Source organism: Hypanus sabinus, chromosome 5 (assembly GCF_030144855.1).
Source record: "Hypanus sabinus isolate sHypSab1 chromosome 5, sHypSab1.hap1, whole genome shotgun sequence".
In the NCBI taxonomy this organism is placed as follows: Eukaryota; Metazoa; Chordata; class Chondrichthyes; order Myliobatiformes; family Dasyatidae; genus Hypanus; species Hypanus sabinus.
Genome location: NC_082710.1, coordinates 144,127,071 through 144,415,428, shown reverse-complemented (window position 1 = coordinate 144,415,428; position 288,358 = coordinate 144,127,071). Strand labels below are relative to the sequence as shown.

The following is a 288,358-nucleotide window of genomic DNA, read 5'->3' as shown; positions in this document are numbered from 1 at the left end:
GGGAAATCTATAGGCCGGAGCATTACCCGGGCTCTTCCCTGCACAGTTATACCTCCATGAACTTAAACGTTAACCTGGCAGCGGCTCATCATGGAGCCGGGGCATTCTTCAGGTACATGAGACAGCCCATCAAGCAAGAGCTAATCTGCAAGTGGATTGACCAAGACGACACTTCAAAGAAACCTTGTTCGAAAACTTTCAGCACGATGCACGAATTGGTAAATCATGTCACGGTGGAGCACGTCGGCGGGCCCGAGCAGAACGTTCACATTTGTTACTGGGAGGAATGCCCCAGAGAAGGCAAACCGTTCAAGGCGAAATACAAATTGGTCAACCATATCCGAGTTCACACGGGAGAAAAACCTTTTCCTTGCCCGTTCCCCGGTTGCGGAAAAGTATTCGCTCGCTCGGAAAACTTGAAGATTCATAAAAGGACGCACACAGGTTGGTGTCAAACACTCTGCACTTTGTATTTAGACCCCTCAACAAGTACACTCCGTTATCTACTGCGAAGTATTTCTTTTGCGCTTACAAATCAAATGCTGTATGGTGTTTTTCTCTCTAGACTGCGAATCTAACCAGTTTCCGTTTCTATCGCGTGTGCACGCTGCTTAATTATACAAACATTTCTCAAAAGTCGAGGATGTGAAATTAAAGCGTTATCTCGGCTTCTGTGGAAAGCTTCTCCAGGGTTTGCGTGTACAAACACTTTGGAACGGGGTTACAAAGGCGGCATTCTTTACTTCATAGCCGGGAACTTGAAAGTAAACTGTCACAGATCTAAGGGGAATTTAGCGCGGTTAGTCGACTCGCTCGCGAGAATGCTCTTCGAACGCCAAATCACCAAATTAAAACCAGACGTTTCAAAACATCCTTAAACACCAAGAACGATCGGGCCGATCGGAAAGAGGGCGAATTTTAAATTAGAGTGACAAGCGTTCAGCTGAGTTTGTAAATAGTATCGGATGCGTTGTAGTTTTTGTCGCAGAAATGTTATTTAAAAGTCGTGGAAAGAAATATTATTATCATGCTCGCAGACTATGTGCCGTTATTCGGTTCATTAAGTGCCATGATGAAGCGGGTTGCGATCCATCGTCAATAAATAAGCCGCACCAATAATCTTTGCGCCCTGATCCCCGAGGGTACTCTCCACCTTAACATGAACAAAGTTTACTGGGTATCTCTAGTATAACGGTTTAGTTGCTGACGAAATAAAGCAACCTGGTCAGAATTTATTGTTGCAGACAGATATTATCCCTTGGAGAATGTTTATTGACGCATGCCTTACTTAATTATTTCCATTGATTTATAGTGTGCTGTCAGAGGGCATAAACAGATAGTGTTACACCTATCCGTTTAATGCTTTCTTAATGTTTTGTTTAAATGTTAAAGCAAATGGCCCATGACTGCTTTGATGACAGATTCTATCTAAAGAATATGTTGCACAAGTTTAAAGTAAAGCATAGTTGGGTACGGGGGCGGGGGGGGGGGTGTCGTGCAGGGTGCTCCGGACTCCCATTCCAGCCATGTTGGTCAGGAGGCAAGTGCATGAATAAATTCAAGTTGTCCCGAACCATCCATCTCCTCTCAGGAAACAAAAATCTTTTCAAGACGTCAGGTTTAGTCAAATTGATGTCTTATATTGTCTCAGCGCACCCCCCCCCCCCCACCAAAAAAAAGCAGCGTTTACAAGAGAAGGCCAAGCAAGGCAGTACAGAGGCAAATACTTCTGCTGTTGAAGGCAGTGCCCGGGGTTGTTGGCTGCAGGAAACTTTAAAACAGCCCTTTATTCGTGTTTTAAACAGAGTCGGACTGGACCTTAAAACAAAACAGAAATTCGCGACTGGAATGTTAACTGCTTCCACGAAGACCTGTGTAGGCTTGGTTACCACAGCAAACAAAAGAAGATACATAATCAGTAATTCACATCATACAGAATAGCAGAACAACTTTCTCGCTTTGGTAATGCTGGGAGATGGAGGAGCTCAACTTGCTGCTGGTCCCAGCAAAAGGAGCCCGTGCATTAAGCTTGTGATGGAAAGCAGACACACTATCAGGCTCATAAGATCCGTGTTGATTATTTTCGCCATTGCATTTTGGAACTGTTTTGGGGAGGGGTTGGGGGGTGAAATGTGCTAAAGGCACACGCCTATGTAACTCCAGACAATAATAGCGATGTAGCTTTGAAGAGTTTATAGCTGTGATGTTGCGATTTTCTAAAATGTTTCTGCTCCTCGAATGAATGTGTGCTTTCCTCCTACTGTTGCAGAAGATGAGGAGATTGGAAACGTCACCAGTTTGGGATCAGAAGTTGTGCTGTCCTAGGAAATGCTGGAAGTTTTTATCTGAGATCGGAAATTCCAGTAGAATGGGCTAGCGTGTCTGTGTTGCGCAAAGGTTATAAAAGCTGCATCCTTCCAAGAGAAAATCCTACATTGTCCCTATGTTACACTGACTCATATTTCTAAAAAAAAGGTGAACTAGTCATCTAACATTAGCTGTTGTATTACGAGAAAATACCAACAACAGACTGGACAGGTCCATACTGTCATGCATATGCTGTCAGATTCAAGACACCAATGAGGTTTATGTCTGAGGGTGAAGTCGCTTTTACCAGTCAAGTGTTTTCTGCATTCAGACTCGCTCATGGCACCCGAAGAGCATCAGTCCCTCTCGCCGAATATGCTGCTTAAGGCCAGAAATTCCAGACCAAGAGACGAGCCAATCCAAAAGGCAGGTTATGACCAACCTGTGGGGTGCAGATACTACATCGAGCTGCAGTAGTTCACAAAGCAAAATATAAATATTAATGTGTATAAATACAGCCAGATCGTCACTGGATGCCGCTGGTAATTGCCTTGTTTCAACCATATCTCATAACCCGCTTAAAATCATCAGATGCACCAAAATCAGGGACACTGAATCAAAATGATTAAGCTAGTAAGGTCATGGCAGATTCGATCATGTTATGAAGAACATCATATTTTTACTGAAGAAAACCGTGTCGTCCAGGAAAACGGTCAGCGGTTCAGTACCATTGTTATTCATCTCACTTTAGTTTGTATTGCAAAATAACTCTTAACAATAGTGAATCTTGAAATAAACGCCAAAGAATGGGACATTTGGATTTTAATTGAAGAACTCTCACTGTGTTCAAAGGAGAGAGTTCTCTCAAGGTGGAAAGGAGAGAGTTAGCTGGATGGATTTGGGAAGATGTCCCATTATTTTGCTCATGGTGTGGTGATAGGGAAATACAATTGCAATACGTATAACCATTAAATATTCTAAATCTGATTAAGTTTGCCGAATTACTGAAAGTCCAAATACAGAAGGAGAAATATACGGTGTAGGAACGGGGCCTAGGGCCGGTGCCTACGGCTTCTTAAACATGCACAAGATGCTAGGTTAACTCAGCAAGTCAGGCAGCATCTATGGAGAGGAGTCTATGGAGTCGACGTTTTGTGCCGAGACCCTTCACCGGGACTCACTTGTTTAAATTGCTGTTACAAATTGTAAACCTCTGAGCTCTGCAAAATTCTGAAGATATAACTACCATGCCGTTACTCTCCTTGCAGTCACCCGCTCGGTCGCAGACTCAAAGTATTGATAGGCGCCGTGTGTGTTGTAAAGGGTCAGAAATTGAAAATACTTGGCTTAAAACTTCTCGCAAACGTGTTTGACCACCTCACCAGCCCCTGATGGATGGAGATCGAGTCAGAAACTCCTCAATATTCCAGGGAAACGTGCAGAACCTGCAGAAATAGATTGGTGTAAAGCTATTATTTTTAATCATAATTAAGATTTTTTTGTTTTGGATAGAAAGATTTCTTGTCCTGTATCGAATCGTCACAAGTTGAGAGTACATTAAATATTTTCCTTGCAAAAGGAAATCGAGTTTTACATGTGACTGCAGGATGGAAAGATAAATTGCGTTACCAAGCACAGCCTTAAACCTGACCAGCTGCTTACTGTCATAAAATTGTAATGCTAAATGTGTATACCAGGATGTAAATATAAATGAGAAGAAACAATGGCTCCTGGAGGGGTTAGCGAAGCCAGAGAATGAAAGGACGTGAGGGGGATTTTAGGTAATGAAAAAGCCTTACATTTCTATAGCGCCTTTCGGCAAGTCTGGAATCCGAAAGCTCAACTAATAGTGAAGAGGTTTATTTGAAATGCGGTTACTGTTGTAATGCAGGAATTTGCCCCTGTAACCGAGGCTAAAGCGATGATAATAAACGCCTGCATGTTTAACAATTTTCACAAAACAATAGAAATGTGTTTGAAAAACTCTTTTTCACTCTGTACGAAACGCTCCATTCGGTTCTCTTATTGTCTTTTTTTTCCCATTCCTTATTATTTTCAGGAGAGAAGCCTTTTAAATGCGAGTTTGATGGTTGTGACCGGAAATTTGCCAACAGCAGTGACAGGAAGAAGCACTCTCACGTCCACACCAGCGATAAACCATACAACTGTAAAGTAAGAGGTTGCGACAAGTCATACACTCACCCTAGTTCTCTTCGCAAGCACATGAAAGTCCACTGCAAGTCTCCTCCCCCTCCCCCTGGCTCCGGCTACGAGCTTTCAAACACATCCCTGGGGATGGTGTCCCCAGCTTCAGAGACAGTCAGAGGCCGCACAGCCAGCGTGTCTTCGCAAGTCACTAACCTCAACGAATGGTACGTTTGCCAAGGGAGCGGGGCTACCAACAACCTGCACACACCTTCCAACAATGGCACCTCATCCGACACCGAGGATGAGGAAGTTTACACGAACTCTGATCCCAGGACTATGCTCTGACACAGATGCGAGCAAATGGGCAAAAGTCAACACAGGGTTAGTGGCAATGGAACCCCGACAACTAAAGGCAGCTAGGATGGCCAACGCCGTCTTAAAACCAGCTAGATTCAAACCTCGTAGGATATGAATTTAAGGGCTAAGGATTCGATCCTAGGCAACATTCTGGCCTCGGTGTCAGTCAGAATTATTGTGTGTACTTCGAGGTAAAAGAGAATCGCAATCTCATTTACTTTCAGACTATAGATATTGATTTTATGAAATCAGACGTGACTTAAACAGATAAAACATATCATCAGACCCATTTCGGACTGGCAATCGGATCTTCGACCCACGAGACAACATGTCGCTTCTTGGAACTGACTGATACATGCATAGCCGTTCTTTTGCTTAACGCCCAACTCACTCGATTGACAGAAAGAAGGGAAATCCTACAAATCTGCGAAGCCATCATGGACTACAATCCCCGGAGGAAAACAAAACGGCTATAGCCTTGTGCTCAGTGAAATCACCCTGTGTCAGCGGCTTCGGTGACCGAGTATAAACAGCATTCTATTTACATATCCTAACATACACAGCTGAATTAGAACTTTCCTGCTGTATGTGAAAGGATTCTTCTATCAGTGAAACTCACAAGGACTCTGTTTGACCCTGTGAAATCAGGATCATCAATATATCAACCCTTAAAACCAAGAGCCCTGGGATTCTTTTGTGTGATGTTCTATTCATCATGATGTAGTCAAAAATCTTCATATTTTACTCATAATTATTCAGGCCTTCAGACCAACAAACTAAAGAGCACTAATATGTCCTTAGAGGCCAGAAAATGCAAAAATGACAGGCCTGTCCCTGTAGGATTTGTACATAATTGTTGTGGGCTGCAAGTCGTTAATGTAATCGTTAGGTATCTTAAGAATTTTTTGTCCATAAATGCTCTTTTATTTGTAAACTATAATTTATTTGCTGATGTGTAATATCTTTCTGCGATAGTACAGATACACCAAAGAATTATGTTATTACGTTTGGTGCGGTATTGTGGTGTTTATGAATCTGTGACGTTTAATTTCTGCCTACTTGAATGAAATGTAAAATGTGAAAAGTAAAGTATGTGACTGTTTATTTTTTCCTCCATGGTGGTTAATCGTTGTACCTACAGTATTGGTTCATGTTATAATTATGATGCATGTTGCAGTCAGTTTATGTTTGCCTTGCATTGACAACGCCACCCATGACTCCTGATTGGAGAGAAAAAAAACACAACCAAGACATATCAGTTCTTTTACTACAATGAATGGTCCACGTGTAATTTGTGTTTCAGTGAAAGACGTTAAACCGTGTGACAGTGTATTTTACAATTGTGAATAAAGAAATATTGTTTTTCCCCTCCGTTTTAATATTCACATTCTGTATTAAATGTGTAAGTCCCAACAAATGTCAAAACGTGATTTTTTGGGGGTTGCAAAAAAGGGAAAAATAAAGTAATTTTAGGCAATGATGTAAAACTAAAAGATTTAAGGCCACGGGTCGGAACTTTTATGATCAGCTGTCCGCTGTTATACAAGGACCTTGGTTGGCCTCTGTGAAAGTATTTACCTGCTCAATCGCAGAATGGCACATTGAAGATGCCTCCTGGATACAATTGTCAGACGGCAAAGAAACAGTTCCCAATATTATTTGGAACTGACATCTCAAAATGACGTCAACAATGCAAGAAAGGAAGTCACGTTTGCTCTGAAAATGCTGCCAACTCCAAACGCTGCAGGTTAGGGACAAGCTGGGAGATACATCGACTGGGTTAAAACAAGATTCAACGACCATTCCTGTTTTTTTTAAACGTAGTTGCAGTACATAAATATGCTTAACAGTTTTAATATCCTGGCAGTTAATTTGTAACCCCGTCCTCCAAGTATTATTATACTTGTTGGTTACAGTTAGTTGGCTATCACGTGAAACTACCATTGAATAGATTTCCCGAAAATCAATTTCTGATTGTATGCTCCCGGAAATTCCAGGCATTATCAACTTTTCCAAAAGTCAGCATCTGCCACGGTGTGAGCAAGTATGTTTCTCGACTCATACCGGATATTTGAACTATTATCGTTGACTTTGCCTGCGTTATTGACAGCATTGAATGTCTTCTAAATATCACGCCTCCGTATCACCTTGTAAAGGTAGACACCCTGTCACTTAAAGACGAATTTAAAAGGCTGTCAGCTCTCAGGAGGGGCAGCCTGTAGCCTGGAGTGAGGGGTCCCGTTGAATGTACATTATGGTGAGATAATGGACAGAAACCGGATTCCTTTCGGTCAAAGTGTCAAAGAGCGGATGGAATCGTGGATGAAAGTGTGGACCCGGCTTTCAAGAAAACAATTCGTGGAATGAATGATATGTATCCTTGATGAAAATGGCTGCTTCTGAGATTCACAATTAAATGCCTACGAAGTAGAAGAAGACTCATGTAAATGAAGGCGCCAAATCAATGGGAAAACTTACAGGACTCTAATGAAGTTTCTTGTGAAAAGAAGGGCTGTACAAAGGCATCGGCACATGAATGATTCATGGGAAATATAAAAGATAAAAGATATCTAACAATAAGCAGATCGTTGTAAAGAATGTAAACACACACACACACACACACACACACACACACACACACACACACACACACACACACACACACACACACACACACACACACACACACACTTCCCCTGCAAACTCTCCGCATTTGAAGGCACAATCTCGTTCCCCTAGCGTTCACTATCTTCTCTCTGCGGGCAAAATGTGACAGTGTCTGTCCTGCGCCACTTCAAAGCAATTTACTCCAGAGCGGAAGACTTGGCGTTTGGACACTCTTCATGGTGTGTTACAATTTCTATGGCAATTGGCAGAGCTTCGCTTCGCATTTAAATATATTTTCAATAAAGCCACTTATTAGGGTCTAAGTGGCACATGATTTGTGTGTGTATATATAAAATAACCACTCTTCTTCACCAACATCTCGTGTAGCAGCGAGCACCTTGAAAAAAAAGTGCACAAAGTACAGGAATACTTTGTCACTGGGACATTAGTACGGAAGCCAACAGAATGTAAGAAACGCGTTCCAACTCTTGCCGCGTATTTTCAGGCAAACAGAAACACGAGTCGGAAGTCCGTCCCACACAGACATCATTCACCAGAAAGTAGGTGGATTGTTGCAAACACCCTCTTCTGTCAACGTTTTAAGGCTTTCTTAATAAAGTGTCGCCAGATAACGCAGCAAATGACTCGAACTTTCCCCAGAATGGGGGTGGGAGCAGCAGCCAGACAAGACATTTTAACGGGGTGGCGAGTAGATTGATTTGGAATTAGTTTGGGAAGCGGCATAGATGTAAACAACCTTTTCATTGGTTTGGTGAGGGCCATGTTGTCCCCTTGCAGCTTGCGCGTGGATAGAATCAAAAGCAGAGTACCTAAGTTAGATTTTAAAAAAATATATATACTTAGAACGCAAGACACGGCTCGCTGTCCCTATAACGAATAAAGGAATAACCCTTTCTGACCAGTTCAGAGAGAGAAGTCAAACACACACATACATACACACACTTTATATATCTGTGTGTGTGTGTGTATGTATTTATTTATATATACATATATGTAGTGGAGGAAGTGCAACTCAAGTCAACAGCAATAACAAAAAGGAGGAGAGAAAAAGGAAAAAGTGCAAGTGTCTAATCAGGCAGGGAGAAGTTCAAAGGCAGCGTCTTTGAAATTCAAACTACTGCTTTTACGGTACATCAACATGGCGCGTTAAGATTGCTATGGCAATGAGCGATTCGAAAGTAGGTTGCATCCAGAGCAGTCTACCTCGATTCGCGACAGTCTATTAAGATACAGTTGCATTGACCTTTAGTTTCATGCCATGTTAGTTCAGTCAATTTTCACCGCATCAGAATCTTTCATATTTTGTCCTTTCCCCTCCAGGAGACTGCCCCCTCCCCTCACTTTTCCTTTCCCTTCCCTCCGCCCACCTCCCCCTCCCAAATATCAGCGACTTTATTTTTTCCTTGGGGATGGGTCTTGAAGTGTTTACTCGGCTCTTTCTCTCCCCCCCCCTCCTTTTTTTTGCACTCACCAACTATTGTGTGCAATATGCTATCGTCCTTTGTTTATCTAATACAAGTACTCAGTGAATGGTGAAAAATAAACACGATGGAAAATAACCAAACAGATGATTCCTCCGAGTGAAAAACCCGGGGACTTAATAAAAGAGCGAAGCAGTCACCGTTGAATGAGAAACCCTTTGAAGTGGAACTTATTATCTGAGGAATACTTTGCCGTCGTCCTAACAACACAGCTGAATTGAAAAGCGCTCCCTTTTGTCAACGATTTGTTCTCCTTTACTAGAAAGCCCACTGAAATTACTTACATGAACTGCCTTAACATACAGACTGTGGAAATCAGGAACTTTGCAACTCAGACTTTCTGACGCCACACTGCTGAATTTTAGGGGAGGTGTGGAGGGGGAGAAAGTGGAGAGAGAGCGGGGGTGGATTTTGAACAGATCGCAGGGACTCTGTGTGTGTGTGTGTGTGTGTGTGTGTGTGTGTGTGTGTGTGTGTGTGTGTGTGTGTGTGTGTGTGTGTGTGTGTGTGTGTGTGTGTGTGTGTGTTGCAGAGGGTGAGTTACAATTTCGATTTCTGATGCGCTTCATGCATGTTCTTAAACCGTCACCTCATACACCATAATGTCAGATACACAGACCACAATGTTACCCCGCTCACACTCCGTCCGCCTCGCCGTAAGACTTAAAAACAAGAACACTATAGCTGACTGGCCTCTCTTTGTACAAACCACATCCTGTTTTATACAAATTTATTCATAACAGATGCATAAATACACCACCGATTTCAGAATTATACGGCAAACCAAATGTCGATCTTACGCTTGCAAAGTTGCAAACTCTGTCCATTCTCTCTTGAAAGTAATTATTTATCATGAAATTTTTGTAATTTGTCTTTGGTTCTGTCTACTGGAAAATAATTAAGCACGACAAATGTTACCAATATATAGCGATCAGCCTAACATTTCACTAAAACTTCCCCTAAATTTCTCATCTATCTCATTTATGTAAATACAATAAACCATTCCACCCATAAATGAAAGTTAGTTTTTTTAAAAAGCCTCAAATTGATACATTGGACACAGGATTTATTTTGTTCTCGGTCATTTTCAGCCAGATTGCGCTTAATGGCTACTGGACAGAGTTTGCCTGCAACTATATTATAATATTTAGCACTTCTTAAACACTCTCCCAAAAAGTGCCGGCTTTCAATCTGAATATCCTGAAAAATAATGTGCTCTCTGAGAACGGCGCACCAGTGGTAGCGTTACAAGCAGAGTGCATTAAATATTGAATGACACTAGGGGAAAAAAAGAGCTTGTCAAGGGGCACTCAGCCTGAAAGTCTTTCTTTGACTTTTTTTCTGCACTGCCCTGTCCGACTATTTAAGCTGGTGTTAATTAAGGCTGCTTACGATTCAGCTCGATTCCAGCTTTGTCTATTTACTCACCACCCTTGTCAAACGACATCGTTAGTCTAACCAGCTTTTTGCACACACATTTAGTTTAGTAAAAGTGCACTTCTTTCAGTAGACGCGATAGAAAGGCAACAGGGCTGGCCCTGCAGGTGATTCTGCAAACCCCGGAACCTCCTTTAAAATATTGATTTAACTTTACAAGATCGATAAAGCCGCATTGAAACAAACGTGTCATCGATGCATTTAAATGGAACTTCAAACCAGTCTTCATTTATTGGATGGATAATGTAGTGTGATCCTTACACAAACACACACACACACAACCCCAACACAAACACAACACGCACCCACCCGTAACACGAGCACACGCATAAACACACAAACCCCCAATATTCCAATACCCACACAAACATAGCTCTCTCCCTCTCACACACACACAAACATAAACCTATACCCCAATACCCACACAAACGCGGCTAATACACGGGTGTATACACACGTACAAAGATAAAGATATACTCATCTTCCCCTCCTCCACCGCAAACACAGATACTCCCCACAGAATCACACACACACACAAAGCATGCAGATAAGATCCTCCTCCCATCCACACATATCAACTAATAAATAATAATAACTTCAAGTTTACTCTGTTAATTTATGGGCAAGACACTACAAACTGCTTTCGAAGGATTCAACTCCGGATGTTCTTGCTTGGCAATCAACTCGCTTCAAACTCACACAATCAGTGTGGTTGATGGTTGCCCGAGGAATCAGCCCAAATTATTGCTTCGCCATATTCTTTTATTGACGCACATTGTATAATTAAGGTTACTGAAAACGATAAGCTAAGTCTAAAATTTAAATCGAAAGAAAACTACAAAAAGAAATATTCCCGGTTTTGCTCGGGAGATCTGTGGTTTTGTTAGTAAATAGAAACGCCCTGCTGATTGGCTTACACTCTAATACCAGTCTGCAAAACAATAGCAGCGACCAAAGGAAAATAAACAGGCCACTGGATAGACACCAGGTATAAAACAGTTAACAAAAATAACCTTCTTCGCTTCTGTGTTAAGAGGGAAGATTGTTTCAACCACTGAAACCAATTTGGATGATTTATAGATAAAACTTGACCCTGCCTTTAAAAATCTTGTTAAGGAAATAATTCCTCGTCAGAGAGGAAGATTGCCCTTCCGAGGCCTGTGCGAATGGAAAGTAAAAGGCACCCTTAAGTCAGGAAATGAACTCCGATATTTCACTTCAAGAGCCTGAAGTTTTCAGACTGCGCCATTTGGGCAAATTCATACACTATTTGCAAATATTTTCCACTGATTATTGAAAGGGTGGTGATCTGACTGAAATAAATATTTGCTTGCACAGTTTGGGGGGTAAAAGAGACATGCTTTGGGAAAGATTCAATAATCTTTTAGCACGTCTTTTAATTTATCACCCGTGAGTCCAGGAAAGAGAAGACACACTGGAAAATGAGCACCATTTGCCCCTGGAGTACAAAGACTGTTTATTGAAGACGGAAGATCCACGTGGTGCTCGAACTGGGCTGGGTTTAATAAGGATGTTCAATCATTCTGCATTTCTCCCCAACTAATACGGACACCAATGGTGAGCAGAGTCTCTGGCTTGCATTCAAAAGCGATGGCGATGGAACAATTATGCAATGCCTTGGAAAGATGGCGGACCAAACATGTCAACATGTAGAATGTTTTCTTCACTTCGGTCTGAACATGCAGGCAATTTGCATGGCCTTACGGAATTCTCTTCAGGTGGCCTGACAATCTTTATCATCATTCAAGGAGACCGTGCAAACGGGTCTGCGGAGGAGTGGGAGGTTGTCCCAGTCAGTGTAAAGGATGCTCGCGCTCTAAACTGCAGATTGAGTCTATTGCAGAGGATGAAATTGGGCAACGATTTGATGTACGAAAGACCATGTGACCATAAGATGTAGAAGCAGGATCAGGCCATTCGGCCCACCGAGTCTGTTCCGCAATTGCATCATGACTGATTTATTATCCATCTCAACCCCATTCTCCTTTTTTCCCCCCGTAACCTTGACGCCCTTACAAATCAAGATCCTATCAAACTCCGCTTAAAATATCTATCAAATGACTTGGCCTCCACAGTCGTCTGTGGCAATGAATTGGAGATCTAATGAATTAAAAAAAGATAAAGTTGTAAGATAACACACAGGAAGAGAGAGACACGTTGGTTTCCACTAACACTCACTGCTAGTGCAGGGCAAACGAACCAGGCAAAAGTTGGAGAAACAAGATTTCCAGCTTGCTGCCTTCACCACTCTCATTTCACAATTCCTTTCTGAAACTCTTTTCGAGAATGCAACATCATACTTAGTCGTCCTTTTGTCGCTTTAAAAATCCAGTGTACATTAATTATCGCCGACTAAGGAAACACTTGCTGAACTTCCAGTCTAGTTTGGGATTAGTGTAAACCCCAGCGTTTGTTTTACAGTGAGGTCTGGAGGGGGACTCCTGTCGATGATGATGCTGTATTCTTGGACTCTATTCTTCTTGCTGCTTCAAGTGTAGAGCTTTTCATCGAGAAACACTTTAATGGACACACATTCATAGTCTAGGCTGCGTGCCAAAAATCCTCCAAGCGCCCTACCTGGCGCACTGCTTAAAATTCTTGAATAGGTGGAGAGAGAGTAACAGAAAGTAAACCAGACATCGTGATGTTCTGGGAAACTGTTAAGTCGTTTTAGGACCCAAAAAGCCAAATTAAATGGACAAGAATTCTCCCTCAGAAGTTGCACAGTTAGAGGAGCCTGTAAGTACCCATAACTCAGGGTTTTTTTTTTGTTTGCGACCATATTCAGAGCCTGCTAATATACTCAGAGCAAGGGCTTTTGTTACAGATGGCGGAGTTGTTGAAAGTGCGGTGTCTATTGCTTTATGTGCCTTTCTTAGAGAATTCTTAACTACAAGCGAATTGAGTGCCGGTGTCCTTGTGAATTAGGGCCTGGTTGAATTGCGGTAAATTTTAGGAGCGATTCATTTTTCTTCCCAGAAGTCAGATTCGGGCAACTGTGACTTCACCTATTAGCCCCGATGTCTTTTCGAAGAGAGTTAAACATCCGACAATGTGCGCTCTGGGGCGCCACTTTCTTGACCTCTACCCGTTTTTAATAGTTTCATAGGAACTTCATTAAATCAATTACTTAGTGGGCACATCATAATTTATTTGTAATTAGCACTCGAGAGCTTGTTTTTTTGCAACAGACCTCGAAAGACTGCCCAGCGGGATGTGGTGTGTACGGCGAGGAATTTTGTTTTGTATTCACTCCTGGCATTATTCGAGAGAAACAATAAGTGTAATCTCACATCTTAATCTAGCGCCGAGTCAGGAGAAAACAAACAACCGAGTGTGACAATATTTGTCTTCATTTAGAGGTTCATTGTACAGATATCCAGTATACTGAGTTATAGGGTCTGTGTGCTCGAAACGGACAGGGGGGCTTCAAAGGGAAAGGGAGCGCGTGTCCCTGTGTGGATAAGTGCGAGTGACCCAGGCAGAGGAGGAAAGTGAGATTCTGCTAATGTAGGGGAGTGAATGTTAGAAAGGATGTGAGCAAAGATAACAGGAGAGGAAGGGGGTGGATCGCGAGGCGTAGGAGGCCCGTTGTACAGGTAAAATGGGAAGGATACGAAGGTGAGGAGGAGTGTGTGAGGCAATGTATTTAAAATTAAGCGCAAAACAAGGGCAATTTTAACCTTCCCACCCTTCTTTAAAACCGTTGGGCTCGTACCCACAGCCCGCGTGATTTCATCTGCTATCGATAAAAAGTAACGCATAAAGGAAGCAAGATCTCTGCGGCGCGGAGTCTCGCCTATCTCTTGCCCCGCGAGTTAGGTTGAAATTTCTCCCGGAGAGAAAATTAAACCAGCCATGGATTCTCTGAGATTCTGCCCGTTTGCCTTTGGTCGGCGAACTATTTAGTCCCAGAAAGGATCCAAAGACTTGTTTTCAGTAAAAGTTGGTATTTAGAATGGTACAACTGTTGCACCTTGCATTGAGAGGTTTTGTCTATGGGTAGAGGGGGACAGGCGTGGGAGTATTTTAAATATTTACTGTCAAGCGTTCATTGAGTAGCTACATCTGGACGAAGACAGGTCAGGAATATTGGGGGGGGGTGCGTAGGGGTGGGTGGTTAAGGGTTTTGGGGACAAGGCGGGGGAAAGCGGTTGAGGGAAATAAATAGCCATTATTAAATGGCGGAGAAGATTCGATGGGCCAAATTGCCTAATACAACTCCTTTACCTTATGGTTTGATGTACATTTTTGGATGTAGCACAGGGTACTGAAACGCCTACAAACTCTACCCAACAAATGACCCACGTCGGATCAAAGGCATCAGGACCCAGTCCTGATGAACGGTATCGGGGCGCAGTCCCAATGAAGAGTTTCTGCCCGAAATGTCGAGTGTGTATTCCCCTTCATAGGTGGTGCCTGACCCCCACCAGTATTTTGAGTGTGTTGCAAAAGACCTAAGCCTCTAGGACGGTTGGGGTAAATTAGTCAGGTGTGGCAAGTTGAGCAAAGCCAAATCAAGAAGTGTAAGTGAAGATGAAAAGAACTGAAGAGGGCGCAGAGAAAAGCAAATGTTCTCCAGTTGAATGAGTCGTGTAAAGTGGCACGTGGCCCATTTGGACCAGAAACAATCCAAATTCCAATGTCAGAAGTGGCAGAGAAGATTAGAATATAACTGGTCTCATTGTTCTTGGCTTGGAGAGGGAAAGGGCACTAAAATCGCAGAATCACTGAATGGTACCACACAGAATTGGACCCTTTCTGCCTACGTGATCCATGCCACTGTGATGCCTCAGTTTGCTAGTGCCCACATTCATCCCGTATCTCTCTAGGGACTACCAAAGTCCCTTTAAATGTAAAACTCCTTTTAAATGTAATTGTATCTGTCAAGACTGCATCTTCCAGCAGCTCACTGCAGATAATCATCACCCTCTCTGTGAAGAATTTGCCACTCAGATTTCCTTTAAGTTCTCCCCTCTCACTTTAAACCTGTGCCCTCTAGCTCTAGACTCCCCTGCCGCGGGAGAAAGATTCTGAATATGAATCCTATCTATGCCCTTCCTAGTTTTATAAACCTCGATAAAGTCTCTCATCAACCTTCTGTGTTCCAGAACAATGGTTATGCTCCAGTTCAGAAGCATGGGGCAAAATCCTTGGCCATGAGTTCAAAACCCACCATGGCAACAGGAAAAAATAAATTTAATTAATTAAATAGTCCAGGAAGTCTGATGACAAGAATTGTGGTTTGTTGTAAAACGCAAGTGGTACACTTCCTCTTATATCCATACCAGTCTGCGGGTTGCAAATGTGACGCTACTTATATAAACAATGGGACAGATTCTTAATGGCGCTGTGAAATGGGCCAACAAATCTCTTAGCTAAAAATGCCAAAGTGCGCATATTCCTTGAATTTGAAGAAACCTTTTGAAAAGTTCCACCATTAATATATTTTAGAAGTAGTTCTGTTTCATTACCCACTGATGGCAAATTTGGATGAGATGTAATGTTGTCCATTGACCATATAAAAAGTTGAAGCTCAGTTCTTGGCCCCTCAACCTGCGGAAAGGAGTCAAGTATTCGCTCCATAGGAGTGTACTGTAATATTTCTATCTGCCCTCCTGATCCTGAGATGATAATCAAAGGTAGGACCAGTAATTGGGTTCTTCCTAATACCAAGCACAGTCTCTACCCACTGATAAATATACTTACATGAGGTAGGCTGAACAGGAAGAGGGGATGAAGAATGATTTTCTAAATGCAACAAAATAAGGCTGCCACTTTAACAAAATCAAATCGCTCCTTCAGACAAATGGTCAATTTATAGTACTGTGCATCTCCTATTCATTTCCCACTCAGGACGTTGCAGTTTCTTGGGTGTAGCTGGTCTCCAGCCAAGGAGTTGGCTTGGGAATGTTACCAATGCTTGGCACCTTTATGCAAATATTTTCACTTCAAAGCTACTGATGGAGTCAGCTCCAGGTCAGATTGGTGGTGGGGAGTCTATGGTCATCTCACCTGTTTAACTCTGTGTACTCATTTCATGCCAGGTAGTTTTTTTTTATTGTAAGTCCGTTACGCATGATATCTATGGCTTAGTAGTTAAGGTTCTCACCTCATTCGAGCTTCTAATTTTACTTCAAGTATGTAGACAAGAAGTTCCAGTTAAAATCAGGGGGAAGGATTAGAACATTGAACAGGCCCTTCAGCCCACGATGTCTCGGACAAATATGATACCAATTTAGATCCCATCCGCCTACACGTGGTCTATTTTCCTATCTGTTCAGGATCCTGTTTAAATGCTTTTTAAATGTTGCTGAACTTCATTGTTTTTTTTTACGTGTAATGTTCAAATACGTTTCCGTCTGCTCTGAACATTACTAAACTAGATTATCAGTTGATCACCACATTTCGGCAGGTGGGGATTTAATTTATTAAAACGCATTCTAGAAGAACCATAGAGCAATACAGCACCGACACAGGCCCTTCAGCCCCAAAAGGTCTATGCTGGCCTGAGAATAGATACTATTCCCTTTCCTGTAAAATACTTTCAAGTTTTCCGACATGGTAAACAATGCTATAGAAGTGTACACTTTTCGTTAGTTTTTTACTAAAATTATATAACGTAGTGTGTGAGTATAGGTTAATATTTTTAAAAATCCTTAAAATGTAAAGCGCACATCTGTTTTTTAAAAAATAATTTTGTCAAAATTCTGAATTTTGGATATTTGAGACCCGAAACTGTTTTGGTGCTGCTGAAATTTTCACTTTCCTCAAGCCAACTCAAAATACCCATTTTCTTCAGCGACAGGTCACGGAGACAGCACGTGGCCATTCGGCCCGCTTAACGAGTTTGGCCATTCAGCTAGCTTACGCCCGATCTAGATGCGTTTCATGCTCATTCTCAGCTTCACCCACTTCTTAAAACATACTGATCACAATTTTGAAAATGTCAGTGAGCTTGCTGACTTTATGTTGAGGGTCAGGGAGGATAACAATGGAGTTTCTTTCCTTCAATGCGACATCACTTTAGCATCGCTTTAATGTGCCGAACTATCTCACAGCGTTTGTTTTTCTCACCAATCAAGTCCTTTAATCGAAACTCGGGGGATCTCACGAACATTAATGTTTGTCACAATTTATCCCTTTCCGGCTATTGCGAAAAAGGGGGAGTTTGACTTCATTTCGTCATCACTCCATTAACACCAACCGGGTTAAACCAGTTGATCTGCGAACCCAAACATATCAAAAGAATAAAGTGCTCCGGCTAACGGGCAACAATTCCCATTAAAGTGTTTTTCGTGCAGAAATATCAACATGGTGGAAATTACCATAAATCATATTGCAAAGAACTATTTTTCCCTGATTAGATGTAGGGACCCCGCCACTTAAAATAATCGCATTTGAACTGCCAGTCCGTCAAAGTATGACAACCATTATCTATTTGTATTAAAGGATTTAATATAACTGCTGCGGAAACAGCTGTGTTTACGCATTGGTTCACACCTCGTTAAGGTGCACCAAATGTAATAAAACAGCCTCACCGAGGCACATTTCTTCTCCTTTCAGGCTTTGACTTCTCTGCGATGGTCCGGACATCGGCCCACATTGTGTTGAGAAGCTCTGATAACGTGACCAAGTACCTGAATCGCCTCCCAACTGCGTGTCCCAAGAACCAGTAACGGTGCAGTACAGCGCAAGAGCAGACCCTTCGGCACACGATGTTGTGCTGAACAATGGCTAACTAATCTCTTCTGCCTACACAATGACCACATCCTTCCATTTTCCTCACATTCCCATTCCTCTCATCTCTCAAAACTCCCTAATGTGGAAGAAAGTAAACTGTTTCAATTTTCAGGCTCAGTTCAGTTCACTGGCGGTTTGGAAAGACTGCAAGAAGTATAAAGCTTGTGAATTATTTTAATCCAAATGAATTGGTTATAGGAAATCCTTTTGTTTCCCGTTCTCCTGAATTCAGCCTATCGGGTCGGACTGACATCTCACGTCCGCGATGAAACCGTGTTTGGGGTGGAGAAGGGAGAATGAGCACACAGGGCCGCGGAAATGCTTAAACCAGGAAAGTTGCACCGACCGTGCTCACTCCTCTCTGCACAGCCTCCGACCTGAAGGATCTTGTTAAAGCCGTGCTGTGGCTCCTATGGAGTAAGGTGGGAAAATCTCCCCCTGTATGAGGATCCTGTTCAAACGATTCCTCGTGTGAAGAATCGAGACACAATCAAATTACGGAGAAGGAAAGCCAATATCTATTGGCACCCCTTCTCAAGTATTTCAGAAACCGGAATCAGACTTTTTACCATTAACACATATCGTGAAAGTTGTTATTTTGCGCAGCAATGCATTGGAATACATAAACATACTAGAAATTACAATACGAAATATATGAAAAATAAATAAGTAGGTCAAAAATATAGCACAATAGTGAGGTAGTTATCGTGGGTTCATGGACCGTTCAGAAATCTGATGGCGGAGGAGAAGAAACTGCTCCTAAAATGTTGACTGTATGTCTTCCGGCTCCTCCTGTACCTCCTCCCTGGTGGCAGTAATGGGAGGAGGACATGTCCTGGATGGTGAGGGTCTTTAATGCTGCCTTCTTGAGGCCCCGCCTTTTGAAGGCGTTCTCGCCAGTGGGGAGGCTAGAGCCCATGATGGAGCTGGTTGAGTTTACAAGCTTCAGCAGCTTTTTCCAATCCTGTGCATTGTCTCCCCTCTCTACCGGATGTTGAGGCCACTTGTCAGAATGCTCTGTACGGTACATCTGTAGAAATTCGCTGGAGTTTTTGCTGACATACCAAATCTCCTCAAACTCAAAATGAAAGATAGTCACTGCCTTGCCTTCTCTATAACTGCAGCAATATGTTGGATTCATCTTTAGAGATGTTGACCCCCAGGAACGCGAAACATCTTACCCTCTCCACTGCTGATCCCTCATGCGGACTGGTGTGCGTCCTCCCGACGTCCTCTTCCTGAAGCCTACAATCATTTCCTCGGTCTTTCTGACACTGAGGGCAAGGTTATTGTTCCGACAGTCACTCCTGTGCGCCTCCTCGTCACCATCCGAGATTCTGCCATCAACAGTTGTGTCATCGGCGAACTTGTGCGTGGCCGCTGCGCTGTGCCCAGCCACACAGTATGGAGAGGCTGAGTGGAGCAGCGGGCTTGTGCCGATTGTCAACGTGGAGGACCCGCACTGATCGTGGTCTCCCGATGACGCAGTCAAATGTCCAGTTGGAGAGGAAGATACAGAGTCATCAAACTTCCAGAGTTACATAGAAATGACAGGTCGGAATTCGTCCTTCCCGTAGGACTCTCCCAAAGCGATCAGCATTTCCTCTCTTACCACGTTTGAAAAAGTGGCCCAGAAACAAAATAATCACCATTTGGGAATATCTCTGGTTTTGGATCTCCTGGATCTCCGACATCTCGGCTCTCCATAGATATGGTCTGACTTGCTGAGTTCCTCCAGCATCGTGTGTGTGTGTTATTGCGGATTTCCAGAATCTGCAGAATCTCCTGTGTTTATGATGAACCATCAACCCTGCGTCCACTCTCCATGATGGAATCGCAACCAAGGATGTAAAAAAAAAATCGACAGGGACACAAATGCCTCTCAATGTCATGTAGACCTGTTTGGAACCTCGCATTCGTACAGCTTTAGCTCCGTGGAAGTTTGGAAAGCTGAATAAGTCTCACAAAACGTCCTCAGACAAACACCTCATGGGGGAACCAATGCACAATATCTCCTGCTCTGGTCTATCATTTGCAAGTATTTGATAAACGTACTGAGAGGTCCCATTCGTATGACTCCAAACTAATCACAGAACGTAAAATAACCCAAGGTCCAAGGCACACACATGAAGGAGATATTAGAACGGCACTTTCCTCCACAGAACAAAACAATTATGGTTGCTCTGGATGTGGAATAAGGCCGTAAGACATAGGAGCAGAATTAGGCCATTCAGCGCATCAATTAAGTTCCGTTATTCCATCATGGCTGATTGATTATCCATGTCAACCTCATTCTCCTGCCCTATTCCCTGTAGCCTTTGATGCCCTTACTAATCAAGAAGTTAACAGCCCCCACTTTGAATATATCCAGTGACTTGGCCTCCACAGCCATCCGTGGCATAAAATTCCATGATCACTTTCTATGTGCAAGTTTCACACTTACACCATTCTGTGAGGGTGCAGGATTCTCTTGGATTTCTTCCTGGGTTCATAAATATCATATATTAATAGTGTCTGTTTTCACTCTTACATCTGGAAATTGCTTTTTTCTGTCTACTTGATGCAACCATTTTATCTTCTTCAAGAGCATTCTTCAAGTTTACAGTTTAGCCTTTGTTTCCATGGAGGAATTTGTTAGACTCCTGCATGAAACTGTCTTTATTGTTTACATGGGGAGGAGATATTAATGTTTTGGGATGTTTTCCTTTAAATGATCATCTCATTGTCTAAAATTGACTCTTCTGAGTTACGGTAGTTGGTAATGCTCTACTGATTTTAGACCATAAGACATTTAGCCCATCAAGTCTGCTCCGCCATTCAATCATGGCTGATCCATTTTTTTCCTCCTCCTTAACCCCAGTTCCCAGCTATCTCCCCAGGACCTTTGATACCATGTCCAATCAAGAACCTATCAATCTCTGCCTTAAATATACCCAATGACCTGGCCTCCACAGCTGCATTCGGCAACAAATTACACAAATTCACTGCCCTTTGGGTAAAGAAATTACTCCACATCCCTGTTTTGAAAGGGCGCCCCTCTATCCTGAGGCTGTGCTCTCTTGTCCAGACTCTCCCACCATGGGAAACATCCTTTCCACATCTACTCTGTCTAGGCCTTTCAACATTCAAAAGGTTTCAATGAGATCCCCCCCCCCATCCTTCTGAATGCCAGCAAGTACAGACCCAGAGCCATCAAACTTTCCTTGCATGATAACCCTTTGATTCCCAAAATCATCCTTGTGAACCTCCTTTGAACCCTCTCCACATCTTTTCTTAGCTGAGGGGCTCAAAATTGTTCACAATAGTCAAGGTGAGGCCTCACCAGTACCTTATAAAGCCTCAGCATCACATCCTTGCTCTTGTATTCTAGACCTCTTGAAATGAATGCTAACATGGCATTTGCCTTCCTCACCATCAACTCAACCTGCAAGTTAACCTTCAGTGTGTCCCTTACAAGGACTCCCAATTCCCTTTGCATCTCAGATTCCTGCAAAGAGAGTGACACAACTAAAGCAGAATGGTGTCCGTTATAACTCATACTGTCTTTACAACAATGTGACAACAAATCATCCATTTATTTAACTTCCGACCTAATTTTCTTCACCTTTGAGGCCATTCGAGATAGGGCAGAATATTCAATGTACATTCACTAGCTTCTTCCAAAAAGTTATTTAATTTTCATGTTGGTACAAACCACACACTTGCTTGCATCATACACCAGGGTGCTCTCTTCAGTTACCCAATGAGGTAACTGTAGCCTTTGGCCAGGGGCAGATGTCATCAGGTGGTGCCCAACCTTTTTAGAGTGTTTCTGCCCTTAACCACTACACTCTCCAGCTGGAGGGTCAGCAGTGGTAGCCAGTTCACTGCCCATCTGCTCCTAACTTCCAGCCCAACTCCTCTCACCCACTCCATATGCATCAAGAAGCTCTTTCTGCTTCCTTCCCCATTTTATGAGCTGCTTGGTTCTCGCTCTTTTCAGAATATGACTATACATTAAACTGTGTTGGTGTATGGCTAAGTGGTTAAGGTGTTTGTCTAGTGATCTGAAGGTCACTTGTTCGAGCCTTGGTTGAGAGTGTGTCCTTGAGCAAGGCACTTACCACACATTGCTCTGCGACGACACCGGTGCCAAGCTGTATGGGTCCTAATGGCCTTCCCCTGGACAACATTGGTGGCATGGAGAGGGGAGACTTGCAGCTTGGGCAACTGCCGGTCTTCCATAAGAAAAAAAGCCTTGCCCAGGCTTGTGGCCTGGAAACTTTCCAAGGCACTAATCCATGGTCTGTTGAGACTAACGGAGGCCTACACTCATACGCAAAACTATACCACACAGTGAAAACAATACATTAATGCACAAAAATTATGAAACCCACAATAGCAGGGGTGACTCTTTGAAGATTTAGAAGATATTTATTCTTATATGGTGTTATATGACCACAGAGAAGAAATAACACAGCATATAATAGAGCAGAGTCAATAAGCATTTTAAAATTAAAAAAACAACTTACGTTTATATAGCCTCTTTCAGTCTCACACAATTGAGGTAGATCCAATATACAGAGGTCCACCAATGAAGGTGCTGTCTGACAGCTCCAATGACACATAATCAATGCTGACCTCCGATGCTGTCTGTGAGAAGTTTGCAGGTTCTCACTGAGAGTGCACATTGGTACACAAGTGTCACTCTTGGTGCTTTGGTTTTTTCACCCCACTTCCCAAAGATGGACAGTTTGCCAGGTAATTGGCCACTGGCTATTGTCCCTTGTCTGTGTGTGAGTGGGGAATGGAAAGAGAATAGAAATTAATATTGCTGCAGATGGGTGATTGGTGGCCAGGTTGAGTTTATTGTCCAGTGCACAAGTACAATGAGGTACAGGTACAATGAAAAATGTGCTTGCAGCAGCATCACGTGTATCTACAGATCACTCCAAACGTAACTATACAGTACATAAAACTGTGCTGTGCAGGAAAAAGAAGACTATAAAAACAGGACATGAGTGCACATAAACATAGACACAATTACAGATGAGGTCCATGATGGTGCAAGAGATGATCTATTGTTCTGTTGCTGAGGTAGGGTTAGGATTTGCAGGTCAGTTCAAGAACCTGATTATTGCAGGAAAGTAGCCATTCCTGAACCTGGTGGTATCGGACTTCAGGCTTCTGTACTTTCTGTCCAATGATAGCAGTAAGAAGAGTTGTGGACCTGGATAATGGGGAGATTTGATGTTAGCTGCTGCCTTCTTGAGGAAGTGCCTAGACACTGTCCATGGCAGTGGGGGGCGGGGAGGGGTAGGAGAGGGCAGGGGGCTGTAGCTGTGATCCACCTGGCTGTGGCAACATTCTCACAGCCTGTTATGTTCCTATGTATTGGATTGCCATACCAGGCTATGATACATTCAAAAGTGCATCTGTATAAGCTATTGAGTATTCAGTGGCACGCTAAACCTCCTTAAGTTTCGCAGAGGCACTGGCACTCTTTCTAAATGTGGTGGAGCCAGGACAGGTCGTCCAAGATGTTAACACCCAGAAATTTAAAACTGCTTACCCTCTCCATTTCTGACTCAGCAATGAGAATGTGGTTTCCCAACTTGCCCTTTCTGAAGTCTACAACTAGTTCCTTGATTTTGTTTGCATTAAGCATTAGGGTGTTATTGCAGTACCACTTAACCAGTACAGGCATGGTCCACGAGGTTTGTTTCTGTACTATGAAATCATATGTTAGCAGTATGTAAATAACCAAATAATCTTTTTTGATAATGTTGGTTGAAGATTAATATTAGCAGGTTAACTAAAAAGTTCCTCCCGCTTGAAAAATACTGAGCAATCACGTTACTTTCTGCCAGAGCCTTGGCTTTTACAGTTTGTTTTTGTGCAAGTTAGCTTATAAGTTCTGGATAAAGTCAGGATTGGGGTGAAGCACAAGACATATAAGTGAGTAAGTGTCAAGAATAGAGAAGTTAAAATATGCATGAGACTATACTGTATGTATCATCAAATACTTGACTGTTCACATTAGTGTGTGTGTGTGTGTGTGTAAGTATGGAAGTCTGGCATATGCACTCCCTAACAAATGCAACTAAAATAAAATTAAGGACTTCTACATAAGTTAAGTAAAACTTTGAGAAGCTAAAGAAGGTTCATAGGTGAATTACTGAGTTCCTCATGCATTTCTTGGAGACAGTGGAAAGCGTCAAAGTGGAGTCACTAGAGAATGAGTATTGAATCTAGATCAAAAGGCATGCATGTTTAAAGAGACTAACAATGTGAATGCAACAATCTTCAATCCATTCCGTATATGGTTTTGGAAACTTGAGAAAACAAAACCTCTGCAAGGGGAGTTATGTATGTTGAACCACAATAGCCATGGAGTGAAGAGAAAGCATTTAATTAACATTGATATTGTCGTTGAGGAAGGGAAGACCCAAGTGAATTGGCATTCTTGGACTTCCAATAATTGATGGGATAGATCAGATTCAGGCTGAAAGATTAAGGCTTACTAAAAATAATTTATTTAAGACTATAAGCCTTATTTAAATCTTTATTTAAAACTATTCTCTATGTCAACAAAATAGAGAGCGTACAGAGATTTACTAGAATGTTACCTGGGTTTCAGCACCTAAGTTACAGAGAAAGGTTGAACAAGTTAGGTCTTTATTCTTTGGAGTGCAGAAGATTGAGGGGGGACTTGATAGAGGTATTTAAAATTATGGGGGGATAGATAGAGTTGATGAGGATAGGCTTTTTCCATTGAAAGTAGGGGAGATTCAAACAAGAGGACATGATTTGAGAGTTTAGCCGTAACACGAGGGGGAACTTCTTTACTCAGAGAGTGGTAGCTGCGTGGAACGAGCTTCCAGTAGAATTGGTAGAGGTAGGTTCGATATTGTCATTTAAAATAAAATTGGATAGGTATATGGACAGAAAAGGAATGGAGGGTTATGGGCTGAATGCAGGTAGGTGGGACTAGGTTAGAGTAAGCGTTCGGCACGGTCTAGAAGGGCCAAGATGTCCTGTTTCTGTGCTGTAATTGTTATATGGTTATAATGCTGTAAAAAACATACTTTTGGTTGTCTGTCCTGGTATTGCTGCAATGGTGTTTCCAGACCTTCTCTTTAATCTGCAGTCCATTGTGCATATGGTGTCCTCATTGGTGAAGTTGGATATGGAATGTAAGGACTCCATAAAGAAATCACAGTGTAATTCCATATCAGAACGTTGCATTGTCCTTCCTGTTATTGGAGTCCTACATCTGGGAGGTTTTACTTAAGTTAAATCTACTGAGTTCCCCATGTATTTCTTGGAGGTGGCATCTGGCTGGTTTGGAGCGTCATGTCAGTGTGATGTTGTGTTTTAAGACGTTCAGGGAGATATCCCTCGAATACCTTTTGGAACAGTGATTATTACTGAAATACATGCATAATAATCTACCAAACCATCTTTGCAATGTGTTCTAAGAACATAGAACATCACCTTGATGCGTCACTAGCAAACTGTTTCAGAGATCGTGTGAGTTTTGAAAGAATAAGTAGTACAGTGAATGTGAGACTGTCTATGAAAGTGTGTGAGAAAGAGTATGCGAGCCTCGGTGACAAATTAAGTGCAACTGCATACAAAAATAGGAGTGTGTATATTGACATGTGTGCGACAGGAACGGAGAACACGGTAAAGTGAATGTGAGTGTGAGTATCAGAAAGTGCAACAGAGGACGTACAATTGAAAACATGCAAGAGCAAGATCAGTGAGCATGAGAGTTGTCTGGGTTTTGTATGAGTGTTGTAGTCAAAACCAGCCTGAAGAAATTCAACATTACATCTAAACACTGGGAAGACATTGCACTCGGCAGCTACACCTGGAGGAAATCTGTTCAAGGGCAAGCTGTGCTACATGAGAACGACCTCCGCTGTGCTTCAGGGAACAAGCAGCAGCTGCGAAAGCAGAGACTGCAAAACCAGAAGATCCAATCCGCCCCTTGAGGATCCCTCAGTAGATCTCCCCATCATCGTGATCGAACTATCTACCTACGTGTTGTCTGCAAACTACGTGCCTGTGATGCTGCTGCAAACAGGTTTTTATGATTCCCGTAACTCACCTTAGTTGTTCACATGACAACACACTCAAACTTGATTTAGATATGTAAATTAATGGTGACATAGTGTGAGGATGTGTTTGCAAGGAAGTATGAGATTGAGTCAAGGCGTGCGGAGTCATGTGTAAGATGTAACAGTCTGAATTTTCACACTTCGGGTTTGCGTGCTTGGCATGATGAGTGTTCATCTCCACTGGAGAACGTGGTGCTGGGCCTTAGTGGTGATGATTGTGGCTCCCTTTAAACCTCGGTGATCCTTCTGGCGAAGGTGACCCCACACTGTGCCCTCGGGGTGGGCGTTTCAGGGTATAGATTCACTGAGGATGCAGAACCTGCGACAGGTATCCACGTCAGGGTGGTGCGTGGATTGAAGCGGCGGTCTTCCCACTGCTCCGGCTGCCCCTTCACCTTTCAGCACGGACGGGTTGTCCGATGCCTTGGCGTACTGATCTGTAGCTTCGGCACATGGCAACACGTGATGGATAGGGTGGGGAGGGGCGGTGGCTGAGAGAAGGAGAAAGTGGTAACATCGTCAGTGCGTGGGAGAAAGCAGGTGAGAGCGACCGCAGAAACCCCGTTTACCACTTGTTCGGTCTCGGGTTAAATTTGTCCCAGTTTGGCTGACATGTATAGGAGCAAGTTTGAGGTCCACTGGGGAAATAATAAACGCATACTGCACGTACAAAGGCTCTTGCAGAACACCCAACCCGTGGCACAACACCGTGGGCCGAAGGGCCTGTACTGTTCCATGTTCTATGTGCAGGATATTTCGGCAAGCCCCTTGCATACCACTTCCAGAGCTACTCGAGATAAACCTGCGGCGGATTTATCTATTAGTACGCTTGAATCTGTTGCAATGCTTTTTCACGAGTGATGTGTGAGCAGCCCGGCGGCAGAAGCTCCAGGCGCCGATTCAGAAGTTAAAACAATCTGAATAGTGGCAAATGCACAGGGCAGAGTTGTTGTTGCGATTCTGTAGTTGCCCCGGGTATTAGAGTAATTGAACATGGTCTTATTGCCAGGGAGAAAAAGTTCCGACTAAGAGCCAATGCAGATCCACTGTTTGGAAGCCGAGCTAGTCTGTGCGTGATACAGGAGCTATCAGCAATCCCCGTCCATCCGTGTATATGTGCGTAAAAGCGAGAGAGAGAGAAAAAAAACCGAGTATGTGAGCGTGTCTTCATGTGGTTACGTTTTTGTAAGATAGTGTGTGTTTCTGAAGATCACTCTGTGTGTGTGTGTGTGTGTGTGTGTGTGTGTGTGTGTGTGTGTGTCTAATGTCAGACTGCTCATCAAAATTTGTTGGTCTATAAGAATGAGGGTGTATCGTTGGCTAGCATTATTTATGTGCGTTATCAGTGAGTGAGTGAGCTTTCGTGGGAGCGGTTACAACAGTTTCATAGCTCGTTAATGGAACATTTAAAATGTAATCGCTGAATGAAGAGATGAACAAGCCCTGTGCAGAGGCAGGTTCTGAAAACGTGACCACTCGACAGCTTCTGACTCGTGTTAACCGTTTGGTCTCTGGTGGATATTTGGGATCTGGTCGTTCCTTTATGGTACAGCGAAGGTTGCGGGTCTTTGTGCTCTCGGGGCACCTGAAACCTGGGCACCACACACTGCCTCTTGTGACTCCATTCGCTGCAGACTGCACCTTCAGAATCAGAATCAGAATCAGATTTAATATCACTGCCATACCACGTGAAATTTATTGCATTGCGGCCGGGGTACAGTGCAAAGTTGTACTATTACCACAAATTAAACAAAACAGTAAATAATGCTCAAGGGTTCAAGCAATCGGACAACGAAGGGGTGTCTTCAGGCTCCTGCACCACCTCCTGATTTTGGAGGAAAGTCGTCATGGGAGCGAACAGAACTCCCTTTTAGTTGTTTTATCCCTTTCACTGCTATTAGAGAAAAAAGGCCTTTAAATTACAGAGGCTTAACAAACATTCAGGAATAAATATCTAAAACGGTATGTTATCTCCAAATTCTCGGGATACGGCTTTACAAGTATCGGAAAGTGGGGAAAGTTCCTCGCCCTTCGACTTGACACCCAGCAGCACCGTAGCCAAGACGACAACTAACTGCTTCCGGGATTCCACTGATTTATGGCGACCTACCAGGCGACGAGTGTGGAAGCTCAGTAGTGACGGGGTGGATTCTCATTAAATATTACAGTACCTGTAAAATTCCCTCGGAAAGTGGGATTTTGTTTTCAAAGTTGTTTTCACTGGAGAGGAGACCTGATAAAAGTTTAAAATATTATGAGAAGGCAAGGTGAGACTAGGCAGCCGGTATCTTTCCCCCCAGGAGTCGAAGTATCTCATACTAGGGGCACGCATTTAAGATGAAAGGGGGTAAATTCAAGGCAGAAGTGCGGGGCATGTCTTTATTTTACATAGAGTGGCGGGTGCCTAGAATTTGCTGACGTGTGGTGGAGAAGGCAAGTATGACAGAGGCATTTAAAAGGCTCTTAGATAGGCATGTAAATGCGCAGAAATGTGAGGGTTTTGGACAAGCAGAGGGATTAATTTAGTTGGGCTTTTAATTACGAATTTAATTTGTTCGGCGCAACACGATGGACCGAAAGGCCGGTCCTATCCTGTACTGTTTTGCGTTCTTAATAATCCGCAAAATTTTAAATTTGAATAAAGGGCTGTAAGAATAAAAACAGTAATTCAATTAGATGGGATTGGGAGTGGAGGCGTGGGTGGGATCACCATGGTGATTACAGGTAGCAAACTGTCACCCCTTTGAATGGATTTAACGATTGCACCGTCAGTCATCAGTGCAATGCCGCCTCCCTCTGCCACCAACTCTTGCACTTTGCCCGTCAAGAGCTCATTATTAATTTTGAAGCTTACAATTACAGGATTATACTGATGGAAAATTTTTAAAAAGTGGAATTCAAATCCGAAATCAAACGTTCCAGTTCAATATTAAATGTTCCTTTTGACACGAGAGATAAGTCTTCTGTATATAACTGTGTCGAATTATCAGTTAAATTCGACACAGGATTTTAACTGTTTATAGTGTCTAAAAATCGCACAGACATAATCAGGCGAGATAAATCCGTTACGCAAATAAAAATGCGCTCAGAAAATCCTAAAATTTGAAACGATAGCAAAAGCGTCGAATAGACAATGAGAACAAAGCTTGCCCGGATGTGAGTTACTATTGTTTGGAATGAAAGATGAAACATGCTCTAATGTCAACTTACGCCGTTTAATTTAAATAAAGGACAACTTTAGCCCAAATTTCATAGCTGAATCATATTTGCACCGAACCCCGATCCAAAATAACTGGCACCTGGTTTGCTGGGCGCCCATTATTATGACTCATTTCGTTTTTGCCTGCGCTTCAGCATAGGGAATCCAATATCAGCTGACCGTCCGGTATTCAATGACAAGTTACTAACACCGCAGAACAACCGGTGGAATCCCTAAATTACAGGTAAACCGATCAAGACAAAGTTTGGAAAGAAATTGCCAAATAGTGATTTCAGGATCTGTCACACTTCGGAAATTGTTGGTTTTGGGTAACTCGCTCAATAGAATAACAACTGGTCTTGTTGCTTTGATTAAGGAGTCCCGAGCACTGGATAACTTACATGTATTTACATGCCATATATGGTTATGATTAACATACCGGTAACTACCAGCAGCGAAACTAAATGTATTTTATAAACACTGGTACGAATGGATATGCCAATCCTAAAATGTTGACCACTCTGTACAAATTAAATTCGTTGCATCCCCTTTGGTTTAAAATCTCCACAAAATAATTAAAAGCTAAGACATCAGTCCTCTCTGTACATTCCTAGTGTTAAGGTTCCACTTATTTCCCGCTGCCTCCTTTGGACTAACCCCTGGAAGGTGGATCCGTATTAGTGTCTGCATGTGACTGATCAGCTCAGATTTAATCAACAGTGGACATAGAAAACGACCCGAATTGGTGAGCTGGGAAACAAGTAACGGGGCAAGCTTTGGACACACGATAGATCGCATCCGCTTCTCATCACTGGTGTGTCTTGTGCAGAATATATGATCTTGCTGTTTCAGTCCATGGTTTTGTTAAAGATGACACGAAGAAAATGCACCCCAATTAATACACTTAGGGGCGGTAATTACCTTTTTTGCACGATACATATTGCTGTTTTGTTAGAGCACACGGTAATATCCCTATTATGGAATGTTTGTTCCCTTCCATTCCTCCTGACTCTCCCGCCTTTTCATTTTTCGCACACCTTCCCCGACCTTGCTCTCATCACCTCCGCGTCTAAATGCCATTCGGAAGCCTGGATCTTTAACCATCTCACATCCAGGAAGAGATAGAGAAAAGACAATCAGAGTGCAAAGCAATTCCTCCCAAATTCTCCTGTGAGTTACCGTGTGTGATTAGTCCAGGATCCCTGTCGCTCCTTTCAAATTACTCACTGTACCCGCTTTAAATAAAGTCCAACTTTACACCAAGTCTCACAGCAGGGTCGCAGCTGTTCGATTCCCACCCCTAATTCTTTTCTTCACATTTTCAAGCGTTTACAGTGTAATTCTGGTGGATGCGGGGTTTTTGTATCCTTAATCGTTGCAGTTTGGCCTCACCTATCACCTTCTAGCTTTCCTTTTTCTCCCTCCCCTGGTGTCTTCCCTCTTCCTTTCCAGTCCAGAAGAAAGGTGTGGGCCCGAAACGTCCACTGTTCCTCCAGCATTTTGCGTGGTTTGCTTTGGATTTCCAGCATCTGCAGAATTTCTTTTTTTATTTATTATTATGACGGCTTTGATTACTTTGCACTGAAACAGATTTTTCTTTTGTTATAATTGTGTTCTTTCCTGTAAAAAACGCGTGCGTGATTTATGCTGAATTTATGTTACATTTGTCAATGTTGCGCCCCGGTGATGCCGCAAGTTTTGCACAGCACCTGTGCATGCACGGATTGTGTCAATAACAATCAACTCGACTTTGCCTTAAAGATAAAGAGCTTCAAACATGGCCAGAACGCAGGAAAATTAAAGTGCTTACTGATATTGCAAGCGGGTGAAAATTAACATAATGGGTGCTGAATATCGGTTTTCAACTAAACAGGAGATTGCTGCAGAAAGAGGGGAGCCTTTCACTGGAATATAAGGCGCGGTCACTGAAAAGTGCCCACTTAATGTGCACAGTGCACTGAGGTCATCCGAATTCTCTGCGATCTAAACTCACAACTCCTCGTTTTTACCGATTCCTCGCGTCTACTTTTCCTTTCTTCTCCAAATGTAAACGCTTTCAATTACGCTTCGCGTTAAGGCGGGCAGGTGCTGGGATGAAATGATAGAGCACCTTGAACGACATCCCATGGCACCACAATCACATAGATTGTTGATTGCCCATCACGTATTCCCTTGTGAAAGATTCCTTCCGTGTTTAAATAAAGTGACAAATTAAAGGCCGTTTAACTTGATTAAAACATACAATTTGAATAGAGTGTATTCTCAATTTCTATTTTCCAGTTCCAGTCTTTTAACTGACACGATTAATGGCGCTGACTCTTATATTGCCCTCAAAATTTCTCTTAAAAAAAGCACTCTGCAAACACAGATCGTTATCATACAGTCCACGACAAGGGAATTCTAAGTCCATGCAGGAAAGTGTTGCCTTGTGGAGTATTATGCAATCCAATTTGATACAGTACTAAGGGAAGGTTAGGTCAGCAGAGTATGGAAGGTCCCTCCCTGGCCATTCTCTCTTCTTCCCACTCCCATCAGGCAAGAGATACAAAAGCTTGAAAGCACATATACCCAAGGTCAAGGACAGCTCCTATCCCATTGTTATAAGATTATTGAAGAGTCCCTCAGTATGGTAAGAATGGATTTTTGACCCCACAATCTATCTCGTTATGGCCTTGCACCTTATTGTCTACCTGCACTGCACTTCCTCTATAAGTGTAACACTTTATTCTGCACTGAGTAATTGTTTTACTTTATGCTACCTCAACACATTACTGTAATGAAAGGACCTGTATGAATGGTAGGCATGACAATTTTTTCACTATGCAGTGTCGGTAATAATTTGCCAACTTTGCAAATGATAGAATCAGGGAAAGAATTGTGTAGCTTAAGGTTTTCACAAATGACGTGATGGTACAATCCCACTGCTTCCAAGTCAGCTATATCTTTTAATTACGCAAGATGTGAACTCACTGATTATTGCAAATCGTTGGAATGAAGTTCCATCATTAAGAACTGCTGTTTCTGTGTTGGTGCTACTTTGATTAAAAATAACATGTTTATTTTTGGTTTCAATAGCTGAAACAATGGGAATATTTTTATGATATTTCTACAGACAGAAAGGTACAGCAGATTTGGGGCAACATTGTACCTAGCAAACTTCAGTACAATGATAGATATGGTACATGTCTATATACAAGCCTGTACCTGTATTCCTAAATCATGGTGAGGAGATTACATAATTCCAAGACAGTGAATATACTGACAATTCTCATTTTCTTTATGAACATGCAAAGATACAAATGAAGAGCAGGGTTAGTCATCTGATCTCTGAAACCTTCTGTTATTTATTAATCTTGCAATCCTTAACCTTTTGCTACCTTGCTTATCCTGAATCTATTGAGTTTGTCTTGAAAAATATTTCAAGACTTTATTTCCATTCCCCTAAAAGAATCAGAGTTCCAAAGTTCACAACTTTCTCTTTCACTCCTCTCTTTCTTAATGGATCAGCCCTTTATTTTAATATGGTGGTCTCTTGGTGTGTTTCACCCACAAGAAGAAACATCCTCTCCATGTAGAGAACGTTAAAATCCCTCAGGATCTTATATGCTTCAATCAAGTCCTCTCTCACTCTTCTACTCTCCAAATCAGAATCAGATTTATTAACACTGACATCTTAGAATAATAGCACTGTTTGTTTTGTTTTTGCAGCAGTACAGTACAAGGACATAGAATTACTATAAGTTACAGTATTAATAAATAGCACAAAAAGTATAACCAGGTACTGTTCATGGATGCCTGAGAAATCTGATGGTAGATAAGAGGAAGCTATTCCCGAACCATTGAGTGTGGGTCGTTAGACTCCAGTACTTCCTCTGTGATGATAGTAATGACAAGAGGGCATGTCTTGGATGGTGAGGATGCTGTGTTCCAGAGGGACTGTCCTCCATGGCAGGGAGGGTTGTGCCTGTGTTGGAGATGGCTGAGTCTCTCTAGCCTCCTGCCATCCCATCCATTGAAGGCTCCATGCCAGGCTGTCGTGTAACCAGTCAGAATGTGCTCCACTCTTATTCTGTAGAAATAGATACAAATTCTCTCTGAACTGCTTCCAATACACAACTATCTTTTAAAAATAAGGAAACCAATATTGTACAACTGGTCTCACCATTAGGCACCACGTTAAAGGTAAGAAGGGAAAGATAGAAAAAGGACCTGAGGGGTAATTTTTTTCACTCAGAGGTTGGTGGGGATGTGGAATGATCTGTGGTAGAGCCAGGTACAATTACAACACTGAAAAGACGTTTAGATAGGTGCAGGATTTGGAAAGGTTTAAGACCATAAGACATGGGAGCAGAATTAGGCCATTTGGCGCATTGAGTCTGCTCTGCCATTCAATCATCACTCATCCTATATTCCCCTCCTCAACCCCATTCTCTGGCCTTCTCCCCGTAACTAAAAGACCATAAGAGATAGGAGCAGAGTTAGGTCATTCAGCCTTTTTGCCATATTCTTTGATTTCCTGACCAATCCGGAAATGATCATCTTCCACCTTAAATATACGCATGATTTGTCCTCCACCGCAGTCTGTGGCAGAGCCTTCCACAGATTCACTACTCTCTGGCTAGAAGAACTACCTCGGTTCTACAGGTTTGCCCCTCAATTCTGAGGCTGTGCCCTCTAGATCTGGATATTCCACCATAGGAAACATCTACTCTACATCCACCCTAACTAGTCCTTTCAACATTTGGAGGATTTCAGTGACATTCTTCCAAATTCCAGTGAGTACAGGCCCAAAACTGTGAAATATTCCTCATATGTTAACTCCTTCATTCTTGGAATCATCCTAGTGAGGACATGGACCCAACACAGGCAAATGGGACTAGCTCATGGAGGCAATTTGGTTAACAAGGAGTGGATGGGCCAAAGGGATTGTTTCCATGCAGTATAGCCTTATGACTTTATGACTCTATGTAGCTGAAGCATACATTCCTACTTTTGTGTTCAATTCCTCTCGGTAATTGAATGCAATAAATATGGCATAAATGTGTTTTGTTAGGAGTCAATAAGATGCAGCAAGTGGTCTGCAACAAGGGCTGCTACTGGGCCTTCAGCTTTTTATAATTCACATGTTATTTGAATGAAGACAATGAACAAAAATATCCTTACAGCTCCCTGATTATTGGTATCTGTGAACAAGCCTTTTGCAAATCATGCACATGGATATCCTGGACTATCTACACCTCAAAGCTTTGCAACCTCTCATCATTTACATTCCATTTCTAATTTTTTTGGCATCATAGACAATTACACTTTTGTGCAAAAGGCTCGCATTCAGATACAGCAATTGGAAAAGTTAGGGAAAGTAAAAAGAATATTTTTACTTATTGCCTTCATCCAAATAATATAAATCAATTAGAGTTCGTAGAGTCATAGTCAAAAGGATCTGGTGTAGAGGGTTTAATGTTCTTTATGCACTAAGGAAACAGGCCCTTTGGTCATTTAGTCCATGCCAAACTATTAATATGCCTAATCCCATCAATCTGCACCTGGACCATATACTCTCCCATCCACGTACTATCCAAATTTCTCTTAAATGTTGAAATCAAATCCAGATCCATCACTTCTGCTGGCAGCTCGTTCCACGTTCTCACCACCCTCATGTTCTTTAAATATTTTACCTAGCACACTTTCCCATATCCTCCAGTTTTAGTCTCACCCAATCTCAGTGGAAAAAGCCCACTTGCATTTACCCTATCTATACTCCTCAAAGTTTTGTATGCCCTTATCAACTCCCCTGATAATCCTTTTACTTTCAATAAAATTTGTCAGAATTTTCTTGACAAAATAGAGAATTGCACATTATCCCAACTTAAGTCTCCTCTGTTAATCCTCTGCAGCATCCATATGTCAGCTTTACAACTAACTTTCTTACTTTATGTCAACAGCAAAGTTAATAATCAACTTTCAAAGCCTTCATCCAATAAACGAAAGAAGATAAATAAACTGCATGTATCACTGTAGCACTCCATGAAGCCAACAACAAAATACCTAGTTAGGCCTTCTGCCTTTATCCTCTTAAAAGCCAATCTTCCAATATTGTGACATTATAGTGCAATAGACTAGAATTTAAAAAAGACATTACTGTAATGTAGAAAAGCAAAATCTGGCAAGTGTTGGAAATCTCAAAAGGTTCATTTATTATCAAAGTATGTATGCAGTATATGAATCTGAGATTCCTTTTTTCCAGATAGCCATGAAATAAATAAAAACAATGGAAGCCAATCCGGAGAGAAACAGCAAACCCACCCTCCAACCTCTCTCCCCACCACACAAAATGCAACAAGAACATCAGCCTCCAAATCCCCCTCTTCCAGCACAAAAAAATAACAAAAAAGACAAAAAAAGTCGACCCTCAGATCCCCCTCCCCCACACAAAATAGCACAAGAACATTGAATCCCAAATCCCCCTCCCCTGCACAAAGAAAACAAGAAAGAATGGGTGAAAACACAGAATATAAAAACTATAAGACTGAAAAAAATCCCATAGACCATAGTCCAAATCCATAAACACAGAAAAACCTCATCTAAAGCAAGGGCAGAGAAAGCTATAGATACCCTGCAGGTCTGACAGCATCTGTGATGAGCTAAACAAAATTAATATTTCAGGTTTCTGACCTTTCACTACCTTTGTTTCTCTCTCTACAGATGCTGTCTGATCTGTTGAGTTTTTGCAGTATTCTCTGTTTGGTTCCAGTTCACTTCAGCCTTTCACACACTCAGGTCAACCCCAAAGGTCTTCACATATAATTACTCTGAAGTTTATTCCTTGTTGTAATGTAGGGAAATGTGCACAGCAAGTCTCCATAACATTCAGTCAATATTTTAGAATTATCACAAAGGAGGCAAAGGAACAGAGAGCTGTGCATTTCTTTGGAGCTTTCGAGATCCCAAAGCAACTCGCAGTCAAGAAGTATTTTTAAAAGCACAGTCGTTTATGTAATGTAGCAATGTGATTGCCAATTTGTGCACAGCAAGTTTCTGTAGTGATGATGACCTAATCATCTGTTTTAGTGATGCTGATAGAACAAATATTCACTAGGGACAGGCAGATCTTCCATGCTTCTTTCAGACTCCTTCATGTAACCTGAGAGGTTAGATAAGATTTCAGTTCAGTTTTGTAAACACTTCCACAGCTTAACCCTTCCTAATCAGTGGACCTCCTCCCACCCTACAGCCAGTAAGATCACTGGCATGTCCAACCTGCCCACGCCAGGTGCTTGGTTGTTCTAGTGCAGCTGTATTTGCCTTGCAAGACCACAACTCTTAAATCTAGCTTTCTTTGTCATGTTTCTGCCTTCGGATGAGACATTGATTCTGATCTTCTGTCAGAGCTCTCATGGCATTCTGAGAAAGAGCAACAGCAAGCATAATGCCTTACGTCATCAGCGATTGGGGTTCAATTCCCGCCACTGTCTGCCAGGAGTTTGTACGTTCAACCCATGACCATGTGGGTCTCCTTCAGGTGCTCTGGTTTCCTCCCACAGTCCTTCATGGAGGAGTGTATCTACTGTATCCGGTGTTCCTGGTGTGGCCTCCTGCATATCAGTGAGACCCAGCGTAGTCTGGGGGACCGCTTCAGCCAGCAACAGTGCTCCGTCCACAAGAAAAGCTGGGATCACCCAGCGGCCGCCCATTTTAATTCCACTCCCCATTCCCACATATCAGTCCATGGCCTCCTCTACTGTTGCGATGAGGCCACACTCAGGTTGGAGGAGCAACACCTTATATTCCGTCTGGATGGCCTCCAATCTGATGGCATGAACACCGATTTCTTGAACTTCTGATAATGGCCCCTCTCCCCCTCACCATTCTCCATTCCCATTTCCCTCTCTCACCCTATCTACTTACCTGCCCATCAATTCCCTCAGGTGCTCCTCCCCCTTCTCTTTTTCCCATGGCCTCTGTCCTCTCCTGTCAGATTGCCCCTTTTGCCCCTTCTTCAGCCCTTTATCTGTTTCACCAATTAACCCTCCATCTCTTTACTTCTCTTCCCCCCCCCACTTCCACCTATCACCTACTACCTTCTGTTTCTTCCTCTCCTCCCCCACCTTCTTACTCCAACTTCCCAACTTTTTTCTCCAGTCCTTATGAAGGGTATCAGTCCAAAACTTCAACTGTTTACTCTTTTCCATAAATGCTGCCCGGCCTGCTGAGTTCTTCCAGCATTTTGTCTGTGTTGCCATTTTATTCTACACGCTGTTTACATTTAACCTTGTGCACTCCCATAGAACAGTATACAAGGCAAACTTTTTACTTCATCTCAGTATGTGGCAATAATTGGTTTGTTATTATTTCATTGACAATAATAAACCAATTCCATTTCCAACCAACTTGCCTACTTAAGCCAGTCCTATTTTCCCATGATTGTCCTATATTCTCCTAAATCCTTCTTAGCTAGTTATCTTTTAAATGTTATAATTGTACAATTTTGACCAAAGAGCCTGTGTCCATGCATTGTAACTCTGAATCCCTCAGATATATTGAAAGATCCCCAAACTTGGAAATGTCAATTCTGCTTTTCTCCCCACATAGTACTAAGTTGATAGAGCCCACCCCAGCCCCCTCTCGGGACTGGAGGAGTTGAGTTATGCGGATAGGCTGGGATTGTTTACCCTGGATTATTGAAGGTCGAGAGATGACCTTATAGAGGCTGATAAAATCATGGATGACTTTAATAGGGTGAATGGTCACTGTCCTGTTCCAGGGTAAAGGACTCTAAATGTAAAGATTATAGGTTTAAGGTGAGAGGAGAGACATTTAAAGTAGACCTGAAGGGGCAAATTTCTCATGTAGAGGGTGTGGAGGATGTGGAACAAACTGCCTTGTTTTGTTCAAATGTGTTCTCTGTTTAGGTTTGTTTGTTCAACTGTGTACTCTGTAACTTTGTGACACTACATTTCACCTTAGTTACAATTAAAATAAAGAGGCACAAGTTTTAATATTGCTTAAAAAATACCAATTAGACATAACTTACAGAGTTGGAAAACGGAAATTGTTGAAAACTCTATGCAGGTTAGGAAGTATCTGTGGAGAGGGAGATAGGGGCAGTGATTTAGGCTGAAGACAGTACATGCTGCCAGACCTGCTGAGTGTTTCCAGCACTTTCATTTCAGTCTTCCAGCATCCACAGTGTTCTTTGATTTTCATTTACTTCTTAAACCTGTCTCGTGGTGAGCATGGTTATTTGTGAAACCGTAAATCAGCAGTGGGCAATATGGTCATTAATGAGGATAAAATGCTACATGAATATGGTTGGCAGAAATTACACCCAGTGAGTTGTATTTCAGCTGTGACAGCAATACCGGTGCGGTTTGGCTTAGAGCCGTGCACTGTGCAACTGAAGATTTGGGGAGAAATTAGAAATTGACATTAAACATGCAGCCGAAGTTCTATTGTCAAGCATCCTGTTTCTGCTGAAGTCAATGCATGGAGAAAAATATCAGGATCAGGTTTATTGTCCCTTATATGAATGGAAATTTAGGTCCACTGAGCGTATGTTCATGGTCTTCTGCTGCTGTAGCTCATCCACTTCAAGCATCAATGTGTTGTGTGTTCAGAGATGCGCTTCTGCACACCACTGTTGCAACACGTGGTTACTTGAGTTATTGTCGCCTTCCTGTCAGCTTGAATCAGTCTGGCCATTCTCCTCTGATCTCCCTCATTAATAAGACATTTTCGCCCGCAGAACTGCCGCTCACTGGATGTTTTCTTGCTTTTTGCACTGTTCTCCATGAACTCTAGAGAATGTTGTGGGTGAAAATCCCAGGAGATCAGCAGTTTCTGAGATACTCAAACCACCCTGTCTGGCACCAACAATCATTCCACGGTCAAAGTCAATTGGATCACATTTCTTCCGCATTCTGATGTTTAGTCTGAGCAACAACTGAACCTCTTGACCATGTCTGCATGCTTTTATCATTGAATTGCTGCCACATGATTGGCTGATTAGATATTTGCACTAACGAGCAGGTGTACAGGTGCACCTAAAAAAGTGGCTACTGTGTGTATTACTTGCAGTAGTAGTAGTATAGTACAAAGACATAAAACTACAAAATAAAAAGACAGGTCAAAAAAGGGGAATGATGAGGTAGTGTTCACGAGTTCATAAACGGTTCAGAAATCTGGTAATGAACAGGAAGAAGCTGCTTCTGAATTGTTGAGTGTTTGTCTTCAGGCTCCTGTTTCTCCTCCCTGAGGGGTATGTCAGGGATGGTGGTGGTCCTAAGTGAAGAATGCACCACCTCCCAAAGATGCCCTCAATGGTGGGGAGGGTTGTGCTTGTGAGGAAACCGGCAGAGTTTACAACCCTCTGCAGCCTTTTGCCACCCTATTGCGATCTCCATACCAGGCTGCAGTGCAGAGTTCCCCAATTAGTTTTCCGCAAGGGCCAAATTATGTCAAGCATGCCAAGCCAAGGGCCAAAACATTCAGAGTGTTTTTCATTGTGCCAGTAAGTTGTTTATGGGCAGATGTTCAGATTCGGATTCAGTTTATTGTCATTTAGAAACCACAAATGCAATGCAGTTAAAAAATGAGACAACGTTCCTCCAGAATGATATCACAAAAGCACATGACAAAACAGACTACACCAGAAAATCCACGTAACGTTTGGCAATCCCCAATCCAGAGTCCGGAGAGGCCACTGCGTATTAATATCGCGCTCCCGTCTAGTGCGTTCCCTGGAAAGGAGCTCCAAAACCACCAGAAAAAAACAAGAGCAAAAACGAAAGCTACAAGACCTGCACAAAACCACATAGTTACAACATATAGCTACAACAGTGCAAACAATAGCACAATTGATAAAAAATACTATGGGCACAGTAAAAATAGTCCAAGATGTTAAAGGACTGTAAGTTCAAAAGAAATCACCACAGTTTCCACAAGTCCCCAGGGTCCCGACAGACTCGTCATCCCATGCCGGAGGCAGAAGGGAATACCCCCGCTATGGACTTCCACGGCGCCACCCGACTCAGCCTCGCAGTCGCAGGACACAATGGAAGCTCCGTCGAAACCAGCCTCGCAGACACAGCACACACCGAAAGCGACCTGAGTCCGTTAAATCTCCGTGCCGACGACCATCCCCTCCGGCACAGCTGCTCCGAACACCATCCTCTGCCGAGCGTATGTCTTCCCAGCAGAGTCCTGGACCTCACAGCAGCAACGAAAAAGGTCTTCATGGAGATTTCCCGATGTTCCTCTGTGCTCCACATCCATTTTCAATCGATTATGATTGCGCATGGCACCCCACTTCATAAAGAACAGATAATCAGCTCCGGAGTGGCCACTGCAAGCTGCGTCATGCCGCCATCTTGGATGTTGTTGCTGCTATTACTGTTATTATCATTATTATTATTAGTAGTAGTAGTAGTAATTTAGGCCTGGGATTCTCAAAGCCTGTGCTGTGGGTCACACAAGAAAAAAAAATACACTCTTGAAACAAAATAAGTCCAAAACCAACCATTTAATTATGACTCTAGCTATCACAACTGTCAGCTGTCACATTGAGAACTCATCTGGGACCACACACACACACACACACACACAAACACACACAAACACACACACACACACACAAACACACACAAACACACACACACACACACACACACACACACACACACACACACACACACACACACCTTCTCTTCCACACAAAGAGTTTTAGTAGTACTGCCTTTTCCACCGTTTGTTCTCTCATTTAATCTTTGTTTTTAATTAAGCTATGTAGCATTTGAAGTATGAAGTGTAGCCATAAATGAAATTTTAAGTATTATTGTTGTAATATTGTAATATTATTATACCACAATAAGATTGACAAATAGACAAAAATAAATTGATTCACTCACCAGTCAGTGAGAGAAGTGACAGCGATGGGATGAGGCCATCCTTCTGATGTCGGGCCTGTATTCTGTGGTGGTGATCCTGAGGTACTGGCCAAGATGTGCATTGGAGAGTCTGTTTCTGTCCTGGTTCTTGATAGAGTTCATTGAAGAAAACGATGTCTCACATATGTACGTGGAGGGAAACAGTGTGAGTAGGAGCATTGCAATAGCTCTCGTGTTTTTGAATTGGGCTTGGGGAACCACGTTGGTCCAAAAGTCACTCACCCCAACGTCCTTGTGCTGTGCTTTGAGCAAATCAGATGTTCCCATTTCCAAGACCTCCATCTGAAGAGTTCCCTCATCTATGGAAGGCACCAGCCTTTTGGCCTCTGCAGTCCACTGGCCGTCAGCCGAAATGGAGAACGGCTGTCTCAGAAAGAGGAGGATGACAGCCGAGAGTTTAGGGGAGCTTTCAAATCGTTCCCTGAAGTTTTCTGCCAGGCTCGTCACAAAATCCTTCATCACTGGATCCTCCCGCAGACATGGAAAGTGCAACTTTCTCCCGTGAATGTCTCTGGTTCAGCTTTGACCGGAAAGCAGCAGGTCGCGCGTTCTGCGGGGGCGTAGGTCAAGTGTACGGTGTGGGATGAGGTGGAAATAAATTAGAGCAGTGAGCACTTTATTTACACGTTATGGCAGGTGCGTTCACGCAAGTGCCAATGGGTCGGCGCGATCCGGGCCTGGCCTGCTGTCCACCTGTTGGGGTTGTATGCTGTAGTGCAATCGGTTAGAACGCTCTCCACCTCCATTTAAGGCTATTGAATATGATCACGGCTAATCTCCATTGGCCTCAGTTCCATGACTATTTGGGAATGTTTCTGCTTCCTCTTTCATTATTTATTATTTTATTTAGTTACTGAGATATAGCACCACCAACCAGCAAACAGCAACCCCCCCCCTCCCCAATTTTACTCTAGCCCAATCATGGGATAATTTATAATGACCAATTAACCTACTAACCGGTACTTCTTTGGACACTGGGAGGAAAACGAAGCACATGGAGGAAGACCACATAGTCACGGGAGGAATGTACAAACTCCTTACAGACAGCGGCAGGAATCACCGAAGATCCAGCTTAGAGAATTCAGAGATTCACCACCCTCTACCAGAAGTAGTTCCCGCACAACTCCGTTTCAAATGACCACCAAATGATTTGTAACTAAATCGTCCCTGTTTAGGGTAGTGGAAACTTCTCACCATCTCAACATCTACCCATTCACGTCTTCTGAAGATCTCATGTTCACATCCTATTCCTCTAAACTCCTAAGAATATCCAATGTACCAGTGGCTGAAAATATTGTATACAATCAACACGATTGGCTAGGTAGGAAATCTTGCAGTATGGCAGGACAGTTTTCAGCCCATCATATCTCTGGTGTCTCTTTCAACGATCCTTCCAATTCGTAATTTAACTCTCCTCATTCACTTTTGCCTTTATCCAATTCCCTTTGAGAATCTCATGCATATGCAGATCTTTCAGTCAATGCATTCCACATCCCAACGACTTGCTGTGTATAAATAATTCTCATCACTGACTCAAAACTTTCTGAAGCAAATGACTCCATGCTAAGGTTATAATAAGTTATTAAATGAACTACTTTATTTTTAATTTCATTTTCCCAGGCTCAATCCAACCTTTTGATCGTACCTTGTTAAGACAAAAGCTTTGTGGTATTACGTATCTCCCCTCCACAACTGGGCAGAAGTACATTTGAACATTTGAGTAATTCAGCACAATTTAACAACAAATTCAAAAGAAATGGAAAATGGCACAGATGCTTGAATTGAAAGATTTGTGTAGTGTGTCAGTGAACCCTTGCCACAGCTGATCAGAACTCTCCACTCATATTTACTCAAAAAAAATTGGACCGTCAGGAATGTGTTTTGCTAATAGCTCCCAGCTGTGCTGTATAGATTAATACAACATGGTCGCAGCCCCTTTGGCCCATCTAGTCTATGCCAAATAGAGCATCTTCCTGCTAGACCCAGCTACCCATGTTATTCCACAGCCCTCCACGCCCTTCCTCACCATGTTCCTATTTATTTATCGAGATGCATATGCACTCCAGCTGCACTGCCCAGCACAGGACAATTTATAATAACCAATTAACTGATACATCTTTGGATTGTGGGTGGAAGCCAGAACACCACATGGTTGTGGGGAGCGCGTTTAAATGCCTTACAGATAGTGGTGGGTCACTGGTACTATAGAACGCTGTGCTACTGTACCCATCCAAATGCCTCTTAACTGTTACTCAGTTGTACTCACCTTGACCACTTCCTCTGGTACTGCAACCCTCCCTCAACTAAATGTAGAATAGTGGACCATTAATCCTATGCTAATTCCCAGCAGAGCAAGCGTTCTCCTGTGGTTTTCCACATGTCATTCTTTGGCATTTATCCAATTTCTGTCTGATATCGTTTCAGAAGACAGTGAATTCCAAGACAGAACAGAATCAGAGTCAAGCACCAAAATTGGAATCAGACCAGGCTCTATTATCAATGATGTTGTGAAATACGTTGCTTTGTGTCAGCACAGTGCCACACAGAAACAATTACTATAAGTTACAGTAAGAAATACGTTAAAAATAAACTGTGCAAAACAAGTGCAAAAGGGACTTGGGAGTCCGTGTGCAGAACAACTTAAAGGTTAACTTGCAGGTTGAGTCGGTGGTGAGGAAGGAAATGCCATGTTAAGAATACAAGAGCAAGGATGTGATGCTGAGGCTTTATAAGACACTGGGTGGCCTCACCTTGAGTACTGTGTACAGCTTTAGGCTCGCCATCTTAGAAGAGAGGCATTGGAGAGGGTCCAGAGGAGGTTCACAAGGATGATCCAGGAATGAAAGGTTTATCATACGAGGAACATTTGATGGCTCTGGGTCTGCACTCACTGGAATTTAGAAGAATGAGAGGGGATCTCATTGAAACCTTTCAAATGTTGAAAGGCCTAGACAGAGTAGATGCGGAAAGGATGTTTCCCATGGTGGGAGACTCTAGAACAAGAGGGCACAGCCTCAGGATTGAGGGGCACCCTTTCCAAACAGAGATGCAAAGAAATTTCTTTAGCCAGAAGGTGGTGAATTTGTGGAATTTGTTGCCACGTGCAGCTGTGGAGACCAGGTCGTTGTGGTGTGTTTCAGGCAGAGGTTGATGGGTTCTAGATTGGACATGGCATCGAAAGTTCCGGGGAGAAGGCCGGGAAATGGGGTTGAGGAGGGAAAAAAAAAGGATCAGCCATGATTGAATGGCGGAGCAGACTCGATGGGCCAGATGGCTTAATTCTGTTCCTATGTCTTATGGCCTAAAATAGTGAGGTTCACGGGTTCAGGGGCCATTCAGAAATCCGACAGTGAAGGCAAAGAAGCATTGAGTGTGTGTCTTCAGGCTCCATGCTGATGGTAGTAATGAGATGAGGGCATGTCCTGGATGGTGAGGATCCTTCATTATGCATGCTACCTTCTTCAAGCACCACCTTTTAAAGATATTCTCAGTGGTGAGGAGGGTTGTGTCCACAATGGAACTGGCAGAGTCTGCAACCCTCAAACTTTTTTTCAATCCTGTGCAGTGGACCTTCCAAACCAGATGGTGATGCAACCAGTCAGAACACTCTCCATGGTACATCTGTAAAAATTTGCTGAAGTCTTTGGTGACATAGCAAATCTCCTTCAAATCCGACAGTAAAAATTGACAATTCCTCTCTGCTATCTATTTCCATGTTTTGTGTTTAAATTTGTGTCTCCTGGCTGTTGAACCACCCAGAAATAGGAGTAGCTTCTCTCTCGATCTTTTACAGCTCTATTTAAACTCGTCCAAGAAGAGTTCTCCAATCCAGTAAAGCAGATGAAATCCAACATCACTGAAACCTTCTCTTCACCTGTCCAAGGTGCAGGAGGGGTCTCCAAAGGTCCGGAGCCATCCGGGATGAGCTTGAATGGCAGTCAGTATTATAGAGGCTCATAACAAGACTTCCGTCATGGTAGTGGGATTCAAATTCAAGCAGTGGGTGAGCAGTGTTTATCTCAATCCAAAAAACTGGGAAGGTCAAAGGCAGTCGGAGAAATTTTGCTGATGGTTCGCCAATGGCATTGGAGAGGGCTTCGAGGAGGACATTCACAATAATAACCCTGGGAATGAAAGGGTTAATGTGCAAGGAACATTTGATGGCTCTGAGCCTGTACTTGCTGTGCTTTAGAAGAATGAGGGGGGGATCTCTCTAAAATTTATAAATATTGAAAGGCCTAGATTGAGTGGACGTAGAGAGGATGTTTCCTACAGCATGAAAGTGTAGGACAAAAGGGCATAACCTCAGAATATGATGACAGCCCTTTAGAACAGAGATGAGGAGGAATTTCTTTTACTAGAGGGTGGTGAATCTGTGGAATTCATTGCCACAGAATGCTGTGGAGGCCAGGTCATTGAGTGTACTTAAAGCTGGAATTGATTGGTTCTTAATTGGAAAGGATGCCAAAGGTTATGAGGAGAAGACAGGAGAATGGGGTTGAATGGGTTAATATATCAGCCACAATCAAATAGTAGAGCAGCATTGATGGGCCAAATGGCCTAATTCTGCTCCTATGTCTTATTGTTTCAGAAAGACCTTCAGATTGGCTACAATGTGGTATCAGGTTGGAAGTATGAAGGATTTTGGAGATCAGATACCTGCCTCTGATCTCCCACTCTGCCTTTGGATTCATTATTGATCCCAGGATTATCCTGTAACTTAATGCACCAAGCACTTGATGCACTTCCAATCTGGTCCCTCAGCTTGCTCCAGCCCTTGTCCTTTGAATAGAATTACCAGTCTTAAATTGAAATTAAGATTAAATTAAATTAGATTAAATTTCTATTAAATTAAGATTAAGATTAAATTAAGATTGCATTGAGTATAGGAGTTGGGATGTAATGTTAAAATTGTACAAGGCATTGGTAAAGGCCGAATTTGAAGTATTGTGTACAGTTCTGGTCACCAAATTATAGGAAAGATGTCAACAAAATAGAGAGAGTACAGAGAAGATTTACCAGAATGTTACCTGGGTTTCAGCACCGAAGTTACAGGGAAAGGTTGAACAAGTTAGGTCTTTATTCTTTGGAGCGTAGAAAGTTGAGGGGGGACTTGATAGGGGTATTTAAAATTATGAGGAGGATAGACAGAGTTGACATGGATAGGCCTTTTCCATTGAGAGTAGGGGAGACTCAAACAAGAGGACATGAGTTGAGAGTTAGGGGGCAAAAGTTTAAGGGTAACATGAGGGGGAATTTCTTTACTCAGAGAGTGGTAACTGTGTGGAATGAGCTTCCAGTAGAAGTGGTAGAGGCAGGTTCGGTATTGTCATTTAAAGTAAAATTGGATAGGTATATGGACAGGAAAGGAATGGGGGGTTATGGGCTGAGTGTGGGCCAGTGGGACTAGGTTAGAGTAAACATTCGGCACGGATTAGAAGGGCCGAGACGGCCCGTTTCCATGCTGTAATTGTTATATTAGCTCAATTTTTGTTGTGTTTCTTTTTCTGCATTTCTCTGTATATTTTTTTTACATAGAATCTGAATCAGGTTTAATATCACTATATTATACGACATAACATTTGTTGTTCTATGGCAGCAGAAAATTACAAAATAGGAAAGTAGTTTAAAAAAAGAACAGGGAGGCAGTGTCCATGGGTTCCTGTATTGTACAGAAATCTGATTGCAGAGGGGAAAAAGCTGTTCTTAAAATATTGAGTGTGGGTCTCCAGACTCCTGTACTTCCTCTCTGATGGCGATAACAAAAATAGGGAATGTCCTCAGTGATGGATGCAACCCTCTTGAGAAGCCTTCTATTGAGAATGTTGTTAAAGGAGGAGATGATTGTGCTTGTGTTGAAGCTGGCCAAACCTACACTTGCAATCGTGTACCAGGGTCTTATGTAACCCTGTCAGAATGCTCTCCACTGTGTATCTGTAGAAGTTTTAAGGGGTTTTGGTGACATACCGAATGTCCTCAAGCATCTAACAAAGTAGTGCTGTTGACAAGCCTTTCTCATGATTGCATCGATGTGTTGGGCCCAGGATCCAGGCAGGTCCTGGATGTTGACAATCAATCAACTTGAAGCTGCTCACCCTTTCCACCAATAAATCTTCAATCAGTCCTGTCAAGTCTTCTCCTGACTTCCCCTTGCTGAAGTCCACAATCAGTCCCTTAGTCTTACAGACATTTATTAGCAAGTGCAATGTGTTTTCAAATACATTTATTACTTTTAAAACTTGAAAATATTGCACTAAACCAAATTCAATAGCTTTTAAGTGATATCAGAGATTTTTCAGACATGTGAGTTAGGTTCTGGGGGTACAACAGGAGCCGTCTTTACAACTCCTCCCTCGGAGTGTCAGACACCCTGAGTCAATAGGCTGGTCCTGGACCTATTTCCACTTGGCATGATTAACTTATTATTATTTAATTATTTATGGTTTTATATTGCTATATTTCTTCACTATTCTTGGTTGGTGCAGCTGTAACAAAACCCAATTTCCCTCGGGATCAATAAAGTATGACTGTCCGTCTGTCTGTCTGTCAAGGCTTCACGGGAGAGGAGCAAATATACTTGCAGGATGGTTGCAGAAGGGTTGAGGTCATTGGCTGCTATGCAGTCCCAAATGTTTATTGTGTCTGTGGCGCTGGTGTGGGTGGTGAGACTGGGTGGCAGGTGAGAGAAGACCTCAGCACAGCCCGTTAGCTCTGACCCCCATCACAAACTTTAGGCCATTCATCTGCTCACTTCTCAGTCCCAGTTAGAACATGAACTCTAGTGACTGGCTGTTGAATCAGATGCTGGCTGAGTTTAGGGTTGTTGCCGATTCCAGACAGAAGCATCATTGCTAATTTCACATCCATTTCTTTTCCCTGCCTTAATTCATCTGCCATTGAAACCAGCAGCAATGCCTTTGTTATTTTGCAGACTTGACAACGCCAGTGGATACCTGAAAAGCGTAATTGAAAAGCCTCTGTAGCCAACATCTACGCCATGGTAGCGTAGGAGTTAATGCGGCACTTTTGAGGCTCAGGGTATCCCAGAGTTCAGTTTGATTCTGGTGCTGTCTGTAAGGAATTTGTACCTTTTCCCAGTGAACAGCATGGGTTTTCTCCAGGTGCTCGAATTTCCTCCCAAAATCCAAAGTCGTACCTGTAAGTAGGCTAATTGGCCCTGTGATTAGGGAGGTGTGACTCTTTGGGCCACAAGGGCAGATTCCACACTGTATGACTAAACAAACAAACATACATACATAATAAGTAAGCAAATAAATAAATAAATGCCTGTGGCCTTTTCTACTGCCAGAATGAGGCTAAACTCAGACCGGAGGAACAACACTTCGTATTCTGTCTGGGTAGCCTCCAACCTGATGGGATGGGATAAGTGGAACCTTGGCTGTTTGGATAAAATATTGGCTTAAAGGAAGAAAGCAGAGGGTAGTTGTGGAAGGAACATATTCTTCCTGGAGGTCGGTGACTAGTGAAGTGCTGCAGGAATCTGTCCTGGGACCCCTGCTATTTGTGATTTTTATAAGTGACCTGGATGTAGAGGGGAAGGATGGGTGAGCAAGTTTGCGGATGACATGAAGATTGGAGGAGTTGTGGATGGAGCTGTAGGTTGTCGAAGGTTACAAGAGGATATAGACAGGCTGCAGAGATGGGCAGAAAAATGGCAGATGGAGTTCAATCTGGACAAGTGTGAGGTGATGCATTTTGGAAGGACAAACCAGAAGACTGAATACAGGATTAATGGTCAATTACTTAAGAGTGTGGATGAACAAAGGGACCTTGGGGTTCAAATCCATACATCCCTCAAGGTCGCTGCACAGATTGATAGGGTAGTTAAGAAGGCGTATGGGATGCTAGGCTTCATTAAAAGGCGGACTGAGTTCAAGAGTAGAGAGGTCATGTTGCAACTCCATAAATCTCTGGTGAGACCACACTTAGAGTATTGTGTTCAATTCTGGTCACCTCATTATAGGAAGGATGTGGAAGCTATAGAGAGAGTGCAGAGGAGATTTACCAGGATGTTTCCTGGTTTGGAGAACAAGTCTTATGAAGTAAGGTTAGCAGAGCTGGGATTTTTCTCTTTGGAGTGAAGAAGAAAGAAAGGGGACTTGATAGAGGTCTACAAGATTATGAGAGGCATAGATAGGGTGGATAGTCAGTACCTGTTTCCCAGGGCACCAATAGCAAACACCAGAGGGCATATATAGAAAATTAAGGGAGGAAAGTTTATGGGAGACATCAGGATTAAGTTTTTTTTAAAAAAAGGAGGGTTGTTAGTGCCTGGAATGACTTGCCAGGGATGGTGGTGGAGACTAAAACATTAGGGGTACTTAAGAGCCTCTTGGACAGGCACATGGATGGAACAAAAATGGAGGGTTATGGGGTAGTGTGGGCTTAGTACTTTTTTTTAAAAAAATGGATTATATGGGTCCGCACAACATGGAGGGCTGAAGGGCCTGTACTGTGCTGTAGTGTTCTATGTTTCTATGGGATGAACATCGATTTCTCAAACTTCTGGTAATTACTCCCTTCTCTCACTTTCCTTTCCCCTTTCTGGTTTCCCTCTCATTCCTTCTCTTCTCCTCACCTACCCATCTCATTCCTCTGCTTCCTTGCCTCCTTCCCCGTATTCCATGGCCCACTGTCTTCTGTCAGAATCTTTCATCCTCAGTCCTTTACCCTTTCCACCTCTCACTTCCCAGCTTCTCAATTCATCAGCCACCTACCTTCCCCCTCACCTGGCTCACCTTTCACCTGCCAGCTTGTACTCCTTCCCCTCCTATCACCTTTTTTCTTGGCTTCTGCCCCTTTCCTTTCCATCCTGATGAAAGGATGGCCAGAAATGTTGACTGTTGATTCCTCTCCTCAGGTGTTGCCTGACTTGCTGATTTCCTCTAGTAGTTTGTGTGTTGCTATAGTCTCTGCTAATCAGACCTCTGCCTTTCCCACCCTAACTCTCACCAATGTCATGTAAGGAAACACAGACTTTTAATGCAGTGTTCATATCCTCCCACCTTTTTATCCCTCCCAGAGTATATTCAAGGATGAAGTGGCCAACTCTTGCTCTAATTGTCCCCCAAAACCCTTTTCTCTATTGTCTTCTTCAATACGATCAGCCAAGACTTCTCCAGCTCCTCAGCTTTTGCCATTTCATACCAGCATACCTGCAAGACCACCAGGCTCATCACAGCATAATCCAAGATCATGCCCTCCCTGGACATCTTCTCTTCTCCCCTCTTCCTTTGGGCAGAAGATACAAAATCCTGAAATCACGTACCACCAGGCTCAAGGACAGTTTCTACTCCTCTACTACAAGATGTACAATAAGTTAGACCATTCACCTCTCAGTTTACATCGATATGATCTTGCACCTTAGTCTATTTGCACTGCACTTTCTCTGTAACTGTTAAATTTTATCCTGTATTCTGCTATTGCTTTCTCTTGCACTCTGAATGAACAATTTGCAAGACAAGCTTTTCCCTGTTTCTTGGTATCTGTAACAATAATAAGTCAATTCCATTCATCAGTTCACTATTGATAGCTGTGACTTGGGCTGCTGGAACTCCCTCCCTAAACCCTCATTCTTTCTCTCCCAATAAGACGCTCCTTAAAACCTACCACTTTGTTTAAAGCTGAGACCTGTCCTTCCTCCGCTTATGTATCACAGCTTGATATTGTGCCGATTCAAAGAACTTTGTGAAGTTGTTCACATTAAGCTGCCAGATACAGGAAAGCTGATGTAAAAATTCTTATGAGATGAACCGCAGGGTAAAACGACTGTCTTTCTCTCAAGGTCATTTTAAAAAACAGAACAAATTTGCTACTTCAACATAGAATACAAAACCTACTATACAGGACAAGAAGGCAAATGCAATGTTGGCATTTATTTCAAGGCGAATCAAATATAAAAACAAGGACATAATGCTAAAGCTTTATAAGACACTAGACAGGCCGCACTTGGAGTATTGTCAGCAGTTTTGGGTCCCATATCTCAGAAAGGACATGTTGTGATTGGGGAGAGTCCAGGAGGTTCACGAGGATGATTCCAGGAATGAAGGAGTTAACATACGAGGAGCATCTGGCAGCTTTGGGCCTGTGCTCACTGGAATTTAGGAGAATGCGAGGGGAACTCATTGAAACCTACCAAATGTTGAAAGACTAGATAAGGTGGATGTGGAAGTGATGTTTCCTCTGATGGAAGTATCCAGAACCTGAGGGCACACCCTCAAAATTAAGGGGCAGCCTTTTGGAACAGAAGTAAGGAGGATTTTTTTAAGACAAGGAGTGTTGAATCTGTGGAATGCTCTGCCACAAACTGCGGTGGAGGCCAAGCCCATGGGTATATCTAAAGTGGAAGTCGATACATTCCTAATCAGTCATGGCATCAAGGGATATGGTGAGAAGGCAGGTGTATGGGGTTGAGTGGGATCTGGGATCGGCCACGATGAAATGGCAGAGCGGACTCGATGGGATGAACGGCCTAATTCTCCTCCCATGTCCTATGATCTTATGGACGTTGCAGGCCCTTTGGCCCACTATGCTGTTCTGTTCAATGTAAACCTTGTCTGTGACCAATCTAATGCTTCACGCCTGCACACCCCTTAACCCTCCATTTTCTTACATCCATGTGTCTATCAAAGTGTCTTTTAAATGTTCCTATTGTATCAGCCAGTGCCTTCCAAGCACCCACCACTCTCTGTGTAAAAAACTCTGCCTCCGACATCTCCCCTAAACTTTCCTTCACTCATATTAATGGGTCCTCTTTGGTGCTGGGCATTACTACCCTGGAAAAAAGTGCCAGCTGACCATTCTTTGTATATTTCTCACAATCTTGTATATCTCTATCAAGACTCCTCTAATCCTCCTTTGCTCCAAAGTGAAATGTCCTGGCTTGCTCAAATTGTTTTATTTTATTGTTTACCCTTGTGGTGAACTACATATACCTGTCTGGACACGTCCCCCCCACCCCACTGACTGCTCCTGTGGCTCCTCCCACAGACCCCGGTATAAAGGCGATTGGAGCCCGAGCCCTGCCCTCAGTCTCCAGGATGTAGCATGGTGGTCAATTGCTGCTTGTTCTTTCTTCCAGTCAATGAAAGCCGATATCTCGCCTCACGTCTCAGAGAGTTATTGATGGTGCATCAACCCTCAAAGCAATTAACTTTAAGTCTGAGATTGAGAGATTCTGCATTCATGGATATAGGGAAACAGCTTCAGAGTCTGAAAGGTCCACTTTAGCTAAAACCAGTTAAGCAAAACCCATTTGAAAGCTCAATTTTATCAACAGTCACTCTGTCCAATACATAACTCTACTTATTTGGGGGCTGTGGGTGTGACCATTGTCCATCCCTCACTGACCTTGAGGAGGTGGTGTTGAGCTTCCACCCGAACCACTGCAGCTCTGCTGATGAAGATGCTGCCACCCAGCCGATGGGGTGTCATGATGTGTGTTGCCTTGCAGCAACAACACACAAAAAGTTACAATAGATTACAGAAAGAAATACAAATAGAAATATAAAAAATACAAATAAAGTATACAAATAGTGCAGAAAGGGAACAAAATAGTGAGGCAGTGTTCATGGACCGTTCAGAAATCCGATGGCGGAGGGGAAGAAGCTTCTCCTGAAACATTTGCGTGTGCTTCCCTGGGCTCCTGTAGTTCCTCCACGAAAGTGGAAGGTGCACACTGCAGCCACTGTGCAGTTGGAAGATGGGATGGTGTGGATTGAGATCTCCTGATGCGTTCCCCCCGGTGCCCAGGCGCCATGATAGGGAGCTTGCGACGTCAGCCTTGCCCAAGATCTCCTCCCCCTCCCCTTCAGATGTGAGTGACGTGTCTCGGGGGACCGTTAGCTGCACTGGTACATAAACAGATCGCTGACATTTAACCCGGCGATTTAACCAAAATAATGGGACTTATCAATCATAGACTCACAATTTCACAGCACCACACACAAACACAAACCCATAGCATAGGACAACAAAAGGAGAAAAGACAATTGTTAGCATTTTATTTCACTAACAGTGACTTTAAAGAGTCTACCTTCAGTGACACAGCTATTTATTCCTTAATGAAAATATCTCTTTAAACATTTTCAAATAGATTTCCAGATCCATGCAAAATCCTCTATAGGTTTCACTGTGCACAGGATTAGAAGTTTAATTAATAGTGGGATGATAACAGTCAGTATAAAATTAAATTTGTTCTAATCATACTCAGAAATTTCCTGTTAAAATGTTGACTCCAATTATCAACCAATCAGAATTCAATTCAAAGGCCAATGTATTATACAAGAGTAACACACACAAAATGCTGGAGGAACTCAGCAGGTCAAGCAATATCTATGGAAAGGAATAAACATTCAATGTTTTGGGTCAGGACCCTTCATCAGGGCGATATATAAGAATTACATTGCATTATACAAGAAACAGGGTGGAAGGTAATTTAATTTGATATAAATATTTAAGCAGGTAAATATCCAGCAGTTAATATAATCTTTTTTGATCAATATTCAACTCAGTTACTGTACATCCAGAGTTTATTTAGTTTCAAATTTGTTTGCATTGAAGTCAGATTAAGTGGTTCTCGTCTTAATTTTAATTCTCTTATATTAAAGGAGTCTGTACCTAATGTAGAATAATGGTTGTCCATGTTTTCATGGAAGTGCTCCTCCCTACAATTCTGTCCAAAATAATATAACATGCCCCATTTGTCTTGGTTGCAAAAATTTATAATTAATGTAACAACAATGAGTTTGTAAACTTTGCAGAGGCATCAACCCATAGATGCCAGCATCAACACATGGTCAGCTTCCTTTCCCTAACGTATCGAGCATTGACTGTGTTCCTTGTGTTCAGAATTTGTCAGGTGTGAAGGATAAAATGTTTTGTTAATACAAGTGACAACATCATTCCTGCATGGTAGCAATTTCAGAATCGACTGGGTTGTCTCTCTTTAATAATAAAATGATTTGTAGTCCAGATTTACTGTGTTTCTCAGGTCAGATTGTGTAAATCCTAATCACAGACTGCCCACACTGGACTGTATTCATGGCTCAGGCCTGAGTACTTTTGACATAGAAGAAAAGTAGCAATAAATACATGTTGCTAAGGCTTCTCCAATCTAGATGTGAGTTATAAGACAGACAACAGGCCAATTCTGAGATGCCACACGTAGGTCCGGAACACCATTTTACATAGCGAATGGAACCACACAAGGAATTTATAATTCTAACTGAATTATGACATCCTGACACCACATTGTTTATTGATTGTTGTTCTAAGTCAGGGGTTCCCAACCTTTCTTATGCCATTAACTCCTACCATTAACCAAGGGGTCTGTGGAACCCAAGTTAGGAACCTTTGGTCTAAGTGTTTTTTTTTGTTCAAATTGTGTTCCTTTTTGTTAAAAAAAAATGTACAAGTTATATTTTTACTGCGAATGTTGCTTTATGATGCTATGTTTCTCTGATGCTGCTGCAAGGAAGATTTTTTTAGCACACCTATGCATACATGTACTGGCGCGCACGAGAGTGAATTCAGGTTTCTATTGCAGATCTCCTACTCATTAACCCAACAAGATTTCTCCAACCCCAACACAGACACAGTCAACTCTTCAGAAACCCATCTAACCCATATAAATCCAAATCCCAGCACTGATCTGACCAATGACAAGAAACACAAGGGTCTCCCAACAGATCTCACGCTACACTGGGTTCCACGCACATCCCGGTTTACTTACTAGATGACAACTGACCCCACACAACTAGAGTCACTCTCCCAAGCAAGGACATGCAACAGAAAGACCACAATTTAAGCAAAGCAGTGTGGACATAAAATGTTCACAAAAAGCAAGTGACCAAAGAATAACTAGATGCAGAATCCTCTACACAGAAACACATTAGACACAAATCTGCTTGCCCAGACATGCAGTAAGTACAGGGACTTTTCAACAGTTGTACAAAACCAGGCACAGAACTATATCGGCGGAATGCCCCATATGCTATGTTTTCCATTAGGATATGGTAAACAAAGATAAAAAAAAACACACAGGAAACTTGCAGATGTTGATAATCTGAAATAAAAACAGAAGATGCTGGAGATACTCAATAGGTCAAGCAGCATCCGTGGAGAGGGAAGCCGTGATGCTTCAGATAAATTTGATTAAAGGTCAACTATCTGAAATGATTGCCCTTGTTTCTCTCCCTCTCTCTGAGTTAATGACTGTTTACAACATATTTTGTGTGGATTACACCAAACAAAGTTTCATTTTCACATGCAAACAAACTCATAACCAACTCCACAGGAAACACAGAACTATCCTCAGAAGAACACATAAAACACAGAGTTGCAGCAGATGCAGTCTCACTGTCTCTCTACTTGACTTGGGATCACCTGGACAACAACAGTGTCTGTCTATGTCAAGCTGTTTGTTGATTACATCTCAGTATTCAACACCATCATTCCCTCAATTCTAGCCAATAAGCATGAAAACATGGGCCTCTGTACCTCCCTCTGCAACTGGATCCTTAATTTCCTCATTGGGAGACCACGGTCACTGCAGCTTGGAAATAACATCTCCTCCTCATAACAACAGTGCACCTCAAGAATGTGTGCTTGCCTACTGCTCAACACCCACAACTGTTATGGTGAGGCACAGCTCAAATCTACGAATGCCACAGCTGTTGTCAGCAGAACCTCAGATAGCGACGAGAAGCTGTACAGGAGTGAGATAGGTCGGCTGGTTGAGTGGTGTCGCAACAGTAACCTTGCGCTCAATGTCGGTAAGATTGAGGAAAAGATTGTGGACTTCAGGAAGAGGAAGTCAAGGGAACACACACCATTTCTCATTGAGCAGTCAGCAGTAGAAAGGGTAGGCAGTTTCAGGTTCCTGAGTGCCAACATCTCTGAAGATCTATCCTGGATATTGACGCAATTATGGAGAATGCACTCAATCATCTATAATTCATTATGAATTTGAGGAGATTTGTTATGTCACCAAAGACTAGCAAATTTCTACAGACTTACTGTGGAGAGCATCCTAACTAGTTAGATCACCACCTGGCAAGCAGGGATCACTGCAAAGGATCAGAAAAAAGTTGCAGAGCAATGTAAACTCAGTCATCTCCATCATGGACATTGGCCTCCCCACCATCGAGGACATCTTCAAAAGGCAGCATCCATCATTAAGGACCCTCACCAACCAGGACATGTCCTCCTTTCATTGATACCATTGGTGAAGAGGTACAGGAGCACACTCTCAATATTTTAGAAACAGATTCTTCCCCACCAGCAAAAGATTTCTTAATTGACAATGAACCCATGAACACTACCTCACTTTTTTTGCTTTCTTTTTGCATTACATTGAATTTTTAAATATATTTATTATAATTTATAGTATATTTCATGCATTCCACTCTTTATGTATTACTGCTGCCACAAAACAACAATTTCCACTATGTATGTCACTGGTATTAAACCTGATTCTGAATCTGGAATTGGTTGATTATTGCCACATGTATTGAGACACAGTGTCTCACAAACTGCTTGTCTTGCATACTGCACACAGATCAAATCATTGCACAGTGCATGGAGATCGTACAAGAATAAAACAACAACAGAATGCAGAATAGTGTAAGAGACACAGAAAAAGTGCAGTGCTGGTAAACAATAAGAAGCAAGATCATATGGAGGTAAATTATGAGGCCAAGGGTCCCTCTTATCCCACCAGAGAATCTTTTACCTGTGGTATATGCTTTCGGGCTTTAATATCTTCTGCAAAATGGAAGAGGGGAGAAGAAAGCTGCCTGGAATGGTTAGGGTCTTTGATTATGCTTGCAGCTTTCCTGAGGCAGTGTATCCTGGGAGGTGTATACAACATCCTGGGACGGGAGACTGGTTTCCATGATGTCCACAACCCCCTGCAGTTTGTTGCAGTTGTGGGCAGACCAGTTGCGGTACCAAGTCCTGGAGCATCCAGATAGCATCCTATCTGGATACTTTGTGTGGACCATCTCCAGGGGAACACACTAAACACAGAATCATCTCCACAGGACCACGTGAAACACAGGACCACACTAAACACAGAATCGTCTCCACAGGACCACGTGAAACACAGGACCATCTCCACAGGACCACACTAAACACAGAATCATCTCCACAGGACCACGTGAAACACAGGACCATCTCCACAGGACCACACTAAACACAGAATCATCTCCACAGGACCACGTGAAACACAGGACCACACTAAACACAGAATCGTCTCCACAGGACCACGTGAAACACAGGACCACACTAAACACAGAATCGTCTCCACAGGACCACGTGAAACACAGGACCATCTCCACAGGATCACGTGAAACACAGGACCATCTCCACAGGACCACACTAAACACAGAATCGTCTCCACAGGACCACACTAAACACAGAATCATCTCCACAGGACCACGTGAAACACAGGACCATCTCCACAGGATCACGTGAAACACAGGACCATCTCCACAGGACCACACTAAACACAGAATCGTCTCCACAGGACCACGTGAAACACAGGACCACACTAAACACAGAATCGTCTCCACAGGATCACGTGAAACACAGGACCATCTCCACAGGACCACACTAAACACAGAATCATCTCCACAGGACCACGTGAAACACAGGACCATCTCCACAGGACCACACTAAACACAGAATCATCTCCATAGGATCACACTAAACATTCGACCATCTCCGAAGGAAACCTAGAATTTGTTCAATCAAAAGTTCTTTTAAATTGACATTCCGTCCCATTTTGTTCCAAATTGTGCTTTGAATTAATATCCTGCGCAATAATAATTGTGGAAGATCATTAATACGAAGTTTTTAGATTACAACACGTGCATAAAGCTCAGAGCGTACATCGGAAATCCTGTACGAATGTATTGTTTCGTTTTCCGTGTGTCTAATATAGAGACCAGTGACAAACAGAACTCTATCTACAGATTTATATAATTGCACACGCATGCACGTCCAGTCTGAGAAACCTTGGCCAGAACATCTCAAGCTAAACCGACCTGCACTGAATGAAGAGTTTCTTAGTAAGTCAGCAGCAGATATAATGTAAGAGTTGTGTAAGAAATTAACCCTGGTTCCAACGTCCAAAAATTTAATAGCTTTTTTTTGGGTCAATTATTATTCTAGTTACTTTAAATGAGGTAATCTAGCAGGAAATAAATTTAATGCAGCTTGAAACCGCAGATTAACTTTTGTCCATTCAGTCTGAATTTACAGAGATTATAATAGTTTTGTTTAAAAAAACAGCGTAGTATGTGCTTTGGAAACCGAAGATGAACAGAAAGGGTACAATGTAATGTGGACTCTAGTTAGGGACTTAAAAGATAATTATACTAATAAATAAAGATGACGATCACGGTAATTTAAAGTATCAATCTCATCTTTAATTCAATTTACTGCAGTTATCCGGAACGCAATTAGAAGACAGCGATTAGCAAAAGTGAACATAAGACGGTTGTGATTTCACTAATTTAAAGATACGAGATAAACAAGACTGATACTTGCTTTAATCTATTAAAATTAGTTGCTTCACTTAAAGCTAAATTAAATCCATTTTGCGAAGTTCACATCTAGCAAAACATTGCGAGGGTCCACGCAGAAAGCAGATCATAATTAAAACTATCCAATTAAATGCCGAGGTTGTGAAGTGTGCTTCAGGGCACATGACACCAAACTAGTTTCTTTCCAATCATCAAAAAGAGTAAAAATTCATTGTCCAGCTCGAAGAAGTGCTCATCTGATATCAACGAAATATTTTTATGACAATCCCTTCCTATAGTGGTGATCGGATTCTTAAAAATAGGTGGCATTATAATTGTTTTAGTATCGGACAGTTTACTTAAAAGTGCATCGTATCCGTGATTTTCACAGTGCAAAATTGTGTGTCGACGGACACGGGTCTCCGCTTTAGGTTTGATTATCACTTTTACTTGATTACATGATAAGCACTGTTTTATCATACTCCCCGCCCAAAAAACAGTGGTAACCTGAATCGACGAATCTCCAATTATTTTAATACAATTCCAGGTGGGATAGAATTCTTCGTTGAGATGATTTTTGATCTGGTTTTAATATTCGCTCTCCAGCAACTTTTTTTAAAAAAGAAATGTAATGACTTTCTATTAAACAGTACGCAATTCAATCTTTATACGACCTTTTCCCAAGTCTATTTATAGCGGGCACAGAGGAAGAGTTCGATTACTTCGCATACATTAGTCATACTAAATTTATAACAATGTTATTTAAAATATAAAAATAACATAAGGAAGTCGTTGAAGAGTGGCAGGTTGTCTCAAAGTGCTTTCCTGTGGATTGATTTAATTTGTGTTTCGATCGTTTAGCAGACGAGATAAATCTGGGCAACGTTGCTTTAAAAGTTCCTTGATTCCCGAGGCCGCCGCAAGTCGCAGGTGCAGCGGGGTTTGGAAATATAAGTTTAAAAAAAAGTTGGAGAGACAATTATCACACTGTAACGCGTCTGATTAACATGCCTGGCACTCTCTTTCCTTGTCGATCCGACTCCTAGCAACAACAGACAAAGGGGAGAGCGGCTTTAGCCGGGTCCACTGGGAAATATCGATGCCTTTGATCTATCACTATTAAACACAGAAAGAGAAAAAGGAGTCAGAACTATTAACCCAGGGCAGAACAGAGCGGGCCACGGTACTCCTAACCACACACTTCAAACTTAATAACCTGCTTCCAATGCAAGAGGATTACCTTTCACTAAAATAGACAACGACATCTTCCTTTAGCCAGACTGGAAATGACATTGAATTGAGAAACTTACATTAGTTTCTGGCCTAAAAGTTAAAAGGCGATGTCACATTTATTTGGGAGGGATCCGCTCTTAATATTTTGTCTGTTTTGATGGCACCGTTGTTGTTTTTTCTTTGGTTCACAGTTATGGATTCAAATTCGTGTTGGGAAAATAAGCCAAATGTCAAAATTATTGATCACACAAACAGGGTTTATAATATTAAATGGACTACAGGTATGAAATGTTCAACCGATGAAAATAATAATCAACTTCGAATTTTATAGAACTAAATTATTAACAACTTAGACTTGCGGGAAAGTCACAAACTATATAGAAATCTTTCGTTTGACTGATGTTGCTCTGTAGATTATGGTGATTTTAGGCTAAGTCTTTGAAGCCCTGTCGCTTTCATTTATTTTGACTGCAGCACAATACATTCATGTTTGAGCTGTTATTTGTGCTCGTTACAGCGGAAAGTACACGGCTACCCGAACAAAAAACGAGAGGCTGGAATACCTCTGCCACATCAGCTTTATCCTTCCTGTTTTTTAAAGATCCCTGAACGGTTCTGGTTTTCAACACATTTTACACCAGTCAAGTCTATCTACCTTCCAGCCTCCGCCACCCTCTCCCCAAACCCCAGCGCCAAAAGGCGGGCGATCGACAGGCAAGGATGAACACAAACTCACCCCTCTCTGCAAAAGCATTGACACAAAGTCACCCAAAGCCAGCTGGAGAGGCCGAGTAGTCTGCACAGCTCAGAATGCTGCCCGGGACTGAAATTAAAGAAGGTGGCCTGCAATTTTTTCCACGATTTAGATCTTTTAAAAATGCTAATCAATTAGATGACCGATTCTAAAATCGAAAACACCCACGAATAATTGAACGCAAAACTTTTATAATTCGTCTGCTTCGTCTTTTGAAACGTTTAATTTGTCTGGTCACCTTGCGGCTGAAAAATCTCCCCCCCCCCCACCAATTTCAGGAATTCAAACGATTTGATAAAACTTTTCAGTAACATTAATTATTTTAATATTTATTTTGCATTAAAAATAGCCTCTTATTGTTAGTGGTAACATGCGAACGGGAGAGGGGATGAAGAAAGCACTCGGTCCACTCGTCTCGGAAGCTTTCTACTTGCCGGAGTTCACTGCACTTAGAAACTGAAGTTTAAAAATAAAACATTTCATTTTGCATAATTTGGGGGATCGTTCGATGATGACAGTATAGATAACAATAGCAATAACAATGTCTCTTCAGAAAAGACACTGCATCGATTTTAACTCCTGTAATTTTGGCGGCGGTGATATTTTCAAATGTGCTTTCAAATAATTTCAGAAGATCGAAATGTCAGTGAAGCGGTGAATATTTTGAACCCTTTGGTGCCACGATTATATATATTTTTTGCATTGTACAAACTTCAGAATCAATGAAGACAATATTAATATGAAAACACAATCAGGAATAGACTGCGTTAGAACAAGGTAAACTCTTCAGAAACAAAAAGAGGTGGAACAATTATAAAAGAACACTCTCAACTCCGATATTACCTGTAAAACATTGTTTTGTTTTTGGTGCTAATAGACAACATAACCCCATTAAATATACTTAGCTCGTTTTGAACAACGTTTGAAAGGGTTATAATATACCAGATTAATCCTACACACCTGTCTTGCAATACAATGAAGAGGGGCCGGATGAAAAGAACCTGTATATATATACCTGTAGATATCTATATCAGACATCTAAAAAAATTATATGACATTTTAAAAAATAAACGTGTGTTTTAAGATTTAGAATGGTTGAGATGGTGTGACGTGGAATTAGTATGTCAGAAAGACGGTATTCTTCTGAGGACTAATAAAATCAGGGTAAAATAAAACAGTTCGTGTCAAACTTATTTGCCATGAATTCTATCGCATTCTTGTTTTACGAGAAACCAATCTGACACAAACGGGACATTTTATTCTAACAAATTGCTTTGCAGAAAATGTTGTATAACAGTTCCCCACCGAATTCCGAAGCGGCCGTTTCAATGTTATTTACAGACCTTCTCTAGCGCAGTCTGAAACACTAAGACAGTTACAAAGCAGAGCGTATAAACTCCCGACGCACGCACTACTTCAATGTGGAAAGGAATATTTCTTCTCCTTACTCGGGATTTAACGCTGAAGATTACGAGTTGCATTTTGTGTCCGTTACAAAAATGCCCTTGAACAAACATCTGAGTCACCGCGTAGATTATTTATAAAAAGACAAAGTAAAATATTTTGTAATCGGTCTGTCTATAAAAAGTGGGACTGAAACGAGTGACATTCGTTCAATTTTGATACCTGCACTGACATAATTACTAAAAAAGAGACGTCTGATAAATAATTACATTTAATCCTCATTAAAAAGTCGTTCGGAGATCAAATTATTAAAAAGACTCATATCTGTGTGAAAGAGAAACTTTTTTCAAAAGGGGTAATTATAATTTATTTTCCCTTTGTCATTTGGCAAGCGAAGGAACAAAGCTTTAAGTCTTTAAATCAGCAGAACTGGTAATTGCTAGATGCCCCAACTTTTTTTCTCTCTCTCTTGAGTTTCGCTGTAAAATATCGACAGGAGGTCCCTATCGCACAAAGCAACTTGCCCCAGTCGGGTAGACAAGATCTACAATTACCAATGCATTATTTGGATTTCTGAGTCATTAATATGCACAAAATGCCACGGCTAATCCTATAATCCGTTTTGTTTCATTAATTGCATTCTAACACAAGCAGAAAGGGGAAAAAACAGCAGAAGTTAAAACACTTTTTTTTCTCTGCCGTGGAACTCAGCTCTTCTTTATTTTTGAAGGGCGTGAGAGTAAAGTTTAGCCAGATTTACATTACTCTAGAGGAATACGATCATTTGTCAGCACGGTCCCCATCCCAGAACAGGACAAGTGAACGAAGAGTAAACGAGATTACATCCGTTTCATTGTCGAGCATACAACATATTGGCGATTTCTTTCGCGTGATCTCAAAAGGAAAATTCTAACTTTCCCGTTTTAACCAGACGGAATACGATCTTCTTTGCTCCCTGTTAGTTGTTAGAGACACAACGGACCAGAGCTGACAACCCGCCGGCATTTTCCCCTCCTTTGCCACATCCCACAACACTCCCGTGAACTCTACACTCTCCGCACTTCTGAACTGCTTTCGCCGCTGACCGTGTCTTCGGCTGCTCTGGAATTCGCTCCCCAAATCTCCACCGCCCGCCTTCTTTAAGGTGTTCGTTAAATCAAACATTTCTGGGTCTCTTTCCCTAATCTTCCTCGACCACTCACATTTTTGCACAGTAATTGCTTTCGTGAAGCACCTTGGAACTGCTCTGTGTGTTAGCTAAACAGAGTTGACTTGTACAGTATATCTTGCAATAAATTAATGATTAATTAATTGAGATCGAATTTTTTTTTTGGATGCTGGTGTTCCTAATAAGGTTAGCATTTACCCCTCTTCACTAACTGTCCTTGAGAAGGTGATGGTGAACTGACTTCCAGAAGATTTTCGGTCCTTCTGACGAAGGTGCTCCTAGAACCTGCAGGGGAGGGAATTCTAGGAAGTGGACCCAGTGACAACGGTGATATATTTCCGGATTGTGCGTGACTTGTAGGACAATCTCTAGGTGGTTCAATGTAAATTTATCATCGAAGTATGTACTGTATATGTTACCAGATACTACATTAAAATTAATATTCTTGCAGGCATGTACAGGGAAAATAGAAATACAGTAGAATGTTATGAAAAAAAACAAAGACCGACTAACACCAAAGACAAAGTGTGCAAGTACAAAGAATGTGAATTGTGAAGAGTCTTCGAAAGTGAGACTGTAGAATCAGTTCAGGAAAGTGGCAGATTAAGTTATCCCTATCAGTTCAGGAGCCTGAGGCTGTAGGGTAATGACTGTTCCTGAACCTGATGGTATGGGACCTAAGGCTTCCATGCCTCCTTTGCATAAGTAGCAGTGAGAAGAGAGCATGGCCTGGGCGGTGGGGTCACTGATGATGCGTCCTGCTTTCTAGTGGCAGGGCTCTGTGTAAATGTGCTCAGTGGTGGGGAGAGCTTTGCCTGTGATGGACTGGGTTTCATCTACCACTTTCTGTAGCTATTTTTGTTCCTAGGCGGTGATGCTTCCATCCTAGGCTGTGAGGCAACCAGTTAGGACACTCTCCACCATCTATGGATGCAGCTGAAGGCAGTCTGCAGCCCTTCTTCTTGGTGGTAGATGCCTTAGGTTTCGGTTGGAGGAGTCCAGGTATCTAGGACTTTAACAGTAACAGACTGCAGCCACTCTGATATAAGGACTTTGAGAGTGGTAAATAGATTGCCTTCAAGCCGTTTTCTTCTGGATTGTCCTGAGCCTCTTGAGTTTAAGCTGCCCTTATTTAGACAAGCAATCCATCACACTCCCTCTTGAAGATGATACTTAATTATAGCATCATTCCATACTCCATGACTTTTGTCACTGAGTTCTTTCATTTGCTGGGGTAAAATTCTAGTCACTGTTACTTCAACAATATTTTCCAAACGTTCTTCTTTAATTATTAATGTATTGAACGTAGACCTGGCAGGAAAATACAACATCCATTACCCATTCCTCTGATTAAGGTAGTTAGGATATGAGAAAATAAGAGATTGTAATGTCTCCAGCCTGCTCCACCTCTTAATATAATTACACCTGATCTGCCCAGGACTGAATCTTCTTTGTGTAAGTTACCCTCGATTCCCCATTCTTTCAAAAATCAATCACTCAATAATCTAACACTAATCTAACCACAAAAAATCTATAAATACCCTCAGTAATCTGACTCCCCAGAGTAGAGAATTCACTGCATTTTTATTTCTATTTTATGCACAACTTATCAATTTTAAATTTAGAGAGAGAGTGAGAGAGAGAGAGAGAGAGAGAGAGAGAGAGAGAGAGAGAGAAACTGAATTACTGTACAATATTTACTATGATTATGTATCGCATTTTACTACTGCTGCAAAGTTAACAAATTTCACAACATATGCTGGTGATATTACACCTGATTCTGGTTCACTGCACTCTGAATAAAGGATTTCCTATTCACCCTAGTTTCAAATAACCACTCTCTTTAATCTTGTATCTTTGGAAACACTTAGAAGACAAATTGGTTGATTTGCTCCCTTGGTAGAGGAGAAAAGGGTTTTTACAATAATCTTTTAGTTTCATTGTTACGGGTATTTAAAAAAACAGGTTTTTCTCAATTGCTTGAAGATGTTTTCTCTAGCTCATGGAGCATTGAAGATGTAGATCTATTGTTATCTCATAGAAATGGGCTTAAATGGCTTCCTATTCCTACATCTTCAAGCTGGTACACTTCAGCTCAGTGAATTGTACACTTCTCGGTTGAGCAAGAGGAGAGGATGTCCATCATTGACAGTTCTGAACGGTAGAGGTAGTTTTACCTGTTTATGAAGCTTCCTTCCAATACTTCAGTTCTGTTGCCTTCACTAGAACCAGATTTCAGATGTAGAATAGAACTACAGCCAGTTGCCTGTACATCTGCTCGTTAATGCAAAAATCTAATTAGCCAATCATGTGGCAGCAACTCAATGCCTAAAAGCATACTGACTTGGTCAAGAGGTTCAGTTGTTTTTTGAAGCAAACCTCAGAATGGGAAAGAAGTGTGATCTTTGACTGTGAAACAATTGTTGGTGCCAGGCAGGGTGGTTTGAGTATCTCAGAAACTGCTGCTCTTAATTTTCACATACAACAGTCTTGAGTTTATAGAGAGTGCTGTGAAAACAAACAAACAAAAAAGCTCCCAGTAAGTGGCAGCTCTAGTGTAAATGCCTTGTTAATGAGAGAGGTTGGAGGAGAATGACCAGACTGGTTGGCGACAGTAACTCACATAACTACATGTTACAACAGTGGTGTGCAGTAGAGCATCTCTGAATGCACAACACGTGGAACCTTGAAGCGGATGGGCTACAGCAGCAGAAGATCACGAATATTAGGTACCTCCAGCACCTAACAAAGTAGTCACTGAGCGTATATTGCACTTTTATTGCGGAAAAAAACCAGAAGACAAACTTGTACTCCATCAACATTTAGCAATTTTCCACCTTCATTGATGTGGAATGATGAACTTCTACAGCATACTTCACAACCCCAGGGGATGTTTTACCTTGTGAACTGCATTTGTGGTCACTCGCTTTGCTCAAACTTGTGTCACATTGTTGTCAGAGCTTAATCCCCACCAGTAGAAAAGCAAATGGATGGTCCAAAGAAACACCTGGAACAACATTTTAGCTTGTGGGGAGTAAGCAATCGCTTGGGCTAATTGGCAAGACCTGTTAAATAATTATACAAAAGAACAGAAAATGTCGGATTTGCTCAGCAGCTCAGGGAAGACCCATGGAGAAAGAAATAGTGTTTACGCTTGAGGTTGATCACCTTTTGCTTTTTGAACTCTTGTTGGACTGATTGGTCTCCTGCACTTTATGTTTCTGTGGCAAATAAGTGTATAGGCTGCAAATGCAAATAAGGATCTAGCAGCAAATACTAAACTGTTCTGGTTGTTACATAATATCAAAATAAGATGGGATCACCTCACCCAACAATCTACCCCATGGTTTCATTACTCATCTGTTTGATGTCAAATCACCATAGGTAACGTGGTATCCTTTACTTGTTTTATTACTGTGGTCATTAGAAATAAGTGGGTTGGGTTTATATTAATTTTGTTTTGTTCTGCAGGCATAGATTCCATGTGAAGCTGCTGTTTCACAATGTTGATTACCTTTCCACGGTGGTTATTGTTCATACATGATTGCACAGTGAGTGTGTGTAAGATTGATGGGGGATGGTGGTGAGTAAGACTGGAAGGATTGACCACATCACCAGAATGGGCTCTTTCTGTGAATGACAAGAGGCTTAAAGCCAGATGTTTCGTTTCAAATCCAAAGGAGGTGATGCCAGCCACCCATAGTGGTTATATGAGTATTGTCCAGTATGATGTAGCCTTTGATCAAAAAGGAGCTTCCTGGACTGGCATTTTATGTAGGTCAGTGAGAACAGTGCTAAAGCATCAGTTGAAATTTGAATGAAGACACTGATCAGCAGATAGCTCAAATAGGACAAAACATTTACTATTAGACTACAAAAGGGGTCACCTGGTTGGCTCTGCCATTCCACCTTGACTGATATATTATCCCTCCCAATCCCATTCTCTTGCCTTCTTCCCATAGCTTTCGATGCCCTTACTAATCAAGAATTTATCAATCGCTGCTTTAAATATACCTGATGACTTGGCCTCAACAGCTGTCTGTGGCGATGAATTCAACTGATTCACCATCTTCTCGCTAAAGAAATTCCTCCTTATCTCTGTTCTTCAGGGACTTCCTTCTATTCTGAAGCTGTGCCCTCTAGTCTTAGACTCCCCCACTATAGGAATATCTTCTCCACATCCTCTCTCTATAGGCCTTTCTTTATTAAAGAGTATTTCTTATAAAGATTGACTTCAATATTGTCCACAACGTTTTGAAATTCTTCCCCTCATCCTCCACTGCTAATATCTCCAATCAGGCAAACAACGAGATGACTGGTCAACTCACTAAGAAGAACAGATGGGAGGGTCAATTAAATGACTGGAAGTAGAATAATGGTATTCTAGACATGAGTTATAGACAGGGTAGTCTCAGCTCCTCTGTTGATGCACCTTGAAATCATCTTGCTTTAGGAATGAGTGCGTAGTGCACAAAATCCACGTCTTTCTGTTTTCTTTACACTTTTCCTGAACAATTCTCTGTGGCTCAGCCCCTTGATGCTGTGTCTGGTTTGGTCTCAGACTCCCAGTACCTCACTCACCTTTCTGTTGTTCACAGGCGAGAAGATAATGTTGCTCAGCTGGATCTGTTGATATACAGCAGAACATGACCACATCCAGTAGAAATCCCCTGGAAACAATCTAGAGCAGTAAGCATGATATTTCTGTTCCTTATTGCCGAGGTCCTGAGATCAATTATATCATTGACCGGGATCAAGTAGATCAACAAAGGAGGTGAACCACTCTGTGACTCTCACTGGATCAACTAACTAAGCCATTGAGAAAGATACATTTACTGCAGAGGGAAATGGGCTATCAGTGTTTTGTGTTAAGACTTTCATCTGGGCTGAAGCCCATCAGAATGTATATTATAGGTTTTCATCAGGATAAATTTGGCAAAAAGGACAATGGAACACACACAACATGCTGGAGGATCTCAGCAGGCCAAGCAGCATCTATGGAAAAGAATAAACAGTAAATGTTGCAAGCAAAGACCCTTCTCCAGGACATCCATTTCCAGAGATGCTGTCTGACCGGCTGAGTTTCTCCACAGTTTTGTGTGTGTTGCTTTGGATTTCCAGCATCTGCAGACTTTCTTGTGTTTGTGAAAAATACAATGAGTTTTCAGAAGCCACTGAGCATTCCCTTCGCCACTCCCCCTGCGTGTTTTATTAAGATAATGACAGCCAGCATTTGATGCATTCCTTTGTTGTCCCCAAAGATCAATAAATTATTCTAGTCAGCTTTAATTTAAATTAAACGATTTATTTAATTGGGAAAATTCTCTCTGTTGTGAAAATAATGTTGTCAAAGATTGTAATAAAAGACTCTAAAACAATGAAGATATTGGCAAGGGAAGCCCTAGGCAGGAATTAACAGAATAAAACAAATGTTGCCCAAGTGCCCTGTTGTGATGAATGAAAATATTATGCAAAAACATACAATGTAGATTTTATTAGGTCCATGGGGTTATTTTGATTTCATCTTACTTTTAGAGATTTAGAGCAGGCACATTTAATATTAATAAATTCATGCTCTGTGTTCAATCTAGCTACAACTGAATAAAAGGTTACAAGCTCTTTAAATCAAAGCGTCATAAACTGCCAAGTGCAGATCTGATTTCAGCATTGAATAAAGATACTGATTCACTCATTAAATCATCATACATTTATTAATTCATGATCCCCATTAAGGCATTTGACAAGTGAATACTTATTAGGGTAAAGTACAAGAGTCCTGTAAAACAATTATATGTAACACTAAGTCAATAGGTTAGTAGAATGCAATAAATAACACGGCTACAGTTGGGGTCAGGCAGAGTTATTATGGTAGGCTTGTGTATATGTTGTATGTGACAGTGAGAGATGAAGTTCATTTATTGTGCCTTTGGAAGCATGCACTTTAATTTCATATAACGAGTCTCTTTTGTCACAATCGCAATTTTACCCAAGTTATGGGTTGCTATTTGAATACATCACATGCTATGAACTGGGTTGAGGGTGCATTATGTTGCTACAGAGTGAAGGCAACAGCAGTGAATCAGAATTCCTCGGGATTTTGAAAACGATCCAGCTTTCCTTGAGTGAATGCCCGCTATTGTCCCACTGAACTGGAGTAAGACCATTCAGCCCCTTGAGCCTGCTTGTGGCTGATATGAATCATAACTCCTTCTTGCCGCCTAGGATCGGTAATCCGTGTAGTCAACATAAGCTCAGAAATCTCAGTTATGAAACTTGCAGCTCAGCCACTGGCTTCAAGAGCCTTAAGTGGGAGAGCGGTTCACACTGGCATCACTGTTACCCGACAACGCTCTGGAGCAGCATGGCTTCTTGACATAAGTTCGGCCACTTCCTTTTTTCTGGACATCCCTGCCAGGGTGAAATAAAGTCTCCCCATCAATCTTATCCAATCCATCAAGCCACCTTCAGCACCTTGGTGAGATCAGCCCTTTGTCTTCTGTACTCAAGGAGACATTAACCTAATCTTTGCATTCAACCACTTTTCTGCCCTGGAATTGTTGCATCCAGTAACAATTGAGATTCCTTTATGCCTGACAAACTACTTCACCTGAGTCACTGAATCATATTTTCAAAGGGAACAATATTCATGTATTCACACACTATAAAACTGAGCCACTTTAAAAAAGATTAGGGAGTTTTAAATAAATGCAACACCAGAAGAGTGAATGCAGTACGTTTAATGATTTATAAAAATAGCATAACTGTGAAACTACATGAAGAAAATTCATATATTTAAATAACATGTAATTAATACTGAATGTCACTGATAATAAAATGAACCAAAACAGTTCCTTAAATGACCTAAATGCAAACTTTCTATGGACTTACATTATCAGCTCCAAAACAAAATGCTTTCACACTGCTGTGAAAATAGCAATCAATTTTGGGCCATTTGCTATTCACAGACATTCACTTCTACATTACCTTTCATGACTGCAAAACCTTCCAAGGCAATTTACAGCCAAATATAGTCACTGTTGCACTGTTAGAAGTTTGGCAGTCAATTTCCACACAGCAAGATCCCACACATGCAATGAGAATATCTAGATCTTCTACTGCTTGAGAGTGGCCTAGAACATCTGGCGAGAATACCTTGCCCACTTTCATAACAGTGCCCAGAATCTTGAATGTCCACCTGAGAAATTTCAGTTTGACTTCTTTTGTCTGAATGGAAGCATGCATTCAATGCAAAGCAAATGACTCATCTACTCTGGCAAAGCTAGATAAGCTGGCTGTATTGATCAATTAGTTATTAGCAAGGCAGTAGTAATATCTAATACTTTTACTTTTGCTCAGCACTATCAAGAGCCATTCTCCAACATTTACAGTGGCAAATGACAAATAATTTTTGATAGTACTATTTCCCCTTTCAGTGCTACATGACCTACGTGCCCACTGGAGTCAAGAGTAAATATAGATCCATATTATGCTTCTGATACAGGTCTTCACCCAACATATCAACCATCCCTTTGCTTCCAGGGATTCTGTTGGACATGCTGAGTTCCTCCAATAGTTTGTTCCTTGCTCTGCATTAGAAGCTTCATTTGCAGAAAATAGATATTTGGACTGTCCTTAAATTTGATTTTACTGTAACGCTAGTAAGTAAACTACAACAAAACAGTCTGCATTGTCTAACAGCCATAGGACCTTATGATAGTCTTAGGTCAGCGTGTGGCTAAATAGCATTCCCACTTGGTTTGTGTGAAAACAATGCTATTGATACTGTGAAGTATTCATACTTTAGAAGACTAGCACTTGCATAGAGCTTTTTGCACCCCTTTCCCAACGTGCTTTGCAGCAACAAAGTACTCTTGAAATGTCGGAAATGTGGCAGTCAGCAACCGTGAATTTCAATGTGACAATGGCTGCTTTTTGTTGATGTTGTTCGAGGGATAAAAATTGACCCCAGGACACCAAATAGCACACCCCTGCTCTTGTTTAAATTAGCACCTTAGAATCTTTTACATCTACCTGAGCTGCCCAATGACCTAACGTCTCATCTGAGCCTCTGATAGTCTGTACCTTGGTAACAGTAGATTTTTTTGTGCTGGAGACCCCTGAGTGGGTCTTGAACCCGCAGCCTTGCAACTCAGTTCAGCCCCGAAACGCACTGAGCCACAGGTTCAGGCTATACCTCTTCAACAGAGCTACTTGAAAGCAAAATAGGTCCAAAGAAGCAGGCACAAAATGAAATGATCAGCAGCATTGTCATTCCTTAATTAAATGTTTAAACATATACTTCAGCTACTGCCTTTTTAAAATGTCCAAATGCAATTAAACATAGACGACAAAGCGAAGACAAACAATTGCATGAATGCTCCTTGTTCCCTGATCCACTATTCAATAAGATTGCGGCTGACTGTGTACTTCAAGTCTATTTGCACACTCGATCCCCACATCCTCTCTGTGCCTGAGATGAACAATTTTTGTCGGAAATATACTCAACAACTGAACAACCACAATCTTTTATGACTCTACATTATTATAGAAGGATAAACCTTTGCTCAGTCCCAAATGGAAAACTCTTTCTTTTGCATCATGCTGCCTAGTTCTATGCCCTCAGCTAATCAAAAATAAGCTCTCAGTAGCTATCCTGTCGGTAATTTACGAGCACGCCATTTTTAAATTTAACACACAGAAGTGTTACAATTAAAAATAAATCCCCACTAATACTTCAAAACAAACAGAACTCTCTTGTTTAGGGAATATTAAAAATAAACTATATTGCACAATTTCTGTGTACAGAGGAAGCAATGGCTGATGTGTTGAGGTAGAGTCAAAAATATATTTTTAAAATTTATTCTTTAAGTCCTTGTCATAGAAAATAAATGTAAGTTGTGGAGTTCTTAAGTTCTTGCTCTTTGTAACAATGTACGCTGTAGGATGGATCTGTCCTGTACAGGGTGACAATGGGTGATTGTTATGTTTAACTACCCACCAGAAGCTAGGCAAACCTGCAGTTAAACAGCCGTGCAGCCCAGCCTGTTAACCAGCCGACACATCTGATCAGAAGCAGTGATTTTAATGTGATGCAGAAACTACAGATGTCCACAGAAATTCCAGTACATTCCGCCTCCGATTGCTGCATCTGAAAAAATGACCAAGGCTTTTCCTATCTCACGGACCCGAACTATACACTGTGAAGTTACTGGCTTCAGTTACGTGCTCAGTAGGAATGCTAGGTTGAGACAATCACATATGATGATAGTATTTGAGAGATTAAACAATATGCTTATTTTTAAATTACAATAGTGTGAGTTTTAAGATGTCATATAATTAAAATATAATCAGTGTTGCAGTGACCTCTTCAACATTTCACACAAGAAATCGGTTTCTGTCTGTCTGTCTGTCTCTCTCTCTCTCAGTCTTTCTCCTTCTGTTTATTTTTTTTCCACTGCATCTGCCAGTGATATATTGTACAAAACCAATTCTTTCAGCTTTCACATTTCCTTGATGGCCCTGGCCAGCGTGACAACGTTTTGGGCTTGTTTCAGAGATGGCATGTCGATCATACTTCCATGAAAGGTGAAGGCTCCCTAGAACAGAATAGGGTCACGTTACACTTCTTACTTAGTGAGAATCCTCTTCTCAATGGACTAATGCAACCTTAATTACCTGAAGACTGAAAATGGTAACACTAAAATGGCATCATCTCCATTCAGAGAATAAAGTTAAATGCTTCCAAAACAATGCAGGTTTCATTACAGAATCTCACATTTAAGATTAACTTTACATAATGTTCTTTTGTTCCTGAAGCTAGGAAACAATTTGGGCATAACAGTTTTCTTCAAATATTTTACAATTACAGATGGTTGGAACAGAATCGATGGGCTGAAGGGCACATTTCCTTCCCTCATTTGTCATATATTTCCCAATATGCATAAAATAACACATAATAACACTTTTATTTTGTAGCGATTTAATCTTTCAGAACCCTATTTAGCAGCAATGACTTGTAACTTTTCTTCATTCCTGATTAACTACCTTGCAACTTAATTATGACACTGTTTTCATGACAAAAATTAGATTTAAAAAAAATATCCTGTTGGGATGGATGGTGTAGATTATAGGATATTAAATAATTCCTTTGCAATTGTTCATAGGAATCGAACATAAGGATTGTTGAAGATAATTAACTGACAACAATATGATTACCCCAATTCTTCCTCCAGGCTATGTTTAATCTGAGCGTCACTGGGCCAGAGCCACCAGCAGTCTGTGGATCACCAATGAAACATATATACAATAACACACAGTGCTAGAAGCACAATGTGATTCAATGATGCAACAAATTGGCAAAACAATTCAACGTCACTAATTTACTTTCATTTGCCATACTAATGTGTTTCAAAACGTTTTAATCCTATTTGATGAATTTTGCTCTCATACAGTGACTCAATAACTCCACCTTTGGTTGCAACAACGACGAATGTTCGATTTGGCCATGACTTTAAAACTGTCTGAAGAACTACAATGTGCAAACACACACATAAAAACATCACCTTTCCCAGTTTTTGATGTTCTTCAAAAGCCTCAATCAATTCCAAGGCCCATTTTATCCTCTCGGCACTTGGAGAAAAGGCTTCTTGCACGATTGGAATTTGTTCGGGGTGGATCACTTGTTTACCTGGATACAGATATGACACATCAGCATGCAAAACTCTGTTCAGGACACACATAGATAAGCTTCTGAAAATAATCAGCAATTTTATGAACTGTGCAGCGTAGGCCAACTTTCTGCATAGAGCATTGTCTAAACTAGCTGTGACATTTATGAAATCAATCAGCCTCTGTGAGAGTAAATGTTTACAATAGATAGATATCTCCACAGGTTAGTCTTCCTTCAACAGCCTGCCTTGCTAATAATAGAGTTACCAAATAAAATATTAACAGAAAGCTGTCAGTTAAATCTCAACTAAGGCTTTAATTAATATTCAGAATTTTTAACATTATAGTTATCCATTTGAATATTAGTTTTTGCTCAGAAAGTATGTAAAATGGTTTGCATCAATTGCTTCATGTCCTATCCATTTCACAGAAGGTTTTACCCTTCCACAGAGCAATGGTCAATGGGAAAGTTTTTAAATAATTAATAATTTACAATTAGATTTATTTTTTAATTGCAAGAACAATATCAATATTTCTTGTATTGAGCTCAAAGCAGCATAGGGAATTTATTGAGTTTCATAATCAATTCAAATATATTGAATGTATTTGGTGTAACACATTGACCGGTTCACTGATATGACCTTTATGCCTATAAGATACAACATGACACTGTGTACAGTTAGGAGGCATCTTCAGACAAGAAATGGATTATACAATGGTAACAATGGATTATACAATGGATAATTATGGTTTCAAAATACAGGCCACTGCCATAATGTATTCATATTTTTCCTTATTGTTGAAAATTGCAAGCACATAAGAAAGCTAAGCCTGCACTGCTCTCTGTTACTATTGATGGTGAGGTTGTGGTTGTGGTGAGGACCTACAAGTACCTGGGGGTGCACCTGGATGATGGATTTGAGTGGAGCACCAACACAGAGGCTGTGTACAGGAAGGGCCAGAGTCGCCTCTATTTCCTGAGGAGACTGAGGTCCTTTGAAGTACGCAGGCCTCTCCTTCGCATGTTCTACCAGTCTGTTATCGCCAGTACAATCTTCTATGCAGTCAGTGTGCTGGGGCAATGGCATCAACATGGGCGATGCCAACAGGCTCAATAAACTGATTAGAAAGTCTGGTTCTGTTATAGGAGTCAAACTGGACACACTGGAGGCTGGTAGAACAAAGGACCCTACGAAACATCCTGGCAGTTTTGGAGAATGTTTCCCACCCTCTGCATGCCACCATGGCTGAACAGAGGAGCACTTTTAGTAATAGACTAAAGCAACTGCACTGCTTCAAAGAGCGCTATATGAGGTCATTCTTACCCTCAGCCATTAGGCTCTATAATGTCAACCTATAGCCGGGGAAGTGATGACCCCCTCCTGTTAAGACTGCTTGCGGTAACTAATTTTTAAATTTTTTCTTATTTGTCCTCAAATATTTGTATATCTGTGCACTTATAATGCTACTGTGACACTGTAATTTCCTTTGGGATTAATAAAGTATCTATCTAGCTATAATGCTCTAAATTATATCTCAAAGCTATTATCCATAAGAATATGAAAGATAAATCTGCTTGATTAGTAGTGAGATATTTACACTATAACATTTGGTTATATTTCAGGATTATGCAAATAACGATTAGAATTTCAGTGCATGTAAAATCAATTTGTATTATTTTATATAAGTCTTCACAAATAATATTCATTTTATAAATTTTAATGCATGATATATAATTATTTTACTTCTATCATGTATTACACATATCTATTTTATATGCATAATTGCATAATATGATCAGTGTGCAGTGTTTTACACCTAACACACATTGTATAATTATTGATATTAAAGCACAGATATTAACTTGGGTTATTGAATATAATTGCTCGAGTTTAATAAGATAGAATTTGTGAAGCTTTATGTACTGTATAATTCATGGACCCTGTCCAGTTAGCTTGCAGATTGGAGTCAAAAGCTTCAGTGCCAATTATTAATAGACACTGAAATTTGCCTGACTTCCCCAGCCAAGCTTCTTTCAGTAAGGAGGCTCCAGACACCGTAAGGGAAAGCAAATCAAAAATAGCTGGCCGGATAGATTGTGCCCAGGACCAGTGAGTACTTCCGATCTGCTGACTGGCGATGTCACTGGAAGTCCAGGAACCCTGTTATTTTGGATAATGTTATTTCCCCAGCCAGAGAAGGAAACTGTTGCTGGGAGTCAAAATTGGGAACATGGTGAAGTGATCATTATGTGTGCAATAATGTTCATAGAACATGATTTTGACACATAGTCAAAATACATACAAATACAGGTGGAAGTCTTTAATGTCTGTCTACTGCGGCTGCTGATAATCATCCCTTACTATTATTGTCATCTCCTGAAGTCAATTTCTATGAAATAAACTATGCTCATGGATCAAATTCCCCATTGAAAGTTTTCTTAATTAGTTAACCTCAAATCAACAGTCGCACAAGTGTACTATTTTACTGGAGTACCACTTATCTTTTTGTTATTAACTCATTGTTTGTGGACTGATGCAGTTTTATTTTAAATTTATGTAGAAGCACAGATAAAATGTTTGTAATATTTTGCAATGGAGTCAATGACTGAAGTATTCTCAAGTATTTATTTACATATCATTCTCATCTGAACGTAAAAGTAAAATAATACTTAATTATTATATCTGTTGCTTTAAAGTCTCAAAAATTATACAAAATAATGAATATAATATCTACAAGCTTCTGTATAAAAAATAGAAGCCAATGTAAGAAAATAAACTCTGCAATTATGGTATTCAAAAATGAATTGCTGAATAATATCTCTGGCTAAAATTCTGAGATTTAAGTTGATCTGTTAATTGTTTTCCTGAGAAAACATCTAATGAATAGATCTAATATCACTGAATTAGAAACATATCATTTATTTATCATAAAATTATTGATACAGACAGGCAACACTTTGGCACATTACAACATTCTGAAGAGCCAAAAAACTACCCAAGTCACAAATTGATAACAAAATATTAAATAAAGTTCTTCTCTACAAAGAAAATAATTTTAATTTTTTGAGCATGTTCTAAGCTGAGCATAAATCTGAAAAGATTGCCCCCAAATGATTATCTATAGCTTTGAAAATTTGTTACTTACAAAACCATTTGAGATGTCCCATTATAGAACAATGTCAAACAATACTAGGAGGTCAACAGTAACATGCTGAATATATATATATATATATATATATATATTTAGACCATATTTGTGGCAGTTTGCTCTTTGTGAGAATGCTTTTGTAATTCCACATCATATTTTCCAAACTAAGATACATTCTTTACAAATCAGAAGCAATATTAATTTTAAAACTTACAGTATTGGTATCAGAACATTGTTTTTATTATTATAATAGTGAGTGATATTGCATGTGTTTTAAAGAGAGAATTTAATATGCTCAACAAAAATGTTTACATTTTTTCTTTGTAAACTTATTCTTCAGCAAATAATTTGGTTTATGTAAAAAAATTAATTTAGCTGTGGTAAACTAAACTTGCAAATTTGCCAAAGTGTGTAATTTAAGTAGGAAGCATCTTTGCTTTGCACAATATTTCATAAAGGAGGTTATAAGTATTGGGAATCTGAAATATTTTGGGAGTAAAATGCTATTAGGATGCAGCATCTTTCACTGAGAAGGCATCAGGTCAAATCAGCTAACACCTCTGCTCAGACACTGAAATAAAAATAACTGATAGTTTAGGTTCAATAAAAAGGAGTTACAGCTGTCTTCCAATTCGGATGTCATCAGATCAACTGTGGACATCGTCAAAAGATTTCTTGTATAGAGTATGCTTTAAATTAATGGTTGACATTTATATTAGTTATGAATCTGAATTTATCTAATTTATGTGTTAATTTCTCTCCTGGAGGCTACTTTCCATTGCTTTAAGAAATACAGCTTTATTAATAATATTTGCTGGACCATATCACAAAGGATAGTTACCACGGCAAGTATCATTAGGGAAATTGTACTCTTGTAAACACCATGTGATTAAATCTGTGAAATTATGTTGGAGGCTGAAATTATTAAACAAAATAATTTATTTTGCATAACGTTCAATAGATTTCTAACTGAATTATTTGATACTATTTGTAATAATTTAAGAACATAATCAAAGTTTATTCTTTAGTCATGAACAACTTACTTTAAATAATCAAGCTGTAAATTTTAAAAAATTATATTCACTTCACACTCCTTATCATAAATTGGCCATAAACCCCAAAACATATCAAAAGCTTATCAAATCGTCTGGTGTCATATTAGGAACAACACAAAATAAGTTACCACTTTATGCACTCCTGCTGAAAATTTAAGTTAATGAAGGTGGGGAGAGAGTCAATGGATCACTTAGGAAACATACCAGTGAACCCCATCAGGGCACCCTCTCTTGACTGCTTGCTTAGGCCCTTCTCATTCTTGTAGTCAATATAAACCAGATCTATGGCTTGCAGACCGAAAGCCTTTGCTGTTGCAACGACCTTTTGCCTTGCATATAGAAGTTCCCAAGCATCTTCAGTCCTTGTAGCACCTGATAGGTTAAGAAAAGTAATCAAAGCACAAGCTCACCATTCCTGCAGGGAAGTTACATTCCAAAATAATGTTCCAGGTAAAACTATTTTAAAATAGCTTAAGATAAACCACCATGGTGAAAGATGCAAAATTCCTTGGCTAAAGGCTTGTGAGAATATTTTTCATGAGTGAAAATTAATCCCATACTTTTACTTTCAGCTCTTGATGGCAATATTCAACTATTTGTCATTTGAACAACTCAAATGAATTCAAATGTAATTAAAATCTGCACTGGAATTTCTATGCTCCTGAAATGAAACACAAGGAATGTGCAATTATTTCATGAATATATTTTTAATGCTTGCAACGAAATTCATTCATTAAAAACAAAATTAGAAAACCGAAATATATATTTAGTGTGAAATGAAGCTTGCTTACTTGATTCAAAATAAGGCTACAAACTTCATTGTTTTGCTAAAAGCAGGAAACTTCCAAACATTTTCTTACATTTAATAAAAATAAAAACAGATGTGATATTAATAATACAGGAGTCACCATGGAAAGGATGGGACTAAAGAAAAGGCTTTTTCCTCACCTATACTGGCACAGAAGTCATCTGATCCAAATACCACTCCATCAAGTAGGAAACCAGCAGAGGCTCCAAGACGTTGTGCTTCTTGACATACATCCTACAAGAAAATAACAATACCAATGCGATATTCTTTTCATCATGTAACTTGCTAACTGGGTTTTAACCATGTAACTCTATCAATGGTATAACAAATGTACAGATCATTCTGCTGAGGTGTAGTCAGAATGACTTATAGGCATTATGGTAACATGCTTCAGTTGCTGGGAAAGAAAAATAAATAATATCAAAAGAATGAAAGGCAGCTGCTATTTTGAGAGCAAAAAAAACCCCAGAGAAAGATACATCTCAATTACTGTGTCCATATCCACTTATTTTTCTTGTGGTTTTGTTTTTCGCTGGAGAACTTCAAAAAGTGTTTCATTACATGACTTTTGAAAATCACATATTTCTCCTGGAACAATAGAATCATTTCGCTGCGACCTTAAAAAATTTTGGATGAGAATAAAGAAATTTAAACACACTCATGCATATTTTTGGATGGGTAGCCAGGACCAATTTTCTTTTCAACACTCCTATTAAGTGTCAGAAGCTTATACACAAAATTAGGCATTACAGTTCTTTATGGGATATCAGATTAATTTCATACATTTTATTTTTAATACTTTCAAAATTAAGCATGTACTTTGGTCAGTTAATGCTAAAATAATCTTTATTAGTAAATACAATTTTCACTGAAACTGCAATGTCTGTGGTCAATTAAGTTAAATATTTGTTTGAATTTTTGTTGCTTTGATTTATTTTTCAAAAGGGATTCACTACTTTTAAGTACCGTAATACCTTGGTGTTTATAAACTGAAATAACAGTAGTACCAACAATTCATATTCAGAAATATGGACTTTATTGTTCACATCAACTTGATTTTGTTTGAGTACATTGTTTTTGTACCTTGAAATTCAGCAAACCAACTGCGGTCTCCACAAAAGTGATTAAATTCATTGGCTCCTTTACAGGCTGACCCTTGGAGTATTTTGCAAATGTGTCTGCAAACTAGAGAGAGAGAGATAAAAAATCATGTTATTCTTTTCCCCTTTTGTAAGATATATAGAACTTAAGTACTTGACTTGTTCGCAGTGCCTTTGATTTCTACAAGGATGCCAAGACATCTTGTGTTGTATTTTACTTACAATTACATTAGCACAGCCTCTGGAAAGATGTTTGAAAATAGTGAATTTTTTTCAAATGTGTCTCTTTCAGACTGTAAAAGCTTGGAAGCTTTTTTATGTAAAATTTCATGTGGAAAATTGATAAATCTTACTCATAACGTTCGTATGCATCAATTTTGATCCAAAACTTAAATATGTAGGCAATGATTTTAATTTCTTTAATCAAAGGGTTTGTTAATATTAAATAGAAAGTCTACTTAAATGGACAAAATTGCATAATTCTTCTCAATATTAACAGGCTTACTTGTATTTTCATTTTACAGGGGCTGTATTAGGCCATTCCATTCCTTAAGCAGTTTTGAGGTAAACTATAAGTTAATGTGCATATTATGACACAAACTAATAATTTAGAATTCTGAGAGACAGTGATCGTAAAATGAGGATATCCGTTTACTATTTTATTCTGTCAGGGTACGATTTCTAAATGAAGACTTGGCCTGTTCAGACCAGCTGGTCTTACTTTCTGCCTTCACACAATATGATTCACCTAATACTTTTGAGTTCTACTGGGGGTGTCATAAAGAAAGCAACTTTCTTTCTTTGAACACCAAAGACTTGGAAAAATTGTCTCCAATTCACTGGATTGTCAGTGGGGTAGCCGAAATTCCAAAATCTGTCATCTGGAAACATACAAAAGCTCTTGCAACCCACTTTTTTTTCCCCTTTCAGAGGCAGGATTAGAGTATAAAAGGTACTATGTTTAAGCTGTAATCATTGCAGTTCCGCAACTGATGAAAGTATCCCAGGTAAAGCAAGCCTATGTCAATGAAGACAAAAAGCAGACATCGTAAATTTAAAGAATATTCATTTGTTGATGGATTTCAATGAAAAAGGGGCATTTTAATCATCTCCCCATTCAATCTCAGTTGGGTAAATCATATCTAAGAGATTTGCATAAATATAAACCATCAAAGCCTTTTCATCTTCAAAGGGGGGGTTTGGGACCATATAAGCTTTGTACTGTAATCATCACAGGTCACAACCCTGCAGGAGTAGGCTGCCATGGCAACATAAAAACTAATGCCACCGGCTTAACATAATATTCTGCTTCATAGAAAAGTGCAGTGGCAGAAATGCCTTTTAGGGACGGCCAATTTATATTAAAACACCTGAATTCCTCTCTTAGCTGTGTGAAGACATAATTCTCCCATTAATTACACATTATGGATTTAACTAACTTGGGATTTACAATTACTTTTAATAAAAACAGACTACTACTTCAGTTTATGTTACACAATTTCTTAACTCCTCACTCTCTACTTACCTCTCCCCCACCATACAAATAATTCCCCCCCACCGATCCCCAATTGGCTATTAGCTAGCATAAACTGCTTAGCCAAACTATAAATTAAATATGATGCATTTTAACGTAAAAAAATGTCGGATAAACAGGTTTCAATCAATTTTTTTCTCTCTCTCTTTCTCAAAGAGACGATTAAAAGTTTCCGGCCTAGCTCGGTGTTCACTGCACTAATGTAATAGAACAAGAAATCGGGGAGGAGCTGCAGTAAAGCTCAGTCAATTCCAAAGCACACCCAATACTATGTTGGCAAGAATGCACACTGTTCAGGATTTGCAGAGGAATTGTTTTCCAACAAAAGAGGCAGCGTTACGCTTGTTATAGTCCAATAAGCCATGCCAGTCAAACAAGTACCCATAGCCAGGACAAAGCAAAGCAAGAGATTCCCGCACAATAGACAACAAGTAACTCCATCTTTTAGTTACAAATCGGCCTCCAGGTTTATTCTTAATATATATATTTTTTTTTAATGGGAAAATTAAACACCAAAGGGAATTTGGTTATGTCTACAGTTGGCGAGAATGAAAATGGGTGTGCACAAACAAGAAATCCCAGTTAAGACTTCGGAAGTTAGGCTGAAGTCAGTCAAACAGTTATCTACCAGCTCGTTATGTTGTGACCTCAACAGCAGAGGGGAGTGGGGTGGAGGGGGTGGTGTGTTGGTGACGGAGAAAGAGGGTAGGGGGAAGGGACTTATTTAATTACTGTCACTGTCCTTCTTGGCAACCAAACTCCCTTTTTTTTTCAGCTGCCGAACATTTGGATCTTCAAGCTCTGCGGCCTTTGAGAAATTTAAACAGAGACAAAAAAAAACATTTCTCTTTTGGGGGGGGGGGGGTTTAGTGGGTGAATTTTTTTACATTTTCACTGTGAAAGTAGCTGCAGTAAACACTTCAAAATGAAATACTTACTCGCTGGCTATAAAAATCATAGTTAAAGATGCTTCTTAAAGTTTTATAAATAGGTCTGCTTCAATCCTACTTAAGATTAACTGTTTCTATATTTTATAATCACCCCCTTTATTGAAAGCATGTTAAAGTAATGGGGGCTATTTCAAAGTTGACTTAAGTAATTTGATGTGTCTCCTGTTTTTATTTCAAGACTTTATAGGCTTAAAAAAACAGCCATGAAACAAAAACACACCTGGCAGCAATTAAAAAGGAAGAAACACAGAACGATTCAGGAAATAATATCTGTAGTAATTAAAAACAGTGGTTAAAAGCTTCCTGTTCATTTTGCTGGTTTGCCCAAAGCACACCCCCCTCATATTTCTTTTCCACTTTTTATTTAACCCCTCTCTCTCTCTCTCACTTCCTCTGGTGGTATTAACCTGAATGTGTACTTCAGTTGCACTACCATTCTCTGTTACAGCTGGAACTGTCAGGAGGTGTGGGAGGGTCGTACCTTCTTGACCTGACACCAACCCCCACTCCTCCCCCCATTTCAGTCTGAATGAGCTGGTACGTGATCAAAGTACAAGGATTTGCCAAATCTAGGCCAACTCACCCATTTTATTTCTTCGGTGTTTTCAACTTTGGGGAGCATCAAGGTTGGAGGGCGGTCTTTAGAGGGTAAAATAGCTTCCATATCGAGCTCAGCGAGGCCACTTGAGACAGAGTTGATCCGGATGCACAGGTCTGTGTGCCCCACCTGAGGTTGACTGAGCATCTTCGCGATTGTCTGCCTTGCATCTTCCTTTAACAGAAAGAAAAATACTTGGAAACCAATGTAATGCATGGTCGAATAAGAAAGAATTCAACAATATGCGTCACCAATACTTCAACATAATCGGCGATGCTTTTATTATAACCTGAACATATATAAATGATAATAATGTCCATTAAAATGAATCACAACACGTGGAAGGCTGCATGTAATAATCCACAGTTTCGGGCCTAACATTTTAAATTTAACGGTATCTCGTCCAAAGATTCAAAGATATTTACTAACAGATGAGAGATTGATGACTATTCTGTTTAAGTTACGTCAAACGGGATCAGTGATATTATTTTTGTTAAATGCCGATTTGTAGCAAAAAAATTGATTGCCCCTGATTAGAAAGAAAGGAGTCTAGCATTCCGTCAGGGGAGGGAGGGTATGATCGCGGATTTAAAACAGACGGATGCAAAAAAACTACGCCAAGGGGGGAGAAATGGCAATAAGATTTGGAAATGTGGTCTGAGTTAAATAGCGCGAGGAAACAGTAGCTTACAGTTGTCAGATTAGATCAGAAATGGCCACATAAAGCGGCTTAGGACAGCTCTGCAGAGCCACTGATTTATGGGGGTCTAGTCTGGCGATAATTAGGGTAAGCTCAGACATGGAATGATGTGATGGCTCTCTGCAGTTCAAGTGAAAGGAATAATGAACCCCAAGGTTAATGAAACCTGATTCAAATAGCCTTGAGCCTGGTATCATCACACGTTCATGAAGGGCTAACACATGCCAGTCAGTGGGAGGGTGAAGCTGCGACCGTCTGCTGATCATTACTACGATGTATAGAACGCTGTGAACAAAAAAAAATTAAATAAATAAAGGTGTGCATGTACCCGCAGAAAGACCCAGAAGCCACTTTACAATAGAAAGGGAGGAAAAGAACAGAGCAGCCAAATAGACAGCTGTGCTTTGCTGTCATCTGTGTGGCAGATGAAATAGAGTGGTGCTGTCTACTCACCCAACCAATCAAAAAACACATCCAGATGCAATGTAAATCATGCTGAGGTTGAAGTTACAATGGGTACAGTTACATCCCGTCTTCTTTAGGATCTCCAGGTTGTTACTATTTAACTGCTTACTTTCAACCCTCTTTACTGGCCAGGATGGTATGCCAACCTCAGTATCGATTGGATTGGGTGTCCTTCAAATCAAGTTAGCACAGCACAAGAGGAGGCCATTTGGCCCACTGTGCCTGTGCTGGGTATTTAAATAGTTTTCCAATCAGTCCCACTCCCCGGTGCTTTCCTTATTGGCTTGTTCCTTATTGCCTTTCCCAGTATTGGTCTACTTCTCCTTTGAACGCTGACACCGATACTCCCTCCTCTCAGCTTGCAGCCAGTGTACCTTGCATCATATCTAGTAGTTATGCAAAGAATGGTCTTCTCCTCCTGCTCCTGATTGTTGCAATGTTTCATACATAGTGAGAGGAGAAAACCTCACGTGGGCTTCCCTGAAAGTTCTGTTGAAGTACTTACACTGATTAGGATCCTGAATTGCAAACTATCAGGTGGACATCAGAAGGTGGACTTTCAGCCCATTGTGCTCAAACCAGCTGGGAAAAAGAGTGATCCCATTACTTTCGGAAATGCAAAGACTCACCTAGTTTGTTTTGGAAGATTCTCTCCCACCATCTTTTCAATCCATGAGCTCACTCCTCTTTATCTCCAGAGTTAAAAAAAAATAATTTCTCTTCAACTCTCCAAACTTTCTTCTAATTCAGTGTCCAGCTCTGCTCAGGGAAACAGACCCTATTCAGCCTCCTCATCAATTAACAGAGTATTCTTTCAAGCTTCCCTAGTAGCTCTTCAACTTTCAAATCAATGGTCAGCAAACTAGTTCCAAAGCACCTTCATAACCTCTTGCAAATGCACAGCCCTAGTACTTACTCTCTGAGAGTCAACACTCTTCATAACACAGTCCCATTAGTACTTCACCATTAAATAGGCTTCCTTGAAAAGTGATCTTGTGGAAACATAAGAACATAAAAAATAGGAGGAGGAATAGGTCATCTGGCCCATTGAGCCTGCTCCGCCATTCAATAAGATCATGGCTGATCTGGCCATTGTCTTATCTCCAACTACCTGCCTTTTCCCCATAGCCCTTAATTACCCTACCATGCAAAAATCTCTCCAACCTTGTCTTAAATATATTTACTGAGGTAGCCTCTACTGCTTCATTGGGCAGAGAATTCCAGATTCACCACTCTCTGGGAAAAGCAGTTCCTCCTCATCTCCATCCTAAATTTACTACCCTGAATCTTGAGGCCATGTTCCCTAGTTCTAGTCTCCCCTACCAGTGGAAACAACTTTCCTGCCTCAAGAAAAGAAAGTTAAAAGGAAGATATCTTATCCATCCCCTTCATGATTTTTATTTGTGTTCCTATTAGATCTCCTCTCATTCTTCTGAATTCCAATGAATATAGTCCCAGATGACTCAATCTTTCCTCATAGTCTAACCCAGGCATGGGCAAACCACTGCCCGGGGGCCATATGCAGCCCATTAAGCTTTTTAATCCGGCCCGCAGAACTTGATGAAATTATATTAATAAACCTTGTTAACGTTTTTTCCCCGCAATTCTGGCATTTTCCCAATAGATGATGCACTCTATATACATTGACCTTTGTTGAGGTGCAGCGTATTACTCCACATTTGCGCTTTACTCTTTGTTCGGCTCGACCTATTTGTGTGAACAGGCGTTCAGCGTCATGAACATCAACAAAGCCAGCCACAGATCCAAGTTAACTGACCAACACCTCAGATCCATCCTGAGAATCGCCACAACAAAAGTAAATCCAGACTTTGATGCGCTGGCTAAAAAGGGAGACCAACAACACTGTTCCCACTGAAATTAAAAATAAGTTTCTTCGTTGTGTTATGTAAAAAACGCATTTCAAAATATTTTTTTCAATAAGCCTTACATGTTACATGTCATTTCTGTTAAGTGATGGACATGAGTAGTGCGCAGGTGCACGTACATTCTCAAAATAAAAAATGCGCTCCAGATCAAATAACGCGCTCCGCATACTGGCGTGCTGTCACTGTTCTGTCCTTGTGCTGGTCGTTGTTGAGTTTTGGCACAGGGTACAATTGAATAAGAAGGAGCAGGACAAGTAGACCTGCATCTCCTACCGTTTTTGAAATAAAGACAGTCAGGAGGAGAGTGATGATGATAATATCTTGAAGGATAACAGAATTTTCAGTGCTTTAAAATAATACCTGTTACTATTAAAAAAAGCTGTATTTTATTCATTTAATTTTCAGTGTTTTAAAAGTCATTTCAATAAATAGCTAAATACCATGGGACTTCAAAGACAGATATTTTGTTGTAATGCATTTGTTCATTTTCAATTGAAATTAAAGCACATGTTTTCTACATATCCCATGATATTTTATTTTCTCTTATGAGGTGTATTACCAAAACACTCCGTCCATCTGCTCCTGGTCCGGCCCCCCTGTCAAATTTTAGAACCCTTTGTGGCCCTCAAGTCAAAAAGTTTGCCCACCCCTGATCTAACCCCCTCATCCCTGGAATCAACCTGGTGAAGCTCCTCTGCACTGCCTCCAAAGCCAGTGTATCCTTCCTCAAGTACGGAAACCAGAACTGCACACAGTACTCCAGGTGTGGCCTCACCACTACCCTATACATATGCTGCATAACCTCTCTACTCTTAAATTCAATCCCTCTAGCAATGAAGGCCAACATTCTGTTTGCCTTCTTGATAGCCTGCTACACCTGCAAACCAACGTTCTGAACATTGAAAGTAGTGGATTTGAAGATTACAAAGGCACAGCCAGCCTCCTCAATTCTGCAAACCTCGCAGGAATATCTGGAGTGTGTACCTAACTGAGAACAACCACAGTTCCTAATTAGGTACACTTGCACTAATTGAATAGAGAAATAACCAGAGAGATTTACCTTTCAGCCAAACTTCTAGACAAATGCTTCTTCTTCCTTGTTACATCCTGTCCTATTAGTTGAACAGAATCACTAAAGCTGGGGGAACAGGAATATACCGCCTGTACCTAATAAAGTGGCCACTGAGTGCATGTTCATTGTCTACTGCTGCTGTAGCCCATCCACGTCAAGGTCTGACATGCTGTGTGTTCAGAGGTACTCTTCTGCACACCTCTGTTGCAACGCGTGGTTATTTGAGTTCAACCAGTCTGTCTATTCTCCTCTGACCTCTCTCGTTAACAAGGTGCTTTCGTACACAGAACTGCTGCTCACTGGATTTTGCTTTTGGGGTTTTTTTTTGCACCATTCTATGTAAACTCTAAAGACTGTTGTGTGTCAAAATCCCAGGAGATCAGCTGTTTCCAAGATACTCAAACCACCCCATCTGGCACCAACAGTCATTCCACAGTCAAAGGCCACATTTCTTCCCCATTCCACTGTTTGGTCTGAACAACAACCGAGCCTCTTGATAATGTCTGCATGCTTTTAGGCACTACACAATTGGCTGATTAAATATTTGCATTAACAAGGTGTACAGATGTACCTGATAACGTGGCCACTGAGTGTATAGTCAGAGCAAGCTGCCTTGACATTGACATTGGATAGCATGAAGTCTCATACACCAGGTGAAACATGGGCAAGGAAGCCCCTTGCTGCTACCATTGACACTCTTTCTGGAGCTGAGAAACAGTACACGCTGAGTGCCGCTTGTGAAGAATCACTGAAGGAGTCAAAGGTGCTGAACATCAAAGAGTGGCTGTGTAAAACTAACATTGACTGAGCTGGAAGACACAACTGCCGAGCTGCGGTACAAAGGGATCTGAACATTAACATGAGGGGACATTCTAGATGACTTTGTAATAAATCTCTCCTTTTTTCCAAGCCGAGCAAAGCACCAACTCTTTAATTTTATACTCCTGAAAGTAGATGACCACGGACCTTGGGTTGGAACCTTGTGGTGGTTTGGATCCAAGAGATCGATGGCAGTGTTGTATGCTGAGGGCAACGTTGGGAAGGGACAACTCTGTTTTAATAAATTTTTCCAGAAATTCCTGTATATGGTCTCATTCCACCCCCTCGGAAATTCCATGGATACGTGTGTTATTCCTGCGTGAACTCGCTTCCAGATTCGTTAGTTGAGCTTGAATAATCTCCTGAAGTTATAGTGCATGGGAAAGAACCTCCCTGGACTCGGCCTTCCATTCCTCCACTTCTGTCACCCTTTGCTCCATCTCTTCAACTCTGCCTGTTATTTCTTTTAAATCGCAACAATAGCATTTAACTTCTGGTTAATTTCTTTTCCGAAATCCACCAGTTCTTTCTTTAGAGAACCCACGGAATCACTCAGTTCTTTTTTCATGTCTGAACAAAGTGCCTGTACTTCAGCCACGATGTTCGCATGAAGCCTCCATATCCTTGTGTTCAGCTTGGTTGCTAGCGCCGACGTTAGTGTCCTCACCGTCAGTCGGTATTTTATCGCTTGTCTTCGGGTTTTGTTGTGGTTTTCCTCTTGACTTTCTTTTGTTTCCCCCTTTCATGCTATGAGACCCACTTTTCTATTCAAATAGCTGTTTCTTATTTAGGGGGAAATAAGACCATCTTACTGATTATGCTGCTGGCTGTATCTGCGCCATACTGGAAGTCCTATTCTAGTTGACTTCATCTTCCCCAGCCAACCAGCTGCAGATGCAAATGATAAGGACAGGACTGGTAGGGAGTGACTAAAACACAGTCCTTATGTTCTCCCTTAACAATCAGTGCACTCGGCACCACTCTAAAGAAAACACAATCAAAACAGGAAAAGCTACCCATGCCTGTGGCACAAGAGGTCATCATCATTACCAGCAGCATGCCTCCAAGCTCGTTTTACATCATGGTCCAGCATACTTGCTAGTCCACCATTATCATCAAGCCAGTGGGGGTAACCATAGTTTATTGAATAGTGTGGAAGAGCATGTCATTCATAGCAATGGTTTACATACAGTGAGGCTATGAATAGCGAAGGTTTATATGCAATGAGGCCACAAGTAGTGATGGTGTTTGCAAACTGATAAAGTTGCGCCATGAGGCTATGCACTAGAAAAGTTCAGTGGGAATTGCATACACTAGAATGACCTCACAACTAACACTCCCAATCCGACTCGGCAGCTCTGCCATTTTCAGGACTGAACAGTGGTGGTTAATTAACTGAGAGGATGAGATTCCGTGACATACCCATCCTCAATGATGGTAGACTCTAGTTAGATAGAGGTTTTGGGTGGATGATCCATCTTGGTCCCTTCCGAAGACCCCACCATCACAGAAACCAGGCTTCAGCTAATTTATTTCACCCCTCATGCTATTATGAAACTCTGGAGCCAGAGAATATTTTAACTGTTGGATTGAAGACCAGGTGTGACTCAGTACCATCTGGTATTTATCCAAACGAAAAGGAAAAATTGAATTGCTACCCCATGAACCTACTCTGATGATCCATTTCAGAGGCATCATCACCTCATTGCAGGCTTGGTCCAAACGTAGACAAAAATGCTCAATAACGAAAATGAGGTGACTGCCTTGACAACAAGTCGCAATTGACCGAGTAAGGCCAGGTAGTGATCCAGCCACTGGGGATAAAGGAAGTCTCCACTGGCTGGAATCAAACTAAGCTCAAAAAAAGATGAGCAGTCATTGTTTCAAGCCCTCATCAGGACCTGATGGAGTGTGTCGACTTGAAACATCAGCTGTTTATTCCTCTCTGTAGATGCTGCCTAACCTGCTGAGTTCCTCCAGCATTATGTGTGTGCTACTCCGATTTTCCAGATCTACAGAACATCTTCTTCATAAAATGAAGCTGACTGTGGTTTGTGTCCATGGTTCAGGTACAAGTCCTCAGTGAAGTATATAATCTATATCTGCATGCAACAAGGATGGGCTGATGAGTGGAACATTATTCACATGACCCAAAAAAAAATCCAAGAATCAGCCATTTCTAATGGGGAAAAATCTAACCATTCAGTAGCATTACTGTCATTGAAGCCTGAACTATCAATATCCTTGGGAAAGGGGTTGTGAGTAATGGGGTTACCACGGCCTCGGCAAAACCAGACCAGCCATATAAACAGTGTAGCTCTAAAACCAGGTCCCAGGCTAGGCATCCTCTGTCTCCAAAGCACATTCATCTTAGTTAAAAAAATAAAGACAATAGTTGGTGGAACACTCTCCACTTGCCTGGATGAGTGCAGCTCCAGGATGCTCAGAAAGCTCCATAATCCAGGAGAAGACAGCGCAATGACCACCCCTCCCTTGTCAATGCAGCCTGTGTGCTGACTAAAAAATGTACTGCACTTTCTTGTCAGCTATTCATCAGCTTCCCAGCCCACAACCTCTATCATTGAGGAGGACAAGGGCAGCAGACATATGGGAACACCACCACTTGCAGAGACTCTCCAGGTCCCTGTCTTGGAAATACGAGATGTTGACGAGACTAAAGCCGGAATTTGCCTGCGCAACAGCACTGTGGGAGCCCCCTTATCACAGGCTGCAGTGGCTGACAGCAGTGGACCAATATCATCTCAGGGGCATCTGGGGACAGGCATTAAATGTGGCTTTGAGAGTGATACCCTCACATTGAAAACGAGTTTAATAAAAAAACATGTAAATAGATTTGAACCTCCTATCAGTCTCAAAGTTTCTAATGAGACCTGACAGTAACAGAGATGCACAGCAGCTGAAAATGTTCCAAGTCGAATATTGTGGCTAATCTCAAATGGTCATTGTTATTAGAAATGATCCTGATAGTTAGCCACATGGACATTTTAATCATTACTGGTTATAGGCACCCAAAGCAGCTGATATTATTCCCACAGTGAAACAATCTGTTGCCGTACTCCGAGCAATCTATAGGTTGTAGTTAGAAAGGAAGCCCAACCTCCCCAAAGAAAGCTTCCTTTTAAGGAACGAAACTGAAAGCAGTTTCACAAATTTCTCAGCAACCGAGCATAAAATTATGTGTCTCTGAAGACAACTTCAAATACAAAACCTGATGTTTTTCATCACTTTTTTTCTCTGTTTCCACTTTTCCCACTCGGTTCAGCTGTTTGAGACCCTTGGCCAGAATGCAGAACCGATAGGGATGTTCCGAAATTTTTGTCAATCTTTCTCTGAAAGGTCTAGCAAAGTCATGAGGGGTCAAGTGACCTTCTGTGTCTCATTGATCTGCAAATTCAACATTAAGCAGCGTCTTCTCTCTCTTGTTACCGACTAGAATCAGGAGGCTTATTACTACTGACATAGGTTGGTGACACTTGACGTTTTGTAGCAGCAGTACAGTGCAATACACAAAAAAATTACTATAAATTACAATAAGAAATACAGTAAAAAGATAAAGTAGTACAAAAAGAGAGGTGGTGCTCATGAGTTCATGGTCTGTTCAGAAATCTGATGGCAGAGGACTGTGCCAAATTCCCAATGATCAACACTGTCAGGTTGTAGCAGAGTGAAACAATGCTCTGTAAATAGCATTGGTGTGCCTTCCACTCTCAGCCCAGAATTCAGTTTACAACATGGCAAATATATACCATGGCTGTGAAATTCAATTTTTAATTCTGTCCCACACCATCTAATGGCACAGGAGGACCAGTGGCTAATAAATATGCTATTGTGCTATGATGTGAAAAGCCAAAGAGATGTTATGATTTCTGCTATCATGGAACAGCAAACACTTGGAGCAGAATAATGTGCATGCTGACTTCGGGGGAAGGCTTCAATGGTGCCCCGCACAAGCCAGCATAAACATTAAAGGTGAAAACTCACGTGCGGGCAAATGAGGGAAGGAAACCAAAAAATAAATCAGCAGCAACCAATCAGCCTTGCGTGTTCCTAGTCCCTGAATGATCAGAACTGCAAAGGAAACAACATCCGTCCACTTTCACACTCCAGTGGAAGTGATGGCTCCTCACTGCAGGACGGCACAGTCGCACCATCTGGAGAATAAATCGTGTGTGAAGTACAGTATAGTTTGGGACCGAGCTCTGTGGCAGCAACTCAGCAGTTAGTTCATTAGTTCCAAACTTCCAGGGATTAGTCCAGCATCTATTCTGCTGTCAGAAAGGATAAGATGGACAGAATGCTGAAACTTCAAGGAGCTGGGATACAACTAGGGAAAAGCAAGGGGGAGTCTGAGGCACGTTTTGAAAGTACAAAGTACAATGGTGTGTATCCTCCCTCAACACACACTAAAGAGAAATTGTTAATATCATTATTACTAAACAAGATGACTAAGGCTTTAGTTTGAGCAATGAATATTAAACATGTCATGTGATTCAACAATTATTTCAGTTCTTCAAATAGGAGTGCATTGGGAGGAAGGCAGAACACAGCTTGATCCCATAATTTAGTGGTTAATTCACAGTAATGTGGTCATGAATTCTGAGGCTGCAGTTGTCTGACATTTGAATTTGCCATTTACTGACTTGGACACAGAAAGTGGCCATTTGGCCCATTGAGTCCATGCCATCTTACAGTAGAACAAAACTATCCTCTCCCTTCTCCATATTTCCCTTTACCTCTGCAACCCAAATCTCTCCCACACATCAACCTTCCTTTGATTCTACTTCCATTTACCTGTAATAAGGGGTGATCAGCTGAAGCCATTTAGCCAGCCAGCACATCTTTGGGATGTGCGAGGGAACCACAGTATCAGGAGAAAACCCATACTGACACACGGAGAAGGTAAAAATGCCACACAGGTCTCCTGCCCGATAAGGTTCCAACAGTAACTGCTGCTATCGATACTCAAAGTTCAAAGTAAATTTATTACCGAAGTTCATATGTTGCCATATACAAATTAGAGATTAATTTTCCTGTGGGCATTCTCAATAAATCTATAGAATAAGAATCATAACAGAATCAATAAAAGACTAATGAAGTTGGGCATTCAACCAGAGTGCATAAGGCAACAAACTGTGCAAATACAAAAAGTAAGAAATAGTAATAATAATAAATGAATAAGCAATAAATATTGAGAACATGAGATGAGAAGTCCTTGAAAGTGAGTCCATTGCATGTTGGAACATTTCAATGATGGGGCAAGTGAAGTTGAGTGAAGTTACCCCCTTTGGTTCAAGAGCCTGATGGCTGAGGGGTAACTGTTCCTGAACTTGGTGGTGTGAGTTTTGAAGCTTTTCTTCCTGATGGCAGCAGTGAGAAGAGAGCACGTTCTAGGTGGTGGAGGTCCTTGATGATGTATGCTGCTTTCCTGCAACAGTGATTCATCAAGATGTGCTCAGTGGTGGGGAGGGCTTTCCCCGTTAATGACTGGGCTGCATCTACTACTTTTTCTGTTCAAGGGCATTGGTGTTTCCATACCAGGCTGTGAGGCAGCCAGTCAATATACACTCCACTACACATCTATTGAAGATATACTGCTGTTTCCCTGGAGAAAATTCCAGTGAATACCATTGCTTTCATAGGCTATGAATGCTCGGCTTCTAAATCGGACATCTCTACACATAAGTGAGCTCCTATAATATTAAATGCAAAAGTCCAATTTACATGGGTACACTCAACCCAAGAATGTCAGAACTAGTTCCCCCTCTCTCCACTTTTAGTAATTATACTTTATTGTAAGTCTTCTGTGATTTTGATTACAATACTCTGGAGGTACAGTTACTGTATTGAGTGATTTCTGTGCATTTTCTGATACACGGATAAAATTGAATTACAGATGTCGGTATATACACGAAAGCCATTTGTTACCCAGGGATGGGCTGTGTTAATAGTTTGGATTTAGGTGCACTAAGTAAAATTTCCACATCTGAGACAACTCAAAATATGGATGCATGGTGTGCTAATGGGAAGGATCACAGTTGGCCAAGCAGATGTGGAAAGGCAAGTAAGATGGCAGAAACATGAGGTGTTAATGTTTGGTAGGAAGAAGGAGAAATGACAATATAAAATAGAGGACATTTCTAAATGGGCACAAGAGCAGGAGGATCTGGGTATATGTGCCTAGTTTGTTCATTGAAGGTGGTTACAAAAGCATATAGCTAGGAATGACGTCACCAGCAGCCTATGCTGGTCCAAAGATGGTCCAAGGCAAAGAAAGCTCAGCAGCACCTTTAATTCCTCAGAAGGCTAAAGAAAATTATCATCCTTCACCTATTTGAGCGCATCACGATTTGGCATCACATCTGATCTACCCACGACCACAAGGAACTGCGAAGAGTTGTGGACACAGCTCAGCACATCATGGAAACCAACCTCCCTTCCATGGAATCTGCCTATACTTCTTACTACCTCAGTAAAGCAGATAACATAATCAAGGACCCCACCCATGCTGAGTGTTCTTTCTTTCTTCTTCCCTCTTCCACTGGGCAGAAGATACAAAAACCTGATAGCATGCACCACCAGGCTCAAGGAAAACTTCTATTCCACTGCTAAAAGGTTATCAAATTATTCCCTATATGATAGACTCTTGACCTCACAATATCCTTTGCTATGACCATGCATCTAATTGTCCACCTAGACCATTCTCTATAACCTTAACACTTTATTCTGCTTTCTTTTATTAAGACCATAAGACATAGGAGCAGAATTGGACCATTCAGGCCATCAAGTCTGCTCCTGCATTCCATCATGGCTGATTTATTATCTCTCTCAACCCCATTCCCCTGCCTTCTCCCTGTAACCTTTGATGCCCTGACAAATCAAGAACCCATTAACCTCTGCTTTAAATATATTCAGTGACTTGGCCTCCACATATTTACCGCTCCCTGCCAAAAGAAATCCCTTCTGATCACTGTTCTGAATGGACGTCTCTCTATTCTGAAGCTGCCCCGCTGGTTGCCCTCGCCCACTACAGGAAACATCTTCGCCACATTCAATATTTGATAGGTTTCAATGAGATTCCCCCCTCCTTCATCTCAATTCCAGTAAGTCCAGGCCCAGAGCCAACAAACACCCCTCATACATTACCCTTTCATTTCCAAAATCATTCTCGTGTACCTCCTCTGGGCACTTTTCCAACGATAGCACATCTTTTCTTAGATAAGGGGTCCAAAACTGCTTTCAATACTCCAAGTGTGGTCTGACCAATGTTTTATAAAGCCTTGGCATTACATCCTTATTTTTATATTCTAGTCCTCTCAAACTGAATGCTAATTGCATCTTCCTTCCTTAACACCAGCTCAACCTGCAAGTTAACTTTTAGGGAGTCCTGCACAAGGACTTCCAGCTCCCTTTGGATACCTGATTTCTGAATTTGCTCTCATTTAGAAAATAGTCTAGGCCTTTATTCCTTCTTTCAAAGTGCATGATGATACACTTGCCCACACTGTATTTCACCTGCCACTTCTTTACCCATTCTCCTAGTCTGTCCAAGTCCTTCTGCAGACTCCCTGCTTCCTCAACACTACCATCCCCTCCATTTACCTTCGTATTATCTGCAAGCTTGACCACAAAGCCATCAGATCCATCATCCGTATCATTAACATATAATGTGAAAAGAAGCAGTCCCAACACTGACCCCTGCGGAACACCACTAGTCACCAGCAGCCATCTAGGCAAGGCCCTCTTTATCCTCATTCTCTGCCTCCTGTCACTCAGTCATTCATCTATCCATGTTCATATCTTTCCTGTAATATCATGGGATATTAATTTGTTAAGTCTCATATGCAGCATCTTGTCAAAATCTTCTAAAAATCCAAGTCAACAAATTGACTGACTCACGTTTGGCTATCCTACATGTTATTTCCTCAAAGAATTGCAATAGATTTGCCAGGCAAGATTTCTCCTAAAGAAAACCATACTAACATTGGCCTATTATATTATATGCCACCAAGTACACTGAAACCTCATCCTTAATAATAAACTCCAACATCTTCCCAACCAATGAATTTGGGCTAACTGGTCTATATTCCTTTCTTCTGCCACCCTCCCTTCTTAAAGAGTGGAATGACATTTGCAATTTTCTCGTCCTCAGGAATCATTGCAGAACCTAGTGATTCCTGAAGGATCATTACTAATGCCTGCACAATCTATTCAGCTAACTCTTTCAGAAGCCTGGGATGTAGTCCATCTGGTCCAGGTAACTTAATTATGTACCTTTAGGTCTTTCAGCTTCTCAAGCACCTTCTCTTTAGTAATATCAACTACACTCACTTCTATCCCCTGACACTCTTGAATTTCTGGCATATGCTAGTGTCTTCCACAGTGAGGACTGGCACAAGATACTTAAGTTCATCGACCATTTCTTTGACTCCCATTACTCCCAGCACAATTTCTCAGCCATCCAATATCCACTATTGCGTATCTTTTACTCTTTATCTATCTGAGAAACTTCTTGGTATCCTGTTTAATGGCTTTTTTTATTTGTCTTCAATTTTTTTTTAAAGTTTCCCAATCCCCTAACTTCCTATTAATTTTTGCTACATTTTATGCCCTCTCTTTTGCTTCCATGCTGTCTTGACTTCTTTGTCACCACCATTGTGTCATCCCATCTTTGTAATACTTCTTCTTCATCTTTGGGATGTATCCGTCCTGTGCCTTTTGAACTGCTTTCAGAAACTCCAGCCATTGCTGCTTTGCTGTCATTCCTGCTAGTGTCCTCTTTCAATCAACTTTGGCCAGATACTCCCTCATACCTCTGTAATTTCCTTTACTCACTCACTGATACATTTGACTTTAGCTTCTCCCTATCAAACTGCAGGGTGAATACTATCGTATTATGATCACTGTCGCCTAAGGGTTCCTTTACCTTAGACTCCCTAATAAATTTGTGTCATTACATAACACCCAATCTTCATTTACTCTAATCAAAAACAAGAAAAAATCTGCAGATGCTGGAAATCCAAGCAACCTACACAAAATGCTGGAGGAATTCAGCAGACCAGGCAGTAACTACAGATAAGAGTACAGACACTGTACTCTATGGGAAAGAATTGCTGTACTCATTTCCATAGATGCTCTCTGGCCTGCTGAGTTCCTCCAGCATTTTGTGTGTGTTGCTTTCCTTTACTCTACCATAAGCTGCTCTAAAAAACCATCCTGTATTCTCTCTCTTGAAATTCAGCACCAACCTGATTTTCCTAATCTACCTGCTTATTCAAATACCCCATGTCTATTGTAACATTGCCTTAAATATATACCTTTTCTAGCTCCATTTCTAACACTTTTGTCATCCTTTGTGATTCTGAGTTCATTCAGTGTAACACAGTAAGTAGCATTATTAAAACACATTATTTGGGTATTTTCACTTGGATGTTTGTGGGAGTTGAAAACTGGGAGATTCATTATCAGTGCAATACTGGGGGATTGCTGCACTACTGTAGCTACTGTCATGGTTAGTTCGTCCATAAGATCACAAGACTACCAAACTATTATACATTGGAGCAGAATTAGCTCATTCTGTCCACAAAGTTTGCTCTGCCATTCGATCATGGCTGATTTATTTTCCCTCTCAGCCCCATTCTCCTGCCTTCGCCCCAAAGCCTTTAATGTTCTTACCAATCAAGAACCTATCAAACTCTGCTTTAAATATAACCAATAATTTGGTCTCCACAGCCACCTGTAGCAATGAATTCTGTAGATTCACCACCATCTGACTGAAAAAACTTCCTCTTCATCGTGTTCTAAAGGGACATCCTTCTATTCTGAGACTATGTGTGCCCTCTGGTCCTAGATTCTCCCACTAATGGAAACATCCTCTCCACATCCACTCTATCGAGGTTTTTCAACAGTCAGTAGGTTTCAATGAGACTCTCCCCTCCTCATTCTTCTAAACTCCAGTGAGTACAGGCCCAGACATGTCAAAAGCTCCTCATACATTAACCCTTTCCTTCTTGGGATCATTCTTTCAAACCCCCATTGCAGCCCCTCCAATTCCAGCACATCCCTTCTTAGATGTAGGCCACAAAGCTTCTTCTAATACCAAAACTCTTGCTCAGGGCAGGGATGGGGAAGGATGATCACCACCATCCCTCCTCTTTCAGTTAATGAGTCTGTACTCCTGGCCAACCAAGTTGTAGAAGGAGCACTGAGATGAGCAAGTGCACAGAATATATTTTCACTGGGGCACTTTGATGACCATCACCTTGTAGCTCAGACTGAGCTGTATTAGCCTTTAAGGAGATGGCTGTTAGGCTGGTCAGTTGCAGATGGTTACTATCGAGCTTTGGTTGAGTGACCTGAGCAGAAGAGCAAGGCAGAAGCAGAGTATAATGAAAAATAAGGCCCCAGTTGACAAAGTGGCAAGACAAGACCAAATAATTATAAAAATGAAAGACCCTTCCCCCTTGGCCTGACCAATCCAGTTGTGCTTGCATTGTTTGTGTATTCTTAAGGTTGCACACTATACAGTCCTTTGTAGTAAAGACTACCTTCATTGTGCTGTGTGCCATTATCCTCAATAACTGGTACATACATCAAGAACTGTGAGCCATCAATGTCAGCAGAACTTGAATAGCAGCCTCATGGGGTTACATATCCCACATTCTGCTGTTAATATGAAGCCAGGTGACTAACCACAGTTGACTGAGGATGGTAGGAGAGTATAATGGAAGCAGTTATTGGTGTACTGAAAAATGGGGTCCCAATATGGTAAAGCTACAGGAAAGGACAATATGCAGATTAGCTAGCAAAAGAGGTGAGCAAAGTGATTGTGAAAGCACGGGATCTTTGAAGTCCTGCAACATCCAGTGATGACTGATGGTGGACAATTAAACAGCCAATGGGAGGAGGAGGAACAGACTTGAAGAATGGCCACAAGCTCAACAGTAGCAGAGTTCAGACCTTGACTGCCAAGAAGCAATCTGAAGCATTCACAACCACTGTTCAGCCGGAACTGCTAAGTGACCATCCGCTCCCTCCTGAGGTTAACACTATCACACAAAACACTTCTCAGGCGATTTCCAGTTAACTTCACATGATATTGGGAAATGCTCTCAATAGCTTTACCTACTGGCTACCCAAAATTCTTCCAACTTCCACAGAACTGTGAAAGAATAATCTCCACTTGCCTGGATGAGTACAAAAGTCAAGAAGCTCAACAGCAATTGAATCTATTGGCATTGCATCCCCCACCCAAATATTCACTCACTCCACCAGAGATGCACCATGGCTGCAGTGAGCACTATCTGCAAAATACACTGCAGCTGTTCACCCAGATCCACTGACATCACTTCACAAGCATTGTCATTGGCTGGTCTGGGGTTCAATATCAAAAACCAAAACCCTGGAAGTTGATAGGAACCCTGGAAGTCGTAGCCTGATGGCTGAAACCTGGAGGCCCAGAAGCCTGTTCTGGAGTTGGAGGGCTGTCTGTGTGTGTAGATGGGGGAGAAAAAAGGCAAGTGCCTTGTTGCTTGCTGTATTCTGCCAAACATTGTGGGAATATTATGCTGGCGCCGGAGTGTGTGGTGACAATTGCAAGCTGCCCCCAGGTGTGTTGATTATTAATATGAGCAATGCAATTCAGTGTATGTTTTGATGCAGATCAGATAAATTAATCTGAATCTTGAGTCCAAGCCTTTACCATTAACACAGGGGAACATTCATGGAGCTATATTGCATGGAAACAGGCCCTTTGGTCCACTAAGTCTGCACTAACCACCAACCGCCCACTTAGAATAATCCTGCTTTGTTCTCCCCACATCCGCAGATTCTACCACCCACCTACGCACAAGGGGCAATTCACAGTGGCCAATTGACCAGCATCTTGGTACACAGGAGGAGACAGTTGCACATGGAGTAAGACATGGACACGGGGAGAACATGTCAATGCTCCACTGGCAGCACCCGAGAATGGATCTGAATCCGATCAATAGAGGCAGCAGAAGAGCTAACTGTCTCACTGTGTCGTCATTTGGTCCAAGTGTCCATGCTGACTCCTGTCAGGAAAATCCCATCAGCCTTATTCCATCTTTATCTCCTGTTCCTGATTCTCTGTCTCAGTGATCATCTCTCTGTCTCTTGCTCACACTTCCCCATCAACTCCCCTCACATTCTTTTGACGCACATTATCCTAAGGTGTGATTTATGGCAGCCAATTAACTTACCTGCACCTGTTTGGGATGCTGCTGCAAGTGAATTTATCAGAAACGTAAGGGATTCAACAGATGCTGGAAATCCAGAGCAACACACACAAAATGGTGGAGGGAGGGCAAGCTGGAAGGTAATAGGGGGAAGGTGAGTGGAGGAAGTATGAAGTTGGGAGCTGATAAGTGGAAAAGGCAAAGGACCAGAAAAGAAGGTATCTAATAGGAGAGGAGAGTGAATCACTGCAGAAGGGGAAGGAGCATAACCAGGGAGAGGTGATAGGCAGGTGAGGAGAAGAGTGGGGAAATGAAGAAAAGGGAAGGGGGAAGTGAAAAAGGAACTCTGCTTAATATGCCAAAAATATGATCACGTTGCACTACAATTGAATTTTCATTTATTCTAATTGTGCTCTTTCTTGAAAAGAATTAATGCATAATTCATGTTTTTCTTGCTTTCTGGCTTATCTAATGCTAGGTGCCTGTGATGCAGCTGCGAGTAAGATTTCCGTGGCACCTGTGCAGATCTGTACTTGTTCTCAGTACAATCTCCTTTGTGGTGGTATGCTGGGTCAATGGCGTTCACACAGGTAACGTTAGAAAGGCTGGCTTTGATATAGGAGTCAAACTGGGCACACTGGAGGCTGTGGTAGAACAATCCTGGCAGTTTTGGACAATCTTTCTCATCCTTGGCTGAACAGAGGAGCACTTTTAGTAATAGACCGAGAAAGACAACTATGCTGCTTCAAAGAGCCCTATATGAGGTCGCTCTTACCCTCACTTTGCTCCATAGTGAGTCTATATATATATCTATTGCTATGTCTATATTATATATAAAATCTATTATTATATTATCTATATTATTATTATATCTATATAATGAGTGCATATATAAAGAGTCTATATATATATATATATAACGAATCTATAGCTGGGGAACTGATGACGCCCTCCTGTTAGACTGTTTGAGGTAACTTATCTTTTTTATTCTTTCTTACTTCTCTTTTAATATTTGTATATCTGTGCACTAGTAATGTTACTGTGACACTGTAATTTCCTTTGGGATCAATAAAGTATCCATCTAGATGCACATGTACAACACATATACATGTATGCACAGGTATAAAGAAAAACTTACTTTAGCAGTATCACAGGAATATAGCATCAGTTAAGTGGCTTTCACAAGAAAAACTTAAAATTACACACATTTTTACAAGAAAAGGAATACAATTAGAACAATAAATCTCTTTCAGTGTAAGGTGATCAAAGTAGTCATAAACTGTAGTGATTAGGATTTGGTTGGTTGGCTCAAGAACTGAATGGCTGGACGAAGGCAAATTGTGAAGATGGTTCACTGTAAATGGTGTTAGAAATGGAAAATCAACAATGGCCTTGCCAGTGTACCCTCATTTTGTAAACAAATACAATTAGATGTTAATCCCTATATCGTTGCTCTAAGGGTCCCACGTCAACATTTTTATGTAAATCAGGGAAATTCTCTCCAGTAACTGAAATTTTAAAAACTGCAGTTCTTAAAAATGGAAATAAATAAAAACAGAACATGCTATGAGCACTCAGTAAATCAGGCAGCACCTATGGAAAAAGAGACATAATCTCTGCTTCACTTTCCATGGATGCTGGCTAACTGGCTTAGTGCTCCATATTTCAGCTCTCTGTGGGTTGATGCATACTGCTCAAACAATTAATGATCATTTACTGAAAGATACTTGGACAACAACATGGACAGATTTAAGGGATTTTTGCTAAAAGCAGGCAAATGGGATTAACTTGGTGTGCACCATAGTCGGCATGGACAGGTTGGGCCAAAGGGTTTGTTTCCATTTCAAAGGGTCTGACTCTGTGACTGGATGAAAGAAGTTTATTCAGGTGGATAACCAGCATGAGGGCTCAGCAAGCATGGTTGAGTTACTGGCTGACATTAATGAATTGGAGATGGCTAATGACAAATGGCCTAACATCATTTTCTTTTTAACCAAGATGAACTGTCAGGCATAAGCAATGGTCTTTACTTCTCACCAGGTTCTGTACACTGAGCTAACTGGGCAGTATTTTAAACCAAATGGAATAGGCAATAAGAAACAAGTACCAATTTTGCTGAGTGCATTGCATTTAAAGGCAAGCATTTTGGTTAGAAGCTTAACTGCTCCAAACAAATCAGCCAAAGTGAGTTTTGCTGATATTGTGAAAGTAATGCAGGAAAATTTAGAACTGAAGCCATGCTGATTGCAGAATGCTTTAGGTTTCTTAAGTGAAATCAAAATGTACATTTCAGTGTACATGGCTGAATTGAAGAAGTTGTCTGAGCATCGTCAGTTCAGTAATGGGCTAAATGAAGCACTGAGAGATCATTTGTTTTGTGGAATCTTACAAGAAAGCATTTAAAAATGGGTCCTAACTGAAGCACAACTTACATTTAAAAGAGCAGTTGAAATAGCTGTATCAATGGAAACAGCAGACAGAGATGCAATCGAGTTGCAGTCAGGAATGTAAGTGAGCATGAACAAGATTATACAACGTAAACAGAAACCAACCAGGTCGAACAAATTGTATTACCATTTTGGTAGGGGCTCATATACACCAGACCAATGCAGATTTAAAGGTGAAACTTGCAGAAAATACAACAAAGTAGGACACATACAAAGAACACATTGGGCAGACAAAAATATGTAAATGTGCTGCAGAGGGCAAAGATAAAGATATAAAGTCAAGTTGCAATTTCAAACGTAGCATTAATCTGCATGCTGTTTATGAAAAATCTGATAATGACAGTGTCACAGAACTGAGTACTCTTGAGATTTACAATGTGGAAATTAACAAATGGCAAGCAATATACCTTACACCAGAAGTGAAAGGCAAATTAATTAAAATGGCATTGGACTCCCTCGCTGTTCCACAAAATGAATTTGAACAGCATTTCAAAAATATTAAACTGAAGTCTGCAGATATCTAACTAAGAACTTACATTGGAGAAAAGATAACTCCTGTGGGAATGACACTTGTAACAGTGAAATACAACAACAAACAAACCACATTTGGCTTATATGTGGTAAAAACAGGAGGGTCAACATTGTGGGACGTGATTGGCTGAGACAACTACAACTTGATTGGAGATCCATCCACCAGTTGCATGCCCATACTCTGCAATACGGTCAACTGAAAGTAAATTAAGAAAGGTTCTGGATGATGCCACAACTGTCTCCATTCTGTACACAATGGATCATTGCCCAACTGAGGGCAAACAGATGTTGGTGCCTGCCTCTGTGCCTCTGGTTGGAGAGCATGTTAGACCATAAGAGATAGGAGCAGAATCAGGCCATTCAGCCCATCGAGTCTGCTAAGCCATTTCAACATGGCTGATTCATTTTCCTTCTCAACCCCATTCCCCTACCTTCTCCCCATTACCTTTCATGCCCTGACTAGTCAACAACCTATCGACCTCCACCATAAAGGCACCCAGAGACCCGACTTACACAGCCACGTGTGACAATGAATTCCACAGATGCATCACCATTAGGCTAAAGAAATTCCCCCTCATTTCCATTCTGAATGGATGTCCCTCTATTCTGAGGCTGCTGAACCAAAGAAAAACAATACTGCTCAGAGGAATCATGAAAGTGATGAAAACAGTGGTCTGACTACAACAGTTTTTGTATGCAGCACGTCAGAGAAAGGTTCTGGTATGTTAATCAGGCAGTTACTTGTGAAATGTTGCTTGCTTTTAAGCTGGAAGAGAGTTCAAGGAGGCTTCAGGAAAATTGCAAGCATTTGACTTTTGTTAGTGTAAAGAACCTGAATCTACTCTACATGCATTAAGATTATTGCAAGAACTTCAAGTGGGAGACAAAAAGTTGCTTGTAAAAGTAGATGCAAAGACCAAAGCCCAGCTGGATGAATGGAAGGTCAAAAAGAAAGGAGTCAATAGAGATATGAAAACAGAGGATTTGTCAGATAATGTTGAGTATGAGGAAACCAAGAGGAGAGATCAGATTGTAAAGGAAGTAATAGAAGGATTCGTAAGAGAATACTCCAGTGAACTAAATGTACCTTCCCAAGATCGAGATGCAAATCCTAGAGAGAAGAAAAAGGAAAAGAAAGAGGACGATGACACAAGTGCCATGGAAAGGGAAGAGGATAAGTGAGACCCAATTTTTTGAGAAATTAGCAAATGCAGAGATACAAGAAGCTAGAAGAAGAAAAAGAAAGACAAGTTGAAAAGGAGAGATGAGATTCAGAGAAAGAATGTGAGTGAGAAAGAGTAAGGCATGAAAGAAAGAAAGAGCGTGGGAAAGAAACAGTGGGATAGAGAGAGAGAGAAAGAAGCCAGAACTGGGAGAGAAGCAAGGATCAAAGTAGATTCAGAGAGGAAAGCCCAGAAAAAGAGAAGAGGGGTGTCCAGAGCTGTTGGGGCCACTTCCTGCAGTTTCAGGGTTGACTCCTGCAGCCACCATGAAAGAAGGCATAGAACCCAAGATTGTTCCACAGCCACAATTTTTAACTGCCAAGCAGAGTGATCCCCCTCGTCAAGAAAGATGTTATCCCACAAGAGTAAGAGATTCTCCCAGCAATTGAATCTTTAAGCCTGAGTGGAACAATTCAAAATTGACTATGCTGTGGATGTCTGCATAGTAGTTGTATTATGGAGTATACTGTGTACACAGTTCAGATGCATTTTACATTGAATTGGTGTTTATAGCAAAGCAGCGAGGAATGTGAAGTATTTAATATTTCTGTAATATCTGAGTAATATTGTAAATATAATGCTTGATTAAGCATTGTTATTTACATAATTCATTGTGGGCTATCTGTAAAAGTACGTAAATGGCATATGTCATCACGCCACCATGTGATACATGCGCGCCATGCTGAAAGTAAAAAATGAAATTTCACTTGCATTCCTGGCTCTCTTGTTTTCCTTTTAATTGTCTTCTGTGTTTTGCATTTGTAAAAGTAAAACACTTTCCATCCACTGGAATTAACCCACCCTTCCTATAGCCTACCTTACACATTTTTATATCTTCACGAAGTTCTCAACCCTTTCCTAAGTCTCTGTAAAAACAAAAATTGATGCAGGGAATGTGTGAGTGTCAGTGTCAGAGCCCCATGGAGGTCAGGACAGAGAATATGAAAGGAGCAGATTTGGGCAAGGCCATTCAATTTGGGACTATGCAGGTAGAAAAATAGAAACATAGAAAACCTACAGCACAATACAGGCCCTTTGGCCTACAATGCTGTGTCAAACATGTACTTATTTTAGAAATTACCTAGGGTTACCCATAGCCCTCTATTTTTCTAAGCTCCATGTACCTATCCAGGAGTCTCAGACCCTATCGTATCTGCTTCCATCACAGTTGACGGCAGCCCATTCCACGCACTCACCACTCTCTGAGTAATAAACTTACCCCTGACATCTCCTTTGTTCCTACTTCCCAGCACCATTTCAGCCATTTTTAGCCATTTCAGCCCTGAGAAAAAGACTCTGACTAAACACATGAACAATGTCTCTCATCATGGTGTGGTAAGTGTCAGCATCAGAGGCTTAAACTCAGCTGCAAATAAAAGGAAGGTAGGTTTCTGGGTGCGAGAGTCCATGATATATTGGAACGGTTGCAGAATATTTGTGAGGGGGAGGAGGAACAGCCAGAGGCCGTGGGGCATATTAGCACCAATGACATACGCAGAAAAAGGGAAGAGCTCCAACATAGTGAGTATAAAGAGTTAGGGAAGAGGCTGAAGAGAAGGCGAGTGCAGGTCGGAATGGGGCAATAGCACAGATGAGTGAATGGCTGAGGAGATGGTGCAGGGGATGGGGATTCAAGCTCCTGGATCATTGGAACTTTTTTTGGGGAATGGGTGACTTGTACAAGTGGGACAGGTTGCACCTGAACTAGATGGGAACTAATATCCTGGCTGGGAGGTTTGCTGATGCTACTCAGGAGAGTTTTAACCAGTCTTGCAGGGGGCTGGGAACTGGAGCCCCAGGCCAGTAAGGGAAGGATTGGACCAGAAGATAGATGTCAGGGCAAGTGTTGAAAAGCAAAATTGAAATAACAGTATGAAGTGTGTATATTTTAATGCTAGGAGTATTATGGGTAAGCGTGATGAACTTAGAGCATGGAACTACGATGTTGTAGCCATTACTGAAACTTGGTTTAGAGAGGGGCAGGAACGGTTGATTAATGTACCAGATTTTCGAAGTTTTAGAAAAAATAGAGGAGGAGTTAAAAGTTGGGGGGAGGGTTGCACAATATCACAGGGAGACATAATGGAGGGGTCAGACACTGAATCCATTTGGGTGGAACTCAGGAATGGGAAGGGTGCAATCACACTGATGGGATTGTACTACAGATCCCCTCATAGCCACCGGGACATTGAGGAACAGATGTGTAATCAGATTAAGGAAATGTGTAAAGATAATACAGTTGTTATCATAGAGGATTTCAACTTTCCTACAGTAAACTGGGACTTTTTTAGTGCAAGGGGTTTAGAGGTGGCAGAATTTGTTAAGTGTATCCAGGAAGGTTTCTTAAATCAATATATGGATGATCCAATGACAGGGGGGTCTGTACTGGATCTGATATTCAGTAATGAGCCTGGCCAGGTAACTGACCTTTCAGTGGGTGAACAGTTAGTTAGGGAACAGTGACCGCAATTCCTTAACTTTCAGGACAGCTATAGATAAGGATAGGTATGGCCCTTGTCAGACAATTTTAAATCGGAGTGGGACAAATTCTGAGGGCATTAAGCAGGAACAAAGAAGAATTCATTGGGAACACCTTTTCTCTGGCAAGTCCATACTTAACATGTGGAGGGTATTTAAAGATCGATTACACAGAGTACAGGAAAGGTATGTTCCTGTTAGAAGGAAGGACAATGATGACAAAGTAAGGGAACTTAGGATTTCTAGAGAGGTGATGAATTTGAACAAGAAGAAAAAGGAAAAGTGTGTACAGCTTTGGAAGTTGAGATCAAAAGGAACACATGAGGAGTATAAAGAAGCCCGAAAAGGACTAAAGAAAGGAATTAAAAAAGCCAAGAGGGGGTCATGAAAAGTCCCTGGCGAGTAGGATCAAAGAGAATTTTAAGGCATTCTATACATCCATCAAGAGCAAGACGATAACTAGGAGAGGGTGAGACCACTCAAGGATAAAGGCAGGAACATTTGCTTGGATGCAGAGAATGTGAGTGAGGTACTTAATGAGTACTATGCTTCAGTATTTACCAGGGAAAAGGATATGGGGGACCAGGAGATCAGTGCCGAGTGTATAAATATTTTAGGCAGTTTAGAAGTCAAGGAGGAGGAAGTGTTGGGCCTCCTAATGAGTACTAAGGTGGATAAGTCCCAAGGGCCTGATGGAATTTACCCCAGGTTACTGAAAGAGGCAAGAAACAAGATTTCTGGGCCCTTGATCAGTATCTTCATGTCCTCTCTAGCCACAGGCGAGGTCCTGGAGGGCTGATGAGTGGCTAATGTTGTACCTCTATTTAAGAAGGGAACAAGGGAAATCCTAGGAACTATAGACTGGTGAGTCTGGAAATTGCAGGACAAAATTCTTAGGGATAAGGTATATTGAGCTTTTGGAAACCCACGTCCTAATTAGGGAGAGCCAGCGTGGTTTGTGTGTGGCAGGTCATGACTTACCGACTTGATCGGGTTTTTTGACAAAGTGACGAGAGAGGATGTTGAGGGGAGGGCAGTGGATGTTGCCTGCAAGGCACTTGACAAAGTCCATCATGGGAGGCTAATCCAGAAGATTAAGATGCATTGGGTCTGCTGTGAATTGACTGTTTGGATTCAGAACTGGACAGGGGATAGTGGTTGTAGGGATTTATTCGAGCCAGAGATCTGTAATTAGTGGTGTCTCACAGGGACCTGTGTTGGGATCTCTGCTGCTTGTGGTGTATATAAATGACCTGGATGAAAATGTAGATGGATGGGTTAGTAAGTTTGTGGACGATACCAAAATTAGTGGAGTTGTGGATGGTGTAGGAGACCGGCAAAGAATTCAGCACAATATAGATCAGTTGCAGATAATGGCAGATGGAGTTTAACCCAGAGAAATGTGAGGTGTTGCACCTTAGTAGGGCAAATGCAAGGAGGTAGTACTCTGTTAGGGGCAAAATCCTTAACAGTGTTGCTGAGCAGAGATATTTTGGGATCCAACTTCATAACTCCTTGAAAGTGGCTCCACAGGTTGATAAGGTGGTTAAAAAGGTTTATGGAATGCTTGCTCTTATCAGTTAAGGCATTGAGTTCAAAAGTCAAAAGTTTATGTTGCAACTTTATAAAACTCTGGTTAGGTATGCAGTTTTGGTCGCCCCGCTATAGGAAGGATGTTGAGGCTTTGGAGAGGGTGCAGAAGAGGTTTACCAGGATACTGCCTAGTTTAGAGGGCATGTACTATCACATGAACCTGGGCAAACTTGGGTTGTTTACTCTGGGGCACTGGAGGCTGAGGGGTGATCTGAGAGGTTTAAAGAATACGAGTGTTTCCCAGGGTTGAATTGTCTAAGACCAGAAGGCATGCACTGTGGGTGAGAGGGGTAGGTTCAAAGGGCATGTGAGGGGTAAGTTTTTTACTCAGAAGGTTGTAGATGCCTGGAACGCACTGCCTGATATGGTGGCAGAGGCAAATACTGGAGGCTTTTAAGAGATGTTTGGATAGGCAAATGGATGTAAGGAGTATGGAAGGATATGGACATGATGTAGGTAGGAGGGATTAGTGTTTGGCTGTTTATGATTTGCTTTTTAGCTGGTTTGGCAGAATGGCCTTTTCTATGCTGTACTGTTCTATGCTCTATGAAACATTTACTTCACACAATATTCCCTCCGCTGACCCACTGCTATTTGTGGAATCTTGCTGTGCCCAAATAGCTCGCTCACCTTCTCAAATTGGCACACCAGTGCCCACACACTTTGGCAATCCAGAGAGGCTAAAGAAATACTCTCCCTCATTCAAACCATTGTGTGAAATTGACTCTTGGTGGAGCAGTTGAAATAAAAATATCAGTGAAATTCTGTTATAAACAGCTGGAAAACATGATGGAAAGGGCACTGGGTCTTTCTGCATGGTTAAACTCAGATGGACTACATGAATTTTTTCACCAGATGGGTGAAGTCTGCATTAACAATAATGATTTATACGTTGTCTTTAACATAGGAAGACGCCCCAAGGTGCTACACAGGAGTGTTATCAAATAAAATCTAACACTGCGATACAGAGAGAGCTATGGCAGGAAACCAAAAGCTTCGCCAAAGAAGGAGGTTTAATTTTAAAGGGAGAACGAAAGGAGGAGAGGTTTAAAGTGGGAAATCTGGAATGCAGCACCAAGTTTATTGTGTTAAAGTGACATACAAGTTCATGCCAAATAGCTCTGATGTTTTTTTGATTAGCACTCACAGACAGACACAGGGCCAGACTGGATCTGCTGCTCAAACGTACCACCAGTGGTGACTGCTCGTGCACTAACAATACACCCAGCAACAGTGCAGCAGATAGGAAGAAAAATACAGAGGGTGAATCAAGCAAGTCCAGTGGGCAGGGCAGACAAGAGTAGGTTAGGTAACAATGGAAGGCTTGCAGGCATCTCTGAAGATCTATCCTGGGTCCAAGATATAAATACAATTACAAAGAAGACACAGCAGCGACTCTATCTCATTAGGAGATGTCACCAAAGACTCCAGCAGACTTTCTGCAGATGTACCATGTAGAGCATTCTAATCGGTTGCCTCGTCATCAGGTATGTAGGGGCCACTATAGTGTAGAAAGACCATAAGACATAGGAGCAGAATTAGGTTATCTGGCCCATCAAATCTGCTCCGCCATTTAATCATGGGCTGATCCTTTTTTTCTCGCTCCTCCTCAATTCCAGTTCCCGGCCTTCTCCCCATAATCTTTGATGCCGCATCCAATCAAAAACCTGTCAATCTCTGCCTTAAATACAAGCAATGACCTGGCCTCCACAGCTGTATGTGGCAACAAATTCTACAAATTCATCATCTTTTGGCTAAAGAGATTTCTCCATATCACTGTTTTGAACGGGCGCCCCTCTATCCTGAGGCTGTGCCCTGTTGTCCTAGACTCTCCCACCATGGGAAACATCCTTTCCACATCTACTCTGTCTAGGCCTTTCAACATTTGGAAGGTTTCAATTATATCCCCCCTCATCCTTCAGAATTCCAGAGCCATCAAATGTTCCTCGTACGATAACCCTTTCATTCCCGGAATCATCCTCTGGACCCTCTTCCATGCCAGCATATCTTTTCTAAGATGAGGTGCCCAAAAATGTTCACAATACTCAAGGTGAGGCCTCACCAGTGCCTTATAAAGCCTCAGCATCACATCTTTGCTCTTGTATTCTAGACTTCTTGAAATGAATGCTAACATGGCATTTGCCTTCCTCACCACCGACTCAACCTGCAAGTTAACCTTCAGGGTGTTCTGTACAAGGACTCCCAAGTCCCTCTGCATCTCAGATTCCTGGATTTTCTACCTGTTTAGAAAATAGTCTGCACATTTATTTCTCCTCCCAAACAAAAAGAGAAGGTCCATTCTAATTAAACAAATGTGCAAAAGTTGGAGCTCATCTTGAACTTCTCTGTCACTCACACACACTGGGCCCTCAGTCAACGTGAAAGCACACATTAGCTTCTGAACGTCGCTTGCAATCCATCTCGAACAAACCATCTCCCACTGGATCGTATGCTACGACTGGTTCTCCCCAGCGTCTTCACTCTTCATCTCCTCTCGAACAACAATCCCAAGCTCAACCTTAGTGTCTCTCATCAGAGAAACCTCCCCTTATCCAACCATCCTAATTGGATGGCGCACATTTGCCTCTCTCTGCTGAAAACAAGCAGCTCGCCCAGAACAGCACAAAATGAAATGCAGAACAGCATAGCAGTAAAAAATATGAACCAGGGCATTACATGTGCATAGCACTGTACTGCGGCCAGAGAACAACAAATTTCATGACATACTGTATCTATCAATTAACCTATTGAGATACAGTGAGGAATAGGCCCTTCCAACTGTGTCACCCAGAAATCTCCCAATTTAATCATAGCCTAATCACAGGACCAATTAACCTATCTTTAGACTGTGGTAGGAAAGCAGAGCATCCGGAGGAAACCGACATAGTCACAGGGAGAATGTACAAACTCCTTACAGGCAGCAGCGGGAATTGAACCCAGGTCGCCTGTACTGTAAAGTGTTGTGCTAACCACTACGCTACTATGCTGCTCTCTGTTAATCTGCACCGTTATTGTATTACCTTATTCTAGCTCAATGTGCTATGTAATGATTTGATTATTATAAACAGTACAAAAGACAAGCTACTTACTGTTACTTGGTACATATGACATTCATAAACCAATCCCAATACCATATGCCAATGTTCCAGTGTGGGTCTGGAGGCCAGAACTACTGGAATCTCGGCTTGGTTCAGATTCCAACAGCTTGATGTGCAGGTGGAGAAGAGTTGAACCATGAACAGGGTGTTCCCTGTGGTTCTCTACAGAATGAAAACCATTTGGCCCAATGTTTTTCTCTACAGAGTCCTGTTAACAATTCATTATCTACCAACATCACTTTTGAAAACAATGTTGGTGCTTTATCAGGCCATAAGAAATATACACAGAGAAGGCCATTCAGTCCTGTTTAGGCCATTTAGGATATTCCTCCCATTCATCAAGGACACGGCTGATCTCCTACCTCAGAGCCACCTCCTGCACTCAATCCAAATGCCTCGATTCCTTTAATACTCCGTAATCTATCGATCTCTGGTTAGCATGTGGCGCTGTGATAAGTAGTTCTGTGGCGAAGGCTCGGTCAGGTGGAAGGAAAGCAGAATGATAGGGGATCGTCGCTGGAGACTGCACTGAAGGGCAGATGGTGGGAAGCTGATCTTGTCAGTGTACGCAGCAAGAACAGTGGAGAGCAACTGTGAGGCAGCGAACGAGCAGCTTATGGAAAAGGACGTTCCTCTATCCATCCTTCTGTCATTTCAGGACTACTGAAGTACATTCAGTTTTGTATTGTAGGAATCTTGAGAGCTAACTTGCATCAAACTAGCTCCCTGAAGAATATCATGATGGTAACTTAACCAACAGTTGGTAATACGTTTATTTATTGTCACAAGTACTGAGGTGCAGTGAAGATTTACCCTGCATGCCATTCATACAGTTCAGTTCATTACAACAGTGCATTGAGGAAGTACAAGGGAAAATAATAACAGAGTGCAGAATAAAATCCTGATGAAGGGTCTCAGCCTGCAATGTCAACTGTTTACACTTTTTCATAAATGCAGCCCGATCTGCTGAGTTCCTCCAGCATCTTGTGTGTGTTGCTTTCGATTTCCAGCATTTGCAGATTTTCCCTTGCTTGTGCAGAATAAACTGTTACCGTTACCGAGAAAGTGCAGTGCAGACAAGACAATAAGGTGCAAGGTCATAAGAAGGTAGACTGTAAGGTCAAGAGACTATTTTACTGTACAAAGGAAATGTTCAATAGTCATAACAGCGGGATAGAAGCTGTCCTTGAGCTTGGTGGTATGTGCTTCAATAGTACTGTTAACTGAGGGAAACCTTTAGGCAAGACAAACTGGCTGAAATGGAGCTATTTGATTTGGAACAAACAGGATGAAGAGCAATTTAGTGCATGCACATATGCACAAGACAGTGAAAAGGAAGCACCAAAGCTAACGCTTTATATGGCACTGGTCAGACCACATCTATGAGAAGTTGGTTTTTGTGCTGGCATTGGAGAGAGACCACAGGATGTTCATGAGAATGATCCTGCGAATGAAGGGGTTAATGTATGAGGAGTGTTTGATTGCTCAGGGTCTGTACTCGCTGAAGTTTAGAAGAATGAAGGTGGGAGGGGGGAGGAGATCTCATTGAAACACATCAAATATTGAGAGGCCTAGATAGAATGGATGTGGAGAGAATGGTTACAATAGTGGTTGAGTCAAGGAAAAAGAGGGATTAGCCTCAGAAACAAAGGAGGTCCTTTTAAAACAAAGATGAGGAGGAATTTTGTTAGCCAGTAGGTGGTAAATCTGTGGAATTCATTCAGGGGCTGAAAGGCCTCCTTCTATGATGAGAATCTTCTGAAATGTTCTATATCTGGTAGAACACCCCAGTTCCGGAACTGAGCAAGACACTTAGTGGACTGTTTATCAGATACACCTGTACACCAGCTCGTTAATGCAAATATTTAATCAGCCAATCATGTGACCGCAACTCAATGCTGAAAAGTATGCAGGCATGGTCAAGGGGTTCAGTTGATGTTCAGACCAAATATCAGAATGGGGAAGAAATGTCATCTAAGTAACTTTGACAGTGGAATGATTGGTGTTGCCAGTAATGGAGGTTTGAGTATCTCAGAAACTGCTGATTCCCTGGGATTTTCAAGCACAACAATCTCTAGAATTTACAAAGAATGGTGCACAAACACCTTGTTAATAAAAGAGGTCAGAGGAGAATTGCCAGTCTGGTAACAGTAAACACAGAACATAGAACAATACAACACATTACAGGCCCTTCGGCCCACAATGCTGTGCCGACCCTCAAACCCTGCCTCCCATATAACCCTCCACCTTAAATTCTTCCATATACCTGTCTAGTAGTCTCTTAAATTTTACTACTGTATCTGCCTCCAACACTGACTCAGGTAGTGCATTCAACTCTCTGAGTAAAAAACCTTCCTCTAATATCCCCCTTGAACTTTCCACCCCTTACCTTAAAGCCATGTCCTCTTGTATTGAGCAGTGGTCCCTGGGGAAGAGGCGCTGGCTGTCCACTCTATCAATTCCTCTGAATATTTTGTATACCTCTATCATGTCTCCTCTCATCCTCCTTCTCTCCAAAGAGTAAAGTCCTAGCTCCCTTAATCTCTGATCATAATGCACACTCTCTAAACCAGGCAGCATCCTGGTAAATCTCCTCTGTACCCTTTCCAATGCTTCCACATCCTTCCTATAGTGAGGTGACCAGAACTGGACACAGTACTCCAAGTGAGGCCTAAACAGAGTTTTATAGAGCTGTATCATTACCCCGTGACTCTTAAACTCTATCCCTCGACTTATGAAAGCTAACACTCCATAAACTTTCTTAACTACCTTGTCTACCTGTGAGGCAACTTTCAGGGATCTGTGGACATGTATCCCCAGATCCCTCTGCTCCTCCACACTACCAAGTATCCTGCCATTTACTTTGTACTCTGCCTTGGAGTTTGTCCTTCCAAAGTGTACCACCTGACACTTCTCTGGGTTGAACTCTATCTGCCACTTCTCAGCCCACTTCTGCATCCTATCAATGTCTCTCTGCAATCTTAGACAATCCTCTACACTATCCACAACACCACCAACCTTTGTGTCATCTGCAAACTTGCCAACCCATCCTTCCACCCCCACATCCAGGTCGTTAATAAAAATCACAAAAAGTAGAGGTCCCAGAACAGATCCTTGTGGGACACCACTAGTCACAACCCTTCAATCTGAATGTACTCCCTCCACCACGACCCTCTCCTTTCTGCAGGCAAGCTAACTCTGAATCCACCTGGCCAAATTTCCCTGGAACCCATGCCTTCTGACTTTCTGAATAAGCGTACTGTGTGGAACCTTGTCAAATGCCTTACTAAAATCCATGTAAATCATATCCACTGCACTACCCTCATCTATATGCCTGGTCACCTCCTCAAAGAACTCTATCAGCCTTGATCTGCCCTTCACAAAGCCATGCTGACTGTCCCTGATCAGACCATGATTCTCTAAATGCCCATAGATTCTGTCTCTAAGAATCTTTTCCAACAGCTTTCCCACCACAGACGTAAGGCTCACTGGTCTATAATTACCCGGACTATCCCTACTACCTTTTTTGAACAAGGGGACAACATTCGCCTCCTTCCAATCCTCCGGTACCATTCTCGTGGACAACAAGGACATAAAGATCCTAGCCAGAGGCTCAGCAATCTCTTCCCTCACCTCGTGGAACAGCCTGGGGAATATTCTGTCAGGCCCTGGGGACTTATCTGTCCTAATGTATTTTAACAACTCCAACACCTCTTCTGCCTTAACCCAAATAACTACACGTTACAACAATGGTGTGTAGAAGAGCATCTCTGAACACGTAATACATTGAACCATAAAGTAGATGGGCTACAGCAGCAGAAGATCATGAACATACACTCAGTGGCTACTTCATTAGAAATAGGAGGTACATATGCTGGGAGTTTTCTAACTTCCAGTAACCACTCCCTTCTCATCCCCCCCATCCCCATTCCTTGTTTTTCCTTATCCCACTAGCCCCTTTACGTCTCCCCTTTCCTCTCCCCCACTTGCATGACATGCCCATATCTTCCTCCCTTTAGATCTCATCTCCTTACCTTTAGTCCATGGTCCACTGTTCTCTCGTATCAGATTCCTTCCTCTTCAATCCTTTACATCTTCCATCTACTACATCCCAGCTTGTTACATCATTCCTACTTCTCCATTCTATATCCTTATCTTCCTCCCTTCACCTGATTCACCCATTGTCCATCAACTCATCTTCCTTCCTCTCCCCCCACCCTTTTATTCTGGCTTCTTCCATCTTTCTTTCCAGTCCTGATGAAGGATCTCAGCCTGAAACTGTTATTCCCTCTACAGATGCTTTCTAACCTGCTGAGTTCCTCCAGTATGTTACTCTTGGAAAAGATAGGACTTGGTTCAACATCTCACGTGAAAGATCGTGACTTCAGCACTGGTGCACACCCTCAGTACAATCTAGATGTGGCACAGCAGCACGTTGGCCCTCATAATGCTTTATAGGCGTTCAACTCCCACCGTTATCTGTAAGGAGTTCATAGGTTCCTCCCATGGATTTACTCCAGATACCCTGCTTTCCTCCCACGGGATAGTAAGGGTTTGTAAGGTGTGGGCATGTTGTGATGGAAGCATGGCAACTCTTGCATGCTGCCCCCAGCATAGCCTCAGACAATGTTGGTCATTAATGCAAAACAATGTATTTCATTGTATGTTTCAGTGTACATGTGACAAATAAAGCTCATCTTTGTTATTAATCTTTAAACAGTATGCCCTGGGGTGTGATTTAAACCCAAACCCTTCTCACTTATAGCCACGACCTGAGCCATGGGTGACACCATCAGAGGCAATGATGCAGAGAAATCCACCCTTCCCACCACTGGGGACATCTTCAAGAGGCTGTGCCTCAAGAAAGCGTCACTATGGATCTTTGTCATCCAGGAAATGCCCTCTTCTCATTACTACCATTCAGGGAGGAGGTACAGGAGCCTGCAGACCCACACTCTATGTTTTCGGAACAGCCTCCTCTCCTACATCATCAGATTCCTGAACAGTCCTCGAACTTCCTCTTTTGCACTCTTGATTTACTTCTGTATCTTATCTTACATTTTATATCTTGCACAATACTACTACCACAAAGCAATAAATGTCATGGCATATGTTGGGGAGGTAGCAACGGGGGACAACAAAATGGAGGATGAACTGAATAAGTATTTTGCATCAGTCTTCACAGTGGAAGACACTAGCGGTATGGTGGAGGTTCCATGTGCTGGCACAACACGTTCACACGTGTGTGAAGTTACCATAACTAGAGAAGGTTCTTGAGAAACTGAAAGGTCTGAAGGTAGATAAGTCGCCTGGTCCAGATGGTGTACACCCCAGAGTTCTGAAAGAGGTGACTTAAGAAATCGTGGAGGCATTAGTAATGATCTTTCAAGAATCACAAGATTCTGGAATGGTTCCGGAAGATTAGAAAATTGCAAATATCACTCCACTCTTCAAGGAAGGAGAGGGGCAGTCAATTCTTAAGGATGAGATCTCAGGATACTTGGAGGCACGTGATGAAATAGGCCATAGTTAGTGTGATCTTGCCTGACAAATTTGTTGGAATTCTTTGAAGAAATAACAAGTGGGAGAGACAAAGGAGAATTGATTGAAGCTATGTACTTGGATTTTCAGAAGACCTTTGACAAGGTGCCACATATGAGGCTGCTTAACAAGCTACAAGCCCATGGTATTACAGGATAGATTCTAGCATCAATAAAGCAGTGGCTGATTGGCAGAGGGCAAAGAGTGGGAATAAAGGGAGTCTTTTCTGTTTGGCTGCCAGTGACTAGTGGTGTTCTACACTGTTCAGTGCTTGGACTGAATCTTCTAATATTACATGTCAATGATTTGGATGATAAAATTGATGGCATTGTTGCAAAGTTTGCAGATGATATGAAGATAGGAGGAGGGGCAGGTAGTTTTGAGGAAGTAGAGAGGCTACAGAAGGACTTAGGCAGATTAGAAGAACGGACAAAGAAATGGCCAATGGAATACAATGTCAGGAAGTGTATGGTCATGCACTTTGGTAGAAGAAATGAAAAGGCTGACTATTTTCTAGATGGAGAGAAAATACAAAAAAATGAGGTGCAAAGGGACTTAGGAGTCCTTGTGCAGGATTCCCTAAAGATTAATTTGCAGGTTGAGTCTGTGGTGAGGAAGGCAAATGCAATGTTAGCATTCATTTCAAGAGGACTAGAATATAAAAGCAAGGATGTAATGTTGAGACTTTATAAAGCACTGCTGAAGCCTCACTTGGAATATTGTGAACAGGTTTGGGCCCCTTATCTTAGAAAGGATGTACTGAAACTGGAAAGAGTTTAAAGGAGGTACACGAAAATAATCCACGGATTGAATGGTCTGCCATACGAAGAGCGTTTGATGGCTCTGGGCCCAAATTCTCAGGAATTCAGTAGAATGAGGGGTGACCTCATTGAAACCTATTGAATGGAGAAAGGCATTGATAGAGTGGACGTGAAGAGGATGTTTTCAATGGTAGGAGAGTCTAGGACCAAAGGACACAGCCTCAGAATAGTGAACGGAGATGAGGAGGAATTTGTTTCACCACAAATTGGTGAATCTGTGGAATTCTTTGCCACGGGTAACTGTGGAGGCCAAGTCATTGGGTATATTTAAGGCAGAGTTTGATAGAGTCTTGATTGGTCAGTTCATAATGGAACATGGGGAAGAAGGCAGGCGACTGGGCTGAGAGGAAAATTGGATCAGCCATGATGAATTGGTGGAGTAGACTCGATGAGCCAAATGGCCTAATTCTGCTCCTATATCTTATGGTCTTGTAATAAACTTGATTCTGGTGCCAATACAGGAATGAAGAAAAGTGAATGAGCGGCATAGATAAAAATGAGGAAAACTGTAATAACTACACAAAAACATCAACAACTAAAAGGGCACTTGGTAAACTAATTACAATACAGTGGCGACCCATTTCCTGGCACATCCGAACCGACTCACAATTAGATAGCCTACAGGGGTTTGCGAGCACAGAGCTTTGGAGACTCTGCGCCATGGGGGGCAGGTTGAGGGAGGCTTAAAAGTGAGGCTGAGGATTTCGAATAAAGTTTTTTCCTTCGACTGCAGTTACCGACTTCGTGTCGTAATTTTAGCGCTGCGTGTAGCACACCGCTACAATTGGTGACCCCGACAGTTCAAACAATTTTTGGACCAGAAATGACCGACACCGCCTCTGTTCATGCGGTTTCGTTGAAACTGCCGGGTTTCTGGACACAGCGCCCGAACCTATGGTTCCAGCAAGCCGAAGCCCAATTCCACGTTCGCCAGATCACCTCAGAAGACTCCCGCTACTACTACGTGGTGAGCTCCCTCGACCAGGACACAGCGGCCCAGGTGTGGCGACCCATTTCCTGGCACATCCGAACCGACTCACAATTAGATAGCCTACGGGGGTTTGCGAGCACAGAGCTTTGGAGCCTCTGCGCCATGGGGGACAGGTTGAGGGAGGCTTAAAAGTGAGGCTGAAGATTTCGAATAAAGTTTTTTCCTTCGACTGCAGTTACCGACTCCGTGTCGTAATTTTAGCGCTGCATGTAGCACACCGCTACAATACCTTAAAACCCACCTGTTCTCATTCCTTTTCAGTTCTGGAACAAACTGGTTAAAAGTTACTTACAGCTGAATTCAATATTGGGTGTGAGCTGAAACATGCATAGATTTGACTGTCATAGACATCACCTTTGCCCTCTCTGCCTAAAACACAATTGTTTTCTCGTTTCTCCCATTCTGATGAAATATTGCTGACCTTCACCATTAACTCTGCTTCTCCCTCCTGACCTGCTACACGCTCCCAGGTGATTGGGAGTTCATTCTCCAGTGTTTGAGATCCTTGATTCTACCCTGGCAAATCATCTGAACACAAAACGTTTCAATGTTGGAATCTGTTATTCTTCTAAACTCCAAGGGAAACTGAAGGCTTTGACTAGCGATATTCTGTATTGTGCTTCTACATTTATATGTTCAAACTTAAAGTACCTTTCGGTTTAATGCAACTCCATCTTCACAGTCGAGTACAGCACAATCTACACGGAGATTGGGTATCTTCTGGAGTTTTCTTTCATCGTTCCCGGGCACGTAAAGGACAGCCCTCCGCGGTACATACTTGTGGTTGGTGTGTGCTCCGGATGAGATGTGACAGCGCAGCATTGGCCCATGAGCGTGGCCTGTCTTGGCTGAGTTAAGTCTGAAAGGAACAATAGTGAATAAGTAAAACTGAGGCCAAAAGAAAGATAAGACAGACCAAACACAAACTAACTACCTTCTTTTCAAAGGGAAAGGTAATCAGTGTTAGGACTAGGCCTGAATCTTTGAAAGTATCCACCACCTTCATGGTTGACTTGCAAGCTGAGTCAGTAGTAAGGAAAGGAAATGCAATGTTAGTATTATTTCAAGAGGACTAGAATATAAAAGCAATAATAAAAGTAATGCTGATGGTTTACCAGGCTGGTCAAACAGCATTTGAAACATTTTGAGCAGTTTCAGGCCCTCTATATCTAAGGAAAGAATTGCTGGCCCTGGAGAGGGTCAAGAGAGGTTCATGAGAATGAAAGATATAAGGAGTATTTTAAGCTCTGGGCCTGTACTTGATGGAGTTCAGAAGGATGAAGGGGTATCCCATTGAAATTTACTCCATGGATAGAGTGGATGTGAAGAGGATGCTTCCATTAGAGGAAGAGTCCAGGATCCAAGGGCACAGCCTCAGAATAAAGGGACGTCCCTTTAGAACTGAAGTGAGGATTAGTTTCTTCATCCAGATGGTGGTAAATCTGTGGAATGTGTTGCCACAGAGACCTGTGGAGGCCAAGTCACTGTGTGTATTTTAAGACAGAAATTGATAAGTTCTTAATTGGTAAGTGGGTTAAGGGTTTTGGGGAGAAAGCGAGCAAATGAGATGAAGAATGTGGTCATCACTGAATGGCAGGGAAGTCTCAATAGGCTGACTGGCCTAATTCTGCTCTCATACCTTATGGACCACTTCCAAAACCACCAATTTCCATAATGCCCTTGCCTCAACTCATCTGTGACTTAGTTGGCGTGAGGTTTGATTAATCTAACACGCTTCTTGCCTCGCTTCCACTTTGCCCTTAGTGCGGACTTCAGGTCATCCAAAAGACTGCTCTCACACCTGCACTCGTACTGCTCATCCATCACCCTCAAGCGTAACGGTTTACAGCGTCAGCTTTCACCAATCAGGGTTCAATTCCACTGCTGCCTGTAAGGACTTTGTATGTTCTCCCTTTAACTGATGGGTATCCTCCAGGTGCTCCCACTTCCTCCCGCATTTCAAAGATGTTAGTGAGAGTTGGGCATATAATACTGGCATCAGGAGTGTGTGACACTTGAGAAATGCCCAGCGCAATCCTCGCTGATTTGATGCAATTTCACTGTCTGTTTTGATGACAAATAAAGCTAATCTAATCTTTATTTTTGTGTTTCTAATCCCGCTCTTCCTCCTGGTAACCACCTGATTTCAACATACTCATTTTGCTTCAATTCCCATCACGGCTGCTCCTATCTTCGTAATTTCCTCTGGCCTGCAGTTGTCTGAGACCGCTACTGTATTCCAAGTACAAGATAGCAAACCAAGGCCCTATCTGTTCTCGAATGTGAATGCAGAAGATTCCACTTCAAAGAGGAGCAATCTGCTCACATCCTGGGCCAGTATTTATCTCGCCTGAAGCAGATTCTCATGCCATTATCAAGTTAACTATTGCACTGTGCTCCAAAGTATTTTACAGTGAAGGGCATTCATGGCTGGGATGCAGGAAATATGTTGGCCAATTGGTACAGAGCAAGATCCCATGCACAAATGAAGCGCTAAAGACCTTACTGAAGAAGTTTTGTTTGAGGGAGATTTTTAAGTGCAAAGTAGCTTCTCCCACATCTCAAGTTCAAGTCGCTTTTATTGTCATTTCGACGATAAGCTGCTGGAACAGTACACAGTAAAAACGAAACAACGTTCCTCCAGGACCCGAGTGCAACATGAAACAACACAAAACTACACGAGACTATGCGAGACAGCACAAAGCTACACTAGAACACATAAAACAACATAAAAACTGCGCAAGACTACAGACCTGCACAGGACCTGCACAAAACAATGCAGGGCAGTACAATAATTAATAAACAAGACAATAGGCACAGTAGAGGACAAATTGCAATGTCAGTCTACCAGTGGATGGGTCAGTGCTCTGGTACGAGATATGGGAGAAACCCAAACTAAAGGGGACGTCACAGTTCAGATAGGAGTACAGATGAAGTGCAAGTCATCACCAATATTTGCCCCCTCATCCAACATCAGAAAAACAGACAACATGGCCATTTGCCAGACCACTAAAGGAAGCTTCCTGTGTATAAATTTGCTTGGTGTGTTTTCTACGGGTGACTGCTATCCAAAAGTACATGGAGATTTAGTATGTCACCAAAGACTCTAACAAATTTCTACAGATTTACAGTGGAGAGCATTCTGACAGGTTGCATCACTGTCTGGTGTGAAGGCTCCAATGCACAGGATCGTAAGGGGCTTCTGAGGCTTGTAAACTCAACTGTCTCCAGCACGGGCATAAGCCTTCCCACCGTCAAGGACATCTTCCAAAGACAGTGCCCCAAGAAGGCATCGTCCATCAGATTTCCGAACAGCCCATGGACCCATGAATACTACTTTGCTATTTCTCTTTTGCACTACTTATTTTATTTTTTATTGACATAATTTACTATGCTTGCACTGCATTGCTGCCACAAAATTCACTACTTACTATGTCAGTGACAATAAACCTGATTCAGATTCTGATTCTATTTTTCCCAGTGATCCTAGTTTCCAATCCCCTCCAGAGTATCTTAATTGAAAATGAGTATCTGAAGGAGAACCTCAGATACCTCCACATGGAACCTAGTGATTTAAAGGAAAGGTTAAAAACACTCCGATTAAGATATACAGACAAAATGCTGGAGGAATTCAACAGGTCAGGCAGCGTCTATGGAAATTAATAAACAGTCAACATTTTGGGCTGAGACCCTTCATCGGAACTGAATAGGAAAGGGGAAGATGTCAGAATCAAAAGGTGGGTGGAGGGGGCAATTATTATACTGTTCACTCACTTTTGTAAACTTTGCTTTTGGAAAGCTGACTGGTTAATTAAACATCTGATTACTCAAGTTCATCCAGCACTATTTGCCATATCCCAACTCACACCAAGTCTTCTCCCATCAGACTTCTGAACCATTCACCTCTTTTACATCCCCTTCCCAGTAGTGCTGCTTTGTTCTCAGACTCTTAGTTCTACTTCCCTCCATTATTTCAGTAATGTCATTTTTGCGTTTCAGATTGCATTACAATCTGTCTGCTAATCTGATGTTTGGCACTCATTGCTGTATTTACTATTGCATTTATTAAAAGTTCAAAGTACATTTATTATTAAAGTATGTATACTATATACAACCTTGAGATTTGCCTCCTTACAGGCAGCCACAAATCAGAGAAACCCAACAGAGCCCACTTAGAAAAGACAGTCAAACACCCAATGTGCAGAAAAACACTAATCGTGCAAACTATAAAATAAACAAACAACACACACAAAATGCTGAAGGAACTCAGCAGGCAAATAACCATGCACACTGATTATACTGTGAGATTTACACAAGCAATGCAAGGGATTTTATTGCACTTTAGTGTGTATTGCAATAAATTACTATCTGAATCCTCCCTTTCTGAGATCTCCACCAATGAAGGGTGGAGAAGACTTGATGGGCCAAATGGCCTAATTCTGCTCCTATGTCTTATGGTCTTATTACATTCCTGCACGATCTCCAATCCAGTGTCTTGCATAACCCAGACTTAACTATTTCATCTTTGATGGCCATGCTTTCTTTTACATAATACTGAAACCTGAAACCACAGCACAGTAAAAGAGAGTACAGATACCTCATAAATAGGATTTTGGCTTCTTTGCTCCATTCCGGTGCTTATATTATACATCTGCCTCTGCCATCTCACCATATTTACACCTTTTCCATGCACAGGAATTCAAGAGGCAGCAGAGCATAATGGGCATAGCCTGGCCCATCATAAGGACAGATCTTTCACATTGACAGAAGCTGTGTGAGGCACTGCCTCAAGAAGGCAGCATCTAGCATCGTGGATCCCCACCATCTGGGTCATGCCCTCTTCTCATTGCCACGATTGGACAGGACCTACAGAAGTCTGAAGTCCCACACCACCAGGTTCAGGAACAGCTACTTCCCATCAGCCTCTGGGTTCTTAAAATAACCTGCACAACTCTAACTCTACCTCAGTAACAGGACACAATAAACTACCATGGATCTTTAAGAATTGCTTCTGAAGGAGATTTCCTTTGTTATATAACCTAAATATTCAATCTGAAATGTTAATTTTGCTTTTTTACACAGAGCAACTGTTACTTCCATCACCCTCTTCTCATTACTACCATCCTTCAGGGAGGAGGTATAGCAGCCTGGCAGTACACATTCACTATCTTAGGAGCAGCTTCTGTGCCATCAGATTTCTGAACTATGAACCCTTGAACACTACCTACTTTTGCTATCTTTACACTACTTCTTTTACTATATATACTCTATGTATATATTGTAATTTATGGTATATTTTATGTATTGCACTATGCCATTGCCAAAAAAAAATATTGCATGACATATGTCAGTGATAACACACCAGATTCTGAATTGCATACAGTAAATTCTGACATCTTTTCATCTACCTTAAAAACTCTTCTTGTCATTCTAGTCAAAACTTCTATAATGCACTTCAGGCTGTTTTATTATATTGGTGACACTATGATTTATCAGTTTATCACTTTGGTGCACCTAGACCGAAAGTACAGAAATACCATGTATAAACACCCGACTACTGTCCCCAGTGCACATGTAAGATATTACTTGCCGGTGTGCATAGTACTGGCTTGAAGCAGGTCATAAAGAAATTCACATGTGGAAGCCCCTTTCCCAATCGCGAACTCTGTATTTACTTGAGCTGATCATTCAGTGGGTTTGTCTTGTGGGGGAGTCATTCCCAAAGGTGTGTCAAAGCCAGATCAGATGTCATTGTTTCACACTCAGCTGCCTTTCTGTGAGACTTAGAAGATACCAGCTGAATAAATCTATTCAAGAGCATGCACAATCAAGAAAGAAAGAGGAGCAGATTAAGAACCCTAAAAATAATTAAGAAGAACGAAAATCTGCATTGATTAAAACTGGAAGACTTGAAATGTTTGTTGTCAACACCAGCAAAGCTTGTACAAACATTTGCACTTCTCACAGACGCTAGTTGTCAACCTTCAGCCGTTACTTAATTGGTACAGTTGTCCAAACAGCTTTACTGTTCCAACTGCAGAATGTACATTTAATCAGAGATGTTAATGATCATTGTTACACCCTATTTCTAAAGGCAAGAGACTCTGCAGATGCTGGAAATCTAGAGCAACACACCCAAGATGCTGGAAGAACTCAGCAGGTCAGGCAGCGTCTACAGAGAGGAATAAAGAGTCGACGTTATTTGGGCTGAGACCCTTCATCAGAATTGGAGAGGAAGGGAGAAGAAGCCAGAATAAGAAAGTGGAGAGAGGGGAAGGAGTACAAGCTAGCAGGTGACAGGTGAAGTCAGGCGAGGAGGAAAGTAGGTGTGTGGGGGAGGGAGGATGAACCGTTTGGGTGGCTTCCAACCTGATGTCATAAATGTCAAATTCTCCAAATTCCGGTAATTTCTCACCACTCCCCCTTCTTTCTTTGTTGATTCCCCACTTTGGCTCCCCTCTTGGCCCTTCTCTTCTCCTCACCTGTCTATTGCCTCCGTTTGGTGCCCCTCCTCCTCCCTTTTTCCCACTCTCGTCTCCTATCAGATTCTTTCTTCCTCAGCTCATTACCTTTTGCACCCATCACCTCCCAGCTTCTCATTTCTCTCCCCTTCCCCACCCACCCACCTTCCTCTGGACCTGGTTTCACCCATCACCTCCTAGCTTCTCATTTCTCTCCCCTTCCCCACCCACCCACCTTCCTCTGGACCTGGTTTCACCCATCGCCTCCTAGCTTCTCATTTCTCTCCCCTTCCCCACCCACCCACCTTCCTCTGGACCTGGTTTCACCCATCGCCTCCTAGCTTCTCATTTCTCTCCCCTTCCCCACCCACCCACCTTCCTCTGGACCTGGTTTCACCCATCACCTCCCAGCTTCTCATTTCTCTCCCCTTCCCCACCCACCTACCTTCCTCTGGACCTGGTTTCACCCATCACCTCCCAGCTTCTACCACTTCCCCGCCCCCTCACCACCTCCTGAATCTGTCTTTTTCTTCCTTCCTTTCCAGACCTAAAGAAGGGTCTCAGCCCAAAACATCAACACTTTATTCCTTTACATAGATGCTGCCTGACCTGCTGACTTCCTCCAGCATTTTGTGTCTATACTCTACCCCTTTCCACCACTGGGTCTGCCTTGCTGAATTCCCAGCTCATTAACACTGAATAATTGTGCAAAACTGCATTAATCAAATTGCTCTATCTCCACTTCTTGCTGCCTCAGTATGGCAGCCACCAGAATCAAAGACCCCGCTTAGCAGAAGATTGGAAAGCTTGACAGCACGTGCCACCACGGTCAAGGATAGCTCCTACCCCATTATTATAATATAACTGAATGCTTCCCTAGTGCAGAGGTAGTGAACCTCCGTCACAAGTGCATGCACAAAAATCTTCTTGGCACATGGAATGCTGTGCAGCCCCTCAATCCTTTAAAACCCACTCATGGTAAAAAATACATAATGATTACCTTTAAAGCTAAATGAAGAAGCAGATGGTTGTTTACAACCTGAGAGCAGTGAGACGCTTCCACCGGAGTCCATAATTATTGTTACCAATACACAAATCAATAATAATCTCTGCTCAAAATTACCATAGCACACAAGAGAATTTTTAGAAGGTTGTCGCCAATTTGATTCAAAGATTCAAAGTACATAATGATCAAAGAATGTATAAATTATACACCTTGAGATTGGTTTGTTTACAGGCAGCCACAAAGCAAGAAACCCCAAGAACACGACAATTAAAAAAAAGATGGACCAAAATGATTGTGTAGAGAAAGAAAAAACTCACAATCATGCAGACGACAGAAACCACTGTCGATGTTCCGAACCGGGTTGAGTCCTTAGATCCACTCCCAGGCGCAGTCGGAGTGGGCCCCAAGCCTCAGTCTCAGTAGCACAGCAGCTGGAGCAGTTCACCGCCAAGAGATGAACGAACATCGCGGGAGAGCGAGAAAAATCAGCACGAACCTCGCCTTCGGTCCCAACCCTTGGGCTTTCCAGTCTATCTGGACCAGCGTTTAAATTGTTCAAGCACCGGGAAGGGCACACACTCACAAGAATATTCACCACACGTGCCCTAGTACGATAAGGTGGAATCTTGGATCTACTTTTTCGTGACCTTGCATCTTATTGTGCACTTGCACAGCATTTTCTCTGTATCACTTTATTCTGCATTCTGTAACACAAGAGATTCTGCAGGTACTGGAAATCTTGTGCAACACCCACAAAATGCTGGAGGAACTCAGCATGACAGGCAGCATCTATGGAGGGGAATAAACAGTTGACTGTTCATTTTTTGCCTGTTATTCTGCACTCAATTATTGTTTAACCTTGTACTATCTCAATGCACTGTTGCAATAAACTTATATGCATAAACAGTGTGCAGGGCAAAGCAGAACAATAAATTTCATGATTTCAGTGATTCTGATTCCGCTGCTTTTTACTGTACTCACAAACCAATTCACCAATTTATCACATGTGCCTAATCACAGTGAAGTCGATGGTGATCACCAGCATTTTTTAATATTGTAAACTACTCCTTTGGGGTTCAAAGCATTTGTCACCAGTTTTGTTTTAAAGAAACTGTGATCACTCCTGAAAGTGCTTGCGTGCTCTCTCTCTCTCCCTCTCTTTTTCCATTGTTCTCACAGAAATGTGAAGTCACTTCAAGAGGCACTTAATCCCATCATCTACACTGACAATTGGCTTGAAGCATCAATCAAACAGAATCAAAGCCTGAAGAAGCTTCACTATGTGGTGTACAATTAAAAGTAATTCAGGTAGCTGCGCCTTTGGGCACTCTCTGCATACAGTAGCAGCTCAACGGGGAATCCTGAATACCGCAGTATTTTATAGAAAGAAACCAGTGACAATGTCTGTGAGCAAAAGAGGAGGAATAAGAAAGGGGAGGAATAAACATGGATTGGCTTTATAAGGACAGAGGAACAGCAAAAGGGGGGAGGAGCGTCCAGTCTCCAAGAGGGAGAAAACCCTACAGCTAATGTATTGATCAGGGTCGGGAACAAAAACAAAGCCAGATGGGGGGGGGGGGGGGGGGAGGGAAGAAAACAGAGTCTTTAAAACCCTGAGAAGGCAAGTAAAAGGAGGCAGAAAGTATTCCACATTAAACAAATAGAGAAAAGTCAATAAGCAGAAATAAACGAGGACATTTTATCCTGGAAGGGAAGGATTAAATCTTTAAAACTGTATTGAACCAAGCTGCATCTCTCTCTGGTGTGGCAAGATTGCAGATGGCTACAAACTCAGGCACCTGGCATAGCCACAGTTCACTTAACACATTACCATGCATTAAACAGGTCAGAGCTAAACACCACACTCAATCTCAACAAATTCTAACAGCAGATCAGAAAATGTGACTATGACAAATCAACTCAATAAACATACGTTAAAGGGAGCTACATCTCAAGGAGGTCCATGCGGCAACTTCCACACCACTATACTGCGTACAATGGAAAGGCTTGCATTTCAGTCGTGGCCTTTGCATTTTGCAACAAGTACGAAGTACCTTCATCAGTGTACTGGTTGAAGGGTCTTGGGCCGAAACGTCGACTGTTTATTCCTTCCCATAGATGCTGCCTGGCCTGCTGAGTTCCTCCAGCATTTTGTGTCTATTACTCTGAAGTATTTTTTATGAAGCAAGTTGTTGAAGGAAATATACAACCCATTGATGCACAGTAAGCTCCTGTGTGATTATGAGCACATAATCAGGTTGCATGATATTGGTTGGGGATAAGTTTTGGCTCCATTTCATGAAGGAGAATTCTTCAACTTCTACAAACATATTCGTGGTATCCTTTATGTCCTCTTGATGAGGCAGTTGAGGCCAACACATACAGTGTATTCAAGTCAAGTCACTTTTATTGTCATTTCGACCATAACTGCTGGTACAGTACAGACAGACATACTTTATTGATCCCAAGGGAATTTGGGTTTATACAGTACATAGTAAAAATGAGACAATGTTTTTCAGGACCATGGTGTTACATGACACAGTACAAAAACTAGACTGAACTACGTTAAAAAAAACAACACAGAGAAAAAAAACAACTACATTAGACTACAGACCCATCCAGGACTGCATAAAGTTCACAAAACAGTGCAGGCATTACAATAAATAATAAACAGGACAATAGGGCAGTAAGGTGTCAGTCCAGGCTCTGGGTATTGAGGAGTCTGATAGCTTGGGGGAAGAAACTGTTACATAGTCTGGTCGTAAGAGCCCGAATGCTACAGTGCAGGAAGAGAGACCCCATTGAACACATACAGAATATTGAATATTGAGTTTAAGAGCCAAGAGGTCATGTTACAGCTATATAAGACCCTGGTCAGACCCCACTTGGAGTACTGTGCTCAGATCTGGTCACCTCACTACTGGAACGATATGGAAACTATAGAAAGGGTGCAGAGGAGACTTACAAGGATGTTGCCTGAATAGGGGAACATGCCTTATGAGAATAGGTTGAGTGAACATGGTCTTTTCTCCTTGGAGTGACGGAGGATGAGAGGTGACCTGATAGAGGTGTATAAGATAATGAGAGGCATCGATCGTGTGGATAGTCAGAGGCTTCTTCCTAGGGCAGAAATGGTTAGCACAAGAGGGTACAGTTTTAAGGTGCCTGGAAGTAGGCACAGAGGAGACATCAGGGGTAAGTTTTTTTATGTAGAGTGGTGAGTGTGTGGAATGGGCTGCCAGCAATGGTGGTGGAGGCAGATACATGGAGCTTAGTAAAATAGAGGTCTATGGGTAACCTGAGGTAATTTCTGAGGTAAGTACATGCCTGGCACAGCATTGAGGGCTGAAGGGTCTGAATTGTGCTGTAGGTTTTCTATGTTTCTGTGAATAACATTTCTGAAATCTCAGTATGCCCCAATGTGCTTCATATACAATAAAGCATATTTTATCATTTTATCTCAACTGTGACAACAACTTCCATTGACAGCAACAAAATGCTGGAGGAACTCAGCAGGTCAGGCAGCACCTATGGAAATGAATAAACAATCAACTTTTCAGGCCTAGACCCTTCGTCAGGATTGGAAAGGAAAGGGGAAATGTCAGAATAAAAAGTTGGGGGAGGGGAAGGAGGACAAGCTAAAAGATAGGTGAAGCCAGGTGGGTGGGAAAGATAAAGGGCTGGAGAAGAAGGAACTTGACAGGAGAAGAGAATGGACCACGGGAGAAAGGAAAGAAAGAGGGACTCCAGGGAGAGGTGATAGGCAGATGAGGAGAAGAGGTAAATGGCTAGAGTGGGGAACAGAAGAAGAGGGGAAGAAAAGCAAGGATACTGGAAGCAGGAATCAATGTTCAGGTTGGAAGCTACCCAGATGGAATATGCGGTGATGCTTCTCCACCCTGAAAGTGGCCTCATTGTGGCAGAAAAGGAGGTCATGGGCCAGCATTTTATATGGAATGGGGATAAAATTAAGATGGTTGGCCACTGGGAAACTCCATTCTTGGCAGATGGAGTGGAGGTGCGTGACAAAGCAGACCCCCAACTTACATCAGGTTTTACCAACGCAGAGGATGCCACTTTGGGTGCATCATATGCAATAGATGAACCCAATAGATTCACAGGTAAAGTGCTGTTTCACCTGGAAAGACTGTTTTGGACCCTGGATGGATGTAAGAGAAAAGGTGAATGGGCAGGTGTAGCATTTCTGTCATTTGTAGGGATATGTGCTAGAAGGAAGATTATCGGGGAGGGAGGAATGGGCAAGGAAATCACAAAAGGAGTGACCCCTGGGAAATCAAATAGTGGGGGGAGAAGTAAAGGTGTGCTTGGTGTGGGATCCTGCTGAAGATGGCAGAGGTTAAATAGCAAGGCGCCAGAAATTAGACAACAACAAGGTGGTCGCTGGAGGCAGAGGAGCAGTTATGGGATTGTTTCAAGTTGGTGAACTGGACTGCGTCCGAGGACTAATCTGTGGATCTGAATGAATACGCCATGGCTGTTGTGGACTTTATTAAAGCAGACAAATGTGACACCACAAAATCACTCAGAGTCTTCCCCAATCAGAAGCCCTGGATGAACCTTGAGATCCACAATCTGCTAAGGGCCAGATCAGAGGCATTCAACCCTGGCAGCCAAGAAGGTTACTAGAGGTCCAGATATGAACTCCAGAAAGCCATTTCATGGGCAAAGTGCCAATTCTGGACTAACCTGAAACAATGAAGGATGCTCAACAGTAGTGACAGGGCTAGAATGCTATCAGCTCTTACAAAATGAAATCAAGCAACATACAGTAGGTGACAACTGCGCTTCACTTCCAGATGAGCTCAAAGCCTTCTATGCTCGTTTTGACTGTCAAAACATGAAGGTACATCATGAACTCCCACTGTCCCTGATGATTCCATGATTTCAGTCTTTGAGGCAGACATGAGAGCATTCTTTACAAAGGTTAACCTACGGAAAGCATCTGGTCCAGATGGGGTACTTAGCTGAGTACTAAAGACCTCTGCTGATCAACTGGCTGTAGTGTTCACTGAGATCTTTAACCTCTCGCTTTGGCAGTCTGAGGTAGCCACCTGCTTCAAGCAGACTTCAATTATACCGGCACCTAAGAAGAACATGGTAACCTGCCTCAATGACCATCGTCCTGTAGCACTTACATCCACAATGAGGAAGTGTTTCGAGAGGCCAGTGATGAAGCATGTGAACTCCTGCCTGAGAAGTGAGTTAGATCCGCTCCAATTTGTCTACCAGTAAAACAGGTCCACTGCAGATGCTATTTCATTGACTCCTCACTCAACACTGGGACATCTGGACAGCAAAGATGCATACATCAGGATGCTCCTTATCAACTACAGTTTGGCATTCAATATTATCATCCCTTCAGAAGGAATCAATAAGCTTCAAGACCTTGGCCTCAATAGCTACATGTGCAATTGGATCCTCGATTTCCTCACCAGTCAGTTCGGATTAGCAACAACATCTCCAGCACAATCTCCATCAGCTCAGGTGCACCATAAGGCTGTGTGCCTAGCCCCCTGCTCTACTTGCTTTATTCTTATGACTGAGTGGATAAGCACAGCTCCAATGCCATTATTTAAGTTTGTTGAGACAACTCTGTCATTGGCCAAATCAAGGGAGGTGACGTCAGCATACAAGAGGGAGCTTGAAGATCTGGCTGAACGGTGCTGCAACAACCTTTTACTCAATGTTAGCAAGACCAAGAAACTGATTATAGACTTTAGGAGGAGCCAGTCCCCATCGGGGAATTGAATGTGGTGAGGGTCAGCAACATTAAATTCCTAGATATTATCATTTCTGAGGACCTGTCCTGAGCCCAGCAGGTAAATTCAGTACGATTATGAAGAAAGCACAGCTGTGCTTCTACTTCCTGAGGAGTTTGCGAAGATTTGGCATGACATCTGAAACTTTAAGAAACTTCTATAGATGGGTGGTGGAGAGTACATCGATTGGCTGCATCACAGCCTGGTTTGGAAAGACTAATGCCCTTGAATGGAAAATCGTACAAAAAGTAGTGAATATGGCCCAGTCCATCATGGGTAAAGCCCTCTTTGACTGAACACATCTAAATGGAGTGTTGTCCCAGGAAAGCAGCATCCATCAGCAGGAACCAGCCCACGCCCAACACACAGGTAATACTTCCTTCTCAGTACTGTCGTTAGGAAGAAGCCTCAGGACAGTTATTACCCCTCAAATATCAGGTTCTTGAACCACAGGGTATAACCTCATTCAGCTTCACTTTCCCCAGCAGTGAACTCTTCCCACACTATGACTCACTTTCAAGGACTCTTCATCTCATGCTCTCGATATTTATTGCTTAGTTATTTCTCATTATTATTACAACTATTTTTTCTCTTTATATTTGCACACCAGTCTTCCATTGATTCTGTTATGGTTATTGGATTTATTGAGTTTGTCTGCAAGAAAATGAATCTCAGGTTTGTATATGGTGACATATATGTACTTTGATAATAAATTTACTTTGAATTTAGGATACTCTGACATAGACCTATTTGGTCCTGAAAGGGTCTCAGCCCAAAATGTTGACTGTTAATTTATTTCCATAGAAGCTGCCTGACCTGCTGGGCTCCTCCAGAGCTTTATGTAGGCACATAAGACCATAAGATATAGGACCAGAAGTAGGCCATTCAGCCCAACAAGTCTGCTCCGCCATTCAATCATGGGCTGATCCAATTCTTCCAGTCATCCCCACTCCCCTGCCTTCACCCCATACCCTTTGAAGCCCTGACAAATCAAGAACCTATCTATCTCCTCCTTAAATACACCCAATGACTGGGCCTCCACAGCTGCTCATGGCAACAAATTCCACAGATTTACCACCCTCTGACTTAAGTAATTTCTCTGCATCTCAGTTCTAAATGGACGTCCTTCAATCCTGAAGTCATGCCCTCTTGTCCTAGAATCCCCTACCTTTGGAAATAACTTTGCCATATCTAATCTGTTCAGGCCTTTTAACATTCGGAATATTTCTAAGAGATCCCCCCCTCATTCTCCTGAACTCCAGGGAATCCAGCCCAAGAGCTGCCAGACATTCCTCATATGGTAACCCTTTGACTCCTGGAATCACTCCCGTAATTCTTCTCTGAACCCTCTCCAATGTCAGTATATCCTTTCTAAAATAAGGAGCCTAAAAATGCACACAGTACTCCAAGTGTGGTCTCACGTGTGCCTTACAGAGATTCAACATCACTTCCCCGCTCTTATATTCTATACCTCTATGAATGCCAACATTACATTCACCTTCTTCACAACCAACTCAACGTGGAGGTTAACTTTTAGGGTATCTTGCACAAAGACTCCCAAGTCTCTTTGCATCTCTGCATTTTAAATTCTCTCCTCATCTAAATAATAGTCTGCCCATCTATTTCTTCCACCAAAGTGCATGACCATACACTTTCCAACATTGTATTTCACTTGCCACTTCTTTGCCCATTCCTCTAAACTATCTAAGTCTCTCTGCAGGCTCTCTGTTTCAACACTACCTGCTCCTCCACCTATCTTTGTATCATTGGCAAATTTAGCCAAAACTCCATTAATACCATAGTCCAAATCATCGACATACATTGTAAAAAGCAGCAGATCCAACACCGACCCCTGTGGAACTCCTTGTGGATCCCTTTATTCCCACTCTGTTTTCTGCCAATCAGCCAATACTCCACCCCCAGACTAGTAAATTCTTTGTAATTCGATGGGCTCTGTCTTGCTAAGTAACCTCAGGTGCAGCACCTTGTCAAAGGCCTTCTGAAAATCCAAGTACACCATGTCTACTGCATCTCCTTTGTCTACCCTGCTTGTAATTTCCTCAAAGAATTGCATTAGGTTTGTCAGGCAGGATTTTCCTTTCCGGAAACCATGCTGGCTTTGGCCTTTCTTGTCATGTGCCTCCAGGCACTCCGTAATCTCATCCCTAACAATCAATTCCAACGAATTCCCAACCATTGATGTCAGGCTAACAAGTCTATAGTTTCCCTTCTGCTGCCTCCTACTCTTCTTAAATAGTGGGGTAACATCTGCCAATTTTCCAGTCATCTGGTACAATGCCAGAATCTATTGATTCTTGAAAGATCATTGTTAACGCCTCCGCAATCTCTCCAGCTACTTCCTCAGAAACCCAGGGTGCATTCCATCAGGTCCAGGAGATTTATCCACACTCAGTCCATTAAGCTTCCTGAGCACCTTCTCAGTTGTAATTTTCACTGCACATACTTCACTGACACTCTTGAATGTCTGATATACTGCAGACGTCTTCCACTGTGAAGACTGATGCAAAATACGCATTCAGTTCCTCTGCCATCTCTGTGTCTCTCATTACCACATCTCCAGCGTCATTTTCCATTGGTCCTATATCTACCCTCGACTCTCTTTTACCCTTTATATACTTAAAAAATCTTTTAGTATCTTCTTTGATATTAGTCACCAGCTTCCTTTCATAATGACCTTCTTACTTTCCTTCTTTCCTTCTGCACTGTTTATGTTCTGTGTCTTACATGACATGAAGTTTGTTGTCTTGTGGCAGCAGTACAGTGCAAAGATATTAAAATGACTGTAAGTATAAAATTCCTATTGAGACGTAGACATAAGAGCCACCAGCAAATCCAAAAGGGAATTCAGAGAACCTTTATTTAACCTACAGAGTGGTAAGGAGGTTCTGCTCACCATCATTGGAATGGGAATGGGAATGATTGGAAGTATGAAATGCACAAGTGAGGAAGGAATAGAAGAATCTGTTGGAAGATTGAAAGAAAACTGTTATGAAATATGAACACTTGGGCTCAATGACCATTATCTGTCTATTAGACTCAATGTATTTTCAATGTAGTAGAAGCAGTAACCCTCTGGTACCTCACCATCAGAGATATTACCCATATGTCAACTGACAATAATTGCCAGTGACTCTTTGGCAGTCAAGGCATCACAATCAGATCAAATTAACACCTGTGCTTAATCATTTGCAACTTTGGACCGTACTTCAAAATAGAACCCCACCCACTTTTTTGTCAGGTTTAATGCAGATGTACCAGCACTAATTCTGATTAGTGCCCAGCTGAATGCACTACTTAGTTAACATCAAGGAGAAAAATGGTGAAATCCCACCCATGGGGAGAATCTTTGAATATTTAATGTCATTGTCCCTGAGCAACTTTATTCCAGAACACTTTTCAAACATGTAACTGCAGCTCCTGAAATGTATTATGGGATATGTTCTCATATGGTCTAGGTTTCTGTCAGTTATCCAAGAGGATGCAAAAATTCGTTAGGGTAATGACAGTCCAGCAAACAGGAAAATATTAAGGAATTGACCTGGGATCCAATGGGGTTTCATCATGTCAAAGTCTAAAGTATTACTAGGCAAAAGTCACCATTTATCTTTTGGATGAGATGTTAAACCAAGACGGATGCTAATGCTTCCTTTCCACTATTTAGATGGGCAGAAGTGTCCAGTCCAGCATTTATCCCTCATAGAAACATAGAAAATAGGTGCAGGAGTAGGCCATTTGGCCCTTCGAGCCTGCACCGCCATTCAGTATGATCATGGCTGATCATCCAACTCAGAACCCTGTACCTGCTTTCTCTCCATACCCCCTGATCCCTTTAGCCACAAGGACCATATCTAACTTACAAGAGCCATATCTAATTTACAAGGGCCATATCTAACAAGTGAGGAAGGAATAGAAGGAACTGTTGGAAGGTTGAATGAAAACTGTTATGAAACACGAACACTTGGGCTCAATGACCATTATCTGTCTATTAGACTCAATGTAATAGAAACAGTAACCCTCTGGTACCTCACCATCAGAGATATTACCCATGTGTCAACTGATGATAATAGCCATTGAGTCTTTGGCAGTCGAGGCATCACAATCAGATCAAATTAACATCCGTGCTTAATCATTTGCAACAGAGTTCATAAAAACCACAACTTTGTTTAAATTAGACCTTTAACAGAGTAAAACAAAACAACCACTGCTTTTTAGGTGGTGGGCTATCAAATATAATTCACATTGGGACCGAAAAAAAAGAGATTTTAGAACAGATGGGCAAACACGATAAATTTTGAGCACACTAAAACACACAAAAAAAGAAGTGTTTAAGGATGGCAATTCTTTCTTTTCAAATCTTTTTATTATTATTAATCAAAAATAACACAGGTACATCAAAGTAACAACACTTACAAAAAAATTAACATAAAGAATGAAAATTTTAGTGAATGAAAAAAAACCCTACTAAGCAAAAAAAGTGAGAAAAAAAAAGAAACCCATTGGGGGTACAACCCCCGAGCCATGAGTCATACAGAAAGCTTCTAAAAATAAACATCAAACCACCAACAAGAAAGAAAGATATATCAAAACAACCTTACAATTAGATTGTGGAGAAAATCTATCAGTTAACTCAAATGATAATAACAAGCAAATGAGCCCCATCTCTTCTCAAAATCAAATAAAGGTTCAGAGGTTCGACTTCTAATTTTCTCTAAGCTAAGACTTCACTTGAGAGAACCATTGTGACAAAGTAGGAGCTGATATATCCTTCCATTTCAACAAGATGGCCCTCCTAGCTATCAATGTAACAAACGCAATAACATGTTGGTCAGACACAGAAATATCATGGATATTTTGAGGTATTATTCCAAAACGCACAGTCAATTTATTAGGTTGTAAGTTGATTCTGAGTGCTTTAGAAATTGTCAAAAAGACTGACTTCCAAAACTGTTTTAGTATAGAACATGACCAGAACATATGTGTCAGTGTAGCTATCTCAGTTTTACATCTATCACAATGCTTGTCAACATTGGGAAATATTTTAGAAAGAACATCCTTCGTCAAATAGTAACGATATACAACTTTAAACTGAATCAGTGAATGACTAGCACAGCTCGAAGAAGAGTTAACCAGCTTCAGAATCCGTGTCCAATCCTCCCATATAAAAGACAAATTGAGTTCCTTCTCCCAATCCTGTTTAATCTTAAGTAAAGGATGCTTATCCCATTGTAATAATAAATTATAAATTCTTCCAATAGAACCTTTCATCAAAGGGTTCATAGTCATAATTGTATCTAACAAGTCAGCCTCCAATATGTAAAGGATGACAATTCTAGCAAATTTCTGCAAAACACTCCCACTTGGAGTACTGTGCTTAATTCTGGTCGCACTCACTACAGGAAGCAGAGATTTACAAGGATGTTGCCTGGATTGGGGAGTATGCCTTATGAGAGTAGGCTGAGTGAACTCAGCCTTTTCCCCTTGGAGTGGCAGAGGATGAGAGGTGACCTGACAGAGGTGTATAAGATGGTGAGAGGCATTGATCATATGGATAGTCAGAGGCTTTTTCCCAGGGCTGAAATGGTTGCCACAAGAGGACACAGGTTTAAGGTGCTGAGGAGTAGGTACAGAGGAGATGTCAGGGGTAAGTCTTTACTCAGAGAGTGGTGAGTGCGTGGAATAGGCTGCTGGCATCGGTGGTGGAGGCGGAAACGATATGGTCTTTTAAGAGACTTTTGGATAGGTACATGGAGCTTAGAAAAACAGAGGGTTATGGAGAAGTCTAGTAATTTCTAAGGTAGGGACATGCTCGGCACAACTTTGTGGGCCAAAGAGCCTGTATTGTGTTGTAGGTTTTCTATGTTTCTACGTTTAGATGTACGATGGAATATTCTGACTGGCTGCATCACAGTCTGGTATCGAGGCGCCAATGCACAGGATTGCAAGAAGATGCAGAGGATTGTAGATGCATCAGCCAGCTCCATCGTGGGCACAAGCCTCCTATCATCAAGGACATCTTCAAAATTAGGTGGAAAATTAAAATTAGAATTAGAAAAATTAGAAATTAGAATTAGGTGGAGGATCAATGCGTGGCTGTGGGATTGGAGCAGGGGGCAGGGATTCAAGTTTCTGGATCACTAGGACCTCTTCTGGGGCAGGCGTGACCTGTACAAGAAGGACGGGTTACACTTGAATCCTGGGGGGACCAATATCCTAGCGGGGAGGTTTGCTAGGGCTACAGGGCAGACTTTAAACTAGTAAGATGGCGGGGCGGGAATCAATTTGAGGAAACCATGGGAGAGGAGGTTAGTTCACCAGTAGAGCAAGTAAATAGACAGTGTGTGAGGGAGGAAAGGCAGGTGATGGAGAAGGGATGCGCTCAGCCCGAAGATGCAGGGGAGAAGAAAGAAAAGGATAATAAATTTGAATGCATTGTTAGGGATGAAAAGAGAGGAGGGGGTGGAGAGTATCTTAAATGTATCTATTTTAATGCTAGGAGCATTGTAAGAAAGGTGGATGAGCTTAAAGCGTGGATTGATACCTGGAATTATGATGTTGTAGCTATTAGTGAAACATGGTTGCAGGAAGGGTGTGATTGGCAACTAAATATTCCTGGATTTAGTTGCTTCAGGTGTGATAGAGTAGGAGGGGCCAGAGGAGGAGGTGTTGCATTGCTTGTCCGAGAAAATCTTATGGCGGTGCTTTGGAAGGATAGATTAGAGAGCTCCTCTAGGGAGGCTATTTGGGTGGAATTGAGAAATGGGAAGGGTGTAGTAACACTGATAGGAGTGTATTATAGGCCACCTAATGGGGAGCGTGAGTTGGAAGAGCAAATGTGTAAGGAGATAGCAGATATTTGTAGTAAACACAAGGTGGTGATTGTGGGAGATTTTAATTTTCCACACATAGACTGGGAAGCTCATTCTGTAAAAGGGCTGGATGGTTTAGAGTTTGTGAAATGTGTGCAGGATAGTTTTTTGCAACAATACATAGAAGTACCGACTAGAGATGGGGCAGTGTTGGATCTCCTGTTAGGGAATGCGATAGGTCAGCTGACAGATATATGTGTTGGGGAGGACTTCGGGTCCAGTGATCACAATAGCATTAGCTTCAATATAATTATGGAGAAAGACAGGACAGGACCTAGAGTTGAGATTTTTGATTGGAGAAAGGCTAACTTTGAGGAGATGCGAAGGGATTTAGAGAGAGTGGATTGGGTCAAGTTGTTTTATGGGAAGGATGTAATAGAGAAATGGAGGTCATTTAAGGGTGAAATTATGAGGGTACAGAATCTTTATGTTCCTGTTAGGTTGAAAGGAAAGGTTAAAGGTTTGAAAGCACCATGGTTTTCAAGGGATATTAGAAATTTGGTTCGGAAAAAGAGGGATGTCTACAATAGATATAGGCAGCATGAAGTAAAGGAATTGCTCGAGGAATATAAAGAATGTAAAAGGAATCTTAAGAAAGAGATTAGAAAAGCTAAAAGAAGATACGAGGTTGGTTTGGCAAATAAGTTGAAAGTAAATCCGAAAGGTTTCTACAGTTATATTAAAAGCAAGAGGATAGTGAGGGATAAAATTGGCCCCTTAGAGAATCAGAGTGGTCAGCTATGTGTGGAGCCGAGGGAGATGGGAGAGATTTTGAACGATTTCTTCTCTTCGGTATTCACTAAGGAGAAGGATATTGAATTGTGTAAGGTGTGGGAAACAAGTAAGGAAGTTATGGATCCTATGACAATTAAAGAGGTGAAAGTACTGGCACTTTTAAGAAATTTAAAAGTGGATAAATCTCCGGGTCCTGACAGGATATTCCCCAGGACCTTGAGGGAAGTTTGTGTAGAAATAGCAGGAGCTCTGACGGAGATCTTTAAGATGTCATTAGAAACGGGGATTGTGCTGGAGGATTGGCGTATTGCTCATGTGGTTCCATTGTTTAAAAAGGGTTCTAGAAGTAAGCCGAGCAATTATAGACCTGTCAGTTTGACATCAGTGGTGGGTAAATTAATGGAAAGTATTCTTAGAGATAGTATTAATAATTATCTGGATAGACAGGATCTGATTAGGAGTAGCCAGCATGGATTTGTGCGTGGAACGTCATGTTTGACAAACCCTATTGAATTTTTTGAAGAAGTTACGAGGAATGTTGATGAGGGTAAGGCAGCGGATGTAGTCTATATGGTCTTCAGCAAAGCCTTTGACAAAGTTCCACATGGAAGGTTAGTTAAGAAGGTTCAGTCGTTAGGTATTAATGCTGGAGTAATAAAATAGATTCAACAGTGGCTAGATGGGAGATGCCAGAGAGTAGTGGTGGATAATTGTTTATCGGGATGGAGGCCGCTGACTAGCGGGGTGCCTCAGGGATCTGTTTTGGGCCCAATGTTGTTTGTAATATACATAAGTGATCTGGATAATGGGGTGGTAAATTGGATTAGTAAGTATGCCGATGATACTAAGGTAGGAGGTGTTGTGGATAATGAGGTGGGTTTTCAAAGCTTGCAGGGAGATTTATGCCGGTTAGAAGAATGGGCTGAACGTTGGCAGATGGAGTTTAATGCTGAGAAGTGTGAGGTTCTACATTTTGGCAGGAATAATCCAAATATAACATACAGGGTAAATGGTAGGGCATTGAGGAATGCAGAGGAACAGAGAGATCTAGGAATAACAGTGCATAGTTCCCTGAAGATGAAGTCTCATGTAGATAGGGTGGTGAAGAAGGCTTTTGGAACGCTGGCCTTTATAAATCAAAGCATTGAGTACAGAAGTTGGAATGTAATGTTAAAATTGTACAAGGCATTGGTAAGGCCAAATTTAGAATATTGTGTGCAGTTCTGGTCACCGAATTATAGGAAAGATATCAATAAATTAGAGAGAGTGCAGAGACGATTTACTAGGATGTTACCTGGGTTTCAGCACTTAAGTTACAGAGAAAGGTTGAACAAGTTAGGTCTCTATTCATTGGAACGTAGAAGGTTGGGGGGGGGGGGGATTTGATCGAGGTATTTAAAATTTTGAAAGGGATAGATAGAGTTGACATGAATAGGCTGTTTCCATTGAGAGTAGGGGAGATTCAAACGAGAGGACATGATTTGAGAGTTAGGGAGCAGAAGTTTAAGGGAAACATGAGGGGGTATTTCTTTACTCAGAGAGTGATAGATGTGTGGAATGAGCTTCCTGTAGAAGTAGTAGAGGCCAATTCAGTTGTGTCATTTAAGGTAAAATTGGATAGGTATATGGACAGGAAAGGAGTGGAGGGTTATGGGCTGAGTGTGGGTGGGTGGGACTAGGTGAGATTAAGAGTTCGGCATGGACTAGGAGGGCCGAGATGGCCTGTTTCCGTGCTGTGATTGATATGGTTATATGGTTATAAAAGGGAGTGCCTCAAGGAGGCATCCTTCATAAAGGACCATCGGCATCCAGGACACGCCCTCTTTTCATCACTCCCATCAGAGAGGAGGTACAGGAGCCTGATGACACACACTCATCATTTTACGGACAGCTTCTTCCCCTTCGCCATTAGATTTCTGAATGATCCATGGACGCATGAACACTACCTCACTATTTCTCTTTTGTACAGTTTCCTTATTTTTTAATTGTGACTTATAATAATTCTTATGTCTTGCACTTTGCTGCTACCACAAAAACAAATTTAACAACGTCAGTGATAATAATCCTGATTTTTGTTGGGTATTTAATATTTCAGTGAAATTTGAGTAATATTGTAAATATATTGTTTGATTATGCATTCTTGTTCATTTAAATAATCCATTATGAGTGAAGTGTAAAAATAAGAGCATTGCACACATTGTGATAAATACACGCCTTGCTTAAAATAAACACCAAGTTAGATACGTTATTTCAGACTCCCTTGTTTTTCTTCTGATTAGTTTTATGTTTTAGAGTTACATAACAACTCTGATTCAATTCCACGAGCCCAGTTGATGATATCATGGTTGTTGATGATTAATTACGAGAAGATTATCTGCTGATTATCACTTTTGCTGTCATGGAGGGTTTGCTGTGTGTAACTTGACTCCTCTGTTTCCTACATTTTTCACAGTAATTAGACATCGAGTACTTTTGTGACTGTAAAGTTCTTTAGGATGCCCCAAGGTCATAACGGTGCTATATAAATGCGAACTCTTTCTGAATCAAAATTATAGAATCGTTGTTAATATCAGGTTTATTACCACTAATTTACATGACATGAAATGTGTTTACTGTGACAGGAGTATATTGCAAAGACATAAAATTACTATAAATTTCAAAAACAGTGCAAACAAAATAAAGGAAGAATGACGTAGTGTTTATTGGTTCATGACTGTTAAGAAATCTGATGGAGGAGGTTAAGAAGCTGTTTCTAAATCATTGAGCGTGGGTCTTTTGGCTCCTGTAACTCCTCCCCAGTGCTAGTAACGATAAGAAGGCATGTCCCAGATGGCAAAGGTCCATTTTGTATTGTAGCTTGTGATTTTTAAAAAGCTAATATTATTATGTGGCCAAATGGAAAGTCATGGGTTGATGGAGGAAATGATTACTTCCATTGCACAATTAAAAGTCCTAACTGTATATTGGAGTAACCGGAATTTGTAGTGGAACAAAAACAGATGTGTTACTTTTGTTAAACAGATGAATAAATTGCTGATGGATGGGAAATAAATGCTCTGCCTGAAAGCTAAACCAGACTGAGTGGAAATTTCTAATCTAAAGGATCACTGAAAGGAGAAACAAACAACCTGCTAGGGAAACTCTGCTGGTCCAGCAGCATCTGCAGAGGGAAAGGAATTGTTGACATTTCAGGTTGGTACCCTGCATCAGGACTGCGGATGGAGTGGAAGATAGCCAGTACAGAAAGGAGAAGAGGGGTGGTGAGACACAGGCCAGCAGGTGATGGGGGGGGGGGCGCCGAGGAGCGGAGAAGGATGACAAGCAGATGAAGCCAGGTAGGGAAAGGGCAGGGGTGAATTTGGAAGACAGAGGCAGCAAGAAGAAGGCAGATGGAGCCTGTAGGCGGAGTTGATTGGGCAGCACCAGAAGGTTTGCCGTATTGTGAGTATGATTGTGGTTTGAATCCCTGCATGGTCTCACCGCATTTTATTTTTGCAGCCTCACCCAACCTCATAACCATCTACAGAATGTCCCAGGCTACTGTAACATCACTGGAAGGTGAGGGAGGAAGGTGCATGAGGTAACCACCAGTTGCGGGTTCTTTTCTCATTCACATGCTGACCCTACAATGGACATGTAGTGCTGCTCCTCCCACCAGACTACCAAGCTCCACCTTGTTTGGCTGGCAGTGAGAGGTCCATCCTACTCAGAACTTTCCTCTACAGATGAGCTATTAACCCCAATGTACGCAGCCCTTAATATGGCTGCATTGTGGAAGAGACAGTCGACTACCTCTTTGTAGACAGTGGATTTGCTGAGAGAGTGTAGGGATGGATGCAATGATGGCATCTGCATAACAGAGGAATCTTTGATCTAAGGGCTGTTCCTGGGCATCAAGTGCTGTGGGAAGGCCATTAGCTACTTGAAGGATGCCTGAAACTTGTTGCTTTCCCAGTACAGAAAGATGTCCTTAAGGGACACTGCCAACTGGTGCAGTCCAGGTTGCAGGAGTAAGTGCTGAAGGACAACTGAAATTCAGTGCAGCAAATGCTAAGGCTCTGTGAGGAAGGACCAGTCCATGGTCGTTCTGCTACTGCATATGGAGGGACAGTTGAAGAAGCCCCTCAAACAATGAAAGGGGTATTACCACAAGCCTAGCACCATCGCTTGAGGGGCAATGGTGCTAGTCTTGTGTGCCTTCTTTCAAATTTATACTAATGAATACAACGGCCATTCAAGTTGATGTTTTGCACTGCTTCTTCTTTCGTTATATTTATTTACTGTGAATAAAATCTATGCCTTCATCATCAATTGGTACTCCCTCTGAAAAAACACTATGGGAACACCTTCACAACATGCATTACAGCTGTCAAGAAAGCAGCTCTCACCAGCTCCTTCCCAAAGTAATGACACTATGCTAGCCGTACCTTGAGGGGCAGAGGTCCCTAGTTTCAGAATTCCTTCTCTGTCACACTTTCCTCCTTTATGGCACTTCTTCAAACCTATCTCTTCAAACAAGGGCTGGGTTACCTTCTCCGGTGTCTCCATAGGTGGCTCTATCAGTCAGTTCAGCATTGAATGAACAACAGCCTGAATGAGTTCTTTGAGCTGAACAAAAAGAGGAAAATATTATCAATCAAGCGTTCTTGCTTCTGTAAACCAATGGAAATGTTCTCTAGGGGAAGGTGAATGAATTGACATCAACACAAAAGATTCTGCAGACACTGGAAATTTTGAGCAACACAAAATGCTGGAGGAACTCAGCAAGTCAGACAGCATCTATGGAGGGGAATAAACATTTCAGGCTGAGACCTTCATCTGGACTGGAAAGGAAGAGGGCAGAAGTCAGAATAAGAAGGTAGGGGAGGGAAAGCAGTACGAGCTGGCACTTGATAGATAAAATAAGTTGAAATGAGTTGACATACAGTGCTGCGCAAAAGTCTTAAGCACATACAGTAGATACAGTTAGGGTGCCACAGACTTTTCACAGTATTGTAGTAATTTTATGTATTGGATTGTATGGCTGCCACAAAAAAATCATACCATATGTGAATGGTGATATATCTGATTTTGATATGGGACTCTGTTGTAGACTGAGAGTAGGACAGGGGGAATCTTTTTTGGGATGAGGGAAAGGGAGAGGGGAGGAAGTGGGAAGCATCAGAAAGACATTCTGTAATGATCAATAAATCAATTGTTTGGAATCAAATTACCTTGCCTGGTGTCTCAGGGCTGTGTGTGCCACCCCCTGCCCCTAGCACTCCTTCTCTGCCATCTGTCCCATGATGCTCTATCATCACCATTCCCAAAATCCTTTGCTCCCGCCAGACTTACAAACTTGCTCTATGTTGCCAAGTACAGTACTGTGCAAAGGTCTTAGGCACCCTAGCTGTATATATATGTGTGCCTAAGACTTTTACACAGTACTGTAAGTTATGGCATTTATGGATGTTATCAAATGTTGTCCATACCATGTTTAGATCTTGATGAGTCACTCCCGATTTCAGTAAGGTCACTTAAACAATAAAAAGATCATCACTATGCACTTAGTATCATTTGTTGAAAGATAAATATTGGTCAGGACACTGGGTTGAACTTCCCTCCTTCCTTCAAAACAGTGCAGTGACATTAGTTTATGACCACTTTAGTAACACTTAATCCTTCATAATTCCTTGGTGCTTTACTGGACTTTACACTCTAGTCTTCAGGCAGGATTAGAACTCAGAACAACCTGACTGGGTGGCTGACTGATCCCATGGAGCCCTGACTGAGCACAGCTAGATCGAACAATAACACTATAAGTTTGCAGGTGAAGAGTGATAATTAAAGTGCTCTTAAAGACAATTAAAGCTCTCATCCTTTCCAAAACTACAGACAGATTTATTACCAGATACTTGAAATAATTTATTGTTTCAAAACGTTACCTTTTATTCTTCATGTACAGAAAAATGTCATGTGCTGATGAGATCGGTATTAGGCAAAGACTTGAAAATTAATGGTTACAAATATTACTGTAATTTCACGACAACTGTGGTTTCTAAATGATTGAAACACAGAAGCAATAAAATGATTGGATTGCTTGAATGAAAAGCTTATTGTGGTAACCAAAAGCCAAAGCATTAAGGAAATTATAATGATTCACAGCAAAATGCAAGGACTATAAATTTTTAAAACAAACAAAAGGAAATTAAATCATGTCATTACAATTTGTATAATTCAATTTCATGCTTTTTCTTCAGAGCTACTGTGCACTTTAAGGTTTTGTTTACAACCATAGATTGTCTTTGCTTGGATCATGTGACATTGCCTAAAGCCTTAACTCAAGAGGGCAAACTAGTGCAATAAAAGTTAATACCCAGCGTGAAACAGCTAGTCATTAAAGGCAAAGAATCACCAAAGTAAAACATTCTCAATGAAGGACAGAACAAAAAATTACTGAAATTATCTGGGGCACAAAAGAATGGCGAAGGAACGAATCAATGAGTTCTCCTCAACACAAGAGCTGACTGAATGTCCCTGTCTTCATTAAAAGGGATAAAACAGCGGCAAGTGGTTTCAATAACTAGTCTCAAGAGCTATCCAAGTACCACTTATGCCTGTTTATTCCTTATGACCTCATTAGTATGGATATTTTCTGTCTGAGTCCAAATAGTTAAAAAGAAAATGCAAATTCTTTTAAGAGATAACCAACCCAGAAACCAAATACAAGGGACCAAAGTCAAAACAATTAAGAAAAAAACAACTTTTACCTGAAACATGATATATGGCCGAATGTGAGAAAGCATTGTAGATGGTAATGTAGGCAAGAGCTGTTAACTTAGCATTTTTATTGACTTTGAGACAGAGAATAACCTGGCACATTATAGTGTGCATTCTGGCGCAGACATTCAGACCCTTTGGTCCCTATTGTACTACTTTGAACAGAATAAAGAGAAACCCCACTGTTTGGAAATCCAGCAGAACATCCCCACAACACAGCACAACTGTTCCCTCATGCATGAATGGGAGAGAGATAAAAGGAAAAAAATGGACTTCTGAGGTACGGCAAAAAAACAAAAGCATCAAAAGTGCTGATCATGAGGGAATGACACAACTGGTTGCCGTGGAAAGGGAGGCAGAACGAAGTTCAAACAATGGTGTGGACAGCTAAGTGACATGTAGAAAAATTGTAAAAAAAATACACAGAAGAAATGCTTCTGTTATTGTGGTATAATAAAATGGGAAACAATGCACATCAAATTCCTTCAGGTTTAAAAAGTAACACTCAAATTTGTAACCTCAGAACCAACACAATACGCTGTGCGGACGTGCCTGCAGCAGGCACAGTTCAAATAATTCTAATCAAACCTTGCTGTACGTTTCTGCAATACTCCGTGAACTCAATTTTCGACGATTCAAGCACAAAATCAGTTCCCTATGGATATTCCCAGCTGCCCTAGTTGAGAGATCTTCAGCACTAAACAATAAGCACTCATCTGTAATCACATCTTACTTTTGATCATCCTTGAATTTAAGCACTCCACGAGCCTCAGCTGCCAAGGTCTTAATGTCTAGGATTAACTCTCTAACTTCTCCACCACACTGTTCTCCTTTGAGAGTTTCTTAAAATTTGGACAGATTTGCCTGGGTCAGCTTTCATGCTTAGTTATTCTATAACCACAAGAATGTTGTTGCCTTTAAATGCTTTCCAATTCTAATATCTCCTTTAAATGCTTCCCAGTTTCCAAAGCCACCACCTCTACCAGCGGGAAGGACAAGGGCAGAAAAAGCTCAGGGAACACCACCTCCTGGAAGTTGCCACCCAAGTCAAACACCATTTTGACTTCAAAATGAAAGTAAATTTATTATGATCAAAGCACATATATGTTACAGTACACTACCTTGAGATTCATTTTCTTGCAAGCATTCACAGGAAAATAAAAAAATACAAAATAATTTTTATGAAAAACTGTACATAAACAAAGACTGACAAATAAGCAATGTGCAAAAGAAGCTAAATCATGCAAATAATAATAATAATGGAAATTTATCGCCGTTCCTTCACCATCACTGGGTCAAAATCCAGGCAATCTTTCTCTATCTTCACACCTTGAGAATGTCAGTGGTTCAAGAAAGTCAGCACTCTACCATCATCTTCTCAAGAACAACTAGGATTGGCAATTAAATGTGGGCTCAGCCTGTTATAGGAGCACTGTTGAGAGCAACCTGTCAAGCAGCATCTCCAGCTGTCTTGGCAGCAGTTAACCATTGGACTACAAGCCCCTACAAAGAACTATGGGAATGGCTGAGAAGATCACAGGATCTCCCTACCAACCATCGGGGACATTTATCAGGAGCGTTGTGTGCACAAGGCTCTTAGCATTATTAAGGATCCCACCCATCCAACCAGCATCCTCTTTAATTTTCTGCCAGCCAGCAGGAGACTCCAATGCATAAGAACATGAACGGTCAGGGTGGGAAACAGTTTCTTTCCTCAGGCCATTAGACTTCTGAAGAACACGTCTGCCGCATCACATTCAAAGTGTCAAATGTTAATCTGTTCTGTACCTTACAATATTCAATTTATACACTTTAGTGTGTTTGTTGGTGATCCATCTTTAGACTTCATCCTTAATTTCATAACTGTGTTATGAGCAGTGCTTCACACCGTTTCAGAGCAGTCTCGTTTGACGGTATACATGTATATAGTTAAATGACAATAAACTTGACTTGACTTGAAGCCACATCCCTTGACAGAATATAACAAAAATATTATTTTAATCTCATCATTAGTGGTTTGAGATTTATTCTGAAAAGAGGGACATACTGAAAATTTGGCATTCTCTGATGAATGCCCATCAATGCACAACAGAGTTTCCAGCATTTTCTTCTCAATTTCAGATTTTTAGCATTTTACTTTCTTTACTATATATATATTCAGATGGTTTTAAAGTTCCCAATGAATTCTAGAGTTGAATTATTCTATCGTGGCCAGGCAAACAGTAAGCACTCTTTAACTGTAGTCCCTGTTGTAATGTAGGAAACACAACAGGTCAGCACCTTGAACATCAATATGATGGTTCCCTGGGTGATGGGGGTCTGCCATTAAGGAACCATCGCCCAGGACATGCCCTCTTCTCATTGCTACCATCAGGGAGGAGGTAAAGGAGTCTGAAGTTACATGCTCAACATTTTAGTAACAGTTTCTAGCTGACCAGCATTAGACTACTGCACGTACAATAAACCACCCTAACCTCACTGTTTTTGTTCTCCTTTTTCCCTACTGATTGAATTTAGTTATATGTATTTCTAGTATTTTTATGTATTGTACTGAACTGCTGTTGCAAAACAGAAAAATTTCATGACATATGTCAGTGATATTAAACCTGATTCTGATCATCAATAATCTGTTCTGGTGATCTTATTACAGTGATTAAAATTGGTCAGTGCTACCCCGTTGTCTGAAATAGTGCTGCTGACTCTTTTGCCTCCACATGTGCAAGCAGAGCCTTAGCTTAATACCCCAAAGGACAGTTCCTCTGAGAGCGTGGCACCCCTTTCGTACTGGCACCGTTCTCAAGCCTCTGAAGTAGGACGAGGTGATCTTTTGTTGTCTGCAGTTTCTCTTTCCACAGATGCATTTTGGGAGTACAAATGAGGACAAGACATACACCATGAATGGCAGGGTTCTGGGAATTACTGAGAAACAGAGAGGTCTTGGTGTACAAGTCAAAAGTTCCTTGCAGGTGACAACAAAGGTAGCTCACGTGGTTAAGAATTCATGTGGGTTGCTGGCCTTCATTAGTTGTAATGCTGAATACAATAGCAAGGCGGTTATACTCCAACTTTATAAAACATTTGTCAGCTCACAGCTGAAGTACTGCATGAAGTTCTTGTCACCACAGTCATTATAACAAAGATGTGATAAAGTTGGAGAGATCCACCAAGATGTTAACTGGGATGAGGTGTTTCAGTTATGAGGGAAGACTGGAGAGTCTGGGTCTGTTCACTCTGGGGCAGAGGAGATTAAGAGGGGACAGGATTGAAGGATATAAAATAATGAAGGGTGCAAAAGAATGAGGGGATCTGATAGGGCAGATGGCAAGAAACATTCCCCTGTATCAGAGGTAGGTGAAACCAGAGGATATAGGTTTAGGGTAAGAGGCAAGAGATCCAGAGGGGAGCCGAGGGGGGACTTGTTTCACCCCCACAGTACTTGGAATGAATCACTAGAGAGAGCAGTTCAAGCAGAGCCGCTAACGGCATTGAAGAAGTCGAGCTGGCATTTGGATCACCTGGGCAGAAAGGGCCCCGTAGTCAGTGAGGAGAATGGGATTGACACAGGTAGGTGCCCACTGGTTAGTACAGGTACTGTACATGGTGATCTGAATGGTCTTCTTCCATGCTGTATGACTCTCTGACCCCATGACCTGACCTGCTGAGTATTTGCAGCATTTTCTGTCTTCACAATTCCAGCTTTTTGCTTTTGTTTCCAAATCTCCCGTTGTCTTCATCCTGTTCTTCTTTTTTAAGGCCTATTTCTTCATACCCAGAGACCTTTTCCTCCAGAATACTAACTTCAAAACGTTTTTGTTTACCTTGCATTTCCTTTTAGCTTTCTCGATTTTTTTCGGCAGAATGAGCTTCCCAAAACTGAGCTCTCATTTACTGTAGATCCCACGAGCTCTATCGTGTAAAAAATTCAAACGAGACTGCACTGTTATATATGGATTGACTGTGCCCCAAGGACTGTCATTAGGTAAATAAACGTACATAATCCAGACAATAAATAGCTCACCCAATGGTATTCTGTTGCAAAGCTTTAGCTGAGATTTAATTTACTTCCATTTGGGGGATTTTGCATGAAGATCTATGTCTTACTTATGTCATTTCTGAAGTCAGAAGGTAGCACACTCATGTCCCCTTCCAGAGGGCTCAGCAGAGAAAACCTGGGCTGACACTCCAGTACTGAAAAAGTACTGTCACCTTCACAGGTGCTGAATGTGGGAGGAGATGCTAATCTGCGACTTCATGAGCTCTGTCAGGCGAATCAATATAAAATCCAACTGCACTGCTTTGAATAAGACCAGAGCAGTTTTCCAAGTTTGCCAGTACCAATACTACCTCATTCAACCTGCCAAGAGTTGATGATCTGGTCAGAATTACTCTGGCAACTTAACTTACTGTGGGCTGCTGCACTTCCGAAATTATGGTAGTAACTAGATTTCAAAAGTGTTCAGAAGCAGTAAAACTTCAGGATAACTAGAGGTTATAAAATTCTGGGAGCTCATTTTATATTTTCAGAACTTCTTGTGTACAAATATCAGTTGTTCTCTGTGCCAAGTTTTTACATTTAATTTTTTTATCTTTCTTTCTCATTTTCTACACTGATACCTGTTTCAGTCCACTGTACAATCTTATCAAGATTTTCTGAACAGTTAAGGAGTGAAAAACTGTCACAGTACTTCCAGCTGCGGCCTTACCAAGATTTTATATACATTTACAATTTTAATTCATCCTCAATATCGGCCACCCTAAATATTATTCTATTGGCTCTCTTCATGGCTTAATCACATTCGACATGCTTTAAGAAACTCCAAAGCACTCTACATCCCCACTTCTTTCACATTTCTGAAATTCAGTGTCTTATTGTGGACATCAGCAGTGGGAGGAAGAGGGAGCTTTTCCTCCACTCAAATTAGACTGCAACAAATGTCCTGGCAAACCAGGCACCCAGGGCAGTAGAGAGGGCATTAAACTGACGAGAAATCTGGGGACAGTGGTGGGAATGTAGTTATGGATCTAAATGGGAAAGGTAAAGGCATAAGATGTTACAGACCAAGTGCTGGTAAATGGAATAATTACAGATAGGTACTCACTAGTCAGCAATGGCTTGGTGGTATAAAAGGCCTGATTCTCCTCTGTCAGACAGGATTCTGAAGGACCTGTCTCAGTGGCAATAAGCAGACGGGGATAACAAGTACAGAATTATAACACATCAATGAACAAAGTGAAATGTTGCTAAAATGTAAGATCAAATGCATTGTATCAAGTGCAGCGTGTAGATAGAAATAAATATCTTTAGCCTAATAACAAGTGCGGAGATGTGGTTGCATGATGACGCAGATTACGAATTAGACTTAGGAGAAGAGCTGGATAAGAACAGGCAATAAACAAATAAGTAAATAGATAGATAGACAGATAGATATCTAGTTATTTGTTGTGCACATGCCTCCTAGCAGAAGTCACCCTATAGGAAAGAGAATTAATCAAGAATACAATAATTATAGGAGACATTAATACCCACATATAGTGGGCAAACCACAATGGCAAAATCAGTTTCTAGAATTAGTTCACAAAACTCATTCAGGATATTTTCCTTGATCTATACATGATAAAAATTGATGATACCAGCTATTGCAGGACTTCACCTGGTTAATGAAATAGAGTTAATTTGTATCCTCAAAGCAAGCAATTCTCTAGGGGAAAAGTTATCACAATTTGACTGAGATTTATAGCAAATTTGAGAGAGAGACAGTCCAAACAAGATACTAGACCTGAACAAGCCAGTTATATCGGCATGAGAAATAAATTAGGTAATATAGGCTTGGGAGTTTGATCAAGTAGATATGCTGTACATTCCACTGAGGAATAAAACCTCCATGTGAAAAGTGAGTCCTCAGAGACTGGAGTTAGCATTTGTTTGGAAGAAGAATCTTTTAATGTTGACAAGCATGACACCACACAACCCTGCAGCTGGACAGTTTTTTAAAAGCAGCAATAGGAGTTCAAATAACTGACAGGGAGGAAGGACAGAGAATTTGATTAAAAATTAGCAAAAATAATATGAAATCTTTTATGACAGAAAAGAAAAACATGTGAGACATTACAAAACCACTAGGGAATTCACACTATCTGTCAAAGTGTGTTTATTGTCATATCCACTGTCCATGCATGCACAGGGTGCAGCAGCTTCACAGGCACATTGCATTAGGGACACAACGTTCACAAAGGAAAATAACTTCTACAAATGAAACAAGAAAGAACACAACAGAGCAAAAGTAACAGAGTACATTGTGGTGCAAAGTGGCCATGGTGTTGCTATACTGAGGTAATGGTCCAGGTTGTGCAGGTTAATTCAAGAACTGAACAGATAAGGGAAGAAGCTGTTGCTAACCCTGGTGGTGTGGGACTTCAGCCTTCTGTACCGCCTCCCCAATGTTCGTTGCGAGAATGTGGTATGACCCGTATGGGTGGGGATCTTTGATGCTTTCCTGAGACAGCACCTCATGCAGATGGTGGGCTTCTGGGGTACCCAACCTTTTTTATGCCATGGACCAATACTATTAAGCAAGGGGTCCGTGGACACCTGGTGGGTTGGGATGTGTCCATGATGTACTGAGCTGAGTCCACTGCCCCCTGTAGCTTCTTATGTTCCTGTGTCATACCAGACCAGCATCAGAAATAATGGACATCCAAGTCCCCAATGGAAGTGAGGAATACAGAGTAATACCGTTAGGTCAGAAGAAGATGGGGGAAAATTAAGACCAAATGCCAAAAAATAAAATGCCCGGGACCTAACTTCCTTCATACCAGAGTTACAAAGGAAACAACTGCAGAGACAGCGGTTAAACCTGTGATGGCCTTCCAAAATCCTAGAGAGTCTAGAACAATTCCAGCTGAATGGAACAAAGTAAACATAATTTCACTATTCAAGTAAAGAGTGAAAAAAATAGGAGATTTTAGATCAGTTGACAAAATACTGACATCCATCATAGAATATAATAATAATAGGGGCAGTTTGATTATCATGACATGCTTTACCAAAACCAAATGCTTTTATGAAGGGTAAACACCAAGGTTACAGAAATTATCCATGCTTTTTGAAAACGTCTCTCTGTTCCCTCTTTATAACTGCCTCCAGCCCTACAGCATCTTGCTGTTGAGCACACACAGATCCGAAGGAAACCATTGAATTGTAAGTACGTGGTTCACATGAAAGTACAAGAAACAATTTCATTATCATATGAGTCCATGATGGAGAACGTGATGAGAATCAGTTAGAATCCAGACTTCCTCCATTCTCCTTTGGGACTGAGCATGAGCTGCAGTTATACTTGGAAATCCTACACTAAATTGAATCATCTTTTCAACTAATCTAAAGATGCCAGCTCTATGTCCAAAAAAAATACTAACCACACAAGCTCAATGTGAGCCTCACATCTGTCACATCACTGCTGGTATTGACATTGTTTTATTAGTGTCACATGTACCAAGATACAGTAAAAGCTTGTCTGGCACAGAGAATTGAGCTAGAACAAGATAAAACAGTAACAATGCAGGATTACATGTAACTGATACAGAGAAAGAGCAGTGCAGGTAAATGATAAAGTGCAAGATCATAATGAGGTAGATTGTGAGGCCAAGAGTCTACCTTTTTGTCCAAGAGGTCTGTTCAAAAGTGTGGTAAGAGTGGGATCAGAGCTGTCCTTGAGCCTGGTGGCCTTCCGTAAGCTTTTAGCACTGGATATACAGAAACTGATAATATATTTTTCCTGTTTCTCTTGAGAATCTTACCATGCTTTTGCCAAGTTAAAGACAGCATATTTGACTTGTGAACAGCTGTCTTATAAGGTAAAGATGAACTCTGCACTGCACTTTCTCTTGGACTGAAACTATATTCTGCATTCTTTGTTTCTCTTTACTACCTTGATGTACTTACAGTACTGTGGAAAAGTCTTAGACACATTAATATATATATCTATATATATACTGCATACATACATATAGGGTGCCTAAGATTTTTGCACAGTTCTGTATTTGTCAGCATGAAGCAGAGAGCGAGTTTGTAAATCTGGTGGGAGCAAAGGATGTTGGGAGTGTTGAGGATTTAACGCCCCGTGGGAGTGGTGTGGGACAGAGGGCAGAAGAAGAATATTAGGGGTGGGGGGTTGTTGGTGCAGGTGCAGACACACCCAGCCCTGAGACACTAGGCAAGATTATTTGATTCCAAACAATTGGCTTATTGATCATTACAGAATGTCTCTCTGGTGCTTCCTGCTCCCTCCCCTCTCCCTGCCACCTTCCCACAGTACAGACCTGCATCAGAATCAGGTTTATCATCACTCACATATGTCATAAAATTGCAGTACTGTGCAATACATAAAATTACTACAGCACTGTGCAAAAGTCTTAGACACTCTAGTTATAAGACTTTTGTACAGTACTGTATTTCCTGGAGTGATCTGTTTGGATGGCACATAAGCAAAAGTTTTTCTCTGTTTCTCGGTAGAAGTGAAAACCATAAACCAATTACAAAATCGGAGCTGTTTTAACTTAAACCATTCTGGTTCAAAGGGAGAAATGAAAGTTAAACAAGGGCTTCCCGACTCAGCCAGTTCCACTGGGGCACAAGCCTCCCCACCATCAAGGACCCCTTCAAGAGTTGGTGCCTGAAGAAGGTGGCACCCATCTTTAAGGACTCTGACTGTCCAGGACATGACCTTTTCTTGTTACCACCTTCAAACAGGAGGTACACGAGCCTGGAGATCCACACTCGATGATTCAGAAAAAGCTTCTTCCCCTCTGTCATTGGGTCTCTGAGCAGTCCATGAATGCTACCTCAATATTCTTTTTTTCCCGTATTATTTATTTATTTTTATAATTTATAGTTTTTATGTCTTCATTGCATTGCTGCTGCAAAATAACGAATTTCATATCATATAATAAAGTTTACTCTGATTCTGACTTCATTCTCATCCGCTACAGTCCTTGTCATTCGACGCAGAAGCTTCTGCCGGCTTCTGACTTCCCCTCTTCCTCTCCAGTCCTGATGAAGGGCGTTGGCCCAAAATGTTAACTGTTTACTCTTTCCCATAGATGCTGCCTGGCCTGCTGAGTTCCGCCTGCATCTTGTATGTGTTGCTTTGGATTTCCAACATCTACAAATTTTCTGGTGTTTACAATAGAACCCAGGTAGAATCTGGTTGTTGCTGCCTGAGAGGGGAATAAATCCAAGGCTCCACAAAGCATCCTTCAGAAAAGAAAAGGGTAAATAACTTGAAAAGAAATAACACATTAAAGTGCTATTCGGTAAGGGGAGAGCGTACTTCAAAAGAAATGGCACGGTGAAGATGGGCCAAATAAGGTCCTATTATGAAAATGTAATGGAAGCAATAGAGGATATGGTTGCATGTCATAACGCATTCCAAATTTAACTTTAGTAATTACTTTAAATGCATTTAATCCATTATATTTTATGGTAAAACTCAACCAATGGACCATAGGTAAGAAGTACTCAAGCCGATATATGGGAAGGTAAAACTCCTGAAACTTTAATACTTGTATCACACCCTATATTAGTTTGAGTTGTAACCAAAGAGCTATTATTAGCCTTATGAAAGCCTGCCACAAAGCCTGATTAATGGATATAAATGCTGTAATTGATTAGCAGAGGAGTGGGAATTAAAACCGAGTTCAGCATCAATAATGATTGCTTGACAAAGGCAACTGACATAAAATGTAAAATGATAGCCTGCAGCCATAATGCCATCAAAGAGCAAAATCAGTTCAAATAAGGAGAGAGCCCTTGTCTCCTGTGCTCTGCATTTCTTGCCTTTTCTTTTGCTAATGTTGTGTGTTAAGCTGTGAGGAACTACTATGGAGGCTATGTGTCAATTCAGCTTCATACATCAAGTTGTAAAATTGCAACAGAAGAGAGCTAAATGACTCCATTATATTCTAACCCCTTCAATGGTGATACCTTTTTTCCATCTTCCCTTATTTAAACATGCAGATATCGCCGTTAAGTGTCTCATGTCATAACTAAATCAAAACTCCCAGTTTTATTGTTAACTCTGCTGAGTGGAATGCAAGATTCTTTCATCTTCTGCCAACACAGATTAATTTTGGAATTTAGGTACTCTTACATCCCCCAGGAGCTGCTCAAATAAAGTCTGACAATTCTTGAAATAAGTAAAATACGAGTCAGTCAAAAAGTCTAGATAATTAAGCAGGACTGCAGGATGCCAATAAGTTTTACAACAATGAAGTTTTGATGTTCTTTCAAAATAATTTAACCCAACGTAAAGTGGCTGTCAAAGTGAGCGGTTTCCACTGATAAAAGTTAATAGGATGATGGTGCGTCTTTAATCACTGAAAGGACAGCTCCATTTTTTGTCCTGCTCCTTCAGGTAAAATTTAATCAAGATAATATGTGAATTAAGATGTTAGCATTTGCTGAACGATGTTTTTTGCAGCATTTTATTTTTTCCGTCAGTCAAAAGTAATTGTACTATACTTTATCCCTTAACCCTTATATTCTACCCCTTGCTCACAAGAAAGTCCAAGCTTATTTCTCAGGATGGCTTACATTTCAGTGGGGATGAGAATGTCTTGCAAGTACTGCATTCCTCGTGCACAGTACTCAAAGCAGTGTTATCTTGCTAAAGTTAACATTACAATAACCTGTGGGAGATGGGCTCAAGTACTGGAGAAAGCTACAGATGTCCCCCGCTTTACCAAAGTTCGCTTTACGCCACTTCGCTTTTACGAAAGACCTACAGTAGTACCTGCTTTCACTAACCGAAAGAAATCCAAAGAGGATTTTTACTTTTACGAGAAAAGGCGCCCACTTTAAACTTGTGTTTACCCCGAGAAAGACTTGAAGCCTTGCACGGGCAGGTGTGTACATGCCCTTTTTTTAGGTTTTATGTGCTACTTGGTATGATTTGGTAAGTTATTTTTTGGGTCTAGAAATGCTCAAAAATCTTTCCCATATAAATTAATGGTAATTGCTTCTTCGCTTTACGCCATTTTGGCCTACGAAAGGTTTCATAGGAATGCTCTACTTTCGGATAGTGGGGAAAACCTGTACTTGGTCTGCCATGACTGTGCCAGTTCTATTTATCCCACTACTTCCACTCTGTCCTCAGTCTTGCACTTTTCTCCCTTTCTGGTAGTTCTACAATTCCCCTTTGAATTTGGTTTCAGACAGTGTGTTCCAGACTACTACTAACTGTGTAAAGTAAACCTCATCGTCTCATGGTTTGTTGTGGAATTACCCCTAAAGCTGTGTCTTCCAATTAGATATATTTTATTATTGCCATATTTACATTTTACATAGAAGGAGGTCACTTAGGCCATTATGTGTACGGAGCGTCTTGGAGCATGCTGCTTTCCCCAGCAATTCAGATCCAACATGTTACCTAAAACTCTGACAAACTTCTATAGAGGCAGAGGTGGAGCTAAGATGGTGCTAAAAGGCAACTCCTTTGCTTGCATCTTTGGAAACAGCTCTATTTCCATCTTTAATATCTTTATTTTTCCCTTTCAGGGTTCTTTTGAAGACCCTGACCTGGAATTACACGCAGAGTTCGGTTCTTTGTGGGAATGGGACCCACTCTCGGGGTTCCACATCCGGCCATTATCTGACATGCCAAGGGTTCGGCCTGAGAGTCTGGCTTGTATTTGGAAGCCTAAGATCTCAGGGCTCTGGAGATGGGCGGATCGAGGGTCGGTGTCACGGCAGGAGACTTGCGTGTCGTCGGGGAGGCAGGAAAATCTTTTGCTGTGGGCCCGAAACCCGAGATCTTTGTGATGTTCAGGAACATACCTCGTAAAAAGCGATGAAACGGACTTTTAACATCATACACCAGCAGGTTGTTGTTATACGTCCCGCTCACTGTGTAAATGGGGGGGGGGGGAGAGAGGGGAGAGAGAGGGGAGAGAGAGAGGGAGAGGGGGAGAGGGAGAGGGAGAGGGAGAGGGAGAGGGAGAGGGAGAGGGAGAGGGAGAGAGAGAGAGAGAGAGAGAGAGAGAGAGAGAGAGAGAGAGAGAGACACAGCGGTATGTCGAATGCTGGATGAAATGTGAAGTCTTTGGGGTAACTGCAAGTCTGTGTCTTTGCTATCGCCGAGTTCGTGGTGGTGTTTGCTTTTTTCTGCCGGTAGGGGTGGTTGTTGCTCGCTGCTACTTACGCGCGGGAGGGGGGCGCTGGGGGGGACTTTGGGGTTCTCATATTTAACTGTCATTCATTCTTTGGGGCATTGCTCTGTTTTCATGGACGTTTGCAAAGCAAAAGCATTTCAGGATGCATGTGGTATACATTTCTCTAACATTAAATTGGACCTTTGAACCTTTAGATGTACAGTGGAGAATATCCTGACTGGTTGCATCACAGTCTAGCATGGAAACACAAATGCTCAGGAACAGAACACCCTACAAAATGCAGTGGATACAGTCCAGTCCATCACAGGAAAAGCCCTTCCCATCACTTAGCGCATTTACGAAGAACGGTGTCACAAGAAAGCAGCATCTATCATCAAAGATCCCATGATCTAGGCCATGCACTCTTTTTGCTACTACCACTGGGCAGGAGGTACAGGCGCCTTAGGTCCCACACCACCAGGATCGTAAACCAGCATGGATAACTTCATTTACCTCAACTCTGAATTTATTCCCCACAATCTAAAGTCTCACTTTCAAGAACTTCAAATCTCATCTTCTCAGTATTATTTACTATCTTATTGCATAATTTTTCTCCTTTTGCACATTGATTGTTTGTCACTCCTTGTTTACAGCATGTATAGGTTTTCATAAATTCTATTGCAGTTCTTTATTTTCCTGTTTAAATGTCTGCAAGAAAACAAATCTCAAGGTAGTACATGGTAAAGTATACACACTTTGAGTATCCCCTATAAACTATTCCACAATTTAGACACAGTGCCAGTGAAGTTCTCTGTTGCCCAGTATCTTGTAAGGGAACTAGCTGTGAATGGTTCTCCCATATGTCCGCTATCCTTGCCATTTTTAGCAACAAGTTTAGGAGGTGCTTCTGGAGGAGTCTGGGGATGTAACTATAGTACATTGTGAGTGGCACCTTTTACAACTAAGGTGCACTGGTGATGGAATACATACATGTTCAGGTGGACGTGATGTCAATAAAGCCATTTGGTTTGTTCTTGAATTTCTTGAATATTACTGGTGTGAACCCATCCCAATATTCGATCACACATGTCGATGGTGGAAAGATTTTGGGGAATCAGCAGGTCGGAGACGAGGAACCCTGCAGTTCCCAGTCCCTCATCTGATCTTGTCACCATAATATTTATGTGGCTGGTTCAATTAAGTTTCTGGGCACTGCTAACGCGCAAGAGGTTGGAGGATGGGGCATCAACAATGATAGTGCCACTGACTGCCAGTAGTAATGGTTAGTTCCTTCTTCAACAGTTTGGAACTGCCTGTGCAACTGTGGTGATGTGGAACACCAAACTGCAAGAAGAATCTGCCACTGGATTTACATGTACTTTTCCACACTACATAGAGTGATGTTGTAATTTCCAAGAAACAAATGAAACTAAAGGACAAGCAGTTGAGACCGTCTTGAAGGAGCTACAAGTTTACATGAACTGCTACTAAATCCTGTAATTCATAAACCCACCTTGAAAAGTTAAGCTAAGCCATCAATCAAGAAGGCCACCTGCCATGACAGGAACTTCAGAGCACATTGAGAATTAATTGAAAAATATGCAAATGCTGGGTTCCTATGCGCAGAAGCAAATGTTAGGCCATTTGACCCTCATGCTTGCTCAGCCTACGGATTGTGGCTAATATTTTTCCTCGGTTGAAGATTAGCATTCATGGAAAATGAAGTTGAACAGGACTGTAATAGGACCATAAGACATAAGAGAGAAATCAGGCGATTCGATTCATTGAGTCTGCACCGCCATTCCATCATGGCTGATTTATTATTCCTCTCAACCCCATTCCCCTGCCTTCTCCCTGTAACCTTTGACACCCTTACCAATCAAGAATCTATTAACCTCTGCTATAAATATATTCAACGACTTGGCCTCCACAGCTGTTTGTGGCAATGAATTCCACAGATTCATCACCCTCTGGCTAAAAAAATCCTCCTTATCTCTGTTTTAAGGGGACGTCCTTCTACTCTGAGGCTGTGCCCTCTGGTCCTAAACTTCCGCACTATAGGAAACATCCTCCATGTCCACTCTATCTCGGCCTTTCAATATTCGATAGGTTTCAATAAGATCCCCTCTCATTCATTCCCCACTCAATTGTTCTGTTTAGAGGTAATTACCATATGGATGAGGGTTTCAGCTGCTGATGAAGTGAGATTAAGCAGAAAGGAAAATGTTGGAGAGGTGGGTCAACTATTCTTGATGAATTGTGGCAGATTTACTGTTTTACAAAGAACCATAACACCTCTGCACAGAAGCCTGGCTCATTCACATCATCTGTGGTTAATACCATAGGATTCTGCTGTCGAGATTTTCAATTGTTTAATGTCACTTCCAGTACACAAGTGTAAAGGAGAATGAAATAATTGTTCACCTGGATGAAGCACACAAAAAAACACAACACAATAATAATTTTTTTAAAATACACAATAAATATAAATACATAAGGACGTGCTCCACAGTAGCAACACTAACGCAGCTCAGGGCGTCAGAGTTTGATGTTCATGGGATGGCAGGGTTAGTGTAGTGGTCAGCACAACACTTTACAGTAAGGTGATTCAGGTTCAATTCCCGCTACTGCCTGTAAGGAGTCCGTATGTCCTTCCCGTGTGCTCCAGTTTCCTCCCACAGTCCAAAGAAAGTGGGCTAATTGGTCACTGTAAATTGTCCCCTGATTAGGTTAGGTTCAGTGGGTTGCTGTGTGGTGCAGTTCGAAGGGCCAGAAGGGCCTACCCCATTCTATAGCTCAATAAATAAATTTCCGGCATCCTCTGTAAGTGAGCTTTTGCGTTCCTTCCTGTGTGCAAGTGGGTTTCTTCCAACAATCCAAAGACATACTAGGTTGATTGATTTTTGCAAATTGTCCTGTGATTAGGCTGGGGTTAAATCGGCGGGTTGCCGGGTGGCACGGCTCAAAGGGCTGGAAGGGCCTGTTCCACGCAGTGTCTCCACATTTAAAAAAATAGCTTATATACATAAATTGATTGATTATCCATAAAGTGACACAAAGCACAGGAGTGTCTCTGACAGGGAATGATAACATAGTGGTGGTTGGGTGTTCGTGGAGGGGTGGGTTAGTCACTGGAGATGTTCCTGCTTGGGGAAAGCAACTGCTTTTGAGTCTGGTGGGCCTGGCGTGGATGCTATGCTAATAGGAGTGAGACAAACAGTCCATGAGCAGGATGAGTGGGACCTTGGTCTTTTTCCAGCACCTTTCTGTGCATATGTCCTTGATGGTGGGTAGGCTGGTGCCTGTGATGCGGTATCAGAAAGAAGACGCCCTAGGGTGTATCACTGCTAAATGGCCACAAGCACAATTATTTTTGCTTTTGCCTAATGATGGTGAACAACAGCAGCTACATTTCAAATATACTTTAAGGTGCTTTGGAGTACCCTGAAAGTAAATTGAAAGGTGCTTCAGAAAGGCACATTCTTTTTTCTTGATTGATCCTTCCTTTCCTGTGCTCCTTCTGCGTGAAGTTTAATTGATTCCAACGGGAGCTGATCTGAAATGCCAACTGTAAAGGCTGTGTAGTTTGCTACAGCATTTAAGCAGTAGACTGCACTATCCTTTACTGTTGTTTTGGTTAGCAATAATAATATTCATCATGCGCTTTGATAACCTGTACAGAGAGTATCAGAACCATAGCCAATCATTATATTTTTGGCCTTTATCTGCCCATGCAGATGACTGGATGGCCAGAATTCTCACCTCAAAATGTGTTACAGTTAGTGAAGTAACTGAACTTCAGCAACTTTTGTGATGTAGGAAATGTGGCATGTATTTGTGTTCAGCAAGATCTCACGAACAATACTATCCAGATAATCAGCTTTATTGATGTTGGTTGGGGAACAATTACCATTCAGGACATCAAACAGGAGTCAAGATCACACAAAAAAACAGGTACAGGTGTAGGCCCGCCCACTTGGCACTTCAAGCCTGCCCCGCCATTCAGTATGAACTGCTCCAAACTTAGCCTCTCCTCTATGTCAGATCTCCACAGCCTTCAATCTCCTGATCTTTCAAAAACTCATCTACTTCCACTTTAACCATACAGACTCCACAACATTTTGGGGCAAAGAAATTCAGAGATTTGCCGCCCTCTATGAACAGAAAACTTATATGCACTTCAGTTTTAAATAACCAGTCTTTTATCTTGAAACTACAACTCTTTGTTCAAGATTCTCTTGTCGCTGAAAACATCTCAATACCCACTTGTCAAGCCACACTTGATCTGGTATGTTACAGTAAGATCATTCCTCAGTCATCTAAACCCCAAAGAATACAGACCCAGTCTGAGCAAACTCTATTGGTAATCCAATTCCCTCATCCCTGCAACTGGCTTGGTAAATAAATCTCCTTTGGACAGCCTCCAAGCTTCCTTTGGTGAGGGGACTAAAACTCTGTGGTATTTTAGCTGTGGACTCATCACCACCCTCGATATATGAAACAAAACTCCCCTATTTCTAAGCTCCAATCCTTTCGCTCTCTCATTTGTAATCCAGACCTTCACTCTTCCAAATAGCGATCCTTTATATTTACCTGAGATAGAAGGAGAACAGAGCTCTAGTTCGCGATTTCATTCAGAAGGTCAACATGTCTGATAACGCATCACTCCTTCAGTGCTGATGAAAACAGCAAACGAACTATAACTTTCACATTCCCTTCAGGACATCCTATATACTTGTACATTGTGTTTTATAGGATCCTTTTATATTTTTATTTATTGTGTTTTTATTGTATTCTTTATACTCATTTTTTATGCTGCATCAGATTCAGAGTTACAATCGTTTCATTCTCCTTTACACTTGTATACTGAAGAATGACAAAAAACAATCTTTAATCTTGAATATTTTACTGCCAATGTTACTGAAATTCTATAATTATGACTTAAAAGTGGAAATGGCACTACATCAGCCTGTGCTTACGTCTTTGACCAGGACTGGTCTATTGTCACAACTAATGCTACTTATTTGGAAAGGAACGTTTGTATATTATAGATGAGGAATCACAGAGGATATTTCATTTCCAAATCAGAATCAGTAGTTTAGAACCTTGGGTGCCATTCCCCTTCATCAATCCATCATAGCACAATTACACGATGAGTCCCAATGAAGGGCCTCACCCCAAAATGTTGACTCTTTATTCCTTTCCATGGACGCTGCCTAACCTGCTGTGTTCCTCCAGCATTTTTTGGGTTTTACTCTGGATTTCCAGCATCTGTAGAATACCTTGTATTGAAATTGCTCTGGCAAAGTTTTTGCAAACTCAGGGCATAAAATTGTGATGGAAACAGATGCAATAACTTTTAACATGGAATTTAATGAATATTGGAAAAGGAATATCCATGAAGGCATGGAGATGAGGGTGGGATGAGATGTATTTATTACAGCTTTCGTAGAACCTGCATAGTTTGCTGCACTGAAAAACTGTCTGATTCTATATCCCAGTGAGCTAGTGTTTTCAAGACAGAAGTAACCCAGTGTTTATACACACACACACACACACATCTCATATCTCTACATAGAACCACAAAAGGGAGTTTCATTTCTGGTGTTCATTAATCAGTCTTTAAAAGTGGCACCTGAACAACAGGCTAAAGTGCAGCATGGTTGGTTGTTGAATGACACATTGCACAGGTTTAATCAGCTTTATGAATAAACATGCCAAGACATCACATTCCGATGTTATTAAATGTAAACCCATCAACAATACTGGAAATGGCAACACAACAGGAAAATAAAGCCCTTATATTTGAAGACAGCAGACTAAATCTTAATTCAATTAAGTGAAAAAGGACACAGTTAACTTGTGAAATAAACTATGATAATGGATATGGACAGGAAATTAAATGAAATTATCCTCAGTGCAAAGGCAAGCTGCATACTTTGTGTTTCTCTTTTTCTCTTTCTCTCTCTCTCTCTCTCTCTCCGTCCTTCCTAAGCAGTCTGTCAGAGTCAAGGGTGTCTCTGCTTCTATTTCCGATCTGTGTTCTGGGCGACTGACGAGACCTGTGCTGGATACACAGACTCTGCCTCACAAAGTGGATGGTTTGGTCATTTGAGACGTTCTGTGGTCCTTCCACCTCATGCTCCTGCACTAAAGGTTCTCAGCATTGCCTTGAATTCCTCAACTTCTCCATTGTGAACAGTCACAGAGTAAGATCTCCATCAGTTGCCAAGTATATTCGATCTTTTCAAGAGACTTTGAAGAATCCTTGAAGCATCTTCTCTACCCTCCTGCTGTGACAGAGTAGAGTGATCATTTCATTGCTCTGATGTCAGGCATATTGTCAATATGGCCACATGTCAGAGCTGGTTGAGGGTCCTTGATGCTGTTGTGGACGTGGCCACACAGACATCAACCTCCCACACTGCCCTATCTGGTTGGATGGGCTAGAGGTGACAAACTTGCACACCAAGGATCTAAGACACAAGAGACTGCAGATGTAGGAATTTGGAGTGATACACAAAAAGCTGGAGAAACTCTGTGTGTCAGTCAGCACCTACAGCGGAAAACGGACAGTCAACATTTTTGGGTTGAAACTCTTCATCTGGACTTAAAAAGATCAGTTTGATGCCAAAATAATGTATCAAAATAATGTCCAAGGGAGTTTCCACATCCATCAAAAAGGACTGTTAAACCTGCACTTGATGTCTCATTTGAAAGATGGTCCTATTGATGGTGTAGTTCTCAATATATAAGGAGGGAATCTTATTGTACCATGGAATATTAACTTTGGGATGAGATATGACTCTGCTCCTTCAAATTCAGATTCATAGACTATCAGCAAGGGGAAAACCATTCAGCCCAAGAAGTTGGCACTGACCATCAATTATTCAAAAATCCTCCACGGACAGTCCCAAACCAGGCTGTGAAAAGACAAGGGTTGGGCGTGTGGCTAGCAACCCCATCCTTTAAAAACCCAGAGCCACAGAACTGCCAAAAGAAGCTCCAAAGACTTCATCCATGGGAGAGGTAGGATCTTCACCAAAAGATGTGTAAAGTCTTGTGATGAAAGCAGAAGTCTCATGGCTGATCAACCTTCGGACCAGAACAGAGGACTCTGGCCATCTGCTGTCACTGGCTGATGCCCCAGTAGAGGCGATGGGCTTAAGTAGGTAATTAATCAACTATTCATATACACCAATTCTACATTAATCCCATTTATATTATGCCAAACTCTCTAAGTTCCACCCGATTCTACCACTCCCTACTATTAAGCCATCAACCTACCAAACTATATATTTCTGGAATCTCCTGAAAAGAATGTGAAGTCTACTGCACAAAAGTTAATGTCTCTTTAAAAATATTCTTGTTCTGACATCCAAAGTTATTAAATGAAAAAGAAAGGCGTAAAATGGTTTAGACATTTGACTTGGTTAAAATAATCAAGGACCCCTCTCACCCTGGGCATTCTTTCTTCTCTCCTCTCCTCAGGGCCTGAGAGCATTTATCACCAGGATCAAGGACTGCTTTGATCTCATTGTTACCAGACTCTTGACTGGACATCTCATACCCTAAATGTGAAATCTCAATCTCCTAATCTACCTTGTTAAGGCCCTTGCACTGTGTTTTACTGCACTTTTTCAGCAACTGCAACGTTATACTCAGTGGCCACTTTATTAGGTACACCTGTGCACCTACTTATTAATGCAAGCATCTAATCAGCCAATCATGTAGCTGCAACTGAATGTATAAAAGCATGCAGACATGGTCAAGAGGTTCAGTTGTTGCTGAGGCCAAACATCAAAATGGGAAGAAATGTGATCTAAGTGACTTTGACCATGGAATGATTGTTGGTGCCAGATGGGGTGGTTTGAGTATCTTGGAAATTGTTCATCTCCTGGGATTTTCACACACAAATCTCTATAGAGCTTACAGAGGTCAGTGCAATGAACAAAAATCAGTGCTGTGGGTGGAAACGTGCTGTTAATGAGAGAGGTCGGAGGACAATGGCCAGACTGGTTCAAGCTGACAGGAAGGCGGCAGTAACTCATTAACCACACATTACAACAGTGGTGTGCAGAAGAGCATCTCTGAATGTACAACATGTTGAACCTTGAAATGGATGGGCTACAGCAGCAGAAGACCACAAACATAGGTAGCTAATAAAGTGGCCACTGTGTGTATATTCCATATTCTCTTTTACTTTTACTACCTCAATGTACGTGTGAATGGCAAAATCAGCCTGAGTGGCACACAACTGTATCTCAGTACATGTTATAATAAATGAAATCCAAACCCCATACACTTAATAGGGCAATGTCTTATACTTACTCAAGTCAACTTTATTGTCATTTTGACCATAAACTGCTGGTACAGTACACAGTAAAAACGAAATGTTTCTCCAGGACCCTGGTGCTACATGAAGCAACACAAAACTACACTAGACTATGTAAGACAGCACAAGGCTACACCAGACTATGTAAAACAACATAAAAACTGCACTAGATCACAGACCTGCACAGGACTACATAAAGTGCACAAAACAGTGCAGGGCAGTACAATAATTAATAAACAAGACAATAGGCACAGTAGAGAACGAATTACAATATAATAATAAATGATGTAGGTGTCAGTCGAGACTCCTGGGTGTTGAGGAGTCTGATGGCTTGGGGGAAGAAACTGTTACATAGTCTAGTCGTGAGAGCCTGAATGCTTTGGTGCCTTTTCCCAGACGGCAGAAGGGAGAAGAGTTTCTGTGAGGGGTGCATGGGGTCCTTCATAATGCTGTTTGCTTTGTGGATGCAGTGTGTAGTGTAAATGTCTGTAATGGTAGGAAGAGAGACCCCGATGATCTTCTCAGCTGACCTCACTATCCGCTGCAGGGTCTTGCGATCCGAGATGGTGCAATTCTTGAACCAGGCAACGATGCAGCTGCTCAGGATGCTCTTGATACATCCTCTGTAGAATGTGGTGAGGATGGGGGTGGGGGGGGGGGGTAGGAGATGGACTTTTCTCAGCTTTCTTAGAAAGCAGTATCTTCTTGTGAAAAAACCTAATGAACAGTGCATAGACTAGGAGTCAAGCAAATCTCATTGATCTATGAGAGTCAGGTAATATGTCACCAGCTGAAAAATGACCCAAGTACCAGGAATTTTTCATTTCCCATTGCTAAAGGGTAACGTCACTTTCTGTTAGTCAAGATAGCACTGAGCTGTGGCCACTGCTGACATCGCGGCTCAGACTAATTCACTCTTGGGTTCTTAGAAAGGGATTTGAGATCAGGTTAGGGTTCAGGGACAAGGATGAGAGGGTGTTAGAGGACTGCTGGCCAGAATCTAGTTCTCTGTATGTTTCGATGTACATGTGATAAATAAATATGAATCTGGATCTTTACTTTAAACTTTTGTTATGTGTTACCTTCAATTTCATTTGACTTGGGTTTTGGAAAAGGATCAAGCGCCCTGCAGGAAATGTCATCATCAGTGGGGTTAGATGGAAAGAGTTCAGAATGTGTACAACTCTAACTGATGCAAGATAACTCAATGGAAGCTTCATTTCAAGAACTTGAGCAGAGCAAACAGTGTTACGGAAACAATAATCACATCATATTTCTTACGTACATAGAAAACATCCAAACGAGTATTTCCTGGCAATATATTGCTCAATCTTTCAATTACCACAGAGTTAATTATCAATACAGCAAGTTCGAAATATTACTATTTTCATTTTTTTCTTTAAATCTCGATATTGAGTCATGAAAACAAACAATTTATTCACTGATTAACAGTGTCATGTAAAGTCATCTCACAGGTGGGTCCACGAGAGGCAACAATCAATCTGCTAGAGGGACTAAGCGGGTCAAACAGCAACTGTGGGGTGGGGGCAGGAGAATTGTCAACTGATGCAGGGCCTTGACCTGAAATGTCAACAGTTCCATTCTCTCCCACTCATGCTAGCACATCATTTGTGGATTATAATGGTGATTCAGATAACTTGGTGAGCTGGATGGAGTTTCTTATGCATGTGTAGGAGTGTGTAGGTCTAATCTTCAGAAGTAGAGACTTTAGAGGGTGATAACTGGAGAAGAGAGGAGATGGAAGGATTCAGAGGGAGTTTAATTGGCCAAGCCTAGCTTGACAGGGTGAAGTGAGAACAGGCTGGACATGACAATGGTTCAGAGATAAGTATTGGCTCTTCTACTCTTCTTCACAATAGTGCTTTGAGTTCTTTTACGTTGATCTGAGGATGGTTCTTTAGTTCAATGCCTTACCAGAAAGGCAACATCTCAATCAGTACAGCACATCCTTAGTACTGCACTGGGAAATCACGAGTACTTGTGCTCAAATCTCTGAAGCAGGAATTGAACAGAAAACATTCTGACTCAAGACACCGTAGTGGTAGTTAACAGTGTTATTCCTGTGCCACTCAGTTAGCCTTCCCCGCTTGGGAGGAAATCACATACTGTACAAGCTGGGTTATCAATAAAGTTCAGTTGAGCATCCTGCATGCTGACATCCTGGTGTGCTCTGCACTCTCCCTCAATAACAAACACAACATGGGTGTCAGAAGACAGCTGCCAGTTGAGTCAAGGTTGACACTTTTCTGGACAACTTACACTTTAGTCAAATGTATGTTTACAGCTTTAGTCGTGTGAAAGCCAAGGTGAAGACTAAAAAATGAACATTTGGAACGGAAGTTAGCAATTCCTGTTTTCCTACTAAGTGAGCGTAACTGCTGTCCGATCAATTATCCAAACTCTAATGCCTTGCCACATATCCAATGTGCACCATCATCCCAGTGCTTAGTGATATATATTGGCTCCCAGTCCCCTACAGCTTGATTTTAAAACCTCACCTTTATTTCTCATAATCCTGTCCCTCCTTAAGTCTGTGACATCCACCTACTCATAGCCTGCAATTTTTCTGTGAATAACGCTCTCAAGCGTCTGGGCTCCAAGCCATGGAATTCTAACCTTAAACCTCTATGCATTCTCCTTCACCTTTCATGACCCTCCTTAAAGCCTCTCTGTTTGACAAAAGCATTTTCTCACCTGACTAGATAGTTCCTTTACTTTGTCATCAATCTGAATGAACTTGGGAACATGAATGTGGTCATATATAGCATTTTAAATACGTATAGCAATATATCTCAAACTACTTAGCAGGAAGGCTAGGTCTATCAAACTAAATTTGATATTCAGCCAGACAGAGCGATATTAGGAGAGTGAGAGAAAGAAAGAGGAAGGCATTAGGAGGGTCTTAAAGGATGAGGGGACAGCTAAAAATGAGAACTATCTCTTTGGTGTTTAAAGGAATGAGATATGAACATATAATTCTTAGGAGGACACGAATGGGTATACTTTCTTAAGTGGGAGAATCCTAAACAAGGGGACATAGTTACAAATTATATATTGGTCATTTAAAACTAGGTTGCGTAGGAACTTCTTCTTGTGGAGGGTGGTGAATCTTGGAATTCTCTAAGCTGGATGTTGTAGAAGCTAGATATTTAGGGATAATGAAAGAGAAAGCAGAAGCTTCATGGGATTGAGGACTATGGAGAGATACATTTGGCAGCAGGTCAGCCACAATCATGTTCTATAGTGAGGAAAGCCTGAAGCGTCACATGGGCTGTCCCTGCTTCTACTTTATGTTCTTTCTTATGTAGAGGCGGAGAGCGTTCTGTCTGGTATGGACAGGATAGCAAGAGGCTGTAGAGGGTTATAGACCTAGCAAGCTCCATAATGAGCACAAGGACATTACCAAGAACATTTTCAAGAGGCGGTGTCTCATCCATCAGTAAGGACCCTCATTATCCAAGACATGCCCTCTTCTCATTACTACCAACATGGAGGAGGTACAGGAGCATGAAGACCCATATTCAATGATTCAGGACGAGCTTCCTCTTATACACCATTAGATTTCTGAGGCGCCCCTAAATCCATCAATGTTACCTCATTATTCTTTTTCGCACTATAATTTATAGCATCTTCTATGCACTGTAATACTACTACAAAACAATAAATTTCACATAATCAAAGTGACTGATAATAAAGTTGATTTTGATTATATTCCCAATCGAGAGCTATAGTGAGGGAATTCCAGAGTTTACAGCCAAGTGTCTGAAGGTACGGTTGACAATAGAGAACCTACATGAATTGAGGACTTAAGATTGTAGAAGCAGTGATTTTGCAGGATTGTGGGGATGGGGGAGAGCATAGAGAGTGAGGGGGTTGACCACTGAGAGAATTGAAAATCAGAGTTTTAAACCAGAGAAGTCGCTGGACTGGGAGTCAGTATAGGCTAGCTGACACAGGGATTCACATTAAACATGCTGAATGAAGGTATGTTGCTACTGTTTCAGAATTTTAAAAAATAGTTTCAGTAGAATAACTGCAATAGTTGCTTCTGGTTGATGTAAATTCTTTTCTTCTGTAAACGACTGTCATGGTGCTGGTGATCATTGCAGTAATTTACCAGTTAATCACTCTCCTTTCCAAATCCAGAGGAAGGAAGACATTAAACAAGTTTCCAAAGAAGTGGTAGGGTGGGAGGGGTTGGTAAGGATTGGTCCAAAGTACATATTTCAGGACAAACGGTAAAGGAAAAACACATTGGCCCCCCAAAAAAGGTAGGAAGTAGTTGATTGAGAATTGCCAGACTAGATTTAGTTATTTGGCTTTTGGACTGTAGGAATGAATGGAATACAACACCCTAGGGACCTGTCAACAAGTGGCTAGGTGACTGTCTGATGCCTTCCCTCCCCTGCTGCCAGGAAAAAAACAGTGAGCCCCTCCTGTGGGATATGTCAAGCAGGAAGGAAGAAGGAGGCAGAGACCATGCGCTGTTTCATAAACCCAGGCTGTTACTGATGAACACCAAACTGACAATTCAGCCCATTCCGACAACATCTCATTAAAGTTTATTCTGGTTTTTTCTGAAGGGGGGGGGAAAGGAGGTGATTATTGCCCATTTTATTAAAATAAGAATAAATATATTTATTCCTTTTCCCTATACATGCAAATTCTTTCTTTCCAACATTCAACAGGAACATTTTGAAAAATACTTAACTGGTTACTTAAAGAGATCAAATGTCTGTAATAGTAAACTCCTTTCAGCTATATAGATGTACTGTATTTTTTAATTATCACCTTTTAACAGACCAGCTGGACACTATTGTTCACCATCAGGGGGTAATTCCATTTGCATTGCATCTAGACTTAGTCTTGATCAAGCAGTCTAGTGATGAAGTTCATTAGACATAAGGGCCACACTATTACAGCTAACAATAATACTGATACAACAGAGATTATATATACAGCCTAACTGGCATCAGGAGAATGGATAAGCGGGGACATTATCCTTCCTTGTCATCTTAAGGAACTTTAATTCCAACTTTATCCCAACCCAAATATCATAACCCCAGCTGCCTCCCAAGAAATTAACTGATAAGAGTTAAAGAAAACACGCAGAAAGGATTTGTGTCAACAGACATCAGTAGATTGGAGGAAAAAGGCATTACGAAGTGTTAAAATCATTTGTTGCCCTCATCTCAAGTAAAGTCAATCAATGCATAATGAGTTGTTTACTGGCACAAATTCATCTACACCATCTAATAGGTGTTAATTACGTTAAATGAAAAATTCTTTCATCCTGGCTGTTTGATCTGATGTCATTTACTCCAGAGAACACCATAGCTTCCTGTATTCATTAGTATGAGACCAAATGTTGAAAGCAAGAGGAAATATTTATTACAGTTGAGTTTTCAATGAAAGCATCCGAATGCCTGTCAGACCCACACTTCATTGTCAAACTGCAAAAGTAACAACAGTTTTAATTTATATTGTACTTTTAATGTGGCTAAGTAACTCAACATATTTAGCAAGAGCAAATGGACAAACTTTGATATTACCAAAATATTTGGCCATACTAAACTTGTTCAAAGGGTGAGATTTAATAATAAAATCTTCAATTTTTGAAGCTCCTTTCACATCCCATTTCAGAACATCTCACACCTCTCTACAGCCAATGAAGACTTTTTAAAGTTGGGACACTATTGGGAAGAGAGGGTGAGATGTTTGGGGAAAGAATTAAAAAGGTAAAGCTCTGGCGACCTGGAGGTGGATTGTGCAACAGGCAAGTTCAGGGATGATCTTGACAATTTGAAGAATGCGGGGATCACAAAGGGTTACTGAGAAGGAAGAAATTATAGCAAACATGGAGGAATAAGACCCTGTAGGAATTTGAAAATAAAGGTATTGAAAAATAATGAGTTGCTTAGCTGCTAGCCAAAGTGGTCAGAGAGCACAGATAAAGTAATTAGGAGGGTAGGTGGCAAAGGTGGACCTAACTTTACAAAAGGTGTTATGTAGGAACTCACCCAGGTTTGGATGAGGATATGGTGAGGTGCTGGTGTATCAGAGTGATGTGATGAAGATGTAAATAGATTGCTTTGGAGTGTGCAGATGAAGGAAAGGACGGGGGAGGAAGCCAAGCATGAATCCTTGGTGGTGGGGGTAGGGGGAATCTGACTTTGTATTGATACACCCTACCAATCCGTAAACCCATCTCATGAATGGAAGAGCAGCAAACATGATAACTGTTTCCTTTAACTGGTAGTTCTGATTAAGTTCAAGTTTAATTATGATTCAACCATATATAAATAAAAAAGCAGTGTTCCTTTGGGGTCAAGGTGCAAGGCACACACAAGATAGCAAGCAAACATAATAATATATGTATTGCCCAAGTTCCTAAGCGACATCTTTCACAAGTTGATGGTGCAGTTCCTAGCAGTCTGCAAACAAATGCATACACACAATCCAGCCTGTCATTACACCAATCGAACACTGGAGGGCAGCACCAACATGAGAGGCCAGTCCCCCAACTGAGCAAGGATTCCACACTACACCACCTCCAGTGTCTCCTCTCCTGGACGACATCAGCAAGCAAGCAAACCCCCAGCTTGAGGTCTAGTCCAAGCTGAAAAACTGAGGCCACGCAGCTCCCCTGCCATCTGTCTCACCAACAAACAAGTGAAACAGGCCTGAGGCACCTTACATTAATAATCTCCAAAAGGGTCTTTCAATCACAAAGCATGTCCAAGATAATTATCTGCCATTACACTGCACACCACCTTCTCACACCAACTCCGATGCCTTCCTGTAGCAGGCAGCAACACAGTCTGCACAAAGTCCATCTCCTCCAGCTCCCCTGCCAATGAGCAGCTCACTGATAAAGTAGACCAGGATTTCTCAAAGTTCTTAAAGTCCAGTATTGTTTTGCAATCATAGCAAAGATGCTAAGACCAACACACCTTTAGTTGGTCCCTGAGAGGCCACTGTGTCCAAGCATGACGCTATCTTAGCAGAGAAGATCAGTGTGCAAAATCATCTGATATTCAGAATACCCTCTTTGCAGCGAGGCAAGGTTAATGGAAATGTAATAAAGATGTTCAAGAGCATTTTTTTTGGGTAAGATGGGAATTAACCCAAATGCAGTCGCCACTCCGTGTCCAATCAATGGTGTAATTGTTTACATCTTTCTAACATCACTGATGAATACCACGGACATCAAATACTACACGTCTAACCCATCAATTGCTTGTCAATGATGGAGCTGGACTTATTGCTTACTGTTGTTGTGCCAAGGTGAGTGATTGGTTTGGACATGGGTTTGCAAAGCTCTGTTGGACATTATTATCAGCAAATACTGCAGATTCGACTGTGGGACACAGGAATCCACACTGGGTCGGGGGCTGGCCCCTCCCGTGTTTGCTCGGTGCTGCCCTCCGATGTTCACTTGATGGAAAACCAAGCTGACCAGACAACTTACCATCAATCAACAGGCCATGCTGCTCAGGTACTTGTGCTATATATTTTTCCTTTGTGACTGTATGTTTTTCTGTTCTTGTAACCATATGTTCTATTTGTGCTGTGTGCTGCTGGTTATGTGCTTTGCACCTTAGTCCCAGAGGAACACTGGTTCATTTGGCTGTATTCCTGCATGGTTGAATGATAATTAAAATTGAACTTGAACTTGAAAGAGGCTTTCGATAGAGTACATGAACCAAATCTGTTTCTTCTAAAAGGTGAAACATAGCTTCAACAACTGCTGAAAGCAATGCAGGGCAGATGCTTATAAGCAGATAGAGCTATCATGATCCACAGACTGAAAGGTCAATGGAAGCTGATTCATCAGGAGAGTTCCAAATGGGATTGGTTATAAATGTGGCAAGGAGAAGACTGCATGGCTGTGAAAGAAAGGGTGGGAAATGGAACTAACTAGAGGGCCACCTAAGTCCTAGCAGAGCACAAAGGGCCAAATGGCCTTTGCTGCATGATTCTGTGACATCAGGTGGAGACCATGATGGAGCCAGACAATTTATTTTGATAATCAGCCAGAGTAATCAATATATAGAAATTACAGCACTTCAGGCTATCTCTGTATCAGCATTTATCCTCTGGATGTAGAACAGTACTGCACAGGAATGATTTGCTATGATGTTGTGTTGAACTAATTAAACTAATCCCTTCGACCTATACAATGTCCTTATTCTCCATTTCCTGCACATCCTTGCACCTTGTAGGTGCCTCTATTGTATTTGCTTCCATCATCTCCCCTGGCAGTGCATTCCAGGTACCCACCACAACATTGCTCTGTTCATAATTTACTCCCCCCACTTTAAATGCATGCCCTCTATTATTAGACATTTTGACCATCAGAACATGTACCAATCATGTCTGTCTGCTCATATTCAATCATATTAACCATAATCATTGCACCACTGAAAAATATAACCTTATCACTCTCTGCAACATTTGCCATCTTCCAGCTCTGCTCTGTTACATCCTTGATCTTCACCCCCAACCTGGCAATAAACCTTCAAGACCCCCAAAACTGGCTCCTAAACTGTTCTGCTGAACTCTTCTGCTTTAAGACAAACTTGGGCCAAATGTATAAGTCAGATGGTGTAATACACGTTTCTGTGGCTTGTGGCAAACAAGTTCAATGGACCTCAGCAGTGACTTATACATCAGTCATGCATAGGGAGCAGCGATGAATCAGTTCAACACGCTCCAGTTTCATTCCTAAATTCTTTTTGAACCACGCATACAATTGGCATAATCCCAGCAGCCAATAGTACAAGCCCCACATCAAAGAAAGAATTTGGATTCATAAAGGTCTTCCTAAAATAGGGACACCCAATATACTTTCATCTAATGAAATCCTCATGAAATGACCGGATAATGTTGTTACCGAGGACACTTGTGGGATAAGTACTGGGCAGGGCATGAAAGAGGTCATCTCTATTCTTCATTGGAACTTTGCCGTACAAACTTTTCTGTTCAAATGAAAGTAGACACAGTCCATGTGACATCTCAAACGAAAAGATAACACCAGCAATGTGAGGCCTTCCCTCAGTACTCCAATAGTCTAGTGTAGATTCTGTGAAATCCCTAGAATAGGAATGGAAACTTCTGTCTCTGCCAAATTTGACACTATTTTTACAATATATTTTAATTTAAAATTGGGCAAGTGATGAGTTGTCTCTATACACCTAAGGATTTTGTTGAGGGATTTAACTGCTTTTTGTTTCCTAAGCACTCCTGTATCTGGGATAGATTGCCATTGATGGTCTTGGTAACAACATACAATTTAATTGGAGTACTGGGAACTTGCTGTGGAAAAATTAGTTGCTGCTTTTCCGATGTTATAACTGTAACTACTCTCCAAAAGTTTCAATGACTGTAAGGCACTTTGGGATGTCCTGGGTTTGTGAAAAATGTCATAGGAAAGAAAGCACTTAATTTTTTTTCCATATAATTGGAGTAAGTTCAGTATTTAATTGAATGCTATCCAAAATGATGCTTCATGTATTCTTGAAATAGGACAAAAGTATCATGGATTATGTGATGGCCTCAGAATAACTCAGTTCTCAACAGCACTTGCAAACTTCCAGTTACTGAACCTTCAGTACCAGGTTTCTTTCCCACTCTTGTTATTTCTGAGTTCCTAAACTTACACAGTGTAGGTTGCTGGAAACTTGAGGGCAAGTGACCCTTTTTCCAGGTCAGCAAAACTTGATATTAACCCCAATCACTGGCTGTAAAGTTGGCTGGTAGTCCAGTGGCATCAGCACCAGACTTCGAGGAAAATGGTCCTGAGTTCGAATCTGGCCGGCTGCTCGCACGCTTTCCATCCATGCCGGGTTGAGCATTGAGCTAGCAACTAGGCCTCATAAAAAAAGACAAAATGCTACGGAAATGGCAAAAATGCTGCTCAATGTGCCACAAGATGCGAAAAGGAACGACAACAACAACATTGGCTGTAAGTGATATTCGAAAGGAAGGGATATTTCAATGTTAACATTGAGGGGTAAGCTTGCTGTGGAAGCCTTCTTTTGGAATACAGTTCCATTGAGTACATCCTGGTGCTTGTGACAGGCCTTCCAAAGAGCTAACCAAAGAGTTCCCAATTTTGAATATATACATTCAAAATTTCCCTTTGAGAGGAAATTTGATGTAACTTTGCCTATTGATGTACTACTTTATTCTACCATTTAAGAACACAAGAATAGGAGCAGGAGTAGGCCATCTGGCCCATTGAGCCTTCGTTGCTATTCAATGGCAGATCTGGCCGTGGAATCAGTTCCAACCCACGTCCCATTTCCTCATAACCCTTAATTCCCCTGCTATGCAAAAATCCATCTAACTCTGTCTTAAATATAATTAATGAGATGGCATCTACTCCTTCCCTGGGCAGAGAATTCCTCAAATTCATTACTCACTGGGTAAAGCAAGTTCTTCCTCATCTCTGTCCTAAATTTACTCCTACTAATATTGAGGCAATGTCCCTGATGAACCAATTCCTGTTTTCTTCTTTAGTACTCAGGCAAGAAATTGTTGAATATATACTTCAGAAATTTGTCTCCTTTGATACAACCATGTAACAAGTTGTATGTTTGGAATCAGTGTGCACATCCCTGGGGTGTATGCAGTTTTGTCACATCTTCATCCATTTGTGAAGCTCCATTTTGCTATTACCTGCCACATTCTCTAGCGTTCACACAGAGTTTCCTGAAGTGTTAACATAGATTTCTTTCATCAGACGGGTTCAGATCTAACTGTTTCTCTCTCCACATGCTGTCTGACCTGCTGAGTATTTTCAGCATTTTCTGTTGTTCCTTCTTTCCTCATTAGATGACATACCTGTCCCAACAATTTCCGGAACCCTTGCCCATCTGTCTCCAGTGCCAGCATATGTCACTCATCTGTGCAACTTTTATTAATTTGGCCAGCCAAGGTCAGCTGCTCATGTGATAATCTGATTTTTAAAGCTTAGTGTGACAGTGCATCTATAAGCTGAGCTGTCAGCGCATGAAATAACACCCCTGCTTCACCCCAAAATGCTCTGCAGTCAGCAAAATACCTTGAAAGTGCAGTTACCAACGGATGACAGAAAATCCAGGTACTCAGTCGTGCACAGTAAGCTCCCATAAATAGCAATGAATTACTTTTCGATAGATGCAGATTTAGTAAAACAGTTTGAGGAATAAATGTTGGCCAGGACGCCAGGGAGAATGCCTCAGCTGTTCTTCAAAACAATGCTGTGGGATCTTTTTTTATCTACCAGAAAGAGCCGACGAGGCACCTATTCTACAGCATCTGAAAACCAGCAGATTATTTCTGAACGGCCAGCAAATTATGCAACAGATTAATTTAAAAAATGTTGCATGCTTCACGTCTTGCATGTGGAACTGTCTGCATCCAAAAGGAAGAATATATTCTATCAAGTTATTGCACAATAAAATGAAGTCACTCTGGGTGACATTCCTGCTAACTTTACAATAATCACACTTTTGACATCCAGGCCCATTGGACAGATCCAGATTCAAAAAGCACAACAATTGATATGACCGTAAACAGCTATTAGTACATTGAAGGTACAGGAACCTGCTGGGAAAGAGGCAGAATGGTGCGGCAATAACATTTTCCGTTTGAAAACCAGGGCAACAGGCATAGAGAACACTGTTTCATTGCAGCCGAACCACGACAATTTGTTGTAAAAAGTTCAGGATTCAAACGCTAATAAAAAAGATAACTTGTGTTGCAGCAGCAGGGGAGGTTAACTGGAAATGTTCACAGTGGCGACACCAGAAATAACTGCCATGTAGTTTGCCGTACCCATGGTAACAGGAAAAAGTTCCTCTAACATTCTATACTGTGGTTGTAAAATAAAGTATATGGCTACAATTCTATTCAATTTCTTAACAATTTATATGCAGGAGCTTGGCCTTATCATGATAATAATGTCCGATCTGCCCTGAAAGTAAAGGATTGTTTTTAACATTGCAGAACCACGTTTCTGTTTTTTTTAAAATAGGGATGCAATATCTGAAATCGTACTGGAAGGATGCTTATAGTGATTTACAGTGAGGAATCATAGACTTGAAAAGGACACATTCCTGAAGCATGGGTAAGAAAGCATCTTCAGTGCATCCTGTTGGATCTTAAATGCAATCCTCTCTCACTGAGGTCTGCCAGCATTTAATCTCAACCCAGTATTGCTATCCTTTCTCAAAATCCTCAGCTCATACATTCCACCACATCTATCTCTTCCCTCTGCTCTACTCCCAGCTTTCACCACTCTTTCTCTTTTGTTTTTCCATTGCCCTCTGTCATGTACCTCTTATTTCCTCCTGCCTTCTTTTCTCTCACCTTCTCCTTCTCCCCACTCAGGAGGCAGGTTCTATAATCTATCTCAAGTAAAAAAAGTAGTGAAAGCGATCTTTTAGTTCCTCTGACCAAACTTTATCGTTTGAGAATGAACCTGCTATCTGCCAAGATGAGAAGGTGAAGAACAAAATGTTTTTACACACCTCGCCCTGTGACCTGAAGATTCAGCAGTTTTCAAAAGGAAATTACATAAATGAAAGGACAAATTGCAAAGTTGTGGAGAAAGAACAGGATATTGGGACCAAGTGGATCTGTCTTTCAAAGAGCTAGCACAGGAACAACAGGCCAAATTGCTTCTGTGTGAGTAAGCATAACTCAGTCCAGTGCAGTTTGCACAGTTTTTTAATGGAAGGGTGAATTCCAGAGAACTTGTTACAGCAAGCAACTGCAATGAATTGCTTAAGAACTGTGAATGGGTTTGGGACTGCATGTAAGACTGATCAGGAGCTCCCAAGCTCAGCTGGTGAAGATAGGCATGCAACAAATGCATCCTTGGTTTGGAGAGGTGCAAATTGCCCAGGCTCCATCTCCCACTGTAAGTACATACAAGTATATGTTAGGTTAAGACATTGCAGGTTTTGAGCATGAACCCATCCTGCTTTGGAGTCAAATGGTGTGCCAATACATGCTGTCAAGTTTATACATGGTCACTTGGGTGAGATGCACAACAGGAATCACCAGCTTTCTGTGATCCTAGAATCCGGCAAGAAAGCTGAAGCCTCCAGGAGAGCTGGAGAGGCAAAAATAACTGCAAAATGGTGCAAATCATAAGCGTTATTTCTATCCACCGAACCGTTCTCGGGTGACTGGGAGGAATTGTTAAGGCCAGTGATGTAATGAGAAGGAGCAGGCACCATCAAAAGCAGGCACTCCCAATGCTGCACCCAGTTGGTATATACAGAAAGCTGGGAAAGTAGAATCAGAGAATGGAAGCAATTCAGAAGAAGGCCACTTAACCTTTTGAGTTCCAGTGACTCTGTGTAAAGGCAATACAGCAAATCTCACTTCTCAGGGACGTGCACAATTTCTAACATTTCAAGTAGAGGTACTATTCCCTTTTGAACACCTGGATGGCACCTGTCAGGCAAGGCTGATCACCCACTGTGGAGAGAAAAGGTTTCTCTCATCTGGTGGGTCTTCAGAGAAAATTGCATCAAAATTGTTAAATTTTGAGATCAGACATATAGACAAACAAAAGACTTGCATTATATATAGCACATTTCACATCAACCAAATGAGCTTTGGATGTCTGGAAGAATTTATGAACAGTAAGTACAGCCATAAGGTACTTATGAGTAATCACTATTATAATGAACACTAGATTAAACTTGATCTCTGTAAACCTCACAACGAGCCCTGAGGCAATGACCAGATCAATTGTTTTTCCATGCTGCTGCTGAAGAATCAATTTTCAACAAGACATAGGGAAGAACTTTGTTGCTCTTCTTACAAAGTAGTAATTGGAGTGTTTTTCAGTATTGTACTGGGGTATGCAAAACAAACTACTGGAGGAACTCAGCAAGTCGGCACCTTAGAGGCAAGGTCAAGGACTGGGAATATGATAATCTGTACATAGATAACCGGAGTGGTACTTGATTCCACAATCATTTGACAAAAGTATTATTACTGAGCCCTACCTGATGCAGTTTTAATCCTGACAGAATGAAAGCACTGGATTACTATCCAGTGGCCGAGACTATTAACCTTAGGGGTAGCAGTTTATAGTTATACCTATATTTAAATAATTAAATATATCTAGAACAAAAAACACTAATATTGGGATACTGTTGTATAAAATCCCATGGCTAACATCTTTCAAGAAAGAGATTCTGCTGTTACTATTAATTTAGATGAAATGTGACTCCTGAACCACTAATGTGATCTCTCTTCACTGTGCTCACAATCAGCAATAACAAGGTGGATATCCACATCCTACATCACAGTATAAATTTGTGGTATTTCACAAACATTACGTTCTTTACTGTGAAAATACAAAATTATGAATATGTATTATGCTCTGTAACTTAATGTGCTTATTTTCAGAAATATCTGACATTTAAAAAAGCTTCCATTTATAAAAACCCTTTAATGTACCCAAGGTGATTAAATCCCACAAAAAAATGGGCTTCATTTATAGAATGGGGATATTGCTAACAAGGCCAGCACTTATTGTCCATCATTAATTGTCTTCAAACAGCTGGTCCAGAGCTTGCTTTCTCAAGCAGTCATTCTGAAGTTTAGACTCAGTGCCAATGAATGAATAGGTAGATATTTCTACGTCAGTATAGTGTGGGCATCTGCCTTTATCCTTCTTGGGCACAGGACTGTCTCAGTAACTTCTCCCCTACCAAGGCTCACTATGCTGATAAAGCAGCCAACATAATCTAAACCCCACCAGTCCGGACATTCTTTCTCCTTCACCACCTCTATTGGGCAGAAGATACAAATGTTTGAAAGCTTGTACCAACAGGCTCAAAATCAGCATCTGTCCCACTGTTACAAGTCTATTGAACAGTTTCACTAGTATAAGATGGACTCATGACCTCACATTCTAACTTATGACCTTGCACCTATTGTCTACCTGCATTGCACTTGCCCTGTAAACGCAACACTTAATTCTGCGTTCTGTTATTGTTTTACCTTGCACAACCTCAAAGTACATTTATTATCAAAGTATGTGTACATTATGCAACCTTGACGTTTGTCTCCTTGCAGGTTGTGACAAAACAAATAGGCAGAAAAGAAGCCATAAGAAAGACTTTCAAACACCCAGCGTCAGAGAGAAAGACAATAAAAAGTAAACAAAATCACATTCAGAACAAAGTGAGTCTATAGGCACGAAGCCCAGAACAGCCGGAGCTGACTTGGGGCCCTCAGACACAGAGCCTGGAGCAGGCCACACCCAGACTCAGTTCAGCGCAGAGCTAAACATCACAGAGCAGCAAGCAGAACCCAGCCCAACCCTTGCCCCTTGCCCCAACACCCTATCATTTCAATCCATCTGGCCTGGCGTTTAAATCACCCAAACATCAGGCTGCTCCTCGCACTAAGACCTGCGCCCTGTCGCATCGATATGCTCTGGGCCTGGACCCCACTGCCATGTTTTGACTCATACCCGTCCTTTCCAAACTGGCCTGGTGCTTAGGTTGACCAAACCTCGCTCTTGGTATAGGTGCACTGTTGTAATGAATTGATTTGTATAGACAGTACGCAGGCCAAGTTTTTCCACTGTACCTCGACACACGTGACAATAATAAACCAACACCAAAGACTCGAGCAAATTTCTATAGATGTACCGTGGAGAGCATTCTGACTCACAGTCTGGTATGTACAGGATTGAAAAAAGCTGCAGGGAGTTGTAGACTGAGCCAGCTCCAGTGTGGGTACTAGCTCCAGCCTCTCTCCATCCTTAAGGACCCTCAACATCCAGGACATGCCCTCTTCTCATCACTGCTATCTGAGAGGAGGTACGGGAGTCCGATGATGCACACTCAGCGTTTTAGGAAAAGCTTCTTCCCACCCCACTATCAGATTACTGAAGGGTCCATGAACAAATTAACTACTTCATTATTTTCTCATTTTATACTATTTTAAAAATATATTTTTATATCTCTTATTGTAACCTATAATGATTCTTTTGTCTTGCACTGTACTGTTGGCATAAAAAAACAAACCACGACATAAGTCAGTGATAGTAAGCCTGATTCTGACTGAAGTTTGCAGTGTTGCAGTCAATGCACTATCATGTGTCTGTGGTGCATTTGGTGGATGATATGTGCAGCAGCTGCACTGTGATGATGGGACAGTGTGAATATGACTCTATCAATACTTAGGTGCTAAATTTGCATTGACCCACAAAAGTACAGGGAATTCCATAACACCTGACTTGTGCCTTGCAGATGGTGGCAAGTCTTTATGGGCAAGACATCAAGGCATTCAGTTTGCTTTCCTATTATAGATTAAAATATTAGTAATGATACAATATCAAGTGATCAGCCTATTTTGAGACTTTGAATTTCTCATACAGATTTCCCTCCACTATCTTCATTGTCTATTAGGGACATAATACTCTCCATGGAAGGATATTGAAGGGAAGTTCTCCCTGTTGCTTTGACCAATATTTACATACTATGCGAAAGTCTCCGGCACATATAGATATATATATATAACTAAGGTGCCAAAGACTTTTGCACAGTGCTGTAGTAATTTTATGTATTGCACTGTACTGCTACTGCAAAAATCAAATTTCATGACATACGAGGGGTGATTGATAAGTTTGTGGTCTAAGGTAGTCCCCTCCTACATTTACACACTTAGTCAAGCGGCCATGGAGCATACGGATCTTGGACCTCCAGAAAGTGTCCACAGCAGGGGTGATTGATAAGTTTGTGGCCTAAGGTAGAAGGCGATGAGTTATTAACTTAAAACTTTCTGCATAATCACTCAAAGAGTTGATCTGCATGTGCATGTAATGAGAGCTGTATAACTCATCTCCTTCTACGTTAATCACCCCTGCTGTGGACGCTTTCTGGAAGTCCAAGATCTGTATGCTCCATGACTGCTGGACTAAGTGTATAATTGTAGGAGGGGACTATGTTGAAAAATAAATGTGCTAGGTTTTCTAAAATTGACTCCTTTTACCTTAGGCCATGAACTTATCAATCACCCCTCGTATGTGAGTGATGATAAACTTGATTTTCATATGGGCCTCTATTGTGGACTGAGAGTGGGAAGGGGTCAGGGAGAGGGGAATCATGTTTGGGGAAAGGGGAAGGGAGAAAGGAGGGAGCAGAAAGCACCAGAGATTCTGTAATGATCAATAAACCAATTGTTTGGAATCAAATGACCTTGCCTGGTGTCTCAGGGCTGGATATGTCTGCACCTGCACACCCCCTGCCCCGGCACTCCTTCTCTGCCACCAGTCCCACACCCTTCCCACAGTGTTCCCACCTTAGCCATTCCCAACATCCTCTGCTCCCACCAGATTTACCAACTCACTCTCCGCTCCACATTGACAAATACAGAACTGCCTCAGGCACCTATCTATCGACATGTGCCCAAGACTTCTGCACAGCACTATACCTCTCAAACAACCTCACCCCAAAAGTTCGAGTCATTATTACATTGCTGTTTGCTGTGATCAAATCGACATCTGTACTTTCTGAACTCCACAGCGACAGCACTTCAGTAAGCTTTTCACTGACTGCTTCGAGACATCCTGAGAAGGTACAAAATTCTCTTCTTTCAAGATAAAGCAGCAACATCAAGTTAAGGGGAAAGAGAAAGCATATTTCTCATACTGATCCTAAAATAGCTTTTGATCTTTAAAATGTTTTTTTTTTGTTGCTCCCTACAGGAGGCAACCTCAAATTCTTACTCTTCGCAGACATCGAAATCCAAAGAATGAATGACGGAAAAATGTTAGTACCCTAAAGCAACCCCCCCCCCGCTACCAGGCACCAGCAGCAAAGCATCAATCCTCCCCTCCTCCTCCCTACTTACGGTATTCCAGCAGGAAATATCAGCCTCCCACCACCATCCGCCAAGCAAGCAATAGCCAAGCCCTCAAAGAGACTGTGATCTAAAGTCCACAAAAAACTATTGTTCATCCCAACACTTCGCCATCCCACAGGCTTTCTCTCTCACTAACGTGGGAGAGAGTGGCATCACACTGTCCGCAGCGAGAGGGGCGGCCGACACAACTGGTGTTATCAGAATTTAACTGTATGCCATTATGCACAGATCTAAACCCTACCCCAATGTGATAAAGTATACTTCGTGCAATGTCTCCCTTTTGTAGAAGCTTGTAGCAAATGTGCAGTTGTGTGAGCATCACAGCAGTGCAACACAGGCTCAATCCCGATTTCCGCTGCTGTCTACGTGATGTCTGCATGTTCTCGGTGTGACTGTATGGGTTTCCTCTAGTGCTCTGGTTTCCTCCTATATCCCACAGATGTGTGAGATTGCCCCTCACCCCTTCCTGGCAAGCAGTGGATTCTGGGTGGGTTGTGAATGGGAATAGGTTACTAGGAAAAGTAGTGAGGGAATGGGATTGCTCTATGAATTGGCATGGACTGATGGACTGAATAGCTTCCTTGTATGTCAGGAAATATGGAACCGTACATTCAGTGTAAACGGGCAACAAACGGTACAAAACACATAAGGTACTGTGTGCCTTGTGCTCAAAGATTTCTTTGTAAATACACCTGCTGTTAATAATGTGTCAGAGCTGAGAGTTACTAACTGCATGAAAGTGTTGGGATGACAGCAGTAATAATTAAAGAGAAAAATTAAACAGTACACTGTGAGTGCTCTAAAAGTTCGACATCAATGGAAAATCTTTGGACCACATCCCTAACCTAACAGGAAAACAATTCATCTATCAGATGGCAGAAGTTCCTGTATTACACCCTGAAGTCCAATTAAGCAAGTCAGGAGTCATTTTTAGAAAATTAAAAATGTACATTATTTTGCACATATCATCGGAAAAAAATGTTCATGAAATAATATTTTTTGCCACATGATGGGTGTATGTCAAGTGCTTGCCTTTTGAAACTTCAGTTAACTGTTTCAAAACTTGCAGAAAAATAACAGAGAATAATTTGTGTAACCCCGTGTATTGTATAACCTTTCTCCCTAATTCTTTAGTTACCAGGAAAACTATTTTAAAACTTGGTCGCAATATTCCTTGTTCTTGTACATCAGTCAATGAAAGCAAGCATGCAGGTACAGCAGGCAATGAAGAAAGCTAATGGCAAGCTGGCTTTTATAACAAGAGGAATTGAGTATAGGAGTAAAGAGGTCCTTCTGCAGCTGTACAGGGCCCTGGTGAGACCCCACCTGGAGTACTGTGTGCAGTTTTGGTCTCCAAATTTGAGGAAGGACATTCTTGCTTTTGAGGGAGTGCAGTGTAGGTTCACAAGGTTAATTCCCGGAATGGCGGGACTGTCATATGTTGAAAGATTGGAGCGACTGGGCTTGTATACACTGGAATTTAGAAGGATAAGAGGGGATCTGATTGAAACATATAAGATTATTAAGGGATTGGACACACTGGAGGCAGGAAGCATGTTCCTGCTGATGGGTGAGTCCAGAACAAGAGGCCACAGTTTAAGAATAAGGGGTAGGCCATTTAGAACAGAGGTGCGGAAAAACTTTTTCACGCAGAGAGTGGTGGATATGTGGAATGCTCTGCCCCAGAAGGCAGTGGAGGCCAAGTCTCTGGATGCATTCAAGAGAGAGTTAGATAGAGCTCTTATAGATAGCGGGGTCAAGGGATATGGGGAGAGGGCAGGAACGGGGTACTGATTGTGTATGATCAGCCATGATCACAGTGAATGGTGGTGCTGGCTAGAAGGGCTGAATGGCCTACTCCTGCACCTACTGTCTATTGACTATTGTCTATTCCCTCATAGTTCACAGTCAAGCACATTATCCAGATTTATAATAAACCATCCATTTCAAAATTAAAACATAATAATACTGTAAACAACAAGATAATGAATTACACTAAGCCCGAGGCAAGAGATCTAGAATTATGGAATGTAATGAGCTTCCCAAGTGATTGCCTGGCTCTTTGATTCATTTATGGGCCAAGATCATTACTGCCAACACCAACATTTACTGCTCATCCTGAATAAGCCTGAGAAGGTGCTGGTTAGTTATTTTCTTAAGAGGCTTCTGGATAGGTACATGGAACTTCGAAAAATAGAGGGCTATGGGTAACCCGAGGTAACTTCTAAAGTAAGTACATGTTTGGCACAGCATTGTGGGTAGGTTTTCTATGTTTCTTGAATCACTGCAGTCTGTCTGATGAAGGTCCACCCACAGTGCTGTTGGCTAAAAGTTTTGGATTTAGACCCAGCAACTAAAAGACAGTGATAAATTTCGAGGCAGAGATGGTGGGCGACACACATTGCTAATGTTCATGCTGCCCTTGTCCTTCACAAGTGACTATCTAATTTCATTTTGATGAAATATCACCAACTCTATCCCCCTTTCCACAGATACTGCCTGATCTACTGAGTGTTTTCCATTTTTGCTTCAGCATCGGATGAATTTTCCTTTTAAATTATTAGCCGGGATTGGGGACAAAAGTCATGGAGTGGAACTACAGGGTAGTTCTTTGAATGAAGTGGCATAATCTCACTGGGCTGAATATTCCTTCCAGTAAAGTACTTTCCACAACTCTGTGTGATTCACCTTCTGTAATCACCCAGTTTCCACTCCTGGTCCCATTGATGGTTGATGTTTGAAGTTCTCCTCCTTTGTTCTCTAATGCTCTTCTCTTCCAAACTAGCCTCCTAACAGAATGCCCATTCATCCTCTACAAACGTAAATTCACTGCCAACCACCTCTGCTCTTTGGGCCAGTTTCCCAACTCTGGATGATCACTTTGTAACTGAGAGCACCAAGGGAACTTCTGACCTTCAGCAGTTTGACAGCACCATCATCCTTGGTAAAGTTCATCAGGGATAATGTTGTCCAGGTTGCGTATATAAAATACAAGACCAGAACCTGAGGAAGAATTCCTCTGCTCTTCTCTGAAATATATTGTGGAAAATTCCACGTTCTCCTCACGAGATAAAACAGAACCTCAATTTAATATCTTATCTAACACACAGCATCTCTAACAGTGCAGCACTAGTCCGTGTAGCAGTGAAAACATCAGTATGTGTTCTTGTGCCCACGTTTCTGGGCCTTGAATTCACAGCTTTCTGACACAGAAATGAAAAAGCAAATTTTTGTGTTAACTCCACCTCAGGTTCTGTTTAGCCATGGCTTTGAAAAGGCCTCATGGTGGAGTTAGAAGTAGATGCCAACACATCACAAGGGCAGCGAAGGCAGAGGAAGACAACAGCAGTGAAAGGTCCCCAGTCCTGCGCTCCATGTCACCGGATCCTGCACCCGATATGTCAAGGGCCAAGGATGGCTGCTCGTGCATCAGCATCCCCACATTGAACAAAGTCACGTACAGGATTTTTTCCAATTATGCGGAGTCCGGTACAGTGACCTGAAGACCCACCAATAGGCAACCCTTTAAAAGAACATTATACTCGACTCAAGAGATGACACTACTACTATTATGGTTTTGTAAAGAAGAAATAACAATTACAGAGATCAATTAGCTTTACAGAGCCATTTCTTAACGTGTTTGTATGAATCGTCCTATCATACTTGTGGGTCTGGCAGTCTTTAAAACATGTATATTCTCATACCTCCTTGAATGAAATCAAAGATATGTTAGGCAACATAATTACATTTTTTAACATTGTTAAATATTTTATGATATAAGCAAATACCAGGACATGTGTCTCTTAAAGAATAAGAGAAATAGAGAGGCAGTGAGAATAATGGAAGTAAGGTCCAGAGCTTGGGGCCAGGTCTGCTCATGGCAGGTCATAATGGTGAACTGAAGGAAGATGAGGGATCTGCAAACGGTCAACATTGGAGGAGAAGGGAGAACTTGGAAGAGTGTGGTGCTGGAAGAGGTGAGAGCGATAGGGCAAGAAGTGAGGGATCGACTACATGGATGAGAATCATTCAGAAAATTCTATGTAACTGTCAACATCCTTTGACTGGAATTGATACAGGAAGGCACTTCAAAAGTAGGTTTTATTGTGAAGCAATATAAACAATAATTATTTCCTCCATTTCTATATACTTGAAGAGCGAATCACATGGATACATTTCTTTTTATTGTAGTGTCTTTATCTGAAAAATACTGTACCATTATTTCAAAAAATGGAAGAAAATTAACCCTAACATAATCCCTAATCACACCTTTCCTGGATCATACCATATGTTGTGCTGATGTGCTCCCATGCGGAACCAACAGCTGATTATTATGAATTTTTACTCTGGCACCATGGTGCTCATTGTACATGGGGTTGACTGTAAAAGTTAATACGTTTAAGCAGAATGTGTTGCGAAGACAATGCACTGCAATAGAACGAGTTTTCCAGAAATGGCAAATAGCCCATGGAAGGGAAGGGGAGAAATCAGCTGACCTTTCTGTTCTCCTGAACCTACCGGAAAGTTCCCATCAATGATTGTCAGATGGAAAGGAAAGTTGGCAACAATGCTTCCTGGCTCTGATCTACTGGTTTGACTCCACGTACAGACATACATTCTCTTACAGACTAAACACAAACTTCACAAGTAAAATTACCAAAGCTCAGCGAGTATTGTGGCAGTAAATGAATATCCAAAAGAGGTTCTTCAAACTGAAACACAAACTCTGCTTCTCTCTCTACAGACGCTGCCTGATCTGCTGAGTGTTTCCAGAATCATGGAACCTTTTATTTTTCACTACAGGCAAGAGGTAGAGTGAAAAGAAGAACTACTATTCAATAGCATTCCTGTTTGTGCTTTGGGTCATGAATACAAATATGGATTATCTTGCGGGGCAGCTTATGGGGCCCTTCACTAAGTTTGTCAGATAACAATCAGGATTGCTGCCCACGTGTCATAAAGTTAAAGAGAATAAAACCAGACTTTCCTGTGGCAAAATTTTCTCCCACCACCAATTCTCGAGGTCCAAGCCCATAGGTGTAGTATGGTCACTGGGCAGGTACTGTAGGGCAAATCCCACTGTGTAGCTGTTTCACAGTACTTGAAATAACAAAAGATGTACTTTTCAGTAGCACTTTTCATAACCTTGGGTTGCTCAACATTCCCATTTTTTGAAGCACAGCTTCCACAAATAGAAGAATGATAATCACCAGAATACTTAGATAGTTTAAAGTGGGCGGCTCACTAGTGCAGTGGTTAGCATAACGCTTTACAGTACAGGTGACCCAGGTTCAATACCCGCCACTGCCTGTAAGGAGTTTGCACAATCTCTCCATGGGCAGATGGGTTTCCTCCAGGTGCTCCGGTTCCCTCCCACAGTCCACAGGCCTTCTGGTTGGTAGGTTAATTGGTCATTGTAAACTGTCCCGTGATTAGGCTGAGATTAAATCAGGGGATTTCTGGGCAGTGTGTCTTAAAGGGCCGGGAAGGTCTATTCTGTGCTGAATGTCAATATTTTACAATAAAATAATTGCAAGATAAAGGTTGATCGGCACAACAGAGAGGTGTTCCCTGAATGTATTCGATATAGTGATATGGAGTCTTTACACAGACAAATCAAGCTCATGTCCTGTTCCATCTTAAAACTGCAACACTATTTTCAAGAGAAGTTCTTCCCTGTACCTTGTTTGTTTATACCTCAAATTATATAAATAAAACAACACCAGAATCATTAGCACCTTGCCATATGTGGGATTTTGTTGTGTACAACTTGGTGCAGTGAATCTTGCACAACAGTGATGCAACTTCAGAAGTACTTTGTTGATTGTAGAGTACTTTTGGAATTCTGTGACTGTACATAAATGCGATCTTTACCTCCTATTATATTCATTTCTTTCTCTACAGGTACAGGATGTTCCAAATGCTAATTGAATAGTACCAAACACTCAGAAAAGATCGGTGGCGCATTAAGCAATTTACAGCACCACCTACTGGCAAAGCTGATTATAGCAGATTCAAATTGTTAAACAACAGGAGAAAAATGCCAACAAAGTAACAAAAAAAAGAGACTTTTCAATAATATTCTGTTGTGATGTGTGATACATGTCAATAACAAAGTAAAACAACAGCTTCACCCTTGTTGGAAAGTTGTTAAACACATGAAAGGGGTTCATGTGCCAATGACAAATGGTGTTGACAACAACTGGAGTAACTCAGCAAGTCACGCAACATTTAAGGAGAGAATAAACAGTCAACATTTCAGATTGAGACCCTTCATCAGAGCTGGAAAGGGCAGATTAACAAGGTGGGAGGAGGTGGGGAGGAGTACAAGCTAGCATGTGATAGGTGAGACCAGGTAGGTAAGCGGGATGGGTGGGGGAGAGGGATGGAGTAGTAGTGATAGGTGGAAGAAGTAAAGGGCTGAACAAGAAGGAATCTAATCGGCGGAGACAGTGGACCATGAAATGAGAGGAAGAAGAAAGGGAACCAGAGGGAGGGGATGGACAGGTGAGGAAAGCAGAAATGGTGAGAGGGTGAACAGAATGGGGAATAAAAAAGGGAGAAGGAGGGAGGGGGAAGAAATTACCAGAAGTTGGAGAAATCAACGTTCATGCCATCAGATTGGAGGCTACCCAGACAGAATATGAATATTTATCAAGTAAATAGACTAGCAAAATACATAAATAACACAGGAAGATTAAAGGAACACTGTCTTAACATTCAGTTGGACTGTGGTTTCTTAATTGGTGGTGATGAGAGGGCGTACAGGAGCAAGATATGCCAACTAGTGGAGTGGTGTCACAGCAGCAACATCAGTAAGACAAAGGAGCTGATTGTGGACTTCCGAAAGGGTTAGATGAAGGAACGCATACTAATCCTCATAGAGGGATCAGAAGTAGAGAGAGTGAGCAGTTTCAAGTTCCTGTGTGTCAAGATCTCTGAGGATCTAACTTGGTTCCAACATATTGATGCAGTTATAAAGAAGGCAAGACAGTGGCAATACTTCATTAGGAGTTTGGAGAGGTTTAGTATGTCAACAAATACACTCAAAAACTTCTATAGTTGTACCATGGACAGCATTCTGACAGGCTGCATCACTGTCTGGTATGGGCGGGGTGGGGGGGGGGGGTTGCTACTGCACAGGACCAAAAAAGCTGCAGTGGGTTGTAAATTTAGCCAGCTCCATCTTGGATACTAGCCTACAAAGTACCCAGGACACCTTCAAGGAGTGGTGTCTTAGAAAGGCAGTGTCCATTGTTAAGGACCTCCAGCACCCAGGGCATGCCCTTTTCTCACTGATACCATCAGGAAGGAGGTACAGTAGCCTGAAGGCACACACTCAGCGATTCAGGAACAGCTTCTTCCCCTCTGCCATCCAATTCCTAAATGGACATTGAACCCTTGGACACTACCTCACATTTTAATATATACTATTTCTGTTTTATACATGATTTTTAATATATACAAAACACATATACTGTAAATGATTTACTAATTTTTTCTTCTATATTATGTATTGCCTTGAACTGCTGCTGCCAAGTTAACAAAATTTCACGTCAGATGCCAGTGATAATAAACCTGATTCTGATTCTGAATTCTTCATTCCATTCACACATCTAGCTGCTTTAATCTGTATCTCAGTATTTATTAAAAATCTATTAGTCCTGGATTGGAGATTTTCCATTGACTTCTTAATGAGCTTACTGTGATGGCTTCAATCAATTGTATAACTAACACAGAATATTAATTATGTGGTTTGCATTACTTGGTTGTTCACATTTACCTTTCCCTTTATCTTAACTGATATATGCTCTTGCTAATTACCTTCTAATACAATACTTATTTCCCAACATTGACAATTGTCGGCTATGGCTTGCTTGATTATAAAATTAAAACCCAAACCCAAGGACTTGTATTGTTTTCTGCTGCCTGTTCTGACACAAACCTAGCATGTATAGTTGTTCATATCAGGCTTGTTTTAAGTAGCTGGCTCTTGTTAGTAGCATTTCTGTCTCTGAGGTGGAAGGTTCTGAGCTCAAGACCCACCCGGAGACTTTTCCAATGGTGAATTGAACAGAGGCTGCACTACAGTGTCCTGCCAAAGGGTTTCGGCCCACAACATCGACTGTACTCTTTTCCTAGATGCTGTCTGGCCTGCTGAGTTCCTCCAGCATTTTGTGTTTGCTGCACTATAGGAGTTGCTATCTTTCAGATGATACATACAGTGCCTTGTAAAAATATTCAGTCCCCAATCCTTTGTTCACAAATGAGTATTAGAACCAGGGATGCGTCTTTTTTCACGGTAGAGCCCAAAATATAGGGGAAATTATAAAGCATGAAAAATTAAAGATTCAAAAACTGAAATGTCAGCAGTTTAAAAGTATTCACTCCCCTTTGCTCAGTACTTAGTTAAACCGCTTCTCGCAGCTCTTAAAGCCAGCAGTCTATTAGTTGTGCCCAATGTGATGGAGCAAGATTTGTCCATTCCTCCTTGCAAAATTGCTCAAGCTGTGCCAGATTAGTTGGGGAGCGGTGGTGGATAGCAGTCTTGAGGTCTTACCAGAGCTGTTCGATCGGATTAAGGTCAGAACTCTGACTGCCCACAGAAGGACGTCGATTTTTTTCATTTGAAGCCACTCCATTGTTGTTTTGGGTCGTTGTCCTGCTGAAAGATGAACTTCCTCTCTGGCAGAGGCTAGCAGGTTTTTATCCAGGATCTCTGTATTTAGCAGCATTCATCTTCCCATCAATCCTGACAGATTTCCAATCTCTGCTGCTGGAAAGCATCCCAGGGCATGATGCTACCTGCACCTCCACCATACTTTGCAGTAGGGATGGTGTTACCTGGCTGATGCACAGTATTAGATTTATGCCACATGTATCACTTAGTGTTGAGGCCAAAAGGTTTCACTTTAGTTTCATTCGACCACAAGACTTCCTCCACATTTTTACAGTATCTTTTAAGTGATGCTTTGTGAAGTCATAATGGGCAAGAATATATATATTTTGGCCAGGGCTTCTTCCTTGCCACTCTTCCATAATAAATACCTTTTTCTGCAAGTCCTTACAGACTGTGAAGCCACAAACTTCATCTCCAGTTGCAGCCACTGACTTCTGCAGCTCACTCAGAGTGACCACTGGTGTCATAGCAGCCTCTCTTCCAAGTGCCATTTTTTTCCGGCGACTAAATTTAGAGAGGCAACCTGACTTAGGCTGCGGTCTCGTATTTTTTTCACTTTTTCCACAATGGACTTCACTAAGCTCAGAGGTAAGTTCTACACACAAAATGCTGGAGGTATTCAGCAGTCTAGGCAGGATCTATGAAAAGAAGTAAACAGTCAACGTTTTGGGCCAAGACCCTTCATCAGGTAAGTTGAGTGCCTTTGACTGTTTGACCCTCAGTGACTCTTGTACCCTTCCCCAGGTTTGTGTTTCTCTATTATCATTTCACTGACTTGCCTTGAATGCTCTTTTGTTTTCATGTTGGTTTGGTCTGCTGAAAATCTACTGTTGGGCCTTACAGAAAGAGGGGACATTTATTTAGGTGATTCCCCCAGCTTTCTACTGGCTGGTAGCGTAGTGGCATCGGCGCTGGACTTCGGAGTCAAGGCTCCCGAGTTCAGATCCAGCCAGCTCCATCCGTGCTGGGTTGAACATCGAGCTAGCAACTCGGCCTTGTAAAAACAAGAAAGCCTGCTAAAAAAACCCCGTCGTGATGGCGTCCCGATGACTCCACTCAGAGTTAAGGGCTTTCTTCTTATTCCAGCTTTCTACATCAACAAACTGGGTGAGTTGGTAAGGTAATATACAGTCCCTAAAATGTTGACAAACTTTTACAGATGTGTGGTGGACAGCACAATGACTAGCTGCATCATAGCCTGGTGTGGAAACGCCAATGCCCTTGAATGGAAAATCCAACAAAAAGAGGTAGATATGGCCCAGTCCATCATGGGTACATCTACACAGAGCATTGAGTACATCATTGAGCACATCTACAAGGAGCATTGTCGCCGGAGAGCAGCATCTATCATCATGGACCTTACCCCCCCCCCCCCCCCCGGGTCATACTCTTTTCTCACTGCTCACTTCTTTCATTGGTTATTATTCTATTATGGATGTATTGAGTAGGTCTGCAAGAAAATTAATCTCAGGGTTATATATGGTGACATACATGTTCTTTGATAATAAATTTACTTTGAACTTTGAGTATTGCACCTGAGGAAAGTTAGCACAGTAATTACAAAAGGGATGAATACTCTTTGTCTCACAATTTTGGTTTTTAATGTTTAGTAAATTGTTGACAGGTTTTGCAACTTTTGATTTGACATGATGCACAATATCTTGTAGATCAGCTCAAACTTGTCTAATTCAATATATTTTAAATTTTAAAAATGAGACAGCAAAATGTGAAAATAGTTGTGGGGGCTGATCCATCACAAAACTTTAAAGAAGTGCAGGAGAGTTCTTGGCCAATATTTATACCTTAATTAATGTCACAAGAACTGGTCATTTCTCAGTGTTGTTTGCACCTTTAACTTTTTTATATGACTATAGTAAAACACCTTGGGATAAATGGAAGTTGTGAAGTATGCCTTAAGAATGCAAAATATACAGTTAAATGTTTACATCAACGTCATGATAAGTATAGTACAGACCTTTATTCTTCAGAGTTAGATGAATGAGAGGAAATCTCGCTGAAATTAAGGATAGGGCAGGAAAATAACGCTGAGGTAGAACTGCCACCTTCAGGGAAGGAGAAGTAACGAGAGGAAAGTGGCTGGGTAGAGGACTGGAGGTAGAGGGTGATGGTGGTGCTTGGGGGGTGGGGAGTGGAGAGATGGTGGGAAGAGACAGAAATACAACCAAAACAAAAGATGCTTCTGAAGCACATGCTCCCCCTCAGTGATCATACGTCAGTCTTGCAAACAACAGACTGTCATTAAACATTACTTCTGCTTGTGTGCACACTCCGTGCCACTGGTGTGACATGCCTGACGCTTATAAAGATTAAAAAAAAGATTGATGTCCGTTGGAATGGCCAAACACATGGACATGCAATTGTCCCTCTGACTTCTTTGTCAAATCCTTTCTCCTTGACTTTGTTTTTACAGGTGCAAGCCACCAGCCCCTGGTGTCCATCTCGATCAAATATGTTTGGTAGATCAAAAGATCCCATGCTTGTACTGAAGAGGTTGTCTCTGTGGAACTGCTGATACTTTCTGTAAGACTCCAAGTCTAACTTTGCATCTGCACCCCTTATGTGTTCTAGGCTATGCTAAACTCCAAAGAGCTCAAATGTCCTTCTGTATCACGACTTAGCTTTTACAGCTGGTTTAAAAAAAGACTTTCTGACAACTGTCTTTGTTCAAACTTACAAGAGGCAATAACAGAACATTTACCAGTCTCAAAAGGTAACAACACTCTGACTTCTAGCTGTCACTCTGGCTCAGCTAGCTGAAAGCACAAGATTTGAGGATAACAAACATATAGAGGCTTTTTCCACCTTACAAATTCCCAACTTCAGAATCGGAATCAGAATCAGGTTTGCTATCGCTGACGCATGTTGTGTAATTTGTTGTTTCGTGGCAACAGTAAAGTGCAAGACATAAAACATTACTACAAGTTACAACAAAAAAAGTGCAAAGGATAAATAGCAAGGTGGTATTCATGGACCGTTCAGAAAGCTGACAGCAGAGAGGAAGAAACTGTCCCTAAAATGCTGAGTATGAGTCTTCTAGCTTCTGTACCCCCCTCGCTGATGGTAGTAAGGAGAAGTTGGCATATCCTAGAGAGTGAGGGTGCTTTATGATAGATGCCACCTTCTGGAGACACAGCAGCTTTAAGATGTCCTTAGTGGTGGCAGGTGTTGTGCCCATGATAGAGTTGGCTGAATCTACAACTTTCTGCAGACTCTTTTGATCCTGTGCATTCTACACAGAAACACTCCTGCACGGGAACAAGTTCCCAAAATAATAAATTCAGAAGTCTGCCATATATACATACATTTGCCCACTCCTACAAAGGGAGGAAGTAGTTTCTCTCCTCTCTCTCCACATTTAGTAACTGTTCTTTCTTATTAGCCATATGAGATTTCTGTGCCATTCATTGCAGGACTGTGAAGGTATGGTTCCAGATCAAGTGGCTTTTCTGTATTTTCCAACTTATGGATAAAATCAATTCATGGACATCTATGGAAACAGAACTTGATTATAATGCAGGACAGCCTGTAACAAATGGACACTGACATTGCTGGGTTAAAACAAGTCTTCACTGTGTCCTGTTTCACTGGTGAATTTTCCTCAGGCTTCGGTGATATTGCAAGTACAATCTAAACACCTCCTCGGACCCAAAGACATGCAGACCCGTCACTTTCTATGCAAGTCTGTCAGTCAACATTATATTTTGCTGTTGAATGATTCTGAAGGTATAGCTCATTTTACAGTAATAAATTTTTTTAAAATTGCAAATGTTGGAAATCTGAAATAAAAACAGGAAGTGCTAGAAGACTGTGTGAAGACAGAAATAGCAAATGTTCCAGTCACACACCGTCACCAGCTCTCATTCTACAGGCCGGGATGGAAAATGCACTGTTGAAAAAACTGAAGTGAAGCTGAATTGCAGAATACCTTGTTAAAAAGTGTTATAGAATGATACATTACAATTGTGCTGTCTGCATGACCTACAAATACCTGGGGGTGTGGGTGGATGACAGATCTGAGTGGAGCACCAACACAGAGGCTGTAGACAAGAACGGCCAGAGTCGCCTCTATTTCCTGAGGAGACTGAGGTTCTTTGGACTATACAGGCCTCTCCTTCAGGTGTTCAGCCAGTCTGCTGTTGCCAGTACAAGCTTCTGTGTGGTGGTGTGCTGGGGCAATGGCATCAACACTGGCGATGCCAACAGGCTCAATAAACTTATCAGCGTGGCTGGCTCTTTTATAGGGAATCAAACTGGACACACTGGAAGCTGTGGCAGAACAAAGGACTCTACAAAAAATCCTGGCAATTCTGGACAGTGTATCTCACTCTCTGCATGCCACCTTGGTTAACAGAGGAACATTTTAGTAACAGACTAAGACAACTGTGCTGCTCCAAAGAGCGCTGTATAAACCATATTGTAAAACAACTGAGGTTCTCTTACAATCTCGAGGAAATCTGCAGATGCTGGAAATCCAAACAACACACACAAAATGCCTGCAGAACACAGCAGGCCAGGCAGCATCCATAGGAGAAGCACTGTCGACGTTTCGGGCTGAGACCCTTTGTCAGGACTGTTTTGGGCCCCCATATCTCAGAAAGGATGTGTTGTCATTGGAGAGAGTCCAGAGGAGGTTCACGAGGATGATCCAGGAATGAAGGGGTTAACATATGACAAGCATTTGGCAGCTTTGGGTCTGTACCCACTGGAGTTTAGAAGAGCGTGTGGGGATCTCATTGAAACCTACCGAATGTTGAAAAGACTAGGTAGGATGGAAGTAGAGAAGATGTTTCCTATGGTGGGGGTACCCAAAACTACAGGGCATAGCCTCAAAATTGAGGGGCAAACATTTAAAACAGAGGTAAGGAGGAATTTATTTTAGTAAGAGTGTAGTAAGCGTCCTGACGAAGGGTCTCGGCCCGAAATGTCGACAGTGCTTCTACTATGGATGCTGCCTGGCCTGCTGTGTTCCGCCGGCATTTTGTGTGCCTCTTACAATCTTGCACTTTCCATTGATCTGGGATTAAACCACCCACCCAATGGCTGTAAAGGAATATCATCAGCCTCCTCAATAACCCTTGTCACTTTAAAAAGAAAAGTACGATGTTGAATTAGTTCCTATATGTCCATGAACAAATAAGACCATAAGACATAGGAGCAGTAATAGGCTATTCAGCCCATTGAGTCTATTCTGCCATTCCAACATGGATGATCCCAGATCCCACTCAACTCCATACACCTGCCTTCTCACCATATCCTTTGATGCCCTGACTGATCGGGAAACACTCAACTTCCACCACGGACTTGGCCACCCGCCCCCCCTCCCCCGCCCCGACAGTCTGTGGCAGAGCATTCCGTGCATTCACTACGCTCTTACTAAAATAAATTCCTCCTTACCTCTGTTTTAAAAGTTTGCCCCTCAATTTTGAGGCTATGCCCTGTAGTTCTGGATACCCCCACCATAGGAAACATCTTCTCCACTTCCATCCTACCTAGTCCTTTCAACATTTGGTAGGTTTCAATGAGATCCCCACGCGTTCTTCTAAATTCCAGTGAGTACAGACCCAAAGCTGCCAAACGCTCCTCATATGTTAACCCCTTCATTCCTGGATCATCCTCGTGAACCTCCTCTGGACTCTCTCCAATGACAACACATCCTTTCGGAGATATGGTGGCCTAAAACGTTTGACAATACTCTAAGTGCGGCCTGACTACTGCCTTATAAAGTATACAACAATAATGAAGGCCACTGACTTACAACTAAATGCACTAGTTGACACCTTCATGTACTTAATTTCATTAATACTGCCAATTTGTCAAAATGTTCAGTGTTAATCACTGCTCAGGCTCGCATTCTTCACTTTGAGTCAGAAGGTTGAAGTCCCACTCCAGATTATTGAATACTAAACTACAGGCTTTCGGGTAGGTGGGGCTCGTCAGCCTGGGAAGGCAGTCCATCTGAGAGAGGGAAAACTCTGATTTCAGACCTCCGCTGCCTTGCAGTCATACCCACTAATGGGAAAGGCTTCGGGAGTAAACCGAGGACAAATCCAGAGCTGGAGTCCCTAAGGCAGTCCGATGTTGCCTTCAAACTCGTTCTGGCAACTGCTGCGACGACACTGGTACCAAGCTGTATCGGCCCTTGGACAACATTGGTGCCGTGGAGAGAGGAGACTTGCTGTTTGGGCAACTGCCGGACTTCCATACAACCTTGCCCAGGCCTGCACCCTGGGAACCATTCCAGGTGCAGATCCATGGTCTCGCGAGACTATTGGATGCCACCAAACTACAGGCTGATGCCCAGTGACTGAGGGTTGCTATCTATGGAGACTCAAGGACGTGCTCACAGCCTGAAATGCCGTGACATAGGAGCCTGAGGAGTAAGTGATGCAAATGAGATTAGTATGGAAGGGTATTTGATAACCAACATGGGCATGGTGGGCCTGAGGGCTTGTTTCTGTGCTGTTTAACTCCTGGGAACACTGCTCAAAGTGGAGAAGGCACATTTGGGATAGGATTATCTTCATTCAGGGGTTTTGGACCTTGCCGGCTGAGCCAGCACTTCATTGCCCCTCCCTGGGTGCCCCTGAGAAGATGGCGATGAGCTGCTTTCTTTAACTACTTAAGGCGTTGGAGTACCAACGATGATATTAGAGAGAGAGAGTTCTCAGATTGTTAGAATGTCTGCAGTTCCCAGCTGGCCTCATCAGAACCCACAAAACTGGAGTGAAAGCAAGTAATCCTCCAACCCAAGGGGCTGCCTCAGAAAACAGATCATCTGATGTGCGCAAAATTTTAGTTAAAAATTACCACCAGTCTGTTCAGATCCTTTTTAAAGTTTGTATACAGTTAACTGTCCCAAAATAATGAAAAATAATAATATTTTACTTATTCAGTCATGAAGTTTAAGCAACTCCAAAACATGGGAAGAACATGGACTGAAATATAGCTACAAAAGTTTCAGTCTAATCTTATCAAACACTAAAATCTTACTAATAAGAGCAAAGTGTTTGTTTCTGTTTCTTCTTAAAGACGTCAAAGACAGAAAAGCAAGGAATGTATTATCAAAAGCTACTTCATATCAGTGTAGTATGTACGCTTATTCAGGGTGAGTCATCACAACAAACTTGATAGCACAATGAGCATTCTTTGTTTAATGAAAACCTGTTTTCAATTAATTGGTTATATCAATACTCAATATGTTTCACGCAGAGAAGTTGTTAGGTCAGTTTGCAAAGTTAGCATTCAATTTTATGTTCATTCAAAAAAGCAAATGTGGATTCAATTTAACACAGCGTTGCACAACATAACTGCTGTAGTTTCTTCAGCACTGCTCATGGTGTCAGCCTCAATTTCTGCAGCAAATCCCTTTAAATAATATTCAATGAATTCGAAGAATACTGAATGAAGGGACAATGAGACCAGTGGAGAGCAGGTGGTTTATAGACACTCTTAGGAAAATGAATCTGACTCAAGTGATAGGTTTCAGTGAGTAGTGTAACAATGAGCTACTCTCACTTCAAGAACATTAATGTACGTTTGTAAATGGATGCAGACCAATCACACGCTGGAAGAAAGGTGGGGAGCATTAACAAATATAACTTACCTTGTGCTGTTGTTCCCAAACTGAGATGCACAGAAAACCATCTTTGTTAACCTCAGATGGCCAGGTGTGGTCTGTGAACTTCCCTCTTGGAACTCCAGTCTTTGCCTTCTCTCCCTATTCCCCTCTACCTATTGGTCTAGAATGTTAGCCTCACACATTCCCAATTGGTTTGGGCTTTTAGACCGAATTCCATTTGTTCCCATACTATGAATCAGAACTTGTATCACTTATGCAGTAATGTCAATGAAGTGTTGACTCCAAACGAATCTTCAGTAGATGAATCTTTCCTCACTTCTCTCCCCACCTCCAATTTGATGTGTTAGATATTGGATCATTTACTTTCCTTTCCTGATTCAGATTCACAATCTGACATCTCCCAGAATAACCAGGCCCAGTGCACACACTGTGTGTAGATGAATACATGCCTTCCTCACCATCTTACAGATAGGGAAAAAAGAAAATCCCTCTTGTCATAACTACAGAGGGGTTTCCCTACTGTCTGCAATAGAGATCACTACCACCATTCTCCTCAGCTGCTTCCTCACTAATCAGAACTTTGCGATCAGTGGCCGTGTAACGACTCTAAGGGAATAACACTGACCACAAAACATAGAGTCTTCTATTCACCTCATCCAAGCTCTTCACTCCATTGGCTGGAAAGAACTGTGAAGCATCTTCCTCAAATCTAGCTGCTGCAGAAATTCGTCTCCGTCCACACTTTCTTTGTAATGATATGCAAGTTGTGATCTGAGAGCTGGAAAAGCTTAGTCTATTCAGGGGCTAAAGTCTAGCGAGATGGGCACAAGGCTGATCATTTTTAGGAAGAGTCATATGGAAGGGAAAAAAGGCATTTGGCCCACCACATCCGTCGCAAGCAGCAAACACCCATCTGCACTAATCTGATTACATTCTCCCCACAGTCCCATCAACTGCCTCCCAGTTACACACTGAATAGAAATTCTGATGTGGGGAGTCCAGTGTTAGGCTATGCCTAGTGCCTAGCATTGTACACCTAATTACATCAAGCTGAGTGTAGTTGACCACTGTTGGAGGGGTTGACCGTGGACAGGACACTCGTATTGATTTACCTTTTCCTATAATGGATTTGGAAGTTTCTGTGAGATATATCTACCAAATATTGAAAGGACTAGGTAGAGTGGATGTACAGAGAATGTTTCCAATAGTGGGAGATTCCAGGACCAGAGGGCACAGCAGAATAGTAGGACGTCCATTAGAACAGATGAGGAGTAAGTTCTTTAGCCAGAGCATGGTGAATTTGTGGAATTCATTGCCACATACAGCTGCAGAGGCCGAGTCATATTTAAAGTGGAGGTTGATAGGTATTTGACTAGTAAGGACATCAAAGGTTATGGGGAGAAGGCAGGAAAAGGAGGTTGAAAGGGAAAACAGATCAGCCATGATGGAATGCTGGAATTGACTCGATGGGCTGAATGGCTTAATTCTACTCCTAGGGCTTGTAGTCTTATGTTTATTAGCACAAAAGATTCTGTAGATGCAGGAAATCCAGAGCAGTGAGTGGCACAACATTAATACAGCTCATGCCGTCGTGAGTTTGGAGTTCAATTCCTGCACTATTTGTACGTTCTTCCCATAAGGACGTGGGTTTTCCCTTCGGGTGCTCCAGTTTCCTCTTACAGTCCAAAGATGTACTAGTTAGTAGGTTAATTAGTCATTGTAAATGTCCTGTGATTAGGGTGGGGTTAACAGGTGGGTTGCTGAGCGGTGCAGAAGGGCCTCTTCCACTCAGTATTTTTAAACAAACAAACACACAAAATGCTGAATGCTTAGCAGGTCAGGCAGCATCTATGGAAAGGAATAAAGAGTTGACATTTCGGACCAAGACCCTTCATCAGGACATCTCGGCCCAGAAAGTCCTTTATTCTTTTCCGAAGATTCTGCCTGATTTGCTAAGATCATCCACCATTTTGTGGGTCTTATGTTTATGGTAGTTCTTTGATGCTTTCAGGTTCTTTGTGTCACAAAATGCACGAAGCACCCGATGGAATATATTGATTAGGCAGTCCAGTTAGTGCGGCCAATAGTACATTTTGGTACTTGGGACTCCTCATACATTTGACATCACTTCCTAGGTCAATACTATCTATCCAGACATGTCAAGCAATCAAGAAAGACTCACGAAGATTGCAGACTTATGCTAAAACTGTTGGGCATTTAGCATCAACTCAAAGTGCAGAAAAAAAACCGGGTTCACAGAGTGCTTTTAAAATATGGTGGTTGATAAAATGATAGATATTATGCAGTCACTCAGCAGGGAAATCTTTACTATAAGATTACTGCAGCTTCTTTATGCAAAATCAGTCAATTTATAATTGCAACGAAACAATTAAATCAATGGTCAAGTCCAATTTTGTGGATAAGGGATGGGCAAGCAGGGGAAAGGCAATAAAATACTCTCAAATAAATTGAGTAGTAAGAATTAGACTTTCACTGTGACAAAGCACTGCCTTGAACTTGGCTTCACAGTTGCTTCATTCAATCTAGTTTACACGTAAACAAAGGAACTGACACCTCTAATGAGCAGCTTTAATAACTTTAAGTATTTAGGAAGAAATGATTGCTGAGGAGGTTGGTTAATAATTGGCTCAACCATATTACTGAGGAAAAACACTTAACAAGATAACAGGAGATGCTTTAAATAGATGACTTTATGTACCTAGGTTTGTAGAAATTATGTTCATTTTGATGAAATTATAGTGAGATTCAATTTATTCACCTGTATTACAAATAGCTATACCTACCAGACTTATTTCACCAGAACTTGTAAAGGGTTGTAACTTGATTTAAAGTATATTTGTAAAATTTAGTTCATATATAAAGTGTAGCTCAAAGCAGTGAAAATTCACATTCACCTTGAAATAAAATTAGTACACAAATAGCAGTGTGCTGATAGGAATAAAACTTGTCAAGCATGCCAAATAATAGAAATATGAATAAAATAGAAGCACAAAATTCTGGAGGAACTCAGCAGACCAGGCAGCATCTATGGAAAAGAGAAGGCCGTCGGACATTTCAGGCCAAATCCTGAAGAAGATCTGCCCGAAACGTTGACTGTTTACTCTTTTCTAAAGATGCTGTTTGGCCTGTTGAGTTCCTCCAACATTTTGAGTGTGTTGCTTTGGATCTCCAGCCTCTGCAGATTTTCTCGTGCTAAAGACAGAGTCAGTTACAATTATATTTAAAAGATATTTGGGACAGATACATGGATAGGAAAGAATTAGATATATATAGCCAAACAGGACTAGCTCAAGAAATGCACCTTGGTCTGTATGGTATAAGTTGTGCCGAAGGACTGGTTTCATGCTTTATAATTAATGATTTGCAGATGCTAGTATGGAGCCTCGGAGGCTGGAATAAATCTAGAGAGGTATCATCCCTCCTCGAAGACTTAACACATCGCATTTTTAAAATCCATCCTCCTTTCTTATGTTTTAATAAAATCTATACTTTAAACTCAACATATGTCCTTGCTTATTATCCACCTGTTCCATTTATATCCTGAAATAATTTTTAAGGAGTCTAAGAAAAACTCAGTTATCACAATGCAGGCTGAGGATCAAGACTAGGCCAGGGCCACAGCAGGGAAGTCCGGAGCGAAGTTTCAGCACACTTTCAGATGTCCTAACTACCCCTTGAGTCATCAAATTAATTCCCTTTGTCTGTATAAATGAATTTGAAAGGTCCATAAGAAATGCTTGAACTGGAGCAGGGAATTACTGTCAACTGTGAGTCGAATGGTAACATAGTCACCTGAACCTCAGGGTTCTCCATTCAAGGCACATCCCAGAGACTTGGGAATAGTAATTCCAGATAAGTACTGAAAGACCACGGTTTTCAAAAGAGATATTAAAACAAGGCCTAATTTGTTCTCACATAGAAATACCTATGACAATACTTGGAAGCTCAGCTGAAAGATTCTCCCCATTGCCCATATCCAGTAATTTTTTTCCCTCAATCAAGATTTCTTAAATGGGATTACCCAGTCATTACAGCAACACTGTTTGAGGGAGTTTGGAATGCACTGCCTTTGGAGTGATAGAGGCAGATACATTAGGTACTTTTAAGAGGATGTTTAGATAGGTAAATGAATGTGAGGTAAATTGAAGGATGTGTAGGCAGAAAGGGTTAGTTTGACACAACATTGTCGGCTGAAGGGCCTGTTCCTGAGCTGTACTGTTCTACGTTCTGTGGCATCACCAGTGGGGTTACTGTGTGAGTAGTCATTGCCTGTAAAGTTCTCTGGGACATTCTGAGTGTGATGGAGAGGTTTTCTTAACACATCCAGTATCCTTAACCACATTCTTGCTCCATATGTACAAATACATATTTTCTACACTGTTTGTGGGATGTTGCTGGTATAAATTTGTTTATGTTTTCCATTATAACATTACAGAAGATGCTAACTCAAAGTCACAAAGTTATAGAAAATTACAGTACAGGAACAGATCCTTCGGTCCATATACTTACACTTGGTCCGTAGCTTCCTGTGCATTGGAGACTGAAGTGCTTTTCCCAGACATTTTGTAAATGTTGTGAGTCCCTCCCTGCGTCACCCTCCCAGGTCTGTGCTCCAAATCACAACACCCTGTCATTGAAAAAAATTCCTCTGATCTTCTCCAACCTTCTTACTCCTTACGGTTTTAGATAACTAGATTGCTTTTATTTATTTAGCGATACAGCACAGAGCAAGCCCCTCCAGCCCAACGAACTGCACCACCCAGCAACACTAGCCCAAATCACAGGACAAGTCACAATGACCAATTAACCTACTAACTGGAACATCTTGGGACTGTGGGAGGAAACTCACACGGTTCAGTGGGAGAACGTACAAGCTCCTTACAGATGGCACTGGAAGTGCACTCTGAACTCTGGAACGCTCTGAGCTGTGAAAGCATCGTGCCAACTGCTCCGCTATCGTTGCACCTGAATGGGGAATGGTTTATTATCCACTAGTTGCCCCACATTATTCTGTACATGTCTCTCACAACTCCTCAGTCTCTGCTGCTCCAAGAAAAACAAACAAGTCTATCCAGTCCCTCTTCATAACCAAAATTGGTCAATACAGGCAATCCTGGTAAGTCACCTTTGCACTCCCTCCAGAACAGCTATGCCCTTATGGTTCATTTATTCACTGAACAAACATCAAAACGTAGTGAAATGTGTCATTTGAGTTAACAACCAACACAATCTATGGATATGTTGGGAATAGCCTGCAAGAGTCACCACAAACATAAGAATCACTGGGGCAACATAACATGCCTACAAAGTCCAGTGGAACAACACAAACAAGAACACAACAGCAGCAAAACAAGCTCCTTTGCTCCCTCTCACCCACAGCAGGCCTCGAACCCCAGGGCAGACTGCCTCTGTACCTCTAATCTCCAGTTTCTGGAGCAGACTCGCAGACATCAGCCCTCAAAAACCAGACACACCGATGGAGGGACTTGACCCTCGAGCCTCAACTTCCAGTCTCACCAGCTTCAGTCTTTGACCTTCAGTGATGACCTCAGAAATCATTGATCATGGACTTTGAACATGGGCTTCCAACTAGGACTCAACAACCTGAGAGTTCATCCACAGTCCAGACACACAGACCTGAGGGGTCATTCATGGCCTAGACTCACAGATATCGGGCCTCTGACTTCTGGACACACCAACTCAGGGGCTTTGACCTTTGGGATTCGATTTCCAGACTCACTGATCCCAGCACTTGCTTATCATGGGAATTTAAACTCCAGGGTATGAACTCCGGTTTCTTGAGGACCTCCAACCCTGGGGATCACCATCCCTTGTGCCTCCTGCTGACACAGACCTCCAATTTTGGGGCTTGCCGACCTGGGGTTTTCACTAATGGGGGGGTTGGGGGGGGGGTCACCTGCCCTTGTGGCATGGTGACCAGAACTATACACACTACTCTGAGACCTTACCAAACTTTTAGAACTTAGTATCAAGACTTCAATGCTCTTATACTTTTTGCTCCTGCTAATGAAGGCCCACATTCAATATGCCTTCATCACCACCCAGTCTATCTGTGCTGTCATTCTTAGGGATCAATGGACCCATATACTGAGGTCTTTCTGTTCCTCAATAACTCTAGGGTCCACCCATTCAATGTGCACATCCTAGCTTTATTAGATTTCTGAAATTGTATTTCTCACACCTAACAGGATTAAATTCCACTGGCCTTCACTCTGCCCAATTTACCAGCTGACCAATATCATTCTGCAACCTATGACTATCCTCCTATCAACCATAAAAATGATGTACAAATTCAAAATATACTAATATCAATACCATAACAATAGACAAAGTGCAGGAGTAGGCCATTTGGCCCTTCAAGCCAGCACGGCCATTCAACGTGATCATGGCTGATCATCCACAATCAGTACCCCGTTCCTGCCATCTCCCCATATCCCTTGACTCTGCTATCTTTAAGAGCTCTATCTAACTCTTTCTTGAAAACATCCAGAGAATTGGCCTCCACTGTCTGCTGAGGCAGAGCATTCCATAGATCCATAACTCTCTGGGTGAAAAAGTTTTTCCTGAACTCTGTTCTAAATGGCCTACCCCTTATTCTTAAACTGTGGCCTCTGGTTCTGGACTCCCGCAACATCAGGAACATGTTTCCTGCCTCTAGCATGTCCAATCCCTTAATAATCCTATATGTTTCAATCAGATTCCCTCTCATCCTTCTAAGTTCCAGTGTATACAAGCCCAGTCACTCCAATCTTTCAACGTATGACAGTCACGCCATCCTGGGAATCAACTTCATGAACCTACACTGCACTCCCTCAATAGTAAGAATGTCCTTCCTCAAATTTGGAGACCAAAACTGAACACAATATTACAGGTGTGGTCTCACCAGGGCCCTGTACATTGCAGAAGGACCTCTTTGCTCCTATTCTCAACTCCCCTTGTTATAAAGGCCAGCATGCCATTAGCTTTCTTCACTGCCTGCTGTACCTGCATGCTTATTTTCAGTGACTTGATGAACAAAGATACCTAGATCTCATTGTACTTCCTCTTTTCCTAACTTGACGCCATAACTTGGTAACATAAGAACTCTTTCCTCCTGGGTCTGATAACAATATTTATTGAGATTTCAAGCAACTCTCATCTTAATTATTCTCATTTCCAATACTATTCCACTAAATCTGCCAAGAATTCTTTTCAAATTTGAAATAAAATCTATGTCCCCATGGTCATGGTAGATACTACTCTGGAAACAAGCTAAAATATAAGAGTTAAAAATATATATTTTAATCAATAACATAGATCTTTGTTCTGTAGTTACACTTCATCCAAGTGTACTACAGACCTGTACAATAGCACAGAAACAGGCCCTTTGACTCATCTAGGCTGCACTGAACTAGTCCTGCAGGTTTTGATACTGTATTACAAGGATTTCCACATCCATTTAAATCCACTTCTTTCCACTCCTCCTCCAGTTCATTTCCTGCTGAAACCCTCAACCTGTTACTTCTAGATGCAACAATAACTACACCTGTAAGTGGCCTTTCACTCTGCACCTGAGCTCACACAGAGTTTATTGTCATATGTGCAAGTGCAGGTATGCACAGGTGCAATGAAAAACCTTACCTGCAGCAGCATCACAGGCACAGTACATCATAAAAGCAACATTCGCAAGTAAAATATAAACAAAACACAATGTTTACAAGAAAGAACAGAATAGAAAATACAAAAATAGAAAAAACAAAGTCCATTTTAGTGCAAAGGTCATAGTCATGCTTTACTGATTATGGTTGTGCACATTGTTGCAAGAACTGAATGGCTGAAGCTGTTCGTGAGACTTCAGGCTTCTGTACCTGCTGCTCGACGGTAGCTGAGAGAACATGGCATGAACTGGATGGTGTGGATCTTTAATGATGGGACGTTGCCTGCATCCTTACTCACAGCACCCTTTAATGTCAAAGTCAGATTTATTGTCATGTGTAAAAGTACATGTACAGAATAACAATGAAAAACTTAGTTGCAGCAGCATCATAGCCTGTAGACGTTATCCTCATTAACTCCATGTTCACTGACTTGGAAATCAGCCCTCCCACCCACACTGCCTCATCTATCCCTATCCCTCTCAACACTAGAATCATTCCACCATTGGCAGCTGCCTAGACACTATGCCCTGGAATTTTAATATAAACCTCTCAGTCTTTCTTCTTTTAAGAAACTTTATTTTCATTCCTAGGTTTGTCAAATCTGTTACACTACGGTTCATCATCATTTCTTAGGTAACAGTTCCAAGAAGTACCTTGAAACATTCTACTAATTCAGAATACTATATCAATACAGTATGTTTAAGAACAAGAGTAGATGGAGAGGGAAATAAATTGAGAAGCTGGGAGAGGTCATTTCTCCTCTCTCTCCTCATCTCTTTTTTTCTATTCCCCATACTGATTACCCTCACATTCCTTCTCACCTCCCTCTGGTTTCCCTTCTCCCACGGTTCAACTTTCCTTTCCTATTAGATTCCTTCTTTTGCCTTTTACTTCAACCACCTATCACCTCCCAGCTTGTACTCCATCCCCTCCCACCCACCTTCTTATTCTGGCTTCTATCCCCCTTCCTTTCCAGTTCTGATGAAGTGTTGGGCCAGAAACATCAACTGTTAATTCTCCTCTACAGATGCTCCCTAAGAGTTCCGGCATTTGTGTGTTGCTCGAGATTTCCAGCATCTGTTTACAGATCTCTTGCGTTTACAATCATAAAGAACTTTCTGAAATGTAGTCGCTGTTGTAGTGTGCGGAACTTGGCGGTTAATTTACATAGCAGCTCCTGCAAAGAATATTGTAATGGCATCAAGATAACCCAATTTTAATGGAGTTAGAAGAGGGATAAATATTAACTAGTTCAATTGGGAAGTTTTGTTTAAAAAACTTGCATGGCATCGCTTTCATCCATCTGACAGCAGAAGCCTTGGTTTAACATTTCACTCTGAAGACGTCCCTTCACACTACGGCTTAGGTTTTTGTGAACTAACCTTTGGAACGGGATTTGAACCCCACAATTTTCTGACTCAGCAGTGAGAGTGTGATCCACTGAGGCACAACTAACACCCAATAAAATTTACCAACCAATAAGCCAAGGGGCAGGGGCCAGTTTTATGGTGTGGATGTTGAAAGCCATTTATCATAAAACCAGCTTCGTTTGACAGCATTAACAATTATTTCACAGTTCTCGCACCCTTGTCAATGGGGTACTTTTTAACCGAAGATCTGTCATTCCAAATATACAGGCTGATATAATTCAAACTGAATAAGGTATTAAAGAAAGAAAGCACAAACAGAGATTCATGATTCAAGATTGTTTAATGCCATTTCCAGTTAACATAAAGGAGAACAAAATTATTATTACTCCCGATATGATGCAACACAAAAAAAAACAGTAAGATAAAGAGCACACTAATAAAAAAAAACAGATATAATTACATAAGATACTTATATAAATAGATTGATTAGTTGTATGTGCATAAAGTGATGCTAGGTACAGGAGTGTCTGTACACAAGGCGACCCTGACAAGAAGTGATAAAGTAGTGGTGGTAGCGTTTTCGTGGGGTTAGTTAACGGCTGGAGATGTTGATCAGCCTTACTGCTTGGAGAAGGCAGCCTTTTGAGTCTGGTGGTCCTGGTGTGGATGCTACGCAGCCTCCTCCTTAATGGGAGTGGGATAAACAGTCCTTGAGCAGGGTGGGTGGGATCCTTCATGAAAAAAATCACTTGGACTTTCAAGAGCTGAATTATTAGATCTCTGGGCCATAGAAATGATATCTATGGGAAAATCAGTAATATCCATTTTAAGATTAGGGTTTCTGTAAAATACAAGAATCTAAACATAAGAATACTGCATATGGAAACCAATGTAAAGAGTAGCATTAAAAAACCATCAATAGCAAAATCAAAGTATACTCCACAAATTGAGCAATAATAAAAGATATATTGGATTTTAATTTGTCAATATTCAATAAGTGAAATTAATATAATTGAATGTTTTATTGACAATTTCAGTTTAATAGAAACATAGAAAACCTACAGCACAATACAGGCCCTTCGAATTTAAACTTTTCAGCAAAATGATCCTGATACATTATACATGATCAGTTTAAGGCCACAGACCTAAAGGTATGAAATCCTAGGTGGCAAAGATGAAAACAAAGTTACATTTACATAGCACCTTATTCTGGACTCTGCAAAGTACTTTACAGCCAAAGCAGTTTTAAAGGGTTGTCACTATTATCATCATCAGACACAGTTGCCAATTCCTGCACAACAGGATCCCACAAAGAGCAAGAAGATACTGACTTCATAATCAGTTCTAGTGATGAAGGGTAGATTTGAACCTAGATATTGGAAAGAATGCCATTGCTCTTCTTCGAATAAAGACATTGTTTTTGTGCCCTGGAGTGTGGATCTTAAGTTCACTTCCAAGGAATAATTCAACAATGCAGGAAGCCTAACAACTCAAATACTACATTATATTATTTACACAAATCTGTTACTTTCAACAGGACTTGTGCCTTAATTTGTAATCACTTGTGGTGCACACACAAGGAAGTCAATATATTCCCCAGCTCAGCAAAAATTAAAACTCATAAATGTAGCAACCAACTTTTTTTCCAAAGTGCATCATTTACCTAAAATGGGCAGCTGTTGTGATAAAATCGAATTTTAATTGGCTTCAGAATAATTACATGTTGATCTACGTAAAAGCAGCTTGAAATGTATTTTCCCTAAATTTGAAATGAATAAAGCAAGCAGGTCTATACTTCACAAACTGAACTATCTTGATGATGATTCTCGGAATTCAGCACTCTATCAGTTAACCCAAACTAAGAAAGAAGAAAGACAAAGTCTGCAAAGTCTAAGTGGTTCAGCTTAATTGGATATGTTGTAGGAAATAGGTTACACTTCTGATTTTTATAACCTGTACTTTAAAGCTTCTGCTGGCCAAAAAAAGGGGAAACTGCCCATTAACTTATCAGTTCCAGGCCTTGCCTATTTAATTGGCAACCTCAGGGCTACTTTCATCACTTGTCGACTTCATACTTGCAGTCAATCTTTTTTTCTTTCGGGATATTACTTAATCTTTGGCTTGTTGGTGTCCCTGATACACTGCAGCCCACACTAGAAAGTAGGAAAGACACTCATGCTCAGCAGAAAAAGGAAATGTAGCTTTCACAATGCATAGCCTGGCTGAAGATGCATCATGCTAATATCACACAACTCAATTTCAAAGGCAATTCAAAGGCTAAGCACCTTAAAAAGCTACATAAAATATAAATATTGTAATACAAAATCAAAGAACAAAAGTATTACACTTTCTTTTATAATCCAGAGGCTCATTTTTCTTTACTGCTGCAAAACTACAGCAGCACAGTAAAGTTCACATTTCTAGTCTGTCCAAAGTACTAATAACTTTGAAGCTCAACTTCATTACTAATGTGACATAAAGTTTATGTACAGTAATATTTTCGAGCTCATGTCTCAATGCAGTCACAACATGGCGTGACAGATGCTCAGTGTGCTCCTGCACTCAATCCTGTGTTGAAGATTAGCAGAACCTCTGTAATTGGGTCTTTGGAATGTCATCTGCCATGAATTATATACACCTGGGAACATGGTTTGAATCCCAATATGGACAGATTACTGGAATTTTCAAACCATGCTTTCTTTGTAATTGACATTTAAATTGTTTGAAGTTTCTCATTAACTTCTTCTATAAATTAAGTACAGATGTATATGACTTCACAGTGTACAGTACAAGGAAAATTGATAGCTGAATCACATCTTTTTTTAAATAAAGTGCACCCATGGATTTAACCCTTTAAATGCTGATCAGCTCTAAAGTTTAGAGCTCAGCGTTCTCACAGGCATAACCACTTCATTTCAAGACTGATTGACTCCCCATCCGGTTTGCCTCAGTGCGTAGCACACCCTCACATGGGTTAGAAGAGGGAGAGCTGCAATACCAGAGCTACTTTGCCTAGAGTGTTGAGAGTACCTGGAAAACACTACCTACGAGAGTGATATAGAGTCACTGACAGCATTTAAGAACTGCCTAGATTAGCATTTCAGTCGCTGAAGTATAGGAGATTATGAGGCAGAATGGCTGGTTTTCAATGCTTAAAATTCTATGAGGTGCTGTCTTTCACATCAATAGAAAACCTTCTTGCTCTCTCAAGATGATGTAAAATAATTCAAAGCACACCTTCAAACAGGAGCAGGGAAATGTGGTAAATACTCATCACTTACTCCATATTTTTAAGGGGGATTGTGTAATTACTTTGTTGGTTGTAGGAGCAACTGTGCACAAAATGGGGCCCCATTAGAATAATGATCCCACCTCAAAGGTGCTTCATTAGCTGTACAGAGTTTGCAGTGGTGAAAGGCATATCGTCCTTCCTTTCAACCTAATGAACACTTTGTAACTATACACGAGTGTCTCAAAGTCTCCCTGATGGATCATCGGTGAGGTTTAGCCACACAAGTTCAGGTTCAACACTCTGCCTGTGTTGATGGCACAAGCACAGGTTGGAAAGTTGTGAAGCAGACACAAGGAATCTGTGAGGGAAAGTAGGGAGGGTAAATGAGTGGGCAGAGATTTGCAATGCAGTGTGTGGGAACATGTGAAATCATTGACTTTGCCAGGAAGAATTAAAATGAGACATTTTATCTAAATGTGTGAGGTTCAGAGGGACTTGTCTGTCCTAGTACATGATTTATAATGCTGACAAAAATGCCACTGTGGCAAGTACTTTCAGAAAGCTAATGGAATGTGATTGTTTATTGCCAAGGAAACGGGATACAAAATTAGGAAGGTAATGCTTCCGTTATACAGGGCACTGGTAAGAGCACATCTGGAATGCTGTGTACACTACTAGTCTTACTTAAAAAAGATGTTAATACATTGGAAGCAGACCAGACAAGGTTTATTAGTAATGCCTGGAATTGGGGGGGGGGGGGTGTTCTCTTATAAGGAAAGATTGGACAAATTAGACTTGTTGTATATATTCAAGGGGCATAGACAGAGTAGACAGCAAGAAAATAGAGAGGGCAGAAAACTATGGCAAAGAGAGGATAAGGAAGACAAAATATTTTACCCAGTGGTTGGAATCTGGAACACAATGCCTATTTACATGATGAAGACCATCTCTCATAATATGTAAGAATTATCTAGATGAGGACCCAAATTGCTCTGGTAGTGCTGGTAAATGGGTCTGGTATGGATGGTGTTTGATGATTAGTATTGATATGGATGTCCAAAGGGCCTATTTCTGGTTTAACTGAGTGAGAGAGAACTTGAATGAAACACCTAAAATCCTCGGAGCCTTGATCAGGAGAATATAGAGAAAATATTTCCTTTTCAGTTCAAGGGTCAGAAAGTTATACTGCAGCTTTATAAAGCACTGCTTAATCCATATCTGGAGAATTGCATTAAATTCTGGTCTATCCCAATATAGGAAGGATGTGGAGGTTTTGATGAGGGTGCAGAAGAGGTTTACCAGAATGCTGCCTGGATTAGAGGGCATGTACTGTAAGGAGAGGTTAGGCAATCTTGATTTTTTTTCCATTTGGGGAGCAGAGGCTGAGGAGAGTCCTGTTAGAAGTTTATAAAACTAAGAGAGGCACAGATAGCCTCTCACAGCTGGATTTGTTCACCTGGTTGTGACGTCTAATACTAGAATACATGCACTTAAGGTGAGAAGGGGCAAATTCAAGGGACATATTGGGGGCAAGACTTTTATTATAGAGAGTGATAGGTGCCTAAAATGTGCTACCAAGGATGGTGGTGAGGGAGATGCAACAAAGGTATTTAAAAGGTTCTTTGATTGGCATATGAATATCCAAAGAATTGAGGGATATGTACCATGTGCAGACGGAAGAAATGCTTAATTGGTTCAGTACAATATTGTGGGCTGAAGGGCCTGTTCCTGTGCTGTACTGTTCCATGTTCTACAGAACCAGAGATCACTATTTCAAAATAAAGTGTCGATCATTTAAGACAAACGTGAGCTGACTTTCTTTTTCCTCTCAGAGCATGTGGAGTCATTCCATACAAAATCAAAATCTACTTTCATCTATGGCTGGAAAAGCAAAACTGACCTCAGCTACAGTTGTGTCTATAGTTAGATGAAGATCCAAAACTCACTGTCTAGTTTCAACATGCAGGGTAACCTCTAGGAGATGTATTTGAGACTTCCTGCCAGTTGGTGGCAGCAAAGTTGTATTCCAGCAGGAGTCAACACCTTCAGGAGACAGAATGTGGAATGGGGAATCAAAATCACCTTATAGATTTCAAACAGCTTCACTAAATTAATGAACAATAAACTGTCATTTTACTTCAATCTCATTCCCCCACCAATAGTCCCAACCACAAAATGGTATTAACCCTACATAAAACTAAGCATCTAATCATGATACCCAGCATCATTGAAATCTGGTTCCATTTTTATTTCTGCAATTCATTCGTACAGCATTGCACAGAAAGACTTTCCAAGCACTCTGCTTGTAATACATCTTTGAAAGCTCCACCCAATAAGCCCATACCCCATGTCTTTGTCGCCACAGCCTTAAACATACTCTCTACATGGAAGTTTCCACCTGCTCCCATTATACTTTCAGAAGGCATGTTCAAGATCACACCAGCAGAATGGTAAACTGGTTTATTATTGTCACACATACTGAGATGCAGTGAAAAATTATTTTTTAAAAGTGGTATCCATGCAGATGATTTCAAACACAAGTACACTGAGGTAATAAGGAGGAAAAAATGCTGTATATAGTGACAGCACGCAGTGCAGGTAGGCAATCAGGTGCCAGGGTCATGACAAGATTGATCAAGAGAATCCGATTTGGGAATCCTATTAAAACAATGCCTTCTAGTTCTTAATCCTACTGGAATGAGAGCCTTCACATTGACCCTAAGGCAGGAGTTCCCAACCTGGGGTCCATGGATCCCCTTGCTTAATGGTATTGGTCCATGGCATTAAAAAGGTTCGGAGCCCCTGACCTAAGGGATTGCATTATGATTTCTGAGCTCATCTATTTGATCTCCTCTGAAAAAAAACTTAGCTCTAATTAAAACAGTTGCAACATCTCTAGCCTGAACGAGTCCTACATGCTTGGTACCGCTAGTAGTACTCACTTTCCCTCGGGATGTCTGTCTGTCCGTCACTTACCGCAACAGCATCAACAAGTGTCCTCCAGTAGTTTATCATGTGGCTACAGCGATTGGCTTTGACTGTTAACAAGACATGGGGCAAAGGGGTGTGGAAGTGCTATAGGAGGGGGAAATGAGCGGAAGGTTACTGAAATGGGGGGGGTTTGGGTCCCCATAACACTCATTTTAAAATGAATTAAGTGATGGACCCACATAACATTAAGGATATGCTCTTGCATCACCAATTGCCTGTCCTGGTCCAACCATGTAGATGTCATGTCCAGAAAGCTCACCAACACTTCTATTTCCTCAAGAGGCTAAAGAAATTCATCATGTCCCCATTGACTTCTCACAACTTTTCTTGATGCACCATAGAAAGCATTCTGCTTGGATGGATCATGGTTTGGTATGGCAATTACTCTGCTTGTGATGGTAAGAAAATGTGGACATATCACAGGAATCAGCCTCTCCTCTATGGGCACAAGAGGTTCTGTGAATGCTGAAGATCCAGAGTATCACACACAAAATGCCAGAAAAACTTAGCAAGTCATGCAGCGACTATGGAATGGAATAAGCAGTAGACGTTTTGAGCCGAACCTCTTCATCAAGGTGAAGGGCCTCAGCCCAAAACATCAACTGTTTGTTCATTTTCACAGGTACTGCCTGACCTGCTGAGTTACTCCAGCATTCTGTGTGTGTCCCCTCTATGGGCTCTGTCTACACTTCTTGCTGCCTCAGTAAAGTGAGTAGCACAATCAGACAGCACCCACCCCGAATATGTCTCTTCTTCCTTCTCCCATTGGGCAGAGAATGCAAAAGCTTGAAAGCACATACCACGAGGCCCAAGGACACATTTTGTTCCACTGATGGCAGACTCTTGGCCTCACAATTTACCTTGTTATGATCCTGCACTTTATCGTGTACCTGCACTGCACTTTTCCGGTAACTTCCACAATTTATTCTACATTGTTACTACTTTACTTTTTTCTAGCTCAGTGAACTGTGCAATGATTTGATCTGAGTGAACAGTATTCAAGAAAAGCTTTTCACTGTATCATGGCATATGTGACAATAATAAACCAATACCAATACCATCCAAACGCTGGCGAGTTTGAAGTCCCCCACACACCTACAAAGGGCTCTAGTTTCTTGTATTTGCCTCTTCTGGGCTTCAACAGTGGCAGAGCAGGGCTATGCTGGCTTCTTCACACTTGTAGGTTCTTATTTCCTGATCGTTATACAAAGGAGCTGCAAAAAGTAGAAACGTGGGTGCCAAACAAGAGAAGGAGCTGATTATGTTCTAAATATACCCTCAAACCAAACAGTCTACTGGGGCACAGGGCAAAGTACACACACAGTACGAAAAGGGTGCATGGCCAAAACATGAGGGCTAACAGAACCACATAGACAGTGTAGTCTGAACAGGAGGAGAGGGAATCAAAAGAAAAATGTCAAACTACAGTATGTATGCTACCACTCCCCCAACAGCCTATGTTTGCTTTGCAATACAATTGCAGTTAAGGCTTGTTCTTTCCTTTAGCATTTCCCTCCCCCCTCCACCAAAGCTATTTCAGTTTCAGTAAAGACCCCCAACCTGGCCTGTTAACTGTTTCTCACTGTCTGCAGATACTGCCTGGCTTTCTGAGTGCTTCCAGTATTCTCTGTTTTCATTTTGAATTTCCAGCAGCCAAAGTGTTTTGAATTTGCTTGACAAATTGTCAGTGTTTCAAGGGAGAAAAGACAGAATCCAGGAGAATCTATAAAACAAATGTTGCAGAACAAATTTGGCTGCTGCTGTATAAATGCTAACTTGTTCCATACACCACAGGATTCCTTGGGTTTCTGAAACTTGCATTCTTGGTGAGGCATGTATCAGGCATCCATCTCACTGTTACCAATATATTCAAGTGCATACAATGTTGGTGTATCTAATTTCATTTAGAATTTCAAGGGAAAGTTATTTCAACGTTTCTATGCGGAGGCACAGGAGCCTGAAGACCCAATTCATAAACAGCTTCAGAAATGATTCAGGAACAGCTTCTTCCCCTTTGCCATCAGATTTCTGAATGGACACTGATCCCACAAACACTACCTCACTGTTTTTTTTTGCACTATTTAACTATATTATATATATTTCTTACTGTAAACCACTGTTTTTATTACTATGTATTGCAATATACTGCTGCCGCGTACCAACAAGATTTCACGACAGATACCAGTGATATTAAACCTGATTCAGATTCCCCTTTGCCATCACATTTTGAAATGATCCATGAACCAATGAACACTATTTTGTTACTCCTTTTCTTTTGCACTACTTATTTTTGTGAAAAACAATAACTTGATGTACTACTCCCACAAACAACAGATTTCACATAATTCAAGTCGGTGATAAGCCAGCTGGTGGTGAGGTGGCATCCACGCTGGATGTTGAAGCAAGTTGTCCCATGTTCAAACCAGCTGGCTCCTTGCACACTTTCCATCTCTGCTGGGTCGGGCATTGAGCCAGCAACTTGGCCTCATAAAAGAAGATAATTGCTAAAGAAACAATGATGATGGTGACCTTCTGAAATTCAGGGAGGGACTTCGGTGAGATACTTTCATCTACCTTGCTTGCCAATTCATGAATTCACATATTCTGTTACAATACCACTCATTCATAACAAACGCCAGCACAAAGAAGGAGGAATTTTCCCTTTACTCAGCTAATTCTGTGCTAATGATGTGTGCCATTTGGCAAAGTGGAGAGTTTTACTGCTGAAACATTTTAAAGAATACTGCAAAGTATGGGCTTTCTCAAAGAAACAAGAGACTGCAATGACACCAAATCATATTGTCTGAATGGAAAAAATATGAACAGCATAATTACTCATGTCCGAAACATTTGAGATTTTAAAAAGAGCTGTATAGGGCAGAGATGTTGTCCTTCACAAATAAATCTGAACATCATTTCAGAATAAGGAGATGGAGTTTGGAATGTTCTACTTTGAAAACTGAGAATGCTCATTTGTTTTATATTTTTCTTCATTTTTCCATCACATAGAAAGAAGCCACACAGCCCAAGTACTTCCACTGGTCTCATTCACTCACATTTCCCTATAACCTATTCTTTTTCCCTCAAACATCAATTCCCTACACTAGAGGTAATTTATAGCAATCAGCACATCTTTGAGAGGCAGGGGTATACTGGAACACCGAAGGGAAAACGCACATGGATATAAGGAGAATGTGCAAACTGTGCAAAGGCAGTGCACGAGGTCAGAATCGAACCTGGGTTGTTGGATCTGTGGCAGAGCAGCAATAACTCCTGCATGCCTCTGGATCTTTAAATATATTTAAGCGTAAATAAGCAACATTTTCATCTAGGGGAAATCACAGCTTATGGCAAACAGACAGCCAAATGAAGTGGAAGTCAAGATTAAACCAGCCATGATCATATTAAATGAGGAGCAGCTTGAATGGCCAGCTGGGCCAAGGTGCCCCCATTGCTAACTTTACCTTCTTATCAAGGTGAGAAATAAAAATCAATGTCAAATGCTGGCATAATCAGAAGAGTTCTTTTCTGCATTTAGTTATGGGAACTAGGGTGTCACTGATAGGTCTACCAATTTCCCTAATTGCTCCCAGAACCATTTGACTTGCTGAGCCATTTCAGTGTTAATCATATAAGTAGGTCTGGAGTGACATCTATGACCCACTGGGTACTACAGCAGATTTCCTTCCCTGGTTAACTATGTATTTTATCAATACTAAATTTTATTTCAGAATTATTTAAACTACTTGAATTTAAATCCTCCAAATACCATGTGGAATTTGACATGTTTATGAACCAGCCAGCCAGGCTTCTGGGTATGAGTCCAGCAACATAACCACTATGCTGCTGCACTACAAGGAATAGCTCGATAAATCAAGGAGTTTTATCCAGCAAAGACAGGGTTAAGTATGACTATAAATCCAACTTTGCTGCAATGACTTATGACTCTTACAAATTTCTATAGCTGTATGGTGGAGCGCATTCTGATTGATAATGGATGCTCTCTGATGGTCAGGATTGCAAGAGGCTGCAGAGGGTTGTAGAAAGAGATGGTTCATCACCAGAGAAACTTCACCATCAAGGACAACTTCAAGAACTGACATCCATCACTAAGGATCCTCTATCAGGGTCATACCCTCTTTCATCACAAGCATCAGGCAGGAGGTGCAGGAGCCTGAAGGCCCAACTCATCAAGAATTCAGGCAGCTTCTTCGCCTCTGAATTCAGATTTTTAAATAGTCCTTGAACACGACCTCCTTATTCCTTTTACTTACACTATTATTTGTTTTTGAAATTTACAGTAATTTTATATCCTGGCACTGTCCTACAATCACAAAACACAGATAATAAATCTGATTAGACTGCCTGCTAACTGGAAAGTGGGCAAGGTCACACAAAACTATAAAACAAGGAAAGTGAAGGACAAAAAATATTGGGAGAAAACTTGGATTGGATATTCAATAGCATAAGAAATATGGCAGCAATCTCAAGGATGGGTGGAGCACTGAATATATTGACAGAGATAACAATTTGAAGGAAAATTTACCAAGGCTAAGGGGAAGGATTTGGGGAATGGGAGTGCGTGGAAGTTTCTTTCAAAAATGCACTCTTTCTGGTTTGCAACAGTCTTTGAGAAAAATAAACACAGGATTTTTACCAGCTGTTCTAGAAGCATTAACAGACTTGTTATAACCTTGTAAAACCAGCCAGAACAAGCTACAGTCTATTTTTTCAATAATGTGTACAATTTCAATCATTTACTCACAAATATAATCCTCTGTCAACTACTCTGAAGGGGCTGTGCAGCAGAGACAACCTTGTGTTCCTGAAGATCCTGTAGATAAGGTTACAACATTAATTCCAGCAGTTAGATAATGGTTAGCAGTCCTCAATGAAGCCCATCAGACTGGAGTAAGACAACCAAATGTTTTATTTTCTTATACTGTGGGAACCAAGAAAAAAAAGGCAAAAAGGCTACTTGACCCATTTCAAATCCAGTTCATGAATAATAAATCAATATTGAGCTGGAAACAATATTTACATTGTTCTAGATGAATAATATGGGACTGGGATAATTAGAAGTCTCTGCCATCAGGCCAAATGAGGCACGGTGGGTCCAAAAGTGATAATACAGCTCAGGGTGTCGGAGTTTGGTGTTCATGGGGAGGCACGGTAGTGTAGTGGTCAGAACACTTTATAGTGCAGGTGATCCAGGTTCAATTCCTGCTGCTGCCAGTAAGGAGTTTGTACGTTCTCCCCATGACTACGTGGGTGAGTTTCCTCCAGTTGGTAGGTTGACTGGTCATTGTAAATTGTCCCATGGATTAGGCTAGCCTTAAATCAGGGGATTGTCTGCTCCAATGGCTGGAAGGGCCTACTTCACACTGAATCTCAATAAAAAAAAATTGTTTTAAAGTATCATAAAACATAAGAAAGTACAGCACAAGAACAGATCCTTCCACCCACAGCAATTTACCAAACTAATAATTAAATGTCAATCTAACCTCTTTTACTAACATAACACCCATATTCCTCCATTAACTGCATATTTCTGCGTTAAGAGCTTCTTAAGCTCTTCCAGTGGAATAAAAGCCACAGATGGACTGACCAAATTCCTGGATGTTCAAGAGCCTAGGATTATAGGGATATAAAAAACGTTGTAAGGAACCCCTTGGGGCATAAATGTGTTGCAGATACTAATAACTGTATTTTAATATGTAACTAAATTATTGATTATTGTGCAATGTTGATGAATAAACTTTTGTAATAAAAAGGGTGTAAGGATGTTTACTCGGAAGGAGCAAGCTATGGATTCAAAAACAATGAGAATTTAAAATTAGATGCAACGTAAATGGAAAGCAATGTAAGTCAGCAAGCACAAGTTTGAAAGGCGTAATTTTCTACAAGTATAATAACAAGTACAGGAACTAGCCCTTTGGCCCACAATGCTTTTCCCAAACTAATTCACACCCAAGTAAACTAATCCTTTGTACATAGACAAATTCCGCCGTAAGCCTTGATTTCCCGCACATCCACGTGTCAAGGACTCATTTGCTTTAATTGTGTACTCCGTGTGAAGGAAAGTAAGGAAAGGTAGTAAAATTGGCACTGAAGCATATTCTGTTATTCATCAAGATCATGACTGATTTCCTAATTCAATTCCAAGAATGGGGAAGGGTAGAATTGATATAATTGCAAAATAAACACTGCAAACTCCCATTGAAAAATATATAGATGAACAGTGACTTGTATCAAATTTGTAACTCACTTTTTACGATGGAATTATATTAATTTTAAATAAGTATTTATACAAAATAAGTGTGTGTGTAGGTTACAGAGCTTGTGTATATGAAGGAAAACTTTCTCAACTAGACACCAGACGGTGACAGTGAAGCAGAGGTCAGAACGGTGGGGTGAGATTGGGCTGAAGGAGCGGAAGGGGGGTTGGAAGTTGAAGAAAGCGTTAAAGACGCAGAGTGGAGGATTAGGGTTACTGTGGGCCGGGTTTGTCCCCACATCGCGAACAGCCCTGTCATGCCCTGACCCCGTCCTCCATCACGGGGATCTAGCCCCCTTAGCTCCGGGAAGCGCCGCCTTCCGCCAACTTACTGCAGCTGCCGACCACCGAGCCTCCCACTGAACACCACCGCCATCTTGCCACTCCCTCCCCCCCCCCAGGCTTCGATTGGCCAGAACGAACGAGCTAGCGAGCTGATCCGAACAGATGAGCCCGTTCATTCGCTGGAATGCCCGTGTTTGACAGCCGATGCTCCAATTATCTGGCGGAGATCGGATTCTGAGGCGGGGCAACCGGTAACATCGCCCCGCCCCACAACTACCAGCCGATTGGTGTGGAGCGATCTGGGAGCAGATAGGATAGCGTGGGGTTGATTGACGGATTGTTGGGACTCCCCTGTTCATCAGCCCGGAGATGTCGTCGGGGTTGACATTGACAGAATTTAACCAAGGTTAGTGGAAAAATCAATACAACTGCGGAATCGGACACTGGAACCTGATGCAACAGCAGAAACGCTGGAAGAGCCCAGGCAGCTAAGCAGCATCTGTGAAAGCAGAACCAGACAGATGATTGACTGGCTGAGATCAAAGTCAGGCAAACAAAGGGGGAGATTGCTGGTCCCTGACATATTCTATACATGCACAGAGGATCTGCCCATGGCTCAACATGTTGGTGCGACCACAAAGAAAGCACACCAGAGGTTGGATGAGGTGATTTGGTACCTCACCGAAGACTCCAGCAAATTTCTATAGATTGTATCATAGAGAGCATTCTGATAGGTTGCACCACTACCTGGTATGGAGTTGCCAATGCACAGGATTGAGAAAAACTGCAGAGGATTATTGATTCAGCCACTCAATCACAGGCACAATCCTCCCCAATTTCCAGGTCATTTCCAAAAGGCAATGCCTCAGGAAGGCAGAAAATGCCCCCTGCTTATTACAACCATGAGGGGGGAGGTACAAGAGTCTGCAGGTGCACACTAAACATTTTAAGAATTTCTTTTCCCTTCCACTGTCAGATTCCTGAATAGTCCAAGAGCACCAGCTCCCTATTTTGCTCTCTTTTAGTTCAATTTATTTATATATTTAAATATTTCTTATTATAAATTATAGCAATTTTTAATTTATTGCTCGGCACTGCTACTGCAAAAAAGCATCCTTTATGGCTGCAGGACAGATCCAAACTATTTTGCAGCATACACTTCCATCCTGTTTTCTACACTCAGTGACCAGTTTATTAGCCAGTCACCTTCTACCACCACTCTTTTTCGCCTGGCGGAATTAGTCCTCACCCTTAATAATTTATCCTTTGGCTCCTCCCACTTCCTTCAAACTAAAGGTGTAGCCATGGGCACCCGCATGGGTCCCAGCTACGCCTGCCTTTTTGTCGGCCATGTGGAGCAATCTATGTTCCAAGCCTACACCGGTATCTGTCCTCCTCTTTTCTTGCACTATATCGATGACTGCATCGGCACTGCTTCCTGCACACATGCTGAGCTTGTCGACTTCATTAACTTCGCCTCCAACTTTCACTCCGCCCTCAAATTCACCTGGTCTATTTCCAACACCTCCCTCCCCTTTCTAGATCTTTCTGTTTCTATCTCTGGAGACAGCCTATCCACCGACGTCTACTACAAACCTACTAACTACCACAGCTACCTGGACTATTCCTCCTCCCACCCTGTCTCCTGCAAAAATGCTATTCCTTTCTCTCAATTCCTCCGCCTCCGCCGCATCTGCTCTCAGGATGAGGCCTTTCATTCTAGGACAAAGGAGATGTCTTCCTTTTTTAAAGAAAGGGGCTTCCCTTCATCCACTATCAACTCTGCCCTCCCGTATTTCACACACCTCTGCCCTCACCCCATCCCCCTGCCAGCCCACCAGGGATAGAGTCCGCCTGGTCCTCACCTATCACCCTACCAGCCTACAGATCCAACGTATAATCCTCCGTAACTTCCGCCACCTCCTACATGATCCCACCACCAGCCACATCTTCCCCTTCCCCCCACTCTCGGCTTTCCGCAGGGATCGCTCCCTACGCGACTCCCTTGTCCATTCATCCCCCCCATCCCTCCCCACCGACCTCCCTCCGGGCACTCATCCCTGCAAACGGAAGAAGTGCTACACCTGTCCCCACACTTCTTACCTCACCACCATCCCAGGCCCCCGACAGTCCTTTCAGGTGAGGCACCACTTCTCCTGTGAGTCAACTGGGGTGATATCCGGTGCTCCCAATATGGCCATTTATACATTGGAGAGACCCACCGCAGACTAGGAGACCGTTTCACCGAACACCGGACTTAGTCCTCCAGCAGTGGTGGGATCTCCCTGTGGCCACACTCTTCAATTCCACAGACCACTCCCACTCCGATGTGTCTGTCCATGGCCTCCTCTACCGTCAAGATGAGGCCACATGCAGGTCGATGGAGCAATACCTTATCTCCCGCCTAGGTAGCCTCCTACCTGCCGGCATGAACATTCAACTCACAGACCTCCGTTGATCCCCCTGCCCCGCCTTACCCCCATCCCAATCTATTATTTTAGCCTGGCACTCTTTCTCTTTTTTCCCCCTTAATATATCTCCCCCCAGCCCTACCTTTCTTTCTCTTTTATTTCCCACAATTCTCCACCTTCCCCCCCAGCCCATTTCCCTCCAACCTATCACTTCATAGCTCTCTACTTTATCTCTCCCCCCACTTCTTACCCCCTCAACCATCCCATGTTACTTCACTCCTGATGAAGGGTTTTGGCCCGAAACATCATCACTACCTCCTCCCATAGATGCTGTCTGGCCTGCTGAGTTCTGCCAGCATTTTGTGTTTTTATTAGGTACACCTGCTTGTCAATGCAAATATCTAATCAGCCAATTATGTGGCAACAACTCAATGCAGAAAAGATGCAGACATGTCAAGAGGTTCAGTTGTTATTCAGACCAAGCAACAGAATGGTGTGGAAATGTCATCTAAGTGACTATGAACATGGAATGATTGTTGGTGCCAGATGAGGTGGTTTGAGTATCTGAGAAACTGCCGATCCCCTGGGATTTTCATGCATTTTAATACAATAATCTATATAATTTAAAGAGTTTTGCAAAAAAACCAAAAAAAAAATCCAGTGAGTGGCAATGTTTGTGACTGTATGAGCTGGATTGGAATTAAGTTTTGCCAGACTGGTTCAAGCTGACCGTAAGATGACAGTAACTCAAATAGCTACACGTCACAACAGTGGAGTGCAGAAGATCGCCTCTGAATGCACACCACTTTGAACCTTGAAGTGGATGGGCCAACGACCATGAACATACACTCAGTGGCCACTTTATTAGGTACAGGAGATTCTTTATAAAATGGCCACTGAGTGCAGGAAATGTGATAGGCAGCTTTCGTGGAGGGTTTCATTCAGTCTTTCACTGAACCAAAGTTGCTGACTTTAGATTGGTTAATGGTTACAAATCACTGACTCACAGTGAGAGAATGCTGCTTAAGTTGGCCATGAACATGTACCCAACAGAAGATACCAGGTGACTTTTCAGATGAAGGCTTTCACTATCAGTAGGAGATACATAACCTGGAGAGAGGACATTGCTTATCCAGAGAGCCACCAATTTTGGAGGACATGGTAAGTTGCATTTTTATATTAAAAATGCTATTAATATTCTGTGTAAAATTAAAATCTGCATAATTTCCTTGTGTACTCTTCCAAAGTGGAATGATCTGGATAAAGAGAATTATTAGGAATAATTGCAAAGTATCTTCAACTATTGATTAAATGTAGACCATTCTATTTGCCTCAAGAGTTTTCATCCATGATCCTGACCACAGTTAACATACCACCATCAGCCAATTATAAGCAAGCACTTGCGAAACTGCATGATGCTGTCTGTAAGTAAGAAATGGCCCATCCTGATGCATTTCAAGTTATAGTCAGCAATTTTAATCAGGCCTGCTTGAAGAAAACCCTGCCCAATTTTCACCAGCACGTAACCTGTTGTATCTGAAGTCCTAACACCATCTACAAGTTTGCTGATGACACCACTGCTTAGGCTGTATCAAAGGGGGTGATGAATCAGCATACAGGGGAGACTGAAAACTTGGCTGAGTGGTGTAATAACAACAACCTCTCACCCATTGTCAATAAGACCAAGGAATAGATTGCAGACTTCAAGAGAGGGAAATGAGAAAGTCATCATTGGAGGATCAGAGATGAAGTGGGTCATTAACTTTAAATTCTTGGGTGTCACCATCTCAAAGGACTTGTCCTGGACCAATCTTATAAATATTATAAAAAGCACAAAAGTGCTTCTACTTCCTCAGGAGTCTGCGGAGGTTCGGTATGTCATCAAAAACCTTGGCGAACTTCTATAGATGTGTGGTGGAAAGTGTGCTGACTGATTGCATTACCGGCTGGTATGGGAAAACCAATGCCTTTGAGTGGAAAATCCTACAAAAGGTAGCGGATTTGCCCAGTACATTAAGGGTAAATTTCTCCTAACCTTTGAACACATCTACATGAAACATTGCTGTAGAAAATCAGCATCCATCATTAACAGATCCCCACCACCTAGGCCACGCTCTTTTCTCGCTGCTGCCAGCGGATAGAAGGTACAGGTGCCTCAGGACTCACTCCACCAGTTTCAAGAACAGTTACTACCCCTCAGCCATCAAGCTCTTGAACAAAAGAGGATAGCTCCACTCATTTAAGGACTCTGTTATATTGTTATTTCATGCTCGTTATTTACTATTTATTTTTGCCTGCATTTGCAGTTTGTTTACAGTTTACCGTTACTGCTCTATAGATTTGCTAAATATGCCCACAGAAGTATCTGTGTTGTATGTGGTGATGCGTATGTACTCTGATAATATATTTGACTTTGACCTTTTCTAATCTGCTCTATAAAGACAATGCAGTAACTTGTTGCTAACAACTTTGCTTCATGTAGTTCCTGGTGCGGAATCTTTTAATATCACATACTTGTGTGTACAACTTAAGCTTGAGAAGGCAAAGGCAACTACACGACAAAATTTACAAATTTAACTATTGGAAACAAGAAACAAGTTATTAACTATTGGAAACTAGAACCAAACAAGTCCTGAAGAAGGGTCTCAGCCCAAAATATCAACTATGTATTACTGTATTTTCAGTAGATGCAGCCTGATCCACTGAATTCCTCCAGCATTTTGTGTCTGTTGCTTTGAATTTCCAGCATCTGCAGACTTCCTTGTGCTCATGAAGTGCTTGAATCTCTAAGAATCCGTTCTTGATTCTCTCATGAATTGAAAAGGAATTCTGTGTATGTAGAGTGGGGAAAGATGTAGAACTCACAGCCAGACAGGGTGGTTGAGGCAGGCAGGAGTAAGTTCTCGAGAGGGTGAAAGGAAGCCACCAGAGTCAAGATGGACTTAATGGTCCATATCTCTTATGTGTTTTCTGCGTAATTCATCAAAAAGAAACAGTTAATTCTAATTAGCGCATTGTTCGGAATCAGAATCAGGTTTTATATCATGGCATATGTTGTGAAATTCATTAACATTGTTGCTCTCCTATCCCCACTTTGTAGTCAAATAGTTGTAAATCATGGAAGCTCACAAAATATTCAATTAATTTACTTTCTGCTGTGTCCATTAATGCAGGTCTATGACAAGATCATTACATTTGCCAACGTAAAGAGGACTTCACTGGAGACACTAATAAGGACTGATGCAAATATGGCCACATTGAGCTCATTAAACTGCAAGGATCTGAAATGTGAAAGACTCAACATGAATCCTTAAAACTGCACTTTAAAAAACAGCAAAGCAATTTAAGCCTATGAGTAAATATCATTAAAAGCAACATAATTTTCAGCAAGAATTAGTGTAGATAAATCACAAATTACAAGTTTATTTAAAGCACATACAAGCACTTCCTGAGTATTACAACTCAACTTACAGGGCTCTTTTCCATGCTAATGTTTATATTCAAACAAAAATCTGCCAAAACCACTTTCCTGGCAGAAGGCTGCGATTGCTGGCACCATGGCTGGTGCTGAAGGCAGTGGCAGAAAGCATCTCCTTCTACCATAGGCCACGAACTTATCAATTACCCCTGATGAATTATTAACTTCAAACTTTCTGCATAATCACTCAAAGAGTTGAACTGCATGTGCACATAATGAGAGCTGTATAATTCATCTCCTTCTACCTTAGGCCGCGAACTTATTAATCACCCCTGCTGTGGACACTTTCTGGAGGTCCAACATCCGTATGCTCCAAGACCACTGGACTAAGTGTGTAAAATGTAGGAGGGGACTATGTTGAAAAATAAATGTGCTAGGCCATGAACTTATCAATCACCCCTCATAGGATTCAGAAATGGAATTTATCTCAAAATTGTCCATATTGTTCAATATCCATAGAATCTTTGGCTATCCAGATTGTCTTGCTCTGCACACACTTTCTATAATTCCTTCATTTCATCTACACTCAGTGGCGACTTTATTAGGTACCTGCAGTACCTAATAGTCACTGAGCAACTCTCCCTCTACGGTTGCGCAGACCAACCATTGTTCTGAGCAGGAAAATTTTTCAGAGCCTGAAAACTGCTTGATGCTTTAAATGCTTTTCTTTGTAATAAGCATATTATGAACATTTATAATGAAAATTGAAAAATCACATACTTTATTAATTAATTGAAGGATATAATGAAATACAGTACAAAGAAAATCTTTCACATTTCGTAAACTTTTTCTAGATGCGTCCAATTCCAGCTGCGCACCAACCAACAAAGGCTGTGTGCACGGGAAAGTTTCAGTTACTGCACATTGTGTAGCTTAGAAGGAACAATGCCACAGAGTGCTTGTGGCCTTCTGATGCTGCAGCCCCTCCACTTCAAGGTTTGATGTGTTGTGCATTCAGAGATTCTCTTCTACAAACCACTGTTGTAACACATGATTATTTGAGTTACCTTTACCTTCCTGTCAGCTTGAACCAGTCTGGCCATTCTACTTGCAAATCATAGTACAATCCAACACATACAGTCACATACGTTGCTGCTCACTGGATTTTATTTTTTGTTTTTCACAAAACTCTGTAAATTCAAGATTTTTGTGTGTGAAAATCCTAGATCAGCAGTTTCTGAGATACTCAAACTGCCCCATCTAGCACCAACAATCATTCTGTGGTCAAATTCAGTTAGATCACATTTTTCCCTATTCTGTTGTTTGTTCTAAACAACTGAGCCTCTTAACTGTGTCTGTATGCTTTTATGCATTAAGTTGCTGCCACATGATTGGCTGATTAGATATTTACATTAAAGAGGTGAACAGGGTACCTAATAAGGTGGCCACTGAGTGTTTGCTCACCACAACACTGCCCATAATTAAATCGAAAGAATATATACTATATCCAGTTCCTAATGGACATTAGCTTGCCTTTCCATCACTGACTACCATTTTGAAAAATATTTTAAAATTAGGGAGAATTGCATAGTTAGATTTCCCAAAATCAGGCCTTCCATAACTTGGGAAGGGCTTGTATACAACAGGATGACATTAAGTGTGTAAGTATATGTCTACAGATCCTTAAAGGTGAAAGACATAAATGCAAGAGCAGGCACGTTATGCTGAAAGTGCAAACAATGTCCCAGTTACAGATCTCCAAGCTACAGAAACAAATTGTACTGAACTGGCTGAAGAGATGATAATGTTGCTGGGACGAGAAAAATTTGACACCAAAGCTGCAATGTGTGATTAGTGTCTTTTTGTCTGCCGCAGACATGGGCCGAATTGGCTCCTTTAGCACATTTTTTTCTGTGATTTTGTACAACTACATCAAACAATTTTTTAATGTTTTTCTTTTAAATCAGCAAGGCAATTAGGCAGTTTTTCTTTACAAAGTTTATTTAACAAGAGGTTGTACATTTGAAATCTGAATGATTCAGCATTAGTTTTAGTCATCCAAAATAATTAAAAATATACAGTATCCAACACCCACTAAAAAGTATATCATTAACAAATAACCCAGCATAACATTCTTCAATCATATTTAAATTATTCTTCATAAATGACCACTGCCTTGTCATAGAAAATATTATTTACATTAAAAATATTCCCAAATAAAATCTTCAGATAACCATCAAAAAGGGGTCAGAGTCAATAAAGTAAGCCATTACCATCAGATTTCAGACCACCCAATGAACAAAATTAATCCTCTTAATATATTTCTGTAGTATTAAGTGCATGGAACATAACGTAAAAACTAGCAAACAATAAGAAATGCAAAAAATACTTTAGATTTTCACAATTCTATTCAGCATTCCACCTGACATTTCCACTCCTATATTTAGTAAAATTTATTTCTTCCTTTTAATAAAAATCTTTACATCTTCTTTCTGCACCAGAGGGTGACACATTCAAAACTGCAAATTGGGAACACAGCTTTGAAGTGAAATCACAAGTTTGCAAAAAAGAAACAGTTGAAACAAGACTGCAGGGAGTTAGGCAAAGAATCTATTTTTCATTAAGTTAGGTATTTCAGTAATAGAACAGAACAAAAACAAGATAGCAGTGAGAAAGGTGGGAAGTACAGTGATCAATGAAGCAGGTCAGGACAACCTGGGCCTTCAAATCATTCGATAATCCATTCTAGGTTAAACACTATATAAATATATTATTGGGCACCTAGGTACTTTTCACCTTTATCTTATGGTGATGTGACAGCCAATAATGACTATACAGCAGTGTTAGTATCAGAACACTAATAAATTATTTAAAAAAAGCTTGGTAAATAATGCTGTTGAAATTGTACCCTGGAGAATAATGTTTAAATGAAGCACCATTCTCTGGTATTAAAGGAGGAAAGTCACTTAGACGTAACTAGCCACAAATTTAAATATGTTGTGCAGTACTTCAAACAAATTAATTAAGAAAGAGGAAAATAAGGGGAAAAATAATTACAAAATAGATTCCAGGCTAAACAATTTGAAACCAGACAGTTAGTGTATTTTTCTCAACTTTTGCTTCCTTGAATATCAGCAATCTTCATTCCAAGTAGAAAGTTTGTACAATTTACTGAAGCGTTATTGTTTCATACTTACCTCTCAAAGTCATTGTTAGAAACTGAAGCACAATAAATAAACAGGCAACAGATTCAAATCTGATTCAACATAAAAGGTGAATGGGAGATTTCACCCCAAAACCAAATATTAGTCCAATTGCTCAAAACTGATTTTAGCCTAATAAGTTTAGAATCTGAAATAAACCCTGCAACAGTATTCTGTACAACAGCTCTTCTCAGTGAACAGATGCCCATCTGCTGGTTATCAAATCATCTTGGTAAACACCAGTTCAATTAAACATAAGCACATTTCCCCAAAATGCTGTTCCATTAATCCACCTTGACAACACTGTAGATCTTGGTCACAAAACAGAAACATGCAAAAAATCCAATAGTTCCTAGAAGAAAATATAGATAAAATAAGCTGTTAGCAGACATCATTAATACTTAGATATATAATACTGCTTAAATTTATTAGTGATTTGATATTTATATCCTGCAGGTGACTTGGGCCAAGAAAAATAAATGATATAATTTCCATGTTCTTCAAGACCACTGATGTTTTACCAGCACATTGCTCATGATACCTTGCCACAACCCAGCTGTGAATCAAAGAGATCTAACTTGCAGCTAGTGGCATTCTGCCTGCTGAGGTTGACCAATGACCTGGAATGCAACAAGAGTGCTGGTGCCTACAGCAAGTAAATCACTGACTGAACAGCAGGACACCTCCACAAACCACAGCATTGAACGGTTCTTAAATCTGTCTTTTCTTCTTAGCTGAGCAAACATATGTAGAGTATTTGTGACACAGGCTTGTGCACTGTCAGGTACAAGAATGGAACTGTAGAATTATCCTCAGTTTTTCCATATCCCTGAATCATTATGTCAGTCAGCGGACTGGACCTTGAATAGAAACCAGCTGTCTTAGAGCTTCACAGCATGGAAACAGGACCTTCAGCCCAACTTGTCCATGCCAACCACAATGCCCATTTCAGCTGGTCTCATTTGTCCATTAAATCTTTGTGATCTCTGTACCTGTTCAAAAAGCTGTTAATGTACCTGCCTCAACACAGTCTCCAGCAGCTTGTTCAGTTTACCAACCACCCTCCAGGTGAAAAAACAGCCCCTCAGGTTCCTATTAAATTTCTCCCTTCTCACGTTAAACCTGTGTCCTCTCATCCCCAACCCTTTGAAAATCTATTCACTGGGTGGATTTCATTCACAGGTTTCCTAACAGATAGTTAACAGACTATGTTAAATCTGGGGTTCCCTCTAAATGCCTGAATTAAAGGGCGGGGGGCAGGAGGGGAGAAGGGGGTGTACAGAGCACTCCTATTCCTGCTTTTTAAGACATGGGAGCAGAATTACACCATTCCATCATGGCTGATCCCAGATCTCACTCAACCCCATACACTGGTCGTCTCGCCATATCCTTTGATGCTGTGACCGATCAGGAAGCGATCAACTTCCACCTTAAATACACACATGGACTTGGTCTCCACTGTAGTCTGTGGCAGGGCATTCCACAGATTCACTAAAAAAGATCCTCCTTACCTCTGTTCTAAAGGGTTGCCCCTCAATTTTGAGGCTGTGCCTCTAGTCCTGGATAGCCCCACCATAGGAAACATCCTCTCCACATCCACTTCAACATTCAATAGCTTTCAATAAGATTACCCCTGCGTTCTTCAAAATTTCACTGAGTACAGGCCCAAAGCTGCTAAATGCTCCCCATGAGTTAACCCCTTCATATCCGGAATCATCCTCGTGAACCTCCTCTGGACTCTCTCCAATGACAACACATTGTTTCTGAGATATGGGAAAACAGTGTTGGGAAATGTATGATAATGCATTTTGGTAAAAGGAACAACAGTGTGGACTATTACCTAAATGGGGAGAAGTCCCTCTGCACCTCTGATGTTTGAACCTTCTCCCCATTTAGATAATAGTCTGCACTATTGTCCCTTTTACCAAAATGCATTATCATAGATTTTCAAATGCTGCGTTCCATCTGTCACTTTTTCGCCCATTCTTTTAATTTGTTTAAGTCCAGCTGCAATTGCATTGCTTCCTCAGCACTACCTATCCCTTCACCTATTTTCATATCATCTGCAAACTTTGCCAAAAAGCTATCAATTCCATTATCTAAATCACTGACAAGCAATGTGAAAAACGCCAGTCCCAATACTGACCTCTGAGGACTCTCCAAATCCAACCTAAGCTGATAACACACCAGCTGCTCATAAACAGCCCACATTCTGCAGGCAAACAGCCAACCAGAAAAGGCCCCTTTTATTTCCACTCGTTGCCTCCTGCCTGTTAGCCACTCCACTATCCATGCCAGTATCTTTCCTGTAGTGCCATAGAATTTTATCTTGCCTCTCCTTTGTCCACCCTGCTTTTTAATTCCTTGAAGATCTCTAACAGATTTGTCAGGCAAAATTTCACTTTGTGGAAACCATACTGACTTTGACTTATTTTATCATGAGTTTACAAGTATCCTGAAATCTCATCCTTAATAGTAGACTCCAGCACTTTCCCAACCATTGAGGTGTGTCTAACTGGCCTATAACTTCCTCTCTTTTGTCTTCCTCCCTTATTAAAGACTGGAGTGACATTTGCAATCTTCCAGTCCTACGGGACCATGCCAGAATCAAGTGATTCTTGAAAGATCACGATCAACGCATTCGTTAGCTCTTCAACAACCTCCCTCAGGACTCTGGGATGTAGTTCATGTGGTCCAAACATTTTCCTTTGTAATAGCAATGGCACTCACTCCTGCTCCCTGACACTCACAAATCTCTGGCGCACAGCTAGTGTCTTCCATAGTGAAGACAGATGCAAAGTACCCATTAAGTACATCTGCTGTTTCTTTGTCCCCCATTACTACCTCACTAGCATAATTTTACAGTGGTCCAATATCAACTCTCAGCTCCCTTTTATTCTTAAAATAACTGAAAAAACTTTTGGTATCCTGTTTGATTTTATTGACTAGTCTGCCCTCATATTTATATATTTTTTTGAAAGTTGCCTTTTGTTGGATTTTAAAAGTTTCCCAATCATCCAACTTCCCACTCACTTTTGCTAATTTATATGGCCTTTCCTTGTCACTTATGCAGTCCTTAACTTCCTTTGTCAGCCACGGTTGCCTACCCCTGCCATTTGAGAACTTCTTCCTCTATGAGACATATTTATCCTGCGCTTTCTGAACTATTCCCAGAAACTTCAGCCATCTCTGCTCTGCCCTATCATCCCCAAACATATACAGGGCAGCAACACTGTAGGAACCTTCTTCTTTTCAGAAGCACATGACAAGGCTCATCACTCACTTAAGTTAAAAGGATTCTCCTATGACAACACATTCTGTTGGGAGGCCTCTATATCCAGATCTTCACGTACCAAGAATGCTCAAAGGAGTAAGGAAATAGACATTAGCTGTGATTTCTGACTCTCCAAATCCAACCTAAGCTGTTAACACACCAGCTGTTCATAAAAAGTCCACATTCTGCAAGCAACAATCAGTTCCCTGTGGATCTACAAGAAAACCAAGTTCCCAAGGTGTTTAATTGCTCACAACTTCCTCCATGCAAACCCAAATGTGATTTGACCCCGCAGCACAAGAGTGTTGGAATTTTCAAGCACTTTTGGGAAAGCCATACATTGGGCTGGACTGAGTGCACAAACAGTTTCTCTCTACAGTTCAATATTAAGTAACATCAATGAAGGACTTAGACGCAAGTTCACTGACTATGCTTTGTCTATTCTGCATGCTATTTCCTCAAAGGACTCCAACAGATTTGTCACTCAAGATTTCCCCTTAGAAACTGAAATATTGCAAAACTCTTCTGGATATCTTCCAGATATGAACAACTAACCATAAATAGTTATTCTATTTTCCCCATTTATAAGCTCAAAACTTAATTGTTGAGGAAGAAAATGGAGACAAGATCATCCAATCAAGGTTGTACAGAAACAGGCTCATCAGCCAACTCAAATACCAACTTATAATTTTTCAAAAATTTCCACTCATTCACATCAACTATCCTACCTTCTACCACTCACCTAGACACCAAGGGGAAGTTTATAGTGGCCAACTCACCTTCCAACTTTGTGTCTCTGGAAGAACCAGGGCACCAGAAATGTGCAAACCATAGGGAGAACATGCAAATGCCACACAGACAGCACCAGAGGTCCAAATTAAACAGTTCTACTCGGTGTGCCTTTGACCATCCAAAAACTCTGTCGTAACTCATCTTGTGTTCTGTTGGCCCCATATCTCTGTGGTTGGTAACTTATATTGGCTATGCTCTGATAATATCACAATTTTAATTAAAACTTAAATGAATTTTGTGATAATACCAGTTTAAGGTTCTGATTTAGGATGATACAATTTCCATTCCCTATGCTGGTTAGAAGAGATTAAAATCTACATGTCATCTCAGTAAAGTAGCTAAAGGCAACGAAGGAAAAGACAGAAGAAACTTTATAAAGTGCCACATTAAAAAAAAGATAAATACTAAACTGGACAGGATTGTTATGAACAGCTTACCTGTGAATAGGAAGAAGATCAATGCCATTATCATTGTGTAACCAAAGTACAGAATGATGCTGGCAGTTCCCGTTATCTGCAATTTGGAATAGAAGTAATGGATTGCATAGATCAAAAAATAGATTGCTGTAAATCCACTGGTTAGGAATGATCGCCACTGCCAGTGATAGTCCTGAAACGATAAAAGAATAAGTATATTAAAAAATTATATCCAAGAACATAGTTGGATGACATACTTCCCTCACAGCCTCACTCCTACCCGTTTGTAAACTAAGCTCAGATCACATACACCAGGGTGCAATGAAATTCTTTACTTGAGTGATTCCCACAGAGTAAGCTGTAGATTCAGTCATACAGTGGATTCTGGTAAATTGGGCCATCAGTTAATTGGGGCAGCGATTTATTTGGGACAACTCAAAGAAGAAAAACTAATCGGGAAAATAGCAGGGATTCCCTTTGTTTATTTGTTTATCCTATGTCACTTAATTGGGGCAGGAGACTGTTGTCAAACAATTTCCAACTAGCAACAGTCATATGCACTTGTGTGGCTGTTAGACACACTGTTATAAGCGAACAGTTTTTGAAACAATATCAATTGCACCTCTTTGTGTTCAAAAAGCAGTGATCTTTGTCGCTAATAATTGGCAAGAAATAGGCAGCTAGACAATTCAGAACTGACTTGCTCATTGCTGTTTCGAACATTCAGGCTTGGAAATGCAGGAAATGGCCAGGAGTGAAAATGAAACAATTCCATGACCTCAAAAAAATTAGAAACTATGAAAAATCTTGAATGTTACAATAAAATTAGAAACTATGAAGAATCTTGAATGTTACAATAAAAATGAAGATTTGGAGAATGCAATCGTCGAAAACATTGTATGAAGCCTGCTCATCATTGACACTAGACATCTGCTGATTTTGTTCATTTAAAGTCAAAAGAATGCGACCTGGATTAATTCCTCCATCAATAACTATTAACTTCTACAGGGAGCACACACAAAATGCTGGAGGAACTCAGCAGGCCAGGTAGCATTTATGAAAGAGAGTACAGTCGATGTTTTGGGCCAAGACCCTTCAGCAGGACTGGAGAAAAAAGGCTGAGGAGTAGATTTAAAAAGAGGGGAAGGAGCGAGAGAAACAGTAGGTGTTAAGTGAAACCTGAAGGGGGATGGATGAAGTAAAGAGCTGGGAAGTTGATTGGTGGAAGGGATACAGGGCTGAAGAAGGGGCGAGTCTGATAGAAGAGGATAGAAGGCCATGGAAGAAAGAAAAGTGGAGAGGAGCACCAGAGGGAGGTGATGGGTGGGCAAGGAGGTGTGAGAGGGAAAAAGGGATGGGGAATGGTGAAGGGGGGGCATTACCGCAAGTTTGAGAACTTGAAAATGAATCTGGAAATTGTGTGGTACAAGCTGGCGGTGAAGACATGTTCCCAGAAACAATACATGGCTGTAGTAGCGGGACTGGGTGAGCACATGATCGAAGAGTCGGATGGTCGCAGGGATCACAGAGGGGGAGCAGTGAGAGAGGGTTTCACTGAACTTCCCTCAAAGGGAAGACTTAAAACTTCTTCAAGGTTGGCATCCCTGGAAAAGACTTTGCAGTGTAGTAATCCAATCACAAATAAGAGAAAATCTGCAGATGCTGGAAATCCAATTGCCTTCTGTCCTCTTCTATCAGACCTCCCCTTCTCCAGCCCTGTATCGTTTTCACCAATCAGCTTCCCAGCTCTTTACTTCATCCTTCCCTCTTGAGCTTTTACCTATCACCTTGTGTTTCTCTCTGTCCTCCCCCACCTTTTAAATCTACTCCTCAGCTTTTTTTCTTCAGTCCTGCCAAAGGGTGCCACCCAAAACATCGACTGTACCCCTTTCCATAGATGCTGCCTGGCCTGCTGAGTTCCTCCAGCATTTTATGTGTGTTGCTGTGTGGGGTCAGTACCAGTAACCGTGGTGTTAACTGTTCAGGCTAACAAAATGGCTTCTCTGTAATGCTATAATGGGATTTTGTGTCTGGTATGTTTGGGTTATGGCTAATGATAAGGGGGAAAATAACCAATGGAGAATTGTTATGCTATCTTGTCTGTGTAAGCTGAGCGGGAGTTTGCGGTCTTTTTTGGGATATGGGGACAAGGCAGGGACTGGGTATTGATAGTGAATGATCAGCCATGATCTCAGAATGGCGGTGCAGACTCGAGGGGCCGAATGGTCTATTTCTGCACCTATTGTCTATTGTCTATTGAAAGCAAGGAGGACGAACGTGTGTGGAGTGGGCAGCGGTTCCAGAGTGACAGATACTGGACATTGCCAGTTCGGACGGTGGCCGAAGGCTCGGAAGGTTGTTGTGGAAAGAACCGGAAGCGTGATCTCCAACCTTTTAAAATATGTGCACAAACTGACAAACTTATTGTTACTTTGGCGCTGTAAGGTTATCTGTTTCTATTAACCCATCACTAAGAAATCACTATAAAGTTGCAACTATTTACTCGCTTTTGGGTATTGTCTGGTATTTGTATTGTGAGCGTGTACTGAGGTGGGCATTACACCGTATTTACACTGAAGTTTTGCACTACTGGCAGGGCGACGGCGGTTCACCCTAGGTGAATGGTCAACTAGGGGCACAGAGGCTACACTTGGATTTCCAGTATCTGCAGATTTTCTCTTGTTTGTGATTGAAGAGCTAATACAGTTTTCTAGTACTGCAGAGGTAGTGGTAGTGTTCTAACTTGTTCTGCATTTCATTTAAATGCATAATTTGTTACACAGTTTGTCTTTTTTTCCCACTTTTTCGGCTAAAACGTTGGCTAATTGGAACAGCCGCTTAACTGGGCCAAAATGTACTGGTCCCGACAGGGGCGTATCTACGGAAAATAGTGCCTTTGTCAAGCACTGAAATTGTGACCCTGTCCAAACATCTGACACCCATCTTTTAGATAACTTTACCATAATATCAGCTCAAAAATACAAGTCAAGCTCGTTAACCTTTTAGTTAACAAATCATGGCACTCCATTAAAATTATAACTGCACCTTCCTTGCTTTCACTGATGCAAATTGGTCTATGATGTGATCAAAGTCAGTTTTTTCAGTTTCTTCTCTTTTTACACTCAGCAGAGCAAGATCACAGAGTCTGCCTTGACCCATAGAGGCTCTCAAATGTGAAAGTATTAGTTTTAACTTGCTGAATGATCTCTCACAGCTGGCGATGGAAACTGCGATGGTTAGCATTATCTGAATAGCAATGCGAAGATTGGGGAAGACGCTCTCATCACTACACTGAAGAATAAATTCAAGAAGCTCTTCAGGTCTTGATATTTTCATATTGACCTGCCTTGATAGCAACATTCTACAATCCAAAATTTCTTCATATAGCTGCTGTCCATCAACATCAAAGCTGTACAATTCGTCCAAATTTTCGCACTTCTTCTTTAGGTCATTACTGTTGGCGCTGTAACACAGTCCCTCGACATCAAGAAGGAACCCAAACTTGGCATCAGTGTTGTGCAAACCTTTCATCCATTTCTCTGTGAAGATGGTTGAGTGTTCCCTTCATGACTCTTTCCATTTCCTCCTTAGTTGTTAACCCACCATCTCACAAGTTCTCATCAGGCATTTGTTTCTTTCGTCTCTGACATCTTTCAACTTCAATATTCCATTCTTGACAAAGACTGACTCCTTCCTCGAGTGACTCACTGACCAACACTTCTCTTTCATTGTAAAAATGATCTCGGAGGGCTTTCAAATCCAGGGCAGCATCGTGGAAGTTCATGCTAGGATCCTGCAGCCTCTTTTGAATACCGTCAATGCGAATGAGTACTTCGTTCCAAAATCCTAGCAAAATCAGAAAATCATAACTCAACATGTGGTTGTACAGCTGCCTTGCATCACTTCTTGTTTCTCTGGTCTCGTTTTCATTGTCTATCATGTCCTGGAGAACTTGAAGTATCTCCTCAAGGTACTTGTTGACAGGCTTCACTGCTTCTGTCCTTGCACTCCACCTGGTTTCGGACTCTGACTTAACAACCACAGGCACGGCATTTTTGAATGTGTTGAATGAGAGGAAAACAAGTAGAGAGCTTCGTCGGTTCCAAAAAACGTGACCATCATTGTATCCTGCTTGGCTGCATGTACAGCCACCAAGTTGAGTGAGTGATTGTCACAATTCACAAATGCTGCTAGGTCGTTCTTCTCACTTATTCTTTGATGAACACTACTTTTGTGTCCAACCACCACAGCAGTGTTGTCATACCGACAATCTTGTAGCTCCATTTCGTCCTTCTCTAGCTGTTTCAAGATGTCTTCAACCAAGGTCTCAGCATCCTTCTGGCTTATCTGGATAAAATCAAAGGAGGACTCTCTAACACGGACTGTTTTCCTCTCAAAATCAACTTCCACACACTTCACTACTTCTGACATCTGCTCACAGTGTGCCTGATCAGGAGTCGAGTCGAACATGAGACTCGTACTTGGCTTTACGAATGCTTCTCAGGAAACTGGCAAACAGTGGATACCATCATGTGGATAAATTCGTCCTGAACACCCGGTGAAAGATAGGACATGGATCCAGGATGACTTTCCAAACGAGTGAGGTGTTCTTTTATGACAGGGTCAAAGATAGCCAGTAGTTTCAGCAAGCCAAGGAAATTTCCCACATTGGAGTCATTGTCTAGCTTAAGTGACTCCCTGTGTCCTCTGTGTCCAGGTTCTGACTCGCAAGGAATTTTATGCAGTGAAGGATTCTCATCAAGATATCATGGCACTTCTGCTTTTCCTTCTCAATCTGTGACTGAAATACCGTGTCAATAATTCCTCTGTTTCCAGCTAAATTTCTTTCCATTTTGTTCCACTGTGTGAAACATTCCCGATAATTCTTGGCATTTTCACGAACACTAATCCTTTCAGGTGCTTTCCACTGGTTGAATCCACAATCCTGCTCCAATGAGAATTGATGGTCTGACCAAGAATAAAGAAGACAACAGACACAAAATGCGGACTTTTTAGAAGAGGAATAGACTCGCCATAAGCGAGTCACTTCCTCACCACGACTATTTCCCAATTTCCACTTGAACCAAGTTTTGCTCATTGAGTGGTTATTTGTTGGTAGGTAAGGCCCCTCACTGTTCTGGAAGTACTTCGAACCTAGCTTTATTATTTCTGTTCTCAACGCATCAGGCAGAATTGCTTTTCCAGTATCCTCTTCAAACTTCAGAAGTCCAATTTCATGTTGTTCAATCACTTCTGGTATGACAGTTCGAGGCTCTTTGACACCATCCAGCTCACTGGGCTCAGTGTCATCAAGTTCAATCTAGTCAATAAACTCAACATCACCACCACCACCATCGTCTTCCCCTCCTGTCATGTCCACGTTCTCTGTGCCAGCCTCACTCTTAATCTTGTCATACTTGGATTTATCCGACCTGACTTCCTCCTCGGCTTGTGACAATTTGTACTTGATCCACCTTTGAATTCTAACAAACTTGTAGCAGGTGCAGGCAATTCCAAGAAACATGTCCAACTACTTGCTCCGGGCTTTTCAAAGAACTTCCTCCGCCTCCAACTTTCGTCAGAAATAAACAAAAGAATCGTTCCAACTTTCCTCAAAATTATATCATAACAAACATTATTTTGTAGCAAATAAAACTGGTACACGTCAAAAGGACAGATCACAGTGCAATACGACAAAGCTGCTGACTTTATTGCAGCTGTATGAACCAGAGAAACAGTGTGGCAACAGGCCCTTTGGCCCATTGAGCCCATGCCAACAATCAACTCGTATGCACTAATCCTACATTAATTCACTTTTCATATAGTCTTTACATTCTAATTAACTTCCCCCAGATTCTACCTCTTACCTACACATGCCAGTGGCAATTTACAGCAGTCAACTATCCTACAGACATGCATAACTTTTCCAGAGGAACCTCATGCAGTCAGAGGCAGAACGTGCAAACTCTACACAGACAGCACCTCTGATCAGGATTCAACCTGGGTCTTTGGTGATGTGAGGAATTGCTCCACTCATTGTGCTGCTCATCAGATGCAGTTAGCAGAGTTGCCTATTTTGTCTCTTTCTCAATTTAGTACAAAATTTAGACCTCTATAAAGTCATGAGGGGCATATGGAGATAGGGTGAAATGCATAAGGTCTTTCTCCTAGGGTTGGAAAATCAGGAAGTAGAGGGCACAGGTTTAAGGTGAAAGGGGAAATATGTATTAGGAACAAAATAATTTTTTTTTTTTTTACACAAAAGATGTGGACTGAGTTGCCATAGGGAGGTACAATAATAACACTTAAAGGATAGTTGGACAGATACATGGATTGGTAAGGTTTAGAATGTTAATAGGCAAATGCTAGTAAATGGGACTAGCTTAGATTGGGCACTAGGGATGGATGAGTTTGGCTTGTTTCTATGCTGCATAACTTTAGGACTCTAATTAGGAATGTGGAGTTTTGGAAGGAGTATAAACATTGATTATTTGTTGGGTTTAAACATATGACCTTGATACAATGCAAGCAGCATTCAGTCAGTTAGTCTACATGTAGAATATCTTTATTTATAGGATGTGGGAATCTCCAAGGACAGCATTTAATGCTAGCCCTAATGTAGGTCAGCTTCATAACACAATGCTGTCCTTCTAGAGCAACACCCACAAAACTCAGCAGGTCAGGTAGCATTTGTGAAGGGGAATAATCAGACGTTTCTAATGAGGGTTATCAGCCCAAATCTTGACCGTTTATTCCCCTCCATAGATATTGAATTCCCCCAGTATTTTATGTACGTTGCTCTGGACTTTCAGCATTTGCAGAATCTCGTTTTTATGATTTATTGTCCTTCTGGTGAAGGTATTCCTGTTGCTGTTGTTAAGGAGTTTCTAGATTTTGATCCAATGATGGAGAATCAGCGTTATACTTACAAGGCAGCGGTGTGCGACTTGGAGGGGAATCTGTATACCATGCATCTGCTGCCCATCTTTTCTGGGTGGAAGGTAACACTGATGTAGCCAAGGTGGATTGCTATTACATACTTTGTGTATGGCACATATATTCCCCCAAGATTCTCAAAAAGAAATGTTGCATAATACCTCAAAGATGTAAAACTTTTATAATTCAGCTTTGGGGAATATCACAATAAAAGTACAATGTTCCACAAAACTCAAAACAACATAGCTTTCTTGTGAACCTACCTCAGCACATAGATGGAAATAACAGAGAAGAACAGTTGCCTCAGAGCAAGTGATGACAAGAATAATAAACACCAAAAACAGGAAACCAAACATGTAATACATCTGGTGGGACCTGCAACAACACTGAAATTAGCAACGGGAAAAGAAAATACAGTTCATTAGAGGGCAAATTTGCATTAACTGAACACAAGTAACCTGAACTACTGTGGAGAAGGTACATCAGTTCCGTGATAAATATAACAGAATCCACAAACATCAAATTCTATTTCCATGAGTACCAAAGTTACTTTTTAGCTTTCCTTTTAAAGACTGAGGTGTCTTAACAAGTGTAGCTATTACAGAAATATCTCTCTAAATACAACTACAGTGCCAAATGGGACTCACCATATGCTGTTGAGAATGAAGAACAGCTGAATGAAGATGCATCCAAATGGCAGTATGCCGCCCATAACAATTCCAGGCAGAGCCTTTGTATAGAATGATTGGTCAGGGATCTGGCGTGGAATCTGGTTAATATGAACAGGATGCTCTATTGTCTGTAAGAGGAACCACATTCAATGTTGTTGAACTGCAAACACCCAAAACAGAGCTGAACAATATTCTTAACACAATCAACAATCATTATGGTATTCACAGTAGCACCATAGCACCATGATTAAAGTTCAAAGTAAATTTATTATCAATGTACATCTTCTGAATGTCATCATATGCTACTCTGAGATTCATTTTCTTGCAAGCATTCGCAATAGAAACACAATAGCATCAGTGAAAAACTATATACAAAGATGGAGACAGAGTGGAAAAGACAAAATGCACAAATATAGAAATTATAAAACAAAATAATAATACTAAATAAGTAATAAGTGACATGGAGAACTTGAGTTACAGAGTCCTTAAAAGTGAGTCCATTAATCTGTTCCTGCCACAGCCTCCAAAGATAGATTCCAATAAACTGAAGTAAATGTGGGATGGTGGATATCACATTCTATATAAGACCTTGGAAAACCACTGATTATTCTATTTAAATAAATTGGTTGTTGCAACAGTTATGACCAACTTCATATGGAATGTGAACCTAGACAACTGGACATTAAATTATGCTATTAATCTGGTAAACTGGTTGAATAATGTTCTCCTTCTCACTTACCCTCCTGCATCTTTGCAATGTGTACACGTTATGATGAATAGTTAAAATTTATTTATTGTTCATGAAAACTTATCTTGAGATACTGAAGTCATCCATAGGAACATCATATAGATTATTATACTTGGAAGGGTCAACATCCTAAAAATAAACGCCCCTGACACTTAACTGTTAAATTCTCCCTCCTGGAGCTGAACCCCACCTACTGTGCAGCACTACATACAAGGCTAATAAGTGTGAGTAATCAATAAGTTATTAGCGTTCGTAGCTCCAGAAATTTTTGTTTTAAACTCATTTCCCTCCAACCTGACTAATCTCTGCTCCAAAGGGTACCAAGAAGGGAACAGCTTTTCCCATCAGAAATTCAAACTGATTCCTTAACAGGATAGAAATCCCAGGGTGCGTAAAATAAAACTACCCATGACTGTGGGTTAGGAACAGGGAGGCAAACCAACCACTCCAGTCATTTAATCATAAAGTAAATGAGAAATCTCAACTGCCATAAAGATAAACATCCATGCATTGAAAGTTTCCAGAACAAAAGACTTGCTTTCTGTAGTGGCTTTCATGTTTTCCAGATATTCCCTGACAGCAAGGAAGTACTTTATGTGGCATTACTATTGTATTGTTTGTGACACAGCAGACAAGATAAATACTTTATTGATCCCAAAGGAAATTAGTGTCACAGTAGTATTACAAGACAATACATTATTGTCAAATTCCCAACAGACAGCAGTGTCAGTGACCAGACTTTCTTAAAGTGATGTAAATTGCACTATAAATCATCACAGCGTGGAGAGGAATACCCGGACATTTATTCAAAATGTACCACTGAAGAAGTTATAATAAAGCAAATCAAAGCGCTAAGCCACAGAAAAGTTGTTCTACCTTTTACCATTTTCACCTTACTCTTCGACAATGCTCCTATGAAGAACCTTAGAAATATTTTTTGCTGCAGTAAATTTGCTACATAATGGTAAGTACTGTTGGACAACCTTAACACATTGGTATGTGGCACACAAAGGGAAAGGACAGGCCAAATAGATAAAAGGTTTAAGCACCACACAAATATGTTTAAACTTTGAGTAAATTATAGCTTTATTTTACCCATATTCAGCAAAAATATCTCCCCAGAAAGAAAACAATGAAACTTACATGTTTCTTGAAGCCAAAATAAGCACCAATAAAGGTCAAAGGCACTGAAATACCAAACCACAATGCCAGAACAGCAACCAGTGTACCAAAAGGAATTGCAGCTGAAGATCCTTCTCCCCAAAGTATTAGGTTCATGAGGAAGAAATCAGCAAAGACAATTCTAGGGAGAAAAAAATACACATTTGCCAGTAAGTTGCAATATTCCCTGACAAACCCTGTTGTCTAGGAAAGCCAGGTGCCTGTGTGGGTTGATAGGCACACACTCGAGTTGATCTTTTATTAGTAATGAATTAAGATTTCTGAATGCAATTTCTCTACATAAATCTCTGATTAAAAACATTATTGGCTCAGAAATTCATACATCCCACCAAAATGCAATGGATTTAACACGTGTATTTTCCACTATATCTTCCCACTATCACGCACAAATTAAATTCTGTTTTGATGAACTTGTGAAAAAAGTGAAACAGTTTCAAGGATTTTACTTTAAAACCTGAAAATAAACCTTGGATTAAAATAATGCATGCATTGCTCTTGAGCAAAATACCCAAGTTTTTGTTCATTTTTCCTACTCCTGTTCTACATAAGATTCAGCGCAGATGGTAGCCATCAAATTGCTCACATTTCTACATGCTTATTTTACCACCATAAAATGTGCAATTCTAATGTAATAGGACCTTTTTGTTTGGATTAGAATATCAAGTTGCAAGGATGAAGTGTTCTGCTCATCCATCACTATCTTTACTAACCCCCAATGCCTTATCTCATGAGGGATTCATTTCAACATCCAATATCCAAGTTCCAAGATTTAAAGTCTGTTTACTTACCACACTTTTATAATATTGTGCTACCTATATAGTTGCTCAATGAACTATGTGCTTCCTATCTTCTTAATCTCTTCCGACCCTTACAATTACTTCTTCAAAACTCTCTCGCCATGCATATGTTTTTCCTGATTAGCATTTAGTATTCACCCGTCCCCTCACTCCACTTCATGGGGATGCATAACATTAGAACTACAGAATAAATCTTCAAATAAGCAGAGTAACTTACCCTGGACATAGAAAAGAAGTCAATAATACATTTGTTTTCCATTTTTCGCCACCAAATGCTACAAAGAAACAAAATTAAGTATGATTGTTTTATCGGTCTTGGGAAAACAAATTGGAAATACAATTCTATAGTAGATAAAAACATTAAAACTAATGTTTTACCAATGGTAATAATTAGTCACAAATTATTACTACCCATCTTAATTTCTCTACTTAATTTTAATTTGATAAAATATAGCTGAAGATTGCAGAAGCTTTATCCAACTAGGAGAGAGGCTGTTCCCAGGTTGCACAAGGGTTGTGTCCCTGAGAACTGTCCATTAGATAATTTCTGAGTCAGAAATAACTACTTTCTATAGTTACTCATATTGTACTGCTCTATGCAAACATTATAATACATTCACTTCATTGAATAGTCACCCTAAGACTATCAATAATTAGACTAGTGGACTATGTAACCTTCACCCAGTTAGTATAAATACCATAAAACATTTTACTGTTTTCATGAAAAATGCTTTAAAAATACATGGGAAAATTTATGCAATGTTGAATTCCACAAGTCGAGTCAATCATAACCCAGAAAGCCCTGTAGTTGGATTTTGTGTCTTTTTTTTTTAAACAAAAGTATTGCAAAAAGGTTGAATAAAAATACTGAAATATACTGAAGGGCCAAATGGCCTTTCTTTGTGGTGTATGATTCTTATATATTGACATAGTTTTACATTTTACAGCAGGAGGGCATTTTGTGGTTTTAGAATCAGCATCCTGCATGTGTCAAATGTGATCTTAGCTGTTCTGCCTCGATGTACGGGTCTGAGTCCAGCCTACAGCAAAAGGAAGGAAAATGTGGGATCGTGGGGGGAGGGGTAGGAAATTCAGCCAGATCAATACAGATCAATAACATTGACAAAAGCCTGAAAACAGACAGTTGGACCTATGGTACATAAAAACAGGAAACAATAGCAATCAAACTAAAACACACAAGATAAGTATTTGAATGATTATTGATAAGAGCATATTTTGCAACTTCACTGTGTGCCAAAGGGTGATGATAATTGAAACTAATGAATAGAAATCCTGTCAGCTTAAATTTCTTTTACTTACACTTGTAAAACCTGGCAGCTACATAGCCTGCTGGGGTCCCAAGCAGTACCCACAAGACAACAGCACAAGTCATCAAGCCTCCTCTATTTGCGGGAGATAAAAATCCCATGCACGCGAAAACTAGGGAATATAAAAAAAAATTAAATAAACAATTATTTAATAGAAAGCATAGACCTACTGTAAGCTGGATAACAAATACATTGAGAACCACTTGGAATCCAATGACAAAAATTTTTTAATTGACTTAAAAGTCAAATCACTGTGTAAACTTATCCATGAAACTTACTATGCAAAATTGCAGCATTATGCAGCTTTCAGTTCTCTGACTTAACTTGCTTCTCATTTGCAAATAAAAATCAATTGAGTTTTAGCTCATGGAATTATAGAGAATATCATCAAATACCTACACAGAGTAACAAACAGCATTATAAAAATTTGAGCACCAGAACCCAGAAAAACAGACAATAGCATTCCTTTCCGAGGTGGTCTGAAGACGTCACCATGGACCAATTTCCATCCAAATTCTTCCTGAGCATCTTCCTGGTTATAAAAAAATTGAAAAGGGTGAAGTATATTCAATATAATGTCAGTAAGATCCAAATGCATATTTAATGTCAAGCCCAAGTTTACAGAGGAGGTAAATAGGCACCTCGATGTGCAACAGTAGTATCTGCTTAGAGCCCCATGACTGTACAACTTCTATACAATCAGCTAAAAGAATATGACCAGCATTTTCCACATTGCCAACCTGCATTCACAAGTATTCAAACCAACAAGGAGAGAGAGCCAGAGAGATAGAGAGACAGAAAGGAATTTTAAACAGGATAACTGGGGACAGTCTGCATCAGTATTTGTTATTTTGATCACTTTGCACTAAAATGGACTGGCGTGTTGTTGGAACTGAGTTCTTTCTTGCAAAAGTTGTTTTTAATTTATATTTTTCTTGTGAGTGTTATTTACACATTGTCTTTGATGTATTTGAGCATATGACAATAAACTCAACTTTGATTTATTTCTTTAAGTTTAGAAGGCTGTCAGATTATTTGAATCACAACAAGCAGAATGACTGCAGATGAACTTTGCATACTCGAGGGGAATCCAGAACAATGGAGTATACTGTCAATCATATAGGGGTCAAATCAGGGAGTATCCTTTCACAACTCTATCCCATAAAACTGCAGAAATATTCAGTGTGGGTAACACTGGCAGGGCTTCCTTTATTACCCACATTCTACTGTCCTTATAGGGATGGTGATTAAACTCCTTGGTGATTATGTCCATACAACCAGGGCAGAATGTGTGCACTTTCAAGATGTTGACCATATCATGAGGAAGGAGTTATTTTGTTACTCTAAGACACACTGATATGTGACTTGGCAGGAAAAGTGATGATGCTTCCTTATCTTTGCTCATCTCAACAGAGCAGTTCATCCTTTCCCCAAGGCTACGTCAGTGCCTCAAAAACAAACATTAACCAATGATTGGTGTATTATCAAGTATTTTGTGACAGCCCTTCCTGTTAAGGTGTCGTGAAGTACCCAATAAACATCAAATGCAGCACTCACAGTTGAATCAACTTGATTGTATCTTGCTATGTCCTTGTGCAAGGTACGAAGCATGATCATGGCAACCATACCAGAAAGGAACAGGACAATTACCAAAGAATTCATTATGCTGCAAAACAAAATATAAAAGTTGTTTATTTTGAATCAAAAACATTGACATCTCACTGGCTATTCAGTACTACAGCTCAGCATTCGCTCTGGGCCCAGCATGTAAGCGCAATTACGAAGAAAGCATGACAGCGTCTCTACTTAAGAGTTTGCGAAGATCCGGCATGACATCTAAAACTTTTAACAGATTTCTATAGATGTGTAGTGGAAAGTATATTGAGTGGTTGCATCACAGCTTTGAATGGAAAATCCTACAAAGAGTAGTGGATACAGCCCAGTCCATCATGGGTAAAGCCCTGCCGCCCCCCACCATTGAGCACAGCTACACGAAATGTTGCAGGAAAACAGGGACCCCCATTACCCAGAACATGCTATCTTCTCATTGCTGCCATCAGGAAAGTGTTACAGGAGCCTCAGGACTCACACCACCATTAGTATTACTCCTCAACAATCAGGCTCTTGAACCACAGGGTATAACTTCACTACATCATTGAAATGTTCCCATAGCCTGCAGACTCACTTCCAAAGTCTGTTCATCTCATGTTCTCAATATTTATTGCTTATTTATGTATTATTATTGTTTTACGTTTGTATTTGCATAGTTTAATCCTCTCTAGACACTAGAATACTACAGCACAGTACAAGCCCTTCGGCCCTCGATGTAGTGCCGACCCACATATTCCTTAAAAAAAGTACTAAACCCACACTACCCCGTAACCCTCTATTTTTCTTTCATCCATGTGCCTGTCCAAGAGGCTCTTAAATACCCCTAATGCTTTAACCTCCACCACCATCCCTGGCAAGTCATTCCAGGCACTCACAACCCTCTGTGTAAAAAACTTACCCCTGATGTCTCCGTTAAACTTCCCTCCCTTAACTTTGTACATATGCCCTCTGGTGTTTGCTATTCATTCCCTGGGAAACAGGTACTGTCTATCCACCCTATCTATGCCTCTCATAATCTTGTAGACCTCTATCAAGTCCCCTCTTATCCTTCTACGTTCCAAAGAAAAAAGTCCCAGCTCTGCTAACCTTGCCTCATAAGACTTGTTTTCCAATCCAGGCAACATCCTGGTAAATCTCCTCTGCACTCTCTCCATAGCTTCCACATCCTTCCTATAATGAGGTGAACAGAACTGAACACAATACTCTAAGTGTGGTCTCACCAGAGATTTGTAGAGTTGCAACATGACCTCTCTACTCTTGAACTTAATCCCCATATTAATGAAGCCTAGCATCCCATAAGCCTTCTTAACTATCCTATCAACCTGTGCAGCGACCTTGAGGGATGTATGGATTTGAACCCCAAGGTCCCTCTGTTCATCCACACTCTGAAGTAACCAACTATTAACCCTGTACTCAGCCTTCTGGTTTATTCTTCCAAAATGCATCACCTCACACTTATCCAGATTGAACTCTATCTGCCACTTTTCTGCCCAACTCTGCATCCTGTCTATATCCTCTTGTAACCTTCGACAACCTAAAGCTCCATCCACAACTCCTCCAATCTTCGTATTAACCGTAAACTTACTCACCCATCCTTCCGCCTCTTCATCCAGGTCATTTATAAAAATCACAGAGAACAGGAGTCCCAGAACAGATCCTTGTGGCACTCCACTAGTCACCAACCTCCAGGAAGAATACTTTCCTTCCACTACTACCTTCTGCTTTCTTCCTGTAAGCCAATTTTTTTATCCAAACAGCCAAGGTTCCACTGATCCCATGCCTCATAACTTTCTGGATGAGTCTCTCATGGGGGACCTTGTCAAATGCCTTGCTAAAATCCATGCAGACCACATCTACCACCCTACCCTCACAATTTCTTTTCTTACCTTTTCAAAAAACTCAATTAGGCTCGGGGGGCACGACCTTCCCTTCACAAAGCCACGTTGACTATCCTTGAGTAGGCTGTACTTCTCCAAATGCTCACAGATCCTATTCTTAAGAATCCTTTCCAACAGTTTGCAGACCAGTGACATAAGACTCACCAGTCTATAGTTCCCAGGATTCTCCCTATGACCTGCCATTCTTCAATCCTCTGGCACCTCCCCTGCAGCCAAAGAGGATTCAAAGATCATAGCGATCTCTTCTCTCATTTCCCGCAGCAACCTGGGGTATATCATATCTGGCCCTGGGGACTTATCGATGTTTTTAAGAAGATCCAACACTTCTTCCTTAATCTCCACATTGTCCAGCACACAGGCCTGTTCTATTTCAACCTCACCCTAATCAAGGTCCTTTTCACTTGTGAATACTGAAGCAAAGTATTCATTTAGGACCTCCCCAACCTCCTCCACCTCCAGGCACATGTTGCCTTCTTTATATCCTTTAGTGGCCCCACCTTCATTCTTGTCATCTTTCTGTTCTTCACATTCACATAGAATGCCTTGGGGTTCTCCTCAATCCTACATGCCAAGATCTTCTCATGCCTCCTTTGAGCTCTCCTAAGTCCTTTCTTAAGCTCCTTCCTGGCTACCTTATATTTTTCATTAGCCCTTCCTGCTTCTTATATCTAAAATATGCTTCCTTCTTTCTCTTGACGAGCTACCTCACATGTTTCGTCAGCCATGGTTCCCTTTTCCTACCATTTTATCTTTGTTTCAGTGGGACAAACCTACCCTAAACCCAGCACAAGTGGTCCCTAAACTTCCTCCACATTACTTCTGTGCTTTCACCCTTGAACATCCGTTTCCAAGTTACTCTTGCTAGTTCCTACCTCGTCCCTTCATAACTAGCCCTTCCCTAGTTAAGCACTTTCCCATTTTGTCTGTTTTTCCATAACTATGCTGAAGCTAAGGGAGTTGTGGTCACTCTCACCAAAATGCTCCCCCACCAAGAGGTCTGCCACCTGACCAGGTTCATTAACCAGAACTAGATCCAGTATGGCCTCTCCTCTTGTTGGCCAGTTCACATACTGTGTCAGGAATCCTTCGTGAATACAACTGACAAATTCAGCCCCATCTATCCCCCTTGCAATCAGGAGGTGCCAGGCATTATGAAGAAAGTTGAAATCACCCATAACTACAACCCTGTATTTCCTGCACCATTCTAAAATCGGCCTGCTTATTTGCTCCTCTGTGTCCTGAGGGCTATTTGGGGGCCTATAGACTACTCCCAGCACAATGATTGATCCCTTCCTATTTCTGACTTCCACCCACACTGACTCAGTGGACACTTCCTCTGCAGTGTCCTCCCTTCCTATAGCCGTAATACTATCCCTGACCAGTAATGCTAGTCCTCCACTTTTCTACCTCCCATCCTATTCCTTTTAAAACACCTAAACCCTCGTACCTGCATCAGCCAACCCTGCCCTTCCTCCAGCCAAGTTTCTTCCGGCCACATCGTAGTTCCACGTACTGATCCATGCTCCAAATTCATCCAATTTATTCCTAATACTCCTAGCGTTGAAATATACACATTGATAGATCATAGTGATAGATCCCTTATCACTACTGCTCTCCTCTTTTCCCTCCTTCCTTTCTGAGCTGAGGGTCCAGTCTCGGTGCCAAAGACGCGACCACTACAACTTGTCCCTGGTAGGTCTTCCCCACCAACAGTATCCAAAACGGTATACTTATTGTTGATGAGAAAAGCCACAGGGGTGCTCTGCTCTTTCTGTCTATTCCCCTTCCCTCTCCTGACAGTCACCCAGTTACCTGTCTCCTAACTTTTAGGGTGACTGTCTCCCTGAAACTCCGCAGATGCTGCTTGACCTTCTGAGTTCCTCTAGTATTTTGTGTTTATTACATGTATTAATGTTTTGGTAATCTTAGCAAGATTTACATAACCCTTTTATAAAGATAAAATTTCTTAAAAATCTTTAGCAAATTCAAGATAAATGAGAACATGAAGATTACTTCTGACAAAAATGATAAAGTATTAAAAAACAATTGATTTTACAATCATACAAATAAAGATTTTCAACAAGCAAAGTTGTGAGGATAACATGTTTAACAGATCTAAGCTGTCAGGAAATGCCAGATTAACTAATTCAGCATCTGACATTTACAATTCATAAGCTGGAAGCACTCCTCAATAAGATGACCTTCATAACTCTAAACATCAGGCCTTTCAAGTTTTGCAACTTTGAATATCAATGCCAATAGTATAAAATTATCAGTAGCACACAGTGTAGGGTTAATGTGATCAGAGTTCACTTGCTGACCTTACCAGTTGGGTTTGCACAAATGAACTCATTTCTGCCCTTACTGACCACTATTCCATACCAGTGTAAAGAAATGTGATATAGTCACAGACATTCCCACCTTTGTCTGTAAGAAGTTTGTATGTTCTTACTGTGACTGCGTGGATTTCCTCTGGGTGCTCCTGTTTCCTCCCACAGTCCAAAGATGTGCTGATTGGTAGGTTTATTAGTCAACGTAAATTGTCCTGTGATTAGGCTAGGGTAAATCGGTGGTTGCTGGGTGGCGCGGTTTGAAGGGTCTATCCAGCATTGTATCTCAATAAATAAATAAGCCATACTAAACTCTGTTAACAGGTCATCCAGCACTCTTTTATCTCTCCACATCCTCTCCTGCACACTTTTGCCAAAACTAGAGACACTGGCATGTTTAGAAAGTTAGCTGAGACTCAAATGTGATGTTTTTAACAGCGAGTTGTAGACCAACTCACCTGACAACACTAGTCTGCTTTATGTTGATCATTGCAATTAATTGCCAGCCAAATCATTCTGAACCAGTCAGCAACAGAAAGGAGAGAGTTAGATAGGGTTGTAAAGAAAGCTTTTGCCACATTGGCCTTTTATCAAAGTACTGAGTACAGAGGTTGGAATGTTATGATGAAGTTGTATAAGATATTGGTGAGGCCTAATTTGGAGTATTGTGTGCAGTTTTGGTCACCTACCTACAGGAAAGATATAAATAAGATTGAAAGAGTACAGAGAAAATTTACAAGGATTTTGCCACAACTGAAGGACCTGAGTTATAAGGAAAGATGAACCTTATTCCTTAGTATGTAGAAGACTGAAAGGAAATTTGATCCAGGTATACAAAACTATAGATAGGGTAAACACATGCAGGCTTTTTCCACTGAAGTTGGGTAAGACTACAACCAGAGGTCATGGGTTAAAGGTGAAAGGTATAATGCTCAAGGGAAACATGAAGGGAAACTTCTTCACCCAGAGGGTGCTGAGAATATAGAACGAGCTGCCAGCACAAGTGGTGGATGTGATTTTGAAATAAACGTTTAAGAGTAGTTTGGATGGGTACATGGATGGTAGGGGTATGGAAGACTATGGTCCGGTTTCTGTGCTGCAGTTCAGGGGTCACCAACTTTTTTGCACCGCGGACCGGTTTAATATTGACAATATTCTTGCCGATGGGGGGGGCGGGGGGTATTAATCACGACGGGAATATAGGACCTATATTATAGGTGATAAGTCAACTATAAGTCACTTGTAAGTGGCTAATACACTCTATTTCGTTTCTAAAAGTGTTTATCTAACAAATTTAATATTAAACACACAGCGCATATTTTCCTCGCATGAATATAGTGATAAGTCAATTATAACTCACTTAGCAAACATGAGGAAATTTGCAGATGCTGGAAATTCAAACAACACACACCAAGTGCTGGTGGAACACAGCAGGCCAGGCAGCATCCAGAAGGAGAAGCACTGTCGAAGTTTCAGGCCAAGACCCTTCGTCAGGACTAACCGAAAGGAAATATAGTAAGAGATTTGAAAGTAGTGGGGGGGGGGGGGAAAGGGGGAAATACGAAATGATAGGAGAAGACCGGAGGGGGTGGGATGAAGCTAAGAGCTGGAAAGGTGATTAGCGAAAGTGATACAGAGCTGGAGAAGGGAAAAGATCATGGGATGGCAGGCCTTGGGAGAAAGAAGGTGGGGGGGTGGGGAAGCACCAGAGGGAGATGGAGAACAGGCAAACAACTAAATATGTCAGGGATGGGGTAAGAAGGGGAGGAGAGGCATTTACGGAAGTTAGAGAAGTCAATGTTCATGCCATCAGGTTGGAGGCTACCCAGCCGGTATATAAGGTGTTGTTCCTCCAACCTGAGTTTGGATGTATTTTGACAGTAGAGGACGCCATGGATAGACATATCAGAATGGGAATGGGACGTGGAATTAAAATGTGTGGCCACTGGGAGATCCTGCTTTCTCTGGCGGACCGAGCGTAGGTGTTCAGCGAAACGGTCTCCCAGTCTGCGTCGGGTCACACTTCACCTGTGAGTTGGCTGGTGTGGTATACTGTGTCCGGTGCTCCCGGTGTGGCCTTTTATATATTGGTGAGACCCGACGCAGGTTCTCCTTTGCAAATGAAAGGCTGTCAAGATCATGAGGACATAAAGAAATAGTAGGAGGAAGCCATATGGCCCTTCAATGATTTTGGATGAATTGTCTCAGACCTTCTCTCCTCTTCTGAGAAGTTCCCTTTAGTCCTTGAATCTCTGATCCTTCAAATATATATCTAACTCCTGTAACCCTCTCACCGTATGCTTACGAGTTAGCTATTACTGTGATTACAAGCCAACAGCAATATAATTCAACAATGCATGTGAATAACGATGAAAAAGCCATTTCCAATAAATAAGCATGTCTAGGGCATCTATGATTTGGGTATATACATACATAAAAGTATGAATGTTCCTTCTAAAGGAGAACAAAGGCAATTACTTGTATGAATACTGACTACCCGTACAAATTTACTGTTCACCAAGAAACAAAAAATTTAACTCAAACCAATATAATCTTAGATTGAGCAAACACGAGGAAATCTGCAGAAGCTGGAAATTCAAACAACAACACACACAAAATGCTGGTGAACACAGCAGGCCAGGCAGCATCTATAGGGAGACCGAACGGCCCGAAATGTCGACAGCGCTTCTCCCTATAGATGCTGCCTGGCCTGCTGTGTTCTACCAGCATTTTGTGTATCTTAGATTGAAATTATATCTACAAAATATTTTGAAGTAATACTAAATAAAGAAAACGGCCCATCATATATTAGTCTATAACATGCACGCAATCTTCGGTGCACATTATTGTGTAATCAATCCAGTTTGCTTCACTTTGTTTACTCACAGTACTGAAACAGTTTTGCATTGAAGAACCCATCCCAGGGGAAAAAATATTCAGGCAACGTCCAAGGAAAAGGCATCAAACTTTCTCCAAGGTCATGTGCTAACCAGCTAACTAAAAGTTACTCCATTTTCCATAATGTACATTTGTACATTTTCTATAAAATCATTGTCTGCATGAGGATTTTCCAAAATCAGTATCTATCCTTCTGCTATGTTTGTTGTCCATTTCCATTTTCCTTCTTTCCCCTTCTTCAACCTTGTGCTCTTTCGAGAAAATGGCTCCCCATTCTTTTTTCCCACGCTCTCGCTAGAATGTTCCCAAGACAAATTCTACTGGCCAATTTAACAAGCCTAACTTCATCAACTAATTCTTTATTTTAAACAGCAAAAATGAAATACTCAATTGTATTTAAAGGAACTTGTTGCATTTTGAGAAAATCTGCAGAAAATACAATAACAAACAGCATAACTGAATTAATGAAATAATGCATGGTCTTAAACCAGGGTATTACTTTCCTATTTAAATACTTTAATGATTTAACCTCCATAATCTTTTGGGGTAGAAAATCCCAGAGATTCACTACTCTGCCAGAAGTTTCTATGCATCAGTTTTAAATTGCTGCCTGTTAGTCTTTTAACTATGCTCCCTCTTGGATATAACATCTAATTTGAATTGGTGCAGAATACAATGTCCTCGTGCTGTTACACGAGTTCCTGGGTGTCAATATGTCAGAGGATCAACGCACTGATACAATCAAAAATAGGCAAATCGGTGCCTCTACTTCATTAGGAGTTTGAGGAGATTTGGCAAGTCACTCAAGACTCTTAACAATTTCTCTCGATGTCTGATGGAGAACATCCTGACTGACTATATCACGACCAGGTATGGAGCCTCCAATGCACAGGATGGTAAGAGGCTACAGAGGGTTGTAGACTCAGCAAGCTTTATGCACAGCACAATCCTCCCCATCGTGAAGGACATCTTTAAGAGGTGGTGCCTCAAGAAGACAGCACCCATTAAGGACCTTCAGCATCAGTGACTTGCCCTCTTCTTAGCACTACCGTCAGGGAAGTGGTACAGGAGCCTGAAGCGACACACTCAGTGATTTAGGAACAGCTTCTTTCCCTCCGCCATCAGACTTGTTAAGAGTCCATGAACACCACCTCTTTATTCCTTTTTTGACACTATTTATTTTTGTAATTTATTATTTGTGCACTGAACTGCTACTGCAAAACAATGAATTTTACATCGTGTGTCAATGATAATAAATCTGACTCTGACTGCAAATCCTGGGTTTAAAAAACAAAACAGAACACAAGTCCAGCAGCATCTGCAGATGCAAAAGGTGCAAGTCAACTTATCGGGTCAAGACATGTCTGTCCGTGACCAAGCACAGGTTAGAGGAGCAACACTTCATATTGCATCTGTGTAGCCTCCAACCTGAGAGCATGAACATCGATTTCTCTAACTTCTGGTAATTATTCTCTCGCCCAACCCCCCATCCCTCCCCAACTTCTCATTTTTTTCATTCCCCAATCTGGTTTCCCTATCACCCCTTCTCACTTCCCAATCACCTCTCTCTGGTTGCCTTCTTCCTTCCCTTTCTTCCATGGTCTATTGCCCTCTCCTTTAGACTACCTCCCAGCTTCTTATTTTATCATCCCTCTCTCATCCACCCACTTTCCCCCTTATCTGGTCTCACCATCACCTTCCAGTTTGTATTCCTTCCTCTCACCCCCCAACTTCTTATTTTGATTTTTGCCCCTTTCTTTTCCAGTCTTTACAAAGGGTCTCCACCTGAAATGTTCATAGTATATTTCACTTCAAAGGTACTGCTTGACTTTTTAAGTTCTTCTGGCATTTTTTGTGTGTTACAAAGAACTTAATGGGTGATCATCATGTTCCTGCTGACCTTTTCACCTATGTAGGTTAATCCCATTTTCCCTCTACTGAGGAACAAAAACTGCACTTTTAAATTTTCTGACCACCCAACAAGATTCCCTTTATTTTCCCAAATTATTTTCTTAGAGTAGCAAGAACATAGGAATACAGGCAGTCCCCCGGGTTACGTATGAGTTCCGTTCCTGAGACCGTCTTTAGGCCAGATTTGTACGTAAGTCGGAACAAGTACATCCGGTATTATTTAGCGTCAGTTCATCAAACGTTTGTCTTAATATATAGTATATATTTTACCTTTCCATGCATATAAAACATATGTATTCCAATAATTAAACCACTGTGTTGCTTAGTAATAATTGTAGCTTTCAGCGGGGCAGGGCGTTTCATATGCTCCATTATTCTCACTTTATCAGTTATCCTTTAAAATTATTCCAATCGTTGACCGACTGTAGCCTAACACTCTTCCAATGACAGATGGTGTTTCATCTCTTTCCAAAAGCTTTATTATTTCCACTTTATTTTCAATTGCGATTGCTTCCCATCAATGGAACAGAAACACTGCGGGCGAAGGGTCCCAACCTGTGCCGGCTCCCGAGGTCCGCTGGGTCCTAAGGACCATCGCATTGAGACAGGCTAAATGGGACAAGTGGGGGCTGTGCTGGGTTTAGGTATTTGATCCTCCACAATATTCCACGTGGGTATTTTAAACTGGAGGTGGCAGTGTTTTTTTTTGCGAGGTTGAGTTGCGAGCTCGACATCAACCCGGCACAGATGGTATGGGAGTCGGATCGAACCTCCATTCTTGAGCCCGGTGCTGATCTCACTGACTGGAATGGGGGAGGGGGCCAGGGTCAGGGTGAATCTTACTGAGAAAAATTTAAGCCAAATACAAAGTTAAACACTCAACATAGTGTCAACGACAACGACTTAAAATGGCGTACGGCGTCACGATCCGACTTAAAATGGCAGACGGCGTTCTCCTTCCTCAGTTCGTAAGTACGAGTTGTCCGTAAGCAGGACGTTCGTAACTCGGGGACTACCTGTACAGATTGTACTAAACTATCTAAACCATTTATGCAAAGCTACTGATGTAGTGGCTGAGAATGGCACAAGACACGGACAAGCAGCACACTTTTAGCACAGCTCAGTGCAGCACTATGGTCTTTTTAAAAAAGTTATTACATTGCAATTGCTTATGTTGATTCTGGATCAGACAATGAAGAGACTGCTTTATATTTAACACAACTACTGTAGTCAGTTAAAAGTGGATGCAATGTGTTAATTTTTTTCTCTACAGGTACATGCTATCTAGTCTGTGATGAAGGTGCAAATTTCCTTTGATTTACCAGAAGCCATTCTTTTTCTTAGTTGTGATCTGGGATCTTGAGGATAAAATCATTTGGAATTTTTAGTACAACGGTTCTAAAGTATCTTGGGTCTGGTGGGAGGTTGGAACACCAAATGACCACCTTTACAGCTATAGACTCAGTGTTATCCAGCACAACAACAGGCTCTGCAGCCCAACTTGTTCATGTTGCTCAAAGTCATGGCAATAAATGTTCCAAGGAAAATGAGGTACAAAACCAGCTGGAGTTCCTCCTTGAGATTATTACTTACAATTACTTAGATAAACACAAAAACCTCAATCTCAGACTTCTTAGAAAAATTCAGGCCTCAGATCTACTGAAGTACATTGTTTGCTCACATATAAATCATAGAAAAGACACACCTAATCTCCCTCTTCTGTGTGTATGACATAAAGCTTAACAGAATAAATGGGTGAGCAGCGTGGTCGGCATGGACTTATTGGGCTGAAGAGCCAGTATCTGTGCTTCAGTGTCTGCAGCTTAATAAGAGCACCACAAAAACCACACAGAAACAGTTTTTCTGTTCTGCAATTAACGTCAACAGATAACACTACAAAACTTACCTCGGTTCTAACTAAATCACACATTTCTTATGACTGAAATTCTGTGACAAACTGAGTGCAAACATTTCAAGATGTACAATAAAGGTTGAGATGGCTCCTTACCTAAACCACTGTATGTTTGTATGAGGCATAGATTCTAGAATGTAATCCCATCTTGATGCCCATTTAATCGGTGATGTCTGGAAGGAGAAATAAGATGGTGGAAAACCTGTTGATACTTGGAAAAACAAATCAATTCTCAACATAATGAGATGAAAAATCATTTATCAAGATGTTATCTGGTAATGAAATCCAGCATAATTTATTCATCAATTTACATCATGACTTCTTGACAAAGTTTTGCTTTAACTGGAAAAGCAGCTCCTTCAAAAGACAGGGAAGTCGAACTGAAGGGAATTTCAATTAGCCTACTGACAATACTGCAATTTTCTTTTCCTTTAATTTGCTTTGTTCTTTAGATACGCATGGTATTTAGTTAAAAAGATACCAAGTCAGTGGTGCAGTAACAACATGGGTGCAGGTTCCCCACCAAGACCCAGCATGGAATTGATGCATTGCATAGCCTTCAAGGTACTGTGAAATTTATGGTACAAGTTCAGTGAAACCCTACTGAATGATATTTGCATAACTTCATACAATGCCAGAGGTTTAGCTGGCAGCAGATTTTCATCCCCGCCAAAGATTGTAGGCTCAATCAAGAAATGCAAATATCTTGGCTTATGTTTAAGTTCAGTATGGAAAAGCACTTTTCAGAGGTCTCAGGTAAAAAGCAAAACATCTAGGGTGCTGTTTTGAAAACTCAGTGAACACTACAAAAAATATCACTTGGCTGTAGTTTGTATGAAGTGATAATTGTTGCACTTTTTACATTTACATAGTGATCACAGTGGTAAAAAATAATTCATTAGCTGAGAATGAAATGGCATCTAAAAGATAACAAATCAAAATTGACACAAATCATTTAATAATTATCAGACAAACTGCAGATCATGGGATTAAGTCTCAATCAAAAATCAACCAGGTCAGACACAGCAAACTTGAAGATTGCCATTCAACACTGCGGATTTTACACCAATTACCCTGTTGTCATTGTAATATGCAAATTGGCTTAGAATGGAAATAAAATGTAGAGTGCACATTACTGTCATACTGCCACTGCAGATTTTCCAACAGCTGCAAATTAGCATCAGGGAATATGCATTTTGGTTACAAGGCATTAAAAAGTTATGCAAAAACATAAATGCAAGAGTTTCTGGAGATTCTGGAAATCTGACACACACAAAATGCTGGAGGAACTCAGCAGGTCAGGCAACTTCTATAGAGGGGAATAAACAAAGTTCAAAGTAAATTTATTATCAAAGAATATATATGTCACCATATTCAACCTAGAAATTCATTTTCTTGCAGACATTCTTAATAAATCCAAAACCCATAACAGAATCAATGAAAGACTGCACCAACAGGGCTGACAACCAGAATGCAGAAGACAACAAACAGCACAAAAAGAGAGAGAAAGGGGAGGGAAGGACAGACAAAGGGGAGCTGGGGGCAGAGGGAGAGGGGGCTGAGGGTTGTGGGGGGAGGGGTGGTGGGGGAAGGAGGTGGTGGCAGCAGGTAGGGAAGGAAGGAGGGTGGGAAGGGAGAGAAGGGAAAGGGAGTGGGGAGGGATTAAACAGGGAAAGGGTGAGGAGGGAAGGTATGGATGTAATGCTGAATCTTTGCAAACTTCGAAGTAAGTGGAGGTGCTGCTGTGCTTTCTTCATAATTGGCACTTATGTGCTGGGCCCAGGGCAGATCCTCTGAAGTGATAACACCAAGGAATTTAAATTTTAAATTAATACTCGTCCAGGTACCAGGGCTGATGCTTTCCATGGGTTCACCCTCCTGAAGGGTGTGAGAGTTTGTGATGTTTTTTCCATGTTTTAACATTTCAGTACTGCCTGAAATGTCAACTGCTTATTCTTCTCCATTCAGGGGTTCCCAACCTTTTTTATGCCATGGACCCTGACCAATAAACAAGGAGTCTGTGGATTCCAGGTTGGGAACCTGTGCTAGATGTTGCCTGACTTACTAAGTTCCTACAGCATTTTGTATGTATTGTTAAAACATACAGATTTTCACAGCCAAGGTCAGACTTAAGAATGCCATGCACTCATTATATCAGGACACTTGATTCCTGGATTAGTGAACAAGGATCAGATGGTTAAATTGATAAACTGGTAAATTAAATTGGTTTATTAATTTCACCTGTACAGAGTTACAGTGAAAACATTGTCTTACATTGTCCCTGTAGATCACTTATTTATAACAGTGCATTAAGGTAGAACAAAGGAAAACGATGGCGGAATGCAAAATAAAGTGTCACATTTACAAAGAAAATGCAGTGCAGACAGATAATAATGTGCAAGACCATAGAAAGAAGTAGATAAGAGGTTAAGAGCCTATTTTACATACTCAGGGCAAGTTTAATGGTCTTATTACAGCAGGAAAGAATCTGTCCTTGAGCCTGGTGATACATGCTTTTGCATCTTTTGTCTGATGAGAGGGGGGATGACAGAGAATGTCCAGGGTAAGAAGAGTTTTTGAATATGTTGTCTACTTTACTGAGACAGTGAGAAGCACAGTCAGTGCCCATAGAGGAGCTTTTAAAAAAAAGTTGTTTCTTAAAAGTGATAATTTTGAGTAAAACTCTGATAATCCATTAGGTTCAGTGGTAGAAGATTTTCTGAAGTATTGGGTATTACCCTTATTACTACTCTGAGACATTTATTTCATTTTTCTTTTTACATATTACACAGTAATAAATTTTCAAGTGAACTGTTTGAGTTTAAGGGGAACAGGGGACTCCGGCTCCAACCGCAAATCTACCTACAATTCTGTCTCCTAGCACACTGAATCCAAGTTTTGACTGCAACAACATATCCTGACAACTGCCTCTGATCACAAATGTATCTTGCACTCTGGCATCTATGCCTCACATTCTGAACTAAAGAGTTACAGGCCAAACATCAGGATTTCCAAACAACTAGATGGTGGATTATCTTTTTATATTTTAGTTTTTATTTCGCAAGGGAACATCTAGGGTCTGCCTTCCCTTTAACTTTGTTCCTCTACATAATCATCTCCAAATTTCAATTCTTGTTCCTCCTTCACACTCTTCTGGAAAGAAATTCTGTACAGCAGTTGGATAATTTTGCACTCTTTGAGAATTTTCTGGCCTCTTTCTCTAGGTGCTTTTCCAATCTTTCCCCACTTGTTCTTTCATTTCAGAGAAATGGGCAACACAAATGTATTTCTAACCACCTCTCATCCAAATTCAGATCAGAATTTACCTTAGTTTTCTGCCGTAATGCATACCTTTATGGGAATTAACAATGTAACAAAGATTTACTTACAACATATTTAACAGAATAGGTATAAGCAATACTAATTTTCCCTTTAAGTTCGTTAGGGATGCCCAAGGGTGGTCCTGCACATTCTGGTTTATCGGTCTGTGCATTCTTGAAGCTGTTGAGAAACAAAATTATGGATCAGTAATTAAAAATGAGCAATTTCTTACTATGAATACTAAATTCAAAAAGTTAAATAAATTATAATAATTAGCAACTAATTTTCTATCCTGTTACTTTTAAAAGTCGAGTAACTTACAAAGATAACAAAAAACAGATCATAATTGCATTCTGGAATAAATGTGTCTGATCCAAACCAACATCGACACTATCCCTGTGGTCTCAGCACCCAATGATTCCAAAGCCTGTTTCCTCAGCTCTCCCACAAATCCTATATTGCTCAAAGTCCCTTCCCAACAGCCCCAGACATCACTGGGAAGCTTATAAAGAAGGGTGGCAACTTCCTTCAGACAAATGGGTCTGTGGCAGTGTAAAGCTGGAGTGATACACTTATATCCATTATCTGGGCTCAGTGACTCAATGGTGAGTCATTGAGTTCAGAAGTATACTGAGAGGTTATCCATATATAGTTTCCATGAACTTAGAGAACAGAATTCACAATGAAAATAAAGGTTTAGATAATAGTGGTTAAATGTATTTTATGAGCAGACACCATATTTTCAGGGTAAACTTGAAGCTTTCAAAGTTGCTGGCTAAGATCCTTGCTATAATTTCAAAGTGCTATCTCATTGGGAGATCCCTAAAGTCCCTGAACTTGAAAGGCAGAGGTAAACAAAACCCAGCATAAAATATTTTTCTGCCCACATCTCCCCTGAAAAGGCTATCACTGATAAGTTCAGCACAGGGATTTTCCATTAGAAATACAAAGGAATTTATTTTGGAAATTTTCAAGCACTCAAATGCACGATAATTAACATGTTCAAGATAGTCTGACATCATCCAGCATTAGGCTTATCTTTAAAAATCTGCATACCTTTTTGGCTCGAGTTTAGCAGCCACAAGTCTTGATCCAGATTTCTCAGCTTCACTGTGGTAATATATTGTGATATCCACATGATTGAAGATATAGTAAGTGTCCTTCGCATTGAAGGAAGTCTATACAATGGAGGTAAAGAGTAAATCATATAATTAATTATACCTGGTAACACAACTTATCTAACTGCATGTTTTCAGTTTGTTAGAATTTAGGTCTCTTGAAAAAAATATACAAGTATCTAAGTGCCTTACCTCTGTCATTTAATTAAAAATAGTTTCTAAATTTCAACAGCAAACCAATAATTACAATGCTAGCATAATAGTGCAGAACTTACTGCTGCTTCCTTGCAGTTCCACAGGCCCAGATTCAATCCTAACCTCAGATGCTGTGTGGAGCTTGCACTATCTCCCCTGACCATGAATTTTCCCTCACACCCAAAGACAAGCTGATAGCTGTTAGTTACCTGTTAGTGTAGGTAAGTGGCAAAAGAATTGCAGAGGTAATTGATAGGTATGTGGGAAAGTAAGTTGCAGAGTGATAGGAAAACAAAATAAGGAGAATGGTACTGCTGGGAACATTCTGCTGACATGAACCTAATGAGCCAAATTATCTCCCCCTCTGTCATAACAAGTAAACACAAATTTAAATATCACACCATTAAATAGTAGTTTTATAAAAATAAATGCATCTGTGGAGAAAAAAGGTATATCTCCTTCTAATATAAACATATACATGAAATCTTTTAATATGACAATAGACAATAGATGCAGGAGTAGGCCTTTTGGCCCTTTGAGCCAGTACCGCCATTCAACGTGATCATGGCTGATCATCCACAATCAGTACCCCGTTCCTGCCTTCTCCCCATATCCCTTGAGTCCGCTATCTTTAAGAGATCTATCTAACTCTTCCTTGAAAACATCTAGAGAATTGGCCTCCACTGCCTTCTGAGGCAGAGCATTCCATAGATCCATAACTCTCTGGGTGAAAAAGCTTTTCCTCAACTCTGTTCTAAAAGGCCTACCCCTTATTCTTAAACTGTGGCCTCTGGTTCTGGACTCCCCAGCATCGGGGACATGTTTCCTGCCTCCAGCGTGTCTAATCCCTTAATAATCTTATATGTTTCAATCAGATCCCCTCACATCCTTCTAAATTCCAGTGTATACAAGCCCAGTCGCTCCAATCTTTCAACATATGACAGTCCCGCCATCCTGGGAATCAACCTCGTGAACCTACGCTGCACTCCCTCAATAGCAAGAATGTCCTTCCTCAAATTTGGAGACCAAAACTGAACACAATTCTCCAAGTGTGGTCTCACCAGGGCCCTGTACAACTGCAGAAGGACCTCTTTACTCCTATACTCAACTCCCCTTGATATGACCACTAGCTTTAACACATAGAAGACAAAACTGACCCTTAGCTCCTGTTGCTAGATCCCAATCGCAAACCTAAGAAGTGGTCCAAATAGAATAAATGCAAGGTAGGAATTATCTGCTATTCAAAAGGTATCAGAAACTAAATCTGACAGTTGAAAATTGATAGCTGCACTTAAATTGGACCAAGAGAACTCTAGGTCCAATTTATGCACAGCCGACTGTTAAGTCTAATTCATAGCAGCTGGGAAACAAAAATTTGGCTTTGACCCTTAAATTAAAATTCCTAATTCTTGTTCACATGCACAGTCTGCAGAAACAAGACAGGTCTAAGCTTTCATCTACTTCACTCTCCTCTTCTTTCAACAGCAGACTAAATTTTGAATGTGCCAAACTTTACAGAAACATTTCCTATATCATTGCTTTTAGTAAATTAAAATCAAAAAATAAAGCAGATTTCAAATTAGTGATATATTATGATCTGCATTAATGCAGGCAGATTCGAGAAGTTAGTTTTATGTTTAAGGAATTTTTATAATATTTTCCCCAAGCACTTATTTTGGTTTTCAAGGAAATACAAGTGTAGGTGATGGACAGCTTCGATCTCTGCTGTACACTTGTGTACTAAACTATACTGTGCTTTATTCTTTGATCAAGAATTAGTACTAAAATGATATTAAGGTCAGCTTTCAAATATTCAATATATGGGCAAACTTACGTTAATGATACAAGCATCTTTTGGGCGGCCAACCTTTGTTACATAGCAACCAATAGGAAATCCTGGATTACAGAACTTCTGCCCTTCTTCCACATCATAACACCATGTAACAGGCATATTATCAATGATCCTACAAAGGTAAATTATGCATATTGATATAAATTGTCCATTATGTGTATCAATAAACAGACACCTGTAAACATTTGTTTACATATTCACCTGCAGTATTAAAACAAATTATTTTGTTGTTTGATTATTCTTCTGTTAAATATTTCCATAATTTTACCAGCAATTCTCTTATGTTCTTAGGAACAACAGGACCCAACTCGTAGGAAAGAATGGACTTACTTCCTTTCTACATTGCTTCCCATCGTTTCCTTTCCCAACAGTTCTTGCATGGAAAAAAATGGTTTTGGAGGGATCCTTTGGCTGCCTGTCTTTCTTTTGTATCTGCTTGATTTCTAGACTTATGTGAGAATTGCATGCACACAGGTCACACTTGCCTCTTAAACAATGTCATTTTGTTTAGAGAAGACTTATCATCTAAAAAAAATATTTTCAACAATGACATTTGTGTTTTTCACGATAATCTCTTTCATCATTTCAAATTGCATAAATGTTTAATTGTTTCAGTCACTGAATGTATTGTCTACTTTTGTCTTCTTACTTTTCCCTTTAAGACAGTGGTTCAGACTCAGTTGGAACCCAAGATCACCTCTCGGTCATGTTACGTACCCGTGACACGTGACAGTGGTGTACTTGTCATGTGACTGGTGTTGAAGCTATACTGGACTTGAGGTAATGGTCTTATGATGGTGGAGTGACGTCATTTTCCCGCCAGTAGAGGCCATTTTTTTTTTAACAGGGTATAAAAGAAGGACCCCCTCCCTGTGAGGAGGGGCAGTTCGTGGCTGGATTTGCCATGTTGACTTCATGCCACTGCGTGATTTAATGTTATGACGCAGTTTAGTTGAAGGATGAAGTTTTATTTAATGCTTAAAGTTTAAAAGGTCATTGCCAGCAGTTTCTTTATAATACTGCTAGTTGAGAATTAGTGCAGAGTGAAGATTGGAGTTCGGGAGTTAGAAGATCGAGGAGAATCGATTTCAATGGTGAAAAAGGTTCGACCTTGTTTGATCCTCATTCGGAAGGAATTCGTTGACTGTCCCCGTGTTAATCCCTGTGAATAGCAGAAAGGATTGGGAACAGTTTTGTAAAGGAAAGGTCAGTGCCTTCAAGCCGTTACATTTCACCTTCGTAAAATTCTTCATAGGAAAAGTAGTTCGACTGGGAATTGAAACAACATGACGTGAAAGAGAATTTAGATCGTCTTAAAAAGTCTCTCCCTTAAATGGACTGTGAGCATTTTGAACTTTTGCAATACTACTTTGAAGAACTGTTTTTGCAACATCACTTTAAGAACTGTTTAAGCTTAATTGCTTTAAGAACTGTTTAAGCTGCCGCACAGCAGCTGATTTCCGGTTGCGTTAGTGATTTGTTTACTTTTGGGGGGTTTATTTTCAGTTTAATAAACGTGTTATTTGTTATAAAAACCCCTGCCTCACTCATATATTTATTGTTGCTTGAATCCGTAACACTCAACACTCTGGAACCCAGCAGAAATCAATACCTTATAATCTAAAGTAAGACCCCGAGGCATTTTTCAGATGTAATGACGATGGTCCACTAATGCAACTTAGAATCTGCCTGACTCCTGTGATATATTAATTAATGCAATATACTGTAACTATTGAAAAAAGCATACCATGCTGAAATAAACACCTAGTAATAGCTTATGCAGGTAGGGTAGCATTTGATAAGTTAAAATGAGCTGATCTGTGGGTAGGACTGATGCCCTATCAAGATCATGGCTCAATCTTTGATAGACTCTTGAAATCTGGCCTGCTATTTGTCCACCTCCCAAAGCCAGAGGTCTGGGAGTCTTCTTACCGTCAGCTTCACTGCCTGGGCTAAGAACCAAGTGGCTAACTTGCCATCAGCCCCATTCCCTGGACTAGGCCTAGAACCTAACTCATCATCATCTCATCCCAGCACATATGCATTCCACTAAAACCCTCAACAAGAGCACAGAAACTCAAGAGCAACAATAAGCCACCAGGGCTTGCAAGCCTGCCACACTATTCTATATGATCATGACTGACCCGTTTCAGACCCTTAGCACTCTTCAGTTGCAGTTTATCAGAGCCCATAATTCCCTGATCTTACCAAAAACTACCCTTCTCATTTTTAAATACCTCCAGTGAACTCCACAATACCCTGGAGTGGACAACTTCAGAGATTCACCACTTTTTGCAGGAAGGAATTCTGATGCACTTCAATTTTAACTGTCTCCTCACTAGTGACTCGCTCATTCATGGAAATATCTCAGTATCAATCCTGTCATACTGCCTGAGAATATGTTTAAGTAAGATCACCACCCATTCTTCTAAACTCAAAGAACACGGTTCTAACTTTTGTTAAGCTGTTCATTGTAAAACACTCTCAGGAATTAGCTAAGCTCTTCTAGTCTGCCTCCAATGCTGGTATATTCCTCTTGATGAGTTTTTTAAGATTGCACTTTAGCAAAATTCACTGCACAAAGGATTTATAATTTGCCTTAAATGTAACTTTTCACACGACTTACTTTGGGAACCTACTTACAATCATTTTTATAAGACTATTCCTACCACTAGATGATGTACATAAAAACACCAATAAAGTGAATAATACTGAGATGTAAAGCCGACATTTTATCAAAATTTCCTTGTTTGTTTATTTTACTTAGCAAGACACTTACAGTGGAAGGTTCAAGCTCCACGCTGAGAACTGTGCACAGAAACTAAGATGGCATCTGCCTATCTGATGAAATGTTTAACATGCTGCATGAGAGCTCACTGCATCATCGGCATGTTTTCATGCACTTCTCTTCAAGTCAAGTTTCTTGTCATTTAACTATATACATGTATACCATCAAAAAAGATGTTTTTTCTGAACCAGGGCATAAAGCACTGTCGTACACATAACACATGTAATACGCAATAATTTATGAAAGTAAGGATAAAAAATATACAGATGAATTACACATAAACAAACTAAAGTGCATAGATTAAATATTGTAAGGTACAGAACAGATTAACCAGTAACACATTGAATGCAGTGTGGCAGAGAGTTTAGAAGCTTAATGGCCTGAGGGAAGAAACTGTTTCCCATCCTGACCGTTCTTGTTTTTATGCACTGGAGTCTCTTGTTTGATGGTAGAAAGTTAAAGAGGAGGCTGAATGGATGGGTGGTATCTTTAATAATACTAAGGGCTCTGCATTCTCAACACTCATGATTAATGTCCCTAATGCATGGAAGGGAGACCCAATGATCCTCTCAGCCGTCCTCACAATCTTTTGTAGGGACTTCTGTCTGATGCTCGGCTGCTCCCATACTAGATGGAGATGCAACTTGTCAGGATGCTCTCAGTGCTGCTCCTATAAAACCCAGTAAAGATAGTGGGGAGGAAGAAGCCTCAATCTCCTTAGGAAGTGGAGAAGCTGATGTGCCTTCTTGTTCAGGGAGGTGATATTAAGGGACCTGGTGAGGTTATCTGTGACATGAACTCCCAGGAACTTGGTGCACTTAATTCCATGGAGAAGCCATGTATTCACAGAGGGGGACCTCTGCACCTTCATGAAGTCCACAATGTTTTCCCTGTTCTTTTCACATGCACACTTAGGTTGTTCTCACACTAATCCACCAACCACTCCGCTTCCTCTCTGTACTTCATCTCATCAGTGCTGTGTCATCTGCGAATGTGATGACACGATTTGAGCTGAATCCTGCGACAGTCATGCATCAGCAGTGTGAACAGCAGCAGGCAGAGCACACTGCCCTTGGGAGTGCCAGTGCTCAGCGTAATGCAGTAGAGACGTTGCTACCCATACAGATTGACTGTTGTCTTTCTGTTAAGAAGTCCAGGATCCAGTTGCAGAGGAAAGTGTTCAGACCCAGCGAGGCCAGTTTCCCCACCAGTTTCACAGGAAGGTCCACTGATATACTATACCTACTCTGATTGTATAAAGCAATCATATACCTACCAGGAAGGAAAACTCATATGCAAAGTAGGGCTGTCTAACAAACAACAGATGTTTCACCCCAGCCCACCCTATTTTTGTCAACAATATGTGGCCAACTTTGTGAAAGCAGATGACTAATTTAATTGGAACTGTATGCAGAACTGTGAAATTGTATGAATAAACATGAGATATTCTGCAGATGCTGGCAACCCAGTGCAACCAACACACAACAAAGTACCTGAAGAAGTCAGCCGATCAGGCAGCATATACAGAGAAGAATAAACAGCCAATGTTTCATTCTGAGACCCTTCATCAGGACAAGAAAAGAAGGAGCTAGAAGACAGAATAAGAAGGTGGGAGTGGGGGGGGGGGGAAGGGAGTACAAGCTGGCAAGTGATAGGTGAAGTCAGATGAAAGATAATGTGGGTGGGGGAGGGCGAGCAATGAAGTAAGTGGCTGGGAGGGGATAGGTGGAAGAGGTAAAGGACTGAAGAGGAAGAAATCTAATAGGAGAGGACTCACGAAGGATCTCAGCCTGAAACAGCGACTGTTTATTCCTCTCCATAGATGTCGCCTGACCTGCTGTGTTCCTTCAGCATTTTGTGTGTTGCTCTGAAAGACTATGAATATAGCTTTTCTCCAGAATGTTTATAAAAACAAATGTAGCTTACTATATATAAACTAATAGTAAGTGCTTCTAATTACTCACCAATGATGTTGATAGTTTAAATGCATGCCATTTTTTAAAAACGCCAACTTTGATTTGTCCTCTGTTTTCTGAACGTCATATTGTTTTGTGCATACATGCTTACACACCTCGTCCTTCTTGAAGTGAAACTGTAATTTAACATATCACCACTCAGTTTTTTAAAGCACAAATCAATGAGTATTCCTTATATTAATTGTAACAGCTCGCAAAGTCAAATTAAAGTGTAATTGATCATTTCAGACCATAGTTCCTTCACCAACTTTATGTTAATTATTGGATTTATGGGTGGTGTTTTGGAAATTTGCCACTATATAAGGAAATAATTAAGAGACCGAACAGATGCAATAATGCAAGAGCAAAGATTATAAACTTCATAATCTTTATTGCATCTTAGTCAATTTTATGTATAATACAGCACAAGAGGGTTTGTATTCATACCATTAACTTTAGAGGAAAAGTTCCGCCCTACAGTATCTGTGGCCAGTTTACTGCTATCCAACATTGGAGTCCATAAAAATAAACACATGAAAACAAGATCAATAACCAAGATTATAATCACCTGTCCAAACATCTCCTCCTCTGGTTTGCTTGCCAATATGCGTCTGATTACAATCTTCTGAGATGTCTCAGATGGTCAAGTTAAAAACCACCATATAATTGTAAACTGCTGGTGTTATATTACACAGAATCAAGAAAGAAAAAGGAAATGAATAGGAATTGGGAGAAGTGAGAAGCTGGAGAAATAAGAAAACAAAGTGAAATGGATGAAATTGAGAAGCAGAATACTAAAATGAGAGAAATCAATATTTATGTAATTCATGATTAATACTGAATCAACCTTTCTCATGGCACTCAACAGAGAGAGAATATGCAACATGAAAAAGACTGCAATATATTAGTGTTGTAAAAAGGAAAACAAAGTGAAAAAGCATTGATCAAGTGTGACAAAACAGTTTGAAAGAGATTAAAAACCAATAACCCGCAGATACTGGGAACTGGTTGTTGGCCCAAAACTGTGCCAGTACCACCAATGCCAGTATCTTCTATTTATTTTACAATTTAATAATGAGCCAAGTTATTGATTCAAGCTGACCAGCAGTATGTGACAACACTGTGATGTGCATTACAAAATTAAACTAAATTCATGCCATAACTAATTTTTCCCTGTAGCTTTAAAACACTGCTGATTTTAAAATAAAGTTAAGCTTTAAAGGATGCCTTGATCTCATCCTTTTCCACCAAACATCCAAAAAGCAAAGTTTTGTAAAATAGAAAATAACTTCAGTGGACTATAAATGACTATGCAAACTGTAACAGCAGTGACCACCCAATGGAAAGGAATGACTCTGTGCAGATTTGCTTCTTCTTCTAAAGTTTAATGGCGGTAATCAGACCAACTTTAAATGCATTACCAGTACCTACCGAGTTGAAGTGTGGAGCAGAGACAGGAAGTAGACCCACTAAATTCCCCACTCTAAAAAAATTCGAATAATATCAGTAAGTCTAACGCTTTTCAGAAAGTCAAATACACACTGTATATAGGGTCTTGAAAAGTATTCAGCTCCCAACCCTTTGTTCATATAAATGAGTATTACAACCAGAAAATTTGATTGATTTAACTGAGAATTTTTATTTGTGAATCACATGTTCCTTCTTTCACATTAAAGCCCTAACAGCACGGAAAATTGTAAAGCACGAAAAACTAAAATTTCAAAAACTGGAATGTCAGCACTTCAATACTAAATCCCCTTTGCTCAGTACTAAGTTGAACCACCTCTTGCAGCTATTACAGCCAGTAGTCTTTTGGGATAAGTCTCTGTTAGTTTTGCACTATATTTGCCCATTTCTCCCTGTAAAATTGCTCAAGCTGTGCCAGGTTAGTTGGGGAGAGGCAGTGGGCAGCAGCCTTGAGATTTTGCCAGAGATCAGGTTTGATCAGGTTAAGGTCAGGACTATGAATGGGCCACTCCAGAACATCAATTTCCTTCATCTGAAGTCACTCCATGGTTATTCTGGCATGGGTTGCTGTCCCACCGTAAGATGAACTTCCTCTCCAATTTAAGCTTTCTGGTAGAGGATAGCAGGTTTTTATTAAGGATCAAAATTCAAAGTACATTTATTATCAAAGTATGTATAAATTATACAACCTTGAGATTCGTCTCCTTATAGGCAGCCACAAAACAAGAAACCCAGTAGAATCCATTAAAAAAACACTAACAAACACCCAATACTCAGAGAGAGAGAAAAACACAAATCGTGTAAACAATAAAAGTTAAGTAACAGCATACAGGACTAAAGCGAGTCCACAGACATGAAGCCTGGAGCAGCATTATCAGGCCCAAAGGTTCAGCCTGTTTACCCACACAGTGGAGCAAAACAGAGCTCACAGACACAAAGCCCAGAGCAGCCTCAGTGCCATGGCAAGTGCAGTAAATGTTTCAATCCATCTAGCCCAGCATTTATATTTCAAAACATTGGTTCATCCCTCGTACTAGAACCATCGCTTCGATATGCTATGAGCCCAGAATCCACTGGCGTGTTCCAAATCGGTCCAGCACTTAGATCAATCAAACCTTGCTCTCTGTTTAGGCGGACAGGCTCTGAAACTCCTCAGCTTCACATGCCCCGACTCTGTCTTTACCATGTCTGGACATCACTCCGACCATTTCTCCTCAAACATGCACGGACTCTTCATTGTTTGCAGTTATCATTTACCACAATTTTTCACAGAAAAAGTTGCATTAATAAAGTATTTAGTTGTATTTCTCTCTTTATGAACTGCCAGTAAGCTGTCGCCTGCCTTCAATACAGCCATCTTAAATTGGAAATCTCTCTGCATTTAGCAGCATTCATCTTCCCATCAATCCTGACCAGATTTCTGCTAAAAAACATAACCTTACCTGTAAAAGCTTTGCAAAGTGACACTTAGAAGATACTGTAAAGATGTGGAAGGCAATCTTGTGGTCAGATGAGACTAAAATGGAACTGCTTGGCCTCAACACTAGGCAGTGTATGTGGCATAAATCTAATACTGCGTATTAGCCAGGTAACACCATTCCTTCTGTAAAGTATGGTGGAGGTATCATCATGCTGTGGAGATGCTTTTCAGCAGCAGGGATTGTCAAACTGGTCAGGGTTGATGGGAAGGTGAATGCTGCTAAATACTTAGAGATCCTGGATTCAAACCTGCTAGCCTAAGCCAGAAAGCCAAAGCTAGAGAGGAAGTTCGTTTTTCAGCAGGACATCAACCCAAAGCACACTGCCAGAGCAACCATTGAGTGGTTTCAAATAAGGGAAACTGGTGTCCTTGTGTGGACCATTCGTAGGCCTGACCTTAACCCTGTTAGGGTGTATTCTAGAGTTAGGCTATATAGCACATATTAATTTCAGCAGCAACCAATCTTCAGATTTGAATGTGGATTGTAGATTGAACTTAAAATGCAGCTCTGAACACTAGTCTTCCTGGAGCTGCAAACTGTTGTTGATCACAAACCAGGAAACACCCATTCGCTTGATATTTGCGTATGGATGAATCCAGAGAAAGAGACAGCTGGGTGCCTGGAATGTGGGTATAAAGAAGGTGGTGTTTGGAAATTATATGTAATTCAAAGGAAGCATTGTAGTTACATTGTAACTAGAGAATTGTTCTGCTGTTGTCTTTGATCTATAGCATATAAAGTGAAGAGATGAGGCCTCAGTTGTTCAGAGTCAACCATGAATGTTGCATCTAATTATCTGGATATGTAAGCCAGGACAGTACAATATGGAGAGTAAGCTGTTGCCATGTAGCTCCTCTTCTCCACACACCTGATGAACCCAAAGGAACAGCAGAAACCCATTCGGTTTGGCACCAGCAGCATTACAGGAGTTGCCAGTCGGCATCAAACTCAACATAGGACTGCCTTAGGGACTCCCGGTTCGGATTCTTCCCTTGGAGTTTACTCCCGAAGCCTTCCCTTTTAGAGGGTATAGCTGCAAGGCAGCGGAAGTTTGAGATCAGAGTTTTCCTTCTCCTAGATGAACTGCTAACCATGGCTGAAGAGCCCCATCTCCCAAAGAGACTAGTTTTAAGATGCTGGTAGCCTGTCTTTGGCCCTTCTCCTGTCAGTAGAAACAGTTCCGCTGGGCTTAGTAGCAAAGCCACATGCAAAGGCCAAGAGCTGGATTTAATTGTCAGAGGCAATCTGAGTAGCATGCCATTGGGAGCATTTAATATGAAGTGGGAGCTTGTCCTCACTACCACTCTTGTTTATAACAAGTGAATTTTTAGTTTCTCATGCTTTACAATTTTCTCTGTTTTTTGGGCTCTGCTGTGGAAAAAAGAGCATGTGATTCACAAATAAAAATTCTTAGTTAAATTGATCAAAATTCCTGGCTGTAAAAATCATTTATGTGTACAAAAGGTTGGGGGCTGAATACTTTTTCAAGGAACTGTACATTATGTTGGCAGTAAAATCCTAACCAACATTCCATATTAAACCCTGTCTTTCCTAAAGATCTCAATTTAGTAATTAGATGTTTCCTTGCACCTCACAGGAACTGCATTCAAACAACATATGCTGTACCATTTTTTGTTAAGTGCACTTTCTACAGACGCAGTTGTCATGCATTATTAATTCTGAACAGGGAATTATTCAACCTTGTATGTCCAATACATAAATACGTAAGTATAACATTTTCTTTCCTTGTATACCCATTTGCCAGTTGAGCTCCCACCATCCTCTGAATTTTATATAAGTGCTATCCTTTCTTTTCTTTCTTACAACTTTGTTGTCACAGAAAAAACTTTCATCTCTCCTCATGTAAAGTCACCACTACATCTATATCTCTAATTTTAGGTGTCTGCAGCATTGTTTCCTTCAAACCAACATAGCCAGGAACTCAGATAAAATGTATACATAGGCCTAGACTCTGCAGCCTTAACAGGTATTGTCCAATCTAAGAAGAATGTCTGGCCTACAATTTGAAGTACATGTTTTAATAGATGTCAAGACCAAAAACTAATCAGAACATAGAAGTACATAATCAGGGTGTACTTCATCGACCCATTACAAGGCTAAAATGATAGTCACCGTCTCAGATGTGAATACTGATACTTTGACTGATAATCTTTTCCTAATAGTCACCCATAACTTTGGAACATAAACAGATACACCTGTATGATGGTTCAAAAGATCACTGGTTCTGAACCTTCTGTGTAGATGTGTAAGAATCCATAATATCTGTTTTGCATATATAGTTGAACTTTCTGAGCTATTGATAGTAATCACTCCTCATCTTATCCTTTTTTCTGAAATCAACCACAGGAAAAAAAAATGGAGGAGTGACAGAAAGGGGTACACTGGGACCATAATCCACATTAACCACCTAAAGATTTTGTGCCCATTTATTTCCCATACAACCAAAGCGAAAGACCTTATGAACGCAGTGCTCCCAACACTCTATTAATGTTGCCATTATTGGATGGCCAACCTTATGTTCTGTTTTGTTAACCCAATAAACCATTGCTAACTGTAACCTGCATAGAGGTAGAGGCATTTCACCCTTTTCTACCCATAATGCTGAAATTGGTAATGATTTAATAGTATCAGCACCACAACAATCTCAATACTTGAATTTTATCTAGGAGTTTTAAGACCACTGGTGAGGTTGACACATAAGCAACATATCCATAATCAAAGACAGATCTGATTAAATCAAGATAGATTTGTTTAATTGATCTCCCATTCACACCCCAATCACTCCTAGCTAAGCACCTGAGCTCATTAAAGTCCATTTTAGACAGTGCTTTTGCTTTAAGCTGTCTACCCAGTTGAACCAGTTTGGGAGAATCTTAGTATCAGGAATATGACTCAACAATCTTACCCTTGATGTTACAGGTTATTCAAAAAGTCATTGAAATTTAAAACAAAATCAGTTTGATGATTTACACAGCATGATGTTTAACAAACTGGTTGATCTGACCTTCACTAGTCAGGCAAAGATAGCTATTATAGCAGCATGAAATCACTGAAATGGATAGAGAAGACGTCAAACCTGAAACTCAGATACTTTTGCATTTCTTTCAACAACAGGCATCTACTTTTGTATGCATAAGAAACAGTTTTTGTGGAAAAACCTCAGTTACAGGAAAGCAAATCCTTACCTTGTACGGAGCTGGTTCAATCCTCTCACCAAAGAGCACTTGGCCAAGGTTTTCAGAAGGTCGTTTCTCCTCTTTCAACTGACAGAAATCAAACCTTTACCAGGAAGAAATGTTTTACAAATATCTATTAACTCAACATATTCTTGATTCAGGTGCAGGCATTATTTAACATGGAGATAAAGCCAGAAAATACTTTCTGTTAAATCAGTAAATAGATTCTGAATTTTTCAAATTTAAGACATTTACTTACGCAGCATACTCATATGGTAAGACAGATTCCACCGAATCAAGCCTGTTTACAAATAATTCAATGGTACTCTGGAAAGGGACAAAGAAAGAAAAGAACAAGCTGTCATAATTCCAGCTGGTTTAGTCTACCTCAAATTCTTATGGCAATTCAAGGTTTCAAGAAGTTACACATACATCATGTGTACAAATCTGGTTTAGCAACCCAAAACAAATTTACTTGCATTAAAGTGAGTTAACCAGATTGATTTTTGTGTGGAAGGTATGACCCAAGAGATTAATATCATTAGACCTATATGCTTAAGTTTGTAAAAATGAGAGGTAATCTAATTGAAACACCCAATGGGTTAATGTAGAGATGATAGTTAGCCTGGACATCTAGAACTCGAAGTCATTTTCAAAAACAAAAATAAGACCAACTTTCTTCACTCAGAAAGTAATGAATCTCTGAAATTCTCTACCAAGTTAGGGCTCATTCACTGAGTGCATCCAGGCAGATACTGGAAACATTTTGTTATTAAGAGACTTGAGGGAAATGGGGTTAGTGCAATAAAGGTCACTCATAATCATTTTGGATGTAAGAGCAGGTGTGAAATGCTTAATAGCCTACTCATGCTACTGTTTCTTATATTCAAGGACTTGAACTTATTTTCAGGGTTTGGTGTGAAAGGGTTACCGTATGAGGAACGTCTGGCAGCTCTTAGGCTGTATTCCCTGGAGTTCAGGAGAATGAGGAGGGGATCTCATAGAAACATTCCAAATGTTACAAGGCCTGAACATATTAGATATGGCAAAGTTATTTCCCATGGTAGGGGATTCTAGGACAAGAGAGCACGACTTCAGGATTGAAGGACGTCCTTTTAGAACTGAGATGTGGAGAAATTACTTTAGTCAGAGGGCGGTAAATCTGTTGAATTTGTTGCCACGAGCGGCTCTGGAGGCTAAGTCATCGGGTGTATTTAAGGCAGAGATAGATAGGTTCTTGATTAGCCAGGGCTCAAAGGGTATGGGATGAAAGCAGGGGAGTGGGGATGACTGGAAGAGTTTGATTAGCTCATGATTGAATGGCAGAGCAAACTTGAAGAGTCGAATGACCTGCTTCTGCTCCTACATCTTATGGTGTCAAAAACAACAGCCTTGCCAAAAGAAACATGGCTTTCAAGGTAAGCCATAATTGAATTAGGATTTATTATTGTCACATATACTGAAGTACAGTTTGTCTTGTATACCATTAAAACAGATCCATTCATCACAGTGCATTGAGATAGCGCAAGGTAATACAACATCAGAATACAGAATAAGATGTAATAACCACAGAGGAAGTGCAGTGCAGGTAGATGGAAGTAGATTGTGCATCAAGAGTCCATCTTATCATATTTGGGAGCTATTTAATAGTCTTTCAACAGTGGGGTAGAAGCTGTTCTTGAGCCTAGTGGTACATGCTTTCAGGCTTTTGTATCTGTTGCCCAATGAGAGAAGGAAGGTCTGGGATCTTTGAAGATGTTGGCTGTTTTACTGAGGCAATGAGAAGTATACACAGAGTACATGGAGGGGAGGCTGGCTTCTATGATGGGCTGAGCCACATCCACAATTCTCTGCAGTTTCTTATGGTCACAGGCAGAGCAAGTTGTCATAACAGGATTTTTAACAGATGATACAAAAGGTACATACCATGTGCATTCAGTATCAATGCAGTTCATGATTTATACTGTCACTGGTTTGCTCAAGAGCAGAACAATGGAACAATATAAAGAATCTTTATTCCACAATATTGTATACGAAATCCATTTCAACAAGTTTTGAATGAGAAAACAGATTTCTAAATGAAGATGGATTGACACTGAAAAAGTGATTCATACATTATTAATAAAGATTTTATGTAAACCACAGAATTTTCAACATTAAAAAAAAACCTCCTTTCTTTCTTCTATCTTGCCCTATCAAAATAAAATGGAAGTGGTACAATCAGACAAGAGAAAATCGGCAGATACTGGAAATCCAAGCAAAAAAAAACACACACACAAAAAAAATACTGGAGGAACTCAGCAGTCCAGGCAGCATCCAAGGAAAGTTTTTCCATTGATGCTGTCTGGCCCTCCAGCAATGTATGTGTGAAAGCAGTACAGGATTATGTCACTAACAATCCAAATACCTCTTGGCAGGACGCAGAACTGGCTCTTCACTCCGTAAGCTAGTGGTAACATTCTCTGAGTCCAGCTGAGAGCCAGTCTCTCTTAACCTCTTAGGAGTGCAAGTCTCATCTACTTAGTCTCTCATTGAGCTTCCATCCCTGGAACCTATAGTGTATATTTTTTTGTTACGCGCTCTCCCTGGCAAAACTACACAATATTTCAGGTAACAACACACACAAAATGCTGGTGGAACACAGCAGGCAAGGCAGCATCTATAGGGAGAAGCACTGTCGACGTTTTGGGCCGAGACCCTTTGTCAGGACTAACCGAAAGGAAAGATAGTAAGAGATTTGAAAGTAGTGGGGGGAGGGGGAAATGCGAAATGATAGGAGAAGACTGGAGGGGGTGGGATGAAGCTAAGAGCTGGAAAGGTGACTGGGGAAAGTGATACAGAGCTGGAGAAGGGAAAGGATCATGAGATGGAAGGCCTCAGGAGAAAGAAAGTGGGGGGAGCACCAGAGGGAGATGGAGAACAGGCAAACAACTAAATATGTCAGGGATAGGGTAAGAAGGGAGGAGGGGCATTAACAGAAGTTAGAGAAGTCAACGTTCATGCCATCAGGTTGGAGGCTACCCAGCCGGTATATAAAGTGTTGTTCCTCCAACCTGAGTTTGGAAGTATTTTGACAGTAGTGGAGGCCATGGATAGACATATCAGAATGGGAATGGGACGTGGAATTAAAATGTGTGGCCACTGGGAGATCCTGCTTTCTCTGGCGGACCAAGCATAGGTGTTCAGCGAAACGGTCTCCCAGTCTGCGTCGGGTCTCACCAATATATAAAAGGCCACACCGGGAGCACCGGACACAGTATACTACACCAGCCAACTCACAGGTGAAGTGTTGCTTCACCTGGAAGGTCTGTCTGGAGCCCTGAATGGTGGTGAGGTAGGAAGTGTGAGGGCAGGTGTAGCACTTGTTCCGTTTACAAGGATAAGGGACCTGAGTGACTTGTTCCACGAGACCTGGGTGTCATTGTACACCAGTCATTGAAGGTGGGCATGCAGGTACAGCAGGCGGTGAAAAAGGCAAATGATATGTTGGCATTCAAAAAGGATTTTAGTACAGGAGCAGGGAGGTTCTACTGCAGTTGTACAAGGCCTTGGTGAGACCGCACCTAGAATATTGTGTGCAGTTTTGGTCCCCTAATCTGAGGAAAGACTTTCTTGCCATAGAGGGAGTACAAAGAAGGTTCACCAGATTGATTCCTGGGATGGCAGGACTTTCATATGAAGAAAGACTGGATTGACTAGGCTTATACTCACTGGAATTTAGAAGATTGAGGGGGGGATCTTATTGAAACGTATAAAATTCTAAAGGGATTGGACAGGCTAGATGCAGGAAGATTGTTTCCTATGTTTGGGAAGTCCAGAATGAGGGGTCACAGTTTAAGGATAAAGGGGAAGCCTTTTAGGACCGAGATGAGGAAAAACTTCTTCACACAGAGAGTGGTGAATCTGTGGAATTCTCTGCCACAGGAAACAGTTGAGGCTGGTTCATTGGCTATATTTAAGAGGGAGTTAGATATGGCCCTTGTGGCTAAAGGGATCGGGGGTATGGAGAGAAAGCAGTTACAGGGTTCTGAGTTGGATGATCAGCCATGATCATACTGAATGGCGCTGCAGGCTCAAAGGGCCAAATGGCCTACTCCTGCACCTATTTTCTATGTTTCTATGTTTTTCCTCCAACCTGAGTGTGGCTTCATCTTGACAGTAGAGGAGGCCATGGATAAACATATCAGAATGGGAATAGGACATAGAATTAAAATGTGTGGCCACTGGGAGATTCTGCTTTCTCTGGTGGACCGAGCGTAGGTGTTCAGCGAAACGGTCTCCCAGTCTGCATCGGGTCTCACCAATATATAAAAGGCCACACCAGGAGCACCGGACGCAGTATACCACACCAGCCAACTCACAGGTGAAGTGTTGCTTCACCTGGAAGGACTGTCTGGGGCCCTGAATGGTGGTGAGGGAGGAAGTGTGAGGGCAGGTGCAGCACTTGTTCCGTTTACAAGGATAAGTGCCAGGAGGGAGATCGGTGGGAAGGGATGGGGGGGACAAGTGGACAAGGGAGTTGCGTAGGGAGCGATCCCTGTGGAAAGCAGAAGGGGGGGGGGAGGGAAAGATGTGCTTGGTAGTGGGATCCCGTTGGAGGTGGCGGAAATTACGGAGAATTATACGTTGGACCTGGAGGTTGGTGGGGTGGCGGGTGGATGGGGTGAGGGCAGATGTGCGGGAAATGGGAGAGATGCATTTGAGAGCAGAGTTGATGGTGGATGAAGGGAAGCCCCTTTGTTTAAAAAAGGAAGACATCTCTTTTGTCCTGGAATGAAAAGCCTCATCCTGAGAGCAGATGTGGTGGAGACGGAGGAATTGTGAGAAGGGGATAGCATTTTTTGCAAGAGACAGGGTGGCAAGAGGAATAGTCCAGGTAGCTGTGAGAGTCTGTAGGCTTATAGCAGATATCAGTAGATAGGCCGTCTCCAGAGATGGAGACAGAAAGATCAAGAAAGGGGAGGGAGGTGTCGGAAATGGAGCAGGTAAATTTGAGGGCAGGGTGAAAGTTGGAGGCAAAGTTAATTGTCAACGAGCTCAGCATGCGTGCAAGAGGCAGCGCCAATGCAGTCATCGATGTAGCGAAGGAAAAGGGGGAATGGATACCCGTATAGACTTGGAACATGGACTGTTCCACAAAGCCAACAAAAAGGCAGGCATAACTGGGACCAATACAGGTGCCCATGGCTACACCCTTGGTTTGAAGGAAGTGGGAGGAGCCAAAGGAGAAATTATTGAGACTAAGAACTAATTCCGCTAGACAGAGGAGAGTGGTGGTAGAGGGGAATTGGTTAGGTCTGGAATCCAAAAAAAAGCGAAGAGCTTCGAGACCATCTCGGTAGGGGATGGAGGTATATAGAGACTGGATGTCCATGGTGAAAATAAGATGGTGGGGGCCAGGGAACTTAAAATCATTGAAAAAATTCAAAGCATGAGAAGTGTCACGAACATAGGTGGGAAGAGATTGAACAAGGGGGGATAAGACAGTGTCAAGATATGCAGAAATCAGTTCAGTGGGGCAGGAGCAAGCTGAGACAATAGGTCAACCTGGTCAGGCAAGTTTGTGGATCTTGGGTAGGAGGTAGAAACAGGAAGTGCGGGGTGTGGAAACATTGAGGTTGGAAACTGGAGATCCCCAGAGCTGATAAGGTTGGTGATGGTATAGGAGACAATGGCCTGGTGCTCCTTAGTGGGGTCATGATCAAGGGGTAAATAAGAGGAGGTATCAGAGCTGTGCCTCGGCCAGGTAGAGGTCAGGACGCCAGACAACAACAGCTCCGCCCTTATCAGCAGGTTTTATAGTGAGGTTGGGATTAGTGCGGAGGGAGCGGAGAGCAGAGCGTTCGGAAGGAGTGAGGTTGGAATTGGAACAGGGTGTGGTGAAGTCAAGACGGTTGATGCCCTGTCAGTAAATAGCAATAACAATATTTCAGGTGCAGCCTTTACATAATTGCAGTACTCATCTCCACTCCTACATTGAAATGCTTTTGACAGAAAAAGCCTTTTGAGGGAAAAAAACACATCAGACATGCACATAGTATCTCCAGTCAATAGCTAATGATGATGAAACAGATATTTCAAGTGTAGTTCTTCAGGTCAGAGCTCATGGTATAAACTTTTTCTTCATTTCACTTCTGATTTCTCTTGCCTGTTTTACACCTGGAAGTTATCATAAATCACACTGCTATGTTCACACACTTTCAGGACCCCAAATACACTCCAAATATCATTAATAACATTGGAACCAGTGTAAACAACCTTTGTATTCCACAAGATTTACAACCCAAAAACCTATTTATCTCAGCAATTTCAAATACAGCTGACAGCCAGGACAAGATTCTCATCCAAAGTAGCAGGTTCCGCTTTTAAACCCCACCTCAGCAATGAGGCAGGTACATTAAGAAAATTTAAAAGACATTTAGGCAGATCCAGGGATAGGAAAGGTTGACAGGGATAAGGATCAAACATGGGAAAATGGGAATAGCTCAGGCAATTTGGTCGCACAGATCTGCTTCTGTGCGGTATAGAAACATAGAAACAAAGAATACCTACAGCACAATACAGGACCTTCGGCCCACAAAGTTGTGCTGAACATGTCCCTACCTCAGAAATTACTAGGGTTACCCAAAGCCCTCTATTTTTCAAAGCTCCATGTACCTATCCAAAAGTCTCTTAAAAGACCCTATTGTATCTGCCACTACCACCGTTGCCGGCAGCCCATTCCACGCACTCACTACTCTCTGCATAAAAAACTTCCCCCTGATATCTCCTCTGTACCAACTCCCCAACAGCTTAAACCTGTGCCCTCTTCAACCATTTCAACCCTGGGAAAAAGCCACTGACTATCCATATGATCAATGCCTCTCATCATCTTATACACCTCTATCAGGTCACCTCTCATCCTCCATTGCTCCAAGGAGAAAAGACCGAGTTCACTCAAAGTGTTTTCATAAGGCATGCTCCCCAATCCAGGCACATCCTTCCTATAGCGATGCGACCAGAACTGAGCACAGTATTCCAAGTGGGGTCTAATCAGGGTCCTATATAGCTGCAACATTACCTCTCAACTCTAAAACTTAATCCGATGATTGATGAAGGCCAATGCACTTTATGCCTTCTTAACCACAGAGTCAACCTGCGCAACTGCTATGAGCGTCCTATGGACTCGGACCCCAAGATCCCTCTGATCCTCCACACTGCCAAGAGTCTTACCATTAATACTATATTCTGCCATCATATTTGACCTACCAAAATGAACCACTTCACACTTATCTGGGTTGAACTCCATCTGCCACTTCTCTGCCCAGTTTTGCATCCTCTCAATTGTCCCGCTGATAGCCCTCCACACTACCCACACCACCCCCAACCTTTGTGTTATCAATAAACTTACTAACCCATCCTTCCACTTCCTCATCCAAGTCATTTATAAAAATCACAAACAGTAAGGGTCCCAGTACAGATCCATGAGGCACACTATTGGTCACCGACTCCATGCAGAATATGACCCATCTACAACCACACTTTGCCTTCTGTGGGCAAGCCAGTTCTGGATCCACGAAGTAATGTCCCCTTGGATCCTATGCCTCCTTACTTTCTCAATAAGCCTTGGATGGGGTATCTTATCAAATGCCTTCCTGAAATCCATATACACTACATCTACTGCTCTTCCTTCATCAATGTGTTTAGTCACATCCTCAAAAAATTCAATAAGGCTTGTAAGGCATGACCTGCCATCAACAAAGCCATGCTGACTGTTTCTAGTCATATTATGCCTATCCAAATGTTCATAAATCCAGTCCTGATGAAGGGTCTTGGCCTGAAACGTCAACTGTACTTCTTCCTATAGATGGTGCCTGGCCTGCTGCATTCCACCAGCATTCTGTCTGTGTTGCTTGAATTTCCAGCATCTGCAGATTTCCTGGTGTTTGCGTTCATAAATCCTGCCTCTCAGGATCTTCTCCATCAACTTACCAACCACTGAAGTATATAATTATATAATAAGTATATAACCATTGGTCTATAATTTCCTGGGCTATCTCTACCCCCTTTTTTGAATAAGGGAACAACAGCCACAACCCTCCAATCTTCCGGAACCTCTCCCATCCCCATTGATATGCAAAGATCATCGCCAGAGGCTCAGCAATCTCCTCCCTTGCCTCCCACAGTAGCCTGGAGTAATTTCATCTGGTCCCGGCAATTTATCCAACTTGATGCTTTCCAAAAGCTCCAGCATAGCCTCCTTCTTAATATCTACATGCTCAAGCTTTTCAGTCTACTGCAAGTCATCACTATGATCACCAAGATCCTTTTCCATAGTGAATACTGAAGTAATGTATTCATTAAGTACCTCTGCTATTTCCTCCAGTTCCATACACACTTTCCCACTGTCACACTTGATAGGTCCCACTCTTTCACATCTTATCCTCTTGCTCTTCACATACCTGTAGAATGCCTTGGGGTTTTCCTTAATCCTGTCCACCAAGGCCTTCTCATGGCCCCTTCTGGCTCTCCTAATTTCCTTTTAAGCTCCTTCCTGTTAGCCATATAATCTTCTAGATCTCTAACAATACCTAGTTCTCTGAACCTTTTGTAAGCTTTTCTTTTCTTCTTGACTACATTTTCTACAGCCTTTGTACACTACGGTTCCTGCACCCTATCATAACTTCCATAGCTCTATGATGAATGCTGGGCTAACATCCTGCTGCAGTTCTAAAGGACCTCCATACCAATGACAGCGAATGCTGACAGATATAAAATGAGACAATGACTGTTCGCCTCAAAGATGGTCCAATTGTACTTTGAAGAATTGGCAACTTTCCCAACCATCTTACCCAAAGTCACAGAAGGAGATCATCCAATCATTATTATTATACTGTCTGTTGTAACCTGATAAATGTAAACTGGTTGTCACATTTCCAACACTGCAACTGAATGGCCACTCTGTCAATATTCCTTGGCTCTGAAGCAGTTAGGAATAGGTAACTGGTCACAATCTGTTTCTTCTGCAAGAAAACTCGTTTTTAAATAGAATGCAACATCACTATCAGGCCAGGGCATAGTTGAGGGGGCGGGCCTCACTGAATGAAGTGGGGTGGATGTCCCGTCAAACAAGGGGCTGGTGTCCTGTTAGACAAGGGCGGGAGTGTGGAGTGTTGTCCTCTCAGGCTAGTGGGGGGGTGGGGGGGGGGAAGTTTCCCATCGAAAGCCAGGTCAGTCAGAAGATATGCGGGGGCAGATCCTGTCAGAAGCTGGGAGAGGTTATTCCTGTCAGAGGCGACGGGTGGGAGGGGGGGGGGGAAGAGATGTTCCTGTCCGAAGTGGGAGGGGGATGTCCCTACCAGAATCCGAGGGAGTTGAGGGGTTCCTGTCAGAAGCCGGGGAGAGGTGTATTCCTGTCAGAATCGCCCCCCCCCCCCCAACACCCTCTCCTCTACTCCGCCGCTCACCTGACACTCGGGACCGTCGGTCTCACAGAAGTTGACGGGGGCAAGACCGGGCAGGTAGAAGGCGTCGGCAGCCCGGAGAACGGCGGCCAGCAGCAGTAGCGACAGCCGCGGACACATCCTCACTGTCCTGTCCTGTCCTGTCCCGTCCCGTCCCGTCTCTTCCGCTTCGGCCGCTGCCACACACTCCGACACGTCACACCCGCCAACCCGCCTGCCGCATTGTGGGACGGTGGAGGGCTCCTCCCTCCAGGAGTCTGCAGAGGGCGCAGTGAGAGGGAGAACTGCATGATAGCACCAAATCGACGGGCGGATCGGCCTCTGTCTAATTGAAAACATATAAATCTAGGAGTAGGCAGTCTGGCCTATCGAGACTGCTCGGCCATTCATGGTTGATATGGCAGTGAAATCTGCTCCACCTACCTGCCTTTTCCCCATAACCCTGAATT

General features: G+C 41.4%; 3 protein-coding genes across 5 annotated transcripts in view; 1 reads left to right on the top strand and 2 right to left on the bottom strand.

Moving 5' to 3' along the window:
* zic5 (zic family member 5 (odd-paired homolog, Drosophila)) overlaps positions 1-4,800 on the top strand; it is a 5,347-nt gene extending 547 nt beyond the window's left edge. Inside the window, exons 1-2 of the mRNA XM_059969171.1 lie at positions 1-444; positions 4,367-4,800. The exon at positions 1-444 is cut by the window's left edge and continues 547 nt beyond it. Of these exons, the coding sequence (XP_059825154.1) occupies positions 1-444; positions 4,367-4,800 (878 nt within the window). The remainder of the gene's footprint in view (positions 445-4,366) is intronic.
* Positions 4,801-72,542: 67,742 nt separating this feature from the next.
* On the bottom strand, positions 72,543-223,479 carry clybl (citrate lyase beta like). Of its 3 annotated transcripts, XM_059970499.1 has the most exons (10): positions 223,404-223,442; positions 221,560-221,628; positions 144,622-144,699; positions 119,874-120,081; positions 83,325-83,513; positions 80,241-80,342; positions 79,298-79,391; positions 78,554-78,721; positions 74,039-74,163; positions 72,543-73,072 (listed from the first exon to the last, which is right to left on the bottom strand). In XM_059970499.1, exons 4-10 carry the CDS (start codon positions 120,042-120,044, stop codon positions 72,977-72,979), a joined length of 945 nt encoding a protein of 314 aa, XP_059826482.1. In that variant the 5' UTR covers positions 120,045-120,081; positions 144,622-144,699; positions 221,560-221,628; positions 223,404-223,442; the 3' UTR covers positions 72,543-72,976. The 3 variants fall into 3 exon arrangements, with proteins under 3 accessions (XP_059826482.1, XP_059826481.1, XP_059826483.1); XM_059970498.1 differs by lacking the exon at positions 144,622-144,699 and having other exon boundaries at positions 223,404-223,479; XM_059970500.1 differs by lacking the exons at positions 221,560-221,628; positions 223,404-223,442 and having other exon boundaries at positions 144,519-144,629.
* Positions 223,480-231,173: 7,694 nt separating this feature from the next.
* Positions 231,174-288,118, bottom strand: tm9sf2 (transmembrane 9 superfamily member 2). The gene is made up of 17 exons (XM_059970497.1): positions 287,913-288,118; positions 278,726-278,793; positions 278,476-278,569; positions 272,331-272,458; positions 267,561-267,690; positions 265,470-265,591; positions 264,482-264,593; positions 261,189-261,265; positions 250,090-250,198; positions 248,932-249,064; positions 248,525-248,644; positions 247,422-247,479; positions 246,369-246,528; positions 244,454-244,605; positions 244,070-244,181; positions 236,892-237,063; positions 231,174-232,740 (listed from the first exon to the last, which is right to left on the bottom strand). The coding sequence occupies exons 1-17, from the start codon at positions 288,027-288,029 to the stop codon at positions 232,673-232,675; spliced, it is 1,932 nt and encodes a 643-aa protein (XP_059826480.1). The 5' UTR covers positions 288,030-288,118; the 3' UTR covers positions 231,174-232,672.
* Between the last annotated feature and the right edge of the window lie 240 nt (positions 288,119-288,358).

Coding starts and splice junctions, on each gene's coding strand:
- clybl (XM_059970498.1), bottom strand. CDS start 223,447: ATGGCGGTGGTGTTCAGTGGGAGGCTCGGTGGTCGGCAGCTGCA. Junction 78,722..79,297: donor TGACTTCTGTGCCAGTATAG/GTGAGGAAAAAG, acceptor TTAACCTATCAG/GTGCTACAAGGACTGAAGAT. Junction 73,073..74,038: donor AACATCAAAAACTGGGAAAG/GTGATGTTTTTA, acceptor ATTCTGTTCTAG/GGAGCCTTCACCTTTCATGG.
- tm9sf2 (XM_059970497.1), bottom strand. CDS start 288,029: ATGTGTCCGCGGCTGTCGCTACTGCTGCTGGCCGCCGTTCTCCGGGCT. Junction 265,592..267,560: donor AAGATGCTTGTATCATTAAC/GTAAGTTTGCCC, acceptor TCCATTGTATAG/ACTTCCTTCAATGCGAAGGA. Junction 246,529..247,421: donor ACTTCTTTTCTATGTCCAGG/GTAAGTTACTCT, acceptor TTTTCTCCCTAG/AATTGTCTTTGCTGATTTCT.